This window comes from Athene noctua, chromosome 5 (genome assembly GCF_965140245.1).
Source record: "Athene noctua chromosome 5, bAthNoc1.hap1.1, whole genome shotgun sequence".
In the NCBI taxonomy this organism is placed as follows: domain Eukaryota; kingdom Metazoa; phylum Chordata; class Aves; order Strigiformes; family Strigidae; genus Athene; species Athene noctua.
The window spans coordinates 63,355,606-63,640,112 of NC_134041.1; the positions used below are offsets into that span (position 1 = coordinate 63,355,606).

Here is a 284,507-nt window from a genome sequence, read left to right on the forward strand (position 1 = left end):
GAGCACCAGTGAGTTAAAAAGAGTACTGATGCAAAATTTCTGGGGAAAACACTTTCCTGTCAAAAACCACTCAAACTAACGAGACTCTGCGCTTCAGTGGGACTTTGATTAACTCGGGTGGATGGTTTTGAATTTCTTTGGAAAGCAGTCAAAATAATTCAAGGAGTTAAAGTAAATTCATAAACTTCTCGAGAGAAAAATAAGGTGCATCATGATATTTACAAAAAAAAAAAAAAAAAAAAAAAAAAAGTCAGCATCTAAAACGCCTTCTGAAATAACTTAATGCATTAGATTTATCTTCCAAAAAAATGTCAAAGGTGAGACTAGAGTATGGAGAAAATGCCATGCCCTTGCTGCCAGGTGACATCTCTGAAGGCAGGGGGTTACATAGATGTGAGAACAGGGTTTGGCTGGTGGAGAATTTTGAATGCGTGTTTATCTATTTTTTCCCCAATGATAATTTTGCAGTCAGAAAATATTGGGACCATATTCTGCAACTATGCACACTTCCTATCTGGTATGACCAAAATTACTGTCAGTTTTATTTGCATACATACATGGCACAGGTTAAACTTTCTGTATTAATAAGATACTTTGGAAGAAAGGAGCCTCAGGAGGATTCAGAAAGGCTGGGACACTTGCACTGGCTACTGAAGTTTTGAGTCATGTTCTCAAGAAATGGGCATTTCCAGGAAACAAAGAGTGGAGATGTTTTCCAAACCTTGGCTAGTTTCAAAGACTGAGAAGTAGAAACCATTTATTGCAAATGAGTATCCACCCAGAGAAAGGATAACATCATGGCCACTTTTGTAAACAAGTTTTGAAAGAAAGTTGAGAGGGAATAAAAATAAGATTTAAGAGGGAGGGAGAGTTTCATCAAAGCAAGTACTATGTGGGAGGAAGTCGTGTTGGTCTTTTTGCTCAAAATGCAATAACTCCCTATCATTTCCTGCGCTTTATTAATAACTACTCTTCTGTATAAAAATATTTTAATCCCTTTCATAGCTGTAATGACTCATCAGCTCCTTTTTCATTGTTAAAGATGATGTCTTCCAGTCTCTCAGCCACCAGAACAGTGTCCCCAGGGAGTAGCATGGCGCTAAACCAACAGTATGTCCTATTTTGTTCCCCCAGATCCACCAGTCTAATTATTCTCATTAATTTTAACAGACAGCTCGACATGTATAGTTATGAAAAAAAGCCTCAGAAAGCAATGTCATACTCAGAGCTGAGAGGAGAGACGTGAATCTATCAGAAGCAAGAGGATTCCTGCTGCATCACACGGAGATGTGGTGCTATTTCATAGCCCAGGAATCACAGTTTTGCCTGTTCTTGCTCTCAGCATTCATGAATAAATAATCTTGGGGAGACTTCATGTTCTTTCCAGCGGGCCAGTGAGCAGACGGTGCAGAGACCCTCATGTCCAAGGAGCAGGAGCCTCCGGGCAGCCTTGTTACCTGCCAGCCAGGCGAAGGGTTTAGCACAGGCATGACCCCTTTCTGTCTGCAAGCCCAAACAAGCAGGGCAAAGCACTGTTTCCTGCTTGGGGTCAGGAGAATGATGTGGGACCAACACAAGGAGGTGACACTGGGGCTGGAGGACACAGCTTTGGGAGCGTGCTTGGTGTAGATGGAGCCCAGCATGTTTGGTTAGAGAAGAGCCACGTCCACAAGGCATTTTTTCACCCTTGGTAATTGGTGCACCACTGGTTTTACCTCCTTCAAGGGGCAGAAAGCTGAGAAAGAAAGCTTCACTGCTGCATCTTCCCCCTGCCAGGGGAAAGAGAGTGCTCAGTCCTGCCCCGAGTCAAAAGCCTATAGTCAGGAGGGGAAGCTGGTTACAAATGGCTCTTCCCGGCAATGGAAAATGTTGCCTTCCCATAACCTTTAATTCCTTTATTCCTATTCTCTTCATTAGCCCATGTCCCACTGCAGAAAGTGATGCGAAGTTGCCTTGTCACATGCTGTTACCACAGATGATGGCATAAGACCGCCACATTTTCTCCTCCTGTGAGGTCTTTCAGTCAAGCCCAATGGAAACCAGAAAGTTCATCAAGTCAAGAAGGTGGTATAAGGATGCTCTTCTAACTGCTGGATTTCAGGCGGAGAGGCTAGTTAAGTAGGAAAGGGTCAGTTTATCATACTACATCAGACAGTCATATTTTAATGTAAAACTAATCCTTTTTGTATCATATCAACATTATTTTCCCATTTGTGTATGCCAGTGCTGTAAGTAGAGAATATTAAGCTTAGGGGATGATGGCTCACCAGTTATTTATTTGAAGTCTATGAGAAAGGAAAATGTGGTGGAGTCTCCATTTTTTGAGGTCTGTGTTTCAATGCATCAGGACAATAACTCCCTGAGAGATAGGCTATAAATCAAGTGTGCTTTATGAGCTGAAAACAGATTTATTGACTTGGTTTCTTTAGACTGTGTTGTGCAGGAGATCAAAGAAGGTGTTCATAATTGTCTTCTAGGAACCTGACCAAGGCCAATGTCACAAATTCAACATTAATAACCATTGTTTACCACCCAAGAAGGCACAAAGATGGTAAAAAAGTGCCATATAGACAAAAGGGAAATAACAGGGGAAAAAGACTGGCAGCTTTCCAAGTGTAAAATTTGCTTGAGAGTAATTATGAATTCTACACATAGTTTAATCCATGCCAGATCTCCTGGTGAGCATATAAACATGTTCATGCTATTAATGTTTTCTCTCAGAAGAAAATTGCCATTGCACTACGTAGAAACTTGTCGATATAGAAGTGGGGATCTGAGTGAGAACTGATGTCCCACTGCAGTGAAGACAGAGTGCCACTACAAGCAATGTGAACCAAGCTCATGCACAGCCCTGCAAGATGTCTGAAGAAGCCAATAGCTTGCTTTTCTCAAATTAGTTATTTGATTTTTCATAGCTCCCAGGAAGGAGAAAGTGAAGCTACCTGTCTTCCCCTCACCCAGAAGCAGAGCAGTGTGTGAGCTTCTTCAGGGTATCAAACAAAGGCTTTTTTATTTCAAATCTGAACATTCCTTCTATTCAAATCTAAATACAATGGACTTTATCTTCGATGGGCTCATGGGGCCCTCGAATGTCAGATCTGTAACCCTGTGGAACAGATCCTCATCACTCTCTATTGTTTTCTACCAGATGAAGATCTTCCATAGAAGCTACATAAATAGCCCATTCATAAAAGTATAAAAACATATTGTACCAAGACAATAGCCCTGCAAGACCAGCAACATCCCTGGTGAAGTTAGCAGAGTTAAACATGCAAAGAATTTCCCTCTCTCCTCAAGCTCCAGTGCAGAATCCCAATAACCATCATCTTTGTCTCATCTCCATCACCACTTCATAAAGACTGGGAAATAAAGATCAAGAGCAAAGGCTTTAGCTAGCTGGAGAGATCCTGTGTTCGTGGTGCAAAACGTACTATGATAACTACAGTAAAATAGAGTCTATTATCTAGTCCTCTTTAAGATAATTTCTTAAGAGATTTCTTTAATATTTCAGCTTTGGACAAGTTATTGATTTCACTGTTCATGTCCCCATTTCATATTTTTTTCCTTGGCTGCTTTCCATCTATACTGTACATGCACAGAAGGGAAGCGTATGGAGCACTGATATTAACAGGTGCTGAGACCTTGATGCAAGATTTACCAGGGGCAGATCCTTGGCCTGTGTTTACGGCAGCACTATAGCACCAGGACAGTGCTGAGGAGTTAATGAATTTACGCCAAGAGTGGGTTTCCTCATAGCATTGCCTCCATAGGAACTAACATTCACGTATGCTTAGCCTTCCCTCTTCCACGGGTACTACTTGTATTCTGCTCTGCTTAAAAATTGAGGAGCCATTGAATTGTTCATCACAAGATGTATTTTCAGACTACGTTTAGTCACAACAGGACTCTCCTTTAGTCCTTACTTTAAAATAATTAGATGTGGAAAATGTAATCAGGATGTGGATCTGGGTCACTCTTATATTTACATATCTCCAGGTCCTTTGCCTCTTTCTTGGACATATGATGTAGCATTTATCATGGCACGATGCATTTGTGCCATGTCACTGAGTGCTCCGTGGCAGCTCATAGCAGTGACATATTGACAGGCCCTTTCTTAAGGTCAACACCAGCCTTGCCTTTACACAAAGCAGAAATGCTCCTTCTACCTGATTAGGCACCACTGCAAGTGAGCAGTGGGAGGCCAAGGATTCTCCGGTTAAAAGGCTGATTAGCTTGCCTTAGAATAAACTTACATTGAACCAAGGGTGAATGATCCAGAAAATAACAAAGTGCATCTAATTAGAGTGGAAATGGAACAAACTGTTCTCTGTCTTTTTGGCCTCATTTCCTATGTAAATGAAAAGTGATAAGCACTATGCCTGAGATTGTTGAAGAACTTGAGTGGATGAGCCTCTTGTCTTCGGCCAGATGCTGCTATCATTTACACCAACATAAACAAGAGTCTTCCTTGGTATGGATCCAAGGAGCTGAGGCCAGTCTTACATTGCATCAGCCCCAGTACGAACCTTGAAAAACCCCAACCTTTTTTCAGTCCTTCACATTACAACCAGAACATTTTGACCCCTTCACTTAACCTAAAGTTAAATTTGCCTTTGGCTTTTCTGGGCTGGAGGGTCAATTTACAAAACCTTTGGAGCTACCCAGTTCCCACCACTAGAAAGTTCAGAGAATGTCAACTCACAGCAGTACCGTGGATCCCAGCTTTGTACATCCACCCGTCATCATACATGTATGCTGTGTTAAGTACATTACTCACATGGTTTTACTTGTGTCACCTTCTTGTACTCCAAGTATGTTGAAGCTGGAAGAGAACGCACAGGAAGTTTTACAGAAGTCTCGGGGGCAGAGCTGGAGTTGAAAAGCATCACCAGATGAAAAAAGGAGGCACTGAAATGTGTTGCTGTAGTAGGAATGTAATGAAACTTGTAATATCAGCACAGGGTGCTGGTGAAATTATCCAGTTATTTCAATACTATGTTGTAGATTTCTCTGGTGTCCTGTAACCCCATATTCTTGGTGGAATAATTTAAAAGAAATAAAGGTGCTGCACCAGTGATGCTATTGATTCAATAAACAACGGTCTCTCCTTCATCAACATCCCTTAACTATACACCTAGGGATAATATATTAATTTCCAAGTCTAATCTGAAACAGGGTAAAAAGTTCTTTCCTGTTTTTAATCCTAAAATTATGACCTGTAGATGCTGTATATTGTACTTACTGCCCTCGAGGGCTTGGTGTTTCGATAAGAACATACTTGGCTGTACCTCTGAGGCTCACCAAGGACTGGGCTGTCCCCTCACCAAGTACACGGCTGTATGACATCCTAGTCAGGGCAAAATCTGACTCCTGGTTTGAATGACCTCTTGGTCCAAAGAGGAATTACCTGAACCAGCTCCCGTGCCTTGATGTATCTTACAAAGCTGACCACTACTCTGGAGAACTAAGCCAAGCTTTGTCCCTCCCAGTCTGCCCACTTGGGGTGAGAAATATCAGTGTCAGGTGTGGGATCTAGCAAAGGACTGGGCAACCTTTAGAAAGGTGTCAGCTGTGTTCTTAAATGCATTAAGATTTTCAAACTGAAAGCGCTAGGGATAGGGCAGTTATTAGTTCTGAATTTTACTATTTTTTTCTGAGGTGATTTGACCTCCTAATTGGGGAGGTTTGTGGGCTGTGCAGCTGTACATGGCTGGGATGTCAACATTGGCATCCACAGCTGCCAACATTGCTCAGAGGTCAAGCTCCCAAAATTATAAAAGAGTCCAACAGGAGAAGGAAAAAACCTAAAGTGTGGAAAAAGGAAGGGGAAAAAAAAAAAAAAAGTCTGAAGCTTAAATATTTGTGGCAGATCCTAAATTATGATGAGAGGTGCTAGTCTCTCCATAGTTGAGATCAAAGCCAGGGTTCAACCAAGAGCCAGACTTCAGTCCCGACTCCACCCTCATGTTCAGTAAGGCCAAACCGATTCTCCTACACTTGACAAAGCAGACCTATCCCAGGGTAGAGCTTTTCCAGCATGCTGGGAAAAAAATCTGGCAACGCCTCTGGACAGCTTCAGTGATCAAAACACTCAGGGGCCTCTCATATATTGGTAAGATTTTCCTATGATTCCTTGTTTGGTTTTCCTTTTTTAGATTTTGTCCTGCCTTTAAAATTACAAACCCGACGTGTTTGCTTTATTTCTCTCTTTTTGAAACAGTTTTCAACAGGGGTAGCAAAGAGATGCAGAAGGCTGGAAGAGGCTGTGGAGGGTCAGCTGCATGGCCATGCCGGGTGTCCGATGGTCAGGTACCAGCCTGCAGCATGCGTTTGGCTCCTTTAATTCATGGCACGGGTGAAAATTTTTTGGAGGCTAAGGGGTATCGGTGCATCCCTTTCCTGCTCCCTCCATCCCAGTTGATGTTATCCCAGCTCCAGCTAATAGCTTGCAGCAAGAATGCCCTTCTCCTGTGAGGTTAGGAGAGCCTCGCAGGATGCTGCTTGGCAGTCCAGCTCCAAAAAAGCATGTAAAGACTTTGAACAATTTGTGAGAGAGTGGTTATTTTTATCTATATGGAAATGCCCAGACCTTGAAATACAGACTGTATTTCTGCATTAATTCAAAGTGAATGATATCATACCCTTGAATTAAATCACTGGGGACGATGACGGTAAATCTGAGTTTATATTGATAGTGTCATCTTATTGTCCCTGCTCTACATCTCCTTCACCACGACAGAGTGGCAGTGGAACTCCAGCATGGATATTCCAGGGTCCATGTCATTTAATGCAACCTTCTCCAACCTCATAGATGGCTCAATCCTAAACAGATTAACTCCCTCTGAGAAGATATACAAGGGCAATTTATTTTCCCCTGGATATGCACGCAGATACACAGGCACACAAAGAGGTGACTTGCATGCACATCAAGGAGAATACGAATACTGAAAAATCCCTCACCACATCCCAGGACTTGCGGAGAGGAACAGCAGGAGTAACAGTGAGGAACTGATCCCAGCCTGTGGGGATTTCGTCAGACTAAATAATATTTATCTTATCTACATTCATCTATTTAAAGCCCTGTTCTGGGTTCATGTGGAATACGAGGTGACTTGCTCAATGGGATTTGTTTGTCTCTCAAACACTATTAAACTTCTGGAAAGTTCACAGACTTAAACTCTTACTAATGTTTCTTTTTCATATGTACAAATCTATAGCAACAAATTCTTGAAGACAGACTAGATGCCTGTCCCTAGACTATGGAACAATATCACATGAATTTCTGTGTTTCACCTCCATTTAATAACACCTTTTTTTGTAAGCCAATGGCAACATAATTTTTTCTAAACCACTAGCAAATTTATTCTCTCCTAATAAAAATTGAGAAGTCCCGATCAGGGATTTGGTGGAAAAATGAAGGGAACCAATGATAATCTTTCCACTGACCTCAGCAAGTTTGGATAGAGACCCTGAAATAAAAGTTAATGTGCATCAGGAGAAATAGTGGGCTGGAAGTGAAGCATCGTAGATAAGTCTATTGCCTAAAGTTGCTGCAGGAATAGTATTTATCTGATGTTTTGGTATGGTTACATTTTAAAATATATTCTCTGCATGGTTAGAGCAAGCATTTTCCTTAAATGAAAAAAAAATGGAGCCGGTCAGACTTCTCTGTATGAAAGTTGATGGCATTTTTCATTTTTATGCCCTTCTCAAGAGCTTGTCCAGAAAAACATGAGATTTTGCTGAAGCAATAAGGGAATTTATACATTCAGAACAGATCTGTACCATTATGACTTCAACGTGTAATGCTGAGGCAATAAAATTTATGACTGTCTTCTTCAGCGCTTTAATGAGGCATTGCCAGGCTCACTGTATATTTGCAAATGTCTTAACAGATAATGATTTTTAAAAGTACTGGAGTACAGCTGCCAGCACAAATGGCCATAACACCAATTATCTTTGCAGGATTTAGTCATTAGGTTGAATCAAAGGCAAAACTGAATCATCAGCCAGTTTCCTCCTCCAGTTTGTGAGGGAAGTCAAGAGAACACGTTTCTTCTGGACACATCTCCTGTTAGCTTTCCTCCACTTAGGTCTCCATTGCTGGCATAATCCTAGCAATTAAACTGAGCTTCCTGATGAGACTTATTATTTTTAATGAAGCTTGTTAAAAGGGCATAAGTGTTTTCACTAATCCACTTTTGGCTTGTCTGCTTTTCCAAGCGTAGCCCTTCTTCTGAGGGGAGCAAGGGTGCTTTGATAGTGCCCAGGACAGGGCTCCCCAGTGGTTCCATGGCTGATTGACACCCCGCTTGAGCAAACGACCTGTAAATTCCCCGATCCCAGTTCAGAGTCATGTGGGACTGGGTAGAGATGGTGAAGGTGAGTAGATTGATAAAATCGGTTGTGGAAATGTTCACTTGCATTCTCTTTTCCTGCATATGCTTGCAGAAATCTTTCCATACCCAAACATCTGTGGGGCCTAGAAGTGCAAGAAAAACGCACGGCATCTCCTGTGTTGCCTGTCTCCAAGCTCTCCAAACTCTTCCATATTGTTCAGCCTACATGAAGTGATTCTGTCCCTTTGGGGGGGGAAATGGCAAACCACTGAATCCTTCTATCCCTTCTATTTCACTGCAAGAGATGTACCAAACCCAGTAGCTAGCTTGTTTAAGGTTAGGCCAGCCGAGTATATGGGTGTTTTAAGTGTTCCAGAAAGGTGCAATGACTGACGTTAATTTTACTTCCCCTAAATTCTGAACTAAAATAGGAAGTAGCGACTTCTCTGTTTCCCATGAAAAGAAGGGCAATTGTGGCAGTTGACCTCTTCCACTTCCCATCTGCTGTCTAGAGCAAAGGGAGAACCATTGGGGTGTAATTTTTTTCCACAGAAATTCAACCGTCCAAGGCAGTGTCGGCTCCTGTGAAGAGGCGGGAGGAAGGTACCACACAAGCACACAAACACTTCCCCATGCACTACCTCACCACCACACATCTCCAGCCCTAACGGCCTCTAGGAGTAACTTTTTGGCAGAGGATTGAGTCAGGAGTTTTAAAGCTGCTTCTAGTTTTCAGAGCACAGGCTCCCAGGCATAGCCTGCTGGCTTCTGGGAGGTCTCTATTTCAGCAGCTATGTTTGCAAGATATCAAGGGCTGGTCTGCTAACCATTGACTCAGTTGCTCCACCAGGAAGGTCAGATGTGTATTCATAGGTCATGGTGAAGTCATTAGTTATGAATTTCCATCACTCTGGACCGCAGTTAACCCAGCTCCCGTGACCTCACTATTTATCTGAGCAATTCCTCTTGGCTGATAGTGAACTGAAGCTGTGGATTGATGCCAGGGCACTGGTCTGCTGAGGCTCTGCCCTCACTGAAGGCATCCCTTGAGTGGTCACAGTTTTCTGGCCAGGTCTTAAGAAGCAACATCCTACACCTGACCTGCCCGTTAAGACAGAAAACTGTTTATTCATTTAGCTTCTAGGCCAGGTATAAAAGGAAAGGGTGTGATGAGATGAGCTCACTGGCTGGTTTAAGGTACCTGTTCTGGTAAGGCCCAGAGACCAATTTTTCCTGTCTAATAAAGCAGATAAATGAAATGAAAACATTTTCCTCAAAACCTTTTATGCACATGCCCATGGCTTTTCCCTCTGAAATAAATGAGATTTTTATTTTAGCCTCATTCACCTGGATGCATTTGATATAAAGACTCTGTCAGCTGCACCTCCCTGTTGAGTGTACAAGTGCAATGTCCTTGGGCTGCTTCACTCCTTTTCTGTCAAGGGATAGCAGCTACATGTGAGACTCTAAACAGTAGGAGTTCACTGATTTATTGTAGCTGGAAAACCCTGAAGAGAAAAAAATCAATACTGTGGGTTACACTCAAAAGTTTCTCTCCAGTCTCATACCTTATTTCTTCTTAATCTTAATACTTCATAAACACATTCGCTTTAGTATATGGTGCCACCACAGGGTGGAGGTTGTCTTGAAATAGCTGCTGTAAAAAACATGGAAGGCAGAGAAATTCCCAATCCAACCATCAAACACAAGATGAAATGGGGAAAAAATAGTTTGGCAGCTGCCTGCCCAAGCCTGAGACCCAACAACACTTCTGGACGAGAAGGTCCCTCTGAAATGCACATTGGGGAGCAGCGGCGCACAAACAGGTAGAATGTGAGGATTAATTTGTGGATTGCAACATCCACTGAGGTTAGAGTGAAGACTCAACTCTTTTATACACGCATGTTGCTAAGAGCAAGTGTTGCTTTCATTTGCAAACCCACAAATCCCATGTGAAGTATTATTTCCATGTTTTTTTCAGTGCTAAGAAATGTGTCTATATAAAAGCCCTCAGAAATATTGCTCTAAGGATTCTGTAATTCATTGTAACTCCCAGCCCTAATAACTACAAGGTGATTTTTCATAGATTTCTAAAACTGGCAAGCTAATATTTCTTGAATCAGTCAGAAAAGAAATACTGCTCTATCCTTTGCTTATCCTTTCCTCATCAACAAGTGCAATTACAAAAACATATTTCCTCAGCCCAGGATTTTAGGATGCCCTGTCAGAGTCATTTTCCCATCCTCCAGGAGTAAATTGGAATCCTATTACACCAAGGAAATGTCAGCTGATTCATCTGCCATCTCTGATGGCCATAACTTCCATTTCTACCCATCAAATATATGTCACAGCTCGAATGGATGAAAAGCGAAGATACTCTTACAAGCCTAAAACTGAAAGATATTCATACTGAAGAGAAAAAATAGTGATACAGCAGTTTCCACTCTCCCTGGGGAACAGAGCATCAGCTCCAGAAACGAACAACCTTATGCGTATTAGGGGGTCCATCTGGGTACCATTTACTGCTCTTATTTAATTAACTCAGAGGCTTACCTGTGCTGGGAAAGAGCCACGTGTGAGTGGAGACCATATATAGAAGTCATGAACATGTCATGGAAGAAAAATGGTATTCTCAAGCCAAAAAAGAGGAAGCCCTTTCCACACAAAGGTTATAGATGCTTTTAATTCCAAAGCCCCGTGTGCCAAGGCTGCAATAATTGATGCTATAGCTTGACAAGCCAGATCAATAATTAATGGTGAGTTTGCTAGTTTTGAACCAAACAGCCACAGCAGAAGTTAAATCCATTTGTACCCTGTCATAGGACCAGTGTGCTTTTAAAAAGACGAGCAGAAATTGGCAGGATGCTTTACAAGAAGTGTGGTAGAGAGCTGGATATTTTGAAGCCTTTAATAACAGCTTAATTTCACTCAAGCCATGCCACATAATCAGGTTACTACAAGCACAGAGTGGCTCATCTGATGAGCGGTGTGTGATGATCTCCTGTATGTTAAACACCTTCCTTCTGGAAGTGTCAAAAATATAATGTTGTGTTGGTTTGGTTTTTTTTTTTTTAATCCCTGTGCTGTTGGGAAGTTCAGCTGCAATGCCAAGCACTTTGTCAAAATTGAAACAAAAATCCAGGCAGGCAGTACTGAGTGAAATGGTAATGCAGGCAGTATAATGTATATCATTCCTGTTTGGTGGGAGTTAAGGGGTGGTACGATGCTAACCTTTTAAAAGTTCTTTACCCACATCTGGAGCATCCCTTTGTCTGAATGGACCTCACTGCCCCAGTGATCTATTATAAAAAATAGATATATACTATATCTATATATATATTTATTATAAAAATATACATTATCTACATATATCTATATTTATAGATATATTTATATCTATATATCTATTATTATAAATAATATAAAAATATATCTATTATATCTTTATAAAAAGGAGGTCGTTGGATCTGAAACCAGTATCAATCCTGTAATGTTTTTAATCCCAGGCATAAAGTAGCCAAGTGTTAATCCTCAGATTCCCACCGAGGGAAACTATCTTGTATGAACCGTGGGCTCCTGCCTTGTGTAAGCAGGATTTGACTAATTTATTGAGATACGTATTCGAGATGCAGGGGTGATAAATTAACATGGCAAATGCATTATTAACAGTAGCACGTGACTAATGCATCCTATCGCGATACGGCCGATGGCACGTTCTGCTTTGTCGCCCTCTTTGTGGTGCAAGACACAGTCTGTCGTGCCATCATTTTGTGACAGTTGTGTTTTAAAGCAATGGCAGATTGTCCCATCAAACAGGAGGCAACTGTCAGGCGTTCGCACTTTTACCATGTGGATCCAAAGCCAGAGTAATAGGAACACAGTGCAGACTTTTTATAGTCTGTGCAGGAATGTATGCCTGTTGCTGAAATATTTTTCAATGTAGCCAAAGGTTAATATATGCATCGCCATGCATGTAATTAACACTTCCCTTGCAGAACTTCACCTTTCAATATCAACATCACTCTTGTCCATTTGTCACAGAGGCTGGCATTTTCCTTATTTTTTTAACATCCTCACAAACTTACAGCACTGCTTTTCTGTCCTTCACATGTATATCTGCAGACCCATTGCTCAAATCCCATTTCTGAGACTGAGCTGATTTCCAGGTCTCTGTTTCAGCAGCACTTTGCTGTGCCCAGCACCAAGAGCGCTCCTGAGACCGCCTGTGGGCAGGAAAGGATGCTCTGCACCGGGTCCCACCGCATCCCCCCCCCCCCAGCACTTCCCTTTAAGCTTCCTCCCAGTCCGTGCCTGCAGTCTGGGATGCAGCAGCTCCTCTCTGCCAGTTCAGCAGATTGTCAAAGGCCTGCTTCATTCCTGGTTGCTTTAACGCACCTGCCCCTCCATCCCGACTACCAGCTCTTTCCTAGATCCACTTTTGACATTTTGACATTTTTGGTCCTTCTGCTGAGGCTTCTTCTGACCGTGGCTTATGTCGGTGCTCCCAAGGGACGTCAGTCAATTGCTTTGCTGCAGTTTCAGCTGCTTCTGTAATGATCAAGGCTTTACTAGACCCTGACCAGGAACTGAATCAATTCAGAGTTTGACTGAAACATCCAGTCCATTTGATATTTTAATACTCAGTATTGGAAGTGATGCAATCACTAGACAGATTCTGACTGCAAGCACCTAACCGTCTTGAGTCGTATTTCTTCTCAGTTTTCTTGAATCCACACGCTCCGTAAGAATTAAGGATAAAATCATGTTTTCTGTATTATGCCCATATCTTCTGACAGATTTTTGAGCAGGATTTCAGGTGTCGCCATGCTGAACAGCAGCATGTTGTCCCTCCAGCACGGGCTCCAGGGGGGAGAGCTGACGTTTGCTCACCCACCTCTACTCTTCCTTGGCTGCTCTTTAAAATAGATGCTGAGAGCACACTGTTGCGGGCCAGCAAAAAAGAAGGAGTATTTGCTAAATATTACCCCAAACTACCTCAGAGTACATACCCGCTCTGTGTGATTAATAGGAGGGATTTCTTTAATCAATACTCATTTCCTGACCAGTTGTCAAAGTCTTCCTTTTCCCCTTCCACACTTCACTGAAATGCTGAGTTCAGTGTTTTTCAGGAATTTACCATGCTGGAAAGGCCCTGTGCTGGGATGCTGGTCAGCATCATGGACCGTGCATGTGCCAGCAGGACCAGTCACCAGCACTGCACAACGCTGCAGAGGAGGGAGGTCAGTGGCATTAGTTGAAACTAATGGAAGGGGCAAATAATCTAAATTTCAGACCCCCAAGTGAAGTAGAGGCTTGGCTGAGAGATGGCCCTTGCAATGACAAGGTTGCTGAGGGGTCCAGGATGGGGTGTGGGCAATGTGTTACACGCAGCAGCGTGTTTGCAGTCAGGGATGGAGAGGGAAAGCAAGTGAAATACTTGGAGACTGGTTTATCCCGTCCTGCTGTTTGTGTCCTCCCTCTGGCCGTGCCCCTTCCATGAAAACACTCCAAGCTGGGGAGGTGTAACTGCCTTCCCATGGCTTGGTAGTAGAGGTACAAGTGAAACTTGAAACACCCTTAGGACAAGGAGGACACCATAAAACCATACCTCCTCCTGCTGCTCCCATTGCTGCATTATCTTTCATAACAGGGGTGATGGGTTCTTTGCTATATGCTTCCTCGGCAGACTGTCTCATGCTGCACTGCTCCCTTCAAAGGCATTTCAAAGTCAAAATACAGGGACATAGAGAGAAAAAGGGTCTTTTTCTATTGTAGTTTTCTGAATTATTGCTTCACCATCATAAAGAAATACAAGGGAGGAGAAGGCTTTTGAAAGACCAAAGGAAATAAACATTGACTGAACTTGCCTGACTCTGGTTGCCAGACTTGGAATTTTCAATAATTTTAACATATCAGAAATGCTTGGAATTCTCTGGAAACCCAAAGGCCTTCTTGTTTTTTGTCTTTCATTTTAGCCTGACAAAAGATGAGTGAAAGCCCTTATTTTTCTTTTTCCAGCCTAAGACAAAACTTCTCTAAACAAGGAGGAATATCCTAGTCAACAAAGCAGGAACAGGCTGCACCATGGAAAAAAAAACATCAGCTCAGTTTCCAGAGAGGTGAAGAATCAAAGGCCTTGTCCCTGCCAGGAATTCCCGTCTCCCAGAGAAATTCCAACGATTTGAAAAGACCAACAGAAAACTCTCTAAAATGTTGGGGATTTTTTTTCTCCCCATGGGAAAAGGGGCTGTTACATTCTCTGCCTCTTACAAAACCCTACATTTTCTTAACTGAAAGCTGTATGTGTTTTCAGTGCCTTACAAATCATTTTGTGTTTTAGCCTCTCTTGTTGTTCCCCAGCCACTGGAAGGTCTGATTTTTTTTATTTATATTTCATAGGGGTAGGTGATGATACTTTAGTCATCTTGGAAAGTCATTAGCACAAGGAGTCCTGCTGGAACACAATCATCTGCAAAACTGCCTGTTCATGAAAGGTATTTGCAGGCTGGCTCCCATAAGCAGGGCTAAGCCAGATCATAGTCAGTCATAAAATATGATCCTTTGGTCTGTTGTTTCCCTAAACTGACTATCTTAAGACAAAAATCCTTCAGCAGGTATTTTAGACAGGCACTAATGATATTTTATCCCATTTGCGTAATCCACTCCCACTCATAAAAGTCCAAGTTATCTCAAAAGCAGCACTCTGGATTTAATTGCGCTTAGTCAGCCAAGTCCAGCCTATTTATTTTTGTTCTTCTCCTGAAAGTATTCAATGTATTCAAACGCATTATGACAATTACACCAAATCAAAAAAGTAAAAAAAAAATCATAATATTAAAGAGTAAGTGGGAGGGTTCCAAGAATTTCTTAGGAAAATTGTTTCAAATTCATGTCCATAAAAAAAGAGCATTTTTTTATTCTAGGCATGACTGACAAAAAATATTAGGAGCTAGAGCTGGGAAAATATTTTGGATTTGGTAAATGGTGGCAACTTTTTCATTATTTTATTATTTTTTTGGACCAGATCAATAAAGACCAACTTGTAAAAATAGTTTTCATCAAATTCAGAATAACTCTGACTGAATTACAGCAACAAAAAACAGGTAAAACTGCACCTTCCTTGGGAACTGGCAGTGAAAATAATGTTAGGCTAGTTCAGCAAACACATTTATTTAAACTCCACATGTTTTTCTAAATTTTAGTGGTGGGCAAGGTGACCATACTTATTTGAGGAGCTGATTCTGCCACCCTTCCTTGGCCGACATCTAAGAAATTGCACATAATTACTGGAAAAATACAAGATGGGAATGAACTCTTCTTCCTCTGATTGAAAACTACTTTTTAAAAATTTCTTTTTACCCAAACTATGCTGTATATGCTGCTTCCTGTACTCATGTTGTTTTCCACAAATGGAGTTTATTCCCTTAATTGATTATGTGTCCTTCTCCCAGTCAAGTCAACGAGACTCACCTTGTGTTTCAGCTCCTGAAGGATCAGGTATCTAGACACTCTGGCAGGGTGAGTGCTGATCATTTGGGCTGATATAAATGGCCTTGGCATGACGTTCAGCAATTAGGGGTGCAGCCCCCTCACACCCACCAGCCCCTGGCACTGGAAGCCGTTTCACAAGGAGGTGGGTGCCAGAAACATCATGTCGCAAGGAGCAAACAAACAACCTGACAGGGTTCAAATATGGATCACTGGGAGGGAGTTCACATGAACAAGAGGCTCCAAAAAATGTGTTTTCCCCCTTTTTTGCTCCATTTTGGCAGCCCATCTCCTTCGGCAGCTTTATGTCCTGCTGCATCTCTCTGTAGCTGCAATGGCCTTTGAGAGAGCAGCCAGAGCTGCAAGAGGTGGCCTGGCAGGAGAAGACCCTCCCAGTCATGCCCTCCATTGTTTTTTGCTGCATTTTATTTTAGCTTTTTTATGACTCTGGCAGCTGTAATAAAATAGGCAAAGTCATGAAAGTCTCCGGGCTGCCTGATTTCATGCAGCTTGGTGTAAAGACCAGCAAAGGCAGAACCTCCTCCATGATGGGTGAACAGAAAACCCTCCTTTCCGAAGCAGGGTAGCCACAAAATGCTGTGACAAATCCCACCAGGCATTAGTGAGGACCAGCAGAGACAGTCCAGAGCAGGATTGTGAAACGCAGAAACACGCAAGAGATGAGGGAGCTCCAGCCTCTTTTACATGGTCTGTAAAAATTAATAAATAAAAAATTAACTCAAGATTACCTCTGTGGTCATGCTTTCCCCCTCCCCAGACACTGCAAATTAGGAAGAAGGAAACCCTTCAGCAATTTGGAGCATTCACTGAAATAAAAAGAAGAAGGAAACTGGGTTTAAGTGGAACATTGTTATTTTTGTCACATGTTTACCAAAATACATGTTGGAAGATTATTTTGAAAATTCAGCCAGCTCTAACTTTACTGGAGGGCAAGTAGGATGTGAAATAGTTTTTGTGTAGATGTGATTATAGTAGAAATGGATGTAGGCTGTCTGACTTTATTGGGCTAATTAATTACATGGTATCCCAAGTCAGATTAGGTACCTGCATTTTCAATTTTTTAGCATTCTACCAGAAGGTGGATGTCAGCCAGATATTTTAAAATATCCCCACTATTTCATTTGCTTCCAAATAGATGTTTGAGCTTTGAATTTGAAGTAGGAGTAGCTCCTAACAAAGCAGCAAACCCTAGTTTCTCAGCATGGTGATGCCTTCTGGGCTATTTGAAGTATGCATTAGCAGTGGTGGAAGTTATGTTAGCAAAGAGGGTCATCACTCCGGGGTAATTATAGATACATGCCCCGGATGTCAGGTACTTGCCATAACTGATTCACCACTGAGAGTGGGGTTTTTTTTAAATAACATGCCACTTGGTGCCACTTCTCCCATTGCAGTATGGAAAGGAGCTGTCATGCAAGCATCTCCTCATGGTACCTTGAAGGACCTGCAGAGCTATCGGAGCAGTTTAGTTAACATTGGCATGTCCTACTTATGTATACGTGTTAACCAACACTGTAATTGTTCTGCTCCTCTCTCACACCTACTCTTTTTTTTTTTTTTTTTCTGTACCTAGAAGAGAACAACTCTAGGTTGTGAGCTTCTACCTTATGGTCCTAACATATGGGCTCAAAAACTGCCTGGCATCCGACGTGGGAAATTCAAGAAACAAGCTGTAGTGACACTGCTTGCTAAATGCTGCAAGGAGATCAGTTGAATTCATTGCTATTTTCATACCACTATGACAGGAGAAACTAATTCAAGGCATTTTGAAAATCTAGCCAGTGTGTTGCGAAGGCTGAAACAATATGGGCTGAGAGCAAAGGCCAAGAGTGAATTCTCTGGAGGAAGCTGAGCACACTGAGCATGTGTTAGATATGGAGGGCCTTTCTACATCAGTGGTTAATGTAACTGCCGTAGCAAATGCCTCTTGCACAGACTCTTTCCTTTCTAGGATTCAGAAGTTACTGCAGCCGACTTTTGCCAACCTTACAGTCCTCCTCCGCTCTGTGTCTCAGCTGCTGAAGCGACAAGAAAAATGGAAGAATTAAATCTTTTGCAAAAATACTGGCAGGAACTAAAGAGATTATCAAGTCAGAGCAATCCCCTTTAAAAGTATCTGTCTTTGATATGTATCCTCCAAGGTATATTTAGGGCAGCTCCTATTGAAATTGGTGGCAATTAGGCACTTAGGTACCTCTGTGGTATCTAAAGCCTTCCCACTCCCCCAGCAGCACAAAAGCTTTGGAGTGTGATTCCCTGCAGGAAGAATTAGTTTGGAAAAGGGAAATGGGTTTACAAGTTGTGAACTCAGACAAGGACATTCAAACAACAAAAACCTGGCCGACTCCTTTGTTCAGCCACAAAAGCCAACCACCATTTGGCTGAAACCTTTGCTTTTCCACTGCTTCTTCTTAAATGAGCTCTTGGAAGGTCCATGTGAAAGAAGCAGATAAAACCAGCTGCCAGTAAGGAAATGCTGTCTCAGACTGGATAAAGAATGTGCTGGGAATTGGGTGCAGATGCTGTGGCTTAGTGGGGTCAAAAAATGTCCCCACCAAGAAGTAGGAGTTGAGGGCATGAAGCTCCTGCAGCAACTGGTCTGTCCATGCTGGCATGTCCTAAGAGCCCTACAGAGCCAAGAAACTCCTTTCCAATGCCAGATTTTATCAGAGAAATGGCACAGACTAGTTCTTGCTGGTTGCTTTCCTCTACTTCTCCCCCTTTCCCCAAATAGACACACCATCTATACTCTCTTTTTACTGCACAGACTTTCCTCCTCCCCTGAAACCCTGCTAAAGACGGAAGGAGACAGGACTTGCAGAAGCAGAGGCTTTTGAAGGAAGTTTAAAGGAAACTTCTGAATAGCCTGGCTGGCTGAATGCTGAGAGGAATGTGAATATCTGTCTGCCTGTGTCTGAAAATAGAAAGGATGGAAAAGAGTTATTCAAGGTGTTTCAAGAGGTTATAAATAAAAATAATGAGATGAGATTTCACAGGGAAATGTTAAGGCTGAAAATCAAGGGGAATTTCCCAACAGCGAGTGCTTTAGGTGTTTCCTAGTGGTTTCTTAAAAGAAGTGATGGAAAAGTTATCACTAAGGGCATCAAGTGGAGAAGACATGGGGAAATGCACATCTGGCAACACTACACTGCTGGGCAGAGGTGGGCAGAATCAGTCCCCCTGCATCTTCTCTAAATCCGTTGCTTTTTAACAGTCATGTTACCCTGATTCATCTCCCCAGCTAGCCAGGAGCAACGGGACCACCAAATTTTTGTCACAGAAGTGCAGAGGCTTGTGGGACTTTCACTAAAGTGTATTATCCATGCTCTGTAAGGTTTCTGCTAAATTCAGTTTTCTAGAAGTTCCTGAATTATGTTATAGAGTTACTTCTTTACAGATTTCATATCAACATTTTTGTCCTCCAGTTAGCAAATCCTATGTTACTCAGAAGCCATCTTTTCGCATTGGCCCAGAGAGAAAATCACAAGACACTTTATTATTTTTCTCAAGGGATGCCTAGGTACTGAAAGGAGGAAATGGTTTTAACTAGATCAGAATCTCTTTTAAGCGTAGCCTGAGGTAGGAGAAAAAAACAGGAAAATAAAAGTTTCTGCATTTGTCACACTCTTTGCACACCAGATTTGTAAACCACACCATCTGTGTAGCCATCAGCGTGGCCCAGCGCCTGCACACACACACACACCAGTTCCAAACATGGGATAGCTGGAACTTCTCCAAAAGTCTGTTCCTGACCTAGCAGGTGACCTTAAAAACTGTCACTCTGTGCATTCAAATGGATATGATAAGTTATTTTCCTTGTTAAAGTACTTGTGTCTGTCCCTCAAAACTCTGATGCAGAAGTTGGATATTAAGAAAATAAATAAGTAAAATTGATAAGAGATTTGATTCACCATAAAGAAAGGCCCATATTAAATCTAAGATCAGGTTCCTGGTTTAGGCGTATGTGCTTATCATGAATTTTCAGAACTGGGACCTTTTACCTATGAACCTGAAATTGCATTTTGACTCGGTGAGACTCTTTGCATGATCTCCTGCCTTTCTTCCTCGTATCAGGAGGGAGGCCAGAGAGATGCATCTGTACCTTTAGCCGCTAGTACTATAGCTGGGACCTCATATTGTCACACACTGTGCTGTAGAATTGGACAAGAAAGAAGGTAGTTAAGTCTTTTTGTCCCAGAAAGAAGAGACGATAGACCCACAGAGATGCCTACAAGAAGCCCTGTTACTTATTTGAAACAGGTGCCCAGGAAAAACATCGGTTTGCAAATCAATAACATTCAACTTGTACAGAGGAAAATGGGTGCAGAGACAGGGTTGTGTGATAAAGATGTGTCATATTGGCTCTGAAAAAGCCAAAGTCTTTTTTTCAAAGCCTGTTATAATTGTTCTGGGTATTGGATCTAATCCTGAAAGATCCCAGTGATGAAATATATGAATATCAAAGCAGGGATTACATTTACTGTAACTTCAGAGTCTTTTTTCTGCTCTCTTCAGGTGGATTTAGAAATGCTTGTTTAGTTTTCATTCACAGTAGGGTTTAATCTCACCATACAATAGAAGCACCTTAGATATTACTGAAATGGTGAACATATTTCTCCTCCACACTCATCACCAGTGAAATTCCTCATATTTAAAAACAAACAAACAAACAAACAAACAAAAGACAGAACAGGGCATTAAAGTAACCTTACAGCAACAAAATACAACTCTAACCATATACTATCTTTTTCTCCAACTTCTTCTGGAAGACTATATAAAAATTGCACTGCTCTAACATGCTGGAAGAGCCCATCTGTACACAGAGCGTTTAATGACCTGTCTAATGTCAAAGACCAAATCAAAATTACTCTCAGGAAAAGGATGTGGGTATTCAAATCCTGTGCCCTACCCAGAGAGAGTGGTGGGTGATGATGAAAAAGAATATTCCGATACAGTATATGACTTTCTTCTGAAAGTATCCTGAAAATGTAATGCATCACTAGTTAATACTTGTTTTAGTAGTAAATATGAATGTCAAGGAAATGTCAATGTGACATTTTACCACAATCAGGACATTAAGTTAATTATGTGAAGATCCTCATTAATTAGATTATCTAATTGCTATGTTATTTGCTTCCTAAACCGAAATTTATTAGCATGATCTTTCTGCAATAGTTTCCATTCCTATATCTGTATAAAGCCCCTGGACCAACAACTTTCTCCACGACCCATTAACTGCATCGCTTTCACTGACGTTAACAATGGAAGTGTTTAGTGTTTATCATCATCGTTATCTCCTGCTTTTGCTAAAAAAAACCCCTCTTGAACAGGTAACTTGAACTAAAGCTCTTCTTGGCCTTGGCAGAACATCTCCATAAAGAGGAAATATCTGACAAGGGCATATGTGATGCCGTGGTCTGGTTATATTTTATGGGTCTGTTTTAGGTTATGGCTCACGACCTCTGTCAAACACAATGTGAAAGCTCCTCCAAACATGACTGGAATCAGAATCAGAGACAAAGCAGTCAGCATCACGTGTGCAAGCATATATCAAAAAATCAGCAGTGTCTCCGCTTCTAATTAGTCCTCCTTTATGACTCTCACTAAGTCTAATTCTGGTGTTTCTTTGCAGATGGTCAGGATAGTCTCCATTCCACCATCACCCTGGAAATCTAGATACACGTTTCTGAACTCAAAGTGCTATTTTTCTTGTAATCACTTTTGTTGATTCTTTTGAAGTCAACCAAATCGCTTGTAAATCAGATGGGAAAATAAAATAAGCTTTCTCTTGTGACCATACTGTATTTTTCTCAGACATCTCTCCCAACAGGGAAAGCTTGCACGAATGATCCAAAAACTGAAATTCTGATTAGTTTTCAAGCTCACCCTGTGGCCAGTGTGCTTGGGGCTGATCACTCCTTCCACATGCTGCCACTCATCTAATACTCCGGGATGCTTTATTTATATATTTGATAACCAGCATTTCTATCTCCATTTTGCCCCCAAACTCTTCGCCCCATCTGCTCTGAAGTTGGAGCAGAAGACTTTGCCAGCTTGTTTATGGTAAACACGTTAAAAATGGGTAGATGCTGAAAAGGAGCGAGCTTGATAGAGGATCACATATTTTTGCACTGTCTACAGCTTCAAGTTCCATAGCATGGGTTGTGTTTCTATATATTAAACCTAAGTCTGGCATGTATTCCACACCTTAAGTTCAGCATCAGAAGTTCCCATTGCTATAAGTGACACACGCTACTACGAGGCTGTTATTTGCCTTTTCTCATAAATTCCAAGTGCTCTTTACAGCGGCCAAGCACTGGGGCCAAGAGCACCTTCCCAAGAATAAAATATTATGCTTCTTCCACTTTAGCAAATAGATACTCAGGAGGGTGGAGGGCTGACTTCTTAGGTTGCCAGAACAATTTATTTCCAGATGATGGTGTCAGAAAACAGAATTATGCGGCAATGAACCACCAATTTTCCTTATTTTGGAGGAGCTCAGCACCATGATGAGCTGAGAAAAACTCAGCAACAATTAAGGTTTTGAGTTGTGTGGAGGGTTGTGTGCCCATGGGGTAATTAGCCACACCAAGTCCTCTGATACAGGGCTCCTTTTGAGTTGTGTGCTCCAATACGTAGATTAACCTGCAGAGAAGGAACCTCAGTCAGAAATAGCTGTTTCTGCCCATCTGTGCTGCAGGAGCTGAGGAGGTTCAGCAGCATGAAGGAGCTCCTTGCAGGCAGCACTGGGATGTAACATGGACCCCACAAGGGTTGTCCCTTCCTCCTCATGGAACTGCATGCCCTTTCTGCATGGCTCAGAAGACCTCACTGTCCCAAAGGCAACCAACTCTGGCCCCACAACCTTGTTTTCATTTGTTTTCCCATTTTGTTCTTGTTCTTGTAAGTGGAAATGACTAATTTGTTCCAAAGGACGCTGGTGGAGAACAACTTATTTATGTCCCTTCCACAGCTGGCCAGAGTCTGTGCAGGAAATGCAGGTGATTTATCTGAGGCCATTTACAAGCACAGAAGATGGGCTTCCTGCACAGCACAGGGGCACACACTGCTTTTTCCTCCTTTTATTTCCTCTTCTTTTCCACTCTTTCCTTTTTATTAGAGTTTCCAAATTCTTCTTAAAGGGTGATCATGTTTCTGTAAAATTACTGATTCCTCTGACACCTAACAAAGTGCTCTGCCTCTTTCAATGCAAATTTTTTTCTGGATGTCTGTGTTTTCTTACATCTTTCCTGGTTAACGGTCTGCATACTCGATTAGTCACAACCACAGCTTCTGAGCTAAATGTAGTAGAAAACCACATTAACGTAATCTTTGTAGTGATGAAATGAATTCAGTACACACCATAAATCTTAAAAGTAGTCCTAAACGCATGAACTCATTACATATTGCATACATCCATTGTTACCAGAATCTCAGAGTCAGGAACTGAAAGGTTTTCTTCTCGTATAGGAAATTGGGCCAATATTTTCTATCGGGTCACGCTGATGTATTCGCACATGGGCAGCCCCAGCCCTTAGCAGAGGATGTTCTGCTGTGACCTGTGGCTGGTTTCTCACAGCCCTCACGCAGTGGCACAAATGAGACAGCTCGTGTCCAGCAGCAGACCTCACCTTTTCCTTGTGACCAGCCTTTCTCCTCTCACTCCTTTCTCCTTCTGTGCTTTTTCTCCTCAGCATCACCTTATACTTTCTGAAACGAGCTCATGCTCACCTCCATTTTGCCATACCCTTGAATTGCTGAGACGTGCTTCAAAAGTCTTATTTTCCATGTCTCCAGAGACTGTCCAATTCCCAGTACTGTTTAACATTTCCAAGCACTGGGTGTTATCACAAATGTAGGGAAAAAATATTTGTTCAGAAATTACTAACTTCTCTGTTGCAGTACATACTTCTCAAACAGAGGTAGTGCTCTCTGCTATTAACATGCTTCCTGGCATCCTAGGAAGAAAGATATTCAGGTTTCGGTGAGACTACTCCTGTCAGAATAATTCCCACATGGTCTGTATAGGCTGTGGCTCTTCTGGAAGCATCAGGAGATATCAGCAGCTGAGAGGAAAGTGTCACGTAATTTCAGGAGCACATGGTATGCAAAGCACAATTCAAAATCTTTATCTTATTAATATTTGATGAGTTGTTTTCTTTCATCCGCAATGGAGAAATCAGAAGAGTTAAAAGAAACAAAATGATTTAAACCCTCACTTTCCTGTCCAGAGGGACTATAAACACCATTTTTCTTCCTTGATGTACCAAGTGAAGTCATTGACAGGTACTACATTAGGGAGCAGAAAAGCTCTGTGCTTTTCAGTCTGTTATAAAAAAGGGAAATGCAAACCCAGTCGGAGTTTGCAGCTGGATCGTCGCTCCCGTGTCTGCTGGGCGACAGCTCGCGTGAGAGCGAGGAAACAGCTGCACAGGAACGGAGCGGTGACATGTGTCAGGGTGCTGGTGATTCTAACCTTTGGGTCCACTCGCTCTATTATTCAGCTCCAGCATGGTTTGTTTTTTATACTCTTCCTTCTAGAGGCATTAGTTGTTTGTTTTTCCAGCCTACTGCTCTGTACATCTGTGTGTAACTCTACGGAGGACACAACCACCTTCTTTTTCACTCCTCTGGGCCTCTGCAATTCTCCTGCTGCAGTTCCACACTGGAAAGGGTCTGGTGACAAACCTGGGGTCTTCCCGGTCTTTTACATCCAGTTTCCTGCCCTTCTCCTACACCCAGCAAGAGAGCTACGTACTCACACCAGACATTTCACTGCTGCTGGACTAAGGGGTTTCCAGGAGGGCATCACTGGAAACGCACGCCCTATTTGCATTGACATTTATAGAGGTCATCTTTCTCTCCTTTGAAAACCTGCTCAGAAAACAGGCTACACACATGTCAGGCTGCTCCTTGTCTAAAATTGTGAGGAGTGAATAGAATTTTTAATGGGCCTGTCACTGTAAATTTTGAGTTTTAATTGCACTGGATAAGTCTTTCAGCTTGTCTTGGCACTAGCTTAGTCACATGGAAGATAACTAAGCAACTATGTCAGGTAGTGCGGGCTTAAGTACTTTGAAACGATCATAAAAGTCTCCAGTGACTAGCAATTTACAGAATATTACATTATTCCTGGGAAAAAAAAATAAGGAAGCTTCAAGAAAAATCATTGGAGTGCTTTGAATCTCAGATTAATATATGTTTACTACTAGAAAGTAGGAGAGAAACACTTCAGAGATGTGTTGGTACTGCTGCTCTCCTTGCTTGATATAACCTTTGTAGCTCTCTTTCTGGCAGGGAATTGCAAGGCAGATGAACTGAGGTCTGGAGCCTGTGAGCTGCTCCCTGCTGGAGGCACCTCCCAGGCGGGGACCCACGATGGACCCACGAGAGGAACCGTGGAGCCCCGGGCTTGTAGCCCTGCTGACCACCTCGGCCTTAGCAGCACCAACCCGATACTAAATTCTGTGAAAAACTGATCAGTGCAGCTGATGAAATCACCGTGCTGGAAATTACCATGAAAGGCCATGAGGTTTACTGGTTAATGGTTTCAGTGGGATTACAGGGACTAACAACAGGGCCTACTGAGAAGCACAGAATACGAGTGTCATTTCTAGCAACTACTCTGTTAATCCAGGTAAATATTTCATAAAATGAACGAAGAGAATGTTATTTTCCTAAATGCATTTATACAGATCCCCTTATATGGGAAAAAAAAAAAAAGAAGAAGGCGGATTAAAAGGCCATGTACTTAATGCTAATTTATTAGCATTTGTTTTGTCTGTGCCAAAAACAGTTTTTCAGGGTCAGAAAGCACAGCAAAAGGCAGGAAATATCCAGTGCAAACAAGACGCCAAACATCTCCAATTTACATCCCCAGCTGGTTTCCGGGCATTTTTGTGGACATGGATCAGCTGTGGAAAAATATCAGTAAGAGATCTGTGCCCCTCATTTCTTCCTTTTTCCCTACCTGGAGGTGCCTTCATAATTCTGGGTTTCCAGCAAGCGCTGTTGAGTTTTACAGCTGAATAAGCCCAGGATCTCCGTTAATGAAACAACCATCACTGGCCTCAGAGGACCCCTGCTGCAACAGGGACTGTGGTGCCAGACCATTTCCCGTCCCAGAGGTTCCCATCCTCCTCTCCCACCCTCCAGCTGGAGGAGGAGACTCCAAAGATCCATTTTTCTTCTAGCCACAAAAAAACACTGTGCTTTGATCACCAAAACCTGGCTGGGAGTCATCCAGGGACAAGGCTCCAGGCTGGGAGTATTCATAGGCTATTTGATTACATTGGACACATCTTGTCTTTTCTGCCTTTGGTTCATATTTGTTCATGGGAGAAAAGTGTATGATCTTTTTATAGTCTTTAGATAGCCAGCCCCATGGTGCTGGTGTGTGCAAAGCTGCACACAGTAGGCAATCCACACTGGATTCAATCCCAGAGCACGGCAGGTGCTTTGCACATATTGTCCTGCTATGGGCTTCCCAGTAGGAGCCGGGGGCTTGCCAGTATGAAGTCTCCTTGCCAGGATTTTTTTTCCCATTTGGGAACTGAAAGAATAGATTTAGCCATTTTTACATTAATGAAGGCTAGTAATTAAAAATGTGTGACCCGGGTGTGATTATAGAAGCAATGACGACAGTGCTATGGTTTTATAATTTATGACAACCAAATCCTCCCCTGAATCACAGGAGTACCCATCCTACTGCAAAGCTGTGATTTAACCAGGGAAATCTTTAAATTCAGGTGCAACGAGCTAGTGGGATTTTTTATAGATGAGTTGTCACTTGGTCCTCCTGGACCCAGCCACCACGAGTGATGCTGGTCGGGGTGGCTGCCCGTAGGGCTCCATCCACACACAGAGCTCAGATGCTGCTGCCAGACAGACGGACACCGCATGTGTCCCCCACCAGGCTTGGCTGTCCACTGTGAACCTCCCAGGCTCTTAAACACGGAGGCAATAGGATCACTTTTGCTTCAAATGAGTCTTCCTTTTGCACAGAAAAAAAGCCATTAAAATTTTGTTTTGGCTTTCTCTTTTATTTAAAAAGTGCAAGCAGACAGGAGCATATGTGAGTGCATAAAAAAGGCATCTTCAGAAAATAGGCTCTGCCAAACCTCAGACCACCCTTTCTTTGGGAATATATACTTTTTTTAAAGAGCTAATTATAAACTTATCTTAGATAACAAGTGATTCATTCTTGACCGTCTCATCTCAGCTAGAGTACACATGTGAATCTCTCTGCAGACTAAGATAAAGACTTAGTTTACACAGGTGTAGCCCAGTTCGCTGCTTAAACTCTGCTGAGCTTTTAATGGTAGAGCTTTCCTGTCTGATATCCCCAGCCTTCCCCTGCAAAAGCAAGCCCTGGGTGTCCACATGTGCACAGAAGAGAAAAGTGGAACGCTTCTAGGAAACAGTGTGCTTTCACTCCTCAAAAAAAAAAAAAAAAATTGCCTTCAACTGGTCTTTATTCCCCACGTCATGCCTCCTGGGTGTCACCATACACCACACACCAGTTGTGGCAACTGCTGACACATCACTGCAACCCCGTGCATGACAACCCTTGCGCTGGGGTTCCTACTGAAGCACCCAAACTAGGTGGCTAGGAATTACATGAACACCCCGGCTAGGAATTACAGGAACAAGCATTGGAATGCAATTTCCCCCACACAAAAGCTCCTCTGCCTTTTTCCTTTGGCACGCTCCTTTCCAAAAAAGAGCAGTCGTGCCTTTTTTTTAAACCCAACTCTCTTCGTATGCAATTGCTTTCTGGATCCTGTGGTGCTACTTCCCACATGCGAATTTTTTCCATTGTCCTTGGCAATTATAGGAGTCAAATGCCAAGTGGTGGGAGATATTTTCTATTGCCACAGCATCTGGCTGCCTGGCTGGTGGCTTGGTCAGTTGTGCTGTTGACAGTGGAGCTACCTCTGTTCCTGTTATATGTTTAAATTCATGGAGTCACTTCATCCCCATTTGCTGTTTTCCTTTCTCACCTTTCAACTGCTTTGAACGTTTTCCCAAGAAATAATACTTCCTTGCGTAATTTCCACATGAGTTCAAGATGCAAAATTTCCCTGAAATGGCTTTTCTCCTTATGTTAGGAGGGTTCTGGATAAATTCTCCAAGTTCATCCACGGACACATTTATGACATAGCTGAGTGTTTCCCCACGGCTTTATGACATATGGTATTTGCTCTAAAAGCAACCATATTTTCTGTTAGCTCAGTGCTGCTCTGTACTGGTGATTGCCTCCTTTGGAAAAAGACGTGCCTTCCACCCCAAATCACTTTTCTCCAAAACATTTGGAGTGTTGTCTCGTAGGAAATGTATTCATTTGGTTTGTTCTCATTACCAGGGGATACAATAGACTGGTCCTTGGTGAAAGATAATTTAAAGGCAGAGCTGTTCACAAAACTGTGGAACACATAGACAGGAGAGATGCATAAAGCTATTGGCAAAAAAAAAAAAAAAACCAAACAAACCAAAAACCACTGTCTTGGTTCACTGAAACAATTAAGGATTAGTAGGATCAGGCTCAGTGATTTTTTTTGAGGTTTTATGTTTTTAATAAATCTTGTATAGAGCCAGATTCTCAGCTGCTATAAATCAACATATCTTTATTGAGTCAACTGTGACAGCTCAACCAGTTGAGAATCCAGCCCCTTGCTTTCACATCTATTTGAAAAATTCTTGCAGACAAAGCTGGAAAGAAAGAAAAGTGGAAAAAAGTCTTTCAATATCATTAAAGTTCTGCTACCTGACAAGCAGTTCAAAGGTTGGCATTTTTTACCTGTAAAGGAAAGCTGTCTTGCTGCTGCTGAGCTCAGCACCGCAGAGTACACCCAGGAAAAGTCATTTCCCACTCATTCCTGATCAAAATGGACATTTCTGTTCCCCTGCTACCAGCAGTTAAAAAGTGGCTGTACTCACGACACTATCAGCATGGGAGTGCAGTGTAGCGCTGCCAAGCCAAAATAAGAGGTCAGTGGGGGAAAACTCCCTTTTCTGGGTATTTCCATGAACACTAACAAACCTATTTCACAGGTGATGCGTTGATGGTCCTGCCTGCATTGCAGCAAGATGGAGAGTTACAAAATGAGCAAGGAACTCCTGTTCATTATTGGGAGGGAGCACAGATGGAGCAGAACATGTAATACACCCAATAAGTGCTGCCTGATTCATCTCAAACTTTGCTCATCATGACTTGACCTATGTCTTGTCAGGAGGAGAGCACTGAATCACATCTTTCCCGAGAAGGAAGGGGGCAGTGCGGGGACACCAGTGTTCAGACAACCTCAGAAGGGGAAGAAAACTCATTCAAAAAATATGCACCACTCTTGAGTTGTGTCGCTAAATACTCTCACTCCCACCTTCAGTTTAGAGCCCTACAGCTGTACAATTGATGTCTCTAACGATAGCAGCTGAAACACTGATTCATACAAGAACTCATGCAGAATACATGTAATAAAGCATACAAACCTGGGCCAGGAATGTCAGGTTAGCCCCAGAGCAGGCAGAGAACAGGCCTTAGATGCTCATATTCCTCCTCAGTCATATCACCCCAAAGTGCCACACCAGCCTGGAAGGCCCTTGCTTGTGTTGGGGTGACTGCTAAACCCCTTTCTGATGGCCGTTGGGTGATGGGATCTGCCTGCTTGTCCCCTCTGAGTCTTCAGGGCAACTAAGCTGGTGAAGGGTCTGGAACACATGTCGTATGAGGAACAGTTGAGGGGACTGGGGGTGTTTAGTCTGGAGAAGAGGAGGCTGAGGGGACACTTCATTGCCCTCTACAGCTACCTGAAAGGAGGTTGCAGAGAACTGGGGATGAGTCTCTTGAGCCAAGTAGTAAGCGATAGGACAAGAAGTAATGGCCTCAAGTTGCACCAGGGAAGGTTTAGACTGGCTCTGATGAAGGATTTCTTTGCAGAAGGGGCTGTTGGGCGTTGGAATGGGCTGCCCAGGGCAGGAGGGGAGTCCCCGGGATCCCTGGAGGGGTTGAAGAGTCGGGCTGAGCCAGCGCTGAGGGATCTGGTGGAGTTGGGAGCGGTCAGAGTGAGGTTCATGGTTGGACTGGAGGAGCTTCAAGGGCTTTTTCCAACCTAGACAGTCCTGTGATTCATGACCTGAAAGAAATTAATGAGCAGCCATTAGACATTACAGGAGTAAGCCAGACCATGTGTGAACTGAGGACCTAAATTAGTAAAAAACTCAGTATCTTGTTAAATATACCCTAAGCCATGTATACTCCATGAATCAGTAGTTTTACAAACCTGCACAACTGTTGAACATTGCAACATTTTCTGTTCTATTACTACAACAAAAGGGAAACTGATTTTTTTTTTTTTTTTTAATATTATGTGGCCAGGGGTTACAATACCTTGGAAATTAAGGTTTATGATGCAATGTCAATGTTACCTCAACTATGGAGGAGAAGATTGTGCAATCTCAGAAGACCATCTGGCAAGAAATTGTTTCTGAAAGACATAAAAGCCAACAGATAGCACTGTTCATCAGCCTCACACCATCAGAAACCGTTGGTTTCATCTTTGTACAGAGACCATCCGAGTCATCAGTCGCATAATTTAGAGTGAGAAATATATAAAGATTCTGTTCAGTGGCAATTACAGTTATAAAGACCAATAGAGAAATCATTTGCTGTGCTGCCAGCTCGGGGATTACAGATTTGATGTGTGGCTTCAGTGACCTCAGGGCATTAAAAGTGATATCCCTCTCAGCACAGCAGATTGAAAAGTATTGATGAGAGAGTCAAGATCAGAGAAGAGCAGCTTGCTAAGACGTTCCTCTGCCTCTGCCCATTTGCTGCTACATTAATCTTTCCTTGATCTATTAAATTCCATTTTCTTGGACATTTATTCTGAGGACATGTAGGAAATGAGCTGAACCTATATCGTCCCATCAGCCACCACCCTAAAAGCATTCCAAAAGCATGAATCTGAAAGGATGGGGTAGGAAATATGTCACTTGATGATGCAAGACATGAGCTTTCCACCAAAATGTGAGTGACCATGACTTCCTTTTCCCCTCGTGCTATTGACATCAAGGATTCTTAATAAAACTGAAAGCATTTCCATTTTGCCAAGTTACAGAACCAGACCATAGCCTATATTATCTTCCTACTAAAAATGATCCTGCACAGGCTGATCTCACCGAAGTGGGTGGGTATATTGCTATTGACTCATTTGGGTCAGAAGTGCACCTGCTTGTATCTAACCTGTATCATGTTTACTCACATAAAAACCTGGGCAATAAAATCAAAAGCATCTTTGCAAATGAATGCTTTTCCCATTAAGGGCTCAAATAAGACTGAGCTTTCTAAAATCTGGCACTGTGTACTCAGAGCTATTGGCTACTCTCTACTCTCTGGGAATCTCTGCCACAAAGACCTGCAGACAGGTAGCAAAGGGTACCAAAAAAGTAATATAGACTATCATCATTACTTAACAAACACCAACCCAAAGGAGTGGTGCCAACACTGTTTGTCACATTTAGAGTGATTTAGGGCTTTCTGGAGAAGTAATTTTTATAATGCAATATGTTAAGGTTCAAGCAGTGGTAGAGCATACAGTGTGGGTTTCCCTGCTCTTCCACAGTATCCCTGATGGAAAATTAAGCTTTTATAATTTTAGGATTGCAGCTTCAATATTGGATCTTGGGAGCCTTGAAGGGCTTCAGTCTGCCTCAGTGCTCAGAAGCTTTAGCCCTTAATGTCCCTTAAGATGTGCTCCTTAAAGCAGAGAGTGAGTTATCTGCCTTGTTGAGATGATGAGCTGTGACCATGTGTGGTCCCAGCAGGACTCAGAGACATTCCTTTCTGTACAGCCTTGGGGAAGACTTTGTCATATCCCTGTCTGGAGGAACAGAAACTCTTCTTCTGTTCCTCATCACAGCCCCCAAATCCATCTGTATGCTGCTCAGCCCGCCCTGCTGCACTTTGGAGCATACTGCACTTTTACCACTCTGAAGGTGAGCTGAGATTCACCAAAATTTTTCATGATTAGCACACAGAGAGGTGAGCAGCCCCTGGGACAGGTGCCTGCAGCTTTATTTCTGGTTGCACAATGCACTTGCAGGAGCACACAGCAGCGCCGTCACCTGCGCCCGCATTTGTGGGATGCAGAGTTCCTGTAATCGCTGAAATTCAGTTGTCAGTGGGAATAAGTTGTCCACTGAAGTAAATGTTTTGAAAATAAAACAGGCTTTCATTTGGTTAGATTCCTAGGAAATTCATATTTACCAAAATGAAAACCTTATTTAATGTCTCCCTTAAGAGAGACACTCTGAAGCATTCATAACTCTGTTGCCCACAATCTCAGCGTATTTCAGCATTTAGGGGGATTTTCAATGTAAAGCTCAACTCAAAACTCTCCTGAAGCCAATTAGCACTTCACATGTTGTGGTGACAGCCTGGCCACAGCGGGGTCGTGGCCGGGATTGATCGTGAAGGTCAGGTGTGATTGACTGTGTCGGTCACGGGCTAGCTCTGCAAACGGCGCGGAACCCACATCCCACCGACAGGAGACGGCTCTTTCTGCCTTATTCTGGGATCCCCTCTGCTATTTCACTATGCGTGCCTAAGAGTATGTCTGGATCCTTCAGCTAAGCAACTGCATACCTAATCAGTTTGGATAGGGAATGAATGGAAGGTAGGAGGTACAAGTATATCCTCTGAAGGATGGTGTTTCAGAAAAAATTTTCTGAGGCAATTGTTGTATATCATTCCATATGAGCAAAATACCATTACAGATTTGTGCATTCATGCTCAGCAAGCTGAACAATTAACATAATAGTAGTAGTAGTAGTGGTAGTAGTAGTAGTAGTAGTAATAGTAGTAGTAATAATAATAATATAATAGGTCCATGTTGAGCATATAACAGAATTTCTCCTGCTCAAAGTACACCCACTGAACGCTAAGGGGTTGCAGGGACATATCCCTGCTGAGATTCACTTAGCATCATTGCTCCCATCCAGCTCTGCAGCTGCACATCTGCAGTCCCTTGCATCATCCTCTTTACTCCGTGGCTCAGTGAAAATTGCTCTAATTTATGTCGGTATGACTGAGAAAAGAATGAAGAAAACTACTGCACTGTCCATAATCAAACAGCTGTACTGTGATGCCTTTGAAGGTGCTGCAGGTGCAAATGGCAGCAGCCCCAAGTGCGGAGATGGGGCCCCCCACCTCTAACTGGAGGTGTACCTGGAAAGGGGTGGAGGTACACAGCATTTAGGGAGCCAGGAATCTGTACGAGAGGCACTTGTACTCAGCTGATGTACTCAGTTCAACAGCAATCATCTGCACACCAAAACGGGGCTTTTCAAACGCATGCATCTAACTTATTTTTCTTCCTTTGTGCTATCTCATTTGCATTCCCCAGAAGTAGCCATAATTTAAGATTTAGAAAATAATCTACATGTTCTGGAGAAAATCAGACTTTCTATTTCATCTCGTGGTCTCCCTTGCTGTCAAAATCTTATTTTATGCCTTTCTCTTGCAATTCGTCTTAACGGTGGCAATGGCACAGGTGATGTATCTCTGTGCTTCGTGAACTGATGGACGCTTGCTTACATAACTGAGGGACAGTGCTTATATCTAAAGCTTTGTGAAGGATTTGAGAGCATAAGGTGAAAATATTGTATCCGAGCTGCATCTCACTCTAACATAAAGGAACTCGGTCTGCAAACCAAAGTGCCTCACCCAATTCACAGTTAAAGTCAAATGAATGACCACCCTAATATACTGAGTCTGGCCACCCCAGTTTACCTCATCCAGGCTTATGATCCCTCCAACTGGTGTTGTACTAAATTTTCTTTATTACAGTATGGAAAGAAAAAAACCTTACTTCTTGCCAGTGTGATATTTGGTTAATGGATGTCTAGAAGTCCCTGGCTGTGATTCCTCCCGATCTTTCATGCCATTTTTTGTATAACGATCATATCTGTGCCAGAAGCAGTGGGTCTGGCTGATAAAATACAATTCAAAAAGGCATTGCAGCTTTTCACAATGTGACATATGTTTAAAAATCATTAAACTAAGCAACAGAAATAGCACATGGCCTAAATACATTTTCCATTATTTCCACACATAATTACGTTTATCCTCAGAAACCAGCTTGTACAACATAACTAGCTGAAAGAAAAGCAGATAAATGTCTTTGCTACACCACAAATGGAGCTTTTAAATATCATTATGATTTCGACTTACTATTGTCTTACTGTAGGTATTTCAACTCACGAGGGGTGAAGTTTTCAGCAGATTTCAGCACTGAAACTAGCCGCGATGCTGAGGAAGTTCCAGGGAACGGATACGCATAACCAGGCTAATTTTGTCACAATTCACTGCATTTTTGTAAGAGCCTGAGAAGAGAGAAGAGATTTCAGGAATATTCTTGTGCACTGAAACTACAGGCTAGTCCTTGTTAAGGGTTGTGATGGCAATGGTGAATAAGCATTGATTATTGTTACCTCTAACAGTTACATTTTAAAAGACAGTTATTGCAGATGAATAATGTATAAGCCTGAAAACACTTCTCAAGGTACTTGAAGCCCTTAACTGAGACGCACAGCACAGGCATATTGTTTAGATTGCCTTCAGAGTGTTCTGCTTTATTGTTCTGAAACACTGCATAACAATCTCCCTTAAAGCATCAGTTTGTATAAATCATACCTACCAGGAGTGGGGATGATTTGTACGAATGAAACTCTTACAGCTCCTGTGCCTCACAAACCCCTCACAGACACCTCAAGCCCAGGTTGACCATCGCTAACTGTTTTAACCGGGAAACAGAATTTGATTTTTCTTAGACAGAAATCATGTTCCTGCACCACCACAGAGGCTGCCACATGTGCTCTGCTCGACTTCAGAAGGTAATGGTTTATTGATCATTGCAGATTGGGCAAAACGTGCCTTCTGATAAATACACAGGCACAAAACCCTGAGCAGTCTGAGTATCACAACGCTTTCTACACAGCTGGATTTGTCACCTTAGTTTGTTGTTTGGGTTTGTTGTTTTTTTTTTAATGGCTCCCTTTGCAATCTAAATTTAAATGGATTCACTTATACTCTGTGCGACATCCAATAAATCACTTTGGAGGCTGCCCCTTAAAAATGCCATGCCAGACCTGAAGCTTTGCTTTCCCTGAGCTCTTCTCGCCAGATCTCTCTCAAAAGAAAACATGACAGTGAGCCTGGATGATGCCTCAGTGGAAGGGATTGAGAAATTCAGCATCCATCGGTCTTCCTGAATGCAAACCTTTGCAGAACAAACATCTAGTGAATAGTTTTCAGAACTGGAACTTTCTGGCTCTGCTTCACTTTTATTAGGAAACCCTGCGCAGAAAAATGAATTAAAGCTGCTGAATGAAATGCATAATCTGAAGGCCAAAAGAATCAAAGTTAACAACACTCCACAGCACTGAGCGACTCTGCATACTCATTAAATACAGTCTTTAATTACCCAGTCGCGGGGTTTCTCTTCTTCCCTCATTCCACATGTGTGATGAAGTGCTCTCTGGAGCACTGCCCTATTAAACACGGAGCTTATTGTTGTACGGTGAGTAAGGCAGCAGAGTAGGGCTGAACATGAATACTGAACAACCCGGCTCATGGGCAAGCACCATCCGTCCTGCCAAAAGAGAAAGGGCATGCAGTGGAAAACCTGGTCTGTCATCGTGCAATTAGAGACTGCAGGAATCAGTGGCAATGTGCCAGGTTATCCCAGGAGAGGACCTAGCCCTGAATTATAAGGTGCAATCATACATGAAGGAAAAATCAGAGTGTCACCTTATTCCATTTTTAAACTTCTGATCCTGTGAGTGTTTCTCTTGACAACTTCTACCTTCCTTTCCCGGTGTTTCTTATTAAGCGACGGCCTTTTCACAGCTCACAGCAGTCATATTATTAGTGATGCTATGCCTTAGCCCTGTGCACTCTTGGAACCACACCAGCCCCAAAACTTCCCATCCAACTCAGTTTTGCTTCATGTCCCCAAAAACTCAGTGTCTAGACCCCAGCAAGGACCAGTTGGGAAAGCATGCAAAGTGGGGGTGAGAGGGCACCACTGGAGCAGGCTGGGGGCTGGAAAAGAAACAGCAAAGCCAGGCTGTGTCTCCGGTATCGAGAAGAGAGTAAAAGGGCTTGGTTTTACTGAAGGTGATATGGGGGATCTCACATTGCACTATATCCTGAGATCGTAGAGATTTTTACAGCTGCTGTTGCATTAGCAGCTAAAGCTCACGTGTGCATGGCTTCTCATGCCCTGGGTTTGTGGAAGGTGATGCTCTAGGATGATGTAGGGGGCTGGGAGCTGTTGGCTGTCAGCAGCAGAGAAGGAATATTTGGTCTCTCCTGAGCTGTAATGCTCCCAAGGAACTCTCAGAATCACAGCATCATTCAGGTTAGAAAAGACCCTCGGGATCATCAAGTCCAACCCTCAGCCCGACTCTACAAAGTTCTCCCCTACCCCACATCCCCCAACACCTCATCGAAATGACCCTTAAACGCCCCCAGGGATGGGGACTCCCCCCTCCCTGGGCAGCCTGTTCCACTCTCGGACCACTCTTGCTGGGAAACATTTTCTCCTCCTGCCCAGTCTGACCCTCCCCTGTGGCAGTTTCCAGCCGTTCCCTCTTGTCCTGTCCCTGATCCCCTGGGAGCAGAGCCCAGCCCAAGCCTCTCTGCAATGTCCTGTCAGGAGCTGCAGAGAGGGATGAGGGCTCCCCTCAGCCTCCTCCTCCTCACACTGAACCCTCCCAGCTCCTTCCCTGGCTCCTCACAGGATTTATTCTCCAGCCCTTCCCCAGCCCCTCCAGATCTCTCTGGGATTGAGGTGCCCAAACCTGGACACAACCTCCAGGTGTGGCCTCACCAGTGCAGAGCACAGGGGGACTGTCACCTCCCTGCTCCTGCTGGTCACACTATTTCTAATCCAATCCAGGATGCCCTTGGCTTTCTTGGCCACCCGGGCACACTGCTGGCTCATGTTCAGCTGTTCGTCAATTAGAACCCCCAGATCCTTTTCTTCCAGACAGCTCTCCAGCCACACCTCTGCTTAGTACTTTATATCAGTTCACACAGCCTACAGTTTTTAATAGATTGCATTCCTGCTAGCTAGGCATACAAAGTGAGTGGTGATAACCTAAACACTAGAAAAAAACCTTGAGCGTGTATGTGTGTGCATCTCCCACACAGCATGGTGTTCAGCTCATCTGTCTTTAGAGGATTTAATGCTTCATACCTACTCTAAGGGTTGATGCAGAAAAACAGGAGCACCCAGAGAGCAATCCACTCCACCCAGCTAGAGACGGGATGATTCTTTCCTTCTGAGATGTGCAGAGCAAATTCAAGAGACCATCGGGGAAAAAAAAAATGAGATGTCTCATAAATGTACTGAAAGGTGTAATCACTTCTGGAAAAACTGAAAAACTCCAGTTAAAATAAGAAAATGTCAGCAAGATGCAGCAAGCAGAAACTTGTGGGCCAACTCCTGCCAGCCAGCATCCAGCAGCCCAGCCCTGCTGCCAGTTTTGTTCTGGTGGAAGGCAACTGCTTTCAGCACAATTTCCAGTCTAATACGGAGGTAACTAAATCCAACATGAAATACATTCCTCATGCATGGGTTTGCACTTTAAGTGTTAGATAAATGGCTTCTGTTTATATGATGGGGAATATTCTCTGGGCTAAAAGACCTTTACAAACTTTTCTTTCTCCTATAGAGAAGTGTCAGGGAGAACTACAGAATTTCAAGCAGCAAGTGCTTTCACTGCAGAGTCCTGTGAATATACTCCTAAAATGTTACCCTCTGTAGCTTATTCAACACACAAGAAAATTTTGGTAAACAGGATTTCTATTAGTGTCCTGGTTATGAATAGACGTAAAGCCAGGCAACATTAAAAGCAGTCTCACAGCTGTTTCAGCATAACAATTTCTTTGTAAATAAAGTGGGTGTTATGTCAAAACAGCTGTTAAAGTGATTTTATTGAGTCACTGGGCACAAATATCATGTAACTTATCCTTTAATTATTCTGCAGTTTTGTAGATTTCACTAATAAATAACATGTGGCAGTGGGATATTTATGGATTCCTACAGATTGCTGTGTAATTACACTTGGAGAGATTTGTGGTGCATGTACTATGGAACTGTTAGGTCTTCATCTTGGACATTGCACTCAAATCTCGAAGGCATCCCCTCATTCATCACTGCGCCCGGCAGCTGCTTTGCATTCGTTTCAGTAGAGGCTGTCAGGGAGAAGGCACAAATCCTAACACTGGCCATCCCTAAAAGATTTGACTTTTGATGTTTTTCTTACTACTTTTTTTTTTCCTGAAGGGCAATAGAAGTCTTTCAGACTAAAAATAATATCTTTGCACCATGTATGGAGAAAGAAAATCTGGCTTCAAAAGTGACTTTAGTGTAACCTGTGCTTCTGTTTAGGTGACAACAATAGCCTCCTTGTAAGCTCTGTATAGGAGGGACTGGGAGTAAGAGTCTGTTTTCCACAGCAGTTAAATTTGCTCTGTGCCAATCACAGTTCAAAGGGAGTAGAAACTGAGGTTGCCGATAGCAAAGAGCTTCCTGGCTCCAAATAAAGCTTTTGGTGGGAGGATCTAATGGCTTCTCCAACTGGAAGAGGCTCAAGGCTTCTCAGCAATGTTGGCAAATGTAGTCTTGCTGCCTGCAGAGCAAGGACAAACCCCCTTGGTTTTGGCAGAGATATTTGGTAGGGCATCAGGGGCAAGTTGGGAAAGTCACAGAATCATAGAATCATAGAATTTCAGGCTGGTTTGTGTTGGAAGGGACCTTAAAGATCATGTAGATCCAACCCCCTGCCACGGGCAGGGCCACCTTCCACTAGACCAGGTTGCTCAAAGCCCCGTCCAACCTGGCCTTGAAGTCCAGGAGGTTTTGCTGGGAAGCTCCCAGGGAGAGTGGGTGGCAGGTGAAGACCTTGCTGTCTTTTGTGGGTACACCAGGACAGACCCTAGGCACTGCCCTGGGGAGGGGGCATGTGCACACACAGGGTACGTGTGCCACTCCCAGCCACGTTCAGCTCGGGGAGGAGACCTTGGCTTCCCCATCCCATGCACATGTACCCTTCCCTCCTGCCGGGGTGGGTTAGGAGAGCTCCATCTCACAATGAGTAAGTAATACAAGGTCAGTAGTAGCTCTACTCTTATTAAAGAACAGCTATGCAGCGTTTTTGCCCCCTGATGTGAAGGGTCGTGAGATTTCTGTGTCTTATTTGCATCTGTGTCATTTTGATGTTAAAGGTTTAGAAGTGGCTGCAATCAACTATCCTGACAAAATGGAAATATGAGGCCCTAGAGAAAATGTAGATGAGAAATTATAAATAAACTTGTGAGAAGATTGCAGTGTGAAATATGCCACGTTGTTCTTGAATGATCTGGAAACTGACTGAATTTGTACAGAAAGAAATTTCCGTGACAAATTCTTCAGCAGTTTTTCAAAAACGAGCTGTCCTTTGTTGTTGTTTCTTACTCTATTATAGTTCTTTTCCACCCAGCAAGCAGTTTACAGCATCCTTTCTAAATGGCCTGGGTTCTGATGGGAATATTTTCTATTAGAATTTTGGTACTGCTTTAGTGTGGATATTCTTCAGTAGTTCCTAACGAAATACCCATTCAGTAAAGATTTCATGGAAATGAACATCACACATTCAGTTAAAGAAGGAGTTCTGTGAAGCCACACCAATATTACTGAGGACAGTGGAGTGTCGGTAATGACTCAGTTTCTTTGAGTAAACCACACTGTAAAACACAATGTCCCACAATAATAAAAACCTTATTCCTGATAAAATATTATTTGCCGGTCTCCCAGTTGTTATTCTTGAAATTTTTGTTTCAGTCAGGCTAGAGAAATACAACCCCAAGTACAGAACAGCTTTATCAGCTCACCTGCTTTGTAGCTGGCTGCATGTTTCCCAGAAGTCTTAAGGAAATTAGTTTTATGCTGTGTTAATTTTCCTGTTTATTCCTATTTGTTTGGTAGAACCAGTGAGACCAAAAGTAATTTCCAAAAGGAGAGGTCTGGGTAGGAATGGTGCTCATTAATTCAGCGGTGCTCATTATCATCCCGTCAACCCACCCATAAAGCATTAAGTGTCGTCTTGACTCTTTAGAATTGAAGTCAAACACATCAGTGTTTTGAAGGGTTTTCTCATTAAAATAACCAGCTGAACGACTCTGAATGCCTCCATAGGCGAGTCTGGGAAGGATCGTGCACAAGGAAAGGGTATTATGAATTGTCACGCATCAGCAGTCGAAGGCTGTGTTGTCATCTTAACCATGAACCCTGTTGTCTCATTCCTGGATTTGACAGGAAAAAAATGTGCTTGGGCCAGTCTTTTGAAGTAGATTGGTAAATCAAGATGATAACACCTGTGGAAATAAGCATGGGGTTTTTTCAGAAAAATAATGATTTTCTGGTAACGTCTTCCCTTCAGCTGTGAAACACGCTTAGCACTCACCACAGTGCCCAGGTCTGCAAGGACACCAAGCAACCTGACTCTGCAGCACAGATGTACCTGCTCTTGTGGGTTTGGGGCCTCATCTGTATGTCCCTCTGTTAAACAAGAACATTTGAGGAGAGTTAACAACTGGAATTGCAAATTGCAGTTCTCCTCTCTATTTTACTGTGGGAAAATGTGTAATACAGCAACGAAACTACTTCTGGCAGGGTCAGATCTCAATGAATTAATTTATCATTGATTCTCCTTTCAAGACTTTGAGAGGTATAAGGGCCTCACAAGTAAGAGTTGCTATTGCCATTACTTTGGAGCCAAATATTAAACAATTAGAAGACTGGAAATGAGTTCAGAAGCTATGTGACACTGGGCTGCTGAGCCGGGACAGCTGTGAGGTTTCACATCATACACCTCAGACTCTGACTCCCAATCTCTCATCTTCCAACATCTGTCTGGTCAACACATTTCTAAACCAACTATTTTCGTAACTGTTTTTCCTATGGGATTTCAAAAATTATGTGTCACTGGTTGAAAACTGTTCCCATCATCTGTAAGGACACTGGGAGCAAAGACCAAAGTGAGTATTTTTTTAACCCCCATCTTTTTTTGACTGCTGATTTTCAACTGGCCTCATCACCCATGAGCAGTGTTTCTGTTCACAACCTGATTATGCGCCAGCCCTGAGCAGAATGAGAGCGGGTTTTGATGAGATCAAGAAAAAATTGATAGATTAAGGCTGGGAATAAGCCCTCTTTTATCTAGAAAAATTGAACCAAAAATTATTGAGAAAGTGTTTTCTTTACTTCCCCAGAGGAGTTGATTAGGAAACCTGAAAGCGAAGGCTCCTATATTGAATGAATTGTTTGGATTTTAACTGGAAACGCTCGGGCTCAAATGAAAAACTGTTTTAGACAGCAGGAGGGTTTTGCCCATTTTTTAACCGGTTTTATTATTTGTAGTAAATATATTTGCATAATTTGTATATCCAAAGTGTCCCAACTGGGACTAATTATCCACTGTGTTAGACAACATACAAACACGCAACAGAGCCAACCTCTGATCTGGAAGATTCACAATCCAGCGTTCAGTTTCAGCAAATAACACTTGATAGGCCAAAGTGTTCATTCTTTTTTCTCTTTTTTTCCCATTTATTAAAAAGGGCTCTTATCCAAACCCTCAGTGGCCCTTTCAGAAGCTAGAAGAACAAGGAAATACTGTGCCCTGGTTAGTGCAGAGGGCTGGGGTTTGCAAATCAAAGCCAAGTCTTCTTACTCTGGAGCAGGCTTTATGTCTGACATGAAGCAAGTCAGTTCAGATCCTCTGTGCCTTCCTAACCTAGTTGTAAAATGGTAGTAGCACTCCCCATCCTCTTAGGGATAGGCTGGAGGTGAGGGCCTTAAGATTTTTTAAGTACCGTGTAAAAAAAAAAGTCCTATAAGTATTTAAAAGAAAAATAATATTTGCAGTCTTTTATCACCAGCAAGCGATAAAGCCCGAGCCCCTAGGACTGGATGGACTGGTGATTCGGTGCAGTCGTGTTTCCTAATTGAAGCAGTAATGTTTATGGTTTCCAGTACTAAAACTCAGTACTTGCAAGGTCGAACATGTTTCTCTGCCCCACTTTGCTATTTCTGATACCATCACCGCTTATAAATGCATGCTCCTGCCTCGCTGTCAGGTGCGCAGCGTAACTTCACTGCATTTAACCCAACGCCTGCTCATAAAACCAGGACTGATGTTCAGATCCAATTCTACATCATAAACCCAACCATCAAGAGTAAAATGCCTGCTATAAAACTTGTTGAGTTCCAGTTACCGGGAGGCCGTAATGTGCAATAATCCAACTGTTTGTTGCGGTCAGTAACAAAAAATGAGTAGATGAAGCTTTTTATCAGATGCACCACAAATCCTCTAGGCTGGGTTTGTCCTTTTTATTCGCAGAGGGCAAAGCCTCACTGCAGGAGAGGAGCAATCGGCGATGGGAGCCGTCTCTGAGAGAGGAACCCAGGGCAGAAAATCAGGAGATAAAATTAATTCTTTTCCCCACTGGCCTTCTGCTCATTAAAACACAGTGTCCTGAGCTGCTCCTGCCTGATGAGCCACCGGTGAGGCGGCATCTATAGATTACATCACGGCAGTTTGTCACCAGCACAGCAATCCACCAGCACCACATGATGCTCTGACAAGCTGGTGTGAAATATGCAGGGACTAGGGGTGAAGATTTGGGGTTTTTTTCCCATTTCTTCCTTGTATGGGGCAGGGGGAGGAAAGTTGCTTAACTCAAAATACTTTATTCTAATACCGATATTTTTTTTTATTATTATTTTTTTCCGGCTGGTTTGCTGGTTGTTCGTAATTTTCCACCTTGCACTCAAACTTGGTTATATTCATCTCACTGCCATTAAGAGCCTCTAGATCTAGTCTGAAGCTGAATCCTTGGGCATTTGTGAAGATGCCCCCGCCTCAGCCTGCCTCTCAAGGACCTAGCATTTATATCCCTGAGGCAGCCTCCTGTTTTCTCCTTCTTCCCTGGCGATACCAATTGCATATGATGGTCCATACCACCAGCATATTAAAATGTGCCCTGTGCTTTGGCATCTCTGTTTCCAGCCCTTCTTGGATGTGAGAGACCGTGCGCATTTGGGCTGGCAGCATGAGCAGTCCTTGGAGGTGCAAAAAAGAACTGAAAAGGTGTCATTTCTCTAAGAAGCCCCTTGTGACTTTTATTGCCCTTGTGCTCAAGCAGAAATTTTCTTTTTCTTGTTGTCAGGAAAATAGTCCAGATTATCACATGGCAAAATCACCGTCCCCTACTCATCTTTGCTCCTCAATTGAAGTAGAAAAGGATTGTTAATGTAGGGATGTGACCCCCACGCTGAGTCTACACAGGGAGCGCCGCGGAAATCAGGCTGCATTAGGGAAGGGATTTTTCCTAGCAGTGGCCAAGATAAATACATCAGAAGAAAAATACCTGAAAAGCAAGAGTAGCTACTCTGTCCAGGACGTAAGTGGCATTTCAAAGATGATTCTTAAGCGTGGAAAATATGACTTGTGGATAACTGCCAGGATCACAGAAAGAGGTATTGGTCCTCTGGGTGTTTCACATACATTCAGGATCCCTGCATGCATCAGCGGTTCCAGTTACCTTGAGCCAGGCGCTCTTGCCCTTTCCTAACTCTCCAGTGTGTCATGGACAGGCTCTGTCATCTGAGTATGCACTAACTTAGTTCCAAAATGGGTCTTTAGGCAGTTTCCATCAGCTGAAGATCACAAGCCACAAGGGTGGTAGAAAAAAGAAGCACCAGCATCTTTCTGCTGGAAGATTCAGAGAACAGCACTGCCCAAATACCAAATATTTGCAGTGAGATGCCCCATTAAACAACTTTGAGATTACACTCAGACTTCTACGGCTTCTCCAGAAACTTATTTTGAAGTCAAGTTGCTAATAAAGGTAATGCAGAGGGGAAAGACTGATCGGGAGACAGGCCGGTGTGGGTGAAATCTAGGCATGCAGTAAGAGTAAATAATCACTGTAACCAACAAAAATACTCAGTGCCCATTTAGAGCAGCACAGCAAAAGGGTATCTAGCGGATAAACCTATTATTTCCAGACCTAGCCAGACTCCTACACACAGTTCACTTAGGACCTGTCTAATTATAGGAGTGTGGAAAAGTACTGCCAGCAACACTAGATTGCCAAGTATTTTACTTTGTAAATGTTAGTTGAACAGTAACGAGCTCTGGAACAGCATATTTATGTCTAACAAGATGCTAACTGTGTAATAAGATGCAGAGATGATGTACATGACCGAGGGCTCTTTGGGTAGTAACGGTGTGTGACTGCAGGATAAACAAGGAGCTGCATTTGCAGAGCACTTAGCAAAGGGAGTTTAATGACAGAGAGCTGGAGAGCTGCATGGTGAATCACCACCATCCAAGAGTTAAAAAGTGTTCACCTCTATTAAAGAGTAGCCTGAAGGTCTACCTTCATGCTGCAGGAATCTGCTACCTGTACCAGTTCAGAGGGGGGTTAACTCTTTGGTGTTGGAGACAGAAACCATCCCCTGAGCAGCGAGTAGGGAGGCTGCCATGGGAGAACCCAGCCAGGGAAGAGAAGGTGACCACAGCATCACCTGCCCCCTGCACAATCCCTGTTGCCCACAGTGTCACCGTGAGGACTCAGAGCCAGCAACGTTCTTCATGTGGGGGGACCCATGAGCAAGTGAACCCGGGACCTGCCTGGCAACCCGCTTTGTCAGGGTGGTGGCATCCAGTGGGGATGGGAGCAGGGCAGTTTGGCCTTCAAAAAACATGGGGTGGCCACCCCACATGGTTGTACCCCATAGCTGGTCAGTACCAATGACTCTGGAAGCAAAGCATCCCCTTGCTGGCCTGCTGCAGCCCCCCAGCTCCTGTCCACCTCCACACCCTGAGAGGAGAAGGAGCTCCAGGGACTCAGACCAGGAGATGTGAAGGGTAGCTGTGGCCATGAAATGTTAAGCTGGGGAAAGTCAGCTTGATGGGCAACCTAACTTCCTTTCTTTAAACCTAATTAAGCTTCTGAATCTGAGAGAGAACTTAATTAAAATGAATAAAGGTAATAAAGGCTTAGGAGGAGGGAAATAGAGCAGCAAGCTCCAAACAGAGAGATGGAGACAAGATGGAAAAAAAGAGCAGGAAGGAGTAAAACACAGGATTCATACACTTGGTTTTCAGACTCCTTTCAGCTAGCCTTATTTTTAAAAAGGGTATGCCTTGGATTATGTGATGGATCAAAAGGAGTTTTTCCTGAAATCAGTGTCTTTGCACCCCACCAAGAGTGTCTGAGCTCCTCAATAGGCACAGGAGAGTGAGCAGCACCAACTGACGCCTTTGCTGGATGTGTGAGGGTCTGGCTTTTCCAGCGGTGGTCTCAGGATGAAAACTTGGCCCAGTTATCTCCATCTTCCTGCCAGCTGCCAAGGTCAGCTGCAAATGAGGATTTTAACAGGGAAGGGAAAGGATGAATCAATTCTTGCTGTGACTGTATGTTTTTTACCCTGTGTCCCCACATCTTAAAAAGTGTTTGTGAGGCCACCCTGGTGTCATTTCTGTTGTGGTGGGACTGCCCTGATGGGCTGCTGCATCGCAGTGATGGTTCAAGGGACCATCTTCAGGGTGAAGATACAGCCCTGAAACCTTCCCAACACTGGCAATCCTACTCTCCATGCTCCTCGTGCCCCGCAGCTGCAAAATGGAAAGTAACAGCAAAACTTCAGATACAGAGGGTATTCAAATCTCCACTGCATAACTTTATCGAGTTGTTTTTTCCTTGTCCATTTGACCATTTTCCTAGCAGAAAGAAGACAGCTCTGTAGTGCAGGTCTAGCAATGAAAACCCCCATCAACATCTGCTGTTATTTCATAGTAGACTCTCCCAGGCCAAGAAATCCATACACAGCCTGAAAGCTGCAGCTAACCTGAGTTATACATGGCTCTTAAAATGCTTGGGTATTGTCTGAAAGTACCTTAAAATCAATTCTTACAAGGGCATTTCATTTGATATAGCAGGAAAAAACAAACAAACAAACAAACAAACAAAACCAACCAACCAAACAAACAAACAAAAACAGAGACCTTGGAAAAAAAATACCATTTTTCTCCCTCTTTTTAAGTTTCTGCAGAAAGCAAAATCAGGCCATCCAAAAGTCCCTGAATGTAATAAATTAAAGTTCTGGTTTCACAGATTGAAAACACCTAATGGGAAGTGAGAGGTTACTCTGAGAGAGATGCCCCACAAGTCAGCTATTTTAAGTGAGGGCAGAAGCGATCGGGTATGCTTTATCGCTGCAACATTAAGCACTGCTGTAATGTTATACGACAGGGAGAAGCTGCTCCCTGATATTAAGAGTGCCTTAATTATGTGTATCATCTGAGCTTCTGCTGGATCATGGCCTCACCATGATTCACGGCTTTGAGCTTTGAAGGAGAGCTGACTCCTTGCAGTGCAATTTGCAGAGCCACACGATGAGCCTGCTGCAACAAGCCTTTCCTCCTGCTCAGCCGAGAGATGACAAACACGGTGAGAACTCCTAGAGCCAGCGAGCACGTTGTGTGCTGCTGCACACAAGCACTGACACGTGGGGTGTGTTGTTTGGGGATGTATTTTAGAAAAAGCAAAACAGGACGACTCTAAGCCTGTAGTGTCTAAGCACTCCGATAATGTGCAGACTGGGTGATAAATTTAGAGCGAGTGTAATAGTGCATTTATCCCCTGAAAACTCTTGCCCACCGCCAAAGAAACAAAACTCTTCATAGTTTCCACAAAACCACTGGGGAGAAGCAGAGGTCCCTGGAGACAAAGATACAGATATACAGGCAATAAAAAGATCAGCAGTTTTTAATGATTGTCTCGGTATCCATCACTCACCTCCACGCCGTAGCAGAGGTTTTCCTTCACACAGGTTGGAATCCCTGTGAGCTTTGTTCATTCTGTTTCCTTGACTGACAAGATACCATCTGCTTTATATAGTGCATCTTGCTTTCTTTGGGATTTGTAAAGGAAAACCAACTAACTTTAAATTGCAATTAATTTATCACTAGAGACATTATCTTCAGATTGCTTCACTGTTGCTTCAATATAATTTGCTGCCTGTCTTCGGTGGGGGCAGGGTTGACATGAACACATCAATCTCTTCTTATTTGCCCTGTAGGTCTGTAAATACCAACTGCTCCCAGGCACCTCGTGAGAAAGCACTTGCACAGCCGTGAAGCTCTGTTGAGTCAAAACCTGCAAGCCCAGGCATTCATCAGGAATGTTATTAATTTGTGCCATTTATTGAGTTATGTATGCTGATTTAATGGTAGGGAAGGGCACGGCTGGTTAGCTGGGGCTGGGGCTTGCTGGGATAGTCCAGCTGGTCTCCCTGGGAAGGAGGATGGAGCAAGGCTTTGGCCAAGGCAATTGCAGTAGGGGGAGGATTTCTTCAGAGAAACTCCCAGATTAGAGCAGTCTGTGAGAGAGGGCCAGGTAGACCATGGGGTCAATAGCTGTAACAGGTCCTTTTACAAAAGCGTTGTTGCAGGGTATACAGGTGTAGCAGGGAAAAATAGGATGTACCTGACGACACCAGGGTGCCAGTTATTTGTAAGAAAGACGATGGCTTGTGCTAGCTTGCTGAACCGGGGTGGTTCCCCAGGCTTCCTCTAGGATTTGTTGATGATGCTCATCATCACCAATCCCCCAGGTGTTCAGTGAGGAGGGATTAGAAGGAATAGTACTACAGATGACACATTTTAAAGACTGACACCATTGCTGTTACTGCAAAGGCTTGAGATAGTTGAAGGCTGAGGGTGGTGGAGGTCCCGTGGCTGCGTGGACCACCCCAGTGACACCCCACCTTGGTGGTCCCCTGCAACCTGGGCGTGGGGGAACCAGCTGGACAGCAAAACGTCCTCAATGGGGAATGGGAAATTGCCAAGCACTCGGGGGAAGAGATATGTGTGGAAAAATACGCCGTGATAGCTGGGAAGAGCAGTATTCAGCATCAGGTAGCCGTGGGGTTTGCTGCTCATTTTGTCATTTTTTAACACACGTGTTTCTAACACCACTGCTCGAGATACTTAATTTGTACCAGAAAGTTCCCCAAGGAGCAAAACCAACACACAGAAGAGCTGGGACACTGGGAAAACCATAACAGAGGGTGTAGTCACAGCGCATCCACGGTCTGAGAGGATGCAGGGCTGAGTAATCTGTATATATCTGGGAAAAGGTCATTTTGTGGGAGGATTTGCACAGGGAAAACTGGTTTACAAGTAGTAAAAATAAATAGGTCTTGCAGATCATTGGAGGTGATACAAATCATCTGGGGCCAGACGAATCTGGGCAAAAAGCAGACCTTACTATACAGCCCCAAGAAAGCATAAAACCCTCTTTGCTGTCCTGCCCCACTACTGTGATTTACACGCATCTCTAGCTCAGAAATAACAGTCCATTGAATTTTATCAGCCTACATTAAAGGCCACGCTTTTCCTCTGCTTAAGAAAAAGGTTTGTTTCAAACCCTTTAGCCTGTGCTGGGTTAAACTTTGTATAAGGCCAATCATTTTAATGATATTTGGAACAAATTTGATTTAAAAGAACAGGACTGTGAGTCGGGCAGAGTACCAGGCAATATGATAAAAGTCAGTCTAATGTACTGCTTTTTCTTCCCTCTGTTTGGCTCAGCAAAAGGAGGTACAGCAGTTTATTGCTTAATGAAATGTCATCAGGTGGCATGAAACAGATTAAGTTCCTAAGCTAACAAACAAGCCTAGAATATTCCTTCACACCATGCCTTTCGCAAATTTGGAAAGAAAAAAGCGCCAGGTGGAACAGAAAACATACAGAAAGGTGTTCCCCCTGCTGAGCTGGGTCTGAAGGTAGGAAATGCAACACCGGGCACATTCACTTGGTGTTTTGGGATTTCCAGCACCATCCCTGCTCTGCCCAGAGCAAAACCTGGAGTCAGCTTTAAAAGCAGTGCCCTGGATGCCACCCAGACATGGGAAACACACCCAAAACTTCCCAGATGTCCTCAAGGACGTCTGAGATGCCCTGCAGGTAAAATAGTAAATAAGGAGGTCAGTAAAAATGGCTGATGGAGTGGGCCGTCAGTGAGGACGGCTTTTATCCTGATGCAGAAATGGAAACAGTGAGATAAAGAAGGGTTGCTGGAAGCCCTGAGGACAGCTCGTTCCCAACTCAAGGCAGCGTGTGTGCTGATTTATGCGATCTAAACACAGTTGTTAAACATGAATGTTATCTGATGAAGTTTTATAAGCTAAGCTTTCATAAGAAAAAAAAAAAAAATTACTTCAGGTATTAAAAATGCAAGGCATGTGTTTTGGCATGTAGAATGAGATGAGTCATTGTTTCAGAGAGAGGGTTTTCAATCTATGCGGACACTAAATGAATGATGTTTGATTACAATTCCTCTCCCGAGGTATTTATGGGTATAATTAGACAGACCTTTTAGAAATTAAAGGTGATGAAGTTATAATGAAATTTTCATTTAAGTGAGGCTTAAAGAATATAATGAATAAAGCACAGGAAGAGTCGCGGGAAGGAAAAACATCCTGGGAAAGTCCAGTTGTCCTGGAGAAAGAGTAAATACAAGTGAACAGCAGAACATCCACTCCAAATTTTCAAATCTTCTTACAGAATTTGCTGTTTGCTGCTCAGCAAAATGTACATCGCATTAATTTATATTCTATATTTCCTGAAGGAAAATATTGGGAATCGCACTGAATCTCATTGGGAGGAATGATGTAATCGGACATAACATGCAAGATCACTGTTCCCTTTGCTTTTACATATGACTTAACTATTTAATCATGCCCATTACATCGTCTGTGTTGATGATGGGCTCTCTAAGGAACGCAGATTTTAAAACAGTTCCTGCCAACTGCTTGTTAGCCCTCAGTATTTCTTTTTTTCCAGCCATGGAACTGTGTCAGACCTACTCAAAACACATTTTTTATAAGTTTGTGCTAGAAAAATCCTAATCGCATCCAAACCTGGATGTGAGCTGCCGGAGCTGTGAAGGCATGGTCACAAGGTGGCACATAAATCAGCTTCTCTGCATGGGCAACCCCTTCTTTCAGCAGACCAGTAAATAGGTCAGAACCAGTAAACAGGTCAGGAATTCAGGCGAGGAAGAAAAAAATGAGATTATATCGCAAAGAAAGGAAGCTTATCCCCGCAGCATGGGCATTGCAAGAAACACAAGGTTTGGATCTTTTTAGTTCTACATAAAAGGGCACTTTCACAGTGGGGTGGGCAATGGGAAAAAGAAGCTGTATTTCTCTTGTGTCAGAGGTGCATATGATGGTATTACCCCTTCATGTGACTAAATCTCATTTTTTACTTGAAACAAAAACTTTGGCCAGGGTGTGGGTGCTATGTGGGGACACGGGTGCAGCTACCCCGGCACAAACTGGGAACACAGCTTCCAGCTTCGGGTCTTCTGGGGCTACTGGGAAGATGGCAGCATGCTCCACATGTATACTCCCCCAACATAAAGTCTCATTAAAGCTGTGATAAAAGCCGAAGTACTCAAGAATTAAGGCTAGAGTTGACCTCCAAGAGTATAGGATTTGTCAGAGATTTTCCTTATCTGAAAGTCTCCAAATTCAGCTTGCCTTAAGAAAGTTGTCTCATACAGTTAGCAAGATCACTTACCAGCACGGTAAATATTCATCCTTCAGTAGCCACGACCTGTGTGCACTGCTTCTACTTCTTACCAGCTGCTTTTTGTTTTTTTTCAAAAGCACGTGCCACATTTTCTGTTTGTTTCAGGAATACAAGAACAAGCCTACGCCTCATCTGACCACAAAAACTACAAATGTCAGGTCTCTGAAGGAAACGGAAAAGCGTGATAAGCCCTGGGGCAACCCGTGTTTCACTTCTAACATCTGGCTTCTACTCCTCAGGGTGTGACACCAGTGTTTGGGGAACAGCCTTTGTTTAATTCAAAGGGTGCTGGAGACTCCCATGGGTTTTGGGCTGGGCGTCCCCTCTGTGAAAGATGTGGATGATCAAAGATGGATTGGGAAAAGCGTATGTGAATGCAACATCCTCCTGCAAGCCAGAAATCCTCCTGGGAAGAGGGGTTGGTGGTAGAAGTACGTGTTTACTGGAGGAGAAACTAATGAGCAGCCTTCGTCCTGCTGGAGGTGGTGGTGGGGACCTCTTGGCTCGGGGCTCGGAGCAGCAGGAACATGCCGCGTTCAGGGGATGGGGTTGACCTCAAACTACTCAGAATAACACTGATTTCATGCGTTAGGCATCTTCCAAATAGTACATCCAAAAAGACCTCGAGTGATGTCTGTCCAGAGGAGGCTTGGGGAGGCTGGAGCAGTCAGACAGGCGGCAAAGGCTTTCAGTGAACAGGGCTACAAACCCCAACTAGAGATTAAACACCCGTAGTGGGATTGGAGGCAAAGCAGTTGAACCTAAAATAGCTCCCTGCTAAGAAGGTGTGAAGCGGGGAGAGGTGGTGGGCAGGGGAAAGGGCTGCAAATAGCAGCTATAGTCAGCTGCTGAGTATGATCTAAGGATGTGGGCATTTTGGAGAAGGGACAGGCCCAGATCCCTGGTCTGTGAGGACAAGAGACTCATTCAGAGAGCCAGGATGGCTAACAGAGGGTTAAGTTATCATACAAAAAAAATTGGACATCACATACTCAGCCTCAAAGAACACGTAGGAAAGTGTCTTCTAGGTAAATCTAGCCTAGACTGTGTTTTAGGTTGCTTTTGAAGGTTCTGTTTTCTTCTGAGCCTTTCTCTTAAGCCTTGATAAATACACCTTTACTTGTGCTATCCCAGGAGAGCGGGGTTGCCCACAGGCAGAGTGGTGCTCCCCGTTACTCAGTCATCCTCTGCCAGGGGATGCAGAGAGGAGTGGAGGAGGAGCAAGGCATCACAGCCCCTGTGAAGTTTCCCCCCACCTTTCCACAGACCAGCACTCTGCCCGCACAGGCACCACCAAGGAACACGAACCTGCTGCTCCCACCCACGGCCGTCGACCCCAGCTCTGGGCTGAAGCAGCCCAAATGCAGCCGATAAACCAGAATTTCATTCACATAAATGCAGGGTGACAGCAGCCACGTGTCCCGGTAGGAACAGCGCAACACAATGTGTGATCCAGCACAGAAATTAGGTTTGGGAACGGTCAGATAACTGAGCAAATTGCAGAAACCTGTGAGCAGCAGGTCCCTTCCAACCAGCTTTAACTCAGCCTTGTGCTGCTTTAAACTTTTATTGCTGAGCAGGAAGAAAACAGGAGGCTTGTCCCTAATCAAGCTTGCAGACAACACAGAGATTAGGGACCTGAGGAGGAGGAGATGTTGCAGAGCAGTAGCGAGGTGATCTTGGTTAAGCTCAGCCAGAAAAAACAACCCATATCGTAATGCAACCTGGGCAGGCAGAAGAGCCCCAGCAGCTGCAGGGATCTAGCAGGGATTTAGCAGGGATTTAGCAGGGATCTAGCAGCCCACTCCACCTGCAACCTCCTCTGTTACTGCTTAATATTAAAGCATGCTTTAATTTTCTGAGATAGGCCTTTGCCAACAGCTGTTTGAATTACCATCTTGCAGAGATAACTGTAAGATGGAGGCTGGGGATACAAGCCCATGGGCCAGTGGTTACCCACGATGGTGTGATGTGTTTTTAATGTTAATTGTCCACTCGGAGCTTGGTAATGATCAGGGATCATATTCTATTAATAGTCTTCATTCTTTCTCAGTGACTAATCTCCCTCCTTAATTTCAAAGCTTCCCATCCGCAAGATGGGCTGAAGTTAATTGTCAAGTTTCTGGCTGCTTTGCCATTATTTTAATATTGCCTATTCAAATCCACTGTGACACTTCACCTCTCACCACTGCATGGGATACTCTGACAAAACTCACCCACTCACATGAGGTTATGATTAGCAGGCATGATGGATTTGTCAGGAAAACATCATATAAATCAATTTTAGTGCCTTCCATAGCAGATTGACAATATTTGTGACCAAGGGAAAAGCAGCAGTCATTGTGCATCCTCACATTGAGAAGGCTCTTGCTGCTGCTCTCAAAACTAAGCTCTGAGAACGAGATCTGCATGAAACTGTGGTAGGATTGGGTGCAAATAAATCTCTTGGCAGCTGCCACAGCTCTCTGGCAAAATGGGATGACGCAGTTAGCAAGTATCTGTCCTGGACCTGGTTTGAGTCAGCGCTGAGCAGGCTAAGCTTGACAGAGCCAGGACAAGCAGCAGGTAGAAGACTGTCCAGGATACAATTCAGCAAGATAATGAGAAATTGGAGAAAAAGGCGGCAGCAGGGACAAGTGCCAAGCATGACAGTTGGCCAGGAATAATTGATTGCATAGACAGACAATGAAAAACCAGCTATGGGTGGTTATCATGGGTTACCAGCAAGACGCAAGTCATGCTGCTGTAAAAAAAAAAAAAAAAAAAAAAAAAAAAGTTAAAAAACCAAAGCAAATATCCTGCTTAGATGTCTAAATAAGAATAGCCTTTCTTGAAGGTGTGCTGCTGCTCCGTGTAAACCCTGGAAAAATCATTTGAGGTCTGCAGCCGGCTTTGGGAGCACAGAGAGGGAGAGAGCACCACAGAGAGCAGCAGAAGCACTGGGCAGGCTTGAAGACACAACACTGGTGGGAACAGTTCAATGTCTGGGTTGTGTAGCCCTAAGTGAGGAGCAAAGGGGCATGTGGTAAATCTTTAGGAGTGTTCTTCAAGGCCTGGCTGATCAGAGCAAGGAATCGAGGTGAAAGATGATGGCCCAGACCCTCCTGGGCAGAGGAGGAGAATTTTTTTGAGGCTTCCCAGATTTGGGGAGAGAGCACTAACCTGGCAAGCGTGGCTGAAAGGAGCTCTGTGACCTGCTGCCACTGCCAGCACTTTGTTTCTGTCCTTGCAAAGCTTCTTAATCACTCTTATGCAACCTCAGCTAGTTGCGTGTCCTCCCACCGAGTTATTTCAGATTTTCACATCCTCATTACTTTTTTCGTTTAGATAAATATTGATCACGTTCCAGGTTTCCCTCAAATTGCAAAAGTATACTCCCCAAAGATCCCACATTTTAGTTCGGCCAAGAGAAGGGAGACCCACCTTCTCCTGGTTTAGCATGTGACCACACACTAGCCTGCGGAAGAATAGTGTAGGCAGAGGACTAGATTAAACCAAAACGTTCCTGATCAAACTCACATCACATGAATTACAAACTGTTGACTTTCAGCTTGGAAGAAGCCATCCCCACCCATCCCTGAGCACCCTGCGCTCCCCAGTCCCCCACCACAGTGCCTCCCCCTTGCTGTGAGGGGTCCAGGCTGCAGCGAGCATCCATTTGGAGGACCATCAGGAACACCTTCAGACTCTCCCAGAAAAATCTGATGACTGGATTCCTCGCCCACAAAATAAAAACACCCACAAAGCTGAAAGCATGGTGTGGCAGGATGCCACGGGTGCGCAAGGGGCCCTCCCTCCCAGGGATGAAGTTCATCCAGGTTGCCTAATGACGAGCTGTGCACCCCTGTGGCTCACACCTGTGGACATTAGTGGTATCAGAGCTTAGAAAGCCCCGTTACGTGATCCCAGTTCATCTCCACAGTGCCACAAAGAGCAGGGCCTTTCAAAATTATATTCTCTCATTAGCAACTTTGCTAGCAAGAAGCAGCTCCACTTGAAGAGCCCACTCTGCACCCACCTAATGTCTTTAATGATGCAGGTATCGTCTGCTACAAATGCAGTGGCTGCACAGGAACGCCTGCCCGATTTGGCTTTAATCTTGTTTTCATTCTTGTGCTCTTGAAGGTTAACTTCAGAGCTGGGAGCTCAAACCCGAGCTCTTCTGCTCAGAGCCCGTACCGCATGCAAATATCCGTCCCTTTCTCACACTGCCTTTAACCTTGATGTGAAGGAGCCGTTCCTGCAGATGAGAGAGAGAGAGATCAAGGAGCATATCAGCAAGGCTGGGGCTCTGTGTTTGTACTCCCACTGCCTGACATTTATTGCAGTCTAGACAATACAAAATGTCCTGATTGCATGGCTCTGGTCCATGGGCACGCAGAGTCTCCCCCAGGGACAGAGCCAGCCTGGTGCAGGGACACAAAACGGTGTAACGCTTTTCATACAACAGCATCTTTTTTATTCCCCCCTGTCCTTTTTTCTTTTCCCTTGATAATATTCTGCTTTGTACAATGCAAGTTTGCAACCCTGCGTGCATATCAGCATCATTTACTTGGGGACTACTCATATGATGGTGTTGCTCAGATGCCAGAGGAGAAATCACCATCCTGCCACGCCATGCACAGGCACCTTCAGAGATGCTCATTGACGTTTGAAGAGCTTGTAGTCACTCAAACGCTGTGGCAGAAGGAAAGCACTTGCATTATACTTGCCCTGTGGAGGGGAAAGGTGCTGTGCTCGGCAGCAGGGCTGTGGCACCTATCCTGCACGGAGCTGGGCGACCTTCTGCAGGTCCCTGCAGCTCCCCCGCCGTGACCTGGGACTGTCCATCACCCCCTTCCTCACCACGGTAGCTAATGAAGCATTAACCACAATGGATACCCCAAGAGGAACTGACCACTGAATGGTTAACACTGTCCCATTCCTTAGGCCAGAGTCAGCAGCCAAAAGCCAGTCTTTGAGGGGGGCATTTCTGGAGAAAATGTGAACAGAGCTGGGTACTCCTCCAGTGGCTTCCTGTCCGTGTGAGCAACTTAACCTCAATTAAAGGATGCTCCTCGCAACCATCAAGGCTTCACCCACCCACCCACCACAAGGACAGGCTGTATGCAGTTATGCAGCTGAAATGCAATACAACTAGTAATTTTCTGCTAGATGTTTAGTCCTGACCAAGGCTTGTCTGTTAAACGACTGAAATACAGATTCCAAAAGCGGGGGGGTGTTTCCTGCATCTGTACTTTCTCCTGCTCCCACCTGTGTTGACAGGGCTGGCCTGCCCCTGTGGGAGTCACCCTATTCTTGTTATTCAAAAAGATGAGCATTTCTCATTAGAGAAGGCAGGATCTGCCACAGAGCTGGTGGCAGAAGGTGTGGTTTGCTGGAGCACAGGATAAAAGCCAGAGCTTTCACGTGCTTGCGATTTCCTCAGTTCTCCTGCCTCCATCGGGGTGGAAATGAATGAAGGCCCTTTTTGGACAAGCTGTGCTATTCACACAGTATTCAAAAATGCTTCTAAACCCCAAAGTAATTCCTATTTCACGACGTCTGATTGTTGTTAAGGGTAAAAGATGAAAAAACTATAGAGGAACACTGGAAAATAGATGCTCTTGTCACAACACAGAGACCTACAGGCGCAGTCGGTAAGGCAAGCACTCCTGGGCATCTTCTCACTCAGCAGTCTCAGGACAATTTCTGAATGTTGAGGAAGCTCCCACAGCATCCTTGTGAGGCTGATAGCTCCTCCTAATTGCCAAATACTTTCATACATATTGACCAGGCACTGCCGGGAAACAAGGAGAGCCGAAGGGAACGATACGCCACTGCCAGTCCTACCCGGACAGTCCACTGAGCCAGAGTTTTATTTCTTACATAAAACTAGGCTCTGGCACAACTCATCTAAGGCAAGGCAGCCTCTGTGTCTGCTGGAAATAACTATAGCAAGAAGGGGAACTGAGTGTTTAGAGGGTAAGTCACCCCTTCTTACCTATTGTTCCTTCTGTTATTTCAAACTGAGGTGAATATTTGGGCCAGCTTTTCCTCTTTCTCATTTCACAGCTATTCCAAGTGACTGTATTAGCTTGAGGATTAGGTCTCCCATGTGTCAGACCCCAGGGAAGGGCTGGGAGTTCATCCAAGGTCCAGGCCTTTGTTTGGTTTACATGTTATGCAAAGGGTCAATACTCTTGAGGGGCTGTCTACACAGCCTAAATCATCGCAGATTAATAGGATTTTATACAGGAATGAGTAGGAGTTGCTTTATACCCTTATTTATTTGGACTAGTGCCATAAAAGAGCCCGGGGATTTTCCAGACAGCACAGTCTCTGCTCAGATTTCTCCAAACAAGCCCGAGCAGAAGGACAGAGAGCATCAAGGAGGGAAACAACAACCAAACAGGATTCGTTACGGTCACCTCTTATCTGTGCCACATTAGCATTCACCGCGCTGGGCCGCAGGGTGAAAACAGGCTGCCTCACAGATAAAATAAAAGCACAATAACTTGCATTGGAAAGAAAAAGCAAAGTCAGCAGCTCTTCCTTAACCCCTGAGCAATCTGATGGCATGGAGCTCAGATAACTCCCTCCAGCCCCCCCCACGTTTCACAGATGAAGCAGTACGGAAAGTTACCACTCGCAAGCGTTGGGTGCAGATGCCAAGACTTCTTCCAAGGAATAGTCAACACAGTATTTTTGGGAGCTTTTTACCAGGGTAGTACTAGGGATTTTTAATTGTTTAATAGTGCCGGTACCATTTTCTTTCTTGTCTTCTCTTCCTGCTGAGGGCTGAGTGAACATTCAGCAAAACACATCTTTTTACTGCACAAATACAGCAACTCCAAATGGTTAAGCCTCTCACTCTGGATTGAAGCACCATGGGGAGGCCCAGGGGAAGTATTTAGTATTAAAGAAATATTTAAAATTTTGTCTCAAACCTTCACCTTCTGATTTGCTCTACTTCATTGCTGTGAGAAGGAAAGCCTTTTTTTTTTTTTTTTTCTTTTTTTTTTTTTTTCTTCTCAGCTGTCCCTTCATCCCTATCAGTCATATGCTGACAGCTATGAATTACTGGACGTTTGCTATGCGAGAGATACAGGAATTCTTTTTACAATCCTCTTCACACAAGATTAGCCACAAGAGTGCACAGCACAAGTTACACACTGAGATAGCACCCAGAGATGAGACTGAAGTTTGTGTCACATTTTTGTATTAGTAAAGGCCAAAAGCAAGTCCCTGGGAGTCACAAACTGTAAAAACTCTACACCCAGCAGTAAGGTCTTAGCTTAAAGCTGAGCTTCTGGCTCCATCTGCTGCCAGAAAGATGAAAAAGATGAGAAAGGAAAAAAAAGCAGCCATAGCTTAAAAAAATATATTTTTAAAAAAACCCTAAAGATACAACTAAGGCCTGGTTTTCTACTTAACTAATCCACTAACGTTGCTGTTAAAAGACAAACAACACAGAGATTGCTTCATCATGGAAACTTCTAACAGGTTTAAGATGTGCAGCTCTTTACCAGGTCATGACCGACAGGCATTTGGATCCTATTAAGTAAGTAATCTATTTTGGTAATTTTTAACTTTAGAAAATACCATTTGATATAAAAAAACGTAAATTCATGTTTTTGCAGCTGAAAAGAAGCCCAGATAAAGGACAATGTCATAAGCATGGTCCTCAAGATTGCCAGCAGGAAAGGAAAAAAAAAAAAAGAAACAGAAAACCTACATTCCATGTTTTCCTGTCTCCCCACCGTTCACTGTGTTGCTCTTGCCTTTCGGTGTTTCACATGGTGCTTTTAAATCTTGGTTTACATTTATCCATAAATAGAGTAATTTTTTTTTTTTCTTTTAATGCCAATATATATATTCTATGGTTTCATGCCAAAAAACTATGCACACTTCTTGTGCCAAAGTGCCCAGCACAATTGGGCATTATTTCTGCAAACAAACGTTCCAGTGAAGCCAAGGGCTGCCCTGGGTGCCCGAGGAATGCTGGTTTGGCTCTTGGGTGCTTAGATTACCTCCCCGTGTTTGCACAGCACTGAATGCAGAGTCACTATTCATTTAGAAAAGCATTTCATTTACCTGATGCAAAGAAACATCAGAAGCTACTTCACAAAAATATGTGCAGGCGATATGATGGAGACAGATTAAGCCTTTCCAGCCAAGTGCTTAAAGCAACATTCTGGAGGTACAAACATATATCTTTGGAAATTTTTATTGCTGTATAGCTCCTGCTAAAGAAACCTGAACCCTGTAGATAGGCAATACAGATTTCTTTCAAGTACCATTTTAAACATAAATTTCAATTACACCAGCAAAAAGTATCACCAAAGAAGTGCCACTTCCACACTCTAATACAAAGCAAGAAAAGCACTTTTATAATAGTGGGAAGGTACAGAAAGGGCATTTCCTGAGCTCGCTTTTCTCACCTCCTATAAAGTTCTGATGCCAAAAGCAAACTCAAAATAGTATTTTGTGAAATGACTTAGATACTTTCTTTGCACATTTCGGTCTATATATTACACTAATATTTAAATTATTTTCAGTTTGGCTTCCTTCAAATTCAGCTTTGCTCAGGACCAGCATTTGGCTGAGCTATACGTAGCTGAGCAAGAAGTGGAACAAGTACAAACCCGAAAGCACTGAATTTCTGGCACTAAGCAGGTAAGGGCACTTTAGTTGTCTACATTTTTTTGGTAATAAAAGCCTGAAGAAAATTTCTAAGGCTAATTAACATCCCAGACAACAAAACCAGAGGCTGATTTACAAGCACATTAGTTATACAAGCAGCTATATTTGAGTCTGAGAGGTTTAAGCAGTGTCACTGACAATTGGCCAAATCCCAGTTTATGCTTGCTAGAAGACAGACAAAAACCTCTTTCCATGATAAAGCAAACCCTTCTTTTGCCCCCTCTTTCTCAAAACAGACAAAACATAAAGGCAGATGATCTTTCCGATAGCCTATAATTTTGCCGCTTAGGAGATCTGACATCTCCTGTGGCCATTCCAGCTCCTCCTGCTCTCTCACTGACAAATGCCAAGATGTTTTTTTATTGTCGTCGAAGCGGAGGTTAACTGGTGGCAGGCTGTGTCTGGGAAAAGAAGTCCTGGGTTCCTGTCTTCACTCCCAAAATAATATATGTAATTCTGAACTTGTTCTGGCATTGAACTCTAATTAAACCAAACATTCAAAAAAGCTCTTGTCTGCTTTAGCTCCCAGGCTGCAGTCATACACCCTCAACCTTTCTCTGCCTCCCACCCCATTAGTTTTTCACTGGTTTGCACACAGCAGTGCTGTTTCACAAGCGTGAGCAGTTTGTCACTGTCTGCCCTTCTGGGGGGGGACAAAGACATGCGTGTAGGACAGGGGACTCGCCCAGAGCCACCTCCAGGAGGCACATCCCAGCCACCTCCACACCAATGCAAAAGGTGAGAACCACTTGCCGGTGCACCTTGCAAGGGCCCTGGCCACCCAGAGCATGTGTTTAAGCTCTGAATGTGCCTATGAGCTCTGGGGATTTTGTCATCCTTAATCCTGTTCCTGAATTTCTGAGCTGCTTAGGCAGGTATTATACACCTACCTTCCTCACACAGATAGCTGTGGCTATGGGAACAATGCAAGTCAGAGAACTTTCAGGTTAAAACAGAAAAATTCCTCAATTACCCCGTCATTAAATAAGGGCAATTTAGGATGACAGTTTTTAACTTGTCTTCAGAAAGGCTATACATACCTTGGTTTTTCAAAAGCCTGCAAAGAAATTGGATTCATGAAGCAACAGTACGATGATTAAAAAGCCCAGAAATCAGTCAGCAATGGTCTGCTGTAAAAAGAGAAAAATTTCTCAAGTTCTGAGCAGTCTTGGCCAGTAAATCTGCAACCAGAAAGTAGGTTGGACAAGATTAGAGCTCAAAGTGATCACCGGAAGCCAGAGAAATAATCTCAGTAAGTAGAAAGTCAGTAGACCAGACCACAGAATTTTACATATGTGTAATTCTTGCTTGTTACTCAAATAAAAAAGGGGGAAACAGCTTCAAAGCTGTTCTTCAAAACAGTTTGCACAAAAGGGAGAGAGAAAAATATGCTACTGCAGGAAAATCCAAACCACAATACTGGGGCATAAACTGCAGTGCAGCATGAGCCCCGTGGACTCGTCTAGCTCCACGTGGCATCAGCGAGGGCACGGAGCAGTGAATCACTGAAGGGGAGCAGCAAGGGCTCTAGAAAACGTTACCTCTCAGAAAATAAATTAGAATTTTAACGAGAGAAGGAGCAATGTCTGCAACAGGAACGACAACAAACTTTAGGTATGCAAAAGGCTGTTGTAGAAAAGGAAATGCCCTGTTCTCTGTGGCCTGACGGACAGTGGGCAAGGAGATGGAGAATATGGCAGGAGAGTTGCTAACAGTCAGGAGAGGGGAGCACCGACCCAAAGACTGGAGTCTCCTGCCCTACAGCCCTTCCAGCCAACTGGACAAATGCTGACAGATCTCTATTATCATCATCTGAGGGTGTGTGGGACAGGGAACACCCCAGATTCCCTCCCTTCTTCTTGCCAGCCTACGCTACAAAAGTAAACTTTTTGGTTGATAAGGATATTTTGGGGTTTACCTTTCGGTCTCTGAAAGGACTCCAGGGAACGCTGTTTACATTACGGTTTCTTTCAGTTACTTCACTCCTTTCCAACGAGATTACGTAAGCACAGCTTTCAGAAATGCCAAACTTCCCAGGCAACACCTTTCTGCATTTTTTTCTTATTGCCGCGACTTAACAGTCACAGTGACACACCACCCCTTGCAGCAATGAGGCCTTTCCAAACTGAAATCAGGCTTACTTCATCCACAGCAGATGACTACTCATTTTGTCTCACCCAAAACAAGATAGGGTAACTGGCTGTGACCCTAACCAGCAGATGGGTTCATTTCCATAAACTAAGTTGTCTTTAAAATACCAAGGGATTATTTACCACTTCCAATTGTGACCATGTGACTGCATTTAACCTCTATGCCTGGCAAAGGGAACATTTTGTGCTAACAGTCATTAATCAGGGTTTTGTCTCAGGTAAAACCAGTTCAAAGAACTATAAAAAAACAACCTAGTGCAAGAACAGCAGCCAACTCCATAACTCCATACAGAATACTCTATTGACAGTGTCCAAAGGCACGAAAGTGCAGAAGCACTCAGCACTCACCCTGTAAAAAAGCACAGCAAAAACTTCCACAGAGACTGACAGAAATACAAAGACAGCAAAGGCAGCACTTGCTGGGGCTCTAGATAGAGGCAACTTCAAGTTTCTGTGAGGCTTGCTCTTTCTGAATACACATTTTAGTTGCACATTAACATTTATTTGAATGCAAGGCATGTTTTAATATAAACATCCAGATTATAGAAAGCTTTCTAACAGTAAAAACAGATCTATATGGTCAGATCTATTTTACAAGATTGCAAAGCCAAACACTGAGACCAGGCTTGAAAACAGCATCTCTTGTCATACAATCTAAATATTGTACATACAGAACACAGCTCGATGCTTCTCAAGTTCACCAGCAAAACAACCAGTTTGTCAAACCTTCAGCATTAGAAATTTTTTCTAGCTACAAATGAGCAATAGAAATTCATCGATAATGGCAAGTGCTCCCACCCTACAGACTTCTCACCAAGGGGCAAAAATGCCAAATGTGATGCTTTGGAAAGTGATACGAGAGTGCAAGATCACCCTTACTTACTAAAATATATATAAATTATGCTTTAAACTTTGGCCAAGACTTTCAATAATTAAACAGTTTTCTACAGATATCTCCCCTCAAACATTCCGACTTAACTGTTCAGTATGTACACAACTAGATGAACAGAACCTCACCAAGTATTTCCAAGCATTCCAAAATTGGAAACTCTTTAAAATCATTCTTTATTTTCTTCAGAGCCATTATAATTTAAAGATATAGCTATGTTTTAAGAGTCAAGTCCTCTTAGGTAAAAGGAATGAGATGCTTGCTTCAAGAGCAGGCCTTCATCACACGTATTTCAACACACCACCTTGGGTCAGTCGGCAGATACACCTTAAAAGCCATGTGTTCAGAAAGACAGAATGGTCTTGTGAATTATTTCGATGCACTCTCTGATTTCATCCTCCTTAATCACAAGCGGTGGTGCCAGCCGAATGATATCGCCATGCGTAGGTTTGGCAAGAAGTCCGTTATCACGAAGCCTCAAACACACCTTCCAGGCATCATAGTCTACAATTAAAGGAAAGACACTTAAATTGAAGCAGAAAAAGTGGCACAGTTGCACCACATGGTATGTGGGGCCTGATTGCAAACTGGCTGCCAGCTGGCAATGAAACGCAAGACTGCTGCAAAACTGCAGTGGGTCTGAAGGGACTCACAAGTTTGCTTCCAGCACACTGAGTTTTGCTCCTTCACTACTGAGTGCTTGTCTAAATTAGTGTTTAATAAATTTAAAACAGGGAACCATGCAAAGAGAAGGTAAGAGAACATCTGGGTAGGGCTTTAGACAAGGTTACATTTAGGCCAGGATTTCAGTGCATCACATGCAGGTCTTAATAAATCATTCCACATCCCTGCAGCACTTAGCATATTCATGACAAAAATAATCACCTGCTCTGGCTCCTAAGCAGTTTTCTGATAGAATTCAAAGTGTTAATTCCTAGAAACTTGTTCTCAGTCATCAGCTTCTTCCTTTCTTGTACCCTCCTGTATTTATTGTACTCTTCTAACTATCCTGGAAACAAACCAACCTCAGCCAATCCTTCCATAATCTGACAGAAACTAGTGTTCCAGATGTAGCCAGTTTTCTTCCAGTGAGGAGACAAAAGGGTAATTGTTGGGAGTTAGATTCACCATCAGGTTTGAACATTAGCAAGCCATTAAAAAAATTCATTTAATTTTTTTTTTAAAAATGCTCAGACTTACTGAGTAAAACCTTCTATTTTTAATAGCAGTCACTTGAGTAAGTTTTCAGTAGGTACTACCATGGCTGGGATCTCAACCCAAACATGATGGCTATAAGCCATACCCCTACTCTGTTAATATACTTTCAATTTAAGTTGAAAAATAGTTTTTCATGCTGTGATTGTGCAATTGATTACATTTCCTTACCTTTGGTTTCCCGAATTACAATTGCATTCAATAGTCCTTTTCCTCTTACAGAAGTTACAATATCAGATGGTGTCTTCATGAGCTCGTTTCTTAGTATGTTACCCATTATTTCTGCATTTTTAACCAAGTCTTCTTCTTCAATTACCTAAAGGGAAGTCAGATCTACAGTCAGCTGAAGGCCACTGCATTTGTTGTATGTACCATGGATAAGTAGTGACACTACAATTACTGAGGTACAAAAGCTGCTGCATCCAAAGTGTCACTGCAAAGGCTGCATATCCAAGCAGATTAGTATTAAGCCTTTACTCATTCGTGTTTACAAGAAACAATAATCTCTTTGAAATTTTATTCTAAATGAACTGCTTTTCATTTGCCATTATTTACAAGTGAATGGTAAACCTCTGAAGACTCCTAATGGGTACAGGTCCATATACTGGGTAGTGATGAGGCTTTCTGAGTGACTTCCATTACATGTAGTCAATTATGCAGTCACAGAATAATTAAAATATGGACTCTGGACAAGGCATTTTACTAGCTTCTGATTGAGCTCCAGTAGCATATATGTGTTATCAAGCTCACAGAGCAGCAGCCTCTGCAATATGGTATAGTACAATAAGCCAATTTAAAAATGGCTCTGTGAAATTAGTGAAACTATTTTACCAAGTTTACATTAATTTACATTGAAACTGCCCCTAGATAAATTTTATTTTGTCATTTAAGACAGTAAGATCAAAAGAACACAGAAATTAGGACATGTTTCCAGCAAAGACTTTAGAATTTGTTTTGTGATCTATGCCAACAGTTAACCATGACCAATTTTCCATTCCTACTGAAAGCTCTATTTCTACTCCTAGCATAACAAATATTATCATTCACTTAAGCAAAGACCACATCTGTGTGACACCCCTTTTCCTCTGGAATCCAAATCTATATTTCAACACACAAACCTCCAGCGCTGCCATTGCAACACGGCAAGCTAATGGATTTCCTCCATATGTAGATCCATGTTCACCAGGCTTAATGGTCAGCATAACTTCATCATCACATAGTACTGCTGAGACCTAAAATGGGAAGGTCAGCCAATTCATTTACATATATATTTAGAACAGTAAAATATAACTATCTCTGAAGCAAACTTTTCCTCAGGGCTCAGGAAAGGGTAATTTTCAGCCTATGGTGAGATATTACATTTACATTCCCAGCTCTGTGTAGAGGAGAACATATCTGACCATCATATAACAGCTTAATCCCTTAAATCACTTAGCTATAGAGGTAACATATAGCATCTAGCTATAGCTGAGGGGCGTTTCTCCAAACTGAATATTATTTTAAGAGCTTAAACTTCAATACTCTGTTTAACAACTCAGAAATACCTTCAGCTGGCCAAGATAGTTCGAGGCACATTGTAATTTCCAGCCTAATCAGCAGGAATTTAAGTCACTCCAAGAGGATAAAATCAGTCATGCAGGCATGCTGAACAAGTGAAGTAAAGCCAGTTGTTCAGAAATAGCTTTACAATATATGTTTTAAACACACATTAGCTTTTTTTTTTTCCTTTACAGAATTCATCTAGAAATTAATCACAGCAAGACCATGATAAACTACTCTCCAGAGAGAGCAGAAACAACTACCCAGTAATTTCAGGATGAAAAGCTGACCACTGGACACTTACTTTCCTGACAGGATAATATCAAACTGAAGAAAACAGAGATATACCAAATGTATTCAATTAATTGACAAGGGCCAAAACACCTAAAAATCACCAGCCTAAGAAAATGGCATCTAATAACTCGCCACCTACACAAGTCAAGTATCAGCACAAAAGGTTCAGGATACTATATAGCCATTTTGGCTATAAAGGTAATGCTACGTAATCATTATTTTCTTATGTATCTCTCACAGGTTGGACTGTCTGGGTTATAAATCATAGTTAATCTTGTACAACAAACATCAGAATTATTGCTTTTCCAACTAGTAGACTTCCAGTGTTAATTACTTAAAAATCATTATTTAACTTTCTTTGTTACTCACAGGATATAAGCCACCAGAAAGGGCCTTTCCAAGCAGAATCAGATCGGGTCTCACATTTTCATGGTCAACAGCTAGCATCTTCCCTGTTCTGCCTAAACCAGTCTGTACTTCATCAGCAATAAATAGAACCTTTGTAGAGACAAAAAGAAGAAAAATCCACACATAGCATAGAATGACTTTCACTCCCATCCCCAACTCAGTTCAAACAATGCAAGATAATTGCACAAAGTGAGCGAAAAACCTTCCAGGTGCATTGCACTAAGTACATGAAGGTGCTTCCTTTATCTCCTCCCAACCTCCTGGAGACGTGCGTACTCTAACAAATGTCAAAATACTGACAAGTGAACATACTGTTCTCTCTCTCTGTCATCTCCAGCATATTCTTTTCTATGTAAGGCACAGCCCACACAGGGTTGGACATTGTCCAACCAAAATCTATTTGCAATACAACAATGAGTAGGATTTCCAGAAAGTTAGGATTCGTCTATCTTTACTCCTAGGGCATTGTTCATACACCGACCTTCGGAAGCTTCTGCAAAATGTCATTTTAGCAACTCTGTAAGTCTTGTTGTCTGATGTCTAATTGTCTAAATAACTCTGACAGCCAAAACCCAAGTTTTTGATCTTGTTTTCCTAAGATGCACTATTGTCATGTACCACTATTTGTAAAGTAGCTCTTATTTTTTAAAGTATGACAGCAATAATGAAGACAACTTTATTCCCTGTTATGTCAATGCCTTCCTCTGAAGGTATAGAAGGAATTATGGGTAGCACTTGCAAATTAAGAATAACACTTCTATTGGAACAGAAACCACTGATTTTTAAATCAGACAGGCAACACCAAGGAACAAAAACCTGTAAATCAGCAGCCCTTTCTTTATTGTTTTCCTTACACTAACAAAAGACATGGCCTAGGCCTGTGGGAGAGGCTGACCAAATTGGTCCTGGAATATGAAGGCATGGCAGCCTGCTTGTGAGAAGTATCAGTACCCAAAGACAACTGAAGGACATGGAAATATGTACAAACATCTTCCCACCCTTCCAGAGACACTGGATCCAAGTCCAATTCAGTGTGGCTTCACTAGCAGAGAACAGAAATTATGGATCTAACACTCTATTTTCTAAACTAAACATTTCTTAGTAGAATTCAGGTAGGATGTAATAATCAGAGCAGGAGTCAGGAATGTGGTATGAAAGAGAATCTGAGAAAATGTCAACAAAAGAACAAAATTATAAATGCTGCTCTTCAGAGATCTTAAAAATAACATCCACAAGCATATGATCATCATCAGTGTTTCATTCCGTGACCTACTACTGTTACTAACTCTAAGTAGCATTTATGCACTCCAGCAACAGGGTCCCTTGATAAACATGGTAGAACCTCTGCAGTAACTGGCTTCTGGCCCAAGAAATTTATGTGAAAGAGACATTAAAAGTTAAATTAATTTAAAATAAATGCAGTTTCAAGAACATTCACTAGAAACTTAAAGCAGTGACAGCAGTAAGAGACAGTGAAAAATGTGCAGTGCTAAGAAGTACTTCCTAGTAAGTATTGCCAGGAAATACAAGAAGTATCTCTACCCTATTCCACTGAAAGAAAAGGAAATTATCAAATAGTATATGAAGTCCTGTACCTTGCATACAAGGATGACCGTACAAGATATGTCAGTAAACACAGTGTAATGCTTAAGCCACCTTGTTATAGCAAATTCCTTACATTGTGTTTTGTGCAGAGGTCCCGCACTCCTCTGAGATAACCTTTGTCAGGGATAACCACACCTGCTTCACCTTGAATTGGTTCAACCATGAAAGCCGCTACGTTGGGATCTTGAAGGGCCCGCTGGAAAAATGGACAGATGGATAGGAAAGACAGAAAGAAAAAGGTTTTATTCAGGTCAAATTTAGAAAATACAGAGATGAATACATGTAGCAGAACCTAGGTCAAACCCTGGTGTTCTCCCTCAAAAGATGCTAACAGTATTCAATGTCAGGCAGCTATCCCTGAGTGCCACTTCAGTTCCAACACAGAAGCCTGTGTCATTATTTGCCTTGAAAAATCAGCTGGTGTGCTTGCTGGGAAATTACAAACTTTAATCTGTTTGCCTGGGTTTGCAATTTTTATCGGATCAGTTCATAGATTACCTCAGAAATACACTCAGTTTTGCATTACCCCATACAAGACAAACAATTGCTCAACACTTCCCCAGTACACCTCAAATAAAAAAATAAAAAAAAGAATGGAGCCTCTCCAGAACGATTTTGTCACCTTAAAGCAAAGTCCACAGCTAGGTTCTTTCCCCATCAAGTTCTACAAGGTTTAGAAGTCCAGGAGACTCAAGATATGTCATGATTCCCTGCATGGATTTACCACAGCTTTTCTCAGTATTGCCCCATAAACTGAATGAATTCAGTTATCAGTCTGATGGAAGCGGATCTAAGTTTCAGGTCTCCAGAGCACGTTCAAAGCCTCAGTAAAGTTGGCTGAAAGCCACTAAATACTTACAGAGCTTTCACAGTGGGCAGCCTTATGTAGGTTCAAATGTGAGTAAGCTTTTCCACACTGCAGTTGTAATACACCGAGAGCTTTGTTTCCCCTAACTAAACTCCTAGAAAACAACCATCTTTGTTCTATAAACCCTCCACTCTCCACAGAGGATTCATTTGTACCCAGCAGACCCAAAAGGCACAGAGGGCTAACCAACATGTCACTCATGGGGACGATGCACACAGATGATGGAAAAGTGGCGATGCCAATATCTCTAAAGCTTCAGGACTACCTGTGTTTGCCTGGAACCCTCTTGCCTCCCAGGTCCCAAGTCCAGCACCCTATGGCTGCCACCAAGCACTATCTACCCCTTAATACCTAAGCCCATATTATGAGGGTGGGAAATTTTAGACTAATCAAGGTCAACCCTCCCCAACAGCTTGACAGGATGGATCTCAGAAAACCCAGGGAAATGAAGGATCACTAGTGTTTCAGTAGCTTAAGTGAAACACCAGCCTAGCATGGTTTTAAGGATGCTGTGAAACTGGAAAGACTTGTTTGTGACTGCAGTGAATCCTGGGCATCTGGTTATTGAAGAATACACAGCATTTCTGAGAAAAGCAGGCAAAGATATTACCTTCAGAATCCAAGTCCTGACTTTGAAATGTGTGCTACTGATCTGAATTCCCTTAGAGTTTATCTTCATTTGTACCTTCGAATGTCTTAGTGATGTGGCAAATGAAACAGATTGTGTGGTTTTCCTTTTACATCCTAAACTAAAACTGAAAATCAAAACCAAAGCAGAACTTACACACATTTCCTATATGCAGTTCTAACATATATATTTCTTTTACGTTATATATTTCTTGTATGTGTCTAGATACATATATCTTAGTGTCAAAACACGTTTCAAAGGATAAACTTCTGATTTTCCTGCCTTGCTATTTACCAAAGAAACACTGTAAATTGATTTCTTACAAGAGAACAAAAATTGTCAAATACCTCAAGAGCTGGTAGGTCATTGTATGGGATCACTTCAAAACCTGGCATAAAGGGTCCAAATCCATCATAGCTGGAAGGGTCTGTAGAACTAGAGATAGCAGACATGGTTCTGCCCCAGAAGTTGCCAGCTAAAAAAAAAAAAAAAAAAAAAAATTTTGCAAAACTGACTAAGAGCCAGAACAGTTTACAGGATATCACACTTTCTATTTGGTAATGCATTTTAAGAGTTGTCTAACATTAACATATTAGCATCCTTCTGTTAATTGTTAGCATTTTACATTGATGCCATAAATACATTGTGCTACTCTATCAAAAGCACATATTGAAACCAAAAGAAAATTATACTCAAAGACCTGGCAAGTATACAAAATTATTTCCATAAGCTTTGTCAGTAGTCTGAAAAATTGAAAATAATTCAGGAAGATAACATCTTTTTAGGGAAGATGTACAGCTTTTACATACATATCACTCATTAAATGGGGGAAAAAAAAGAAGTAAACACCACCCAGAGTTTAGGCCAGTAAGCCTAAATCAAAAAATATATTTCTGTGCATTTCAAAAGTTCCAGGAGAACCCATTTATATTTGAAAAAAAAAAAAATACTGTGACATTGCACTGTTTCATCTAGAAACATCAGTTAAAATGTCTAGGAACCAGCTATCAGCAAGACTATGACACATCATTAATATTTCAGTTAAATCAACATAGTCTCAGCTAATCAGTAATAATGTGTGTAATAAGACTAAGGAAGATTAAGGGTTCAACACCTTCACATAATTACAAGCCTTGTCCTTCCCCACCAATTTCTTTGTGTAACTGTGATCCTGGGGGCAGAGGATGTTTTCAATCTGCAGGAAATCCTGAAGTCCATTATTAGGGACATTGTCAGCTGCAGGCACCCCTTCTTTCTAATCACCAACGTAAATAACATTACACCCTTCACCACAGCGATGTCTCCTACCAGAACAGTCCCTGCCATGCTTTGCTGAGTCACAGGCTTATCACCTCAAGGTTATGTTCCTGCAGTTTCTGTATCCTGAAACCAAGCCCCAAAGACTGAATTACAATGAAGCAGAGCAGTCTATCTGCTGATGGCAGGCTGTCTCCACCTTAGCACTCCACTCCTCGTCCTGGCTCACTACCAAGCACAGAATCTCCCTCAATTTCTCTGGATTGATACTTAAAGCTATTCTTTGTTTTGACCCTAGCTACACAGAGAGCCTTTTTTTTTTTTTTCCTGCCAAAATGCTGATTTCTGCCAAAAAAAAAGGATTAGTATTGTTTTCCAAGTACTTGGCACATAGTTACATATTGTGGTTAAGGGGATTGGATCATAAAAATGGAGAGCAGATCCAGTTTATCGAGAAAACACTTACTAAAAGTTAATTGACTGAACTGCAAAACAAAATATATATATATGGAAGAGAAGGAGAAATAAATATAACTGTTGAAAGAATTCCCAGAAGAAACAAACAAAAAAAAAAAAATCTAATCGGTCCTAGAAATCATAAGACAATATTCAACTAATGAATTTCAATTTATAAATGTTGTCTAATGACAATTTATGGTTCAGCTACTATAAGCACCAAAAGTCACAAATAGTATTTGCAGCTGTATCAATTTAAAAAAGTCAATATTCAAGTAGTAACCTTTATTCTGGAAGGTTTTATACAATACAGAACCATTGAAACATTAGAATTGGCAAAAATACTTCACCCATAATCAAAGAATACCAAGTGTAAGATATTTGAATTAAACTTTTTTTTTTTTTTTTTTTTGCAAAGTACAAGAGCCTCTTCGTGGGCAGGTAATTTCTCCCTGTTACAGAGCCAAGCAGAGCAGGCCGATGAAAGAAGGAAGCATACCATGACATTGCAGGGCTCCATATTTACTCTATCAATATTGCTTTTACCTTCATTGTATGATCAAGACTACAATATAGCTTTACCTGGGTTAATACCGACTTCTGGAAGACCTTAAGAACACAGAAGAAAACCTCTGGTAGGGAAAGCCTCAGAGGGTAGCAGGCTTAACCCAAATGTGCAATCTATGAGAGGGGTGGCAGCAATTTGAGGAATAAATTCAAGAGAAAGGTACATAAAAATCAACCAATTAGGAGTAAAAAAATACTGCAGTTTAACACCCAAACAGCAGTTAGAAGAGCATGGAGGACCGAATGCACTTTCCATGTGACTTCAGGCAGCCACTCATCAATTTTTGACAACTAAAAAGGTTAAGTAGTACAAATAAGGTCCACTTTATATATTCATTTGCTGTTTATAAAGCTGTATAAACCACTGTATTAACTATGGTTTTCTTCCTGGATTTAAGTTCATTGTTGCACTTCCCTTGCCAAACCAGACATTACCAACAGCTCCTGACAAAGCACAATGATCCTCACTGCCTCTTGATTGATGCACAGACAGACCCCCACAAGGGAGAGGATCTGAAATCAATTTGTCATAGCAATTATATTCATATCTCTTGCTTTTACAATCACTTCTGTTAAGATCACGCTTCTTAAAGGACATCACATGTAAAAAAATGTTTATAATTCACTGTAACTATTTCAGGTTAAAATCCAATAGCCAGAAGCATACACAGAGTGTTTTGTTAACAGAATATATTTAAGACAGAACTTCACAATTTTAGGAGGAGGCACTTAAGAGAACCCTAAGGTCCTGCACAGACTGTTGTAGCCACAACAGTAGTTTTTTATCAGAATCACTAACTGCGGATATGTGAGTACAACACAACCTGTTAATAGGTTGAGATCTTAGCTCACGCTATTAAAAATGTCGAAGGTTACAGTGACCTCCAACAGACTTGAAAAATGAAACATTAAGAATACTGCAAAGTAATCACTACAGCTATAAGAGAAAAGAAGAGTGCATCCAGGATCTAGAGCTCTCTTCCTCCCCGATACCTCAACTCGTAACTCACACTTTACATACCTGCAAAAAGAATTTTTGCTTTGTATTTTGGAATTCCTTTCACAGTGTATGCCCACTTCCGAGCCAATTTACAGGCAGTTTCTCCAGCTTCCACTCCTAAAACACAAAGCAGGAGCATTATCACACTTGTACATGAGACAGGCCACTGATGCAGTAGAAAACATTACAAAACTGTTGAATCTCACAGACAATAATATATTATTTTTTTTACCTGTGTTCATTGGAAGAACTTTGTTATAATTGAACATTTTGGTGACAAACTCCTCATATTCACCAAGTACATCATTGTAGAATGCCCTGGATGTAAGGGTCAGTTTTTCAGACTGAGCTTTCAGAGCGTTCACGATCTTTGGGTGACAGTGGCCTTGATTGACAGCACTGTAAGCACTCAGAAAGTCAAAATACTTTCTACCTTCAACATCCCACACATAAACACCTAGGAAAACAAAGGTATGGTCAGTGCACAACATGAAAGAAGACATGAGATAATACTAAATGATATAAGCTAAGACAACCTGGTCAAATATACACAGTATTCTCGCTGTTCCTTAGGGCATACCTGAAAGGCCCTCTACTAGAAAATAATCAGTTGACAAGGAGAGCATAAGCAACAAACCAGGACAATAAAAATAAATGCCCAATGAGGAACCAAGAAAATAAGCATTTCCCATATAAAGCTGTTATTCCACTAAGTTAGTAAGGAATATGAGAATATTATTTCCCCTCCAAGTCCCTGTTTTGGGTCCTAAAAAGTAGATAGAGAAGAATACTTTTGTAAGAGAATTAGTAAGAATTAGAGGCCATAAAAGAAAGAACAAAACCCAAATAGTGTCAAAACTTAAAAGCCTGCAGCTCTGAGCTGTCAAAACATGTAGTGATAAATAAAAGCTATTGGATCACTACACTGATAACATAGCATTTAACCTGCAGAGCACAAAAGCCCCTTGAACATAACTAAAGACCAGAGTAAATTTAAATTAAGCAGAAATACAGGAACAGCACACAAGGACTTAAACAGGGTTCCAATGCACCTTTTCATGTTCACATTAACATTAAACCTCTCCACACAAGGTAACAGAAGAAATGAAATTGCTTGAAATTTTCTTGCTGAGTTATTCTGAATTATGAAGATTATCAGAATTTAGATCTCTATTTAGATGAATCATTTTAAAGAGTTTTATCAGGCAGCCTTATGCTCCAATTCTCTAACCAGCAATCAGCTGTCTTTATTTCATCAATTATCTCAGTCCCACCCATCCCACCCCCCCAAAAAATCCCAAAGGTTCAGAAATCGATTAGGTCAAAATCATTAAGCCATGATCCCATCCCATCTAGACACACACATCCCATCTAGACCACCCAGGCAAACCTAAATAAAATACCTTTTCCTTTTTCCAGAGCAACAGGTAATGGGTGATAATTGTGGGCACCATATTTAGCCTCACGTTCAAATATGAAATCAGAGGATGGAGGCCCTTGAATGGTTTTTTTCGTAGCAACTGAGGTTGCAGAACTCAGTGAAGCGTGAACACCTCGACAGAGAACTGCAATGTTCTGAGAGCGGGTTAACTTGGAAAACATTATTGACTTCAAGTAGGCTGTTATAGATCTGGAGGGGAAAAAAAAAAAAAAAAAGGCGAGTTAATAATTAGCACTAAGAATACTTCAGAAGAAACATGATGTGATTGAGGTGTTTTTACTGCCAGGATTACAGGTTTTTCAATTCTTCTGCAATTCAAGAAAGATTATGTGAAGTATAAATGAATGTGGTACTAACCAAGTATTTTTTTAATGTATATTCGCAGTAACAGAAAGAAAACTAAAACATGTGACTCACCCACTCTAAGAACTAGTGACATCATTCTCCCTAGAAGTGTTCCTTTTTCATTGTGCCTTAAATTCGAACTAAATTTATTAATATAAACTACAATAAGAAACGTTTATCGAACTTCTCATGCTATTGAAAAGGCCTTTCATCTACCAAAGATTTCCATAAGGCAAATCTCATCACAAAATCAGAAAGTAAATAATATAATACTGGAAAGAAGGCCCTGACCCAACTAATGTTTAGCTGATCAAGGATCAATTATTTTTAGCTGCGGTCAGCTTTAAGAAGCAATATTTGTGACTTTTTATATAAATTGTGTTCTTGATTTTAAAATGTTGCCATCTACACATAAAGCACTCACTGTTAGCAGCATTTTAAGTCCATCAGAAAATAGATGGGGAGTAACAATATGTCAGATGCTAATGATAATTAATACCCTGTATTTTCTTAGTAAAGCTCAGCGATTTCCCCTGAATGCATAACCTTGTACTGTTAACATCTAAGGATAACCTGAGGGTAGAATTTCATGAGACAAACACACTTGCATTTCCTCCCTGTGCCTTTACCTCACTCAATATAAAGATACTTCCCAGAGAAGGGGCATTATAGAAGCTGTTGAAGCAAGCTCTCCTCACAGCACCAAGTACTGGGATCAGCAGAGAGCCACCAAGGAAACAGTGATCACTTTAGCAAGACCAAGAATTCTTGAAGCTCATGTTTCTAGGCCTGCAGAACAGCACACTTACAAACTGGCAAAAGGTATTAGCCCAAAAGGAAGATCCCAGATTACAGTGACAAATACTCAAGATTATTAAATGCAGCCTCCTTTGTAACACACTCTGTATCAAACTGAAGAGCTAAGTAGACTTGACACTGCTGCACTACCTAACAACTAAAGCATACTGCAAAACTTAACCAAAATATACTTCCAGGAGAATGCAGGGGTGGTTTACACAAAGGTGTTGTTATTTCAGGCTGCTTGCAGAGACAGAAAAATTAAGTCACAGATTTATTCTAAATTTATTTTGGAAAAAGCTCTGCACACTGGATGCGTCACCTTAAACAGAGAGGCATTTCTTCCAGCAGCCTCCTCAGATATTACGATGCTGCTCCTCACTTTTAAGCAAGGCCAGAAGACTATTTTCTGCAGCTACCAAAATCAGCTACCAAAATCCAAGTCTTCAGGAAGAGTCAACAGTCCATTCCAGCAAGAGATGGACGGCAGCTTCACAGCTCTGGGCATTTTACCAGCTGTCATCAATGCCATTAAACATTAGCCATTTCTTTTAATACTTTTCAAGACCGTTATTCAAAGATTTTGCAACTAAAAAAGACAAATACTTCTCTGTGCAAGAAAAAATTTTGACAGAAACTCAGCTCAGCTGTGCAACTCCTAAAACTTAATTGGTCTGTGACATCCTGGCCCCTGGCACACCTCCGTGGCAGAGCAGCTAATTCTATCACAAGCTTCTAAATTTTTGGAGATTTTCCAGACATTCCTGAAATTAAAGCTGTAAAGAAATGAAACTCTCATCTACCCTGTTTCAGAAAGCTACCTTTCTGCATGAAGAGTTACAGACCACCAGTTTGAGGTTCTTCTTTTACTTCCTAAATGCTGGGAAATATCAATCAGAAATTTTTAAAAGGACTTTCCCTGTCTCCCCTGTAAACTATGCGAGTGAGGCCACATCAATGATTTTCGCCAAGGTGCAGGAGATTACATGGAATAGGGCTGAGTGAAGCTGAGCATTATGGATGCATCTGGAGTTAAAAGGTGAAGAAAAATTTGGTTTGGATGCGCAGCAGGACAAAACGAACGGAAATTTCGGGAAAGAGGAAGGATGCAATAAGGAGGGGAAAGAAAAAAAAAAAAAAAAAGAAAAAAAAGAAAAAACCCAACTTGTTACCAACTATGAGGAAGTGAGAAATATGATCACGCCCTGCAGCATGCAGTACTGGAATCAGAAGCCAGGGCATTTCACCAAGTAGAAAAGGTCTTGCATCAGAATAGAAAAGCTCCTCAAAGCACAGCTGTAAAACATACTTGAACAACTTTGCTCAGCTGTTGAGCAAGAATATCCAAACAAGAGCACTGTGCATGCAGACCTCACAGGTCAACTATGTACCCAACCCCTGAAATACACCCCAAAGTACACGGCATGTATTATCAAATACGTGTAAAAGACTTTAAGATTCATGGTGATACAGCACAGAAGCTGAATTCAAAGGGGGTGAATGTTCAAGAGGCCTATAGCCGGAGGCATACCGGTCTGAACAGGGTAAGCCTTTCCAGACTAGCACCCCGTCAGGAGCAGCTCGGGACCTCGACTAGCAGGCAAGAAACCCGGCGGTGAGACACCAGAACCCTGTGGCCATCCTCCGGCGAAGGCCAAGGCCACGGCAAAGGCCCAGATGGTCATCGCGAACGGGAGCGGGGCTGGCAAGGGGCGCGGAGGAGAAAGGCGGCTCTCTGCCGGCTTGGCTGCCCGCCCCTCGGGGACAGGCTGTCACATCCCAGCTCCGGGGGACAGAGGAGGGGGCTGGCATCCCGGCCCCGCCGCAGCGCCCTGCCCCAGGTGGCAGCCGCTGTAGGGCTGCCCGAACCCTCCCGTTGCCTTAGCGACAGGGCCTGCTGCGGCCTATGTCCGCACCGCCGCTGTCCCCGGCACCCGCGGCAAGGCGGCGCCGCGGAAGGCAGGAATCGCCGGGCCGAGCCGGGCCACCCCCACCGTGCCGCGCCGCGCCGCGCCGTGCCGTGCCGTACCGTGCCGTGCCTGCCGGTCGCCGCCGCCGCCTCCGCCGCTGCTGCTGCTGCTGCTGCTTCTCGGCCCGGAGCCCGCGGGGAAGAGGCGGAGGCGGCCCGCGGCAGCTGTCACCGCATCTCGCTCCGCGGCACGCCACGCCCCCTACCGCTGACGTCACGCCGTCTCCCCCCTCCGATAGGCTATCGTCGTAGATTCACCGCCCCCCTACCCCTCCGCCTTCCACTCCCAGCGAGGCGGTGCCGGCCCTCCCGCCCGCGGCCACCTCCCATTGGCCAGTGCACCCCGCGCTCAGCCAATCAGAGCGTGCCTCCGGCACACCCCCGCGGCAAGGCCCCGCCCAGGCGGCCCGTGGGGCTCTTCCTTAGGCCACGGGCGAGTCGCCCCGGGAGAGCTCCGCTCGCCTCTGCCGACACCGGCCCTCGGGGGCAATTTTTATAGCTATAGAAATCCCCCCTCGGCGGGCTGAAGCGCCCAGCCGGCTCCTCCCTAGTGCCGGTCGGGCCTTGGCCGCGCTTGCCCCCATCTGGGAAGTTGCTGTAGAAAAGGGTGAGCACGGAAAAAAATTGATAGGGCCTGGGAAGAAATGAATGGGGATGGGAGGTTTGTAGGATGAGTGTGCTAACCCCGGGCTGCTGCTCGCCGTCCCGCGGCCTGCCTGCATGAGGAGGCTGAGGGAGACCTCCTGGCCCTCTGCAACTCCCTGCCAGGAGGGGGCAGAGAGGGGGGATGAGTCTCTGGAGCCAAGGCCCCAGCGCCAGGCCCCGAGGGAATGGCCTCAAGCTGCCCAGGGCAGGGTCAGGCTGGCTCTGAGGAAGGATTTCTGTGCAGAAGGGGCTGTTGGGCGTTGGAATGGGCTGCCCAGGGCAGGGGGGAGTCCCCGGGATCCCTGGAGGGGTTGAAGAGTCGGGCTGAGCCAGCGCTGAGGGATCTGGGGGAGTTGGGAACGGTCAGAGTGAGGTTCATGGTTGGGCTGGAGGAGCTTCAAGGGCTTTTCCAACCTTGATGATTCTGTGATTCTGTGGTAGTAGCATCTGCAGGTCCTTTTGCCCCTCGTGCTTTATGAGAATTGCTACTGTGAGGATGGTAGAAGGCAGTTGTGCTCTTTCTCAAGAGTTGTACATGAGGTTATTCCTTTTCTTTTTATACTTGGTGGTCTGCAGCTTACAAAAAATAACAGAGATTCACTAAGTTTGCTATTGAATTCCTCACGTAGCTGCTCTGCCAGCTGTTTGCTGCCTACAGTGGTATGGCGCCAAGAACGGGCTGCAGGCCTCTGCCGTAGTGTGGCATTGATGGAGCCCCCATCTTCACACCCCGCTGCCGTTGGAGGGAGGGAGATCCTCTGCAGGAGGGTCCGGTGTGTTCTCACACAGAGCTTTCAGCTGGGAGCCATCAGGTGAGCAGGGGCAGGCTGTAATCAGCCAGCACAACCCTGACCTTTCCCCAGGCTAAATTACCCTTGGAGGGCATTTTGTAACCAGAAAATCTGGATGTTTACAAAGTGAGGTGTGTTTGATAAATACATGCTGGTTTTAATCCAAAAGAAAAACACAGAGAATATTTCACTTTTTATCTTACCCACCTCACTAACGGCAGAAAAAAAAAAAAAAAACAAAAGCCATCAGTCTTAGCAGTGGTGACTTCTGGGTGCCTATTGTTTTTTTTTTCATAAATTGTCCTGACAAGTTTATCAATGCCAGAAAAGAGTTTATTTTTTCCACAAAGAAAACATGGCATCCTAGGTTGACAGTAGAGAGAATTTGCATAACTTCCCCACACTAAAGCAACCCTACATTTGAAAATATTCCTGAATCTTGTCATATCTTCTAACCAAATTACTCAAACCTTGGATGTCAGGGAGCAGCACTGCTTATACGTTTGGAGAACAATGCCCTCAGAGAAAATTCTTTCAGTGTGCAGTCAGCTTGATGCAGCGAGGGTTGGGAGTAGAATAGATGATACTGTGCTCTTTATAAATACACATACAGTTAGGCTCAATTTGCTAATATATTTATGTCTCTTATTAGCCTAATTCTGCCAAGGAATTGTGCCCTACATCTGCTGCCAAAGTTGAATGTATGAAGCATCAAAAGGTCATGCCTTAGGTGCTAAATTGCAAAACACATTTCACAGTCATGTCTGTTCAATGAATACATGGTTGTACTGTGCCAAGTTGCTTAAATCCAGAAGCAGTTATTATCTAGGAGCTATTGAAACCCCTTTATTTCTAGTTAAATTTATGATTTTTTTGTGAAACACCTAAGATTTTAAGGCTGACAATAAGCAATGACCCACCTGTTTTGAGTGTTATACTTGGTCCCAGTTCATTTCTAGTGTAAGGAAAAAAATGCATCATTTTGTTTGCTGTATACTCAACAGGTCTTAAATAGCCTGATTGGATGTGGCCAAGGATTTGCAGTCAGTGAGACTGATGGGATTTTCCTGGGTAACCTTAAAATGCAGGTTTAAGCCACCTGATGAGTTTTTTTAACTTTGGTATTTCATTAGCGTGGTAGAACGTTTATCAGTTTGCTGAAGTCATGCTAATGATGCCTTCCAATTCTTTAGCCACAAAACCAAGATACTTAGAGCTGCATTCTTTTCATCTTTCATAAACTGAATTCTCACTTCGCTCAAGAGCAGCCTTTTACCTACCTTTAAACACTGTTTTTCTCAAGGACACTTCCAATTGTTTTAGATTCATCCAGCCATACATTTTTCAAAGGAAGCAGAAAAACGTAGAAAGGACAGAACTTGTCTGAAGGATTAAATAGCACATATCATATGAGGAAAATACACATCTGAGAAAATAAAGAATACAAACTAAAGGCAGCCAAGCTCAAGTGCTGCATCTTGCCATGTGGAGCTAGAGCTGTACTGCTCTGAGAGGTGATTTCAGAAGCCAGGCATCCAGCCTCACTCCCAGGAAAACAGCGAACTTGTACCCAAGTAAACGCTGCAGATTCGTGTCTGAAATGCAGAGTTTCAGAAACAAACAACTCTCCTTTTCTTGCTTGAAAGAAAAGGCTTGCTTGCTTTTGGATTCTGCAAGGCCTAAATAAAAATAAAAAAAAAGGTTTATCTGCTCAAATACAGACATAATAAGGAATGTACGGATGCTACATGTAGATGTATTTTCTAATGCTGGTATGGGCTGCTTCTGATCTTAGAAAATTATGAGTATGAAGTAACTCCAACTGTAATCTGGTTATTCAACGAGAGAGAGAGGGACTTCAAACCCCTGCCTTATGTAAGATTTATATAGAATCAGTGTAGTCCTTGACTCTCTTTCCTCTATTTTGGCACTTACAATCAAGACACAGAAAACATCCACTTTTCTTCTTTAACTGCTATCATGTTGGAATTTTAAATTGTTCCCATTGTGCACAGTAGCAGCTATTATTGTAAATCTTGAAGCAGTTGCTCTCAGCTAGATGATGTATTTCCTGCAATTTGAAAAAGGAAAGCAGAAGCTTAATGTGTACTGTTTAGTTACCTGTAGACACCTTACATGACAGTAAGCAAAATATGGAGAACAGAAGACATGAAATGTTCACATTTTACAATAATTTGCCCTGCAGAAAAGAAGAAAATCTTGACCTACTTGAGGAAAGAGGGTTATTATATTCATTTTACTTATCCAGAAAATACAATTTGACATGTAAGTAAACCATAAAGTTATAAGAAGGAACAAGTTAAGTCATGCCAGTTGTTAGGAGTAATTCTGCAGCTCTCTCTCTGGGAGAAATACTCATTGAAGTCATTGGGAATTAGGCATGTGAAGAGACTGAGGAATTGCATCCCAGTTCTTGTGGTTATTTAGAGGTAGAGCCAATACAAGGGAATTACAGTCTTGGCCTCCTAAATCGTTTCGGATGCACAAGCTCAGCGTGTGCCAGGGGTTAACGTGCTGCAGGACCCTTTCTTGAGTGTAACACTGTCCTGGGCCTGCTGCAGCAAGTGTCCAGAGTGCATCTATAGCTGATGTTTTGGCATGTGGCACCAGCATTCAATTCTTCAATGACATGGTAGTTTCTTATGTGGCTCAGGAGAAGAGTTCCTCACCTCGGGGTGAGACCCAGAGCAGTCAGCAGGTTGGATATGGAGTTCATCCAAGTCATGAGGCTCAAGGTGCAAGTTCATAATTAGCTAAGACCAATACAAGTCTACAGGGCAGACAGACAGTCCCACCTCTCTTCCCATCTCTAGGAAAGCCACAAAGGTAGTCTTCACCCTTTCTCCTCTTGGTGAAACTGTGCTGCCATTCAGAAAAAAAAAAAAAAATTACGCTTCTCGGAGCCATTTTAAGGCAAAGCCAATGGTTGGCATATTGCCCTGAAGAACTCAGCCTCCAGTCCCAGTCTGACAGCTGTCCAGTGCTCCATACCAAGGAGTTTTCCGAGAAGAGCATCACGTACTCTGCAGCCCAACCTTGCAGATGTTTCTGTCATCTGAACAAGGTCTGGCATGGCAATGCTACACAGCGATGGGACTCTTGTGTAGGTGTGAACGTGGGGACACAGCCTGGGTAACATTTCTTGGTTTACCTGCTGTTGGAAAACATCTGGTGTAATACCAAACCTCCCCAGGGGTAAGACTTTTCTATGGCAGATGTCTCCCGCTTGAAAACATATGTCTGGAAAAGACCCAAGATGAAGGTGCTTTATTACTATGGTGATAAGACACCAATGGCTAGATGGGTGATCTCAAGAATTTTCTACTTGTACACTTCAACCTTTCATTTTCATCAATGAGAGTTGAAGTTCATGCAGGGTTTTGATAGTGCCTTATATAGAAAAATGACTTTCTGTGGCCAATGTTTGTGTTACTCTGGCTATTTACTGACAGCAGAATTCTACAGTAAGGCAGGACAAGAAACTTGAGTCTTTCCTGCAGCACAGCTAGAATATTTTACAGTGCAGTGCATCAGAACATGGGAGCAACAAACTGTAATGCATGCAAAGCATATCTGCCTCTCAAGTTCAGTTAGAGATTTCATTTTTAGCTCCTATCTTTTAAGATGGTTTGGCAAAGCCTAGCACAACCCCCACAAAATAATGCTGTTTTATTGGATGGATCCTAGTTAACCCAGCTTAAAGCACCACAAACAACCCCTAGAGATGATACTCCTATTGCACTATAAACCTTGAGCTATAGTTAATACTTACTCTCCCTGATTTGGATGTTGGCCTATTTTACAACAATATCATACAAAATATATTCTGTTTGCTAGGTGACATTGTGGATAACTGAATTATAGAATCAAAATAGTTTAAGTTATTGTCTTCTGGTAGGCATTGTTTCCAGTGTTTGAAATTACATTTGGTTATTTTCCTTTGCAGCTTATCGATGCCTATGTCCAGAGCCTCCCACAAATGCAATGAGGCATTTTATTTGTATGTGAAACCTAGATTTAAAGGTAAATTATAAGCTCTTCTATTTCTTGAGCTTGTAGTTAATTAAATGAAAGAGCTTTTGCACATACATTTCTGGTGAGCATCACATTCCTTGCACATCACACTAAGACACAAAGGGGAGAGAGGATGGGAAAACCAACTTTTTCAGATGTATCAAGACAGATTAAAAGAGCTGTGTGTCTTCAGCTCACTGGTGACTAGTTTTAGATTTTTCTCTAGTTCTGAAAGTAGTGTGCCTGAAATTCCAGCAGCAACACGATCCAAGTGTGAGATCCATGAGAGCAAATAGTGGGCAGGAGTCTGAGAATCCACAGGACCCTGATAAATGACATTTTCTAGCATAAGAATCAGAAATGGTAAAATAAAATCCAAGGAAAATCAGAGTGCGACTAAGTCAGTTTGAATTTCAGGCTTTCAAGTGCCTCATATGTGAGCTTGCTTCTTCCTTGTACAAATGTATTTTGATTGAATCCTGCAGACCTTCTGCTCTCTAACTTCCATTCTTCATTCCTGGATGTTATCGGGACAGTGATTTCTGGAAAAGACAACTACTTTACCTGCTCTCCAGACTTAAAAAATCTGACCCAGATGGCAGCTGTAACTGTCATGAGAGCACACAGAAGATGAACATAAATACGTCTAACTGTGTAATAGGAATAAATACCTTGTCAATTTGGTTAATCTCAGGATTGAGCACTAAACATCTGGGTACACTCTATGTCAAGGGCTGGGAAACTCCTCTCAAAATTCTGTCAGGGCACATCCCTGCTGGCCCCACTGTTCAAGTGTTTGACATTGCTGCAACAAAGATTGCTAATCTTGCTAAATGGTGAGCACTCACCTGCTTGGGGCTACTGTAGTCTGAAACTGAAGGACTTACATAATGCCTCGGCCAAGTCAGACTTTAACTTGGCATCATTGCGGTGAAAGATTAGTGAGGTAACCTATTGCATCATCTGCCACTTGCCGTTACCTTGGGCTGACATGCTGTCAGCTCCTGAACTTCCCCATTTCCCCAGGACTTTAAACTAGCCTTAGATTTTCTAGAATACCGGATAATTCAGTAAATTACAGGCTTTCTTGATACGTGTTAGGACAAAAAACTTTGCTTTAAAGTCTATTGTTTTAAAACAATTTCTTTCATAATAATTGTTTTCAAAAATCCCACAACTTGGGGTATCAGAAATATGGAGAGCATATTGCCAAAGGGAAGTAAGATCTTCAGAAAGCAGGAATATCTTGACAGAAATTATTTAACTATCATATAGCCGTTCCTTAGAAGGGACAAATAAACTAGGAAAACATTTAATCCATTCTTTGCTCTCTGTGGCTCATTTATCATTTCTTCAAACTAATGCCCTTTTGTAGGAATTGCAGTGAAGTGCAATGCACGGATACCTGTGACTTTCAGTGGGATTAGTGGAAGGGACTGAATGATAAGAAGAGCCATCAGTCTAATGGCTACCCACAAACACTAAACAAGAGGTGTCAGCACAGGTATTGGATGTTGGGACACCATCCCAGAACTGACCTAACCTGAGAGGACAAGGTTTCAACTCAGCTGACTCTTAATTTGCTATGTTGCGTGCTTAAAAGATCCGCAGACACAAGACCTGACATCCTTTAAGGTTCCCGTTTCGCAAAGTCTCTGTAGCTCTGTATATTCTTTCCTTTTTTTTAAAAAAAAGAAAAAAAAGAAGAACATTTAAGGCTTCTTTCTTTAAACATTAGCAGTAAAATAGCTTCTGTGATCAAAGCTACCATAACAAATCAGCATGTGTAGAAAGGAGTAAAATTTTTTTATTTGTATTGATCTTCTACATAGATCTGGTGTCTCTGAATGTATTTTCAGTATGTCAGAGGCTGCTCGGTGACAAAGCACGAATCTTGACTACTGCTGAAATCCCTCTGCAGTGTTACAACGTGCCTAAGCCCCACGGAATGCCACATTTTTAATTACAGTTTTCATGTGGCACTACAGAGGACACAGAAAATGAGATGATCAGCTTGAGAAAGAAGCTAGCCTGGGAACTCTTCAGTGTTAGAATGGGAAAACGTAAGATAAATTGAATTTAATATTTGTGCTACAGTAGTGAGCTAAAGTAGTGTTCCTACAGGCTACGTGAATCACAGCAACCACAAAACAGCTCCTGTGAATAAAACAGCCAAGATGCCAACGAAGAGGCTAAAGCAAACCTGTAACATGCAGCTCGTAAATTACTTGCATGCATCATTATATTCCCAGAAACTTTTACTGAACACTACCAGAAATAGGGCTCGGAACATGAGTTTTCCATGTCAAGAAAGTGCTGTAAAGGTGACTTCAAGGTGACTTCAGCTGATGTGGGGTCGTACTGGAAAACAAAAAATGTGTTCAGGTCTAGTGATGCAAGAACGCTATTATCAATTTTTCTTCAGGAGAATCTCACCCACCAAATATTTTGCTAGACGTCTAGACTGCCTGTGAGTTGTAAAGCTGCTGAAAATCAGACTTTGATCTCATTCGTAACCTGTATACAGGACCAAAGCAACGCTTCTCAATCATTCCTGAGTCACCTGACCACTTAGTGGGCTGATAAGGCATTTAATAGATCAGCTGTTCTTTTTTTGTGAAGCCTTTGATAAACACGTGGGTGCCTTGACTTTCATTGCTTCTCTGGACATGGTATAGGACTGGCAGACTGCCAAAGATAGTATCTGTGGTGTTTTATGAAATGAGGTGGACAATAAAAAGGGCCTGGCTGTTGGACTGAGCATACCAAGACAAGTTTTGCACGTACCCGTTGTTGTACGATGTGTCACAGAAAATGATGTGGGATTAGACACCCACATTTTTAAAAGGGACTCAACCTCCTTCATTCATATCCTACAGAAAACCTGCTGGCTGGAATCCCGCCTGCAATAACTGATTTTGCAATGTTTGGTACGTTTCCTACTACAGATCTCCCTAGTTGACACCTTTGGTAGTAAGAGGTGTTAGTTTAGTCCAGCGACAGCTGTCTGGAGCCTGCGAGGCAGCTGAGAAAGGGAATAGCCACAGCAAACCTCTGTGTTTGCTTCCCCTGTGCATCAGCCGCTCCACAAAATACGGGTGCGTTTTTGTGGGTGTGGATGGCCAAGAGGACATCTGCCAGAAGACATTGCTACCTACCGCTCACTGTAAACTCAACCTGTGCTGCCATCAGGAGGTGGGACTTGCATGTTCCACAGTGACAACAAAAATCAGTGGTCATTCTGAAGGAACTGTTCTGCCAGAAGCAGGGAGCAGCAGAAGGCTTCTGAGCTCTCTCTCTCCTGCTCCTCCTCCGGGGTCATCCCTGGCGTTCTCTATGTGGTCCAACTTGACCTCACTAAGGAAAAATGCACAGGTGAAAACCAGGGGATTCCATCCTCTGCTCAGGAACCTGTGTGTAGGTAGCACGTGGCTTATTACAGATGTTCTAGCAAATAATAATGAGAGAGAGAGTGAGACAGAGATCGCTAGGAAGGAAACTTTAGAGAGGCTGTGGCTGCCCCCTCCCTGGAAGGGTTCAAGGCCAGGTTGGACGGGGCTTTGGGCAACCTGGGCTAGTGGAAGGTGGCCCTGCCCGGGGCAGGGGGGTGGAACCGGATGGTCTTTAAGGTCCCTTCCAACTCAAACCCTTCTGTGATGATTCTGTGATTATACAACAAATCATACTGGTTTTCTTCACGAAAAATGCTTGGTCACTGACATTTCAATAAATAGGCTTTATCTTTTGTTCCTTAATGTATTTAATTGTTCAGTGTATTCTTCAGACTTTGCAAACCCAACTTTTTCTTAAATACAGATCTGAAAGTCTAGTTAAATTGACATTTCTAACATTTCCCTAACTGTGATGTTACGGTGTTCCCCCCATGTACTCCTTTCATTATCAGGTTAAATGGAATTGATTTCCAAAGCGCTTTTGTGGTTCTTGGACCACTGATACTGCCTGTGCAGAGAGAAGGTACGAAACAGGAATTAAGTTTTTTGTCCAGAGATGAACACTGTGTGAGGCAAGAGCTTTCCCTTTCTGCAGCTGAAGCCCAGTACACGCTTTCTTGCTGTCCTGTGAAGCACTTGCCACTGCTGGAGGTGAGATTTGAGCCCTGTGCCCTCACTGCCATGTTACATTCTGGAGTAGAAACAAAGTACAAGCAAAGCTCTACCTAGGGTTGCACAACCCCAAAGGCACCAGTTGGGGATGTCTGAAACCCAGCTGTTGTTGGGTTTCAGGGGGAATGAGGGAGGCTACTAATTTTCCTGTTCTCTCCGGAGCATGTGAATTCAAAACTCTTTTAATTTAATATAGATGCATTTTTTTGCTTTTTACACTTAGTTGCGATTCCTGTTAGCATCTATATTCAGCTGTGAGTAAAGTCAATTTTTGTCCATGCTTGAAGATATTGCACAAATCGGTATTCAGAATTGTTAGAGATAATGGATACTCAGTGGGGCATTTCCAAAAGTGTTACCAGTGCGAATAGCATCATCTGGGCAACGCGGTGTTTGATGGCAATTGCTATTTCCAGGGCTGCTTTGAATTACAGCTGTAATACGTGGTCAGTCACCACATCCCTAACTAGAACCAAAGAGATCCCCCATCCCCGCAGCTGCCCCCTCAACAAAGCAGGAGGGGAAGGGTCTGTCCAAAGGGTTTGGAAACGTTTAGCCAGAAAATCTTTGGTGGCCTGGGCTCAGTGCTGCAAAATCTGCGTTCCCGTTGCTGTACATCAGCCTTCTGAGGCTGTGCAGAGGGGCGAGTCATGCAAGGTGGGAACCGTGACCCTTATCTGCTCTGAAATTAACAGCACAACATTTTTGTGAATCTGGGCAGTAGAAGTGACTAAACAGAGTGGTGGGAAAAAAAGGGGCTGGCATTTCTTGCCCAGGAATCAAGTATTCAGGTTTCCTGTAAAGCTAACGTAGTCTTGCCAAAGGCAAAACCGCTGGCAAACCACAGAGCCTCAAAAAGGTTTGTGAACAGCAAAACCACATCTCGAAGGAGACAATTCATATGATTTGCATTATTTTGATTTGTAACGTTCCCTGGGGTTTTCTACAATTTACACTCCTTAAGGAAAAGAACTAAGAATATGACAAGTGAGAGGAATCTTCTTTTCCACCTGAGATTTCAGTACACTGCAGGTGACCAACTGTTTCCTGCTCCGGGAACAACTTAAGAGCAACAGCCAAATGAAATCCCAGACCCGGCTTTTGCACACGCAGTGATGACAGTTGCAAGTCGGAGGCCACAAACGGGTCTGTAGGACTTAGGTCTGGTCAGTCCTAACTCGAGGCAGGGAAAACGGACCAGACGAGCCTCCTAAAACACCCCTCTCTCCCTGCAAGGCTTGAGCTGTAACTGAGTGCCGGGAGCGGACAGCCGGCTCGTGAGCAGCTTTGCATCTCCATGGATCAGACACCCGGCCCTGCTGGTTCAGCTAGAGAACAAGGCAGCTCTGGCTGCACGTCAAGCAGTCTTCTGTAACTCTAACTGAAGTCAAATTAGAGTTAAAAAGTTACTTTAATCAACCTGCAAGTAAGTACATTCCTACAGGAGTTAGGACTTCCAGAACCGTGACCCCAGGCGAACCTCGTGTTTTGTTAATAGCTCTGCAAATAATCGAGACGACACTGAGTATCTCCGGCGTGGAAAGACAACTGCAAGGCCATTTCAGTTTGCCTGCCCGCCGGCCTGGCAGGGCGCAGGCAGCAGCCGTTCCCCAAGCCCAGCCTTGCCCGCTTCGCACCTCTGCTCCCTGCAAGGCTGGAAGTCAGGAAGGCGATTTCTGCAAGAGAGGGGTGTCCCGGGAAGCCCCTCCTCACAGGAGGAGGTGGGGTACCACCCACAGACACCTCGAGATCCACACCCAGACGGGGAGCAGTCCACAAAGCAAACACTGCTGTGCCCAAGTACAATTAAAACCAATTAAACACGGAATAATTTAAAAAACCTTTTTATTTAGACAAACACAAGAAGAGCTAGATAGGATTTATGAGCTAAGTTTTTTGGTTGGAGAGCCAATGCATACTTTAAAGCATCGTAAGAGACCGAGAGGATACAGTCTTGAACAGCGTGTTGTAGTAAATTTGTAAAACTGCATGAGACAGATTTTTTTTAACCCAATTACTTCCTATCCGTTCAGGGACGGATAAGCCCCCAGCTAAAATTCCTTTTCATTCCGGTGCTTGTAACGATGAAGATGAAATGTGATTTTCCTTTCTATCAAGTGCTCCAAAAAGCAAAAAAGAAAAAGGATGTTTTTCTCTGTTATGGAAAATAGGTCTCGGCATGCTGGAAATTCTGTGTTTTACTTATTTTCTACCACAAACGCCCCATTTTTAAAGAAATGAATAATGTAATCATTTTCTCTGATTTACGTTTTCTTTTCTGCCTCATTTGGCACTAATGCTGTATTACAAGAACAACTGTTCTCTGCAAAAAGAACGATCTTTTGACATCTCATCCAAAACCTCTGAAGTCACTGGGAATGAACTGAAAGGAAAGGCAGAGAGCCCGCATACATTAGCAGCAACTGAACACTCTCCCACTGACCGGGATGATTTTCTACTCGTTGCCCAATGACACAGAGCTGCAGTTCCCTACATCACCTCAGACAAAAAGAAAAACTCTCTTCCACGTAGGATACCCAGGCAGTTTATCGGTCAGAAGTCAGAAACAATAAGTAGACGTGGGTCAGCCAGGGCACAACCGAGTCCCACGCACAGCTTCAGAGCCTGGGGAGGTCTCCACCGGCGAGCATCCCCGGGATTTGAAACGGCCGCAGCAGGGTGACAGCGGCCGTAACGAGTGCCACCGCTCCCGAGCTCTCCAGGTTTGAGACATGTGCTGGCAAGCCGGACGGCAACGAGGAGCGTTTTAAAAACCACCTTGGAGAAGAATCTGGAGGGAATTGGTGTCAGGCATGTGTCAAGTGGGTTACTTTTCCCATCTCCAACGCCTATAATTACATCTCAAACGTGCTAATAAAATCCAGTGGTTACAGCGTTTTCTTTTGTTTTGGTTTTTTTCTCTTGGGCATACGTACCTCAAACACGCTGCCGCGACGCCTAGAGAAAATCAACTTTCTTACACATGCAACCACCTGAAGCGAAGATGTGGCGCCCCGCTGGGCCGGGAGGGCCGAAGCCCGTGTCTGAGCCTCCGGGGCGGGCGGGGGGGGCCCGAGGCGCTGCCCCCTCTCAGAGCTGCGGGGAGTAGAAGGGCCCGAGGTACGCGGGGCCGAGGAAGGGCGCGAAGGCTCCGCCGCCCAGCGGGAAGGGGGCGGCCGGCGGCACCAGCACGTTGGCGGCGGCGTAGGAAGGGAAAGTCTGGAAAGGCAGAGAGCCGGGGCCCGGCGGGCTGGGGCTGCCGCCGCCCCCCGCCGCCGCCGGGGATGCGGCGGGGGCCGCCCCGTCGGCGCCCGGGTGTTGCTTCTTCCACTTGGTGCGGCGGTTCTGGAACCAGATCTTCACCTGCGTCTCGGTGAGGCTGAGGGAAAGCGCCAGGCTGAGGCGCTCGCAGACCGACAGGTACCGAGTGGCTCGAAATTTGTTCTCCAGGGCCACCAGCTGCTCGTAGGTAAAGGCCGTCCGCGCCCGCCGCGGTTTGCCGCACCCCGCCTCGGCCCGCCGCCGCCTGGTGCCCCGCGGCGAGCCCGGCTCCTCCGGGCCGGGCGGGCGGGCGGCGGGCTGGGCCTCGCTCCCGGTGCCGGTGCCGTCCCCGGGCGGACCCTCCTCGTCGCGGTCCTGCCCCGCTGCCTCCGCGCCGCTCTCCGCCGGGGAGTGCGCATCTGGGGGGAGATGGCGGCTCTCGTCAGCGGGGACGCCCCGGGGGCGGCCGCGCACCCTCCTCCCGCCCCTCACCCAGCGCCGGGCCGCCTGCCACCCCTCGGAACCCGGCCCTTCTCCACACACACCCCCCCCCCCCCCCCCGAAACGTGATAAACTAAGGGTTAAAATAAAATAAAGGGGAGAAAAAAAAAAAAAAATACTCGCCCGCCGGGCGAGAGCCCCTCCGCGCTCCTCTGCGGCGGGGAGGGAAGGGGGGAGGCGTCGATATGGATTTCTTACCAATTAAAAAAGAAGTTATTAAAGTCCCCTTCTGAAGCGAAATAAATCCCCTCCCTCCTCCCCATCCTCGCGCTAATGGAGTTTCAGATTTGCGAGGGCCAGATCGATAGATGTCATCTATTAAAGGTAAGTTTTAATCGAACAATATTAGGATCAGGCCGGGGGAAAGGAGGTTTGAAGTGGGCACCTGCAAGCTGCGGGCAGGAGATAGGCGGGAGTCGGTAATAGGATATCGATCAACGGGAGCTCAGGCATCCTCCGGTGGGGACGGGCTGAGCCGAGCCCTCCCGCCCCGGGGGAAAAAGGCACCCGGGGGCCGCCGTGCTGCGGCGGGAGGGGGGGGGGGGGGGAAGGAACACCCCGCCCGGGCCTGGGATGCCCCGTCCTCCCCGGGGCGGCGGGGGATGCCCCGCACGCCGCGGGGACAGACGGACACCGAGAACTTTTCGCTTTGCGTCACCGAGCCTTAAAAGACAGCTCCAGCCCCCCCTCCCTCCCCCCGCGCTGGCCGGTACATCTTCCTGCGAGGGGAGCGCACCCCGCCGGGTTCGGGGGGGGGCCGGGAGGTGTGTGTGGGGGGGTGGGTGCGTGTGTCCCCCCTCCCCGCGTCTGCCGGTGCCTCCACCTGCTCGCCCCGCCAGCGCCGGCCGGAGAAACTCGAGCGCGTTCCTACCATGTGCCTCTAGTTTATTCCTCCCGCTGCCGGGAGCAGCAGCGTCTTTTCCTACTTCAACTCTTCCCAAACTTTTCTCCCGCTCGCCCGAGCGGGGGGCGCTGCCCCAGCTCCCCGCGGCCGGTTCGCGTCTCCTGCTGAATTTCAGGGGATCCAGGATGTCTAAGATGGAGAAGGAGATTTTATGATGGATGGGGGCCGCTTTGGCCCCGCGGTCCGGGCATTCCGGCATCCCCCACCTCCCAGCCCTCCGCGTTTCACCGGAGACCTGCTGGCTCCCAGCGCGGAGCCGGCGGAAGGCTGCGCCGGGCGCGGAGCCGGGCGCGGAGTGAGCGGCGGGGAGGAGGGTCGGGCGGGGGAGGGCGGAGGGGCCGGCGGCGGGGTGGGGGCAGAGGAGGGGGCAGCGCAGCCATTGGCACGCCGCCCCCCGGCCCCCCCTCCCGCTCCCAGCCCTCCATCCCAACCTCCCGCCGACGGGGCTTTCCCGTTCCTTGCTGGCCCCCCGGTTGCGGGGGGGGGGAGGATGGGGATGGGTGGGGGGATGCTCAGCGAGGTGGGCCGGGGGCGGCCAGGAGGAGCCCTGACACCAGACCCGGGTCCTCTGCCTGGGAGGGGATGCGACCGCACATGGCAGCTTGTCCCCCGGGGTCTGGAGAGCCCCCAGGCAGCCTCTGTGTGTCCCCCACCCCCTGCTCTCCGCTGCAGCTCCCCTGGGTCGGTGGGGGTCCAGCGAGGAGAGCTTAGTCTTTCAAAGGGACCCCGGGAGGAGGGACGGCTCCTGCACCCCTCTTCTGCACTCAGCAGGCTCAGGGCTCGACGCCATCCGTCTGCCAGCGGCCTCAGATCTGAAACCACTGGGAGAAACGAACGGCTTCTCATTTTGGGGCAGCTCAGGGTTAGTCTGGTTTAGACTCTAGGCCAGGAGCTGGGCCTAACTCCCTTAACTCACCCGTGGCATCCACGCTAGGCTCAGTTAATAGGGAAACTGAGGCACGCCTGTGCCAGGGGAGGGCCCGACTGACCCTCCGTGCCCTGAGCTGTGCCATCGTACCTGTAACTGGGACAGCGTAGGCCAAGCCTCTCTGCCCTGCACCGCTCCCATGACCACCACTGCTCCTAGCCAGCCGTGCCTATTGAAAACTTGTTAGCAGTCTATGTGTGTACCTCTGTATCTGTTCAGGAGGATGTTTTTCCCCTCAGAGTTTCTGTGTTGGTGCTGTGAATCAGGCTGGGGTGTAGGTGAAAGAAGAGGCACCCTTCAGCTGGAGGGGATGAGCCCTGGGTGGGAATCTGCTCCTTCTCCCGCTTTTATTCCTAGGAAGAAGTGCAGACCACAGCCCTCCTCCTCTTGACAGGTGTCTCAGCCTCAGCAGAATTGGGCTTTCAATTTACCATCGCAAAGACATAAGCCTTAAGATAACAGGAGAGCAAGAAGATGAGATGAAGATGTGCGTGGCAATGTGATTACAAGTAATTGTTATTGTTAATTATGTGGTAGCAGCATCCAAGAGCCTATTTGGCGCTGGCCTCTGGCATGGGATACCACACATGTGGAAGAGAAGGGAGCTCTGTCCTGAGGAGTTCACACACTAAAGCTTAGTTTTAAAAAAGCTTATAAAAAGCTTAGTTTTGGGGAGGCACCCTGCGTGAAAATGAAGCTGGTGGTGAACCAGAAAGCACTGCTGTGTGCTAGTTAAGTCTTGCTTATGTATTTGAAGTTCCTTCAGGTGCAGAAGGAGAAGGAAAGGGAGAGGAGCAGTTGCAGCTTGCTTCAAAGCTGAGCTCAAATAAAGAAAATGGATATGAAGTCTTAGTGCAGATCCTCTTCATGTTATTGAAACAAGATTCTTTCTGTGACACAACATTAATTTCAAGCTACATGGAGAAATCATAGAAATTGTCATGGTAAATAAGTGCGTGGCTCACTGTTTTAAGAGTGCTCGCAAACCTTGGAAGTGCTAGACATTTTTTTACCTTTGAAAGAAAAAAAAATCTTATCTGATACAAGTGAGACTACAAATGCCTCCCTCTGTTGGAACTGTTGTGTCTGCAGGGGCTGAGAAGGTAAATTGTAGCACCAAGATTAATTTGTGAGCGAGCAGACATCTTCAAATATCATCGTTTTAACACGTGCATGCACACCGGCCTGCAAACATACAGGCATGTAGAAAGGCACACATGAAAAAGCACATGTTCATGGATTAGTTTTAGCAGTCTGTTTGAAGTTGGTCTGTTTCACAGCTCAAGCATTAAAATTCAGCCTGAGCGCTGTCTTTAAATTGCTTTGATGCTAGGTGGGTTTCAACCCTGACCTGTCCTGACGGCAAGCGAAGTGATGGCTGTAACAAGCTGCAGATCAATATTCATAGCGGGTGTCCTGGACTGATAACACTATCCAAGACAATGTTCACTATCAGTGGAGACAGCTGAGATACTGCGCCATTAGTAATGTTGTTTTAAATAACCTGATCCATTTCTGGGTCTATTTAATGAATTTCACAGTTTAGATATTATCTTTAAGGAGAAGCCAGAGGCTATTCCAGAAGCGGTGATGCAAATCAATGCTGCCAAGTCTCCTCTACTTTTCTTAAAACAAAGTGGACTATAATTCCACTGCAGCTCCTTATATATTCTGGGAGTCATGACACACTATTGATAGTATTAGCAATAAGAAAGTATTTGGACTTATCGAGGGAGAAAACAATATTATCTGGAACACAGCTGATAAAATCTTATCCGTGATTGTAAACCAGAGGGGATCGGTTCAGTTCTTATATGACAAGACAGTGTTTTTTTCTTGCTTGTCTATATGAAGCGCTGGGCATGTACGAGAAGATACCATCGTGGCAGGGCACGGCCCTGTCAGCGTTTCGACTGAGCTGACACAGGTCTCGTCAGGCTCTATCCTGCATGGATCAGCACGTCGGTCCCCAAGGGCCAAATCCTGTCCTCCTTCAGTGTCTGCAGACCTGCAGAGGCACCCCAGGTGACGCAGGGCGTGATACGGGGTGCGGGGCAAACCCCAACTCTACAGGAGCCGGGGAGGGGTGTGGGAATCCACCCTCCCGCTCCCGCTCACAAGAGGAACTGCGGGATGGAAGCACGCCAAGCTCGTCATCACTTCAACGACGTCTGACCCAAATCAAGGCCCGGGGTGCTCCCGTGAAGGTATCGCTGAGGGTCTGGAGCCCTTCCAGAAATGACAAAAGCAGTTTAAATTTTTAAGGCAACACGTGTGTTGCCTCCCGACAGTGTCTGGCTCAGGTGACGTGCCTATTCCAGAGGATGGAAGTTTCCCCCCAGGGACACGATGTCTGAGGGAACCGATGGTGAAACAGCGAACACGCCCTGGCCCCCGCTGGCTCGCTGGGCTGCGTTTTGCTTGCCGACGCCGTTTGCCACCCGGGTCACTGGGTGAGGACAGCTGAAGACAGACGCTGCTCCATGAAGACGCGCCTCGCCGTACCTCAGGAGAGGAGCCGCCGTCTTGGCGGGCGGATGGAGCCGCCGCATACTTGCCGCGCTGGTGAAGATCACCCGGGAAAACTCAGCTTGGTGGGTGCGGCCCCCTGCCTCAGGGGTTTATTTGTTTAAGGAAATAATAAATGAACTGAGAGGCGCTGCGGACAGATTGCGCGAGGCCGCTGCGAGGTAACCCCGCTCTGCCCCCCCCGCCCGGACTGCATTTCCCAGCAGCCCCCGCGGCGCGGCGGGCCGGGCGGGAAATGGCGGCCTGGGCGCGGGCCGTGCGGGGGCTGCTGCTGGATGTCAGCGGGGTCCTCTACGACAGCGGCGGTGACGGCGGGGTGCCCATCGCCGGCTCGGTGGAGGCGGTGCGCAGGTGGGTGCTGGGGGCTCGGCGCAGCACGGTCCGGCCCGGAACCACCCCCCCGCCGCCGCCGGGGGTGGAGGAGCAGGAAGCCGAGGCGGGGCCGGCGGCGTGAGGGGCTGCCCGGGGTGTGTGTGGGGATACACACCCCACAACATGGCAGGGCGGGCTTGGCACCCCGAAACGCACAGGGTGGGCCTGGCCCTCGGCTTTGGAGTTACACCCAAAGGCAAGCGAGGATCGGGGTTTAAAGCCAGCCCGACTGCGCAGCCTCCCGCTTTGCTGTGTGAAGTCGAGTGGGACACGGGACAGCGAGCGCAAACATTTTGGTTCCCTGTGGTACTTTTTAGGCTTATTTAAGCTGTGGGGCAGTCCACCGAGTGTGCGCATCTGCTGTCCCTGGGCTGATGGGGAAAGGAGCCTGGAGCAGTGTGGACAGATCACATCCCGCTTGATTTTGTATTTCCTGCCGTCGCTGCACATGTAGCAGGAGTGGCCAATATATAGAGGTCTGGCACGTTCCCTCACTAATAATTTTTAAAATATTGCCCACACTGATATGGTGCTTCAGTAAGTTGGTTAGCTTTGCTGTCAAATTAACTGGGACTTCTTGCAGAGAACTTGCAACCTCGCAGAAATGGAGAATTTCATTGCTGTGGTTAATGATTGCCCAGTTTAAAAGTGACTCAAAGTATTGTGGCAAGTTGCTCGCCTGTGCCTGCAGGTAGTGAACACCTTTGCTTTTCTCTGGGTAATGCAGTCCAGTTAACACAAGCTAAGTAGCTGCTGCCAAACAGACAATGATTTAAATTATTTAATTTAACTAACTTTAATTAACTAGGTTGACTATCCAGTGCGTCTGTATCAGCCCTGCTTGACCAGAGAAGCAGGATGGGACCAAGGGAGAGCAGTGGCCCCAGGGCCAACTTTATTTAAAGACAGGTGGGTCTGCCCCACTGGAGGAGGTTGTGGGTTTCCAGAAGAGCCTTTTGGCTCTACGTGATGTTTCATTAACCCTCTGCAGAAAATCCAAATCAGTTTCACATGGTGAGTGCTGCTGCGTGTACCCCACTTGGAATGTTTTCAGTGTTTAAGTACTGAACCTGTGTGAAACACTGACAGGCTGCTTGGTAAGCACCTCTGGGGCCACCCAGCATGGACTCACTTGTGGCGAGTGCTTTATCGAGCAGGGAAATACACAGGAAAAAGTACTGAAATCACTAAAATTAACCATATGAGTTTAGTGCCTAAATATGGGTGGAAGTACCATGGAAAAGGCAGAACTGGAGAAGATGCAAATGTACTGGTAATAAAAGAAGTCTTTGCTGTTTTTTGCTGTTTTTTTTTTAATTTATTACATCTTTGTTTGTATTTCTTGAAATACACGTAGCAGGCACGTAAAGTGTCATCAGATGACTCTTGTGTTTTCATCTACAGATCAGAGCTCCCAGTGCTGTCAGAAGGCAGTGTTTGAAGCAAGTTTAAGGTTTCTTGGTGCTCTTGGCCCATTTGTGGTGCTCACTGGCCCCAGCCAGCCAGGGGGAGCTGCGGGTGCCAGGATGGCTGACAGGAAAGCTACACACTGGTAGGAGTTTGGTGAAATTAGGCAGAAAGAAAAGTTGCTTTTATAAAGACCTTGTACTGAAAGCCTGTGACATATGGGTTTTGTGTATGACTTCCTGTTCCTTCATGTCCCTTTTACACAATATTTCAGCGTGGTTTCTGTTCTTGTGCCTTCCTGTAGCTATGTTACAGGCTCAGGACTCAAGAGGGACCTAAGAGAAAAGACTTGAAGCAAAGTGAAAGCATTTGTTTTCCCCTTGGTATGCAGAGCAGCCCGTTTGCAGACTACAAAGGGGCAGGCACTGCCAGGACAGCTTCTGCCAGGATTAAACTTCCCCGGCTTTCCTTCTTGTCTCGCTCAGATCCTCCTGGTCATATTGCTTCCTGCTGAGGCTGATGCCTGTGCCAGCCAGTCTGTCAGTGAAGGAGTGTCTTCTCCTGCTCTCCATCTTCCAGGAGAACATATCTTGCCGCTCTTCTCTCAATTCTTTCTGCTGGACCATCGCGGATGGCATATTCAGCATGGCATGGGGCAGCTCGGATTGTAGCCAAGGCCTTCAGGCATGGCCAAAGCAAACATAAATAACAACAACTACATAATTAGTGTTGGAGAACAGATCATTTCGTTAAAAACCTGGACATACTCAGTAATATCTATTTCACGGTTCACCAGATACTTTTGACACACTGTTTTTGTTCTACGTTTTTAAACTTTATTTTCCGTGGGGTTGCGGGCTGTTACTGAATAACTTCTGTCACTGTATTTGCTGAAACCTCCCATATGGAGGCAACATAAACTGCAATTTAACTTACAGTAATGTCAGAAATATGCCAATGAAACAACAGTAAAACTCTGGCCTTGGGCTAAATGTAAGGTATTACAGGCTTTCTCTTGAAATACTGGAAATGTCTAAGCCCTTGTTCCTCATTAGGGATTTCTATGACTCGGTAGCTAACCCGACCTCTCTGTCTGATGTGGAGGGAGCTGCAGGGGTCTTTGAGGAGGGTTTGGAGACACGATTCAGCAAGAGGCTCCTGAGCTCTGCGCTGGGAAAGTTGATCCTGTTTGGTCAGGATCCAGTGAGCGCCAGCAGGGGCCTGCATGGGGAGGTGATGTGCTGTATCGCTTCGTGGGCTGCCGTGGGGCTTCTCTGCCGCTCCGGGCACGAGGCCTGGTTCCTAGGGAGCGTGCTGGGAACACGGTGGTTGGTTTTAGCATGTGTGGCCTTTGAGGAGTTTTGTATCAATGAGCGATAGAGAAGCAGTGGTCAGAGCGTGGAAATTGGGGACAGCAGGAGTTTGGAAAAGTGCCAGGAAGGAAGAAAAAATGAAACATTTTGTTCAGGTCATTCAATGTAAGTGGTTAAGAATAATCATTTTCCTTGGGTAAAGTCAAGTAGCCTTATTTATCTGCCTATTAGGTTGATAATTGTTCTAGCTCACACCATTTAAAATCTTTATTGACTCATTATCCTATTGCCAGTTAGTCATTAATATTTGTGTCTGCGTCATAGTACAGCTCGGTGGTTTCAAGCAGATGGATTAAAGCTAAAAGTGGCTCTTTTTTTAATTAACTCATTTTTGTATCAATTAAAAAGTCATAATTGCAGATAGCTAGGAACTTTACAACTAATTCAAATTGATATGATCTTTTGCTAAAAGAGATATCTAAAACCTTCTAGTGCCCATATATGTCTAATAGGAGTCTTAAATACCATTTTGATAATTCATACTACAGATATGGACTCTCGTAATATGACAGCTGACCTGTTCTCTTCACACTGTCTTGCTACATCATCTCCCAGACCATTACAGCAATTAACTTTGTGTAACAACATATAGTACACACCGATAAAAATCATAAGTAAACATTTTCATTTGCGGTTGGTTTCATATGACTGAAGCCATTTTGACATCTTAAAACTATATTTGCTACATTATTTTTCTTGTTTTCATCCAAATTCTGCTATACTGTTATTTGAATCAGTGTTTGAGAGAGTAGCAATGTAATTTCTGACAGCAGAATTTGGCCCATTTTATGTTTATGATGGTTGAAGGGGGGTGGTTCTCTTCTTTGTTTGTTTTCCGCTAGCAATACAGTCAGATGGAGCAGAAAATTGACCAAAGAAGCTGATGGACACTGAAACATCCTGAGCAAGATGCCATTCAGTAACACACTTCCCAGTGCAGTAGAGACCCTCCTGAGGAATGTACCAGTAGTCTTTATCCAAGCTGGTATAACTTGCAGTGAAACACTAAGTGTTACAACTGGGAATGCTTTATTTATTGCTAATGTACCTGCACCTCTGGTAAATTTTACCTGTGAAATACCTTAGGAATCAGTATGCACTGAAAGGGAACTGGTGAATCGGAGGCCAAAAGGATATAAACCGTAGCAGTGTTTGTTGTACAGAGCAGACCTCCTTCTGTGTTCAAGTAATGATAAGGTGAATCCAGATCCCTCTTGTTCCTCACCCTGCCTGTGGCAGATAGGCACCCATGTGTCTAAAGGCATCGGTACTCCTGGTTAAACCCAGAAGCCAGGGTGCCAGGAATGTCATTAAATCCGCCAGGGACTGTTAAGTTTAGATGGGGCTACTGGCTTGGTAGGTGATTAGAAAATCTAAAAGCAGCATGCTAAGATAATTTGGTCCTTTAAAACTTTTAACCCATAATGTTTCTTGATTGTTCGGTTTACTGTGGCATACTTTTGTAATTGTTTTTTTTAAATCCTTATAACAATTAAATAAAGCACATCTCTCCCGAGTGTGTGCAGTTAACTGGCAGACGCTGTGGAGCAGATCAGAAAGCCCATCGGTGATTTAAAGGCTCCTTCTGGAGCCAGCCTTAACAGTGCCTCTGTACTCTGCTCTTATTGTCTTAATTGATTTACATGGCATTGACACAAGGTGAGCCATTCACTTTTTATCTTACAAATAGCAGGGAGCTGGTCTCTTACAAGACAGAAGGTGGTTAAACATCCATAAAAGATGCTCAGCCTGTGCTCTGTTATTTGCATTTACAGCTGTGTGCTGATAGTGCTTCCATTAGCATATCCATATGAAAAGCACACAGTAGTTGGACATTTACAACATCCTGTTGTTTGACCAGTATAGTGCATCTGTTAGCACAACTTTCTACAGAGGCCTTTAAAAGAGCAACGGAAATCTGGGGAGCAGGGAGGCTGGGGAGCAGCTGGACAGTCGTGTTAGAATAAAATACCTAGAGAGTCTAACAAGGCGAAGATTGCGAGGAGAACAAGCGGAACTGGAACCGTAAAGCAATTCAGCATGTGGGGGTTCAGGTAGGATGGTTGTGAGTTTACAAAGAGCCATCTGAAAGTGTGTGCGCAGCAAGTAGAAAATCTTTGTTGTCACAAAAGATAACCGAAGCGTGGCTCAGCACAGTCTGCAGATGTTTAAAGTTTCACGGCTTGCTATACTTTCAGGACATGGGATAGCGAAGGAGTTGTTCCTCCTAGAAAGAGACTTTCAGATAAACTACACAAACTCTTGTGTAAAATATCCGTTCATTTGTCTTTGCACTTCTCTCTTTGCACTTTCTATCCATGGATCGCAAAGAAGGGTAGGTGTCACCTGCCCTTTCTGAAGCAGCAGAGACACAAAAAAATGAAGCAGTTCTGTGTTGTCATGTAGCTGTTTTCTGACAGAGCCAGGAAGAGATTCAGGAGTTGGTCCTCAGTGGGTGCAGAGCTGTCACAGCTCCACTCTAGTCTGTAACGTTGGCTATGACCTCAGTTTTCTGAGAGCAGTGGACCTTCCTAACCCATATTTGCTCTCCTAATCAGCAGTGTTCATTATTTTTTCAAAAAATTCTGTGTTCCTGAAGTTGTGGGTACTCCCAAGTGCTGTCTACACACATCTCATGAGTAAGCGCTTGCACTTGTGGAACTTAAACATCATTAACCTTTAGGGTCTTGAGCTATTTACTGTCCGTCGGCACAATTATGTGCAGTACAAATATTTACCAATAAATAATAAAAGATTCTACAGTGATACCTACTACCTAACAGTACCTGTTGTATAGACACGGATTAATCCCTGAAGTGGATGAGCAGCACTCTGCCTCGTTCTGTGCTTTAGAACTTGAAACTTGTCTTAGGTTGCCACCACAGTAGTAATTTTTTTCCCCATCTTTCATGTTTGGTGAACTCAGTCTGGAATCTTAGACTCGAGCCCAATTCTTTGCCTGTCCTCAGCAGTACTGCCGTTCAGATTCTCTGCTGTCTTTGCAAGTGATGTGCTGGAATTGGTTGTTGATTGCTTCCAGGTTAAAATCACACTAAGTTTGTCGGAATGCTTCTTGGTCTTTGAGCTATCTCAGTGAAATAGTATGTTACTATCAAAAGTAGGTAAGCAGAGCATGCGAAAGTGAATTCTTTCTCTATAAAATGGGCTAAATGAAAGATTTTGGCCATTTATTTCTCTGAGTAATAGAATTCATTACTTACAAACAGGTACTGTCTGTAGGCAAGGTAAGAATTTGACCGTGACAAAGATAACTTGGTTTTGTCTGAAATTTTAATGGAATGATTAGTAGCTTCAGAGGCAGAACTACCCAAATGCCTTTAGCACAGAATGAAAGCTACTGGAGTGTGATTCATTATATTGTCCATAAAAATGTTTTCCTTAAGTCAAATAAAGATATTTCGGACCTGTTCATACTAAGTGAATCCCCAAACTTCAGGTTTTTTTTCTTGAGAGTTACCAAGTATTTAAAGCCTACCAGAGTTTACTTTTGTTACAAAATACACCTGTGTGTTTGAATTGCAGGTGTGTTGCTGCGCTGTAGCAAACAGCCAGCCACTACAAGACAAGGTGAGAAGCCCTGATTCAGTACCTGAAGTGTGATTAAAGTCTCGGACTGCTAGGTGTAATGCTTTAAGCTAATTTGGTAATCTGCAGCAATTAAATACATCTTGTTACTGAACATAATGGACCAGAAAGATTTATCTTATATTCTACTTTGTGCTTCATTTCTGCAGATTCACTTCAAAAGTGTGTATTATTTTTATTAAATACTTCAGTATAGATTTCACTGTTGTGGCATATTGTCTACAAATCTGTAGGCAAATCTGATGTCTACCCTTTTGTTCAGGCAGGTGGAACATGATTTATGGTATCAGATAATTTGTTCAGTAATTCTGGTATCCAGCTGTATTCCGTGGTCAGAGAGAGGCAGCCTTTGTAGGGAATTCAGGACAAGGTGGACCTTGTGTTTGTTTTGATGTACATGTTCCGGTATTTATGTCTACCTCTGAAAAAATCCATGTGATTGGAGTACCTAAATAAAGGTGTTGGTAGGTTTTTAAGGTTTACATTGAACTACCATTTAGCGATTTTTCAGTTTTTGCTGTCAAAAAAGTGGCTCAGAGTGGTGTGTTTCCAGAGCCCTTATAACAGTACCCTTTCTTATTTCACCCTCGCCCACCCTTAAATAACATTGGCCTCTTTTCTTCTGGCTCCTTCATATGTGCCTATTAATCTGCCTTCATTCCTGTTCAAAGGTAATGCCCTCCTATTTTTTAATCCCTTTTGCAATCCTTCCTTTGGATTCCCTCCAAATTATCCACTTCTATATATAGAGAGAGGTGAGCCATATGGGTCTGGAGAGGAAATTGTGCTCGTGAGATAGCAGATGTAGAGATGAGTTTCAGACACAAGAATGCAAGGGGGAGAGGGGCCAAAAAGTGCTGTACGGAAGGATTTGTCGGGCCAGCCTTGCTATATGGAGCAGAAAGCTGCACCACCGGAGAACGGGAGCTTTAATGAGCTCAAGTGTACACGGGACCAATGACAGGACATCAGTGCATGAAAACATCAGGAGATCAGGGGACAGAAGTAGCATCGGAGATGTGACAGCAAGATTTAAGCAGTTTGAAGGTATTGCGAGGATGATAGAAATCAGAGGAATGGAAAGGTTTGGACACGAGGATAGAGAAGGAACAACCAGAAAGCAAGCCAAGGTCGCTGTGTCACAGGGGTGTGTGTGGGGTTTCATCCACAGTCCTCTGATCTCATCACACCCGCCAAGCAAAACACTGGGAAGTTTAGTGTTTCCGTGGAATTGGGAGAGGCTTGTGCTGTAAAAACTGGCCAGATGAACTAAGGATGGACACAGGCTTTTATGGCTGACCTCCTTCAGACTTTTGAAATAATCATTTTTCTCGGTATTATTTCAGAAGCTGACATTAAAGGTGAAAAATGCTTGCTGCTGAAATAGCATGAATGCTCATTCGTGGAGAAAGGATAATACATTATTGCCACAAATACACTTTTTAAGCAGAGGGCACATAAAGCAGAGCGATTGTACTCCCTCCCCATAGGCATTTCCACAGCTGGACCCCAGAAGGGATTATCGCTTTCAGCCGGCGCGGAGCTGGAAAACCCTTTTGCATCCTCTTAGGTGTGTGTGCTGCTCCAGCACCAGGAGGTTCTTCTGGGAAAAACCTGCAAGATCAGGTCAGGGATTTGCATTAATTCGTAAATGTAACATAGCCTGACGCTTTAAGATGCAACTTGTTCATCACAGGGGTTAGAAGAGGGGTTTTGCCTTCTGTGTAGAGCAGTGTGTGACTTGCTAGGTGAGTTAGTCCCTGGCAGTGGCAGGGCCAGCCAAGGGAGGCTTTTGTGGGCAATGAAAAAACATCCCCTGACCCCCTTGTCATCAGTGTCTGAAAGCGCAGAAGATTTTGATACCTCCCTTTGTCCTGATCACTCACCGCTCTGTGGTCTAGGTGAGGTTTTACCCACAGTTATGAAGACTATTGAGGACTAGCACTGATCTCTTGTTGCAAAACCCCTTTTAATTTGTCATTCTGAGTGTGATTTTTGATGCTGGTTAGATGTCACGTGCCATGGTTCTCTGTCAGCCAGGCAGGCTAAAGAAGTGGTATAAATGTCTGCTTTTTTCAAACTCTTTCTTCTCTCTTGACCTTGAAAGTAGGCAAGTCATTTGTACTTTTGACCATTACGTTCAGTTTGTTCTTGGCTTGGTTTCATCTCCTCTTGACAGGAGATGTTCTACCGGTAGCACCAGCACCCTGACCCTGGCAGAGGGCAATAAGCAAACGTTAGCCCTGCCCAGGTGGGAGGATGGCATTGTTGCACAAGTCCTGGTTTTACTTTATTGTTTGGTCACAGGTAGATAACTCTCCCGTACTGTTATTTCCCCATGTTTCAGAGATAGTATTAGAGTGCTGTCAAGTTTACACTGGAGCACACTGATATTTGTCCACTGATGCAAGAGACTCAAACAGTGTAAGTGCTTATGACGCTTTTTTTCCTTTTAAATTAAAAAAAAACAAAAAACAAACCCAAACTTCTGAAGCAGGATAAAAAGCCGGCTCTGGAATTCTTACAACCAGTGCTATTCCAAACCCCTTTGAAGTTAGTGTTGGAGAGTTGCCAGGCTGAGGCTTGTTGCCTCATCCAGGGTTTTGCTGTCTGCCCGCTGCCCATCTGCACAGGACCTGCCGGCTGCGGGCAGGGCTCTCCTCCTGCTCCCGTCTTAGGAAAAACCTTCACTGTGAAAGAGAGTGGCCAAAGATGGGAAGTCTGAAGTTTAGCCTTATACCATGTCCTTAGTTGCTTCTGCCATGTGCAGGACAATGTGAATTTAAGAAGGAGTGATGGCTTCCAGCCTAGATCCCAGGGCCATTTCTTTTTCTACCAGTGTTGCAACCTTTGCATCACCTAAAAGAACAGTTTTTGTGTTTTATATGCCCAAAGGCTGCCCGTAAAGGTTGGCAAGGGCAGTTGGTTAAGTCTGCACAAGGTCAGTCAGGATGTCTAATAATTGTCCTAACACTTTACCTGTTATGGAACAATAATGAGAGTTTTTTCATTATTTTCGGGTGAGTGAACCTGGCAGATGCTGACAGCCAGCAGATGTGTAAAGTTCGAGGTGATTTGTAAGGGACCGGCTCATCTGACGCACGGTAATTGCATTGTGGGACATTGTCACTCAGCATCGTGTCCTGCTCCCGCAGAACGAGGTAAAGGTCAGTTCAAAGAGCTGGTGTAGCGTGGGGGGCAGATCGGGGCTGAAATTAAAATCCTCATTTCCATCTCTCCCCTATACGTGTACTCACGGCATGCCCGGAGCCGGATGGGTGCCCCACTTCTAGATTTAGGGATTGTTTGGGCGATGGAGCAGTTGTTTTGGTCTGGAGTGGGCTTAAATCCCTCCTCTGGTAAAGCTTAGGAAAAGTCTCCATACCCACCTGTTGGTGTGTTAGTTCAGTGCTCATAATTTTGGGCTTGAAAGTTTTTTTGTGACTCGTTCCTTTGCTTCAGGGCCTGTGTGCCGTGGCAGCTCCCCAGGTGGCCGGTGCCCGCGCTGCCAGTGTGCAGCTGGAAGGGTGCACTTGGGTATTTGCCTGCTCCCTGCATGCTCTGCCATCCCCTCTGAGAGGGGCTCCGACAAGTTTCATTTGCTTCAGAGATGCTTTTAACCGAGTTTGCCATTTGTGCCGCCTCGAAAGGTCAGAAACTCCCTGTGCACGCAGATGAAATTCAAGTTCCCCCATTCCCACTCAGGACTATTAGGACTGGTGTGAGCAGTCGTGTTGGAGCAAATTTGTCTGATGGTGAGCCTGCTGATGGCCCCAAACGGGGAGCGAGAGGTGGCCTTGGGGTGTCTGCAGCTACCTGGACCACGCAGAGTCCCTGCAGCCTGGAGCACAGTGCTGCCTGTCCCTGTGCTCGGCTTGCACTCTAATCAGGATTGATTTCTGGTGCTTCTGGAGTTTGAGTGGGATCTTTATCACGGCCACGATGTATGGAAGTCAGCTGAAGCCCTGATTGACTGGGTTTCCTGGGTGTGCCTGTGCTTCTGTAGTACAGATGCTGATAAATCTGTAATACGCTGGAGATCTTGATAAAATGTGTGTTGTGTATTTCATCTGCTGTTGCCTCATTCTTCTGTACTTGAAGGTATCTAATCCCCTGCTCTTTATCTTATAAGGCATCACCTTACAAATTTTGTTCTTTATTCTTCTCCTAACATCCCCACGCTTGCTGGCGGTAGAAATTGCAGTAACTTGCTCTTCACGTGTTTCTTAAAATGTGAACGCAGGTGGCTGGGTCAGCTCAGTAGCTCGAGGTTTACAGTTAAGCTGCTTGGTTTAGCAGCAGTGCCTCCGGGACAGTAGAGACTTGCTGTGCAAAGCATCTTGCCTCCGTTAGACAAAGACCTTCAGGGTGTCTCTTAGCTCCTCCTGGTGCAAAACCTGACTGTGGAAATTTTAAGAGAGTTTTGCTGTAAATGCGAGCGGAGCCAGGATTTCCCTCATGTAGAGTTGTTGTTAAAAGCTCTCCCTAATTATTTAAGCTCTGAGTTAATAGTTGTTTGCTGATGCGTGCTGGCCTGCAGGCTCCACTCACAGTCCCCATGCTGAGCATCCAGGGATGGATTCGTCCCAGCGTGTGTATAATCATGCTCCTACCGGTGAGTGTGACTGTAGAAGGATTTGGCGGAGAGCTAGCAAAGGGTCTTTTTAGAGATACTAACTTTTCAGGAAAAGATAGCTTTTCATTGAACAGCAATTTTTGTAGAAATAAGCCTTCTTTGAAGTTCCTGATGATTTTTCTTTTGTTTAGTGTTCCAGGATATTTTTGAGAGTCCTTTTCATGTTTCACCAGAAGACTCCCATTTTCTGACCAGCTTGGCCTAAGTCTTTGTAGACCTCGCCTGATCCTAAGCATTTACTGAGCTTGTTTGTTGAGGTGGTAATTGCTGGTGGCCACAAAGGCATGAAGCAGGCCAGGAAGTGTCCAGGCTGCTTCAGCTTTAGTCAAGCCTTTCAGAAGTGTAACTCTGGCCTTCATCTAAAATTTTGAGAAGGAAGTTAAATTTGTAGTCTAGGTAAAACTGAGTCTTGGCTTTCACCAAGCTGACCCGTGAGGGTGCTGGTTTGTCTGTGCAAGTCGGTGGTTAGTGTTGTTCCTGGATTAATTTCATTGACCTTTAGGAAGAGAAAGAATAGATTCTTATTCAACAAATGTCTGCTTCCAGGCAGTTGTGAATCATGGGATTTTTTCCCTAAGAGTATGCAGATAGGCTTTGCATTTAGAATAAGATTTTTTTTTTTTTTTAACCACGGCACACTATTAAAGTTTGTTATGTATCCAAATTGCACTACTTTGCTTTTTAACTACAGCTGAAACCGTGTTTCGAATAACAGATGTGGGATACTGTCATCCCACTGTCACACCAATTGTTCATTGTTCTGAGAAGGTCACATCATAATTCATTAACAATAATTATTCCCTGGGTACACCCTGCACTTCTTCACTCAATTGCTTCATTAACTTGTGAGTGAATCTCACATTCACCGCTCCAATCAATGAAGATATATTTATAATGTACAAGTGGATGCTATTAGTTACAATATATTAACTGCCTAATTTAAAATAGAAAAGCTATCTTTATGAAGGGCAATTAACCACTAAGTGTAATTGATAATTCACATACCTATGATTAGGAAAGACAAATAATAAGAAAGAAATGAATCACCAGCGTTATTGAAGAAGACACTGGCGTGCAGTTTTAACGAGCAGAAGGGGCTCTCTGAGTCAGGACCAGATTTCTAAGAATCTTTTGATGGAAAGTTCATCATCAGATTCATTACCTCAAGGTGGTTGTGGTGTTTGCATCAACCAATTCGGATCATCTTCCCTAGAAAAGGAACCCGACATGTTTTGTTGACTTGAGAAACAATGCAGAGACTTTCCTAATAGAAAAGTCCTTTTTCATCCTAACACAAAGAAAAATAATAATTTTTTAATAAGAATTTATAAGTCTGGCACCAAACTTACCTAGGTATCCTAACCATTATGAGCTTAGGTCCTCAAAGATAATTATGTACAAATTCACACTAAAACTGACAAAACCTAGGCATTTTAATATATCAGAGGAGCTGAGTGACAGTCCCTTTGGCAAATATTTTTTAAAAAATCCTGACATATTTTCAATGCTTCTGATTTTCTATGGCCACTTTGAAATACATTGGTTCTCCAAATAGCTGACAACTCATCCTTGGAGAAGAGGCCTCTTTGTGACATCCCCAGTGGGTCACCACAGCTTGGGTCAGGAAACAGTCGCTCAGAGGCAGGGGAATTGCATGAGATTGCAGAGTACCAATCCACAGGAACCATGTCCTTGGCTCTGGGCATTTGGGACCATGTTTTCTTCCCTTGAGAAACCATTTACCCGTAAACACTTAGTAATGAATCAGTTGAAGTATCATATTTTTCAAGATTACCCACCAAGTAACAGTGCAGGTGTTTTATAAGAGATTAAGTGATAAATGCAACTGAAGCCACCCTGGTGTTGATAGAAGCATCGTTGTAACTAGCTGGTCTCTTACCTGGAGTCTGCACAAGTGCAAAGCCTTGCTGTTACCCCCAGCTGATCACTGCAGCAGGCCATCAATAAGTGGAAAGGTGAAAATCCAAGTTAAAATGCTAATAGTCAGTGGTGTCATACCAGCTGCTGTACTCACAGCTGTGCAGTGCCTTCAGGTCATGTGTGTCTACATCCATGGACCATTTTAAAGAAAAGGAACTGGATTTGGGGTTTTTTGATGTGTAGGTGGAGTGTGTGCCTGAGAGCCTGTGGTATCCTGGGGATGGTGGGCATCACTCGTGCTGCGGTGTTCAGCTTAGCTCTCTGCTCCAGAAGGGCAGTTACATGCTGTGGCAGGGACTCTGCACAGGAAAACTGCACCTGTAGTGCCCAGAATCAATATTTTAGGTGTGTCTTGGTCACAGTAAGGGATCCTGCTCCTGTTCTGGAATCTCATCATTGTGTTTTTATTGTGATTATCCAAGTTGAGGGTGGAACAGCAAAACCGATTCTCTTAGCTCCTTTTCTATGTCTGGTTAACCCCTCTGCCACTTTTACTCAACAGGATCAAAGCATCTGGTCTGAAGCTGCAGTTCTGCACTAACGAAACCCAAGCAACCCGGGAGGGCTTTGTGAAGAAGCTCCAGGGCATGGGCTTTGACATCTCCGTGGCCGAAGTCACTGCCCCAGCACCAGCAGCCTGCCGCATTTTGAAGGAGCGCAGCCTGAGGCCACACTTGCTCGTGCACAACGGTGGGACAACGCTGCTGGGACATGTAGGGGGACAACCCAGAGAGATGTGGGCAGTGAAATCCCATAGGTTGTATGGGGAAGAGCTCCCAGCTGTTGTTTTCCTACAGGGAAAAGCTTTTTCCTTAGTTATGAGACTGTGGAATGAACCTTAGTGGTCTGGCTTGAGCGAGATCTCTGTTATGGCAGTGATACAGTGAAAGCACAGAGTTGTGCAAGTGCACAGAGGAGTCTGCTGCCTAACCACAGAGACTAGGAGATAGGTGAGGTCTTGTGCAGGACATTACGTTGTCTTGGTTATCATGACAGAGGTTTTTAAAGTGTTTTCTTCTGTAGAACGTGGGTATGAGGAAAGGAAGTGGATCCTCCCCTTGCTGTTACACATTTTCATGTGTACCCAGGAGTTTGCCTCGGGTCTAGATGCTTGGGTATAATGAGTCACTGAGATGTGGGCAGCAGGAGCTAAGGCAAGGGTAGGAAATGGTTTATTTTGCTCTTTGTTGTAGGACAGATGAATAGCAAGATCCAGTCAGAAATAAAGGGGTCTGAAGAACACTTGATTCAGACATGGATTTTTTTTTTTTCTAATGTGTTGTCTAATGAATGAAATGAAACACAAATGTGTGGGAAAACCATCAGTTCCGATGGGATCTGAAATAGAAAGGGATTTGTGGATTTTTTTTTTCTCCTTCTGTAGATCTTGTCCCTGAATTTGCTGAGATTGATAAAACAAACCCCAACTGTGTGGTTATCGGCGATGCAGCAGAAAACTTCACATATGGAAACCTTAATGAAGCTTTCCGAGTTCTGATTGGGATGGAGAAGCCCATTTTGATCTCCCTTGGAAAAGGGTGAGTTAAGCACTGTTTCTTCTGCAAGTCTCTACAATTTTTAATTTCCCCCAATGAAATTAAGCACTGGGTGAGGCATCTCTTGAATTCCAGCTATTTGGGATCTTTTTTCTGTAGCTGGAGTGGAGTAAGCAGTTGTGTGGATGTGTTTTGTCAACTGCTAGAGGGTGACAGATATAGCTGCTTTTTTGAGGAGGATTTGTAGCAGCTTTTAGAAAACCTGGAGATGCCCTGGTGTATAAGCACAGCAAATGTGCCTGTTTTCAACCCTTCAAGAATGTTCAAGAATGAGCCAGACCTTGATGAAACAATCCACATGTTTGCAGGAGGCGGTTGGATGGTTAAATAGCTGTAGTTTTGTAAGCCACTATGAGAAGGACTTTTGTTGCTGTAAAGCAAGTCTGAAAGACTCTTAAAAACCCCGCAGAAATCATGGAGAGTTTGGATTTTGATATGTGTGACCCCCAAAGTGAATGAGTATTGCAAGAGGCCAGTAGGATTATAGGCACTGCTTGTCTCCTTGTCTTTGCCCCTGCAAGATCTGAGATGAGAACTGTTGATTTAACAGCTGCCTGTAGCCATGTGCTCCTGTCTGAGCTGAAAATAAATGATTTTTAATAGTGAAAGAAACTAAAATAAAAAAATATCCAGCAGGCCATGCTTGGATGAAAGGCCGTTGGTATGGATTCGTGATGGTTTGATCTTCCAGCATCCTGAAGTAACAAATAGTGAGGAGGATCAGATGGTCCATGAATTCCCTGTTTCAGCCACCAGCCAGATTTCTTCTTCCAGATTTGAATCCTGCCCACATTTGTAGAGGTTGAGATGTGATGCTGGATGTGGCTAATGGCCTGTGTGACATAAATGAGACCTTACTGTGTAAGTGGTACTTAAAGTGGTACTGTCTCTGAAAGTTGGCTTCAGCATCTCTGCAGGTTGATTCATGTCCTACATAAGGGAGCACTTTCATGCTGGTCGCTTGAGAATTGTTATACATGAGGAATAAGAAGCCAGGAGAGTTTTAATTTGCTACTGTAGAAACCCTGCCTATTCATGAAAGTGGCTGCAACGCACAAACTCCACCCAAACTATGTTAGAGATGGAGTAAATGTTCCTCTGGTTGTGAGTAGAGTGTGGTGGCTGAGAAGACCTAAGGGGGGACCCCAAGGATATACTGAGAAATAGCTGGACTGTAAAGACATTTTTAATATTCTCTGAACATTAAAAGTGAATTTTTAACTTCTGCTTTCACATGCAGGAAAAATCCAGTCAGGGAATTTGAATGTTTTCCTAAAAATAATTCAGTTAGATGTATTCTGAGGTTTGAAACAGGAGGTTATTAATGCCAGCACTGAGTAATGACAAATCCCAACAGCCTTGAAGCAGTTATTCTTATCTGTTGTGTGATGTATGGGCTTAAAAAAGACCGTGCATATTTAGCTTGAGGAAACTGTAGTGACAGCTTTTTTCAGTGGCTCAATAGATTGTAATGGGCATGAAGACCCTTCTTAGTTTGTCGGATTTTGATCCAGCTGGGTAGAACTTATCAGTGGGAAAGAGCAGTTAAATCCTTTGTGTTGCCTTTACTGACACTCACGCTCTGATCCTAAAACACGGGCAAAAAATCGTTCGTGTTTCTCAGTTAGAATGATAAGGAGAAAATGTTGAGCCAGCAGCAGAATGGCTAATGTACATAAAATAACCAAGTCTTCTGTTACATAATGCCATCTTTCAAAATGAAATACAGGATCAACCTTTGTTTTAAGATTTGCAACGTGATCGATGCAAAAATGCCTTTGTACCCTGCGTATATAAAAGTATTTATTTATTTGGTCGTTCTCTGATGTAGGCAGCTCTAAAACAGACACACTTTTATTTATTTGAAATGTTATTTTTCATTTAAAAATACAGATTTTTGGATATTCTGAGCTCAGTTTTCACCATGAACGTATTTTTTTTTAATGATTGATCCTTCAGGTAACGTGACCCTGAGTTCTGAATGTGTTGCCCTAGTAGGTAAACTCTCTGACTCAAAGAAGAGATATTATAAATTGGATTAATTGTTCACCTAACAAGTGAATCCTCGGTGATGCAAAGGGCCATATACAAAAAACAGCTTCATTTTTAATGTACAGAATCAATGTAATTGGGTGGACCTTAACGAGGCGCCTACCTTGGGCAAGGAGGTTGATTTTGGTTGAAGTTTCAGTTCATTCCATAGAAAACGAAAGTGTCAGAGTCACTGAAGCAGAATGCCCTCCTCCTGAAAATGGAGTGATTTACATTTAGCATCTGTTTTGGGCTGAGAGTGGGAATTGGCTTTGTAATTTCTTCTGTCATGCCACTGTCAGAAAATTAAGCTGTTTACGCTAGACTATAGAAGGTTAATGGCTGTTCTAGCAAAGGTCAAGTGGTCATTTTAAAGGGAGGCTGTGCTGAATAATCGAAAATGGCAGAAGGATAAGGCATAAAATCTTAACTGACTGCTCATCCTACCTTTTTGCTTGTCATTTAGAAACCTGTCTTTGCTCTGATCAGGAGAGCTTGGATGGCCTATGTTAATATGAATTGCTATTCCAGAAAAACGCCGCAAAGATACTAATTTTATGAGCTTCATGGCAACAGGAACATTTCTAGAAGGAACAAAATTTAGCTTGGAGGGCTTTCTTAGTCCCGATAAACAGTGCCCTGGCTTTCCTCATGTGAGAGGCTGGTGACAAGAGATGATGGTCAACTCTTTGGGGTCCCCATCCAGAAATACTGAAGAAGGTGTTAGAGCTGCTGGTTGGTGCCAGCCCTCACCTAGTATCTGGCAAGGGGTCTCCGTCGTTGATTAAAGGAAGAGCAGTCTAATTGCTGTCCTTTGCGAGCAGCTAGTACTTGGTGCAATAAAATACAGGCCAAGTTCATCCTTGAAATAAGCTCGTTGAAATCCCTTTGAACCAGTGGAGGTGTGTCCCAGATGCCAGATGGGCATCTGGTCGAAGATCTTTTCCCCAAGCATTGCACAGTACTGAGCCTGTCCTTTACTTAATTTCTGGTGTTAAATTAAGGCTGCAGGGTTTCTGATGACTTGACTTTTTGTTGCAGCCATATGGACATCTATATAGGCACAGAAATAATAAAATGTGGTTTCTTTGTATTTAACTGCCAACATTTTCATTTCATTGGAACTTTATCACTTTCATTTCCAGACGCTACTATAAAGAAACCGATGGTCTGAAACTTGATGTTGGAGCATATATGAAGGCATTAGAGGTATTTTATAGCTTGCATTATGCCTACTTGCTCTGTGCACCTTGTTCAAAGAGTAACTGGTATAAATATGGGTCATCTTCTGTAATTACTCACCTTGGTGGAGGAAGTTTCCATCGATTGAAACTCATTTGCTGCATTCTGAAGATGAGTGGATTCATTTGTTTTCTGGCTTTGTTCATTTAAAAAATTTTATTTAAAATGTGAACTTTTACCATTGTAGTACCTTTATTGGAAGTGAGGCCCTTGAAAGAAGGAGCCAGAAAAGGAAAACATGACATATTATCTGCAAGATACCCAAGGAAAACTGAAGGCCTGTTTTATGTTTGGTGTAGCATTGTTAACACAGACCTTGCCCTTAACAGTTTACAGCAAAAGGCCTTTATTCAGCAAGATGCATAAGTGCAATCCTGTTTTTAAGCCTGATTAAGTTTGTGCAAAACTGGAACCCAATAGATAAGCCAACTTAAGGGTGAGAGAAGGAGAGAATCATTATGGTCCCTTTTATAGGCTTGCAGAGAGATAAAATAAAAATACAGAGTGAATGCAGAGAATAAAGCAAAGTAGGGGAGTGTACAAGCACAGAATATAGTGGATATAATGTATACTTGCAGCACATTCATTTCTATCCATGTGAGTTTTGGGGAGAGCTTTTGCCTCCCAGAATAAGGTCAGGCTTCTAGTTGTATAGGAACAAGCTAGAAAAAACATATTTATTCAGATTTTTTAGCACATTACTGTTACCTGGTTGCAGGAGAATAAAGCTTCTCAACTCAGACTGGTCACTTGAATCATTAAAAACAGACCAAACGGTTGAAGAAACCTTCTATGTGTATTAAGTCTCTCCAGTACTTTTAATCATTTCACATGAAGGATATTTGCTAGTTCTTTGAGAGTGACGCTCTTAGAAAAATGAGCAATTCTGGAATTGAGTCTGAAGACTGCTCTTATGATAAAGAATGTTACAGGTTTGTAACTTGAGATGTTTCAGGACTTTCTGTCCTGCCAGAGAACATTAAATACTTCTGTTATCCAAATTCTTCGCTATTCACCTCACCCTCTAATCCATTGTGTTATTTAAGGGCAAAAATCAATAATCACATACTTATACAATTGACTGGAGTTATGGAGTTGAACAAATCCTTTTCTGATCAGCATTTTTTATGGGTATCTCTTTCTTATTTTTTTCCAGTATGCTTGTGATGTTCAAGCTGAGGTAGTGGGAAAACCAGCAAAAACGTTTTTTGAGTCAGCCTTAGCAGAAATGGGAGTTCCACCACAGCAGGTAAGGTTTCTGATGCTGTGACCACTGGCTGTGCTATATAGTTATGCCCACTGATACATTTTTTCTGATTTGCTGTCTTTCACAGAAGGTTAAAGAAGAGGTTAAAGGGAATGTGGCCAGGAGGACATGGCAAACTTTGAGTGGTTATACAAGTATTTTTTTCCAAACCCAGTGTATTATACATGGTGCAGAGAAGTATCTATATGCAGGATCTTCCTATGAATTACTTTAAAAAAAAAAAAAAAGTTGAAAAAAAGCTTCAGAGGGAAAAAACCCATGTTTGCCCATCCTATCAAGTAATAGAGTTGACAGAAGAGAACTGACAGCCAAGAGGAAAATGCTAGCAGGTGGGGACCTGTTGAATTTCTTCTGCCCTGTTTGTACTTCCTACCCTCCTGAAAGGCATGACATAGTTTTCTCTGCTTTTTAGAGGGGTTTTTTGACTGTCTGCTATTTCCCTTTTCGTTCCCTGTGTCTGTCTTTTCTCTGACTTGTGCTTTCTGTACCTCTACCCAACTTAGAGTTTTCCATCTCTCCATTCTCTACTGTGGTTTCTGCTTCTACTTGTACTCTGTTGTGCTTCCTTATTCACCTTCTTCCCAAACCATGTAGTTCAAAAGAACATGTGCTTCTGTTGTGAAAATTCCTTCATTTCGAGTCTAAAGAAAACAATACAAAACAATAAAAGGTTTCCCTTTTAGGGAAACCCTTTTAGGTTAGGTTTCCCAAGGAATTATGGATGATGTGCCTCACAAGATGAGAGGTGCCCCAATGCTTGGCAGTGGAGGTTGCAGCATGGTGGAATTGCAGCCAAAATGTTACTTATTTCCTTTGGTGTCACACTGACTACATTTTTTTAATAAAAGGGAAAGACAGAAGTAAAATATTTTCTAATCTGGGTGAACGGGAAGCACTGACTGACTCAAAAACTCCTCCCGTGTTACTGCATTCATCACGCTTTACAGAAACATGCTGAGTGTGTGATGCTCCCACCTTACTTAGTACAGCCCATTTTTTCCCCTCGCTGTAGTTGTGCCCAGATTGTCTTTACTGATTTGTTGTTATGTCACACAGGACAAAAGGATGAGTATGAGATGACTCACAGACAGCAGTGAATTACAGCGTAATAATTCCATCAGGGGGGTTTGGTGAGATTATAAACAACAGGAGTGAAATTTGGGTGTCTTGTAGGTCCCTAGAGCCTGGAGATGAAATTATGACCCTGTAATTCAGTATGTGCTTGGGTTTTACTTTATTATAGAGTGGGGAGATGGAAAAGACCTAGTAGGCCATCTAATCCATCTCCTTCCCTGTGCAGGAGTGTTCCCCGCTCCACATTTATTAATGTTTTGTCCAGAGTAGATTTCAGTGAGCCAAACAACTGGGCTTCTGTAAGTACCCTAGAAACAGTCTTCACAGCTGAGTAGGTCTTGTGGGCAGGCAGCTTTTCCTGACATTCATCGGGATACTTCCCTTTTAGACTGCATCTCCTTATTTCTAGTTTTATTCCAGGTAACAACCAAAGTAACTGCTTGCCTTCCTGGATGTTTTCTCCCTCCATTTATCTCTAGACTTGTCATCACTACAGTAGTTGTCTCTTACTAAAACTGTGTGTTTAGCTCTCAGCAGCTTCCCTTGTGATTCGCTCCCGCTGCACCTCAACACGCTGCAGTGCTCTTTTCTGTACTCCCTTTTGTTTGTCAGTACCTTCCCAGTAACAAGATAACTCAGCCTGAACATAATATCCCAGGTACAGCCACGGCAATTATTCCATCCAATCCACAAACCAAAAAAATCCATTTCAGACTCAGAGTGGCGTTTGAAGAAAAAAGTAGCTGGAAAAAAGAACAAAGAAAAAAAAAAGAGCCCACAGAGCTCAGCCCTTGGATACTGTTTGTGTAAACCAGATGCACGAAGGGTTGTGTTTCCTTTCTGCTTAGATCAGAAACGATTGGTATGCAGGAGTAGGAGACAAGATGGGTTTTTTGAGTTTTCTGTCCTTGTGACCCTGCGTAGTGGCATTGCTTGTCCTTTTCCACAGTCAGGACAGTGTGGTCATCCTCAGATATTGTTTTTCCCAGCTGGTGGTGTGTTGGGACTGTGTCAGCCCCTGGCACCGAGGGAGTGTGTCATTACAGGGATGTGACAGGACACCAAGAACTCCCATCTCAAAAACTTTGCCCCAGGAAACAAATTTGATTTAATGCATCACCAGGCTGGCAAAAATGCTCCCATAGGGTGAGCCTCAGTGAGTGGTTCCCATCGACTTCAGGAGGATTTGTTTTGGGTACAGAAAAGCAGTAATAGTCCTCAGCAGAGATTATTTATTCATTCTCTGCTCTTTGCCATAGTGCTACTAGTGACTCACTTTATATTTTGGCAGAGATTTTTTTTTTTTCAGTGTAGTTTCTAGTGTTAAATGCCATCAATTTGTTGTAGTAATATGTCTTGTCTGTAGGTGTAAGTTTTTGTATCCAGAGAGATTTGAGATGAAGGGAATCTATGTTTAACCAAGGAGAAGTGCAGTAGATACTGCTGCATAAGGGCACCAGTCACTCCGTGCCCTGACTAGGCCAGGTTGGACGGGGCTTTGAGCAGCTTGGGCTAGTAGAAGGTGTCCCTGCCTATGGCAGGGGGATGGGACTAGATGGTCTTTAAGGTCCTTTCCAACCCAAACCATTCGAGGAGGACTATGGAAAAAATAGTCCATGCTCCTGGAGTTAAAACCTGGAGCGTGCTACATGTGTAGGGAGGAACAAGTTACAGCACAGAAAACTACCTTAATTCTGACATATTTTCCTAACTTGACCTTGCAACTGACATTGACGTTGCAACTTTAATGTTCTTTTGAGAAGGATTTGTGGGTTGTTTTAGTTAGTCATACATCATGATAGAAACTCAGTGTATGCAGTTCAGTGAGTTCCTTAGTAATGCACTGTATTACACTTTATTCTGTCTCCTGAATGAGCTGTACTTCTCTGCATTTGTAATGACATGACAAGGACTGGTTTTACTTGCCTTTACTTTCATAAAATGTTTGCCAATAATTTATTCCACCTGTGGAATGCTTTTAATCCATACCATCATTAAACCTTTTTAGATGAGCTGTGCTTTTGAAAACATATTACAATTTTCTTTCACCTGACTTTTAATGAAAAATACCTTTTTAATAAAGCTGTTTCACCACAATAATTCTAGACAGTGGCAAATCTTAAATTTCTCAAGCTGCTTTAATCAATAAAGTTATCACCAGTCGTTTCCCTTGATAACTGCTTCTTACCGAGACCCTGACTTTGCCTTCTGCTGCTGAGATGTTTTCAACCCGCACTTAGAATAGGAGGAACTCCCCAAAGTCCAATTTTCATTTTAACCTTTCCTCAATGGCCTAGAAATAACAGATTGCTGGTATTACTTTAATAGATTGGAAATTTAAACCTCTTAGAGGTAACCAGACCTATCTTATGATTCAGTAATATGACAAAGAATAACACATCTTAAAGGTTACTGAAATGCCTAATTCATATGTTTTAAGGCAGCTGTAACAGTGGATGATTTTTACAGCTTTACAATAAAACCTAAATAATGTTAAGGTTCCGGTAGTTTTATATAATCATAAAAAGTTCTCTCTGTAGCAAATTGTCCTGCTTTAATGGAAGTTATGGCAGGTCATACTGGAGTGCATAAACCACTGGTAGTTAACCAATTCCCATTTCTGCCACCTGCAAGTCTCAGGTGGGAGTTAGTGGCGCGTGAGAGCAGAGGGAGGTCACCCCGAGAGTGGCACGGAGGACCTGCCGCCGTGCCGGCATCCCCTCCTTGCTCACCAGCCACAATGGGGAAGATTTTCCCTCTCCAACAGAAGAGTGAAGTGACTCTGAAGTTTCAAGCTTTGAGTCCCGCTGAAAGCTTACTGAAACCTGGCTGGCCCTGCAGCCCTTGGAAATCTGCCCCAGAGGTTTAATGTGTTTCTTTGTTTCACCTGCCTTGTTGTATACTCTCTCCCAGATCAGAAGCCACGTGTGATATGCCCTTTGTGTGTTTGATGTTTGCACAGCTAGTAGTTCTGAGGTAGAAGCACAATTAACAGGAGTATGGGATCCTGCAGCCTAGGAGTTTGCCAGTTGGGCCGAGGAGAATTTTGAGAAAAGTAAATGCATTGTACTTCTTGTGTAAAGGGGTTTAATAATGTATTAAATCACGATTAATCACGATTTTGTGTATAAGCTTTATTTCCTTATGTCCCAGGCACATTTAGTTTGATTAAGGTTATTAAGCCTATAGTAAATACCTGTTTAGGCATAAGTATGTTAGACTCTAGAAGCCTTCACTGTGTTAAATACTCTGTTGAAGTTAGCACACTCCCTTTTATGCATCCCTACATTTGCATCCTCCATAGACTTCAGCCTCCAAAAGTACTGTACCTGGGCTTGTCCTGGTGAACACTGCGTTGCAACAGGAGCATGGCTGGGTAGTACAAAAATTGTTGTCTTTCTGCCTCATTTTCTTACTCCATAATTCCTTTTGTGATCAAACATTTTTCTGTGTTTTTGATTGTGAAACTCTGTTTGCAGACAAAAGATACATGAGGTTCTCATCCACCACCCTACCAGCATCTCTGAAGGTTTATTAGTGTTGGCTACTTCTGTGGGTAAGAGGAATCAGTCCCCACCTTCAGCTAACTCTGGGTCTGTAGCCCAGACACCACCTATATTATTGCTGACCCTGATGGTGAGCTCTGTGCCACAGATGTTTGTCCAGTGGGGATTATATTGTGCCTTCCCACCCCTAAATTCTTAGAGGTCACATTCATCTCCTCCTGTATCTCTGCTGATCTGGGTTGGGTTTGATGGGGACTGTCCAACAGCAGTGGCTTCACTCAGCTTTGCACACGTGTGCTTTATTCACTGCATGTGTACAACCACACGTCCCATCTCTCACCAGCTATGTGGTTTAGGAGAATATAAATTACACCCATCTTAATTCTTTGATGATTTGTCTTAAAATGAGAGAGACTGTCTTTCTGCGTTTTCACCCTTCTTTTTAGTAAATTTTTAACTGAGCCAAAAGAAGTAACTTCCGTGGAATAATTGAACAGATTAACGGTGTGATCCCTGTGTAAAACGTGAACATGAACGGGGATCTTTTAATTCTTGCTTTCAGTGGGTATGTGACCTTTCAGTTTTATATCTTTCTCTCTCTTCTTACCATATTGCAGTCAGAGAGGAAGTTAAACCCAGGTTTGACAGGTAGAGTTTTTTTATTTCCCTTGACAGTGCACCTTTTGACCTCTATCTTCTTGCCAATGATTTTTTAAATCCTAAATGATTTGGGAATAATTGCTCCTCCTTTAGTGATTATTGCCCTTCACCGATAGTAAATCTGTGAAATCCCTGGGGGCTGGAGTACATTTTTGTATGCGTATGCCACAAGCTGGCCTGGACAGGCATCACTGCTCATCTGCAGCTGCACTTGCAGAGCTGCCAGGCATCTTGCAGGAAAACTTGCCTAGATGAGAGAAAATATAGCCCCGGCGAGCAAGAGGGTGCTTGGTGGGCTGCCCCACTCTGCCCTTTCCCCTTTTCAGAGGAAATTAAGTTTTAGGGTTTTGAGAACCCAGGACTGAAATTGTCTTTACTTCAGAAATCTCATCCTGCACGCCTGGGTTCAGGCTGAGCAAGGACATGCAGGTGGCGGAGGGCAGATCTGCTCCTGGGGTCTCCGCTGTGGGACCCTTCCCTGTCCTCTCGAGGAGATGTTGGAAGGAATTTTATAAGAGGGGATTATAAACTATTAAAGCCAGAGGTTGAGAGTAATTAAATATCTCAAAGCATCTTGGGGGGGGGGGAAACTGGTCATAGTGGTTGACTGGGAGCAGTGTTGCCAGGTTCTTTGCAGCTCTGCATGTAACAGTGGGATTATTCTGTTTTCCTCATCTGTGTACACATGCTTTATTTACTAATTACTTAAAATTAACCCATCATTTTCTCCCCATTTCGTGCTGCTTTGCTTGTTTGGAGGAGTAGTAAGGAAAGGTGAACTCTCTACAGGGGAAGGTATCTTATTAGGAACACACGCATTTCCATGAGCAGAGCAGGTAAGGAAAATGGTCCAATAATGAAAGGATGGAAAAGGCTGAGCCCTCTGTTGTCTCGTGGCTTTGAAGTGGTTTGTGAGCAGAGAGCTGGAAAAGCAGAGCTACCTGTCCCAAAGCCTGCTGCTGCTCCTTCCCTTTGGGCATGTTTTCCCCAGTTCTGACCCCTTTGTCACAAGTCTTTATGTCTCTCTGCTCCTTAAAGGAGCTCTCGAAGCCTGATCACAGCTCTCTAAGTGACTCTTTTAGGCAGAATGAAGCAAAGGTGAGCATATATAAACTGTTCCAAAATAAACTACTTCAGCGTGGTACCAGACAAATGAACCTTGACTCGAGAGGGCATCCTATTACAGCCCATCACCTGAGGTGTGGTGATCGTCCCTCATGTGAACAGTATTAAAAACCAACATGGAAGATAGACTGGGCTGGTAACGACTATATATAATCTTGCACACCGCACCTGGTGCTTTACTCAAAAGAGGATTTAGTTTTTATCTGCTGAATCTGCCTCAGATACATGTGTTCATAGCTCAGTTTGGTTTATGAATGGTCTCAGAAAATCTTCTGTTCAGCAGCAGGTTTAGGTATATCCTGAGATTTCCATTACAAGATATGTAGTAAGTGGGAGAAGATTCTGTGGTAATTAGGTGTTTAATAAAAATAGCTGTGGAGCTTTAGTATTTTTAGACTTCTTCAATATTTATGGTTTAGTCCTGCCCAGCAGACTGCTTACAGAGTGGGAACTGGAGGGTGGGTGACACGGAAGACAAACTGGCTCTTGTATGGTTGCATGCTATGCAAAAAAGAGGTGCTTCCACTTGAAGGCAAAGGAAGAAGAGGATTTTCTATCTGGCAGAACTGGTAACTGGAACAGAGCCTGCAACGCAGACATTCTATATGTTTTTGACCTTAAAGCTGTATGAAAAGACTCAGCATTCCCGTTGGTTGCTGCTTCTGGAGAAGCCGATCCCTGTTTCTGCCGTGTGCGCCTCATTCCCACGACCTCTTTGACAAGGGCCTATTTATCAGTTCTCCACAGATGGAAAAACGCTGGGTTGGCTTTCTGTGTGTGCCCAGCCGAGCTCCCCCCCTTGGTGCTGCTCTCAGGAACCCGCCTGCCATCTAAGGCAATCCTGGTCCCCTCGCAAACATGCCTTTTAACCTCCTGAGCCCCATACGTGGCATGAGGACCCATCATGACAGACCCTAGAAGCTCAAACCACACAAAATATAAGGGCAATTTCTTTAGTAAGAAAAGAAACACTTTGCGGAGCGACTCCATGTATCTGATGTGGAGGTGTGAAAAGAATCAAAAGTACTTGGAAGGAACAGGAATTCGGGCAGAAATTTCTGTTGCTGCAAAGGGCCAGAATTGTGAAAACCTGGTAGTTACGTCTATGAAGCGGGAGGCTATGTCGGCAAGATAGAAGATCATGTGGCTAAAGATGCAGCTAGTTAATGTATTTTAGATAAAATTCAGCTTAGATACAGAAGGTGCAAAAGCACACTTTAAAATCTGATAGATTAACTAGTTTACATATTTTCAAAGCTGGTGTGTTTCTGCAGTTTTAGGTGCTGCCTCTGTTCTCTTTGGAGTAATCCCAAAGGCCTTTGGGAGGTTGAAAGCTGATTTTTTGCTTATTAATTAAAGATTACTGTTTTGTGTATATGCTGGGTTTTGTTGAAACTATAAAATGATCCTCCCCAAGCGTTTTTAAATTTGAAGAACACAGTAATAATTTTTAATGCAGGATGATAATAAGCACTTGAAATTTTGAAGATGCAGTTGTTAATGAGAAAGTCCCCTTGGTTGATATGCTTCAATTTAACAAAGATCATTAACAAAGATAGGAACTCTGAAGTGGTCATGCATGCTGCATGTATTCGTCAGACACTCAGACAAATCTTAGCACAGCCAGAAGGGCTTTTCTCAGTTACGTTTTTTTTGTAATCTACTCAATTGAGTTTATTGGTATTTGCATAGAGTTAAGCTGACTGTAACACAAACCATGCTAGGCCTGTACATATCACATAACTTCGTGCAAAAATAAAGAAACTGGATTTTGCAGTGGTATTCCACATCTCTGTATCAACCTGAGCATGGGTTGGGATCAAGCTCTATGAAGTTACACATCTCAGTGATCACAGGCTTAAGCTTTTGGCTGTCTTCTAGAATATCAACTTTAAGGAAATGTTTAAAAAGTTAAGCTTAATGTAAACTGCTTGGAGCATAACATAAATGCATCATTAGGAAGAGAGTAGGACTAACTTCATAAAATTCAACATTTTCTTTGTACTGTGCCAATCACTTTGATTTTTGTGATTGATTACAAGTTGTACAGATGTGTACTGCACTAGTACATTGCTCGAGGAGCTATAGCATGAATTATATTCAAGGTAGGATGACACTTAATCAATACGATGACAATATTATCTTGTTTAATTTGTCTGATGGCAGTATTAAACATCAAATCAAGCTGTTTGTTATGTCAAAGGAGTGTGAGGTATGGCAGAAATAAAATTAACCTGACACCAGTTTTTCTGTATTTCATTGCTTTGACAGGCCATCATGATTGGAGATGATATTGTGAATGATGTAGGAGGTGCCCAGCAGTGTGGGATGAGAGCTCTGCAAGTGCGGACAGGGAAGTACAGGTCAGTGCACACCCCACACCCCGAGCTCCGTGGGGGCAGTCACGGAGAGTGGGGAAATACCTGTAGGTAATGATTTTTGTATTTACCTTTCTAACACACGACACCGCACTCTAATTTGCTTACAACATAATAATTTCTGAAAGAAAAGGAGTTACAGTTGGGAACCTGGTGCACATTCAAAGCAAATGCACAAGACCAGATTTTTTCCATGCCTTTTCCAGATCTTTTCCCGTTGGTGGCACAAGTTTGCTATCAATGTACACTTGCATTTGTTGTCTGAACAAACACCTCCTTGTGCAGCACTTAGGCTTGGGTGGATGACGACATTTTAATTTGCAAAACACAATTTGGAGAAATGCTGTGTGTATGAAAGTGATAGGAAGGGGAAGACATTGTCTTCGATCTTTTAAAGAAATATTTTCTGTTAAATTGCTGCTACAATTTTTTCATCACAGCGCGTAGAACTGCTGTGTGTCTTGGGTTTTGCTTATTTTTCTTGCTGCTGTGTGAAAGTGTTGTACACTTGATATAAGACGTGTCTGAAACTTCTAGCAGGGTTAAGATTATAAAATTAGACTGACGACTCAGCGATCTCTGTGGGTCATATCTCACAGCTTTATGAAGGACTCCATATGTCTGCTATTTTCTCCAGACATGTATTCAGCACTGAGATGTCTGGAATGCAATAGTTGTTTCTCCCCTTCTCGTCTTTCCAGAGTGCAAGCTTCTGCAGGCTCACTCATCTCTTTCGAATGACCTCTCAAGCCCTTCTCTATGCAGGTGTTTCCATGATCCTGTGCTTTCACTGACCCAAGAGCTCAAGAGACCTGAGTGCAGTTAGAAACAGGGCATGGTCCAGGGCTGTCTGGTGGAAAATGAAGCTATCATCTGATGCTCAGGCCAGGTTAGGTTCAAGGTGACTCCAAATGTGGTACAGACGTCAGTCCCTACATTTAACGTTTGAATTCCATAACACTCAAAATCTCCTCGTAATCATCTAATCTTAACCATAATGATGCCTCTTTGTAGCAGGCATCGTTCAGCAACACCATCTGTCATTTGACATCGTTCATATTTTTACAGTTTTCCTTGATTTTCAAATACTGAGACTATACAAGAAGGATACTCATTTTGGGAGTATGCAGCAAGTGAGAATGGTACTTTCTATAGGCTATCCAAAAAGTTATTTTATTAGTTTTTGAGTCAGTCTGTTTCTCAATTTTCCTTTTAGTTTGTGTAAGGTGATAAAATGACCCAGTGCCTTTATTCTAATGGACAGTAAGTGATGATTTCTCAGAAAAAACACAGTTACAAGTGTGTTGCATTTTCTGTATTTTTCCGTCTTTAAGATAGTATATCTCAAAATGAGTTATCCATCTGAATAAAGCTCAGAAAATCCCAAAGATTAAAAAAAACAAGTATATGGTTTTTGCTGTTGGGATTATTTGCCTGTATTCTGTGTAATCCCATTATTTTCCTCAAGGAGAAGATAAGGATTCAATGATTGGTTTTGCTCTGATATTTATGGGATCACTTTGTGGATCTTAATGTCATACAGGTACAGGTGTCAGTGAAGGAGGTATCTCTGCACACTGAGGTAAATTAAACCTTTGCTACTGACCAAATATCTCCTGTGACATACTTCGCCCATCATTAAATAAGCCACAGGTGATGCTGCATTAAAACTGTTCAGGCAACTGACATAAACTGTATATACACACACACACATATAAATATGTATAATCATATGCTGGGAAAACATTTTCTTGTATCAAGCTTGAGTCATGATTTCACAGCTGAAGGGGAGTCATCAGCTGTTCTAGATAGGGAAGAAAGATTGTTTTCCTCTGTTATGTTTCCTGTTTCAGTGTGTGGTTGCTGTTATCTGAAATCATGTACTATTGTATGGCAGTGAAATACAGATGAGCCTGTCTCTAAACTGAGCATGTGGTGCCAGTCCTGTTGTTAGCAATTGTGAGTAAAACGAAATAGCTCTTGTTTGCCAAGAGAGATCAGAGATGTATATATTTTTAAGAATGACTGGTTTAGTATACATGGAAAATCAAAACACACAGTGGGTATTGAGAGAGTCAGAAAAAAACCAAGTGAATGAAAGCTGATGGGCAAGATAAATTAAAAATAGCAGAAAATATAATTATTTTATGGCAGGTTTAGTTTGAAGTCTGATATATAAGGTTATGCATAGGTCCTCTCTCACTTGTATGGTAGTCCTTGCTGACACAGAGCTGTGTGCTACACCCAAGTACCTCTGGATGGCACCGTTAGTACGTTCACGTCAGTATTAGCCACAGCTTCGGAACCTCCCTACATACAGTCTAAGGCTGTTTTTGCAAAAGCATGAAGCACAAAGGCGTCAGGGTTTTACTGTAGCTGCTGAGAGTTGGTGCGATGGGATTTCCACAGATTTCAGTTGTGAAAGTCTTGCAGCTCGGGACCTGGGTGATCACCCTAGTTGAGTTGTCTCTGTGTTTGTACAGCCATGAGTAGTTTTTTTCCATTTCCATCACAACAATGGTGCCTTACTTCAGCAAAACTGATACAGAGCTGATTTGAGAATAAAATAATAACACATGAACTATCCCGAGGAGTTGTTGCAGATGCATTTCACAGCATGCTGCTGGGTACATGGAAATGACATTATTTGCACAAGTTATTCCAGTGAAGGCATTTTGCCTATCATTCTGGATGTCCAAGGGATCCTGCTGTATCTCTCCATCCTCACCTAAATGCTGTTCCCGACTGGCAGATGTCACCTCTGGTGCATGAGTGTTCATCAGGGCAGCTCTCCTTATTTCAGGGGTCAGTGCAGTTTACAGGAACATTTTTAAGGTCTGCTGCCCACCGAGTGCCACCACTTGGCACAAAAAATGACACATGAGCCAAGGTTTGCTGTACTGTTTATTGTATTTCAGTGGGACTTCGGCAATCGCATGCAGATCGCAGGCTGCAGAGCAACTCAGTGCATCTTACTTGCTTTAATAAGCCAGAAGAAAAAAGTCCCCTTTGGCCCTGAAAGCCTTTTAGGGAAAGAATTGTTTGAGCTGCTGCTGCAGAGGTTTCAGCAGTAGGTAGGGGTGGACAGGTCTTCTGCGGGGCAGGCAGCCTCCAGCTGGGTACAGGAAGCTGACTGCAGCCGGCAGCGTCGCAGGAGCCTTTTCTCTGTGGTGATGTTTGTGCCGTGTTGCTCAGTGACGGCGGTGACTGGTGCCAGCTCCCTGCTGAACTGAGGAACTGGTTTTGTGAAGGCAGGGTGGGGGTGGTTGGCTTGGCAAGCGAGTCAAGGTCCCGAGGAGAAGCAGAAGGGATATGTGTGGAGAGTTGGCTGCCTCCCTCCCTGGGTTCTCACCTTCCTGGCCTCTGCAGGGTCGTCTTCAGTGTTGGCTGCTCCCAGGGTGAGATTCAAAGTGTGGATTAAGCTGCTGCAAAAACATTCAGTTTTACACCACCTTGCAAGGAGGTCCTGAAAGTTAGCTCCTTTGTCTCCCTTCTTTTTGATTTCTAATAAAATTTGTGCAGCCAGTTTCCTTTAGTATGACAAATTTTGCATGTTCCTCATTCCTGCATCTATACTTATCTTCTCTAAAACACTTAATCCTCCAGCAGGACTTAATCTCAAGCGTTGAGGTCTTTCTCAGTAGCCAAACCAGGCATAATATAGATTAGTCCATGAAATGCAATAAATCCTAGCTGCAACATAGAATAAAATTTCTGTTGGCACAAGTCAGGGCAATAGTGAGAAGTTGTAGGGATAAGACCTCAGCCAGCATGGTTCTCTGACATGGGATGAGTAGTTGGGTTGGCCATGGGATGAGTAGTTGGGTTGGCCAAGTGTAGCCTTTCTTAGATGTAAAATCCAGATGCCAAGGGTCAATCTGGTCTGCAGGTTTGTCCACTCTCAGTTTGCCCCGTATGCAGGACAGATTAGGTCATTGATGCAGGCTCTTATGTGCCATGAGAAGAAGCTGGTGTTAGGTTTTTCAGCATTGGGAAATCTGATGCTAATTACTAAGTTTCTGCGTACACCTCTGTGGAGGCCCTTTGTAGCCAACATCTTTCCCATCTAGGGAAGAACATGTACTTGTCTTCCCGCACAGGATATGTGCTAATTCCACTTGCAGCTAATTGGCCTTGACATCAAACCAATAATTTCCACAATAACTATTGATTCTGCAGTGCTGCCTAATATCCTCATTCCTCTTCGTAACGTGCAAGTTAGAGCAGAGAAAAATTACTCTGAGGCTTTTCCAACTGTCTCCCTGTAAAATAGGAAACAGCTTTCAGGTGCGTCAGTGCATCAAATTGCAGGTGGTTCTTGGCAGAGTGGAAGAATTACTTACCCCTGTCTCCTCGTTGTTATTTACAGGTGTTGATTTGTAAGGAATGAGTTTTCTATCAGTGGTGTGCAGCGGTAGCGAGGAATATTCGTGGCAGCGGTACCCACTGCCCCTGCTCACCTGTGGGCTCCAAAAAGCTGTCAGGCTGGCAGTATGGATTCATCCCCTCTCAGTGCCCACGTGAGGGTTCTCTTCATTTGATTACGGATTTATCTCACAACCGTGGCTGATACTGCAACATCCCTGAGCTGCCTCATTATGGACATAAAGGATAGCTCAGGGATGGAGGATGAAAGGATTGAGGCCTGTGAGAGCTGTCATCTCTCTCCAACTCTGCCACTGTTCTCTGGGAGAACTGGGTCAAGTTACTTCATGTTGCCATTCTTCAGTTTCCCCACTTTATAATTATCCTCTGAGAATAATTATCCTGACTTTCTTAATAAAGTGGCTTGTGATCTGTTCCTCTTATCTGATTGAAGAAAAAAATACAGAATTTGTACAGATTTATAGGAAGTCAGGTTGCCAGAAGAAAAATCCAGATAGGATCAAGACAAAAAGGAAAAATCTTTTAGGCTGCCATTGTCAACTGATTAAGGGTTGAGAAAAACAGGATGGGTCGTTATAATAACCTCCTAAATGAATTTATAAAATTATTCTTAAAAAAAAAAAATATCCACCCATAGATAAATTCACAGCTGTCACTGTATTAGTCAATGAAAGCTCATGACACCTTTTGCAAGAAACAGTCACATCTTACTGTGCTGCAGAGAAGCAGCATCCCTCCACTCTTGCTTTCTTGCTCACTGTGTTACTAACCGCAGCCAAGATGAACGATTTTATTAGTGTGTTCACATCTCCTGGGTCTCGATGGGGCATACCAGAAGTGCAGAATGAGAACAAGCAGGCAGAGGCACTCCCTTTGTGCTGAAACAGAACCAGAGGCATTTTGATGGCCTCACAGTCCTGATAAGCCTGTTTCAAATATTGAATGGAAAGACTTCCAACCCATATTTACACGGTGAAAAGTTCTATTATAATTCATGTTAGTTAATGTCTTAAGCAATGTTTATTAAAACCTGGAGTCAGCAAGTCAGTTTTCATTTTAGCGTGAGACCTGATGGCAGTCAGTCCCTAAGGCATAGTCTTATTCACCATTTACTACACATTCAAATCGCAGTTTGCTCTGTCCATGTGAAGATCTTGACGTGTGTTTATCAGTTTCTTGACCATGACTTGATTACCATAATCTTTGAATCAGCTTTGTAGAAGTTCAGAGTAAATACCGCAGTGCCTTAACATACACATACTCATCTGACAACAGCCTTAAATTTTCCCAATACGTTCAAGTGCCCAGACACAGAAATTACAGCATTAGTAACTGGTGCTTTAGGAATGAGTGGCCTATGAGAAGGTTTAAGTTCCTGCTGCTATAGTACGGTCTTTTACTACAACCATCCACTTTTCAGCGTAGGGTATAGCCAATCACAATGCAAAATAATGAACTGCATTGGAAATACATTATCACTGAACTACAAGTGGTAAAACCGGGAAGCAGAAGGTTTTCCTCTCTGACTGAAGAATCATCTTTTGTGTATCTTGAGTATTTCTGTTTCATTAAGTGAACATTGTTTACTTTCAGTAAGTGTTACTTACTACCAAGTGTTTACTTTCCAGTAAAGCTACTCTTTGCTATTAGAAATACCAGTGGGACTAAATGATTGTTGTAGGTTCCTTTCAACTGAACTATTCTATTCTATTCTATTCTATTCTATTCTATTCTATTCTGTTCTATTCTATTCTATTCTATTCTATTCTATTCTATTCTATTCTATTCTATTCTATTCCATTCCATTCCATTCCATTCCACTCTAAATGCAGCTAATACCTGAGCTAAAACACACCTGAAAGGAGCAAGGGGGAATAGAGAGTTCTGCTATGTTGTAGCTAATGTATAGATTTAAATATCTTCAGTCTAACACAGAAATGGGAGTTCTGGGGTGTTATTTATTAGCAGATTAATTTATTCGTTGGTACTATAATAAACCTCAAGGAAGCAGAGGGTGCTCAGGACATAGCCATGCTAGGTGCTGTACGTATGCTCATGTGCTGTTCTGAAACAATTAGTCTGAATATCAGAAAAGAGATCAGTCTGTGATGAGAGTAGGGGCAAGGATAAATAAGGGAGAAATGTATCAGGTCAGCAGGGGAAAGCAATATTACTTGCTAGTTCTGCTCTCTACCTGTCTAACGACCAACCTTTCCTTAGCAGTCCTACTCCAATCAACTGTCACATCTCAAACACTTCTGAAAGGAAGCAATTTACATTTTGCAGATCAAGATGGTAGTGACCACAGAAGCCTGTGCTGCAGTTTTGCTTCCCCTCTTGCTTCACATCCACACAACACAGGCAGTAGCAGAGACAGCTGCCTTGAAGGTTTCCACTTCTCCTCTACTAAAGTTGATAAATAAAGGGCTGAAAGAGGAGGAGGTGGTACCAGTATCTGCTACTAGAAGCAAGAGGCAGTGGGACCTGGGTGGCTCAGGAGGGCTTGATGTACGGGACTAAACCATTTCTGGACCCTCTCTGAAAAGCATCCAAAGCTAATGGCCATTTTGCTTTCCTTCTTTTTTGCTCCGGTGCCTCGATGTCTTGGTAGTACGTGCTCTTTCAGCCTGGGCTGGCAGCCATCCTCCACCCGACAGGGCCGTGTACACTCATGCATCTCCGTGAGTAACACCAGAGCCCTTGGCAGCTGCTTGTCCAACGTGTTTGTGTTTCTCTCCTCCCTGCAGATATGTAATTCATGAGATGAGGTGGTGGTGGCAGGACTGCCTGAAAGGAGGCAGCTCAGGGGCTTTCCAAGCTTTCCACAGAGTGTCTTCATCTCCTGCACAGCACCTGCTGTCACCACAGACACCTGTGGCTTCCCCCAAGCTGCCTGGCCGAGGGGACCCTCAGGCTCTTGGTAGGACAGACCCACCTTTAGCTCTTTCTAACTCCCAGCCTCCCTCCCTGGTACAACCCCAAGCCACACAGTCTACAGGATGGGACAGGAAGCAGGTCCTTGCTTACTTTTATCTTTAGGGGCCTTTTCTCATCGCCAGCATAAGGCTGCTGTAGAAAAATTCCACAGCGAAGCAGTCCTAGGAGCCGGCCGAGCGCAGCAGTGTTTCTCAACACTTGTCACTTGCAGAATGCCGAGCTGTATTAGCTTGTTCAACATTTGACAGCAATGATGAATACCATACCAATTGCTAACTACTTTATTTCCGTAAAAATGCTAATGAGCATGTTGAAATGTGCTGCAGAAATGGCAGAGCTGGGACAGCTGCACAATTGTGGTTTCTCTAGAGATTTCCTTTTTTTAAAACACAGGTTCCTCTTCTCTGCGTATTTTTTTCCTGTAGTTAAATGTCATCCCAGCTCACTTGGGGCATGGAGTCCTCTCAGCGAGCAGCATGGGGAGCATGGCAGAAGGGGAGACTGCTTTGATTGATAAAACCAAAGGAGAGCCCTGTTTTCAAAGGGAGAGAGTAGCAAACAAGAGAGAGACAGGCCAAGTCATCTGCTGATGCAGCTCCCTCAGAGCAAATGGTTCAGTATCTGAAATTTAATCTTCTAGCTTGGGCTCTTGCTCTCACTGTAAACACGCTCAGGAGCTGCGGTGCTGGAGCAGTATCTCGTGTTGGCACTGCAAGCACAAAACAGCCGCTTTAACGCTGTGCTGTGTGGCCCGTGGATGCTGGAGGGTCACCTGCAGGCTTATCTAGTGATATTTCTTTCTTCCCCTAAGAATAGGTTTTACCTACAAGCCCAGAGTGGCTGCCTAGTCCCCGGTGCTTTCTGCTCTTGAGATGCAGAGCAGGGCCCTGTGTTTTATTGCTGTCTGCTTGAGCAACAGCCGTGCAGTTGCAGGGCGAGCCAGGTGCTCAGAGGTGGGGTGCACTCACAGGACTGCCAGCCGCTGTGGCTGACCCCAGAGCCACTCTGGGGGCTTTTCCATGTGGCTTTTCCCGTGGTGGCTGAAGTGATGGAGATGGGTGTTTGCTGAGGTGTGTGGGAGGGGGCTGCCAGCCTGCTCAGGCCGAGTGAGCAGCCACAAGACATGGAGCCTGCTGCCCCACCAGCTGCTTCTGCTGGGCTTGGGCTGGTGGCTGGTTTTCATCCCTTTCGGGAGGCATGATGTGACTTGCCCAGAGTTAAAAATAAAGCATGCGGCAGTGCCAGCTTTAGGTCTTCTGCAAGTGCTGGGAAACTCTGATGGCTCCGTACGTGAGTGCTCATGTACTGCGGCAGGAGTAAGAGCGTAACATGAGAAAAGAGGTTTAGGTGAAGAGCAGCACTCCCCTGTGCCTCCCCGCTGGATAGTGATCTTTTCTGGGGATGGAGACAGCGTGCAGGTGGCACTGGGACGTGACTCATGTTCACACTTTGCCCTGCAACCATTACAGTTCTTGTCTGTGGTTTTCAGTCATTGTCAGCAGCCTGTACAGTTATACCTTAACCCTGCACACTCCCAGGTTGCTGAAAGATGAGCCTATTCAGCACTCAGGGCTGGTGCTGTTGCAAGGGGTCTGTGCCTTGTGTCAAGTCTTTAAACTCCAGCCATTGGCCTCCCCAAAACCAGCGATGGGCCCCGGGGCCATGGGGAGCAGGGGTGGGGAGCCCCGGCTGGCTGCCGGCTGCGGCCGCTGCACGCGCTGTTGCTCTTCACATTGACCTGCAGCTCATCTCCGAAACTTTTTCCTTCTCTTTATAACTCTGCTCTGACTGAGTCTACATGAGCCCACATGATCAGCTGGGTCTAATACTCTGCTAAATGCTGCTCCTGGTCCGTAGGCCCGTTCCCGTGTGAATACAATTTCTGTGGTGCCTCCAGGGACTCGCTCCAGTTGTTGATCTTGGCCGTGTGTCTTGCACATTACTTTCCTTATGCCAGTGGATACTTTCATAGCTCCAGTTGCTTTTCTGTTCCCAGTCACACTCTTGAGTGCCCTCTGAGGTGTGCAGGGAGGGGAGGGTGTCAAGTTTGCTCTCCTTCCAGCTTCCACTCCCTCCCAACCCATTGTAACCGCTGTCAGTCTACACATAAGCAGAGCTGCACCGTCTGACCCTGGGTGGGAAGCTTGGCCGTGCAGTGCCTATTGCTGTGCTGCTGCAGACGGTGGCTGCATTCCTGCAGAAAAAAGAGCTGTGAGTCATCCTGCCCAGTTTCTGACAGCAGCAGAGCAAACACCCAAGCCATTCCCCCTGGGCTGCCTTTGCAGAGAGAGCTGGGCACCTGTAGCTGTAAGTCCTCTCGTCCTAAAGCAGGTCAGGTCCATCTGGATGTGCTCTGGGGAAGCTTCCTCTGCCCTCTGCCCAGGCTGGGCTTAGTGGAGATCAGCTTTACCCACAGCCACACATCACTTGCTTAAATGACCAAAGCACAACATACACATTGGCTGATCAGTCTGTGGCAAGTTAGGGAAATTAATGCAAAGAGTTATTTCACCACTAATGAGAATTTGGGGAGGAGTGGGGAGGTGTGGCTGGGTGATGGAGGTAGCAGAGCCAGGCGGGTGTGTGGTAGCTTCCAGGCTGTGGGCTTCACAATACCCTTTGCATGCTGTGGCCTCAGGGCCCTTCTTCCCCCTCCCCATCCCCTGGGACCCTGCCAGTTCCCAGTTTGTACTGGAGGAGACAGGTTTCTCACAGTGTAGATTTCCAGAGGCCTGTGTTGGGCAGGACGCAGCCAGCAGTGCTCTGCAGTGCCAGATCAAATTCAGACCCTGGTTTTGGATTTACAGTTGGAGTTTGTGGAGGGTGGGAGGGAGCTTGAAGTGGTTTTTATCTTGGCATGAACTGCTGAAGCACCATGCCGAGCAAAGCAGCTGCCACTTGCCTTTAAAAGGGGCTCCTGTGCTGCAGAGCCCCTTCACCTGCCACAAAGCTGAGCTTTGTTCAAACCCCAGCAGGCGTTTGCTGTTGAATAACGTGAACTGTTCAGCTTGGCTCTTGGCTGTGTGACACTGAAATCAGGCCTAAAAATAGGAGGATGTCTGACCCTGAAGTGAAGGATTTTCACTCGTAACCCAGCCTGGCACCCGCCCAGGGTGACATCATCTGGAGGGGAAGTTGGAAAAGCTTCCAAATTCATTGCTTTGCGCGCAGGAGCGCTAAACGCCTGTGTCAGCTGATAATCAGGCAGTACATTTGCCGTGGCTGTGAATCAGGGGAAGGAGGGAATGGGGAAGAAAAGATCTGAAGATTAAGGAGGAGGATCAGAGCTGCATGTCAGAATAGGGTTTTGGGAGCGTTGTCTGTGTATCGCTCAAGGGGAGATGATAGGAGCAAAAAAAGTCCCGTTCAGGCAGAGCCAGTCCCATAAATACGAGTTTTGTTTTCTTTTAGGTGTGGCAAAAGGTATTGAGCTACAGCCAAGGTTCTGACCACCAGCCCACCCAGTGATATCTGGTGCTATTAGTCACAGTTGTGGTTTGAGTCTGCATGATTTAGACTTGCAAGTGTGTGGATACAGCTCACGGTGGCCATGGAAGCATCTGAGGTGGCCAGGTACTCAGTGAACAACCTTGGTTCCAGCTCTCTGGTATTTGAAAGCAGCTTTACCCAGGCTAACCTTCAGGGTTTTGATCCAAATCTGTGCTCAAGGATGACCTTGCTATTGTTGTTCGCAATCCAAATTGCTTGAACCCAGTTCCTCATATTTCTATGCCAAGCTTCTTTGTCTTCTTTAAAAGTGATAGTGTATAAAGAAATATAGGCAATTTTCCTCTGAAACTTGACGTCTTTTTCCCTCTGAATGCTGCCAGGTGACCCCTGTGCTCATCCTCTAACAAGGACATCTTTGCCTCGGTGTTGATGAGTGCACACTGGAATTCGTAACTCTTTTCAGATGGTGAGAGCTAAGTGTGATATTTAGATGGGGTGTCTCCATGATCTATTTTTCTTCTGCCTTTTAAATTCTCATTACATATTTATAATGCTGTTATAGCAAAGATGCCTAAAGCACAACCGTGGGCAGTGTTTGGTCTCTGAGTCCCAAATGAAGCTGAAAAAACTGCTGTTGCTATGTAAACACTATGGCAAGAGCTGATTTCATGCATACTGCTGGGCATTTTTAACCAACAATGATAATACAAAGTGGGGAAGAGTTTTATCGTATCATAGAATCACAGAATGCTTTGCGTTGGAAGGGAACTTAAAGCCCATCCTGTCCCACCCCCTGCCACGGGCAGGGCCACCTTCCACCAGCCCAGGTTGCCCAAAGCCCCGTCCAACCTGGCCTTGAACCCTTCCAGGGAGGGGGCAGCCACAGCTTCTCTGGGCAGCCTGTGCCAGGGCCTCACCCCCCTCACAGGGAAGAATTTCTGCCTCACATCTCATCTAAATCTGCCCTCTGTCAGTTTAAACCCGTGACCCCTTGTCCTATCCCCACACCCCTGATCCAGAGTCCCTCCCCCCTTTCCCGCAGCCCCTTTCAGCCCTGGGGGGCCGCTCTAAGTCTCCCCGGAGCCTTCTCTTCTCCAGCTGAACCCCCCAACTCTCTCAGCCTGTCCTCACAGGGAGGTGCTCCAGCCCCCTGAGCATCTTCGTGGCCTCCTCTGGCCCCGCTCGAGCACTATGAAACAAATTGATTTGGTTAGAGACTGAGAAAAGTGTTCAGGCATGTCAGCCCTTCTTGGGGTTTTGATGCTCTTAGATCATCAGATCAGTGAAGCTCTTCCTACAGACAAGCTGGTTTATAGACATCTGCCACAGCAACAGGCACAGACGAGCTGATTTTCACTTCATCAGCCTTTGGGTAGGATTTGTCTGACTAAGCATGATGATATTTCTGGTTGTCTGCTGGGAAATGACCAGGCTGTGGTTGCAAAGGTGTTTCATTGGCAGTGACTGAGCCCATGGAAGGCAGATTGTAGCCCAGGCAGGGTCAGGAATTGACTTCCCATACTAGGGTTAAGTATATGGCCCAGAGAGGGGCTTGGTCAGTTTTTCCATGTTCTACCCATTTTTTTATATGGAAGTTTGATGCCTCTCTGAGAGACAAATCTTTACTTGTAACTAGACTGTGAAACTTCCTAGCTTTTGATCCCTGAGTGATACTGATATCATCTACCTGGACTTGTGCAAAGCCAAGTCACTATCCCACATGACACCCTTGTCTCTAAATTGGAGAGACATGGATTTGATGGACGGATCACTTGGTGGGTAAGGAATTGGCTGGATGGTCACACTCAAAGATTTGGGGTCAGCGGCTCCATGTCCAAGTGTTGAGCAGTGGTGAGTGGTGTCCTCAGGGGTGGGTGTTGGGACCGGAGCTGTTTAACATCTTTGTCAGCGACATGGGCAGTGGGATCGAGGCACCCTCAGCAAGTTCACCAACGACCCCGAGCTGTGTGGGGCGGTGACACGCTGGAGGGAAGGGATGTGCCATCCAGAGGGACCTGGACAGGCTGGAGAGGTGGGACGTGCAAACCCCATGGAGTTCAACAAGGCCAAGGGCAAGGTCCTGCCCGTGGGTCGGGGCAATCCCCAGCACAAATCCAGGCTGGGCGAGGAGTGGCTGGAGAGCAGCCCCGAGGAGAAGGACTTGGGGGTATCAGTGGATGGAAAACTGACTGTGAGCCAGCAACGTGCGCTGGCAGCCCAGAAAGGCCCCGTGTGCTGGGCTGCACCCAGAGCAGGGTGGGCACAGGGCGAGGGGGGATTCTCCCCCTCTGCTCCGCTCTGTGAGACCCCCCTGCAGGGCTGGGTCCAGCTCTGGGGCACCAACAGCAGAAGGACACGGACCTGCTCGAGCGTGGCCAGAGGAGGCCACGGAGATGCTGGGGGGGCTGGAGCCCCCCCTGTGAGGACAGGCTGAGAGAGTTGGGGGGTTCAGCTGGAGAAGAGAAGGCTCCAGGGAGACTTTAGAGCGGCCCCCCAGGGCTGAAAGGGGCTGCGGGAAAGGGGGGAGAGACTCTGGATCAGGGGTGTGGGGATAGGACAAGGGGTCACGGGTTTAAACTGACAGAGGGGAGATTTAGATGAGATGTAAGGCAGAAATTCTTCCCTGTGAGGGGGGTGAGGCCCTGGCACAGGCTGCCCAGAGAAGCTGTGGCTGCCCCCTCCCTGGAAGGGTTCAAGGCCAGGCTGGACGGGGCTTTGGGCAACCTGGGCTAGTGGAAGGTGGCCCTGCCCGTGGCAGGGGGTTGGGACTGGATGGTCTCTTAAGGTTCCTTCCAACCCAAACCATTCTATGATATTTTTTACTAAGTTCAGCCTAAGTGGAGTAATGGTTTGAAAGGCAGGGACCTAAACCTGAACAGCTGGAACAAATCTCGTCTGTGTTAGTGGTGAATGCCAGTCCTGCTGTAGGTCAGCTGCTCCGTTACAGACCTGTTGTTTCACAGGGCATTAGCAGAGCTGACATAAACGAAAGCAAGGCACGCACTAGAGGAGCTGGCTTTTATTCTTGCAGATGGAACTCTTTATTTTTCCTTGCTGGTTGAGATGTTCTCGCAAACACTTGACTTCCTTGTCATCTTTAAACTATGCAGAGAGGTGGGGAATTGGCTTTTACCAAAGCAAATGGACTTATGCTTTGAAAAGTCCCTTCCTGCAGTTTTTGGCATGACTGATCACCCTGCTCTCAACAGTCCCTGAGCTTTATGATACAGTAGTTTTGCACAAAGCTGTCTTTTTATGTCCATAAGCTTTTAAAGCTGCATTTCTTTGAAAACCTGTCCCTAGATAGCCAGCCTGTAGTTTCACACAAAGAGCTGGAGATGGGTCCAAGAGGACTTTCTTGGGAAGAGGGAGTGGGCTCGGGGGCTGTGAGACAGTGGTCAGAGGCACTGGCAGACACAGGGTGATGACCAGCGCTGCTGCACCATTGCACAAGTTGTCAAATAACATTCAGATAAAAATGCTACATGTTCAAAGACTGTTACAGTGTGAATTCAACCATATCACTCTGAGGAGCAGTTCTTAATGAAACGCTCTCATCTCCTTCCCCATGCTGAATCCTTGTCTCCCCATAGCCCAGAGCAGACACGGCCTCATACGTGGGGGGACTTACAGAGCAATTTTTCCCTTTGCCAGTCGCTGCTTTCCATGTGAGTTTTTCTACCGCGTCTTTGTGTCACTGAAATACAAACATTAATGCGTTTATTTCCGGAGTAGAGCTTTGAGATCCTGCCTTAACTGTGCACGCAGGGACAAGAGGCACAGAGGTTAAAACTAACTCTGGTCACAGGGTTCAATCGCTCGCATGCTTAGTTTGAAAGTACTTGAGCATTACATGTAAACATATGTTGGAAACGGTGCTCGCAGACGCTGTGGGGGCATCTGTGGGCTCAGCCCTGCTGCAGATGGGCTTCCAGCTGGCCCCGGGCAGGCACTTGGAACATCACAGTGGCCAGAGGAAAGCCTGGGCATGACAGAGGAACAGCATGGCCAGGCAAAGGGAGAGTGTGCTCCTCCACAGGGCAGCACTGACCTTTTTTGTCACAAAAGCATCTTTGTCTCCCTTCATCAGGCGTTGGAGGTGCTTGTCTCCTTTGGGCTGGCTCACCCAGGCTCTGCTGAGGTTGCTCTTCCCTCTGTCCTGGCTCCCATTAGTGGAGCAAAAGGACAGGTTTTGGCTGAGGACTCCGAGGCCAACTCCTATTCGTACAAAACGGTTACAAAGACCTCAGTTGAAAGGAAAAAAAAAACACCAAACTGTCTGCATTTAAATCAGCCTAATTAAAGTGGCTTTTTCCAGTAGCTGGCAGGCATGCTGCCTTGCCTGCCCAAAGTGATTTGTGCAATTACTGTCTTTTGTGTTTGTCTGGTGGGGTTTTTTCTCACCGCACTCTTTTATGGGACGTTGCTCAGTGATGATCGCCTGTGTGCGATACGTTATTTTAAGTTTAGAAATAGGGGGTCGGATTCTCACCTGCTCTAAGGAGTGGAGTAAATCGACAGAGCTCTGCTGGTTTACACCTGCTGGTGCTCTGGCCCACTGGGTGCCTGGAAATAGCTTAGCAAGTGTAAAAGAAAAAAATGGTTTCTCCATCCATCTGGAACACATTGCATACATCAGGGGAAGGAGAGGCATTTGTGAGAGCGAACGCTTCATTTATCAGTGTATGAGCTATTGAAAAGACTGGATGTAGCTGGGATAATTATAACCAAGATCAGTCGTCTTAGAATGGAAAAGTAACGACAATCCTAATTTTACCAAATCCTCTGAAATTTACTGCCTATTTATTTAACACCCCAGACCCTTTCCTGTGGCAGAGGATCGGCTAGATTTATGGAGGTGCAGTTTAGTAATCTAAATAGTTGGGAGTTGATCTGCGCGGCCCATGGGCTGCTCTGGTTATTTTCACTGTCACTGTTCGGAGGCCGTGGGAACTGGGGATGCAGATGGAAGCGCAGGGAGGCAGGCACAGGCCAAAAATCAGCCAGAGTCGGTCAAAACACTCTTCTTCCACTTGCTTTGCAGGCAAGAAGTATCTGGCCTTCGTAGGCAGCTTTAGCCGTCGGTGCTGTTGGGAAGGGAACAAAGCTCCTTCCATCCCCTCTTCAGGAGCTGCCTATTTTTAATCTTTCCAGCATATCTGTTGTTTTTTTCCTGCGTGTAGGGGGAGGCAATATGTATTCAGAAATTCCCCATGAAGGGAAGGTCACAGTAGCAAGTGTATGTTTGGAGAGGTGACTGCAGTTTCCCTGTGACAAGCCATGGGTATCACCTGTCCATCCTAGAGCCTTATCGAAATGGAAGACCTCTGCTAGAAGCTGAAATAGTAGCACAAGAAAGAAAATCCCTTTGGGACAATACAGGCTTTGTTAAAAAAGAGAGGTTATCCAGAATCTGTAAAAATGAAGGCAGGCAAAGGAGCAGAACTGTGGGCCTGGAAGCCCTTTTGCTACCATCATTTAATACTAGAGGAAAATGCCTGGACTGGGGTTTAATAATTGTTGCTGATTTTTTTGTAGCAAGTTCGTAATTGCTAGGTCTGTCTGCATTTGTGGGTTTATGAGCTGTGCTGCCTTTTGGCTGAATATTTACTCTTTTCTTACCACGAAAGTAAGCATCTTTTCCAGTCCAGCATGTCTTGCAGGAGTTGAAACGCATAGCCCTGATTTCCTGTTCAACGCTAAAGCACTGTGGGTTTTTAGAGCTGTTATAAGCACACACAAAACCCCAAACAACAAACCCCGAAAGATTAAAATAATGGTGTGAAGAAGACGGAAGGAAGATCTCCTTTGACTCGTTTCGAGTCAGGGTTTTAGTCCAAGGGATTTAGTAGCACTGTAAGTGAGCCTTTGTGCTTCAAGACACAAGCCAAATTCACACTAGTAAAATTCAAAAGGCAATTTTCCTTCGGGGCACAAATTCTAATATAAAATCGCCTACATTTTCCTAAACCACTGGCAGAAACTGGCCACTGTTGAAAGCGGAATACACAATTAGATCAGGCTGCCTGTCTGAACTGGTGTGGCGGCTCTTGTGTGCTCCGCCTGCCTATATGAACACTGGGAGGGCCACGAGCTCCAGTCGAGTCATGTAACTGGGGAGGCAGGAAGGGACAATGGGTTTGAACATGGGTTTGAGGGTGTATCAGGAAGCCTCAGTGCCCTGGTTGCCAAAGCAATATCTTTACAGTCCCGTACTCCCAGGTCCCGTGCTGCCATACCTGCCTCACCTTGGCATATGTCTCATATTTTTGCGTACATCCAAGTCCTGAAGAGTTCGGGTAAGGTGCTGGGTGGTGTAGGATTGGTGGTTTATTGGGGAACATCAGCGCTTTTTAGCTTTGGTTGGCCTGAGAAAAACAAAGGAAAAAATTTTTGCATGTGCTCGGGAAAACGGTGGGACAGCAACACCAAATGGACCCCCCACCACCTGCCTGGAACAGAGCTAGTACTCTTAGTGCCAGCTCCGCTCCACATTCAACCCTTTTGTAGGCAAGTTGTTAAACGTGAGAGCCAACAGCTGCTTCAGGTGTTAGGAAATCAAAGCAACTTCCTGAGGTCTTTGAAGCTCACCAGTTTCCTGCTGCAGTGTGGGGCAGAAATTATACAAGTGGGGTATTTGACAGCAGGAGGCAGGTTCAGGAATGGCTTCTGGCTTGTGCTGCCAGCTCTGCAGCATCTCCTGTGCAGCTGTAGACGAGGGAGCATGCCATCTATACATGGCAGCCTCGCTGGGCTGGAGAGCCATGTGTGGGTCTGGTCCCTCTCCAGCTGGAGCCGGTGGAAGCCTTTCCCATCACTCCTGAAGAGCTGAAAAAGGTCTTGCAAGTCCCACATGTATCGCTTTCTTCCTAGTTTTTTTATTACTTTTAAAACATTGCACGTTCCAGTCACAAGAGGCAGAGGCATTCTTGAAATCCCAACCTGGGATTGCTTTCAGCTACAAGAAAAGCTGTGGCAATATTCTCCACACCACGTCTCTGGAGAGTGTTTTCATGTCATGTAAACACAGGGTTTCTCAGAAGTTGCTCTAAGAGGCTCTTTCTTAGAAAGTTTTGGGAAGTGTGTTACAGGAGATGTTAAATAGGATGGTCACAGAGGGGGAGATGGAGTCAACTCCTTGCCTTCCATCAATGCCTTGGACCCTCCGTTCCAGCTGCAGCGTATGTTATTTAGCTCAGAATTGCTTCTTCTGGCACCCTCTTCCCACACACTTGTGTACTAATATGGCCATTCTCAAGGGCTTTGTCCCTGCCAAAGCACAGCCTGTTACCAAAAGAAAAAGACAATTAAGAGGAAGCAGTGGAGTTTGCCATATAAACGTTTAAAACTTACCCACACTGAATGATAATGCAGAACGTCGTTTCATCCAGACAGATGCTTCCTGGATCGAAAAGAGTGACTGGATCTGATGGGAATGGATAAACAGCTTTGCAGCTCCCAGTTCCTGCAGCTCCAGTGACTGTCCCTGCCTGGCCGTGGGTCACTGTGCTGTCATGTAGGGTGACTCTGCGTCCAGAGGCTTGAGGAGGGAGTTTTGTGAGCAGCCCAAATCCTGGTTGTTGAGGGGTTTAGGTGGAGACCTCTGTCCTGGCCCCAGTGTGGGTGCTGCTCCTGCCAGGTTCAGTCAGGGTGCGTACAAGCACATCACCAGTGCCAGCAGCTCCAGCTGCCTCCTGCCACCGACATGCCGCTGGCTGCCTGCTCTTAGGCAGTGCCCAACATCGTACACCCTTGTCCTGGGGATGGAAATCATCCCTGGGTGACTCTGGGCAAACCAGGGTGATTGAAAACGTCCCTCAATCCCTCCTCTGACGCTGGCATTGTTCACACCATGTGTGCACTTCTTCCGCCCTCCTTACCCTATCATCTTGCTGCACAGGGGACCTCCTCACTGCTGAGGGCTGAGCCGTTCCTTTACAGTCCCCTTCTGATGGTGCAGGGATATCCTGCAGGTATCCTTTCCCAGAAAGAGCCAGGCTCTTCTGAGCAGGATGCTGTAACCCCCAGCACCTTGGTGATGGCCTGTGTTGGCCCTCCTGACTTTATCTGAGGAATGAGGCTGTGTTGAAAGCTTGAGGTCTGGTGGAAAAGCAAATCAAACCATTACTGGGCTCTGTAGGTGGAGAGGAATCTGGGCCTGAAAGCCGGTCCAGCCCAGCCTGTGCTCCAGGGCCCCGCTACACTCCCAGCAAAACCCACGCACACGGCCAGGTGGGTTTTATCCAAGAGAGCAGCGCTCAAGGAAGAACATACAGAAAAGCTGCAGCACTTGCTCCAGCTCACGTGCACCCGTGTTTCTGAATGGAAAAGTCCAAGATCCAGTCAGAGAGGGACCTGGGGGTGTTGATTGCTAGCCTGCTGAACACAAGCCAGCAGTGTGCCCAGGGGGCCAAGAAGGCCAATGGGATCCTGGCTTGTATCAGCAATAGTGTGGCCAGCAGGGACAGGGAAGGGATCTGACCTCTGGACTTGGCACTGGTGAGGCTGCATCTCGATTCCTGGGTTCAGTTTTGGGCCCCTCACCCCAAAAAGGCCATTGAATGACTCGAGCATGGCCAGAGAAGGGCAACGGAGCTGGGGCAGGGTCTGGAGCACAGGTCTGCTGGGGAGCGGCTGGGGGAACTGGGGGGGTTCAGTCTGGAGAAGAGGAGGCTGAGGGGAGACCTCCTGGCCCTCTGCAACTCCCTGCCAGGAGGGGGCAGAGAGGGGGGATGAGTCTCTGGAGCCAAGGACCAGCGCCAGGCCCCGAGGGAATGGCCTCAAGCTGCCCAGGGCAGGGTCAGGCTGGCTCTGAGGAAGGATTTCTGTGCAGAAGGGGCTGTTGGGCGTTGGAATGGGCTGCCCAGGGCAGGGGGGGAGTCCCCGGGATCCCTGGAGGGGTTGAAGAGTCGGGCTGAGCCAGCGCTGAGGGATCTGGTGGAGTTGGGAACGGTCAGGGTGGGGTTCATGGTTGGGCTGGAGGAGCTTCAAGGGCTTTTCCAGCCGAGATGATTCTGGGATGCTGTGATCCTGTGAAAGTGGCTGGAGAGAAGCCCCATCTCACAGCCCTCTGCAAGGGCACTGCAAACTGTGGAGGCATGAAGCAGCCTATATATGAGAGTAGTTGGCAGTGTCCTTCTCGCTTCTGCCTGACCCTTTTGGTGCTCTCTAACTCAATTACAGTCTGTTCCTCTTCTCTTCCAAGGCAGCCTGGCAGGTGGTGTCGGTGGGACCAGCCACTAAAATGACAGGAGGTGGCACAAAACGAAAAGCAACCGAGAGTGTTACTGTTTTGCCTGAGTATGTCTGTATTGGATGTGAGGGCTGCGATACAATATTTGTCTGGGACTGGATCAAGCACAAACTGCATCTGTATTCAGTGCTGCCTTGGCCGGTTAGCAAACTAACTTGATCCCAGGTGGCCATCATCTGGAAAATGGCTGATTGCCAAGTAAATCCAGGAGCTGCTATCTTTATAGGAAACTCCTAGAAGATTGACTAGGCAGTAAAACAACGGTTTTCTATAGCAATTACTCTGCAGGGAATTTGGCCAGATCTCTGCATTGCAAATGTATAGGACATATGCCTATAGAAATCCTTGAGAGTGCGATAGAATTTAATCAATCCCATTTGTTTGTATGGAGAGTCAGCCCAGATCTTTGTGGCAGACGCCCAGGGAACACTGGAGGCAGCATAACCTGTTAAACAAAGATGTATGTGGCCCCCTGAACAGAATACACCAAATTTGCCTTTTTTTCCCTTGGTCAACCCTTCCCCTTACTGCATTCAGTCTTTGCTCATCCTTTCATTTTCTTAATTTTTTTTCCTTCTCTGCCACTTTGCCCCAGATTCCTGTCCTTATTTATTTGGTTTTTTATTTATGTGTCTGCCTTGCGTTCTTCTTATGCTTTGTTCTGTGCTGGGAGGCAAGAAAAGGCAATTGCATGTGACGGGGCTGTCCCTGCCGAAATCTGGGACTGGGCAGGAGCCGAACATGCTGAGGGTCCTGGTGGGCTCCCGCTGCTGCCCCAGGGACACTGTGCCCTGCAATGTCCCTTTGGGAGTATGTGGCACAGAGCTGCCCTGCAGGCTCCAGCATGAGCCCCCCACCAGCAACCGGTGTCCTCTGTGGGGGTGGGCCCTGGCTTTGGAGTTACACCAGTCACACACATCCCAAATGAGTTCCCAATGATCCGTGTTGTTTTAAGGGGTTTTATTTCCAAATAAGTGGCTTTCTCAGGCGTGTTATTCCCTTTGAAAACTCTTGGTTCTGCTATTAGGTCCAAGCTGTGCCCAAGCAACACATAGTGATAAAGAGCAACCTATTGGCATGGTTATGCACAGGCCAGCTGGTTGGACTGTGTATTTATTGGATTGGAGATACAGGCAACATGGAAATACGAAGATCTGCTGGCAGCTTAGGCTTCTCCTCTGTCTTGTTCGGCCTGCTGCCCGTATAAATAACATGGAATTTTTTGTGTAATTACAGGAGATTTGAGGAAAGTTTGTCCTCAGTTTATCTGTTCTGAGTTTGCAGTTTGTGTACCAACCGCATGTTGTTTGCCATAACTTTTACTGCTTCCCCTGGGTAGCTAATTCTTTTCCTCTCTTTATTTTCTGGAACTTTTGTAGAGCAAGAGGAAAGGGTACCTTTCCAAAGGCACAGCACTGTGACTATAAAACTGCAGGAGGACTTGGGGCAGGGTATATACTCCCTAGAGTGGCCAGACTCTTAGGGAGAAGACAGGCTGCTGTCTCCAGAAAGCCACGTGGCTGTTGCTATGTTGTCGGGCTTGTTTCAGAAGACAGTGTGGGAGAAGTGTCCTTTATACTGAAATTGCTGTGCCTGCCTTCCAAGTCAATGCTGGCTCCACATCCAGAGCCAGCACATGCCATGTAGTTGGGACACTTGGCAGGGATTTCCTATCTGCAGATCGTAATTACTGGGACAGAAGAAAACAGCCCTGGACCAGTCTTGGTCTTATCTGATGGGGTTCTTAAAGAAAAGGCACCAAAAACCCCAAATAATCCCCCCAGGAGATTAAATATGGTATTTAACACCTTCCTAAAATGGCTAGGACTCAAAAAAGCACCTCAGTATTGTTTCTCTGTCTTGCAGAGTGTTTGCATAAAGCATCCTCCAGTAATTTGGGTGTTGTAGACAGTGCCAGGGCTGTTGCAGTGTGGCATCTGACCAGTGTGTTAGGGGGGAAACAGCATCAGCATCAGAAAAATGGACATGTGAAATAAGCAGGTAAATGAGCCCTGTTTTTCCTGTAACAAGCCTGTCTGGTGCACTGAAAAGCATGTGGGTGGGAAGGAAAACCTAGTTTGGTCCATCCTCATGGGAAAATCCCAGGTATTTCAGACATACCGTTCAAATCTTGCTTTTCTTGTCATTTAAGGGCAACAGCTGAGCTTTGTCTGATTTCAGAGACTAGTACCTGCACTGGGCTGTAGGTGGGAGTGAAGGAAGCTCTTCCTCCCTTAAATGGCTGCTCTGTCCCTCCTCTTCCCTCCTAGGAGGGCCGTAATCTCCTGTAGATTGAACCTTACACCCAGGGACTCCCCCTTCCTTGCCCTCCTTTCCCGTGGCAGTGCTCGTTCCTGCCTGGATTTTCTGGACACCTGCAAGCTCACAGGACCAGCACACCATGTTCCCGAAAACCTCAGCTGTGCTGCTGAAAATCCCGCTGCATCTGTGGATCCTGCGGAGCATCGCTTTGACCAGGCAGCCTTTCCCAGCCTGCATCCCACTTGCAGAATCCAACTCTTCATGGGAGAAAGACGTAATTTTTTTGTCTCCAGCAAAGCAGCAGGTCCCAGGTCATGGAGGCACCTTTCCAGTAGATGGCATCAAAGACATTGAGTTCCTCCGCCCGACCTGGCTCCCCATCTCCGGCTGGGGAGGGCTGTTTCCCCGCAGTCCCGTTTCTCAATAGCACTGGAGCAGCCATTCCTTAAAAACAGCAAGTTCCTTAAAGCAGCTGTACCTTAAAAAAAGCAATCGGTGTGTTGCTTTTCTTTTGCTTCAGCGTTCAGTGATGTGACCCATGTCCTGTGCCAACGTGGGGCCTAGTTTTCCACCCAGCAGTGGGGACTGGGTGACTCCTGTTCCTCGCCTTTCACTCGTGTTTAACTATTCAGCTGTAATCTCACCTGGAAAATGCATTGAAAATGCATTGATGAAAAATTGTCATAGACCTTCAGGTGCAGTTTTTGATGTCTGGATCTAGTTTACTTTTTATACATACATATATTTTGCATGTGCAGTGCCCTGCATAGTAGGAATATTAAAGACATTTTATCTTCTTTTTCTTTCTTTCTTTATAAACCGTGAGTAGACTTGACAGTTGTTGAATGTCATTGATCTATTGGATGTGAAGAAATCCCTCTTCTCAACTCCTCCACCTGTAGTAATTCCCACAATCAGCAGGTTTAGCACACCAGGAGACACCACTGCACTGGAGTTGGCACATCACATTTGAAAATCTGATCACTCACTCACCATTATTTCTGTTCTCTTTGGGAGCATTTCCAAGATCAGGTTCCCTATGTTAGCAGAAGTAGGTCAGGAGGAGTGGGTGGGTACGTGGTGAAGTTTGGGAGGAGGGAACATACGTGTAATTTTTATTTTTAAACTTAGACCCCAGTGACTTTTAAATGTAATGACTGTAACATACCCTGCGCTTGGGAAGTGTATTTAAGCTGCCTCCCAGTGCTTGCATTAGCCAGTAGACTTAGTAGGATTTTATGGATCTATTTTCATTTAAAAGGAAAGAGCTGGAATTTCTTCCTGCTGGGTTGGTCTTCTCTGTTTGTAAGTTCAAAGAAAAAAAAAAAAGAAATTGTATTCCCTTGTTTACCAGGCCATAGATACCATATATACCTTGGGCCTAACTCTTCATTCCTCACCAGCTTAAGGTAACCTTGGCTTCAGCTGATGACAGGCAGGATTTGGCCCATTGTGTGACATGTGAGGGACACAGTCCCTGGCTGACCAGCAGCTCGGCTGTCCCAGCAGCATGGCAAGCAGAGGGAGAACAAGTTTCTTTTGATGCCATATGGTAAAATTAACTTTCAGATGGTTTAAACTGCTGCATGCTCAATTTCAACTTGACTCTTCATATGCTCCCGGCTTTGAAGAATTGCCTAGCCCCAGAAGAAATCTTTCTTAGAATTATTTTGTACCAATTCCTTTGGAAATGAATATCAGAGAATCTCATTCTTCAGTACTGAATGCCCGGTGAGTGAGTGCAGGGGTGGCTGAGGTCCTGCCTGCCTTTCACAGCAGGAGCGTGCACGTACAAGAGAGGAAAGGTCCTGAATGGGATTGTAGAAATGTCCACAAAGATATAATGCATATAATAAAGCTGCAAACCAGGAACAGATCCCCTCAGTGTAGTGGGGCCAGCATCATACACCATGACATGACCTGCTCCAGCCTTAATAGGTGTAAAGCCAAGGTTGCTGTTGCCTGTTGCTGAACGCTTGCCTGTTCCTGGCCTAACTGGGCATCTGCAATCAGGGCTGAACCCAAGGCGGAGGCACAGTGGAGAAGGGACTGGGGTGAATCCTTAGTTTTCAAGGATCATGAAGACTTGTGCTTTGAGAAGATAGAAAAAGACTCTCTGTGGGCTGTCTTCCCTTTTCATTTTGATCAGGCCAAGAGTAGCTATTGCAGAGCCACGAGTGCTGTTGGAGTTTCTCACCCTGGGGAGATAAGAAGGCACTCCAGGACAGAAAATCAAGTGATGGTGCTACATACCTTCAGGAGGGTCTGGTGACTGTGCAGGAGAGCAGGCTGCAGTGTGGTGGTAGCTCGTAGGTGTCTCCTGCATTGCTCAGGGTTTGGAGAACATGGTCATGCCGTTCAGGAGGACAAAATGTCATTTTTTGGTGTGTTTCCTGGGATGGGTTGCCAAGGCTAAGTGCAGATATGCTGGAGGACAGAGGGTTTGTCTGTCCCAGGCAGTTTTTTTGCCAGGATCTGTGGTCAGAGCAAGGCCACTGCAAAAATCTTGTCTATCAAAGACAAGACAACACAGAGATTTGCTGGAGCTCAGGAAAAAAGCAAATCTGCATAGGGATAATGCATTTGTTTAATGGATTAGATCTGAAAACAGGATTAAGCCCTGTGGCAAAGAGGTGGCAAACAGAAAGCTCAGCCAGGGTGGTGGGTGCTCCTGTGTCTTGGTCACATTGCACTTCTAGAAATGGTCTTGGCACTGGTGGCACCTTTCAGTGGATGCTGGTGCCTTGGGGGACCTTCGAGGCTGCAAGAGGCTGTCAGGCTGATGCCCACCAGGGCCAGGACCACCTGGCAGCCTCCAGATGTGACCCTGGCCTCCGTCTGGGGTGGGAGGCAAATAGCATCCTCCAGGATGAGCAGTCCAGCAATGGTTCTCTTTAAGTATCCTAGCTGCAGAGGGGTGATGGAGAGAATAAAAATAGGTTTAGCCCATGACTTTTAAGGCGCAGACTTAGCCCAGGATGTAAGTGGGTGCAAATCAACCAACAGCAGCAACTAAACCCATTTCACTATACCGTGTTCTCCAGGTACAATGGTACAACAGTGCTTCCCAGTGTCACACAGTGCTGCAGTGTCGGGGGGAGTTTCCTTCCCAGGGAAAAATGATGAAGGTGCCAGTCACTTTATTACTGGTTATCCTGTTCCCTATGAATGAGGTGAGCAGAGCTTGAGGAACAGGCATTAGGGAAAGAAGGGGCACAGAAGAATGGAATTGAAAGAAAACCAACCTGATGCTTCCCAAGAACAGATCAGAGTGCCTGGTGTTATCCTTGGTTACAAGAGCTGAAAAGCTGAGAAGAGTGTTTGAAATGGGAGATAGAGGGACCTATCCAGGTGACACATTATAGCATGATGCATAAAAATTTGGCAGGCACCCGAAGTCTCACAATTAGTAATTTTTGTTGAGAAAGGACAGGTGGGCATGCTTTCAGGATGCTGCTGTACAATGGTAAATGCTCTATGCCAAATGTATTCCTCATTTGTAGCTTCAGGAAGGTTTATTTGCACAATAAAATTACCCCCTTGACAATACCTGGGGACTTCACCCCAGTGACCAGTCCACAGCCCTTAGCTCTCGCCTGCAGTCCCAGGAGATAGGCAGAATTTGGCTTTGCATGTGCTGAGGAATGAACGAATAAATAAATAATCCTTACTGGCCTATGCAATTCACCATTTATAGTCATACAACAAAATCCTGCAATCTGGTTTTCAGAGAGCTGGGGGCTGTCAGGGGGCAGAGAGAGAGGGAGCCTCTCCATTGCTGGGGGGGAAGCCCTGACCCAGGCACAGGGCAAAGTCTGTCTGATGGGAAAAGCTAAAAGGAGCCGGTGCTCTGCAAAAGCCACAGGGAAGCCATCCAACAGCAGCTCCATTTTGAGTTATCCTTGTCTAGTTTCCACATCGTTCATGTATGTATGAACAGAAAGGCTGGAAGGGCTTGGTTTTGTGCTGAGGCTATGTAAGGGCAGCAAGGGAGTCTGTTATTTGGCTCACAAAGAGATTTGGCTGCTGTCTCATGGACTGACAGGGCTTGCCTCTCATGTTTTGTAGGTTTGGCCATTGGTTTCAGGGAATTCTGGAAAATTCACCTTAAGGCAGCACATTACCTGGCTGGAGCGCTGGGCCCGCTGAGAGGATGCTGCCTTATTGGAGCAACCTCATTTGTGTTTCAGATTTTGCAAAGATTTACACAAAAATTTCCTCTGTGGTCGTGCCAGGGAAGTGCAGTGAGGGGCAGGCGGTGGTTCAGAGCCAGGCAGTTCGTAACGGAGCACTGAGAGCACAAGGACACATGAGGACAGTTATGCCAGAGCTGTGCTCAACAGAGAGGCTTCACCTCCCTTCTTGCATTGCATGCGTTATAAAAAGTCTGAGGTTTGTTGTAAGGGGCTGGGATTATCCTGCTCGCTTAGCTTTATATAAACTTTACAAAAATAACATTTCATTTCATAATTTTAGTAAAAAGAAACATCAACTCCCATTCCTGTTTCACAGGTGCTTGACACTCTTGGAAAAAGAGCTCGTTTCAGCTTGTGCAAGGTCTGTAGTTGCTTTTGGGGGTATGTGTATGTGCCCGGGTTCAGTTTATCTCAGCTAAAACTATTTCCTTTTTTTTGTTTTGTTTTTATTTTCTTTTTTTTATATATCTGGTTTATGGAGCTGTGAAAACAGCCATCCATGGTTGCTGCAGTTCTGATAAACACTTTTAAAGTATTTTTCAGCTCATCTGTTTTCAGTGAAGCACTTAAGCATGTGCTCAGCTTTAACAAAGGCTTAATCTTTTCCCTTAAGATAAGGACAAGTTCAAGTATCTTGTTGAAAAAGGACGGATTTGCTCAATCTGTGCGGGCTTCAGTGTTCACCATAACTCCCTGAAATAGCCATAATACAGAATAAATTTGTCTGCTCCTGCTTAGTTCTCAACGTAATCCATTGACAGTACAAAATGCAATTAGCAAGTAAGGGCTTCACTCTTAAATCATTTTGTCCTATCGTCTGCCCCAGAGCTGGAGCTGAGAAAGGTCTCCGGGAAGAGATTGAGGCTGGTAGCAGAGCTGCTGAGCGCACACCCCCGCTCCCTGCTGTGCTCCTTGATGATGTGTGTTCAAAAAGCGGGTGGCTTTAGCCGCCAGAGCGGTGTATTATCGCCTGTTTGAATAGCCTGCATTACTATTCTCCTACAAAAAACGGTGGAAGGCTCTTTATGTGAAACCAGAATTGCATAAAAATTAGCAGGGGCTGGTGAAGTAGCATCTGTGTTATCTTTTTCTTAACCCCGCTTTATCTCTCCTCATCTCAACATGTAAATCCTATCGCTAATGGGATTTATTGCATAAAAACCTCAGGAGCAAAATCTGTGGCTTTTGGAGAAACATCTAGCTTAGTTGTCTCAGTAAATTGTATCACTTCTGTTCAGCTTGTTTAACTGCAGCGTGCTCCTGTGATCGTGTCCCTGCTAACTTTCCTAGTTCTCACCAGAATGTTTGGCAATCTTTGTATACACGGGAATACAGACTCCCATGCCTTTGGCCCTTCTCCTTTTACATCCCTGAAGCAAACGTGCCCAGCAAAGGGAGGTGCTGAAGGTAGTTCTGTTGTTAGGCTGACGTTTCCCTCCTTGTTGCCTCTATGTGGTTGTTTGGGGGTGCCCCGGTGAGCACAGGGACAATGCTGGACTGGGGTTGCCTTGGGTGGGTGCACACATGCCTGAGTACAACCTCCCAACGCAGCTGTGGGGCTGTCTTGCTGGGGTTTGGCCCATTTCCGTGCTGGATGCTGTGTAGAAACTCCCGACAGCTTTCTCTCACTTCAAGTCTTTGGTGTGTTTGTTTTCTCCGCGGCAAGGCAGAGCAGTCAGTGCTTTGTACCCTCACTCACAGCCTTCCTCCCATCCCTGCGGCGATGGTGTTCCCAGCCTGTCCCCAGATGTGCATCCCATCCACAGCTTTCTCCCCACCATGCCTCTCCCTCTGCTCCTGGCGATTGCATTTCAAAGTCAAAGCAGTACTGGGGAGGGGACCTCTGCACGGGGTGTTTCTGACCTGTGCCTTTCTGATGGAGCAACTGGATTTTTTTGTCTATTCTTCCTAACGGATGCTGTTTCTGACCGTTGCTGTCTTGAAGTCCTGTCTTTGTCCTTGAATTAGATTGAATCATCCTCTCCTTAACCTTCTCTTTATTTCACAACGAATTTGCGAGGTGTTTAGTTGTTTGGACATGGCTACTTCTGACTGCAGGCTCTCTCCTTTCTGAGGCTGCCAGCAGGAGTGATGTTATCTTATGCTAATGTGTTCACCTTATAGCATCTTCTGTCCCTCCAGCTCTTGGCAACCTAATAGGCACGTAATTAGGTTTATTCCCAGCAGTGTTCCCCTTGGTGCTATCTCCCCTCTGCTCTGTCAGTTGGGTATCTCTCTTCTCAGAGGCAGTGGTTGCAGTGCAGCCCTCATTGGGCTCAAACCCTCTCTGCCTTGCTCATAAGCTCATACCATGGACTTGTACATCAGGCAAGCAGCATTTTTAAATCAGCTTCCAAATTCTAGTGTAAAATCTCCTCCCTCTATTAATGCAGGGCACACCCAGGGGTGCACAATTGAGGGTTCTATAGAGTGGGTAAGCACCAGTTACTAACTGGGTTAACATAGCCAGTTAAGGCTGTCTAAACTGAGATTATCCTGGAACTAAAAATCTCAAAGATGTCTTGACAGGCTGGAGAGGTGGGACATGCAAACCTCATGGAGTTCAACAAGGCCAAGGGCAAGGTCCTGCCCGTGGGTCGGGGCAATCCCCAGCACAAATCCAGGCTGGGCGAGGAGTGGCTGGAGAGCAGCCCCGAGGAGAAGGACTTGGGGGTATCAGTGGATGGAAAACTGACTGTGAGCCAGCAACGTGCGCTGGCAGCCCAGAAAGGCCCCGTGTGCTGGGCTGCACCCAGAGCAGGGTGGGCAGCAGGGCGAGGGGGGGATTCTCCCCTCTGCTCCGCTCTGTGAGACCCCCCTGCAGGGCTGGGTCCAGCTCTGGGGCACCAACAGCAGAAGGACACGGACCTGCTCGAGCGTGGCCAGAGGAGGCCACGGAGATGCTGGGGGGGCTGGAGCCCCCCCTGTGAGGACAGGCTGAGAGAGTTGGGGGGTTCAGCTGGAGGAGAGAAGGCTCCAGGGAGACCTTAGAGCGGCCCCCCAGGGCTGAAAGGGGCTGCGGGAAAGGGGGGAGGGACTCTGGATCAGGGGTGTGGGGATAGGACAAGGGGTCACGGGTTTAAACTGACAGAGGGGAGATTTAGATGAGATGTGAGGCAGAAATTCTTCCCTGTGAGGGGGTGAGGCCCTGGCACAGGCTGCCCAGAGAAGCTGTGGCTGCCCCCTCCCTGGAAGGGTTCAAGGCCAGGTTGGACGGGGCTTTGGGCAACCTGGGCTAGTGGAAGGTGTCCCTGCCCGTGGCAGGGGTGTGGGACTAGATGGGCTTTAAGGTCCTCTCCAGCCCAAACTGCTCTATGTTCCTATGAAATGTTGTGACATTTCCATTTCAGGGCTCAGCAGCACTAGAGCGGTGGCAGGGCCTTTGAGAAGGGCTCCTCTGGATCCCATTCAGGCAGTGATTTGGATTGAGAGAAATGACCAGAGCAGTCATAAAAATACTAATAAGCCGCTGTATAACAGTCTCAGGAAGACATACGGTCATGGTTGTGGGTGTGGTGTTGTGGGTGCTGTGGCACCAAGACCAGAAAGGTTTGCACCATCAGACTTGTTCCAACAAGTCACACATCTCCATTTTGTCTTGGAGGTGAGGTGTTGCTGAGCACGGTTTGTTTCAAGTGTGACCCAAATGAGATATTTTGACGGCAGGAAGCCTTTAGTTCAGACTGGTCTAAGTGTCATCTCACATGCTGCTTTGTGACACCTTGACTCATAACCACAAGCTCTTCCTGAGCTCACACGTTTTCCTCCCCAACCCTGCCTTTGAGCAACTGCAACTCTTACAGAGCCTTTTCACCACTTCTCACGGCCAGGAAACCAGAAGGAGCTGCACATTTCTAGTTGTCCCCTCAGCATTGTCTGTCTGTCTGTCCGGGGGGAGCCAGGTTGGAGAGCAGATTCCTTCCACCAGCTGTGCTCCAGCCTGGCACGCTTCTGCTGAGCGAGCGACGGGGTGTCCAGCAGCATGTCTGGCCTGGGGATGCTGCGGGCACCTGGAGCAACAACACCAGCCAGGCTGTTTCTCAGAAAGCAAGCCTTGGCACTGAATTTAAATAACTGATGCACCAGTCTGTCAGTGCTTTAACTGTCCAACTCTGCCCTGTAGTTTTGGGACCTTGTTCCCCTTTGGCGATAAGGTTGCTTTTCCCCCGTACCCTTCCAAGCATCTCTGGGTGGTTTAGAAACAGAGTTCTTTCAGGAGGGGTTACTGAAGATGGACAAAGATCACAGCTGGGAGAAAAGGGATCACAGTTACTTTAAAATATTTTTTTGGTGGTTGGAGAGGCCTCAAGAGTGGTGACTTCTTGACTTTGCAAACGCATCGCTTCTGGTAGGAGCTGGGTGGAAACATCACCTACAAGCAAATGGCTTTCTCCTGCCTCAGGCAGCCTCCAGAAAAAAAGGAAAGGGCTGTGTGTTTTGTCTTAAAGAAGTGCAGAAGCAGGTGCTGCCAAAGGAGTGGAAGAAATTAAGTGCGGTGCTTTCCAGGAAGAATGTCCTGTTTCCAATCCCCTCTTCATTTGGCATTAAAAAGTTGAATTAAAGTAGGTCAGTTCCTCCTAGGACTGCAAACGTGAGAGGCGGAGCTGTAGCACAGCTCAGACAGGAGATGCAAGCCCACTACCTCTCAGTCCTGATCGCCAGGACTCTTGAGCTTTGCTTTACTCTTCTGTTCAGAGCTTTGCTCAGCCACTAATGACGTATGAACACTAAACACCTTTTCCCCATGGCTGCTGGTCGCAATAGGTGTTGTTTGCTGTCTATCAATCTATGGCAAGATATGATGACCTCTCTGATCTACACTTTGTGCACAAGACCAGGGTAGCAAATGGTAGTGCAATGGTATGCAAAACGCATTTGCACTGCGTGGTTCAGAAATAAGAGCTTTCCTCGTCTCTTCCCTGAGCTGCTGGATCAGAGGGGACTGAGGAAGTCAGGATTTATAACTGGAGGGCGGAGGAGGGGGAGTGTGAAAGTAACAGTCCAGATCTATATTCCAGCTCTTTCTGAGTGCACAAGAAAATCTTACCTGGATGCATTGTCTGAAGTAACGTGAATTACACTTGGATGAAGAATCTAAGTGCTGCAGGCTTTAGACAACACATTAATATTTTCAACAATTTGACCCCAAACAACCATTAAAACTCTTTCTGATGGCTAATATGTTATACATTTTTGTTTTAATTAGAACAAGATTGTAATCCATACTTCATAAGTTCATTAAACTTATAAACTTACTACAATCAGAAGATCAATTGGTCATTAAGTGGACTAAGTAAGTCCACTGTAATTAATGATAACTGAAAACTTTTAATTGCGTGGCTGTGCTTCACAGCAGGTGATGAGGGAGGTGAGGCCTTTCTCCCTTATGCTGCTGACGTTTAAATCAAGTTATAAGCTCCATATTGTGTGTCCCTAACTCATGACCAGCTAAATTCCATTTGAAGAGGTTGGTTGGGAAAGACAGTAGCTGGCCCAAAGCCACCCAAACCCAGAGGGCTTCACGGGGTGGCCCGTCCTCTCCCCAAACAGCTGGCTGAGCTGGACAGGGCTGCACGAGCATCGTGGTGGGCTGGTCCAGCCCATGACACTGTGGTCAGTGCTGACCAGATATGCACAGTGGTTTTTTGGTAGAAAGTGGAGCTGTAGGGCCAGGTCTGCTCCCTCCTGATCTGCTGACAGCTTGCTTTGGCCTCCTGTTATGCCTGGGCTGTTGTGGCATCCTTTGTCCTCATCATTACCCCGACCCGGGTGGGATTTCCATGCCCTGCTTCGGTGCAGCATCCTGGCGTGGCACAGCTAAAACTCACAGGGACAGCCATGACTAGATGCTGAGCCAGGGGGAAGGACACCATCCTCCCTGCCAATTAGCACGAGTTTACAATGGCTCTGGATTCAATTAATGCCATCAGCCAGGCGGGATCCATTGTGGGGATGTTTGAGCCATGCACCAAAATATTCTATCGGCTTGGGACTGGCCACACGGGGAAGGGATCAGCGGAGGGAGATCAGCACGAGTGCCAGCCTGTGGTGCTGTGTTGGGGGATGCACTGGCAGTGCCCCGGGGTTGGTGGCCCAGGGCTCCACGTGTTGTTGGGTGGGCAGGTACAGACACCCACCCTGAGCAACACGGTGGAAGCTGTTGGAGCCAGCGAGCGGCACTGGCTGTCAGCCGAGCCGTGGCAGCAAGCTGTGCCTTTTTGCACTGGCAGCCCCTAGATCTTCTCCAAAATTGCTTGTCTGCAGATAATAATGAATAGTCCCTTTATGCTTAGTAGCTGGGTAGTGCTGGTTTCGCCTCCCTGAGAAAAATCAGCATCCCTCCTCGAAGGGACAGAATTATGCTCCTTTTTCCATAATGCACGCTGCATAATTCACTATAATTTTATTATCTCTGTGCACTCAGAAATACACCACATGGCTCTTCTGTAAGTGGAGAAGATAAGAGGCTATACCAGCATGAATTTTCTTTAATAAGATTACACTATGATAATAGGCTACTAGAATAATTTAGCTCCTAATGATTTTGTTCTTCCTTGCTTCCACATGATCAAGGGCAATATGCATTAAAGTTGCAGAGGGTTTTTTAATTATGCAGTAGTAAGTATATATTTTATATAACAGCTTTAATGATTCAAACAGAATTTTTGTTTTTGTGGGAAATACTTGGTGTTGCCATTTTCAAGACTCTGTGTGTGTAAGCACACGCAGGCGTATGGTCAAATTTCTGCAATATACTGGTAGTGTTTTTTGTGGGAAAAATCCAAGTGTTGAAATATAATGCAGCCAACCAAGCTGTCTGGAAGGGGATCAACCTTGTAATACTTTAATCTGATAAAAAAAAAATTGAAAAAATTGTAAATTATTTCTTCATGTGGATGAGTTGCCTAACATCAGGCATTCAAATTAGGAAACGTTGGCTCGACTCCCTCGAGGCCTCAGTTTCCCTTTCAGTAAAACAACTGAAAGAGTTGCTGGGACTTTTAAACCTGCCACAGTGGATATTTCAGCCAGTTTGATTGCACACTGGGAGTGCCAAGAGATTTAGTTCCCTAATGTTTGTAAAACTCTCTTAAGATCTTTAAAGAAAGAGTGCAAAGTCTTATTTTGACATTCCCAGAGGCAGCACTGAGTAACGGCTGTCACCTGGATTATATTCAGTCTTGGGAGAGCATAATTTTATCCACAAACCTACCTGGCACCAAAAGCTTTTCTCCCTTCACGGTGGAGTTGGCTTGGCCTTCAGTGCTGTCTGAACCTGCTCTGCTACATGGGAGCCTCCCTCGAATCACTGCTCTTCTAGCCTAAATATGGCCTAATTTGGCCTGATTTGAACTAGAGCTCTTCAGTTTAATTTATATCAACATAGTTCCTGACACAAGTGGGGAGGGTGGAGGCCCAGTACCACACATCTATTAATCAGAGCCGGATGTCACTTTGCAATTTGTAGATGGTTTGTGCAGGCTGGAGTGGAAGGAAGCAGGGCTCTGTGCTGAAAGACTTTTGAGGTTTCCTCTGAAAAGGCTTGTCACTGAGCACCACATGTGCCCCCCACCCTCTGGCCATGTCGTTGTGGCTTACGTAGCATAACTGAGAGGACAGAACTCATGCCAGCTGGCGGGTCAAGGTCAAAATTTTTCCCTTCTTCAAGGACCTCTCTGGGCCTACATGGAGAAAGGAGAGTGGGAGATGTCTGTGCATCTCACGAAGCTTTGGAGCTGCGTAAAGGATGAGGGATTTTCAGCAGATGGTGTTTGCTCTGGGGTCGTTTGATCTAAGGCTGTTCACCATTGCCACTTGGGCATGGTACAGGGCATGGTGGTGGGAAACAACCCAGGTGAGATTAGGGTTGGATGGAGGGCACCAGCATTTCAAACACCGCCTTGCTCTGCTGGCTAGAAGAAGGGTTGTATAACCCAGCGCTGGGAAACTCATCAACTGCCTGAGTTCTGCCTGCACTGGGTCTCTCGCTCGTTTTCCAGCAGCTGGAAAATAGTAGCAGAAATTTTCCAGCTAGATGAGGCAGTGGAGTTGGGGTTCTGGGGAACGGGAAAGGATTGGGAGAGTTTTCCTTTGCGGTGGCAAAGACCCTTTCCTGCTGCCATTAACCGGGAGGATTTAACGAGTGTGTTCTTCAGCCTCTCCTTGCCATTGACCCCCAGCTGAACCCTTGGGTTGGGAGCTGCCTTTTCATTTGGGACTTACAGGGCCTTATTCTGCAAGCTAAAGCAGAGCCCAGATGGCTTAGAAAAACCAAGAGAGCTCCAACCTGAGAGCAGCTCTTGCCACGCACGTTCCCATGCTCTTTCAACAGGCTGGGGCTGCTCTGCCAAGTGTGATTTCAGAGGAAGCTTGGAAAGAAAGTCCAACCCCATCTGTCGTCCTTTCTTCAGAGAACTTCTGGTGCCTTTGCGATGGGCAGAATAGCCAAGAGAAAAGGCTTTTACAAAACTCGGAGCTGGGCTTCTGTGCGTCCTGCTTCCCTTCTTCCTAGGATGTGTCCTCTTCCTCCATGAGTCACCCCATGGATGAGAATAAGAGACTTTTTAGGGCAAAGAGGACAAAACAGCAGAAGCTGGCTCTTCAGAGCTGTTGTGCTGTGGCCGTTTGTTCATGGATCTGCAAGCATCTGTCATCTCTAGCCTGGGGAGTTCAATCCCAAAGAGCTCCTGCGTAGTCCAGACTGAATTACTTCAGCGTGTTTGTATGCATAGCTGCACGCTGTGCCGGGTGGCTGCCTGCCACCCCTCACCAAAGGTGGATGTGTTTCAGAAGCGAAGCAGTTTGCACGTATATAAATATTCAGTGCCTGTGGGTGAGCCGCAAACCGCGCCAGTCGGCATGTTAAAATATTTCCTGAAATTTGCTGGGAGGGGTGGACGCTCCAGACCTGCAGGATTTGCCTCGTTAGCAGTAAAACAGCATGCCTGAGGAGTTAAACTTCTCCTACCATGGGGACACTTCTGCGCCTGGCCACATCCCTGCAGCCTGGGGAGGTGTCTGCTCTCAGGCACGGCTCTGACATTGGCCTTGGAGCCCCCATGGGCTGGGAAGGGGCATTGGGGACCTGGTTGCTGCTCCCCGCTCCCACACAGTGCTGCGTTTGTACGCCTGAAGACTTCAGAGGTGACTTTGCAGGTGTCCATCCAGCCTTTGTCTTGACACCCGGCTCCCTGTGCCAGGCAAGCACGCCTTGGCCCTGAGCAAACACCCCTGCCACCGCTTGGGCCCTCTCCCATGAGCCGCTCGCTGGAAACTTCTAATTAAAGCCAGATTACTGGTCTTGGTCCTTCTTGTTAGTGTTTTGGTTTGGGGTTTTCTTTTTTTTTTAAGTCCCTTTAAAATGTCTGGATAGATGATATCAAGGTTAATTTGTTGGTGATAGAGGAAACGTTTTCACACAGTGGCTAAATGTTGTTGGAAGAGAACAAAATTAATAGCTGCTCACTTAATCCTGATTAAACTGGCAGCTGGGAGATATTGATCAGTGTGTTCACAGCAAACTATCCCTCTCTAATGCAGGGTAAACAAGCCTATGGCTGCGGTTACCTTAACCCTTCCCACCTCCGTCACCTCATGCACTGGGCAGGCACCTGAACCGGAGCATCGCTTTTCCTGCTCCCCAGCAGAAGGGCTTTGTGCGGGGTTAGCTCCCTGGGCAGGGGCAGGAGAGGGGTACACCCAGACTGGCTTTACCCCATGATCTCCTGGGATTGTGGAGCAGTCACCCAGCTCTGGCTGTCCCTGGGCAGAGCATGGGGAACCGTCTCCTCTGGGGAGCCGCCGCTGCAGCCGTCACATGGAGTGCTTGAAGTGGATCAGTGTTTCATAGAATCCAAAAAAGCTGCCCCGAGAGATTAACCAGGGGTTAGCGGTGACTGATGATAGGGGTTTAAATCAAAAACAGGGCTCAGCCAGAGTGGGCACCAGCTTGGACCTGATCCCAGCTTTGCTGATGTTTTCGGATCCTGCTGCGTCTGTCACTGTTGGTCATTTTCCCACCCATCCTTTTTATTTTTGATGTATGCTTTCTGGGGACAGATAAAACCCCCACACCCCTCAGCCCACCCATTTGATCGTGCTCTCCCCTTCAAAGTCGTAAACCAGAAAGCAATTTGGAGACTGCTGAGAGAGGGAAGAACACTCAACGGGCCCAACTTTCCTGCTCAGGTGCTTTAGTATTCTCACCAAACACATGTTCCACATTAGAGGCCATGCATTCTTAATGCAGCCACTGCCAGGGTGTCTCCAAACAAAACAAATTGCTCTGGGTTGGGCCTGACTTTAATATTCACTGGGTCACTGCATTTTCAGACCTCTGGCTGCTGTAATGTGGTCAGGTTTCCTTTTTCCTCCAGTGCCCAAGTTAACACAGACCAGGTCTGGAAATACCTAGAACTGTCTTCAGCCTCGCAGGGAAAGAGTGGGACCACTGGAGTGGATGGGCAATAATATGACAAGGCAAAGGAGCAGCTTTCTGGAGGGAACCCAGAAATGTGCTTTCCATGGGGAGATCAGTACTACAAGGGCTTAGTTTTATCCCCGGCAAAAATTTCACGTAAAAAGAGCATAACTACTGCTGTTGGAGGTATCATAACCAATACCAGGTCCTGCGCAGAATGAATTCTTCATGCTAGATCTCAGTACTGACCCACCTCTCAGTACTTCTGGAAGAAGAACAGTCTTTATTTCTTGAATGTCAGATAACAAACTATTTTTCCATAGGAGAAGTGGGGGGCACAGAAGGGAAGTGACCTCCCCGATACCTCAGGCAGCATCCCTGCCAAAACAGGCAGCTGGCTTTCCCCGCTCCCTCCCATCCTCACTCTTGTTCTGCTTCTCCATCCTGGTGCTCCACTCACCTCACACTTGACGGGATGAGGGTTCCTCTCTCTCCCAGGTATCCAAAGAAACTTATTTCTCCAGATGTTCCTCCTCATGGCATGTGACAGTCTTGCAGGAACATCCAGGCACTATTATAATCACTGTCCTTGGGCAAAGAGGCTCAGGCTTCCTGTTTTCCTTGCTGCCCTTATTCCACCCAGTGTTCCCCAGGAGGTGCATCCCCACAACAGCTTACTTCCAGCCTACACTTGTATCCTCCGTGCTCCCATCTCAGTGATTGATGGCTGTTGGACGGCATCTCTCCGGGATGCTGATAGTGCCTCACAAAGTGCACAAAGACCACAGGGCCAGCTCATCCTCCTTGCATCCGAGCTTACAAGATACAAAGCCGTGGCAGATGAAACCCATCTGCCACAGGTGAGTGGAGTTAAGCTATTTTACAGCTGAGGAAGCAGTCATAAATCAAAATGGAAAAAGTGGTGGAGTTCTGACTTTATTGCAGGGTGCTGCTATTCTCTTTTTTACGTGGTAGAGAGTGTTGTCGCCTCTGAGCTTGTAGTTCAATTGTGCATTCAGGCCGTGGTGCCCTTACAGTGCTCCCTGGGGTTGGTAGCGTCACTCAGTTCTCCTTTGGGCACAGTCACTGTGTTGGCAAACGTTCATTCTGCCGCTCCCCAGGGGACTTGACTTCTGCAAGTGATACTTCAGCATATTTGCATTTGAATTTTCTTCATTCCAGCTTGGGCATGTATGGGTTTTCTTTGCTAGCTGTTCAGTCATTGAGCCCACTCATAACTGACCACAGCATTTTTTTTTGCTTTGCAGAATTCTTTCAAGTCCCGAGGAGGTGCCAGGGTGAATAGTGGGAGTGTTTGCAGGCATCCAAAGCGTTTTCACGCCTCATGCTCATCTTTACCTCTGAGTAATGAATAAGAGTCTGCATTTTTTCCATAACCCCTGCTAGATCCGGGTCCTTTCTTCCATCCTCTAGATGCTGCCTGAACAGCCATCTCTTACTTCTTAGTCTGTTTTAGAAGAACCACCAGCTAGCAAAACATCCTCAGTTAACCTTACTGAGTTATGCCTAAGAGTAAAACAGACCTACTGAGCTGTCACTACCCTTGTCAACAGCTGTTCCCATTTGTAAGACAAGAGAAGACACAGGTGGTGTTTGCTCCTCAGAAGCTGGGTTTTGATGTTCCCCTTTGTAAGTCTGACACCAGTGCTGCCTGGAGGAGGCTGATGATCTCCCATATCCCTTCCCTTTTCTGTCCTTTGATTTGCAAGAGCCTTGCAGTTATTCATTGTTTCTCCTTCTCACTCAGTTAACACCTGAATCAGGTGAAGCTGCAGGCAGAAAACACTAGGGGCAAAGTTATTTTCCTACTATCTTCCAGAATCAAGAAGCATGGAGATCTGGGGTCACACCACAACAGCCATCTCCCCTGACTGGTAGGACAAGAGGCTCTTCACTTGGTATGTTGCCCCAGATAGCTTTCCTGTGGGAAACCTGGTTCTCTTCTCTCCTCCATGTTCTGGGACAGAAACAGTCATGGGAAGGAGGAGGGTTTAGGCAGATGGACATGACCAGGGTGTGTAGGAGCTCCACAGAGACAGAAGGAAAGATGAGGAGTTGTCTCCATCAGGGATCCTTCACTCTTGTTCTCTACCCATGCTGAGTGAGGGGAGAGTTTTGACCATGAAAGACAGCTGAGTCATGGGGTCGGAGCAGTCTCATCCCCTGTATTGCATGTTTCTCAAGGTATACGGTGTATTTATATGTGCAAGCAAGACTTTCATCGTCATGTCCTGCAGTATTATCGCAGTCACTGACCACGTTGTGGGCACACAGGCAATTTGAGTATCAGAGGCACTAAACGGGTGCGACGTTATTATGCTCGGATCTGCTTCCCTCTAGTTGCTTGTAAACATGTTTGGCTACATTTGTTTTCTGCATGTGGGATGTGATTTGGACAAATGAATACATGGGTCAGAGAGCAGATAGGTGTTTATTTTAACACCTGGGACAAAGAGAAATGTTACTTTTTTATATTATTATTCCTAGAGACATGGAGCAGAAGACTCTTCATTGATTAGTTATATATCCATGCAACCTTGAGGGTAGATCCCGATTCCAGCCTATGGAGCCACCGTGTGGATTCATTCACAGTAAATGAGACCTAAAACAATAGAAGGTGGTGGGTGAATTATCTGTCAGGCAGGACAGTGTTTTTGAGGGAAAACAAAGAGCCTACTGCGATTCTTGAAGTCAGTGTATTATTTCTGTTTGGTTTCCTCTTCTGCAACGTAACCGACACCACCGATCTCTGCCTTGGGCAGCACGTGTTTCATGGCCATTAAGAGAAAGCAGCTCAGTCTTTCATGTTCTGTAGCGTGCTTGCGTTTCCCCCTTCTTCGTCTCGCAGCCTTGGTGTCACTGATATTATGACAGAACGTGTTCAGTGCACAGAACTATTAAAAATGTAGCTCAGATGGTGCTGATGGGAGGATGACATCTCCTGAATAATTTATTTTAACTGAAAAGATTTGTAACACTTAAGTGTTAGCAGAGCTCTTCGTTTTAACTCTTTGTGACGTGGCTGCTTGTTCTGATTCATTTGTTTGGGCAAGAGGAGGCTTGGGCTGTTTGAGGATGGGTTGGAGATCTCTTGTCAGTCAAAGCCACCACCTCCCTCAGGGGCTGTTACATGGTTGGTCATGGTCCTTTGGAATCTGAGGAAGGAGATCTTCAGAAGGACTCCAAAGAGAAGCTGGAGGTATTGGAAGAAGCAGTCACTAACAATTTGATTGCCCCTGTCTTAGGAACAGCAAGATTTTTCCAGGGTGGAGGATTGAAATACACTGTAATTACTGGCTGCAAAATATTTACAGTAAGCAGGGAATGGCTACCTTTAATTCCTGGCAGCAGCTCAGTTCCTTGGGGGCAATGACTGTAAGTACTTGCTGTCAGGAGTAGTTTCTCCCATCCCTCTGTCCAGGGTTTTGCATAGGAGTAGGTGAACCAGAAGGAAGGAGAGCGGTTTGTGTGATCGTAATCCTAAATCTTGAGCTCTAAAGCATGTTGGAGCCTTGAGAGGACATGCAAATAATGTCTAGGTGGGAAGAGGGGACCTGGAGTAGGAGGTAGTCAGAGCGTACTTTTGTCAGCATGCTGCTTTTCATGCCCAGGTCTCTGGTGGTTGAAGGCTGGGTATTTTTGCTTGGCTTTAGACATGTTGAAATGGCAATATAGACTAATTGGTCTGTGCAGTGTCACAAAGATAACATTAAAAGTGGATGACAAACACAAGTCTTCAGGTTTTGATTCCAGTCTATATCATGGGGCTGCCACAACTACTACGTGGAGCTGTGCAGTTAATGCTTTGCAAACCCAAGACTTGATGCACTGTAAGGAAAGCAGGGCCATTGCTTTCTTGTATACATTTAGGAGAAACTTTGTACAGGGGACATCCTTGCACACAAGCAAACAATCCGAATTTCCAAATTCATACTGGCAAAAATCCAATCATGAGGTAGAGATCAGCTCTAGGGTTTATTATCAGTTATAGAATCACACAGAATGACAGAATGATCTCAGTTGAAAAAGCCCTTGAAGCTCCTCCAGCCCAACCATGACCCTCCCCCTGACCGTTCCCAATTCCCCCAGATCCCTCAGCGCTGGCTCAGCCCGACTCTTCAACCCCTCCAGGGATCCCGGGGACTCCCCCCTGCCCTGGGCAGCCCATTCCAACGCCCAACAGCCCCTTCTGCACAGAAATCCTTCCTCAGAGCCAGCCTGACCCTGCCCTGGGCAGCTTGAGGCCATTCCCTCGGGGCCTGGCGCTGGCTCCTTGGCTCCAGAGACTCATCCCCCCTCTCTGCCCCCTCCTGGCAGGGAGTTGCAGAGGGCCAGGAGGTCTCCCCTCAGCCTCCTATATTCTTGGCATTGGTGTTAGAAAGGTCAAGGTAATTTCTGTGATGTTTTCCTAAGAAGTCTCTTCCTCCTCCTTTTGTTTATGTACAAGACATTACACACAGAGAGACAAATCCTGCTCTCAGCTGTGTAGGACAAGTTCCCACTCAAGTCACAAGGAAGCTGCTCACGGGTGGTAGAGACCAGAACTTGGCCCGTACTTCATGGACGAATTTATCACTGAAATTGCTGTGCCCACAGTGCATGCCCTGCAGACCGCTGCTCAGCCCAAAAGGGCTCAGTGCTGAGTCGCAAACAACTTCTCCCTTTTGCTCTCTCACTCTTCTTCCTCTTATTGCTGGCCTTGTTGCTTGTAAGATTATTTCATTGCCTTCCAGTAATTCCTCCAGGTTCCTACCAAAACTGAGTTTAACAGTTTAGCTAAGACAGTCTGTGCTTGAAGAACACAAAATCTGTACTGGGGAGAGGGAACGGAGAGACAGAAATCCTGCTATTTCTGGTTTACAGATGAGGCCCTGAGACATAGAAGGTGAAGCTCTGATGTTCTTGAAGTTGATGCCAAAACCCATTTATGACTCCCAGCTGGCCAGGGCATTGTCCCAAACAGTTTGTCTGATCCATCCTCTGGCTCCTGCTTTAAGGCTTGACCACAGATTCTTCCATCACACTGAATCTTATCCTCACTTAATCTTGAAGGGACTGGAAACACCTCACTCTTCTATACCTGGCTTTTTCATAATGAAGTTACAAAGTGCTCACACAAGAGAGCTAGGTATTGTTCTCATGTTTCAGCTGGGGAAACTGATACACAGAAAGGCAAAGTGACGTGCCTGAGGTCACACACCACGCCAGCGTCAGAGGCAAGAGTGGGTTCCATGTCCTCCATTCCTTCCCGGCCTCTCTCATAAACCCAGATAGTATTAAAATGAAACACTGATTCATCCCAGGAAAAATGAGATTTGGAGCTGTGTCAACTCAAGATCAACCTTGGAGTCACTGTGGCTCAGTGGAAACCCTGGAGTTAATGACCTCTGCAAAATTGATACATTTTTACATAAGTAAATTCCAAGAAATAATTAAATGCCTCTTAATTATAGAGACAGGAACTAGTAGGAGAAAAGAGACAGAGTCATTAGGTCGGATTCATCTTAATCCATCACCAGACCAGCAAAAATTTGTCTTATGAATAAATATAACCTATGAATTAGTCTGCTAAATTTTTCCTATTGAAATAAGTTGTCTTCCTGCTTTATGTGTCATTTTAAAGGAAGATGGTTGAATATGAATTTTCTTCATCTACAGAGAAACAGACATTCAAAATGGGTAACACATATGCTAATGCATAGACGAGTCTGTGTGTGTCTGTGTTTTGGGGATGGTGCTGACATCTGTGTAGGACATGTTAGACTGAGACTGACTTTTCAATAGCTGTTGGAGTGGAGACTGATACTGCTCTCCAACCTGGGGTAAATTCTCCTCAATTCCAGTTTCTTTGTGCATTAGCAATTACTTTCAAATGTTTAAAACTCAACAGCAGTTGCCAAAATCTGTGTTGCCTCCCAAGGAAATGCTCTTAATTTCTTCGGGTTTAGATTCCAAATACGTGGCTAAACTAAGCTTGATGATAGCTGAGGTTTGGTTTTAAGCAGATTGTGAGTCCACGCACAAAATTAGTGCCTGGAATATGTGCACAGCTGTGGCCATGCTGGGGCTATGTCTGTGGAAATGTAAAAATATTAGTCTTAAAAGAGATTAATCTTTTCCACATTTCCTGCTATGGTTGGAGGTGATTTCCACATTGTTTTATTCTTGGCTGTCTCAGTGCTCTGAGTCCTCCTGCCTGAGAATCTCTCCTTGCAGTGATTTTACAGCCTCATGTATTATGTACACGTGAAAAATGGTTGGGTAAGAGGTTTCATAGTTTCAACCAGAAAACAAATATATAAAGTCACTAGAAAGTAGCTTTTATGAAGAAAGGCTCACATATACCATAAAAGCAACCAGAAGGATCTCTGAATGAGATATAAAGGGAATTGCTGTGAGCAGAAGTAAACTGAAACTGGGTCTTCCTCTTTGATTTTAAGACTTTATGTTTTAATACCTGTGAAATACAAGTGCCCGTATGCACCTCACTGGTTCTGCAAGCTTCCCACTCCCTTTTTTACAACACCGTGTGCAGTCTCAGAGTCACATAAAGTTGTCAGATGCACGAGGATGTTTCTTGCAGCCCTGTCCCTGTAGCGGTGGTGAAACATCACTTAGGCTGGAAAGTGAAGGAGAATATTGCATTGCTTCAAAACTGTAAGGAGAGGGTTATAAAATTATCATGCCTGTAAATTCCAGATGTGAGCCATATGATTGCAAAGCCCTTCTCTCTGTCCTTGTTTAAATTGACTCTTTCCTAAGCCTCCTCAACATCTGTCTACCCTGAAAGTTCAATTTTCCCTGTGCTCAATCACATGCACAGTGTACACCTTGTGCTGGGACTAAAAGGTCTTTTGAAAAAAACATTATGCAACTGATGAAGTGTTTGCTTAGGATTAGGTGCTGAGGCTAATATAAGTATTAAAAAGTGTCTCTGGCCGCTGTCCTGTGTCGCAATGGCCTCGTATTTCCTCTTTTCTGAAGACGGATGTTCATCTGGTTTGAGTGGCTTTTGTCCTATTCCCTGGGCAAAAAAAAAAAAAAAAAGAAAGAGGCATACTGGGCTTTTAAAGATGGAAAGTTATGCAGCAGTGCTAAATATATCAGTATTTCTTGGACCTGAACTTCCCAGGATATGCTGTTCCAGCAGCACTTCCAGCACAAATTCAAAAAAGGCAAGTCTGCTTGTAAGCACTTCGGGGTTTTGTTTTGAAATAGGGAGGTATATCCACGTGTCAGGCTTTGGGGAGGCTGGAGCTGCGTTTGGGGAGCCCACCTCTGCACTGTCGGGTTGAGCCCGCGCGAGGCATTCGGACACGTGTCCTCGGCCCGAGAACGATCGAGTTACACGCCTTGAGCTTTGCCATAGTAGCAGAGGAAGGGAGAGTACAAAGGTTATAGAAAACAAAACATTAATTTTCTTGACCAGCTGTGTTACAAGCAAAGTGCAGCTTATTTATACCCACGGCATACTGTTCATAAATCAGGCCTGCTCACCAGCAATGCATTTAATGAGAACTATTAAATGGTTTCATGATGTACTCATCGTTACCATCTGATAAAAGCCAGTGCTCCCTCCGAGGACCAGGACTTTTCAATTGCAGCTTTTTATGCTCAGGGAAGGAGGTGCGGGGGAAACAAAGCCTTCGGCAGCGTCAGACGTGTTCTGCAAACGTCTCTGCAGGCACATTGTGTCGGGAGGATTGATCGCTCGCTCAGACTGAGCTCAAGAGTCTTGCAGCTTTTAATTAGGGCGATGGGCCGGTGACGTGAATAGCCCTTTGGTTTTATGTAATACCTTTCATGTAGAAAATACCCAATTCTGCTCTTGCTTCCATCCACTAGTGTAAATCCCAGCATCGCTGGCTCAGGTGGGTGTCGCTCCCCAGGGATGTGTCAGGCCAGACCCCATCCCGCGGCCCACGATGAAGCTGGGAAGCTCCAAGGTATCCGTGCACGGGCCCTGCGTGGGATCCCACAACCCCCTGGATCCCACCAGATTTCCAAGCAGGAGAGGCTGGAGCCGATGGCTGCGCAGAGCCCTGTGAGGGCTCCTTTGTCAAGGGCATACCCAAGCATTAAAATAACGGGGATGGCTAATTTATGTGAGAAGGTTTTCTATGACTCAATGGGGAGGGCATTGCTGCCCAGAGGCTTGCCCCTCTCAAAGTGTTTAATTGCTACTCAGAGGCTGGATTCGGCAGCTCCCATTCTCTGATACTTTCTGTCTCTGTCAATAAAACTGGAGAGGCTCATGCTTTATAACAAAGATGTTTATCTTGCCCAAATTTGTGGGAAGCTCTAGGAGGCTGTCGTTTCTTACTGCATAGCTTTAATAGGGTAAACAGTTGCTGTTACTTAGTTTCCAGCCAGATTTTCTGAATGGGGGCTGGGAGAAGGATGCCTTAATTAATCCTTTGGGAAAGTGGTTGGGATTCTGGCTTCTTGTTTTGGGTTCGCATCTAAATAGCAACTCCCAGATTCAGAGTAGTGAAATTCAGGTCCAAATGTCACCTTGCATTTCTGCATCTCTCCGATGGGTAATTTTTCTTCCTCCTTCAAGCAACCTGCCCCATTATACCCAGTGAAGTTGTTGCTGCCAGTCTCTGAAGACTGCCTCTGCCAGCATGCCAGGGCATCAGCAGTCTATGAATATCTGTGGGCCAGATTAAATAGTGTTTTATTCCTCCTGTGAAGTAATCCATGGTAATGGCTACTGGATAGTTAGTATAAATGTCTCAAGAGACTATAGTCGAGTCAAAAGAAAAGGTCTCTGTACATGTATTGGCTGCTTTGAGCAGGGGCTATTGAATTTAGCTTAGGAAGGTACCAAATGTTCATTTTTCTACCTGTTTTTAATCATGCTGACAGTCTAGATACAGCAGCCGTATGGAGGACAGCCTTCAGGAAAGTGAGATGGCCCCTGCATGGCGCAGTCCCCACAGGCTGTGGGTGCAGGTGGGCTGCTGAGGAGCTGGCGTTGAGTGCCCATGTGCTGGCAGCCCTGCGGCATGCAGCCCTCCTGCTTCCTTACTTCAGGGGGACCCTGGAGAGATCTCTCTGTTGAGGGATCTCTCTATTGAGGGATCACTCTGTTGATTTCCACACCCCACACCCCCCCAAAGACAGTGCCATTTCTTGGGGAGGAATTATTAAAATCCTGTGTGTGAACAGCAGCCTGGTTTAGCATTGACTTAAGGTTTGTCTTCATCAGCAAATAATTTTCAGTAGAGCATGATTTCACCATAGTATTTACTGTGATCTGATAATTACCTGAGAACCCCAGTTTATTTTGCCTAAATGTTAATTAAACATTTTTCATGCCCTTTCTCATATTATCTGGTTTCTTGGAATTTCCAGAGCTTTAACATTCTCTGAGCAGTATTTGCTGGGTTAGCTGCAAGAGCACAAAAAGTCTTTGTCTGGAGTCAGTGTGCTGACACGTGAAAGACTGCCATGGGATACAAGCTACCATTAGCCATAGAGGCTAATAGAGGTTAAAATCAGATTACGTGATGTAGGCAGAGTTAGCTTCAGAAATTGTAAGTTAGTGGTCACAGGCTGGATGGAAAACTTTTCTGTAGTGCTTAGTCCTAGGCAGAAGATGAAAGTCTTCCAGCAAACCTGGCTGGAGCGTCACTAACACATCATTTGACTTCTAAAGACTGGACAAGTGACTTCCAGAGTTAGGAAATATATTGAAGTCCCTGGAGCCAGGACTCAGGCAGATGCTATTCAAAGTCAGAGTTTGCGGATTGCCTCTAGCAATTATCCATAGTTATGTTTTGTAATTTTAATTTTGCAGAATTTCCCACATTGTTTATAACTAGAGTTAAAACCAGGAGCACAACAGAGACAGCTGCTCTCCCAAGCCACACGCCTGTTTTTTCCTTTGGTTTTTTTTTTTTCTGTTTGCTTTTTTGTTGTGTAAGATTTTAAGTCTGGCTCATGCTAACCTGGTTGCCATCCACCAAAATTTTTCTCCTGTAAATAACCTCTCTTCACCTTGAGGGTATTATTTCCCATGGGTCCCATCAGGTGGGAAACAGCAGGCGCCTGCCTCGGTGTCCTTGCCCACGGTGCCTCAGGAGCTTGTCTCATCTTACTTAATATTAATGAATAATCAAGCATAGGTAACTACTAACCAAATCGTATCAGAGTCCATATCAAAAGCACATTATCTAGAAATCCAGGGCTCTGGGTACAGGCGTGTGACAAACACACGCCCATGGGGCACCCTGGAACACAACCCGGTATTGCCCAAGGGAGAGGTGTCACATGAATATCACCTCCAATGCTAAAAGCAACGTACTTGTGGAAGCCTGAAGTCCACAGCAGCCTAGACCCCGTCTTAGTGATGTTAAATTGGGCAAAAAGTAGAAGTATAAAAAAGGAGATTTGGTAGCGAAAGAATGAAGGCAGATGCAGAGCTCAGGAAAATATTCCTGCACCAGAATATCCAGAGTAACCGAGAGACCTCCTCAATGCTGGAAAAAACTCAGCTTAGCCTCCTGGTGACTTCTGAGGGCTATTTTAAGACATAGATGTTTTTACTTCGTTTTTACCTCAGTGTTGTAGATCTCCATAAGGGAAGGTTGGAAAACGACTTCTTGAAGCGTAACCGAAGTGAAGGGTCATGCGGGTGGCAGCTGCCAGACCTGTGGGTTTTAGGATTTGCACAGCCTGCGGGTTTTAGCCTCCGCTTTGGAAGCTGAATCAATATTTTGTTAGGTTTTGCAGCAGAAGGACACCTAGGTAGCTTTTTTTCAGTGCTTTTTCTTCACACTGAGATTCTTCAGCCTGGGTTGGGGGTAGCGCTCTTCCTCAGGATTCACCCACTCCTGTGACCCATAAGAGGATTTCACACCTGACTTTACAAAGCAGCGAAACTGGCTGCTGGACTTAGTTACAAGTCAGGGCTTGGCCTTCGAGGGAACGTGGAGGAAGGCCTGCTCCCACCAGCGCCTCCCCGCAGGCAGCAGGTTGTAGCTGTTCTAGGGGCACGCGTGCATCTTCTTGGTCTTTTTTTTTTTTTAAGCAACATAAAATCCAAGAGGGTGTAGAAGGGAGACACAGGTTTGAAGGTTGGAGGAAATGCCTTGCATTTGGGAGTGAAAAATTTTTGTGCACGTATTTAGATGTGGATATTGTTCAGCTGCAAACAAAGAAGGTTAATGGATATGTCCTGTCCCACAGTTGTATTATTAGGTCAGTACAGGACATCTTTAGCCTGTACTGGCTAATTATTAAATTCAGATACATGCAGTCATAAAACCTGCAGAGTTTTCTTACGTAGTCAGCTACTTGAGCAGCTTGCACCAAACACATGCAATATTCTTAAATGATCATTGCTTTCTCAAGACATGCCCATTTGTATGGCCTTTGGACAACTCCAGGCTGCCCTGCTGTTTCCATCCAGCATGAATGTATGAAATGGGTGTGAGGTGCATAAACAGGTCTGGAGGAAGGTTTTCCATTAGCTGCAGGTAGTAATTTATGGTGGGAAAGCAACAGGCAATTAAACCCCTTACATTGCTGAGCATTAATGTATAGTGCTGTAAGTTAGAACATTTCTCTTAATGTTTTACTTAATGAAAATGAAGTCTCTCTCTGTACGGTCTAGCAAAATCCTTCCCACAAAAGGGCTTGAGTGGTTTGTTTCAAAAATTTCTTTATGATACTTATATACCCACATAGTACACACACACACACACATGGAGCCTACATTTCAAGTCTTCATTGTAGACTGGGAAAAAACCACAGGAAGGATTGATTAGCCCTCCACAGATTGATCGGTGCTGTCTTGAATGCATTTTGAAAGGTGTTGAGTTTGTTGGGTTGTTTTTAACTTCATAGACAAATATCTCCACCCTAAGATGCCTTGCAAGAATTTAGCTATATGTACAGAGAATACAGTCTTCTTGGCTGTCCCATCCCCAGTATGAAGTGATCCTTTGAAGCATTTTAAGTAGCAGATTTTCTCAAAGGTATCAAGCATGCTATGTAAATAAACTTCATTTCAAGCCAGGTTGGGTTACAGAAGGAGCTGGTCCACAGCTAAACAAGTATTATGGGCCTTTCATTCTCTGAAGGATTAGTCTTGAAGCTGATGTGAAAGGAGAAAACTAGTCTCGACAGAAATGCTCAGATAAAAGCAAATACTACAGATACCAAGAAGGTAAAGCAGTCTTCAGACCATTGTTCTTGTTTATCTGGGTTTTCTCCTGCTCTGTTTTAAAACTGTAAGTCTTTTTAATACCTAAGAAATGTACCAAGTTTAGTCTGATCCTAAGAAATACTACTTACCGTCCTTAAGCAGGTAGTACAGCAGTGGAAACTGAGCTGCTGCAATAGCCTTACCAGTGCATTGAGGCCATCATGAGAAATGCAGTTTTGTACTCTCCTGTGACTTACAGACTTTTTCAGTTTTCCCTTGGGAGAGGTCAAATACCTGTCATGGAAAAATCTTGCATGTGTGTTGCACTGGAGGATGAGTTGTCATTCCCCCTCACCCCCCCTTTCATTCACAGTTTTTCTGGGTGCCTCACACAGCCTGATTGTTGGCTTCTAGGTCTTGGAGCTGGTGAAGAACTGACTCAGAAACGATCTTAGCCTTATGAGGATGAAAGTGGCAGGGTCTGAAAACAAAGTGATGGCAGTGGTGGTGCCTGGTGCCACTGTTCTGAGCGTGCTAGGTGCGGTACAAACCCAGTAACGTCAGAGACCTGATGATTTTGTGGTTTCAGGCTGTGGTTTGCACATGTGAGTAACAGCCAGCAATCAACTGTCATGGGGAAGTATCAAGTCAGTCCCACACAACCTAATTTAAAGAAGCTATTTGGATGTGGCCACGGTATTTGTTAGCCATTATATTTTTGAAAGTGGAGGCCGGGGACCAATGGGGAGGATGGTGCTGGAGGCTGTGCAGGTTCAGCACAGGACACAGACCTTACCTGTGCAGAGCTTACAGGCCCCGAGCTGAAACCAAGCATCCTAGATGCTTTACTGCATCAGTCAGTTGGTTCAAATTTGGGATTATTTCTTTGACAGTGTAGAGCAAAATCCCTCTTAACTTGACTGGAACTAGGTGTTTGACAAAACTCTTGGAAGACTTGAGTGGGGTTTGTGCTGATTCTGCACTGTGCGTGTGCTGAAGCACACTGCAAGTCAAACACACCAGCAACCTTCATCTGAGGAGCTGTAACTCAAAGCTGGAAGGAAGTGGGTATAAACCTTGGACTATTCTCCTGGTCCAAGCAGAGGGCTGGCCGCCAGGAGTGCTGGGGATTTAATCCTTACACTAACAATGTTAGCTTAACATACTTTCCGTAATCCATTCTTAAGCACAAACGTAGATGTGGTTTGACACCTTGAAAAATGTGCTAGCTGGCTTTCCTCAGCCTGGCTCTCCCTCCCATGTCCTGTCTGATGCGAGGACCAGGTGGAAGAGAGCCAGGAGGCGAAGGAAGACGCCGTGGCCGTCCCTGCTGCCTCCCTGCGCGGCTGCAGTAAGCGTGTTTCCAGGGCAGCGGTGCTGCACGTTTCCTGCTACGCTTCCAAAGAGCTTGAGATACTTGGACAAAGCACAATCCATAAATGCAGCATGTCATCATTCTCTGAACAGCTTCCCATCTTTGTGAACGTAATCAACAGAGGACATCCTGCATTTCTCTGGAGAGAGCTAGCCTAGCCTAAGATCTCAATTACCAGTTAAAAAAGAAAAGGGGTCCAGTCTGGGCTTCCTATTGCTGGTCTGTACAGGATTGTATTGTTTTCTGTTGGATTTAGAAGCTCGTTCCCCAGCGGCCCTGTACAGTAGCCCAGAGGCTGCAGGCACACAGCACAAGGCTTATTTCATTACCTGCTCAGCTGCCAGGCAGGCCTGGTTTTCTCATGGCTGAAACAAAGCAAAAAGCAAAGCTGTTGATCAGCTCCATCGCTTCAAGCAGCTGACACAGGCTCTGAAAAATACATATAGCTCTGTGGGCTGCCACCTTTGGGGAGTCGTATGCCAGAGGACCAGAAGGAGCTGCTGTCTGGGTGATGTGCACACGGAGCTGTTTTCCTTGCTTGAGCAATCCCTGCTTTTATAACAGCCACTGGTAGAGGCTGGAAAGGGTTCAGAATAATCCATGGAAAGGTGTTATTTAAAACAAGAAAATCATATTGTAGAAGAAGTTCAACATCACCAAGTGAAGGCTGCATTGCTGTAGGCACTGTGCAGATAGGAAAGGATTCTCCCTTGTCCAAAAGCTCATCGCCTTTACTGCAAACAGTGCTGTGTAGATACATTTATAGGTGTGCAGATATTGGTAAAAAGTATTCCCTAGGCAAATGAAGTTTCATCTCCTTGGCACTGTGGCCATGGAAGCAAAGGCAGGCAGACATTCACAGCATGCAAACTTCCAAAGAGATTATGAAGATCTTATTTACAGAGTGGCTTAAGCAAATGAGCCATAATTTGAAATAACTGTAGCAGAGTTTCTGCTTTAGAAGGGACAGAAGTTTCTGAGAAGCACACCCAAGTTATTTGGGTGGGTTCTGTGTGCTCAGGTGGCTCTGAGCCCTTTCAGAAGTCATAAATAATGCACTGACTCAAAGCTTAGGCTGAACTCTTGCTGGTTATTCCAAATATATATTCCCTTGTGTTATATCAGTTAAAAGCATGAGCGTGTTTAGAAACAGGTGGGTTCCTGACATCCTGGAGTGTAGTGGGGTCGGATGGGCTATTCCTGTCTGCTCTGGGAGGAGGAGAAGTCAGAGACCCCATGGAGAATTCCTGCTGTGCCGGGGTTGCTGTGTGACCAGCCTTGCTGAAGCTGAGCAGCTTTGCAGCTGAAGACGCAGAGCGTGCCTTAATTTTCCAGTGTAGGTGCTTTTTTGGTTTCTCACATTGAGAAAGGATTTGGAGCAGGGAGGTGCTGGTTCCCAAGACGTGCGTGAATTGGCTGTTCCTGCCCTTTGGAAGGAGAGCTGGCTGCATGCGTGTCTGTCTGCTTGGGTTTCCTGGGAGTGGCACAGATACTTCATAGTTTCATTCTCATTTAAAATTAAGACTGATTTAGTGAGCACCATCTGAAGACAAATATTATTCTCCTTAGGGTAGCTCAAATTCTTGTCTGGTGAGAAACAGTCTTTTAATACTCTATCTTTGGGTGTCTTGTTTAGAGGGTTACATTATCAGTGCAGATTTGACCTAATACTTTTTAAATTAAACTTCTCCAAAACAGCATTGGAAATCTTAAATTAAAACTACTCTCTTTTGTAATCTGCAAAGCTCCTTTCTTGTTAGTATCTGGAGCTACCAGAGTTGTGTGACTTAAATCTCTATGCGATGCTTTGCAAATGCAGAAGCCAGGATTCATTTTACACGTTTCGTATGGATTTTGTAAGCAGTGTATTAAAGCAAAGCAGTGAAATACTCTCTTAGGTTAAAGTCTTTAACAGTGCCTAACAGAGTAAGAGACCTGAGCACCACTGAGCTTCAAATTCAGCCCTTGAAATTAATCTTTCCCACTCTTGTGTAATATTAAGTGCCATTAATAGCTAATGCATCGGTTGCATTTAAGATGCACATCTGTTTGTATATATGCACGAAGAAAGCATTTATGTCCAAATTCTTTCTCAGGGGCATTTAAATTTATTTTCTACTGAATTGAGTAAGGTCATTTGGCAAAGCCATGCAGGTCATCAATAATTAATCCAAGCAGGCAGAGCCGAGTCTCACGGTGCTTGCAAACACCCTGTTAGACTGGATAGTTTGGCAAAGCAGGGGCAGTTCTCAGATTTTCTCAGCGAACAGCAAATGTGCGTTTAACTTTTCAGGGGGAGAGGGAGACTTGCTTTTATTGAAAACAGCTGTGCTGTACTTGGGTTGCAGCACTAGGTGCATCCATATGTATGGTGCAGAACTTCTGCTCCCCCAGTTCTCCCCCATCCAGCCCGGGGGCCATTGCACTTACACAGACATGCCTGGCATATACAGTCCATTTCTACCCGGTGCTCGCAGACTGTGGTAACACAAGAGGTAGGATTTAGCTCGTCTAACTTTACCTAAACTTTATCTAAAAGTTAGACCAGATTCTTTAACCCTAGCTGTCAAAGAACTGGTTCTGGGGCACGAGCTTGTCATCTGTTTTAAATAGAGTCAGCAGGAAGAAAAATCATCTCTTCCAGAGGGTATTTCCTATCCAGACTTGTTTTCGAAGAAGATGGGATGAACATGGGATGAATACTCTTCCCTTTCCCCTTGGAGGGACATCTCTGTCCTGAGGAGGAGGCTTCCACAGAGGTTCAGGTGGCCAGCCTGGGCACAGCATCTTGCTTTTGGACAGACAACTCAGGGTGAAATGGGTCTGGGCCGGCGTGACGGGGGAAACACAAATGACCAAGGGCTGAATGGGCACCTCTGTGTTCTCAGTTGTTTATCTGTTTCCTCTAGCTGTATCATTTAGCCTCATAGAGTATGTTGCACAAATGTTACCAATACATGCCCTTACTGCATAAGATTAATTGAAATGGTTTCCACAAGGCTGAGGATGGCAGTCACAAATGCAGCAGCTGTAACCCTCTTCCATCCGAGCCTTTTCTGAAGAGTCTTATCAAGTATCCATCATCCCAAGCACTGAGCCAGACTGGCTTTTGAGCCATGATGGGAGGAAGCCTTTGGATTCTGGGGTGGATGGGACCGCAGCAGCCCCAGCTCAGAGCCCACACGGTGCCTTCAGCACGGGCAAAGGGACCAGAGCCCCGTGTGGCAGAAGGGACGAGTTGAGTGTCTCACTGTCCTGATGGCCACCAAGTTCCAGCTCTCCCTACAACACCAGCTGTCCCCAGGCCTCATGTGCTCAGGGACGAGCAGGCTGGGGACTAGTCCAAAACCAGAACAGGCGTGTGTGCTGTTCCCTCTGCTCCACTGTAACGCTGGTACGCACTCTTTTAACGCCTGGTCCCTGCTGAACTGCTTTTGCTTTACAAGATGAGAGAGCTCTGCAGTTTTGACAAGGAAAATTGCTGCCCAGATGCCTGAACACCAGTGCTTTGCTTGTTTAAATATTTGTTTAAATCAGCTTGACTTTCCAGTGCATTTTTGCATGAGGGGTTTTGGAGGTGGTGGAAAGAAGTCAGTTCTAATAAAATCTCATTCTCTGGTGTGATTACATGAGAGCCTTTAGCCAGCAGTACCCTCTGTCCCAATGGCAGCACTTCACATCACGTCTCCCTATTGCTGTCCTGCATTTCTTCATGCCTGTTTCTTACTTAAGATGAATCTATATATGTCCTATCCTCAGCCCGCACAAAGATTTTCAGGATTTCTAATCTCCAAAACTCTTAATCTGACGTGTTCACATGTACTGTATTTCCTGAGAGATAAATAAATAGGGATGAGCAGAGGAAAACAGCTGCCTGCATCATCTACTTCCTCAGTGGTGTATGTTCCAACAGCCAGTTTGTGCAGTGTATCCTGCAGAAATAGCAGGGATTGGGATTATTCAAGAGATAATTTACAACTGGTGTGAGTAAAGATCGGGCCTGTGAAAAGCAGTATTGGAAATATTGGTGTTGACCCTCTCCCAGGCTTTGCATGTGATATCCATGGAAGTTTGCCACTTCTAGCCTCCAGTTTATGATCTGTCCTGGTCACCTCTGCTCCTTTTACTTATTTATTTCAACAAAGCCCCACTTGCTTTCCCTGAACTGCTTCATATCTGCAGTTAGGATCACCATTTCCAACCTCCTCCTTGCTCCCCGATGTGATGTCCTGCACCAGATCTTGGCAAGTGCAGTTTAAAAAGAGCGGGTAGAAGACTGGGTAGAGCAAACTGCAGCAGGGATACCAAGCCCTCCCCCATGCACGTATTTTAGCCCTACCAGTATTCTCAGCATCCCCTTCTAAGCAGTTATTTCTGGAATTGTGTATCTGAGCTCATTAGAGCATCACTGTGCAGCCAGCTGATTAGAAACAAACACTCCACATTAAATTTTCAGCACGTGCACATTTGAAAAGTACAATCCTTCACCCTAGGAAGTGCCTTGAAATTCCGAAAAACAAAGATCTGGGGAATGTTTGCTAACATTTGCCAAGCATTTTTTTAAAAATTATTTTTAATTTTTAGGTAATTTATGCAGAAAGATAACTCCCTGTCCCCTCAATTTTAGTATTTTCCTGTATGTTGAGGTATATTGCCTGGAGAAGTGTTGTACCTAAACTGGTTTATTCTGCTCAGTTAAAACTGTAGCAGTTTAACATAAACGAGAACAATTAAGAAGCAAGCCCACAGACTTCCTTCAGGTGTTAGCAAACAATTTGGCTCTTAATTTCTACCTATTTGTGGATGCTTGAATTTAAATGAGTTGCAATTAAACACAATTAGCTGTGTGTGCAGTTCTGGGAGGCAAGAGAAGAGCAGTGGAGGTTGCTGGAAGCCTCTAACAGGGGTTTGATTTCCCTGGAGCTCTTGCTGGCCTGTTGGCCAGGAGGAGATGGCATGGCAAGGTTGTCTCGAGAGGCCACCGACTTCTGCAGCCACACAGAAGGCATCCTCAGCTGCATGGCTTGTAGTTAGGAGTTTCTGTTGATGGTGCCCACCTCTCCGAGCAAAAGCATCTTCCCAAATAATGGCAGCAAAGCAGAGGAAGGTGCTAGCTGCTTCATGAGGACAAACGTTCTGCCCTGGGTGCTGTCACAGCAGCTCTCCAAAATCTAGTGTTTGAACCACAAAAGCCTCTCTTCCTATTCCAGGGAGATCTGTCCATAACATGAGATACGGGGTCCAGGTACGGGGTTCCCTGAAGTTCTGGGACCTGCTCCAACACAGGGTGCGTTTAGTGGCTTTGGCGCAGGTTTGTCTCTCATTGCAACGTCAGGAAACGTGATCTACAGCCATTCATCAACTGCCCATCAGTGTGCTGTCAGTCACTGTGATTTATTTGGGTTTTCGGTGCCAAACTGATTAAATTGCACATTTCATAAAAACGAGAGTTTCACTTGTGGCGCTGAGTAAAATTACTGCATCTGTCCAAAGAAACCAGCAGAGGTTACAGTGTCTGTTTACATTCCCCATAAAGAAAATCTTGTTAAACTGCCTCACGTATTTTACAGCCATGGTAAGAGTCCCCGAAGAATACGCTGTCAGGAGAAATGGTTTCAAACTTTTTTATCTGATTTTATGCAGAAGGAGCACATGTTGTTTAATTGGGGAGTTAGTGGGAAGTCTGTGTGGTGACACAGAGAGATCCCGTTCCAAACAGGGGGAGAGTTGATGGGATGGGGTTTGCTGTCTCACAGAAAGCTGTGCTGCCAGAAAGGTCACCAATCGTGGGACACACAGCGTTACACAGATCAGGTTTGCCAAATGACTGCAGCTCTGTATGCTGGAATGTGAGATCATTTGTCTTTTTCAAATTAACTTTGGTGCCTTGCTTTGGCCCTGCGTGGTGTTTTTCCTACCCACCCCTATTTTTAAAGAACTATGTAAAAGCTAATTTTAACCTGTGATACTAATCTTGTGTTGATCAATCCCCACCTGCTCCTGTTTTCTGAAGTCAAGTTTCGGCAGGTCTTGGATTGAGCTGGATTCTGGGGCTGTTTCCATCCCCGTGGCCATAACTATCCATGTCAGCTACCTCCACTTAGACTTTTATCTGCTAAATATTTTGTCCACACAGTAATCCAGCTGTTTCCTTTTTGTTCCCCATATGTTTTGTTGGAAATGAGTGCAAGCAAAGCGCTGAGAAAGTCATTCCAAAGGCAATATGAAGTTTCTTAGGACAGCATGGGGTGAGGGTTTGGTGCTCAGACACCCCCTCCTTTCTCCCGATGGGACTGTTGGCTTCCAGCTCGGCAGGACATCTCCGGCACCCAGCCACATGCTTTGCTTCACAGACGTTCTGCAGCTCCAATTCCCTTTGCAGAAATGGTCCCCCAGGTCCCCCAGGACCTGCCAGGAGCATTCAATGCCCACCTCGACCCACAGACTAAACCCAGAGTTCCAACTGGTATGGGAAAGACAAGGGTTAACTCAAAGTCTGTGTATTTTAGGACATCTTTTTACACTGTCCCTGGCAATGTTCTCTTCTGCATGTATTTGCTTCATTGACTTTAAAGACTCCTGGTAGTTCCCGCAGAGGACTGTACAAACCAGCATAGATCCCTTTATCCCTCACAGATACTCAAGTGCATCTGGGTGAACCGTCGCAGAAAATTACATGGAAGGTTGGGGCAATTCAAGGCCTTTCCTGATAGCTGAGTCTAGGTAGGGAATTTAGCTTCTCAGAACAGACCTATCCAAGTGGAAATCAAACCCAGGCAGTAAGTGAACCTTCTTATTCTTGCAAAAGTTGATTTTTCGCTGCCCTTTATGATCTAGGATTTGGTTTTATGCTTCTCCAGGAGGAAGCCATCCCTCTATGCTAGTCAATGGCCCTGGTACCATGCTGGAGCTTCTCTTACCAAGTGACCGAGTGAAGAGTTAAAATTGCAGAGCCAGTTTGCTGCAGCACCCTGCTGCTTCCTTGATGTCTCAGACTGAAGCATTGATCTGAACTAACCAGTTAAGTATGGGCGGAGGATCAGGCTGGGAGCACATGGGGCTATAGATAGCTGCTGAGCTTTGCAGCACCGACAGTGATAAATGCTCCCTGGGAGAGGGGGATGTTTATTCATCTCCTGAGGATGACTTGATGGACGTGAGTAACTACTGAGTCTCAAGACCTCTGTCCATGTTGCATCATGCTAAAGATACTTCATATCTTTAATGTGTTGTAACGTACAGATCACTTTGGATGTTTTTTTTCCTTTGAAGAACATACTCTCCTAACACTGCCCAATACACAGAAGGGCAGGCACAGATCATGTGTCCCTGGAGGGACCAAGAAGGATCACCTTGGATTTCAGAGGGTCCCTGTGCTAAGCCATTCTTTCCTTGACCACTTTGTATACTAGCCAGGTGGCCACCCAGAGCCAACACAGAAAAGAAGTGCCACATTTCACTGCTGTCACGGCCAACTTGGGCTGGGAAACATTCCTTGTGTACTCAATCTGCGCTGTGGTGCTCAGCTTCTCCAAGGAGTCCTGCTTTACCGAAGAGAGTGTTTCCCAAGGCTGGAGTTGATTTTTCACAAGCGAGTTTGTGCACTGGCCAAGACTGCTGACAGCTCAATATTCAGCTACAGAATATAATTTTCTGTCATTTTGATTTATGTTCTTCTCTGCAACCAGAGTCCCACATGTAAAACAAGATCAGAAGGAGTTTATCTTAAAGTTAGCTCCATGCGAGTTTATTCTTCAACTGACCTAGCAAATTAAAGATATTTTTAGATTTTAAAAATTTGTTTCTGGGATATGAAAGAGAAAAGTACTAAAAAGTAACCTCCGCTGTCAGCTTTGTGACCTGCTGTTGTGAAGTCTGCCACATGCAATGCACAGAGGGTCATTGTCACTGGAAGAGGAGCCAAAATGAAACCATGAGAGCGAGATCTACTCTCGGCCAGAGTTTCCACCTGCACCCTGTGGCCCTGCCCAGGGAGGCTCAGACACACCAAAGCAGTGCTCAGGACACCAGTGCTGAGTTCCAGAGCTCCACTGAAGGGCATCTTAAAACTCCCAATAACTGGAGGTTTCTCCTGGGAAACAGCCCCAATCCCCTGGGGAAGAGGCTGGTGTGGGACCATGGTCTCTGCTCCCATCAGATGGCAGAAGAAGGGCTCATCCTCCAGCATCTTGGGTTTGCTCAGAGGTTTTATGGCAGAACTCCCTCTTCTCCCTCACTTCTGGCACCCAGACTTGGGCTCCTGGATTGTTCTGCTACATTTGGAGTGTTGCTTCTTGGCATTAGAGTTGGGGGATTATTACTTGCAGTTTCCTTTCGACAGATGCTTAAAAGAGCAATACTGAGCTAGAGGGGGGGAAAAAAATCCCCCATCACTCGGCTATTTGTGTGCAGTTGTGTGAGCTACAAAGCGTTCTGCGAGACAAAGGAAGAGGCCACATGAAACAGCTCTTGGGTTGGCACTGACAGGAATAAAAGCTCCCAGCACAGCCCTAGGAAAAGGCAAGAGAGCAGGGAAGTGTGTTTTATTCCAGTTCTCTGCTTTCCTACAGAGTTCAGACAATTTTATTTATTGCATTTCCCCCTGCTTAGCAGCGATGAGCATATAGGTAATCTAAGACATATGACATGTCTGAAAAGCAACTCCAAAAAGTGCCATGGGCTGAAATGAAGCCGGAGGGGGGGGGGTGTAGGGACGGCCGGCGTGGGGACAGCGTGGTGTCACGGGGCTGGTCCCCACCACGGGGGAAAGCGAGGTCCTGGCTGGAGCCGAGCCAGGCAGGGGAGGCACCTGATGAACTGCTGCACCCTGTCTGCGTTAAGGGGAGACATCTCTGTGTAAGGGCTCTGTATTCCTCTTGTTTTCTTCTGGATAACACCAGTAAAGCATTATTAAAACTATTGAAACTGTTATGTTGTGAGTGAGGCCGTCTGTCTGCAGCATGGGGAGCAGAAGAGTATCTTAGGGGCTCCCAGCTGTAACCCTGTCAGGTATTGGACTGCAAAGCAGAAGAGAAATAATCAGGTTCAGGTTCGGATGAATAATAGGGGTACAGCAGATAAAAATGACCCCAGCGGTCCCGTGGGGCGGTTGGGCAACATGTGGGGGTGAACTTGTTGCTCTCTGGGAGCTAAGGTGGGTTTTATTTACCTTGCTGGAGCCAGGCATTGGTGGTTGGCCAATCTGTGTGGTGTGATGACATTTTATTTGGACAAATAGATAAAAATACCTTATTTCCTAGTTTGCTTTACTATATATATATATATATATACACACATACACACGCCTTCCACAGCACACATTTAGCATATACAGGGCATTTCCTTGATGACTGGCATTTAGCGACTGAGTTACAGGTGGATTTCTGTATAGTCAGCACAGATACCAGTCACAAAAATCCTTTTCATAGATCAAAGAGTGCTGTGCAATTGAAATTTTCTTGTAGAAGTGTTCATTTCAAGCAGTTCTTAAAATTTTCTCCTAATGTATAAGCTAGAAAAGAAACATTTTTCAGGGTGTAAAATGGAAAGTTTTGTTCACTACTTTGTTCAGATCTCCACTCAAATTAAGGATTATTGCTGAGAAATTAGTATTTCCCCACCCAGCCCCCAAAGGTATTTCTGTATTCCTAAAAGGCACTTGGTTAAATCAGAGGCTAAGCAATAATTGCCACCTAAGAGATGGATATATACTGGATTTTTACTTGCTTTATATATGAAGGTTTTTCTCCATTGTATATTATAACTTCCTTTACCTTCTGCAATCTAAATTCTTCAGTTGAGGAAAACCTAAAACCCACCATAATTACTGTTCTTATTGCACCCTAGCCCTGTAACAGGATGGAACTTGGTTAATTATATAAGACCCATGGAATAACCTTCCACCTTTTAAATAAGATGCTTTTATGACAGCCACCACCAATGTAGAGTCTGTTTTCATGGAGCCATCGTCCTTGTGCCAGACATGGCTTTGCAGGTGACACAAGGAATGCTGAATATCGGTGGGTTTTATTTTTCCCAGTTGCATACTGTAACTTTGCAGCAAGCAAAATCTCGAGCAGCGCGAGCTCCCGAAAGAGGCCGTGGCTTTGTGAGGAGCTCGTTGTGCTCAGATGTGAAGAGCACGGCTGAAAAATGAACAGAAAGGAAATAGCCCTGGGGAGCTTCAGTGCTGGAAGTGAAGAAATAATTTGGTACTTGTACAGACAAGTGCTCACCAAATTCTGCACATCATAAATAATAATAATAATCATCTCTCTGCCTCCCATGCATCCAATGGGAAATGCATCTTCCCCTCTGAGAAAATGGCCTGTGCTAAATAAAGGTTTGCCCTTTACAGGGAGCAGGAGAGACGGGAGGTGGACGTCAGGGCTCTCATCTCTTTCCCAAAGGAAAGCCATTAAGCGTATAAAATACATATGTTTTCTCTTCAGCAGCTGTTGGGTTTCTCAGCCCAAGAGCCAGGACCACGAGGTTTGGAAAATTTCTGCCTCCCACATCTGCCCCCCTTCCCACCAGCAATGCTGCTGAGTCAGTAAAACGGGATTGTGCATCTGCACCTCGTTAGGCCAGTACCTCTAATTAAACATTGGCAAAAAAATGGCTTCAAGCTGCTCTGCTTTGGGGTGGTGACTCACAGTGGAGGGTGAGTCCAACCCTTTTCATGGTACCATCTGAAACCACCGCTGTTAGATTTATAAGACGGTGGTCCTGCAGAATTAAACCCTGACAGGGCCTTCCCATTCGCTGAAGCTACGTACAGACCTTCCGTGTGTCGAGGTCGGAAGTGAGTTTTTCTTTACCTATTTCTAGAGAATACCATGGGAGAATAATTATTTGCACAGTTTCATAGGATCCTAGGCTTGCAGTGAAGTGTCCTCACAGTGATCCCTGTCTGATAATCCTATTGCCTGAACGTAACTAACCTGCCACGTAAAATGCAGTGCATTAATTTGGATTAGTTAACGACATAGGTTGTTTTCCATACAAAGCTTTGCGAAGTTTTGCCCAGCTCTGTTGTACATGGGGTCTGCCATAGCGTGCAGGGAAGACCTGGGTATAGAGAAGGGGGAAAAGGGGAAGAAAGAAGAGAAAGAAACGTGAAACCAGGCTCACCTGAGGATGCTCCATCTGGGGCCACCTTGGTGCTGCCCTGGGCTCTGCGTGCAGGGGCTTGGGACCTGGTTGGGAGCTTGTCCTTGCTCAGCTGTGCCCTTGTGTCCTTTGCAGGCCTTGCGATGAAAACCACCCCCACGTGGAGCCTGACGCGTACGTGAACAACCTCGCCGAAGCGGTTGACATTATCCTCCAGCAGCTGTAAAACCGCCGGCGCTGCGGGCGATCGGAAGGAACGGGGATGAGGCCTCGCTTGCAGCCCCACCACGAGACCCCTTCGTCTTCTCCCCCCTCCACCTGACACAAACAGACCCACACCCAGCCTTGCCCGGGGTGGTGAACACCTGCGTTCCTAAATATTTCACCTAACTCTGCTAAAATTGATCTGCTGACCTCATCAAAGGGAACGCCAACCCTGCTGTCCTCCGGCACAGATTCTGAAATCAGGTGAAATCAGCTCTCCCAAAACACGAAGCTCTTCCCCAGCTGGGGCTGAGCCTTGTCAGCCCGAGGGGAGCCCTGAGGGTGGTGAGGGGCTACTGCCTCCTCCAGGCCATGCTGGGGGGGGGCTGTACCCTCTTTAACTCTTTCCTTACACCAGGGACACAGCCTGGAGGTGGCCGGTTGTGAAATGGGGGAACCCAACACCCCTTTTCTAGCAGGCATTTCTGTTTAACTCACCCATACTGTGCCTTTCGGGGCACCTGAGATGGGATGGGGGGTATCCTTGAGAGGTGATGGAGGCCACCAACCCCTGGGCTGGGGTGTGCCGGCCCAGCAGGATCCCGTGTACGCCTCTCACTGTGGGCACCACAAAAACCCCAAGGAAGGGGACAGCCCCGTGCCCTTGGCAAGCCGATAACTGCGTTTCTGCCACGATTAAGCCCCTGTCTGGCACCACCCAGGGTTAGGGCTGGGGAATCTGGTAACGCTGTGACTCATTCCGGAACAATGACGCCGTCCTGTTGGGAATAAACCTCATCCTGCAGATCTGGCCCGTTTGTTGTTGTGTTCCATCCCATCAGCGCTGTCAGGGATGTGTTGAGGATCTGAAATTCTTTTCCTTGGCTGGAATAAGCTGACGAGGGTCATGATAGGTTTTTCCTTCTCTCCGTGGAGGGTCTTGTGGGCAGATATGGCTTTTGGGGGAGGGACGGGGGTTTTTTACCCCTTTCCATTGAAATCCTGGCCATGCAGCCAGGGCCTCTTGCCCACCCAGCACCCACCACATCAGTTTGGCCCCAGCTCAGCCCCATCCTGCTGCTAGAGAATGCTCAGCATGTGCAGGGCTGTCAGGCCCTGCTCCAGTGAGCGGGTATGGCCATGAGATTTGTACTTTTTTTAAAAAAACAGAGTACGCCTTTATCTGAGGAGGAGTGGCTGGGAAGCTGCCAGAGAGGGACCTGGGGGTGTTGATTGCTATCTGCCTGAGCATGAGCCAGCAGTGTGCCCAGGTGGCCAAGAAGGCCAATGGGATCCTGGCTTGTATCAGCAATAGTGTGGCCAGCAGGGACAGGGAAGGGATCTGACCTCTGTACTCGGCACTGATGAGGCTGCACCTCGATTCCTGGGTTCAGTTTTGGGCCCCTCACCCCAAAAAGGCCATTGAATGACTCAAGCGTGGCCAGAGAAGGGCAACGGAGCTGGGGCAGGGTCTGGAGCACAGGTCTGCTGGGGAGCGGCTGGGGGAACTGGGGGGGTTCAGTCTGGAGAAGAGGAGGCTGAGGGGAGACCTCCTGGCCCTCTGCAACTCCCTGCCAGGAGGGGGCAGAGAGGGGGGATGAGTCTCTGGAGCCAAGGCCCCAGCGCCAGGCCCCGAGGGAATGGCCTCAAGCTGCCCAGGGCAGGGTCAGGCTGGCTCTGAGGAAGGATTTCTGTGCAGAAGGGGCTGTTGGGCGTTGGAATGGGCTGCCCAGGGCAGGGGGGAGTCCCTGGGATCCCTGGAGGGGTTGAAGAGTCGGGCTGAGCCAGCGCTGAGGGATCTGGGGGAGTTGGGAACGGTCAGGGGGAGGGTCATGGTTGGGCTGGAGGAGCTTCAGGGGCTTTTCCAGCCAAGATCATTCTGTCCTTCTGTAAAAATGAGCTGCTCCCCGCAGCTGGGCATTGCAGGACTCCAGCAGATCCCCAGGGTTTTTCGTTTTGCAGCTCTTGCAGCGTGCGTGGCAACACCAGTCCACGCCGCGCGTGGGAGGGTCACTTCATCATGTCCTCTGCCCCAGGGGAAGCAGGGGCTGCCCACCTTCACCGACGCCTGCCAGCGATTGCCAGGGTCACCCTTTTTTAGGCAAAAGTCCCCTTTTAACCAGTGTGTCAGCAGCTCTGCACCCCCTTGGGTTTTAGGCAAGACTTTATGCTTTAGACTGGAGTGGAACGACGACACCGTTTGGGCTTTAACCATAGAAAGGTATGCAATTATGTATATTTTTATAGATATTATATATTTTTTTCTATATTATATATAATATATATATTTATATATACCTATGCTCAGGCAGCGTGCTCTGGCCGCTCTCTGCATTCAGCTACTGCTTTCTCCATTTGCAAGCAGGAGGTAAATAATTTCAGCAGTCCCAACAGCTGAAGCTGACCCCCGGTCACTGAAGGACACCGAAGTGATGCTCCATCTTCCCGGAGCAGCCCGTGAGGGTTGGAAACTCGTGTTTTTCAGAGCTACCAGCTGGCCTCTGAGCTGCATGGCACCCCTTGGGGACAGTGGGGGAAAGCGGGCTAAGAATTCAATTAGAATAAAATAAACCACATCTGGGAAAATGACCTTAGTGCAGTTTTTTCAATCTGGTTTTGTATCTTTTTATCCTCCGTGTGGCAGTTCAGCCAAAGTGTACAGCGCTGTGTGCATCTCTGCACACGCAAAAGATGCTGTAAACCCCCGTCGAACGTTAGGGCTGTGACGGATCACTGAGAATTTCTTATTTATCCTATAATTCTTCCTTTCTGTTCTATTATACTAAGCCTGTTTATCTGCCTATTGAGTTTAGGCCGATAAACATCCTGCCATCTGTCATGAAACTTTTTAAACTGTTTGCTCCCTCAAGGAAACGCAGCCATTTTCCCTTCTGGTTTACAAAGGCTGTGGGGAGATATTACCCCATTTCCCCAAGAATTTATTTAAACCCCCGTGCGCCCTCACCTTAAACACGAAGCGCAAGGTGCTACTTGGCACTTAAATGTCGATTTGCATTTTGCTGCTGCCTCTGGCTGCGTTACAGCTAAATTACAGCCAGCGTCAGGCTGGGGGGGCCATGGGAGACCCCTCCCCACCACATCACGTCTGATGAACACCACTAAATGCCCATTTTCCTGGTGCAACCCACGGCTGGGACACCCTTACTATTTCTGACATGGACACTTCGATGGAGGAGCCCCACCTTTCCCAACTCACACCCATTTTTGGGACACACACGCCCTCTCCACATCCCATGGAGATGCCAGGGAGGTGCAGCCAGACTCCCCCTCCGGGAGACAGGCACACAGGGCTCCTGTGCCCACCCCCAGCCCTGCCCCATCACACCCCAACCCTCATCCCCGACGCCCTCGACCCGGCCGCAGGGACAGCACAGAGAGGAGACGCCGGCCGGGGGGTTATTGAACCAGGAAGCTTTATTTACACAGTAAAAGTAACAAGCAATTTCCTGAGACTGAGCTGCTCTAGTGCAATCAAGTCATGGAGGGGGTACGAGCGGGCAGGCTCCTTGCCCGCACCGGGGGGGCACCTCGGGCAGCCCCTCCCCGGGGACACGCACATCCCGCTGCGCTTGTGCAATTGCCAGCGAGACTTGGCTACTACAGGTCATAACTTCAGAAAGCTTTTTTTTTTTTTCCTTTTTTTTTTTTTTTTTGGCCATCCTCTTCTTTTGATTTCTTGAACATCAAACCCATGAACGCTGTAAAGCACTGCTACAATCCTATAACATCCTACATAAGTCTGTTAGCCTGTTCAGCCAGGAGCTTTTAAACAATGCACTTGAAACACAACTTTATTGGCCAAATAGGCTATGCTATAACGTGGAAAAATTACAATCTATTTTACAAATACTTCTTTTTGTTGTTTGTTTTTTCTTTTTTATGTAATCTTTCATAGAACAGGCTCAAAGAGCTGCATCTAAAACCACACAGCAAACTCCCCGTGCGTGTGCTAAGACTTTTCCTATTAAAATCCTTTTTTTTTTCAGGATGGAAGAACCCTTATTGCTGCTGACACAGCTTGTTGTCATCCTGAAACGGCTGCTGGCCAGACTAGGTCACGCCTTGGACAAGCCACCGAGTCTCTTCACAATAATGAGCCTGTTTCAGCTACCTAGCAAGGAATAACATCCCTTGTCTGCATATTACTTTAATATCACATTCTGGCAGCCGGCAGGAATTTGCCGGGGGGGTGGGGGGGTGGTTACCAAAGCGTCTGTGTAATAGGTGAAGTCCTTTACAAACCAAGAGCAGGACCCCCGGGGGTGCCCTGCTCTCCCACTGCGGTCGCTGCCGGCATCGGGTCTCCTGATGCCAGGGAGCAACGCCACTTCTGACTTTACAATCAACAGGATGTCCCCTGAATCTGAGGCACATACTATATTATATTTAATATTTTTTAATTACTTTATTTATATATATATTTATATATATATAAATCCACAAATGTTTTTTACCTCTACAGAGAGAAAAAAAAAAAATTTTTAAAAGTAAGGCTTTCTTAAACTGAGAATAAGTACATGAAATCATACAAACCCAACAACGAATTACCCAACAGAACACCACCGTGGCCTCAAAACCGTCGCTAACTGTAGTCTGTGCCTACGCTAACGTGCCCAGTATAAGGCCATGACTCATTGGAGAAGCGTCTTTAGTAAGGCAAACGGGTTGTGCTGTATGTAAACTGAATGCTACGGCTACGTTGAGTACAGCTGGGTAGTGGTCCTCTGGTCACCTTCCTACCAGGGGGGGTTAGCATGGCACCAGTAGCAGCCCTTGGAAAGAAAACAGAAGCCCTTAGGAATTACAGCCCTGGTGATGCACATGCGAGAGTCCGCCCGGAGCTCTGAGGCAGCAGCCGGGTGTGGATTTGGGTGAATTTGCCCTTTTTCGGTCAGTTGGGAACCGGCAGCTGAAGAGGTGCCCGTGGCCAGCGGGAGCTGTGTGCCCCGAGACTGGGGACGTGTCAGTGGTGGGCGGTATCGAGCATCAGGAAGACTCAAAAGCTGAGAACGGTGGCTGTGCCACGGCGGGGCACGGACCTGGGGAAACGCTGGCACGGCTGGACCCTCCCAAAACGTCTGAGACCGGCAGCGCCTTCCACTACCGGAGGGCTAAAAATGAAGCCAGGATGTATTTTCTTTGAAACGATGCATCTAAGCGACACTCTAAAAGAGCTGGAGGGTTCCCCGAAATGAAAAGACATCCCTGTTGTCCCCTCCCTAAATATTTGGGGCTGGCCCTGCCTGCCAGCACCTGGCCTGGAGGGAGCAGACGTGGCCACTGCCATGAGCAAAACCTCTGCGGTGCCCGGACAAGGATAAAGCTATATAACAGCTGATGGGTTCCACTGTGATGGGAGACGCCACACGCATCCCAAACCACCGCAGAAAAAAAGTGCACTAACACAACCAGAAACGATGAATAAAAGCTGCACCAGCGGCTCTCAGCCCTTTCTGAGTTACAGACTCCTAAAGCTTTGCCAAGGGGGTGCCAAACCCCATTAAAAATATCAAGTCTTCAATTGCTGTTGGTATCACTGACTTTTTTTTCCTTTCTCGCTTTTGCAGAGCTCAGGAAGGAAACCCTGAGCTTGAGGGAACCTGCTGGAAGCCACTCGTACAGCTTTCCTGGAGGTTTAAACAAACAAAACCAAAAAAAAGAGGGAGGGGGAAAAAAAAAAAAAAAAAAGTGTCCTTCTAAACCTGTTAGCAAGTGGACAGCTTATTTTTACCGAAGAGAATTCATATTGTACAAACATAATGGTCACCACTTTATCTGTGCTTAAAAAAGGCACAGGAAGAGGAAAAGCTTTCAGTGCTGCTACCTGGATTTTCAGCCTTTTGCCAGCTGAGTTTGTCAAGTAACCCCGTGGCGTGCCTTGGGCGCACAGCCCCTTCACAGTAAGACAGAGCCAAAAAAAAGAGGGTGGCAGCCGTGCCTCGGGTAGCAAAGAGGGCACAGCTGCTGGTAAATGGGTAAACAGCCCAGCCCTGCTCAAAAGTGGGTGTTGGGAACCCTAGCGAGGGTGGCACCAAGCCTGATCGGGGATTTTTCCTGATGGGTTTGAGAGAAGGGGACTGGGAAGAAAGAAAATAGGGAAGAAAGGCTTGTGAGCATCCTCGGGCAGTGCCAGCCACGTGCTGCTGCGGATGCTGCCCTGCACTGGAGCTGTGCGGGGCCAGGGGTCCCTTTAATTCCTCATCAGGAAAAGGAAAATTTAAAAAAAAAAAAAAAAAAAAAAAAGTAAAAATCCAGCTCTTACCATTATTAAATTTAAGCAAAACACTTCACTTGAGATTTCCTTCTCACGGCACCGCCAGGGACGTGGGGAGCGAGGTGGGTGCTGGGGCCGCACGGGATGCGGCCGGAGAGGAGCCGCAGCCGCCCCTGCAGCCACCAGCCCGTGCTCGGTTTGCCAATGTCAATATTCTGGTTTTTCCTCCCCCTTTTTCCCGTCCTTTTCTCCTTGTGCATCCCTTTCTGAACAAGCGCGGGTGGGACCTGGGGGAGCGTGGCCAGCCCCATCAGCTCCAACCTTAAATTGGCAAAAGCCATTTACTCGCTCAAGGCGAGGTTTTGGCGATCCCTGTGCCTGGTGTCCCCACTCGGGCAGGCAGTTTCCTCCGACTAGCTGATCTCTGGCTACAGTAGTTACAAAGAATTTCAAGATTTACACACGCACGCACACAAATTGCTCTAAATACCTGATGAAATTTTGGCAAAGCTGCTTCATCCCCTCCAGCTGGCAGGAGGAGAGCAGTGGCAGGACCTCGCAAACCCGGCGCTGGCAGCGGGGAGCCCTCCACGGCTCTGCTGGCAGCCCCCCCGACCCCGGGGCGAGAGGACCCGCTCCCTCCTCAGTTGTTTTCTATCTGCTCGATATCGATCTCGCCGTCCAGCTGAAAGAGGCCCTCTGCGCCCGTCCCGCCGCTCCGCCACGCCGCCCCGTCCTCCTCCTTCCCGCCACCTTCCTCCTCCTCCTCGCAGGAGAGGTCGTCTCTGCTGGCCCGGCGCTCGTCGGCCTGCGAGCGCGGCGGCTCTGGTACCGGGGTGCAGGCGGGGGTCCTGCCCGGCATCACCTCCGGGGAGTGGGGGGCCGCGGTCCATGGCTGGGGGCCGGGGAGCCGCTGGGAGCCGTCCTCGGCCGCGGCACTAAGGCAGGTAAGGCTGTTGAAAGTCTGGCGGTTCTGCAAAGACAAGGGGAAGGAGGCAGCTGAGATGGCGACCGGAGGGAATCCTGAAGCTGTGCTGGCCTAGAAGTGACACAGGATGAGCCCAGAGTTCCCCTGACCCCCAAACCTGTGAGCCCCCGCCCCCAATCCCAGCAGAAAGCAAAGCAGATCAGCAGAAACCCTCAGCTCGCAGCCGCCTGGTCCCCAGGAGCGGGGCAGCCCCTGCAAACCCCCACCTCCCACCTCCCCATCCGTGGCTGGTCCTACACCCCTCCTGTGCCCCTGCCACGGGCCGTGGCATCAAAAACATCCCTGCCCTGGTCTGGATCGGTCCCATCACCACCTCCACTCCCACACATCTCCCCATCGTGTGTGTAAGGCAGGACAGAGCTGTTCGCCAAAAATAAATGAGTATTTCCAACGATTCCATTCATTAAACCAGATAAGAGAAACTTCAGCCTCTTCTTTTAAGTAGCTGGAGCTCGTTTACTGCTAAACCCTCCACTGTGATGGCTCATGGCTGTCCTTCCTTATTAAAGACGGTGCGAGGTCAGTTCTTGTCTCCCTAATGAAGAGGTTCCATGGCTGGCTGCCTCGGCCAGAAACAATTTTATTTATGTACCGTCAGGTCTTCAAAACAGTTTCAAACAACGGCCAGGAGCTCACAGGAATTCAAAACCCTTCGCAGCAGAGCACACGGGAACCTCTCGGAGATGCTGCCTGACCACAGCGTGCTTACCTGATAGGGCACGCCTTTTACCCAGGTTGTTTTTCCAAGGAGCAAACTAAATCTTAATTAGTGAATGCCGATGGAAGTAACGTGGCCGCCCCACTGGCTGTGGGGCAGAGCTGGTGCTCTGAGCAGGAGAAGCCCGTGGAGCATCTCAGCAGCTTGTACAAGTGTCTCACGTGAGCCAACGTGCAAAGCGAGCGTGCGACGGTGTGCTCACTTCACAGACACCCGTCCCGGCCACATCCCCTGCCGTGGGACTCAATGTGAAGCTAATAAATACCACGGGGTATTTATATATTTATCTATATTTATATAAAGCCCCTCGTTAGAAGATGCTCACTTGATCTATGGCCCCCGAATCCTCAGAAACCACACCGACAAATGACGAGCACACGAGCAGCAGCGCTCCCCTCCTCCTCAGGTTTGCCTTTCCTGATGTGGGGTTTAGGTGCAGTGCGAAACCTGAAGCGTATTTGCAATGAAGCAGGGCTCCGGGTTAGGAGATCCCTTGCTTTTTAAAGATCCCTATCCCAGGGGAGGCTTTTTTAACTGTCAACTGAAACCTCTGGGATAAGAAGACCACAGCATGGGTACATGGCTTATATTCTGGCTGTAGGAGATGGGCACATGAAGAAAAACCACTCTAAAGGAGAAAAGCTACACTCAGCGATAAGTTCTAGGTAACTCATGTCTCGGTGGAAATACGGATCAGGTGGGATTCCTCAGAGGCTTCACCAGCGCCTGGCATCAGTCAGTATTTTCTTGAACAAGCAATCTGGTGGGGATAAATCTACAAAGGCAGCCACCAGCAGCTCTGTGAGAGTCCGGAGCAGCAAGAAGATGGTAAGTCCAGATGAGGTGACCTCCAAGGAACAGTTTAGGTTTAGGCTCAAGAGGGGCTGTGCAGCAGAGTGTACCGTGTTTCCAACAATAAAGATTCTGGAGCACTGCTAAAGACTTCTGAAAGCTGTAAAACCTCATCCCCAGACGCCATTCATACAAGTTAGACAAATGCCGTTAAACTAGCATGGATGTTGGGTTGCCTGGGGCTAGCAGCAGGGTGTAGGAGAGATCTTTGGGTCTCTCCCGCTCGTTTACCCAGGGGAAGGCAAACCTGGTGCTGTTTCCATCACACCCTCTCTCCAAGAGCCTGGGTCAGACCAAAGCCAGAGTAGCTGGGAGAGCGTCAGCACCCAACAGAGCTCGCAGTCAGGACCAAACATGCAGCCCGAAGCCGCAGCCTTGCTCCAAACATCCCCGCTGACGCGCCCAGCGAATTTATGCCATTTGCTTGAGGTTTTTCATCTTTCAAATCCAGGTAAGCTGGGAGTAACTCCACCGAAATAACTTAGCACGGGCTGTAAATGAAGCAAGACTACCCCTTTACATACCCCCTGAAGGATACAGGTCAAAGCCCCACCTACTGCACACTCCAATCATTTCTTAAGAAATCAAAGGTACCTGTGCTGAGTTTGTACCCCCTGACCACACGCTGCTGAGAGGCTTTGGGCCCTGCACTAAACAACACACCACGGTAAAATGAGTTGTTGCAGCAGATGATGCAGTGGCCTCTGTATCTGCAAGGAGAAGCTCCTGCTGCCCAAGGGTGAGTTGACCACTGCTCAAGCTGGTAGGGGCCACATTCCACACGGCCTTCTGTCTCTAAAACCTTCCAAAAACCCACAAGCCCCAAGCCCATGTGAAAAACCAGGCATTTGTCTTTTAAAAATGCAGCTTCACGCATTCCCCACGTCATCCTTCTCATATTTTTGAAATACGAGTCGTGCTTCTCCATGCAGTCTGTCTTCTAGGTGCTGAATGTGCAACAGCTTCAAGCAGAGATCTGCATATTGTGGTTAATGGACAACTTCTAATTACCACCACACTTGGAGAAGGCCTGAGGACATAGGAGAAATATTTTCTAAGTGCTTAAAAACATTTGCAAGCGTATTTCCAACAGTGATTTAGGCACTTGAAAGCCTACGTCTCCTGAAAGTCAACAGCCCTCTCAGAAGTGCAAATCCCTTCTACAAACAAAACTCTGGCACTTCTGAGAATGTTAATTTTCCTCCTTCTAATCGAGCTCATCTCCTGGCTCTAGTGCTTCCCTGGGCTCGGTACCCAGGCACGGACGTGCCGGGCTGCTGCGGGTGGGCTGGAGCATCCTGTGAGGATGGAAGATGCTCTACAGTCTTCAGAGAAGGAGATGGGTGATGCCTGTAATGCTGAATGAAGGAGGAGGAAACCTGAAGAGCAACTAAACAGGTCCACAACACACTCTTGCCATCCAAATGAAAAGTGTTGCCAAGCTTGGACACGTCTCAGAGAACAGCCATGAAGGTACTTGACTTTCAGGGAAATTTTGCATTTTATTGGCAAGATAATCAAGCCAACAGCCTCATTTTCCCTGCTCAAATCCACACAGGCTGCAACCCAACATTTTCCATGTACAGCCCTGAGTCCTTCCAGGTAATATTTTTACCTTCCCTGCAAGAGGATGGAAAAACCCTTCCGATGGTCCCGCAGCTCCCAGCGCTGCAGCAGGTGCTCGCGGAGGAAGGCCACGGGCGGGTGCTGGGTGGAGACATTGCCTCTGATGGGGGTTTGCCGGCGCTCAGCTTGGAAAGCAAGTTTCCACAGGCACCAGCTGCTGCGAAATTCCACGCCTCACCTTCCTGGAGGGATGGGGGGGGGGACACCACAGCTGGGGTCTGTGTTACAAAGGTGTGGGGATGAACATTTTGGGGAAGTGTCCCCCAAGATGGTGATAACTGAGGCAGCATCGCCTGTGCTGGCCACAGAGCAGCGGTGGATCAGCCACCACCATCAATGCAGCGTCTGTTCTCAACCCATCGGGAGTCTTTTACTCATTTTTTATTTATTGGGTGAATTTAGCGTGTGCTGAAGTGCTGAGCTGGCAAAACCGGGCAGTCAAGTCCCCTATTGATATCGGCCAAAAAGCAGTATTGGTGGCACAATGCGGTGCTTGTTCCCCATGGCCAGGCAGCCCTGGGCCCCCTCCGAGCCCCTCCACAACCTTGTCCTTCAGCACCAGACCAAAATGGGTATCAGGCATCTCAAATGCTGTTGGTCTCAAGGAGACCGTGGGAATCCAGACACCCTCCCAGATCTGACGCAGGTGGCTTTTGGCAGATGCTTCTGGCCATCCTGACTTCACCTGGCGAGCATCTATAATGTACCTTCCACCCAAAACACCTTTACTCACAACCACAATAACCCGTTTCTCACCATCTGAGGTGCTGATTTTCATTCCATCAACTCTCCCTGAAGCTGCAGCAATCCAGTGTGCTGGGCAATCCCTCAGAGGGAGGAAGAAAATGAGACATTGCTACAGCAAGCACCCAAAAAATAATCTAAAAATAGAAATAAGAAACCCTTGGCCTCTTGGAATGAGCTGCAGGGCTGCCAGCCAACCTCCAGAGCAAAGCCCTTCTTGTGTGGTGGTGACCAAGCTCAAGGCTACATCTCCTTCTCGCTGGGCTCTCGTGATGCTCCACACCATGTGGGGACCAAGGCTAAAATCTGGAAAGGTTGTGGGAGCTGACTCAACGCCCACATCCATCCTTGTCCACAGACTTTTCCTCCCCTTGAGCATGTGTCCCCGCAGGGGCTGGGGGTTGGAGGCAAGCAAGCTGGAGAAATCCCTCAGCAGCATTTCTCTGTCTAACTCTTCCCCTCGTAAAACACCCAGCTGTGAGCTTTTCCCTGCAACACGTCCCTGCAAACACGGTGGATCTGCTAGAATAAATATTAGCAGGACTGTGATCCCTGCGGTGATCACGGCTTTTGCACAAACACATTTGGGTTTTTTTTTTTTTTCCACCCTGCCAGGTGATTGCCGCAGTTTTCCTGGGGAAGGTGTAACGCTACAAGCTGTCAGCACTGCCGGCCCTACCTACCAAGCTGTCATCACCTCTCGTTAACACACTGGGCTACAGTTGCTTCATAAAGCTGAAAATAACCCGGTTGCCAGAAGGAAAAGACAGAAGCGGGCGGCGAGCAGTGCTGCTCTGTGTGGGCACGACGCACCTCTGCCAGCCCTCCCCATCCAGCAAAGCCACATTTGCTGGGGACTTCTCCGCCCGGCTCAGGTTTAAATCACTCTCTGAGGCAAATGTGGGCTGTAAAATACCTTCAAACTGGATCATTATCTGCTGATTTGGTCGTTTGCACCATGGTAAAGTTCAACCTGGCCTTTGTGTCATGCAAAGTGCTCATCCACAGAATCCCAGAATCATCTCAGTTGGAAAAGCCCTTGCAGCTCCTCCAGCCCAACCATGACCCTCCCCCTGACCGTTCCCAACTCCCCCAGATCCCTCAGCGCTGGCTCAGCCCAACTCTTCAACCCCTCCAGGGATCCCGGGGACTCCCCTACCGCTACCAAGGAGGACGTCCAGGTGCTTGAGGCTGGAAAATGGGTTTCCTTTGGGTTTAAAGTTCTGCAGAACTTCACTCTAGTGTGCTACTGGGGCCAGGCACGTACACCCATCACTCCGGTTCAATACTCTCCACTGCTTTTAAGGCACCCACAGTCTTCTCCAACTCCATCCCCAGGCTGGAGTCCCCGAGACTGGTTTCACAGAATCCCAGAATCATCTTGGCTAGACAAGACCTTGAAGCTCCTCCAGTCCAACCATGAACCTCACACTGACAGTTCCCAACTCCCCCAGATCCCTCAGCGCTATATTGACCCTACTCTTAAACACCTCCAGGGATGGGGACGTTTCCCTGTGAGCAGGGAAGGGGAGGAAGGGAGACGGGGAGAGAGCTGCACCAGGCTCGGTCCTGAGGCTGGAATAACCAGCCTCTCCTTTATAACCACGAGGAGCATCTCAGGAGCTTTGCCAGCGGGCCTGGGGCCGTGCACGTTACCGGCTCGGCGAACACCTCAGACAGGTCTCACCAGCACCTCGCTCGCTGCTGTTTGGCTTCCCCAAAAAGCAGGAGACGTGGTTGTCTCGCCCCGAGCAGCGTTGGGCACCGCTGCCGCATGCGGCTCAGCAGCACCCGCGTCCAAGATCAACATCACCACCAGCGGGGGAGGCCGCGGGTCTTACACCGGCCCTGTCCTCCCGCAGAAAGAGCCTCTGAGCGATGGATGAAGTGTTGGGAAAGAAATGACTGAAATACCTGAGGAAGGAAAACACAGGAGGCGGTTATGGAGTGTATGAAACGCAAACGGAGCTCGTGGGCCTGGTGCGGAGTCAGAGCTGGGTTAGACGCAGTGCTGCCATGTCAGGGAGCTCAAACTCATCTGCTTTTTTTTTTTTTTTTTTTAGATTTTATCTATGGAGGCATTGAGTAATCTGCAGGCACCCCTGCAGCCTCTGTCAGGCTGACGTGCCTGCAGCAGCATCCCCTGTACAGGGGGGATGGCTCCCCAAGCTGCTCCCAGCCGGTACCATGACGCCGCCCTTGTTTTCAGGGTCTGCCTTCCCGGCTCCTCCCTTCCCATCCACTAACAAAAAATAGTATTTACAAAGCCCCAATCCTAATTTTGCAAAAACAGGCACCAGTGCTTAGACGGTGCATTGAAAGTCTACAGCTTTAGCAGATAATTTTGCTTTTATTCTGTTTGGTGTGAATAACAGCTTTCATGAGGAGGCTCGAAATATCTATTATCCTACCAAGTTGCTTCACACCACACTATTAAACAAACAAACCAAAAAAAAAGCAAGAAGGAGGCTTCAAGTCATTTAGTACTAATGCTGCCCTTGGAGCCTGTAGCTAACTTGGTTTTACAGGCAGTTTTGCTCTTGTCTTTGAAGCTCTGTAGCTGCCCCAATGACAGTGAGGATGTTTATGAGTTTCTACAAATGCAAAAGAACAAGCTGTCATATGCCCCACCGATGGGAATCCCTCTGGTGCTACAGAGCCCCAGGGAGATGCTGGAGAGACAACCCTCAGAAATCACGGAGAAATCCAGCAGCCACGGCTACGCACGGAATCAGGGAGCAGCGACGCTCTCGGGGGCTCGACCGTCCCACCTGTGCACAGCATCCTCCAGCATCTGCACGTGGGGACTCGGTCCCAGCTCAGCCTTCCAGCCCATTCCCCTTCCCAGTGATAAATGGAATAAATCCTCATTTCCTGCCAAGAGTACATATTTTTCCTAACAGACACTGAACCCTTTGCTACGAGCTGGAGAAATCCGTTTGCTCGCACAGGTCGTTAGGCAACCTCACAAGTGATTACTGTCTACTTACTTATTTATTTCCAGGTTGCCGATCCCTCCTGTGCCCAGCCTTTCGCAGCCTTCCTGCCTCTGCATCCCAAGAGGCTGTGGCAGAGCATCCCTGGAGCACCGCAGGGTGCTCCCGCCGACACGCTCGGCGCTGCTGAGAGCCTGGCAGACAACGGCATCGGGGCCGGGCTGCTCTCTCAATGATGCTACTGCAACGCTGCGGATTTAAGTGGAGTGGTTCTGGCACGAGCAATGGTGAGCCTGAAGCTGGCTTGTCCCCAGAGCTGGCAAAACTTCAGGGTTTGGAAGGGCTGATCTCTGAGGAAATTCAGAGATGCTGGTATTTTGACCTGTCCCAGGTTAGGATGAAACATCACTAATACGGAAAATTTAAAATTTTTTAAACCACTTTTTCTGGAATCTCAGCCCTATTCCATTTTCATATTATCTGCACAATTTTCAGTACAGAAATAATATTTCTGTTCTACTACTGTGGTCTCACTTCATGCTCTAAATTATAAAGCAAGACCTTATAGAAATTAAAACCAAGCTTCAGAAAAAAATCTCTCAGTATCTTTAATACAATGCTTTCCATGAAACTCTCTCATCTCCCTGAATCAGCCCATCCCAGTGGAAACCTGCTCCAGCTGAACCCTTCCACCTGATTTCTCCGGGTATAATTCACGTAGCAGCACCAGTAGGTGCCCGGCTCTACACCCCACACCAATTTTGTCACCCGCATGGGGACAGCATCACCTCACTGACACCAACCACCTCCCTGGCAGTGACATAAAGCCTTTATCTGCCCCAGCCCTTGGATTAAAATATGCTTGAAAGTGTTTGAGACAAATAGGTGACGCCCCATCGGGATAATGTAAATGCAGCAGGACACTGCGTCCTCCGCAGCGGGGAGGTGCGAGCAGGACTGACCACGGTGATGAGGAACTGGGATGGCTGCCGGTGGGCAGCATCTCATCGTTTCAACACTGTCATTAAAGAAACCACCAGCAAATAAAGGGATAAAATCATATCGGGGGTGACCATAAATCCAGAATTCGTGGTATCGCAGCGCCCAGGTGTGTAAACCTGGGACGTCAAACGTGAGGCAGGAGGTGCAGAGATGCACCTAATCCCAAACAGTTTCCACTGCCAGCATCTCGCCTCCCACAACACACACGGAGCAGGCTTAGTGCACAGTTACTAATTTAAGGTGATCGTGGTAGCCTGCTTTTCCCCAGGCATCAAATTAATGTAGGGTTGGATTAAGAATGCAAAAGGAGTAAGTGATCTGGTGATCTGGATTCCTGTACCTGTTACTGCTCCTGGGGCACCTGCACCCACCGTCACACTCAGCACCGTGGCCTCCTACAAATTAAATGCAGACTTGTAGTGCACATCACTTTTCTGACACAGTCTCCACTTCAGGCTAACCCTCAGCATCTTTCTCTTGAAAGGAAAACTGAACCGCCCTCCTAGTTTATTTATACCTGAAATGTTTGGGGACAGTTTTGCAAGGCAAGAGACGCCCAAGTAACTTCTGACCGTCACTACTAAGATTTTGCGTTGAAAAAACATTTTCTACAAAACGACCTGGCTGCCTGGGAGGTCACGGCCACGGTTCAAAGGAGCTGTTCCCACCCCTATGCTGGGCTTGTCTGGAGGTCCAAAATCTGCACCCTGCTCCATCCTTCGAATGCCTCTGGCAGAAGATGTGATCGATGAAGCACCTTCAAGGGGAGGAAAACCCAACCGCCATCTGCAAACCCTGCTGCCACTGCATCCACCTGAACCATGGCAGGGAGCAGCAAGCCTGGAAATCTCCTGGAATGCTGGGGTTTGAGTGAGTGTTTTTTTTAAAAAAAAACAGCATTTTGATCATGTCAGTTCATTCAAGAATGAATCTCTGTGCTTTATTTAAGCTGTTATTTGGGTCCATGGAGCATATGAGCCTGGGGACCGGAGGGTTAAACAGCACGCGGTGAATCAGATGTGCATCTTCAGGATACAACTGGATTTTGTCTGCGTTTGGGACAGACACTGCCAGGCTTTGTTTGTGTTTCCAGCCCCGTCCTCCCGTGTGAGTGTGCACAAGGGTGCAACACCCGGACCTGCATCCCCAGACCCTGTGGAGGGATGGAGGCGGGAGCAGGGAGGGGCAGGGCATGGTCCCTGGGTACCACGGGGACCTTTGGCACTGGGACTGCCCTCACATGGGCACCGGGTGTTGCTGGAGGAGCCCGTCCACATGCACACATCCCAGCCCATGCTGGAAAAGTGATTTCACAGCAGAAACGCCCAAGTCCCTGGGCATGGCCCGTTTCTGCTTCCACGGCTGAATTTATTTTCAGCCCGTTGTGTTTGATGAGTCACAAATTTATAACCGGAGTAGATGGGACCGTTTCGACTGTAAAATCAAAACAATGGATGTCATTGCATTACACGTTATTGCTATTAGAAGCTGTCGGTAACTAAAATAGAGCCTGTTACAATGAATCACCTCCTACAGACGTACTCTGACTATACCAAAGTACCTTGCCTGAAATGGTCACTCCAGAGCTGCACCAACAAATCAGCCTTTTATAGGGAGACAGATCTTTTTTGCATGCTACTTCTGGCAGCAATATGACAAGGTGCCTAAGAGCAAGGTTTCATTGCTGTGGGGAGTACCCAAATTACATCCCACCCGAGCCAGCATGGCCTCAGAAGCTTATGGGCAGGGGTGCATAAGCCTTTGCATTGTCTTCATTTTCCCATTTGGGAACCTGAGGCAGGGAAACTCTGCTTGAAGGACATTTGCAGAAATGGCAGGAACAGAGATGATGCCTATCAGGTCCAGTCCAGTTCTACAACTTCAAAGAATCCATTTCTCTTAACATGTTGCCCTTTATACATTAAAAATATATATGCACTCAGACCTGGTAAAACTCTTAGACCAGGTCAATCTATGATGCCCAACAAAAGCTTTCATTTTTAGTGCAGCAAAGGAAAAAAACTGATGCAAAACATCTCTGCAATCAACAGAAATATTTCAGGGATGAAGTTCTGCAAAGTGTACGAGCATCCTCCCTGGCATTGCAGGGAGGAGGACGTCAGCAACCTGGGCTTGCACCACTGGGCAACCTCAACAAATACCACTTGGTCCACCCTGCCTTGGGGACACCAGCTGAGAGGAGGTTTGCTATGCTTCAGCGAATACGGAGACTTGTTTGTCAAAGGAACAGGGAGGGGAAAAGAACCCATTAACAGTTCATGCCAGGAGCAAACATCATTATGAACCTAATTTCCAATACTGACTTGAATTTTTTTCAACTACTTGTGTCTTTAAATAAAAAAATACCAGGGCAATGAATAACGATGGCAGCATGTGTAATAGTCTGACCAAAGTTAAAACCAGCCGGCCTCTAAGGTCCTCTGTGCCCTCCGAACCGAGACATTTTCTTTTGATCCTGAACCGAAGGCTTTTTCCCACCAAGCCACAAACCGATCTTTGCAGGCTCTCATTCATGTTTATTTAAAAAACACTGGGGCTTGGAAGCTGGAATCCGTCTCAGAAGTTACATCAATAACAAACTATTTCCTGGGATACGTCTGGAATTTAAAACCTCCAGTTTTTCGACTGTCACTACCTTTTGGCAATATTTGCCACTGGCTCAAGTGGGTGCTGACGCAGACCGAGATCGGTGCTGCCCCTCCTGACTTTGCCAGCAAGCCTGAAAGCTGCCAAAATTTAAATAGAAAATCTTCTTACACGAAAATGTAGAGAATTTTACCCCTTGAGGAAAGAGCTGGGTGGTCTGAGAGGTCACTTCTCCCATCCTGCAGTTTGAAACTTCTCCCCACTCAGTATCAAGCCCAGCCTAAAACATTTCAAGCCGGTGGGCTGTTTACTTCAGCTCTGGGAGTGTAAAAGCTCCTTCATGCACAGATCCTGATGGAAAGTGCCGTTATTCCTTACTTTGGAATGGAAAAGAAGGCAGGAGACAGCTTGGCTACCAGCCCTCAGGAGAGCCCCATTACACACCCCACTCCTCTGGATCTCCAGACCACACTGAAGATGATTTTAATCCTGAAAAACACAAGAACCACACATCCACATTTCAGGACGATGCTCTTGTGATTCCTGGTGCAGATGACTCCATCCTGCGATGGCACGTGCTCCTCAGAGGACAGTGAAGTCACCCCATGAATGGTTCTGTCTGTCTACAGCGGCCAGCGGAGCAACGTGAATAGTCCCGTTGTAGCCGGCACCAGCATCTCAGCACCCTCTCCGTAACAGCTGTCTTTAGGCACAAAGTCCTCTCTATAACTCTCCCTTATCAGGCACACCCCGTGCTTCATCCTCACCACCTTCTAAGTTGGTGTCCACTGCTGCCAGCACCCTCTCACCCACCCTTCACAGCCCACCCGCAGGGCACACAGCTATTTACGGAGAATTTCCAACCATGGGAAGCTCTCCATAACCCCGGGGAGATGCAAGGGCATATTGTATTTTAATTACCTTGTCCTCTAGCAATTGCTCTCTGTCCCATATACTATATGCTATACTACATAATAAAAGACATGGAGATGTGGCACTTAGGGACGCGGTTGGGCGGGGGACTTGGCAGTGCTAAGTTAATCGTTGGACTCCATGATCTTACAGGTCTTTTGCAACCTCAACGATTCTATGATTCTAGTGAGAAGCTTCACAGAGGAGGAGAAATAGTTTTGCCAGGGGTCTGGGACTCCTCAGTGTTCATGGGTACAACTCTTGCATCAAAGTAAATAGATGTTACAGAAAACTCAGGAGGAGAAGGCATCAATAATACAATATTTGTTACGCTAGACACAGCTTTTCAAACTGCAAAATGCTTTGAAGGCTCACAGAGAAGCCAAAACCGTGTGGAAATGGGGCAGAGGTGACAACCCCCAAGTCTTCGTTTATTACCAGCGCACAGATCCTAGCAGGGCACTTCAAACTGTCAGGGACAAATCTCTCTCATCCCATCTGCCCATTATTGCCAGCGGTGCTATGCATTACACACCACACAGATGTCCGTGCCTTTCTCTACACGACAAGTTGTACTTCCAAACACCAGAAGATCATTCTCCATTTCCAGGCAGGGCTACCCCTGCTTGGGGCTGCACGCTGCAGGGAACGTGGCTGGGGTGGAACAAATATATATATATAAATGATTCACTTAAAAAAAACCAGCTGTAAAAAAGATATCTACGTTCGCAAATGTGTTAACACAAATTAAAATCTCTCAGTAACAACCATATCAAAATTTTACAAGGCAGGAAACAGAATGGGCAAGAGATAGCGAGGACTCGTTTTGCCACTGCTGGGGATGATTTAAAATTCTTATTCTGGGCGGCTGTTGTCGGTGTGACAGACATGTTATGTCTCCCGTGCAGCTCCCCAGAGCCTGTGTGAAGGAAAGCAAGCTGCTCAGCCAGCACGCACACGCCAACATCAGGGTTGGCCCATGGTTCTGCTTCCCCTAGATGACTCAGACAAGCCACCAAACCCAGCGTTGATGCTGCCGCGAGGCGTTTCGGCACACAGTACCCCAAATCCTGCAGGAAATGTTGACACAGGACGCAGAGGTGGGAGATGGCAAAGCCCCCCAGGTCACCACACAGCAAGGTGCCTTTTGGAGAAGGACTGCACCAGACCACGGGAGAGGAAAAACCCACACAGCATCTCTGGCAGACTCTGGGTTTTTAAAAAATCCTTTTTTCTCACCTAATACACCCAGACAGCTTCTCATCGTGCCTTGGAAAGGGTGGAACCACCTGTTCCTGCCAAAATCAGCCCAGCCAGGGGCTGACCACACTGGAGAGGCTCCTACCACCCTTGCAACCCACCACCCATATATTTTAGGCACGCCCACATCAGCAGAAGAAAACCAGCTCTTTGAGAAACCTCCTAATTCATGGAAAAATCTGATGCTGAGCATTTCCGATCACAACCTGCTGGTAGGGACACAGTCCCCGGAGCTGCGAGACCGAGAGCACTGCACCTCGGAAGGAGACCACATTGCCACGAGATTCATGAACACGCTGTCAGAACAACTGCTGGGATTTTGGAGGTTGGATGTTGCCCTCCTTAGGACTGTGCTTCACGTGGAAAGGGGAAAAAAAAGCTGGTCAGAAAGCAAGCCGAAGCCCTGCTCTGAAATGAGAGGATGGTTGATGTTCTCGTTTTAAGGGGCACAAGGGTGGTTGGAGATGTCAGGCAGCTCTCCCAGTACTCAAACCCTCCTTGCTTGGGGCAAAGAATAGAAACCAGCTTCTTCACATCTCACCTGCCCCTGGACACTGGGGATAATTAAATGACACATCATTGTTACCCACTCTCGGGAGTACGACCCGCCAGGCTTGTACCCAGTGTGAAGGTGAACAGGCATAAAGCAAAGCCTGGGTGTGCATTTAGAAAGATTCAAAAAGGATTTTCGTGGTGCTGTGGCTTTTAAAAATTGTTGCTATTTCAACGACAACCACATTCATGGTTTGGTTGAAGACTCTCTGCTTCGGTGCCATATGAGTAAATAAATAAGGGAGCGATATGGGCTCACCTCACCTCTCTGAGCTATGGGAACTGCAGTGAGAAGAGACAAAACCAGCATTTTGAGGAATTAAAGGCAATGTTTTCCCAAGTATTTTCCCTTCCAGCAGAACTTTAACATTTAGGTCTCTTTCTTAATTAGCCCAGTTATGTGGCCATGTAATTGCTTCCAGGAGCAACTCCCTCCCCTCCTGCCTGGCCTAAATATCCCTCCTGGTATGAAGAAAACATTTCTTTCAGGTCAAATTATTTTTATTTTGATTATGGTACCGGGTTTCAGGCCTATAAACACACGTGGTTACCAGCACAAGAAAAAAATTAACTGATCTGCTGCCAGAGCCAGATGCTGATCTGGCACCTGGCACCCTGGGCTCAGTCCCCAGCTCTGTTGTTAGCCCAGGGACGTGCCCCGTGCCTCAGTTTCCCCATCTGTAAAATGGATGCTTTCCAGGTCTACTGGAAGCCCAGTCTGGACACTTTAGCTTTCCTTTGCTTTGAATCACAAAGACCATTGCACAAAGCCATTTCTACCCTGTAAAAAGCCAGACTAGAAGACATGTGCAGCCACACGGTCACCTTGCCATTATTTCAGCTCTTCATCTGAAATCACCTAATTTTCCAGTCTCATTCCTAGAGAGGCATTAAAAAACAGCTTGGGGGAATACTCAAACTTGCAGGGTTTTCTTGAGCACGCTTATCCCCCATCTCCTGCTGCCCACGAGGAATTAGTTGGTTTTCACAGCATTCCTGTCCCGGGGAGGGCTCCCACCGTGCCCCACGCCCCGAAAGCCCGCCCCACCAAAGGCAAGAATGCTCACCGTAACTTGCCTAATCCTGCTCGTCCCTCTGTGCCAGTCCTCCCACACGGGGAGCAGCCTGCCAGAACTGCTTTTCATAACTGAATAGCTACAAAAACCCTGGCCCTTGCATGGCTCCCGGCTTTGCTTTCTTCCCACTCTGCTACAGCCCTGCTGCCCCAAATCCAGCAGTACGGGGATCCAAACCCCGCTGGCTTTCCTCCCTGGAAATCAGAGATGCTCTGCGGGCTGGATCCCAGTTACGGAGGTCCTTGGTGACGGTGTTGTTGGTTGGCTGTGCTGGCATTTGGCAGCAGACCGGCGAGCAAGGAGGGGATGGGAGAGGGGGTGCCCATCGCTCTCGCTGCCACCAGCACGGGGGGAGATGCTGCACCCAGACAATCCCTTCCCCATCCCTACAGTGTTTGTGCCTTGCAGCAAAGGGCCTCGGGACCCTTTCTTTATGGTATCAGTTCTTGCAGAGGATGAACCACCCCAACAGCTATTTTTGTCTAAACTCATGCTTGAGGGTAGCTGAGTAACGCAGGGTGCTCAGGCGTTGCTTTCTTGCTTTGGGGGATTTTTTTGACGTGGAGGACGGTAGCCAGAAAAAACACAACTATTCCTCAAGCTGAAGGTTTTCCAGGAACATGGAGCAAGCTGCTTTTGGAACCTACAAGTGATCAGATTTTTGTCATCCTTGGGACACCTGCCTATGCCAAAGCCATGGCTATCCAAATTCTAAACGTGTGCCTGTGCTCAGCATCCACCAGAGGGAAAGGGAAGCCGTTGCTGACCCCCTGGCATCTCTCCAGCCAAGCCCTTTGTTTCCCAGCCGACAAACTTTCCCCCTTGGTCTGATGTGATGGAGAAGCTGGATTTGCCCCACAGCATCCTCAGAGGGCAAGGAAGGTTGGTGCTGTGCCAGCTGCAGAGCCCTGTGTCACTCACGGCTGCCCCAAGGATCCCACCTGGCAAAATATTTTGGTCAGATTTGCCATCTGATACAGTTGGGTTTTGCAAAGCGTAATGCATAGGCGTAGCCTAACTGCTGAAGCACTCAGATGGTCCTGCTGGGATCATTAAATTAGTTAACTCTGCAGTTGTAAGCCGACAATTTCAAGCACATCTACTGCAAGGGAAACACGCGTGTGCCTCACATCTCCGGGTCAAGGTGTCTGTCTGTGTCCTCCAAGAGCCTCACTGGAGCCTCGAGGGAGCAGCTGAAGGACGGAGATGCTGGAAAACACTGACCCAGCCAAGCTGTGAGCTCTGCTTCAAGCCTCAAGGTCCCGCTGTCTCCTCGTCATGTCCTTTGTCCCACACGGGCTGGGGTGCAAGGCCAGGGAGGGACCGAGGAGGGAGTCGAGGCCTGCACCGTGTGTGACTGCCCACCGCCGCAGCTCTACGCCACCCATCAGACTTTTTCTCCTGAAAGGTGGAAACCAAAGCCCAGACACTCTCCTCCTTCCCCACCCATCACTTTAGCCTTCTACATCAGCCCCAAAGGCACCTGCAGGCACCCTTCCTGGGGCCGGTGACCTTCCGCAGAGACCCCCGGCAGCACCAGGAGTGCTGCGTGGAGAGGAGGGTCCGCACCTCTGCACAGCTACTGCCCCACAGCCCACAGCCCTTCTCCCAAAAGTCAATTACCAAACACAGATGATGCTGCTCTGTTAGCATCCTGGCTGTTTTGTAACCGCAAGCATTCCTTCATGTTGTCACAGAATCACAGCATCATTCAGGTTGGAAAAGCCCCTCGGGATCATCAAGTCCAACCCTCAGCCTGACTCTACAAAGTTCTCCCCTACCCCACATCCCCCAACAGCTCATCGAAATGACCCTTAAACGCCCCCAGGGATGGGGACTCCCCCCTCCCTGGGCAGCCTGTTCCACTCTCGGACCACTCTTGCTGGGAAACATTTTCTCCTCCTGCCCAGCCTGACCCTCCCCTGTGGCAGTTTCCAGCCGTTCCCTCTTGTCCTGTCCCTGATCCCCTGGGAGCAGAGCCCAGCCCCAGCCTCTCTGCAATGTCCTGTCAGGAGCTGCAGAGAGGGATGAGGGCTCCCCTCAGCCTCCTCCTCCTCACACTGAACACTCCCAGCTCCTGCCCTGCCTCCTCACAGGATTTACTCTCCAGCCCTTCCCCAGCCTCGTTGCCCTCCTCTGCCCTCGCTCCAGCCCCTCCAGATCTCTCTGGGATTGAGGTGCCCAAACCTGGACACAACCCTCCAGGTGTGGCCTCACCAGTGCAGGGGGACTGACACCTCCCTACTGTCCCGGCTTCTCAGCCCGTTTTCAGTTACTGCTTCTCTTCCATGTTTCCACTGACAGCTGAAAATTTTGAAAGCTCACTTTGGATTAGCCTGGCAAGCAGGATTTAATGGTTTGCAAATGGTTAGGGATTTGGAGAAGAGATGACCCCCTGAGGATGCTGAGGGGGGCATCTCGTCCTCACAGGGGCAGAAAGCAAGACCCCTTTCTGAGTGCATGGTCTGTGGGAGCCAGTGGCCCAGCTCCCAGTGATCCAGAGTGGTTTCCAGGCAGGATCCAAAGCTTTTGTGCTCCCTGAGGACAGTTGAGGAGGGCAATCTTCTGGGCCTCACTATGCCTTCATCCTCCTGAAGCTGGGTCTTAGGTGGGTTTGTGTCAGTCCTTTTTTACCAATTTATTAGCTCCTAAAACACAAATTCAACACAGAGTTCAACAGACAGATGCTGACATTTGTCAGATCCTTTAGCCACGTCCTCTGCCCGTCCTGGGGGCACCCCTGTCCCCCACAGGGTCCCTGCTGTAGGGATGTGGGATGGACAGATGTCCAACACAGGAGCTAGTGTGGGGATTCAGCCCTCGGGGTTGTTCTTGTTTAGACTCTGAGTTTCACTGGGGCCAAGGCCACCCCAAAGAGGTGGGTTAAGAGGTGCAGGATGTGATCTCAGCCTGTGAAGCCTCACTCAGACCTCAGCAGGGACCTCCAAGGGATCAAGATGAGCTACAGCCGGTGCTAAACCCCCGATGGGCACCAAGGGAGCCGGAAAGGAGCACCCGTAGGTTCACAAGACTGGAAGAACAGCTACAAAAACAGGCTTTCCAGTCCCTGGTGCCAGCTTTTTATTACTCAAAATCTGCAGAGCAGAGCACCGGTAGCAAAATCAGCTGGAGGTGATGCCCCATCCACTCGGTGCTGTGCTGGGGCAGCATCCCCACCAGTGGGATCCGTGTGGGGCTCTGGCCTACCTGCCAAAACACCCCCATGCCCTTCGTTTGGAAAGGCCGGTAATTAAAGAGTAGAAAATCACACGGAGCCTTTGGAAAAAAGGAAAAAAAAACCAACTTCATTGGCATTTGCAAAGATAAACTCATTAATTCTTTTAATGAGGAATCAAAGCCTCAGAGCCGTCGTGCCTGCAGCCACGGGAAGATCGCTCCCTGCTCCTCCGTGCTTTCCTTTGCTGGCCGAGCATGAATGATGAGCAAAGAGGAGCAGATGACTTCTGCTCTGCCCTCCCAGCACTCCCAAAATGCTCATCTCACCAGGGCACAAGCACCGCTCGGAGCCGGTAACCACCGCGTAGGGTCTCAGAATAGCCAAGTGATTAAAAATAGCCCCGTCCCTTTGACCTCTTCCCTTTCTTCAGCCATGAGTGCTCCAGCAGATACGGGCATCATACCAAGGCTCTGCCACTCATTCAATGCTTTGGTCTCATCCTAAAAGGCCTTGATGATCACCTCCTGAGGTGCTGAGCAGCTTGTCCAGAGGGATGATGGGCACATTCAGTCTTCCAAAACCAAACCACTGGTCATGGCAAGCAGACACCCCCAGTGGGCAACCAAACCAAGAGGCACATGCACCACCAGCTCTGTGTGTGTGGGTACTGCACGGGATTTTGTTACCTGTGCACTCACACAACCACACGTGCTACTATCGTTTTTCCACGCCAAATTCACCAGATGCAACAAAACCCCGTGACATGCAAACATCACCCTTCGCACGGCGCCTCGTCAACCCTTGCACATATGACTGTGTGTCTACACAACCCGCCCCCCCCAAGTATAAATGCAAGTTACGCTTTGCATTTCCAAATACAGCCCCAGAAAGGACCACCGGAGGAGGAAAAGTGGATGAGGAGGATTTCCTGGGCACGCGGGAAGAGGAGCAGCCCATTTCCCAGCGCTGGTGTTGGCTCAGGGCCGCATCCTTCGCCCTCTTTCCCCAGCCACTCTGCACTGTGGACTTTCAGCCTGGTCCACAGCCCATCTGTGACCTCCTGCCACGCCAGGGGGTTGTTACAGAGCCTCGAGGAAAGCTGCGGTCATCAGCGTGCGGTGGCAAAGGCAGTTTTAATGTGTTGGTTTTAAAGCGAACAAGGGGTGAAGCCACTTTCTGAGCAAGCCGGGGGGACGTGGCCATCGCTGTGCATCGCTCCCTGCAGGGCTGACACCGATCTGGGGACACCTTTGTCCCCTCCCCACAGTGGCAGCTTGTGGGGCTCCCAGACAGTGGGCTCTGGGCAGGGGCGGGAAGGCTGGCAGTGGAGGGGCCACCTTGCTCTCCTCATGGCCAGTTTTGAGGTAATTTGGGTTTTTTGCAGGCTTTGGTTTACTGGGAAACTCCCACTCGGGCTTGCAGGACATCCTGCACCCTACACAGAGGTGAAGCAACCAGCGGCTGCTTGTACAGAGAGAATTAGGAGGGGGCAGTTGTGCTATTCCAAGTTGTGGCTAGTAAAATATAATAACACGTGTAAGTTGGTTTTACTGCCTGTCCAGCTTATTAGCTAATAAAATAAGCTTAGCATGTTAAACGTTGCTGGTAGGGTTCATCAAAAGACAAGAGTGATGCCTCACATCCATTTCCCCTCCAATCACCCAAATACGTGATTCCCTCACCCTTTTTATCCTCTAAGCTCCTCTGGAAGAGGAAAAGCCAACCTCTTCCTCCAACACCACTGCACTCCAAGCACCCTCTGCGCTGCCAAGCATGAAACACCATAAAATATCACGTTCTTCTAAGAGGGGAAAACGCACGCACAGCATTGGATGTCACCCTGCTGGGGAACAGCAAGGGGAGAAACCCCACGGCTGTTTCTCCATCCCACCCGATGAACTGCTGCCAGCAGTTTCCCTGCAAACAAACAAGGCGATGCCTTGCACCAGGAGGAATTTGCCAGCCGTGGCTGCACAAAGAAAATCAGAAAAAAAAATAAAAAAATTGTAAGGGAGAAATCATAAGAATAAAAAGAAATTTTAGGAGTGCGAAACGGAAACGCTGCTCGCACTGTCCTTTGATGTAGCCTCTCACTTCGGCTCTCACTAAAGTCCAGTCACTTGGTCTTGCAGGGAGAGGACCCAGGAGCAAAATCCTCCCCGGTTCACACTTCAGATCTGTTATCTGGCTTTACGTGGCAGATTGAAGAGAGAGGTTGTGCTCTGTGTTTGCAACTGAAAATGAAACATGATAACATCTCCAGAGTGGAAAATTACAGAGGCTAAGAGCAAGTAAAGCCCGTAGCGGTATGAATTCGGCTTCTGAGGGAGCCAGGGCTACGTGCCTCGGGGTGCTGCCTTCACGGCAGGCCCGGGGCTCCTCTCTCCTGAACTCAAAAATGTGAGGTTTAACATATTCCTGCTTGAAACGCATGCCAGGAGGAAACAACGACACGGTGGACTCAGCGTGTAAAAATCAGCACAGTACAGAAGCGTGGGGACTTATTAAAGAAATCCATTTGGAGAGGAATGGGTTTTCTGTCCGAACAGATGGATGCGCCTCCCCGTACCACTCTGCACACCCCAGACCCGCCTCGGGAGGACGCTACGGGACTTTTAGCAAAGCAGAGAACATCATCACCTCACTGTTGAGCCCTGGCACCGCCGCCTCTTACCTGGGTCATCTTGGCGAGATCCAGCGAGGGTCGTTGCTCCTGAACCTCCTCCGGTCTCCGTCGCTTGACCCCGACTTTTTTGTCGTTCAGGACGCAGGGCTGCGAGCGGCTTCGGGAGAGCCCGCCGGCCCGTCGGCCCAGCTCCGGCGTGGAGGCAGGAGTGCTGCTGGCCGAGGGCGGGCAGTACTCCGAGGAGGAAAAGCGGTCGTGCGAGCAGGAGAGGGACCTCTGCATGTCCACCCGGTCCCCTCCCTGCCCGCCGGTGGCCGATTTCCTCGGCTGACATCCCAGGCGGGTGCTGAGGGCGGGATGCTCGCAGGAGAGCGGGTTGGAGCGTGAGGGCAAGCTGAAGCTCGAGCTCCTCTGCATGGTGGCGAAGCCGTTGGAGTAGCGTTGCACGCTCCCCCCGCTGTAACACCGACGTTTCTCGACCGGCGTCCAAACCTTCGAGCCTAAGGGTCTCCAGGAGGTCCCGCAGCTCGACATTTCATCCGAAAACGAGAGCGAGCGGCACTGGCGCTTGCTGGGGGGGGCTGAGGGGTTGCCGTGGGGGTCGCTGAGGCTGAGGTCTTTGATCAGGTTGGTGACGGAGCAGGTGCTGGCCGTCTCCCTCGGCCAGTGCGAGCCCTCCTCGCCCTTGTCCGACAAGCAGTCCCAGATGCTGGCACCCGGCTGCTCGAGCTGAAGTGGACATTTCCTGCTGAGATCTCTCCATCTGTCATTTTCTGGTTTGGAAAGGAGAGAAAAAAAAAAAAACAAACAACAAAAACACACACGCACAGGCATTAGCGTTAATTAATTCTGCGATTCGCTTTCTACATCCATAAACAAAAAGAGTAGCATATGGGATGTTTTCCCGTACAAATTAATTAACTCTTGGAATATGGTTTTCCGAACTGCCAGCAGAGCGGTTGCTGCAGTGTAGATGGAGAGAGAGACAAAGTGATAATCGCAGCAGGAGCAAAACCGCTAGAAGAAGATAAAAACATGCCTTTGAAAATCCAGATTGCACCAGCTAAGGGAAATTCAGCAGTATAAAATGTATGGCCATTGCCTTAGCTCGATGCTGTATCACGTCTCAGATGCGTGCGGTTTGTCCTGGGCTCCACAATCAATAATTGCCAGAGAGGTTCACAAAAACTGGACGTGAAGAGTACAAAGCTGTAGCACTGCTGGGGCAAGATGGACCTTGGGGGACAAAACTCAAGAAAGGAGATGAGACTTGGGATGTTTCTAACAGAAAGGGGATTCCCCCCCACCCGGGCATCCAGCTGCCTGTCGTAGCCCAGAAATCCCAACAAGGTCATCAGACCCTACGGGAAACCAACAGCCATCCCAACACCCACTGGGCTGTCCTGGCAAACCAGCATTGCTCCCCAAGTCAGGGTCTGAGCACCTCTCCCAAACCGACCCAAAGACACTGTCTAAAAGAAGTTGCTGCACACGATAAGATGCATGATAACCTCCAGCAGTTCTTTCCCCTCGCTGTCCATCTCCCCTCTGTCTCCCAAATCTGGGACCACCTGGGTGCTCTGGCCCAGGTGCCCCCCTGCCTGGGTACCCACAGGGAGTGGGAAGGTGCTACAGAAACTGGGTACCCACACCCTCCTTCTGCAGCAACCTGGGTTTAGCATCTCTTTGGGGTTACCTTGAAAATCCCAGTTGTACCTAGCACAGCCAATCGTCTGTACACACATAATGCTGAAGCATTTATTTAAAGGAACAAATTACTTCATAGGCTCATTTTTTATTTTTTTTTTAAATACAACATTTTATTATTTTCTCCCTCTCTCTTTCATTCAACCTGTTTACAAGGGAATTTGTTCCTCCTGCAAATTTGGCTTGTGGTAACAGCCTCCCAAGGCAGCACAGCAAAAGACGGTGGTGACCTGTTGTGTGGTTTTAGGGTCAGCAAAAAGACATTCCCTTTATCAGATGGGCGCATGGTTTTGGGGTCAGCAAAAAGACATTCCCTTTATCAGATGGGCGCATGGTTTTGGGGTCAGCATAAAGACATTCCCTTTATCAGTCAGGTTTTGCAGTGCTTGGGCCAAGCTCTGATAAACCTGCACCTCCAAAGTCTGCGGGCTGAAAGGTATATGGCTACAGGTAGCTCCGTGTAGGAAGACTGAAAAGCTGGCTACAGCTGTATTCAGAAATCCCACTGCTGGCCGTGTCAAAAGAGAGGATTTAAGGTGATGATCTCATTCCCACACACGGTCCCGGCAACAATAAAAGAAGAAAGCAAAGTATCATCAAGGTTTGGCTCCCCGGCGCAGGATGCGCAGGCGAACGGGGCTCTCTGCCGTTGACGCTCAACAGGAAAACCATGGTAGGACAACCCCATCAGCTGCTGCAATGGAAAAAAGTAATCACCCCACAGCCCTTCCCTGGTGACTGTTTTTGTCGTCGGCTGCTGCGAACAGAGGAGACCGTGCTAGTTAACCGTCGCTGCGAAGTTTCACATGATCGTATCTAAATCTTGTCATATTTTTGAGGGGTTTTGGGGTTTTTCCACACAGGCAACTGACAGATGAATTCAAAGCCGTACCCAGCCTGCAGCTGGTAGGTACCAGCCCGACAGGGAAGATGCACTGATGCAGAACGCCTCTGACCAAGGCTCGGTTTCAAGTCAGGAGGTCAGATTTGGGGGCCCTTACACCACTCTTGGCCAGTTTTCCCATTTCTCCCCTCATCCAGCTGCCGCCGTAGCAGCTCCAGCCACAAACAGCCTGGCTCTGCCCTCAATAACCACACGGCATTTTAACTGTTGCTGTCCTCATTTTAATAAACACAATGAAAAGTGATAAATTTGCACTAAACAACTACATCTATGTTTAGATCTTTATTATTTTCCCTCTGTATTATGCTGCCAGCAGAGAGATTTCTTGGGTCAGGTCAGCAGACAAAAGAAACAGAAATAGAAGCTGATTTTTCATGGCAAGCTGCCACAATCCTCTGGCCGGAGATGTCACGCTGTACAAAAGGCCTTGGTGAGGAGGATATGGGACACCTTCCTCTTTCACCCTTGCTTCAGCACAAACAGCTATAAATCTTCCAAACCTTGCAAAGTAAATGGTAACTGCACTGTTATCCCCAGCACCAGCTTGGGGTTATTTGCTTTTCCCCTTGCACCGTGGGAGCTGGTTTTTTGGCAGGGCAGGGAGGAGACCCTGGCACAGCCCGGCCCCACCAAACCCCTGAGCACCACTGACCAGTCCCAAACTACCAGATAACCCAGAAAAAGGATTTTCAGTACAAACTGAAAACTGTTCACCCTGAAACAAATTGAAAATAGGGTAGTCTAAGGGCTGAGGGTGTAATTAAAGGACTCAGGAGAGCCTTACTGAGGAAAAGCGGCCGGTTTTCTGTTCAATTTTTTAAGACTAAGATTCACATCCTGAGCACGCTGATAACGATAATTGCAGCGGAGCCGTTAATACTGCTGCAGTTAAGCGTGTATTAATTTTCTTAAATTACAAACCTCAGCCTGGTTTACCCTGAGGCAGTAATTTGTTCCAGGATAAAACCCACCATGAGAACCCCTCGCTTTGCCAGCAAGCTGCTTCGCTGGAAAACTCTCCTCTGCCTATTGGAAAAACAATAGGAGAACATTTACAACCTGAGCATGATGTAAGCGTGGCACGAAGGGCTCTGGTTAAACAGATCCTTCAGATCCTGAACAGATTCTGTTAAACAGAACCTGGTTAAACAGGTCCTTCTTGGCTGTTAGTGTCCTTGGGTGAAATAGTATCTTACTTCGGGATTTTAACTAAAAACTGCAAACACGAACACTTCAAGTCACTTAATGAGCACATCCAGCAAATTTGTTTCGAGATGTTTTGATCTGTAAATCTGTATTTCCAGGGTGAGGCAACACGCAGTGATTTTTCTGGCATCTCTTTGATTGTGAAACAGCTTTCCAGCTCCCAAGACACAGAGGGTTGTTATCGGCAGCCTGGGGAGGACTGAATTTCTCGTCCTGCCCTCCCTGGCCACGGCAGCAGGAGCTTGAGCCCTCCTGCAAACCATGCCTGAAGCAGCAAGAAATTCAGGTTACAGCTGCAAGCTCCCAGGCTGCCCAGCCTCAGGGGGACCCAAACCCAAGCTATTTCTGCTTTCCAAAGGCCAGCTGCGATCGATAGCTCTGATTCAGCCCTGGAAGGAACGATCTGAGCTGCAGCCTGCACGCCTTCCCACCGCCCTGCCCCGCCTCGACCCCAGGCTGGGGAGAGCAGCCCCGCCAGGGATGCTCCAGGAGGGAGCTGTTCGGTGTCAAACCCCCGGAGCACTCGGGGTGTGGGTGAAGAGCAGCCGTCGCTGCAAGCCGCAGCACCTGCTCTCCACACAAGGCCAGTGCCTCGCCGGCACACACCGGCAGGACTCGCCGGGCTGGGCAAGCGGCAACAAGCCCCGGCAAGAGCCAGCACGTCCCCTGCTCTGGCTGCTGGGCCACCTCGCCTGGTTTATCTTCCCCCCTCTCCTGTTTTCAGAGCAAGCCAGAAGCCACCTGCGTGCGAGCATGGCCCAACCTGCCCTGGGATCATCGATAGCATGCTCAAACACTATCAGCACCGATACCTGCTCCTAAATTTCCTTTGGGGCAAACCCAAGACATTCACTTTTAAGAGTGAACACAAACCCATAACGATGTCCATCTGTTCTCCCGTGCAACCTTCAACGCATCAAACGAGCTCAGTGGTCCAGTGACACGAGGCACTCGCAGGCTGAAGCCACATCCCCAAAATCAAGGAGATGGATGTTGCCCTCCAAACACCCATATCCCGAGAGCTTTGCACAGCCCCATGGAGAATGGGATCCATCCTCAGAGCATCACAGCCAGGTTTCCGAATGCTGAGCTCCAGGTTTTGCAGGAGCAGCACAAGGACACGCCAGGCACCTTGCAACTTCAGGATGGTCGCAGGCTTTTCAAACGACTGCTGTGCTCCTCTGGTGACACAGAGTAAATTTTAATGGCCACATTCATAACCACAGAGAAGGGTGTAAAACCAAAACGCTGACACAACTTTAACTACAGCGACACAAATGTGCTGCTATAATATTTTTACAGTTCCTTTTTATACATAATGCATGATCCTTCTGCTCAAGTTTCCTCTACGTTCTTTTCCCGTGAAATAATTTACATTAATACATAATTTATTACAGCAACTTGTAAAGCAATTAGGGGTTTCAATCAATTTTTCTTCTCCTTTTTTGGCAGATAAATTCTGTTTGGATCCTAACCCAAACATTTCTCTTCACACTGGTGCACATCCAATTCCTTTTTTTCACATGTTGTTCATGTCGAATTTCTGTCTCCCGGTCCCCGTGCATGGGGGAAAGGCAGCCTGCATTTTTCACTGCCCCCTGTTTATGTTCGAGAGATGATTTCTAAATGTGGAACAAATTTAATGGTTGTAATTAGCTGATGGCAGTGCCGTAGAGCCTTCCCATTGCAGAAATAAGATTAAAATACGATCCGCGGAGCTGTGCTTCCATGGGAAATGAAAACAACAGCCCCCAAACCTACCGCTGGAGAGTAAACACACCAGCGGGCTGCGGGCTCCTCATGCCAACAGCCTGCACGGGGGAGGGAAATTCCCCACCTCAACGGCGAAACGTGCCCTGCTCTTCAACGCGATCCTCTGGCAAGGTCTCCCCGCTCCAGCTACGCCTCGCCGGCTTTCCCCGCGCCGCTTTTTCTCTTTGCGGGTTGACTGTGCTTGCACACGCACCAAGACTCTGCTCCACGCTGACGGCCTTTCCAAAAAAATCCCCGGAACCCCAGGAAATCCCGGTTCAGAGACAAGAGGCGCGCGAGCGCTGCGGGTGCTTTCGGGATGCGATCGAGGGGGCTCACCCCGGGCGGGCTGGCCTTTCTTCTGGGTTCTTGGCTTTCTTCCGTCACCCGTGCAGGGGGAAAAGCCACTTCTAGGTAAAAGATGTGCAAAGACAAGACCCAAGGCTGTAACCCCCCCCTCTCGGCACAAACCATGCCGGTGGAGGAGTGTGCCGAAGGACAGACGAGCTGACCCGTGTGTTTCATTCATCACCCCACTCTGCTGCGGCGAGGGCAAATTCTGGCGGTGCTTTCCAAGGTGAAAAGCAAACAACAGTTACTTTTAAAAGAGTATTTCACAGAGGATGTATGCAGGGTCAGCCCCTCATGGGCTCAAACCCATCCTCCTCTTCCCTTTTACAAGCAGGGCTGTGCATGCAATGCTGGCCGTGCCAGGACTCTGATCCTGCAGCCACGGCGACTGCACTCGCAAGCACCTTGTCACAGCCGCAATAAAACCCTGCAACTCCCCTCAAAGATAATTTCTTGCTTACAAAGAAAACACAAGGCCGTCAGCATGCGCCCGCTGAGTTTCTCTTAGAAGGCTGGACTAGTGCAACCTCTGGTGCTACTGATTTAGACACTGAGTGCTGCTTCTACACCTGCTAGGGCAAGGTTAGGCAATGCTGCCAATGCCTTGATAAAATATTCTAAATTTTCTTCTGCCATCCACCCAAAGACAGAAAAATTTCAATATAGGAAGTCAAAAGTAATGCCCCAACTTTCTAATATACCATCTTCTTTCTCTAGTATGATCACTGGGGACGTGTGATGGAGACTGCAGGGGAAGAAAATGGAAAAAAGGAGAAAAAAGGCCCCTTAGCCAACAACAGGACAATTCTTATACTCCCAGGTGTTTCAAGGACCCATCAAGGAGAAGGAAAAAAGAAATTGTTGAATTTATAGTTTTAGCCATTTCATCTTTCATCTTCCTCCCAGCAAAGGGCTATATAAAGATAAAAACCAATTCTTTTAGAAATATTGTCATCACACTGGCAGAAGTATTTCTAATAAATCTAAAAACCAAAAGATTATTTAGGTCACTTTGAGAAGTGGATCTAATATTGCATCATCTGACATATCAAGTCTTCAGTAATGTTTACTCATATATTGAGTTCTATTACCATCTATAACCGATTTTCAGGTTTTTGTGGTGTTTAGTACCTTACGAGGTATCTACCTCTAAGATGCACAGGCTTCAGCTTACTCTCTTCACCCACATTACACCTCAGGTAAGCAAGACCCTAGCCTTGCCACCTTGGGCCAGCTGGGTTTCCTGGTCATGGTGCATTACGCACCCTTGAGGGCTTTGACCCAACTTCTTCCTTCTCCTTCCTGGAGATAACGCTCTGAGCCAACGCCTGTGGGAAGCTCCAGGGTTTGGATGATCCTCTCCTTGGCAGCCTGGCTGGGTTTCCCTCTGCCCTGCTGTCCCATGGCCCCCAGGACCAGCCACAAGCTGCCTTCCTACTCAAAGCCACCCTCACCCCCAAAGGCAACAGGAAGCCCCTGTGCTAAGACCCTCAGCCTCTTCTGGCTAAAACCCCAGAAAATTTAACCAACTTCCTTCCATCCATCCCAACATCATATATGGGACTATGAGTCTCTGCCTCCCGTTGGCTGCACTGCCAGCCCAAACTTTACCGTGTTTATTTATCTCAGTGCTTTCCACCAACAGGGACTTGGCCCTTTGACCTGAAACCTTCCCCCAGTTTTGCCTTTGGTGCCATTATAACCATGGGACTTCTTAAATAAGTCAAGCAAGTTTTGACACTGGATTAGTCATGGCCCACTTTTGAAGACATCAAGAAGAATGCTCAGGAAAGATGCCTAAAATTAAACCCGAGCCAACCAATGCCCTTGCATGCTGGGCAGAGCAGGTCCTCTTGACTGGGCATGACAAAGACAATTACATGGCAAGCTGTGGTCAAGGAGGTGACATTCAGTTCCCTCAGAAAGAGGGTCATTTGGCAGCCAAGGAAGACCAGCGCAGTGCTGCGAAGACACAGAAGGCTTTGTAAAAGCTCTTAAGGACAAACTGTTTTTCAATTAGGAATAGACTTTTCATATCTGTTGAAGAGCCTGCCAATGCCACAGCACAAGACAAAACCATCTGATTGGGTTTCTTTGTTCCTCACTCATGTTTGCCAGGCAGGAGAAAGGGAATGGGCTGTCTGTACCCCTTCTTGACTCTGAAGCTTGTGACTTTCATCTGAAAAAATTCAAATGCTTTCCATCTTCCCCTGCCCCCCAATGACTGGAAGTATCAGAGAGCTTGGGAAATATCTCCTGTCAATGCATGTGCGCGGCTCCCATTAACGCTAATGAGAGTTGTGTCCATGAAGAAAAGGGGCAGCCTCTTTGTCTGTAAAGTATTGGCTTTCATAGCAAGAGGCTTGGCTCAAACTTGACCTACAATTTTAATTGGGTTTTGAGACTTCGCCTAGTGACTGGCTCCCCGCTACAAAACCCAAAGAGCACAATATAACAGCACATCCTCCAGCACTATCAGTTTTTCCAGGATCACCGGCCAAGGCACCAATCCCCCATCAATTCTGATGGCTGTTCAGCATAAAAATTGATAGCAAGTTCTGGCATAAAAGGTATTAAACATCCTATATCACAGTTATTGTCAAAGGCAAAAAAAAAGACATTTTCCTTATTGTTTGAGGCCTGTCCAGACACTTTGTGCCAAGTGGTAGAACATTTTAGTGATAATACTGATATTTATTACTTGCATCATGCAAACAGTCAAGACCATAGTCATGGGCTAGATACTCAAACATAATCTCAGGCCCAAAATTCTTATAAACTCAACTGTATGAGTTACTCTAAAAATAAGCTGATATATCAAAGGGAAGGGAAAGGAGATAAGCGACTCACTCAGCAATGGCAACAGGGCAGGACAACCACCTCTGGGAATGAGGGTGGCATGAGCATGATGGCCACCACTAATGAGTGGTGGGATGGGTGCCCCTCCATCCCCGCTGTGTGGGGTCGGTGGGTGGATGCCCCCCTCGGGGGGCAGAGGAACATTTTTTGGAGAGATCCAGACAGTCAAGACATCTTCCCGCTCATCACTATAAGGAAGCGGGAGCAAAGGTGGAGTAAAAACGGACAGAAGTTTCTGTTACTTACCCATCACGCCACAAGAGAAGAGGGTAGGTCCTTGACTCATCTTTGGAGTGTGCTGCAAACAACCAGAAAAACTATTCACTTCTCGCAGACTTGACCAAGGCACCAGAAACCACCCTGCCTTCAGCCTTGGCAAAGCCACGTGGCACCCGGCGGGGAGGAGAGCCTTGGGCGCTCGCGACGGTCTCGTTTTGGTAGGGATGGGAGGACAGACCCAGTCATCTTCCCTCAGTGAATTCAAATTTACTTAAACACTGTGGAGAGCTGGTCTCAAGGCCCGAGCTTGCAGATCATGGGTCCTGCATCTAGTCCTTATCCACAGGAATAGCTGCAATGAGGTGCCCAGCCCCAGGACCCAAAACACCAGAGAAACTACTGAAATTCAGCAGTAATTCTGGATTGGGCAAGAAAGTCACAGCAGTGGTGTCTGAACCCCATCCAAGCCCACTAAGACCTCCCGTCTAAATATAAAGCAGCTACTTAAGTTTTTTAAAACATATATTGTGTTTCTAAGGCAAGGCACCCTCACCCCAGCACTTCGGGGGAGTCTGAGTTCGGATTGTGCTGGTTTGCACAAAAAATAGGGAAAATAGACACTCTATGGGTACAAAATAATCCTGGTTGCTTTTTACATTCTTTTTTCCCAAGAATTTTCCTCTTGACAGTGTAAGAGACATCATCAGACTTCTAAAAATGGGAACAGACAGTTTTATATATAATAAATCAATATGTCATCTGTAGCTATGTGCCATTTTGGCTATTTCTGCAAAAACACACTTTCATACTAATCGTTATTTTATTATCCCCAAAAATATCCGTATTCTGCTTCAGAAATGTCTTTTCTGGCAACACCAGCCCATCTGACCGAGGCTTTACATCATCTGAGGGAAGCACCAGCATGACCTCCCCATTCATCTGCGCTGTCATAGATACATTTTATCTGGCATTAGGCCACCACATTCACATCTTCTCTCCTGATCCATGTTTTACACGTTGCCTGCTCACACAATAATGATAATAACGCACCAAATACTGGCACCTGCCTTTACAGAGCAATACAACAAAAGGATCCCATTTTATATACAGAATATTGTAAATATTGAATATAGAGGGAGGGGGAGGCAGAAAACAAGGATGGCATGCAGATGTGGAGAAGGTAAATAAGGGCTGGTCACCTTCTTTGGGGCAGGTGTCACTTTTCTAGGTGAAGTAAGGATATTTCTATTTGTTAAGCCCTAATTTATGAAGCGGCAGGTAGAATTATCAGGAGACAGTTGAGGACAAGCAGTTGTCTTCCAAGGGTGGCCAAAGTGGAGCAAAGATGGAAGTGGGACAAGCCCCAGAGAAGGGAGCGGTTGTGCCAACACCCATCTGTGTGCCAGCCCCAGAGACCAGCTACTGCCTGCAAAGGCAGGAGGGAGAGGAACATCTTTAGGTGACCATATGTCCCACATTGAGTATAATTACCATTTTGTAAGAGTTCTGTCTTAATGTCAAGTTGGGAGCTTAACCAAACGAGCCCACTGGGTGTTGGTAGGTGATACTGCCCCACTGCTCAGGCATTTATTTCCTTTAAGTTTTGCTTTTTGGGCTTTCCCATGCAGTCAATGGAAAAACTCTTGCTTTCTTTGGTGGATCAGTCTTCTTGTGAACATCTGCTCCAATTTAACAGCCCGGACAACCCAGCTATTCAACCTGTGTAACCAGGACTTATCCTTGCACTATTGGCCCAGCCCCAGAGCTGCGGGAGGCACTCGGCAAACACGCGAGGGCAAAGTTTCACATTACGGCTTTGCCACCTCCACTGCCTGCCATCGGGCAGCCCGGGGGCCCATCCCTTCCCGTAGCAGGAGAAGAAACTACTTCTCATCCGCCTCTCTGCAGGCAAGTTGCCCTCCACCTGCCCCACGCACCTCCTGGGTCAGAGCCGGCGTCGGATGCTCAGGCTCTCCTCTCATCCCTCGAGGAACAGCAGCCACGGGAGATGCTGCCTTCCCGGCAGGAGCCAACACTAAAGCAAGGATATTCTTCTCATATGTCCATATCCTTCCTTCCCAAATCTCAACCTTTTAAGGCAGGATTTAACGGTGCCTCTGGCTTGCTCGCCTTCTCCCACGCCGCGCGCTGCCAGGGCAGCCTGCCTTCGCCCCGGCACGCTGCGCTATCTGCTCGGGAAGCCCGGCCGGACAGTTCGTCATCCTCAGCAAACTTAGGTATTTATATTTCTTTTATCCTCAGAGTGCCCATTTATGGTTAGCCTTGCCAGACGCTTCCTGCTGTGTTCCTGCACACCCTTATCTGAGACTCCCAGCACACCCTGTGAGGAATAGCCTTTCGGTCTAATTTCTCCTCAGACTATGAACATCTCTTCTGGAGGACAGAGGAGCAAATGTCCACAATAAGCCTTGCTCTGGGCTTTCTCAGGTGGTTCTCCACCATCCTACACCTCCTTCTCCTGCCCCTGCTCCCCACCCTCACTTGCTCTGACACTGCCTCCAGACAACGTGTTGCCCCTCATTTCCCACTACCGTAGGAATGCTCAGCCCCACGGTCTCGGTCACCATTTGCAGCATCATTCAGTCTGTTTGCTGCCCCTGATTTGTTATTTTTTTAGATGCCTTCTCATTCGGTATGGTTGGATTTGCATCTCTCTAGGCTGACAGCAACACTGTTAAGTATCACAGCACTGCCCTTCGCCATCTCTCACTTAATCCTGCTTCCCACTTGCTCATCCTTCTATTAATGATGAGCATGTTTGCTGTTGGTGAAGCAACTTCTTGCCCATGTTATTCATGGCATTGATTTTATTTTTTTCTACTGTTTATTCCATTGCACGCTTACTGAAATTCACATATGCAAAAGCCACAGCACTCCAATCATTTAATAATCACCTGCTCCTTGGATATTAAATGCAGCTCGGTAGAAATCAGTGCTATAAACCGTCTAGAGATCCAGCCCTGCAGCACAAAAACCCCTTATTATAAAGCTACGGCAAAGCTCTTGGCAGCAAAAGAGTTCTGAACAAAGATTTCACAAAGCTTACCAGCTCAGTCCTGCATGTTACAGAGTCAGCACCTTTGTTTTCCCGAGTTTTGGTTAAGATCATCACCATGGTAATGCAGTCCTTCCTCTGAGTCCATCAGGGTCCAGGCGAAGGGTGCTGGCAGCCGCAGTCTGGTGAAGCTCCTCTTTCAGTCCATTTTTTTCCCCGGGAAAGGCTCGGCCCCGCCGGCTCCTTGGGGGATGCACAGGAACAGCCTCCGAGCGTGGAAAACTCCCTGCACATACAGAGAGAGGAGAACAGCTTCAAGGGGGGATGGCAAGACGGAGGATCGGTGTGCTGGGCAAGGGGCAAGCACTGCCCGAAAAACACCCCGACAGCGGTTACTCCAGGGGAGTATTTATTTTAAATTCTTAAATATTGTTGGTGTTCCTCTGCAGCCCAACAGCGCAGAGGTGTTTCACGGGACGGGCACTCGCACGAGCTGGTGGAAGCACGTAAGCTACACGAGGCGATCCGGAGGGACAGAACCATTTCAGGCAAATAAATAAATAAATAAATAAATTTTAAAAAATAAAATTTCCTTTGATTTCTCCCTTTTAAAAAGGGGACTCATATCCCCTATATCAAAGATAGCAAGGCTTTGAAAGAAGGGCTCGTTAAACCCCAGGGTGGATCTCGCAGAAGCCCTTGCCTCCAGACCAACTGGAAGCAGACGTCCAGCAGAAAAAGCCACTCCAGCATCATTAAGGCTGTAAAATCCCCAGGATGCCTCAATCCCATCCAAGTTACTTCCTGACTGCCAACCCATACAGAGCCCTTTGGGGAAAAAAAAAACCAAAACAAGGCAAAGAATTGCCTGCAAGAAAGAGAGCCCCCTGCCCTAAAATCCTAAGGGCCACACCATGCCTCTTGTTCCTTACCGATTTCTCGGGTAGTTTTAAGCAGGAAAAGCTAAAGGCTGCACATTGAGGAGTGCACACAAAAAAACAAACTGCAAGCCAGTCTCACACGGCACTGCACAGACTTGACCAAGAGCTGTGTCTCACCTCCTGGCATCCTCTCTTACTTAATGCTGTGCAAAAGCAGACAGATTGTAATTCAAATCTGATTACATTAATCAGTGTTTTTCCCAAATCACTCCTCTAATCCTGTTTCGCTATTCTGTTCCCTTGCAGTTCATGCAAACAACCGAAACCACCATTCGCATGATCCGAGGAGAATAAAACACTCATCTTGTAACACACATTCAAAACCCAATTGTGACATTTAAGGACAATATTTGAGAATATGCCACTAAGTATTAAACCTCATTATGAACTGATATGGCTTCTCTTCCCAGCTTGTAAACCATCTTTTCTGTGTTTACTCGGATTAGAGCTTACAATGGTGTTAAGAGTAGCTCATTTGAAGGCCAGCTGGCTGGTAAAGAAAAATCACCTTCTATTATTTTGTGAGGACAAAGTTCATTCAGAGTGCAAAGCCAGGATTGGGAATCAATATATTTTCCAAAGATTTACTGTTCCCAAGGGCACCTGGTACAGTCTCCAGCTTCTTATGGGACATCAGTGGGCTTATTATATACAATTTACTGGTAGCTTCACCATAAACCTCTGGGTGACCCAGTGAGCAAACGGAAACTGTCAGACGTGCCCCCATCACCACATGGCTGCAATATGCTGGGGATCCTGGAGGCAGCTCAGACACCTCTGTTACAGCACATGGACCCCCAAAGTTTTGCTTACAAGGCTCCCTGAGCACTGTGCTGGGGCCAGCTTGGGGACATTAAGTTGTTTTCCAGGAGGAAGCAGAAAGAGCCGCTGTATAGTCATTAATAAGCTCCACAAGAGTTCTATGTTTCTGAATTTTGACAGTCCTTACATCAAAATCTAGAGGTCCTGTTGAGGAGGGATGGCTGCTTACACCAGGCTCTGAACAAGCACAAGGTGAAGGGATGCTCCTCGAAAAGGGCTGCACACAACAGGGAACAGATGGGGACAAGACACATGGAAGTGAGGCCCAAAAAACACAGAAACAGCAATACAGAGGGAAACAAGCAACACTGGTGGTATGCTCGCTGCTGAAGCCTCCAGTGTTTTACAGCAAGATCCCCAACACCGGTAACGGGGCCTCAGCAGCACAACGTGGCACCCCTGGCAGCTGCACAGCACCCATCCTTGCTGGCTCATCTCCTTTCCTTCTCGTGAGTGCTTTCCCTGCAATTTTAGCTCCACCAGCTACCGTGGTTGAGCCGCAGACGGAGGACGGGGAGCAGGGCAGCGGCTGCCCTCGCCGATGTCTGAGCTGGCTGCCAGAACACAGCTCCCATTCCCTACGGAAAGATCCTCTCCTGCGGGGCCAGCACCCTCCCAAAGACCAGCGTACTCACAGCAGCCCAGCGGGGCTTAGACCCCAGTGCGTACCTCCGAGCCAGGGAAGCTGAGCCAGGTTTAAATCCCCCCCAAGGGTGAGGAGCAGGGGGCTCTTTGGGAGGCTCCAGCCTTCTCCCAGTGCTGGCAGTGCCCTCCTGCTCCCCTGAGCCATATGTAGAGATGGCTAAAGCACAGGACAGGGACTAAAAACACTCAAGGTTCATATATTTATCTGCCACAGTCTCGGTTGTCCTTGATCCCGACACAGAGACAGGGATGCTGGCCACGGGGCCGGACTCCCTGTTTTGGGATGACGCCAGGCCCACTGCCAGCACGGCGGCAGCATGGGGAGCAGAGATCAAACAAGCGTTCAGAGCAGCATGAAAGCACTTAAGCTCGGTTCCTTGTTAACAGGGTATGATTTCTTCACGAATAATTATCTTTCCCTAAGGTAATGGTTAATGTTGCTGCACCAGACTCCTATACACACCCAGGCGTGCGGCAGCCAGCAGGCAGGAACGGCAGCAAGTACAGGCAGAGGCTGCCTGCCCGAGCCGGACAGGCTGCACCTCACACCACCTCACACCTCCTGTCTCCCTGCTCCACTGCATCTCCTGCAATTAACACGACCCTAAGGATAACTCCACAAACAGCCGGCAAGCTGGCAGTTAACACCGCCCAACGTCGGGTCCGAGGTGCGCTTTTAGGTCTGGGCTCTTTTGGTTTAACTACCGCTTGGTTGGGTTTTGAAATCATCCCCACCGAGAAACGGCAATAAAAAGGAAAACTTTCCAGTGAAATGTGATCTTTGGCTCCCCATCCTGCTTCACCGGGCTCCTGACGCACGGCGTGACCCAGCGCGGTCCTGCCCCGTCATGTCCTCTTGATGCAAACAAGTGCTGTGGGACAGAAACGCTTCTGCAGACCCAGGATGTTCTCCCTATCGACTCTGAGGAGGAAACTACTGTGTATTTATAGTCTGGAGGCTTTCACACTCACACATGCTATTAAGAAGATACTCTTCGGGGATCATTAATTATTTTAAATGTATTTCCTCATTTGCAATCAGCTAAAGGAACTATCTCCACCCCTCTGTCAAGGTTAAGTTTAGACTTAGGCCACGGCCACTGGGATAGACACGGTCTCCTTAGATGCACGGAGCACACATGAGCAGCACCAGTAGATGGAAATCCCCAAATTTTAGCAAACCATGCTTTTTTTCCATGGGTATCGCTTCAAACTACAGACTGAGAAGAAGCCTCTGTGATCTTTGCAGTTGCAGAGGTGGAAAGAGGTTTCTCTCAGAGCTGCTTTCTGGACAACATGACAGCAACTGAGCGTTGGGCTTGGAAAAAAATTACCCTCCAAAAGGGTAAGTCAGATGATCCAACTTTCAAACAGGCTTGAAAAGTAATGCTTGTGAGCAAATATGCTCCTTACAAGGCACCAGCAAGGAGTAGAGCCCTAGAGCTGCTCACCATGGGCAAACAGTCCCTTCCCTGCAAGGAGGTCCCAGTCCCCACACCACGAGTGGTGCTACTGCAGGGGACTCCAAGCACACTGAAGCGTATGGAAAAGACCTCAGGATCTAGCCAACTGTCTGTCAGATGCTCTGCCACAGCTGGAACAACTCTGAACGTTAATCAGTATCACATACCCATACGTCTGACCCCCAGCAGTACTCTTCATGACGACTGGGGACCAGCATCACACAGATTTCCACTTGCTGTGGGACCACCACCCTCTGTACAGAAAACATTCAATCCCTGTCCAGCTCAAATAATCCATCTCCAGACACACACACTGACATAAAACCTATTTACAGGCGGAAAGGGCGCGCAGGAACGAGGAGCCGGAGCTGTATTTTGCATACTGATACACCTTGCAAGCAGCACAGCAGGATCGCTCTCGGAATATAAATCACCTTCCCCAGCTGAATTTTTAATGCTGCTCAAAGCCTTCAGCGAAAAAGCCACGACCCACAGAGGACCCTGCTTCATACCCCGTGCCCCAGCACTGTTCCCTGTGCCGTGCCTGAAGAAACATTCAGGCACCCTTTTGACTGCACAGAAAGTTTTCTTAAACCCCTGCAAGAGGAAAAGGGAAGCATTCCTGACCTTTATTTTCCAAATGAAACCGAGAGCTGCCCGTCCCTCTCCGGGCAGCCACTTCCAAACCCCTCCCAAACTCTGAAAGAGGAGGAAGAACAAACACCCAAGCCCAGCCTTCATCCTTGGCGTAGCTGTGGGCTTGGCTCCATCGCCACCAGCAGCGTCACTCCAAAACGCTATGGTGCAACCGAGAGCACGCTTTGGCTCAGCAAAAAAATATTTCCATCACCACACCGCAAACTCTGGCTGTAAGGCTCTGGAGAGCCAAGGCACAAGGTGCTTTGGGAAGGAAGGCTGGAGCAAGGCAAGTCTCCCGGCTCAGCGCACCGTCTGGCAGCTGCTGCCCCGAGGTTTATCCCGGGGCAGGAGGGCTCAGTAACACCAGTTCAGAACATGCAAATGTCACCAAAGGAGCAACGAATATGAGCAAGGATAGACATAGCAGTTTGATATAAATGGTTCTCCGAGAGGAAAAGCAGTAAATGCAGCTTGGCAGCGGAAAACGCCAACCTCGCTCCCTCCGAGTGGAGAATGACGGGCTGAGCGAAGAGCCGCTGTGATCGTGGAGTTTAATGAATGTAGTTTAGACACACACGTCTGAAGAACCAAACCTAATCCCTCTGGGCCAAACCCTGAGCATGTTTCAAAGGCTTAACCACCCTCCCCCTCTTACCAGTTAAACAGAAATTCCCCTCCTGTTACACAAATCTCGATTTCTCCATCCAGACAGATCGCTGCAGAGCCCAGGTACACCCCAGCCAGCCAACCCCCCTCCAAATGCTACAGGTGGCTTGCAAGGAACTTGGGGAAATAGCCAAAATTGGTTACTGCAATTGAAAATTGTGGGGTTTAAGGCTTTCTACGGAGCATAATCATGCTACAATCTTTATCCAAATTAAAAATCATGCCCCGCTCCCCATCCTTCAACTTTTTAGGTGGGATTTGGGGTTACACTGAGTCTCCTCATTGCACAGCCTGTCTCACCATCAGTGCTTTGGACATCTTCAGTTGACTGATTTATTGCATTACGAATTTTGAAAAAAATCCTTGAAGCCTGTCATTTGCATGGAGCACATTTCCTCACTGGGGCAGCGATTTGCCTTCTGCAGCAGGGCTGAGAGGTGCTCAGTTCTGGGCAGCTGGCTCCCCTCGCTTGAGTACTCTTCCATGTCACTAACGAGTATTGATTTTATATAAGGGGTAAAAACCAGCAATAAATATGAAAGATGCCATTCAGGGGCTGAGAAGAAGTCTTTACGCTCTGAAAATGCCCCATGGACTAGTCCTGAGTAAACAGGATCATGACTCAGCGCACGTGACTTCAAAGGACAGAATTTCCACGGATGCAGCCGCGTCAGGATCGTCCCCGGGGACTCTGTCAAGAGGAAAGAACTGCCCCAGGCTGCCCAGCCTTCGGAGCAGAAAGGCTGCAGCACTGCCTCGTCTTGCCCTGAGCCTGCAGTCACCTCCTCCTGCTCCACAGGGTTTTCCCTAGCTCCTGGAAGGGCAAGCACGGTCCTGCCGAGGGGCAGAAGAGCTCTGGTGCAGGAGACCACACGTCCTGCACGATGCTCCCCTCCTGCCCAGCAAGGACTTGGGCTTGCCACGCACTCCAGGTAACTGGAAATTACCAGCCAAGGAATAAAGAAATGATCTCCTCTGCCTCCTGTTTGCAGCTAGACTAGGCTTTTCCAGGGCTAGCAAGATAAAGACAAACTTTCAGCATTAATTAACAAGGAAAAGACTTGCCTACACTTAACATTTCTCACGGCCAGCAAAGCAAAGGGGAAAGCAGTAATGGGTTGTGTTTAAGACGAGCATCGCTCCGTAGGTCTGCGCAGCTCCAAGAACCGCGTCGCCTCATTGCTTACGACCAACACAGGACTGGAGGCTCTCGACAACTCAGTGTGCCACAGAGCTGCCAGCACAGGGCAGCCTGGACCGAGCCAACCTCTACAGCCACGCTAATAAAATCCACAGCCAGAAGGAGCCCGAGGTTTACAGCCAACAGCACCCATCCCGAGGGGCCACGTCAGGAACAGAAAATACAACGTGCAGCCACCACGGATGGCCACGTGCAACATGGTTTGCAGAGGCCTGAGGTTAACGCTTGCTACCAGGAGCAACAGGTACACCAGGGTCCTGCCCACAACCATAAATTAATTACTAAACAAATAAAAAATCTATCATTTCAATCCGATCCCTGGCTCCAAGTGCCTGGGCACTACCTCAACCTGACACCGAAGTCACACAAGGCAGCGGGTCCCCAAGCACCCTGAGCACCCCAAAACACAAGTCCGAACACTCCCAGTCTCTAGGGAGAGCCTGAAGCCTGCACATTTGGGTTGGACCTCATCTGCGTGTAAGCTCTCACCGACAAGAAATAAGAGCAATTAAGGAAAATTACACACCATCTAGTTGAGTAAAACACATCAGGTTTATTGCCCCCGTGCTCTTAGGGAATAGGAGTGGCAGGGGAAAGACTCCCTTACACACGAGCAGTGGAAAGGGACTGAAAGAACAGGGCAGGGGCAGAGGTGCTTTGTCTCAACATCTTAGCTCGAAGAAAATGGTGCTGGCAGTGACTTTGCCTTTTCCTCCCTGGCAACTGAAAAGGAAAAGAAGAGAGCAAAATTAGTCATTGCAAAACAGCAACCGGCAAGCGAGAGGTGTGAAGGGGGAGACTGCTGGTCTCCGGCGGAGAGGTGCCAATTAGAAGTGAGGAGTGACGACGCGGGACCCAGCTCGCTGCACGACAACTCACGCACGGTAGTGAAGAGAAGAGCACACCCATTCGGAGCACTAACACGGGGTCTTCGATACCTCCTGACTGCACGTTCAGCCTACACATAAATTCTCGTGGAGGACCGGCGTCAGGCCGTCAGAGGACTCGCTCCTCACACAGGCTGATGTGCTGCTCCAGCGTGAGGCTGCGCCCCCAGCACATCGCTCTGCTGAGACCAGCTTAGCCCAGACCTGCTACCTGCTCAGCCCCAAGAGCCCAGCATCCTCCTGTCCCCGCAGGACTGGTCCCAGGTAGCCCGCAGGAACACAGCCCTCCCAGCAGCCACGCTGGCCTGGGGATAGACATTGCTAACATTTCTGCACGGTGCCAACGTTTAGACATATCCTACAACACAGTCTTGGTCTGAAAAACACCTGTAGAAATGGCATGTCCTCTTTGAGCAAACCTGCAATCATTGCCTAATCCAGTCATTAGGAGACCACTGATAATTTTGAGTAATATCTCCAATGAATATTGGAAATACTGGACCAAGGGTTCTCTCTGGAAAAGAGCGGCGGCAGCAGCAGTCCAGCCTGCTCACCCAACAAACCGTCTCACCTTTCTACTTTTCCTTTCCCCCAATTGTGAGATTTATTACAAGAATTTGCAATGGTCTGTGAGACTCTGTGAGTGTTGGCCACACTCCCAAAAGCTGAGGAATTGCTGAATTGAGAATTGCTTTGGCTGCTTAATCTCAACAGCTAGGGATGCTGAACAAGCCAGCAGAGTCCAGGTTTACTTTTAATTACCGCTTGGAGTGTGCTGCTCTAGTAAACAGACACAAAAAACAATTCTTGTTTCTTCCTTGTATTTTTTTACCCATATACAACCTGGAATGTCTGAGACGGAGACAGTAAACACAGACCCACAGTGCCATTTTTACAGACTCACTTCTCAAGTATAAACAATTTCAAAGAGCCCATAAACCCATCTTAACCTACCTCTATAACATGATGTCCACCTGCTTGCAGCCAGATCATTCGAGGGTTAAGGGGGCTTCTTGGCCAGCCCAGGCCTCTTTGCTCTAGAGCTCTTGGGGTCTCTGTGAGAAGCACATCTTGCGGCTGCAAAACGGGCTCGGCGCGGCAATGCCGGCCGTAACGCTTTCAACTCAACAGTGACCATCAAAAGACCACCATGTGGACCAAGTACGAGCAAGATCTGGGACATCTCGTAGGGTAACTGAGGAAAGCTTGCCAAGTGCTAGAACTCCATCATCGCTCTCAGAACAGATCTGGATACTGCTTCCAAGTCAGATTTCTCCCTTTTTTGAGGCTGAGCTGGTAGAGGCCAACAGCCCCTAAAGAAATATCTGAATTTAAAGTAGGGAAATACTGGATCTATGCACTGATTGCCAAGCTTCACATCATCTCCTACCACTTCTCTTTTATGGCTAAATACCCTAACACTGCAGAATCCTCATGTAAAGCGCAGCAAAATGATCAGTTAGAACCTTCCAAAAATTGAAATTATCTACCCAAACTAGGCAGGCAACATTTTAAAGGCTTCAAATGCTTTCAGCAGATGGTCTCTGTGCCCACACAGGGTGGACACAGTGCCCACCGTCACCTGCAAACCCTACAAGACTGCTGTTTGCTTTAGACCAAACTACTTCTGCTCCTGGGCAACCTCTGGGTTTTCATTCCTCAGCTGAGAAATAGCTTTCAAAGAGCTCCTTGGCTCCTGAAATACGAACCTAGAGACTTTATTAATCCTCCTAGTGACTGAAAGGCACATTTCCCTGCTGTTTGTCCCTTCGTTGCCATCAACATTGGCAAGAGGAAGGTACGGCAGCAGCACAAACGCCGAGGGAGGGAAGGAGTCCGGGGCTAGGAAACCTTTGCCGACGCTGCCACCTCCATCTCTCTGGCATGCCGGGAATAAATTTCTGAGCCCTGCATCTTACATAAATCTCTTTAACAAACAAGGAGCCAAACATCTGTGAGTTGTCTGAATTAGCGTGAATTTGGCAGACTGAAGAGCAAACTTGTATCGCCCCACAGCCTTCAAATTTCTTGTTTTCCTCGGGTTCATTAAATACATAACAATCTGTTACCAGAAAACGGCTCCTACGTGCATGGGCTGCCAAGGAGCCGGTTTTGATAGCTCTGGTGGAGAGGGGGGAATGTGGGAGGAGGCGTGGGGGGCTCTTCCTAATGCAGCAGGGCAAGGAGACGATGGGTTGCAACCACCCTGCCTCCTCCAGCAACCACCGGCTGCACAGCAAGGCTATTTCCAACACATAAACCTGAAGGGGATTTTGGGAAGCTTTGAAGGGAACAGAGCTTAAGAGTGTGAGACAAGCAGGGGGAGATGCCTTCAAAAGTCAAGGATGTCCTGCAGCATCATCCCAGCTGGGTGAGATGATCACACCGCATCCGGATGGAAAAACCAGGCTCTGTGTTATGCACACACGCAAGCAGAGCCCTGGGCACAAGGCATCCCCGATGCTTGAGGAAATCAGGGGTTTCCCACTGCTGCTGGGCAAGCCTGGCAGCACGGGGCCTGAGCACGCAGGGATGGCATCGCCAACACCAAGCCATGGGCAGAATGGTCTAATACTGTGATGGGGAATAGTACTGGAGGCTTCCCCTTCCCTCAAAGGGAGTCTTTCGCTACAAGGAAGAAGTCAAAGCAAACACCCACTCACCATGTTTACCATTTAAATCAAAGCCAAAGCAGCCCCGAAACGCGCCCGACAGCATTTCCACGGAGTCATTCATCAAGAGTTTGGACTTGGGTTTCAGCTGGTGTTTTTAATATCGCAGAGAGACGCTTGCGAGGCTGGAATAATACAGAATCTGTGGCTTTAACACACTCTCAGCTCCTGCGAGGTGTCAGCAGCACGTAGATCCCAAACCTCCTGCAGGTTTGGCTCCTTCGGGGGCTCCCTGAGGGCCGGGCAGTGCAATGTTTCCCCCCACACCACTGCAAGCCTGGGGTACGGGCACAGCTCCAGCGAGCTGGCTCTCACTGCCCAGAGCAAGACACCCCACCAGGAGATCTCCCAGTTGGAGAAATAATGCCTGCAGAGGACAATTTTCCCGGCGTTGGGATGCTTCATCCCCTGGAGGTGCCCCATTTCCATTCAGCCACAGTGTGATGAGCCCCACTATAGCTTGGTACCTGTAAAAGCCCAGATTTTGCAGCCTGTCTTGGAGACGAGGGGAAAAAAAAAAAAAAAGTAAATGGAAATGAAAACAGTCCCTGCTTTTATTTGGGCTGGCAGAAACACTGTCCTGCCCAGTCTTCCTCGAGCTCATTTATGACAGTGTGAACATGCAGTAAAGGGGGAAAAAAAAATAAATAAAATCTGCATTTTCCACCCCAAGAGTCTCCATCTCTGAATATTCTCCATACATTCCTCTTCCTCCCACACCACAGGTAAGAATCAGGAGGAGAAACAGATTCCTCTGTGCCATGGAAACAGGAAGCCCAAAGGACAGAGGGGTCGGCCTCGGCACCAGCACGGTGTGAACCACCAAACCCCCTGCCGACACGGCATCCCGAGGAGAACTGACCTAAATGCTGCATCCCATCCCGGCTCCAAAGCTGCCAGCAGGCTATCGGCAAGGGAATCACGCCAGGTATTTTGTCAGTGCACAAACATGAATGATTGCCCAGTATAATAAACAGGGTAGCAAAAACGTCCACCTTCATCACATGGAAAAATAAGTATTAACTTGCTACACTAATGAGTGAAGGAAATAATGAATCCTAGAATGTGTAAATCATTATGAAGTCCCTAAAATAATGACACCACCTTAAAATGCATGACACTGCAAGTTAAACATCAGGCTCTGTTAGAAAACCAGATACAACGTTTTTTTATAAGGACAAGAAGAAGTCCCACTGACAACATCGCTGCATCGTCAGAAAGAAGGGCAGGAACACCAGTCACGATGCAGAAAAGGGAGAAATGGTCAATATATACTTTAACACCATCCTAAGGAGAAGGTAAAACGATATGGTCATGTTTGTCAAGAGTAACCTGGGATGATATTAAACAGCAGGCACTAAATATAGACTTTCTCAAACAACAGCTCCAAATAATTTACAACTTCAACGTTATAAGATCACACCAAAAAAATCTTCTGAGCCATCACCACCGACACTCCCGGAGGACAGGCAGAAGCCAGTGTGGTAAATGCGATGGCCCTGAGAAAAAGAGCCCTGCAAGGCTCAGGTTTCAGCCCAAGGACGGAGAGTCGGGAAACAGAGTTACCAACACCGAGAATAGAGCTCTCACCTCCCTCACATCTCTGTGCCGGTAAAAGGGAGTGCTGGTAAAACAGACTTCATTACAGCGCACAGAAATGGATGGCAGTTATCGATAACTATTAACTGACACATCTCACACAGACCTGCAAATAAAGTGGCAATACTGACTTCAGCAGAAACTAGACTTTCACCTCATGCCATGTAATATTAATATTTCTGACAGGAATTGGAAAGGAAACAGGAAAATCAGTGCTGTGTAAGTGACTCAAGACTGGCGGAGCACTAAATACAGAGAACAACTTGACAATACAGAACAGAGAGAAGCAACCAGCACCGTTTTTAACTGAGATGTTAAGATAAAAAAATAAATTGTTTAAAAGACACTCGCCTCGAAGGCTCCTGCACCGCACAGGGTGTGTGGACTGGATAAACTGGGGGTCTCCAGGAGGAGAGACAGCATCGCCTCTGTGCTCTGCACTCCGCAACTACTACAGGCATCTGGAGCCTTCTGCCACCTCTGATTAAGGTCTGGAGCAGACCCCAGGAGTAACTGAGGGACTTGAAGACACGGGTACATCCAGCTCTGCGGGAAGGTGAAACCACGCAGATCCAGACTAAGGGCAAAGTGCAATTTTTTTCCTGAGCAGCACAAAAAGTTATCATTGCAATAAATTACCGGCATAATAAATGGCTGAGGAGGGTTCTCAATCCATGGTACGTTTTTATCTCTGCACTGGATGGCTCTTCTAAAAGACATGCTCCAGCAAAAATTCAGAAAATTAATTCGTAAATTACTAAAACTGGTGACACACAGAGGAGTCTCCAGGAGTATGGTCACTGGGTTGGCATGTGCAAGGACCAGGAGGGAGGGCTGACAAACTGGGCTCATGATTTCAGCTCTAGCACAGCCCCTTTTTAACCTGCCACCTGGATGGGTACACAAGAGACAGGCACAAGGAGGGCATCAACAGCGTGATCCATCACATCGAAGAGTTGGAATTTTTTTTTTTTTTAAAGTTAAGTTTAAAATACTTAACCTGAAACCTCCATGGGAAAAGTAATCTTCTCCTAACAACATAAACCACGAGCAACCAAAAATGTGGGTGATAGTTTCTAAATGAAGCTATTGGTAACTGTAACTCTTCATTAACCACAACACTTTTGCTTCGAGGAGTACTATCCATCGCACTGTATTTCAATTATAACACAACTGATAGTCCAATGCAGATAATCTTTTTCTGAATTAACAGAGAGACTACAAAATCAAATGTGGGTATTTTTATTGCTTTCTGTATCTTCGTAGTTATAACGGATCTTCCGCTTTGGCACACAATTTTAGCTTTTGGCATCTATTTAATAGCATTAAAACTTGTCCTTTCAAAAATAATTCTTCAATACTAATTTGTAATGGCTGGGACAAAAAAGTATGTGATAGTGAGGTTAATAATATATATACCTGAAGTAATTTCATATCATTGACAACTATTACCCGGGAGGCTATTTTCAGTAACGTTAAGGTAAGCACACACATAAAAAACTCACAGTTATTGTGACTTTCCCACGTCACTTGAAACAGGGAATTGCTATTGTCACCTGTGCTGCTAGGCTGTCCTATCCAGAGACAACACTAGTTGTCTTCATTAATGCCATTTTCCTTCCCTAACATCTCCCAGCAAAGCAGAATAGCGACGACGGTGGTTGTACAACTGGGGCAACTGAGGCAGAGGAGCACGAAGGCTTGTCTCGGGTCACTGTAAGCGTTGTCATGGGGAAAAGGGCAAAAATGAAATTTCTTAAAGGCAAGTTAAGTGCATAACGAGCTTTAACTCATTCCTAAGGATACCTTGGACTCAGGAGCAGGATGAGGGCTGCTTCTCTTAACCCCCCCAGTCCAGCCCAGCCGCTGAGACCCGAGCAATTTGTTGACGCACCTCGACAGCAGCATTGTTCTGCACCGCCACCCCCAAGCCCCGCTTCTCCTCTGCCATCGAAAAGATTTTCAGTCCTTCCTTTCGAGGGCTGGTTTGAGCAAAGAGAGGGAAAGAGCAGGTTTTCCAGCTGCCGGATCAAAGTTTGCCAGATTTCATTTTTTACAAACCCTAGGAGACGTAACGATATATAAGCACAAAATGGCCACAAAGTAAAACTCTCCTTTCACTACGGTCCCGTACCTACCGCACGGCGCAAGCCCTGAACTCTGGCTGCTGAAAGCAAAAGCTATGGCCAGGATCCACAAATACAGGAATGACAGAGCTCAAGGGATGCTTCAAATGGACTACAGAGGAGTGACACCAGTGATGCTGCTCTATTTAATCCTCTAAAAGCCAAAAACCATGACCAAGTCTTCCTTCGGCATATTTTTTAAGGGGGGGGGGTGTATAGAAACTCAATGCACCAGAAGGGATGTTTTGCACTCGCTCAAGCAGTCCTTAAAACTATTACTCAAATATAGTGATTACGGAGCCAAACTCACAGGGGTACCCCCCACCTGCCTGCATGGGGACCCACAGCCTGTGGTGCCAGGAGCAGCCGTGCTCCGTGCAGGCTCTGTGGCTCCTCCAGGTCAGCATAACACAGTTTCCTCCTTCAGTGCATTTCAACAAACCTTCAAATTTTCAATAAATCTGATTTATCTCCCATAGCATTGTGTTAAGATGCAGAAGATGCGTTATATTACATATCTAACATATCAAACGTCATAACCTTCAAAACTCACGGATCAACCAGCTGAAGTCAGGAGAAATTCTGGCTGTAAGTCGATTGTGTGATGACACTTTTTAATTTTCAATACCTACTTCACCTGTTCATGACTGAAGGCTCACGTGTCCACAGCCTGCACTATCCAAGCTCGCACCAGCTTGGTGGGGCTCCAGAAATAAGCTCTTGCCTGGGAATTTTTGCCTCTCTAAAGGCAACCAAATCGGAAAAGTTTGGAAAAACAAACAGCCCGAGGATCTGCTCTCCGGTTCAGTGTACCAGAGCCACGTTCTGCATTGCTGCTCTAAGCAAACAGCTGGGTCGCAGGCAGCTGGACGTGCAGTGTGACCTTGGAAAAGCCCTTTTTTATAATTATAACACAGCCACTGCTCATAGGGAGACTTGAGTGCAGAACCAGAGCTCAGGTCTGCCACTACCCTGACTGCTTTTCAGGAATTTATGGAAAGTCTCATCTCTAAAGAAAGCGGTGGCACTCGTGGGGTTGGCGGGGAGCGGGCTCAGCCGGGGGGGTTCCCCAGGGGGGAGCAGCTAGTCAGGCTTAATGACCCAGCAGGCTCGCAGGCACAGATGAGTAGCCCGGTGGAAAATTCCCTTCTCTTTGCCCAATTAGTTTATATTTAGCCCTCCAGGGAGCAGACGCGCTGGAGGAGCTGTTTTGGTGATATTTTTGCACGGCCCTGTGGGGACCCCTGCACCGCGGAGCGCGGCATGCCGGCGGAGCCTGCCAAGACAGAGGCCTCGCTCCACCACCACCTCGGACCAGGCACATGAGACCGCCGGGAGTCACAGCCCTCCGCCACCCGTCAGACCTCCCTTTTTTTTCTTGTTCTGTTTCCCCGAGTCAGCAGGCTTGCTTCCTCTTCCTCCTCCTCCCCATTTTGGGAGAGAAAAAAAAAAAAAAAAAAAGTCAGGCACAAAAACTTGCTTGAGGAGCTACAGAGGAACAACCTCCCCAGCTCCTCTGCTGGCCTGGTCCCCCACAGCTGCAGGAATAAAATGTAGGCTTGTCTTCCTGGAGGTATTTTCACTCTAGGAGAGAGTTTTGGTGATGCAAAGGCTCTGCTTCCCCTCTCCCCTGGGAAGAGGGAAGGAGACCCAACCCCTCCGGGCTGAGCTCTCCGAAGAGCTATGAGCATCTCTGGCACCTCACCCTGCCCCAGCCCGTTGGTCCAAAGTCTGCTCTGCCACAGATTAATGTTCATTAAAGCTATTTCCCAGCAAAATCATTCTACAAACCACGTGATATGGGAGGGGGAAGGGAACAAAATCTGCCCTTTCAACCTGGAGTGTCCTCTTTTCTACCTTGAGATTTTACAAGGGAAGCACAAACTACCTCCATCCCGATAAAGATTGAGAAACGAAACTCTACACACTACAAGAAAGAAAGCAAAAGGAAGAACAGCCTCAAACCACGCAGCTGTCATTCAAGAAATCAGGAGTCAACCAGTAATAATAAAATGGACAAATTGGATGAACCCCATTCCCCTCCATCCCCCTTCAGGACACGGTCCATCATGTCTGTTCTGTGCAGAAATACAGGTGTTTTGGCAAAAAGTTGTATGTCTTGCTCTACCTACACCTCTGCTGAAAGCGAAGTAAGCCTTTGATACCAAAAAAATTAATCACATATAATTAACTGAAACAGATTTGGGGATTTATAGTGGTATGTGTTTACCTATCTGCATATTTATGCACATGTATTTATTTATGCAGGTATCCATAACTGAAAATGAGCACACATTGGTGCTGGCTCTGTCCCACAGTCTGCTTGATCTTCACATATAAGAATCTGGATCTTACCCACAGAAATCAATTATCCACTGCATAGATTTGCCCTGATTTTACATGCAAAGTTTTGGATCTGACAGCCTGAGCTCTTACTGACCTTCCTCCCCAAGGCCATCTGCTTTCTATAACTGAAGTGGTTCTTGGAGACCTTGGCCCTGTGCAGAGCTACAAGTCGCAGAAGTTTCCCCTCCCTCCCTCCTCTGGGTTGAACCTGGAAGTGAGAAAGTCTGGATCCAGGGATTCAGCTGCAAAACCGCCGGCACGCGGGGCAGTGCTCCACGGGGCTGTGCTCGGCCAAGTGTCCTTCTCTCCTTTGAAGTGGAAAGAAGGAAACAATTCCACAGCAGGTTGTTTTGGTTGGGTTTTTCTGGTTGGGTTTTCCCCCCCACATTTTTGAAAGCGAAGAGGCTGCATCCTCCTCCCAGTGAAGTGCCTTCAGCATGGGGCCAACAGCCCTCATCCTGCAGCCCTGAGCCCAGCCACGCCAGAGCCAGGTCTAACACACCCACCACCACAAGCATCCGCAGGCTCTGGAGGACTTTTAAAAATGAAAAAATAAATCAGACGCTCTCTTCAAACCTACACTGAGCCACGACAGGTAAGGACAGAGCAAACCACTCTGAAATTCAGGTTTTTGACTATCACTCTAATTAATCTGTTTCATGACCCACCCCAAATATTTTCTCTACAAACATTATCTACATTGTTTGGGGGTTTCTTTATTTCTATTTCCAGCCCTCAGCCAAGCCCTGGTAAATATTTCTGCCCGCGTCAGAGGCGGGCCGAGGGAATCTGCGCTCTGGGATCGGAGGGGAGGCAGCGGCAGGCTCCCCTGCTCGGAGATGCCCGATATTGGTGAGAAGAGGGGAGAGATGCTCACAGCCCCTTCGTGTTTTTACAGTATCATCACAAGACGCTGCTACCTCTGCCACTTGCAAGGAGTTTTTAATCCGTCAAAATAGACTTTTATTATTGTTTGAGGATTCAAAAGGAAAATATGCACATCTGGTTTCAATCGCAAACTGAAGTTTGGTCTATCAGCCTATTTCATAACAAATTACGCTTACTTTTTTACTCCAGAGGATTTCCCAAGGAGGGGATGTGCTGCCAAGGTACACCAGCATCTGCAGAGACCGCACGGCACAGACAGCCGTGGGCACTACCCCGCGACAGGCACCGCGCTGTCGCAAACTTATCCTCTCCGTCAAGCGAATTAAAATTATTGAGGAGAAAACCCTCATTCACGAAATCTCCGCGGACAGCTATACGTGAAATCTTTCACGTGCCGGACGATCTGAATAAGCTGGTGTTGCTGCACGGAGAAACAAGACTTAAAGAGGCTTTCTAGGACAACTCGGCTGCCAAGGTGCTTTCCTCAGGAAGGAGGGATGGTCCTGGGGGGGCCCCAGGCCCGCACCCCTCCTTGGCTGTCGTGAGCTGCCTCACACACGCTTCGTCAGGCGGGAAAAGCGTGGCGGGACACGGCGGGAAACGCGTTCGACGGCCCCGGCTGGGATGGAGAGCATCTCCCCCGCGATGCTCCACCACCTCCACGGCTCCCCTGGGCTGCAGCCCCCCCACAGCCCCCCCAACAGTCCGGGGACTTTCACCCCGAGCTCGCCAACAATCCAAATTTCCGCGGTTAAACGCCGCTCTCGGCCCGGAGAAAGGCAAGCACGTGTTGATCCCCTGGATGAAGGAATGAGGCGAAGGCTGCGTAACCCGAGAGGGAGAGGAAGGGGAGAGGAAGGCTCGCGGAGCTTTGGGGAGGCCGCCCGCCCCCCCGGCCCCTCTCCTCGCAAAAAGGGGGTCCCCGGGGCGATTCTCGTCCCCCGTGGGCACCCCCCAGCCGGGGGCACATGCCGCCGGACACACACACCCCGCCACCCCTCGCTCCCTCGGGACGCTCCGGGCAGTTTTTCCGCGGCCCAACCGCGTAACACCGCGGTGCCCCGGCCACGACCTGCGCGTCCCCAGGGTTGGGGGGGGGGGGACACGGGGTGGGGAGCACGAACCCGACGAACCCGGCGGCATAAAGGCGAGCAGCCCCCCCCTCCCCCCCCCCGCCGCCCCTTCAGCCCACTCCGCCCGGGCGGAGCGAGGATGCGCTTAGGGCGGAGTGGGGGGACACACGGATGGAGGGCAGCGGTGTCCGTGTGTCCCCCCCCTCCATCCCGCCGCGCCCCAGGGCGCCCCTTTGTCCGTGCCGCACCCCCCCTCCCCGCAGTCCCACTCCGCGAGTGACAGCGCAGCGCGGCCCCGCTCCGCGCCCGCTCTCTTACCGCGGTGGCGGCGGCGCGGCCCGGCCGGGCCGGCTGTGGGGGCCGCTCCGAGCCGCGCTGCCGCTGCCGCCGCCGCCGCCACCGCCGTGCTGCGGGAGGGGCGGGCGGAGGGAGGGACGGAGGAGGGAGAGAGGGAGGGAGGGAGGGAGGGAGGGAGGGAGGGAAAAAGGAGGGAGGGAGGGAGGGAGGAGGAAACGCGCTTGTCACTTCCTGAGCGGGGCTGGCCGAGGCAGGGCCCGGCCCGCACCTGCGGAGCCCCGCGGAGCTCCCCCCCCAGTCCCCGGGGCGGGAGGTGCCGGGGGGGAGGTAAGGGGAGAGGGCAGAGCCCCCCCGGCCCCTGGACGGGGCCTCCCCGGGGTGAGACATCGCCCAGGAGGAGCGTGGGGTGGAGGGAGAAACCGCAAAATGGATTTAAAAAAAAAAAAAAAAAATCGAAGCAGCGCGCTCAGGTGCGGAGCGATGGGGAGCGCAAGGGTCGGCGGCTGGCGCTGCGCCTTCGCGGCCGCGGGTGGGCGCGGACCCGCGTGGGGCTCCGCGGCCGCGTTCAGAGGCTGAGAGTGACTCCTGGTGGCACGGCCTGGGGGCGAGGAGGAGGAGGAGGAGGAGAGCCGCACTCCATCAGAGTGCCGCGAGGGTCCCCCCGGTCAGTTTCAGTACATCACTGACAGACGCCACCCGCCACCGAACCCACCTGTGGGATTCGGGGAAAAAAATCCCTCTCTAATGTCCCTCCGTTTTTCCAGCATTTCTGCAGGGAGGAAGCATTTGCCAGAACGCCAGCTCGGCAAAACGCTGCCAGACTGAAGTGGCCAAGGGTCCAATGCAGCATCCAAACACTTGGCTTCAATTTGGAGGTGGCCTTGAGAAGAAATCCAGTATCTTCCACCCATCCAGGCCGCCCCGCACGCAGCACACAGGCTTCTTCCACGAGCGAGCATCATTAGTGAATGAGGAAACTACATGACAGCTAAAAGGAAGATTTAGAACCCGTCGCAAAACAGAGCCTGAATATTAATCTTGAACATACACAAGCAGATGACATGAGGTGTCATCAGGAGTGAATCCGGGTCTAAATTGCATCCACCCAGCTGGACGGCTGGGCACGCTGCTGGGGGTGGCAAAAGTGGGAACGAGTAAGGGCATGTGTGTGCCGAATGGCAAAGGGAGGTTTGGCTGCGTAAGCCAGCGGTGTGTCCTACCCCGCCTAGGGTACCGAAAAAATATTGAGGAAGACCATCAGTTAGAATTTAAGGTCATAAAGAAGAAAGGGGGTAAATAAGCAGATGTAGCGGGAGAAAATTTAACAAGGGAGCAGCTCCTGGCAATGCAGTGAGGACTGAGCTCAACAAAAGCGGCTCCGTACTCAGTATGTATAAAATCAGGCCGGAGCGGCCAGTATGAGTGGGCTACAAATGGGGAAAAGGGCTTGGTGATGTGAAGGGGTTTTTGCATCAAGGTCCTACATCCCACTAAGTATTTGCTTTTCTGATCGCATATTGAGGCTGGTAGCAATAAAACATTTGCAAACTCCTTTTCCAGAAGTTTAGGATCGTTTGACAATGTTTTCTTATGGTTTCCCAGCTGAATATTTCAGTAATAAAGCTTGCAGCGTAATTGAATCCATTCTCGTGGCAGCCTTGTGCAGCGCAGGCTTGGTCTCCAAGAACCAAGCGGAAGGTTGCTGTGTCTGCTGCTGCAGCTCAGTCCAAACCCAGCATTTTGTACCTCTCATCCTCTGTGCTTTCTGACAGATGAGCTGGCTGAGGAGCGTTACCAGCGTGCGTGAAAGCCTGCTTCCGGAGCACAAACCTGTTTTCTACAGATAGTATTTTCGGTAACGCTGTTGAAATGTAAAGGCTAGCCACAGGTCCTGGTGACCGTGCAGAAGATCGTTGTCAGAAGGAGAAAAGACGGAAATAATTTTCAAGCTTTAAAGAACTGGGCATGAGAGTTTAGTCATCGTGGACAGAAAATTCATTCAGTTACATTCTGAGCTGATTTAATTTGTGTTTTTGTCTTGGATGTCAGCGCCTTTGCTACCCACTGCCTTCCTTACAGAGATGGAAACTCTGTGGGTAGGAAAAACACTAATGATCCCCATGATCTTCTGAAATTATACTGGGGTCCAAGTCATTAAAACATTTAGATGTAAGTGCTGAGCCCTGGGGACAGACAGTTTCCTTCACTCCCAGTGCACAGGACTTGGCTGCAGCTGCAGCCTGCTTTCTGTGTAGCCTTTCTAACGCTTCACTGTCAGCTCCAGTTTGTTGTTAGTCAAGTCATATGCACCACAGTTGCTAATAATTTCAGAAGTGTCCTTTTCATGGTGACCTACAACTCTGCGCTGCTCTTCTGAGCACCTGAGCAATCCCAGTTATTTATGGTTTTATCCTTCTGCTCCTGCCAGGCGAGGAACACGGTGAGGGACTCGCCCAAGGCCAGGCAGAGAGTCAGTGTCCCAGTCGCAGGCTGATGTCCCAGCCACCCGCCTGTGCTGGGCACCGCGTACTCACGGGGACATCTTGGCTCCACCAAAGGTCTCCAACAGCACAAAATGGAGACCAGCTTCAGAAGACACACCAGTTTCAGGGGAAATCCTGAAATCCACAGAATCTAAGTGACAGCAAGCAGAAGTATTTTTAACAAATATTTCATACCCAGGGAACAAGCACATCTCTGTAATATGATCAACACGTTCTAGGTCAGAGAGTGTCTGAATCAAGGAGACCTGACACCCTAAACAAGTGAAGCGTTGCTGTGCAGAGAGGGTTGTAATGAGGGGTTGTACGACCTTTGGCATACGATGGGATCTGCACCAAACCCAAAGATCTTTTTATTTCACAGGTTATTTGCTGCACGTGTGCAACAGCTTTGTGTTTCAGCTCCCCGCTTCGCCTGCTGCCTCCCTCCCGGCCTTGGCAGAGGGCACGACTGCTGAGCTACGGGCTGCCCCTGACTACGTGCGATGGAAACAGTCGACGGATAAAATAAATAGATCATGAAACATGTACGCGCACCCTCCTCTCACCTGAATGCGCTAATCACTTTGTCAGCCATGTTTGCATCTGAATCGGCTTAAGATAAACCAAGAGTTTGCTCTCCATGATTCACAAAACTCAAGGCACCTGTGGACACACCCAAAAAGCAGCATGCGACCTTGGATAAGCAGAAATGCAGTTCCCGTGGAGTTCAGGTGTCCTGGGGTAGGGCAGCAGTCAGCGAGGCTAATTCCTACTGCAAATTGGGGTGAAAAGGCCTCGATCCTTCTGCTTGAAACACCAACTCATGTTTTAGGGGAAGCATAAGAGAAAATCTAACTGATGAACCTTTTCTTGGTTGGTGTTTCAGGCTGGATGCAGGCTTATCAGACCATGCGTGCACGCCTCTGTGCTGCTAATGAGAGGTTTCAGTTCACAACCCTATCAACATTTCAAATTACTCGATAAACACACATTCTTCCCACCCCTGCTCGACATGTGATGCTGTCCATGAATACTTACTTGGCCGCTGGAGTGACTGGGCTGAGGTTTATTTCTGTTCCCTCACTAGTGTTTATTAGCTCTGGCTCTCCAGCACAGGCTTATGCACTTGCGATTATCCAGAATTTATATGCTACCTTGCAGATACATCATTTGTTTGCCTGACAGCACTCGGTTTAATTTCCAGTAACCTAGAAATGGGCTCATTTCAAGCTCTACTGTTACCTAACAAATGGAAATTAAGTTGGCTTTTCCCTTATTTGTGTCAAATAAAACACTCCAGCGTTCCTCCTTTGTCTTGAGGCTGTAACACCTCATCCCCTTTCACTGAAAGCTCTAGGTATCTATTAATTGTTCCTCAATTTAGCTGCTACCCATAAGGGTTAGGTCATGCTCAGCGTACTTCCAGCCAAGCCATACGATAGAGCTGTCCCCATCACCCATCCAGCCAAGGGGTGGTAACGCTGCGCAGCGCAGCCTTCCTCTCCTCTCACCCCAGAAAAGGCAGCGAGCAATGGGAATGCAAAGGCAGATCTCCTTAGGGCGATGCAAAGCCAGAGCCTGGCCCGTTTATATTCTGTGTGCTCTCCACGTATTTTACAGGAGATGATTCGACACGTTAAAATGCTTAGAGGGCCTATAAAATAAAGCAGTTATTGTTGTATCAAGTCGTGTTCTTTACCTTTCGGCATGCCAAGATTAGGAAAGAAATCCGAGTGCCAAAACACTGAAAATTTTGCTGTATGTTGCTAAATACTATACTTAAAGATTTCGTCTAGTATGAAATAACATGAATTTTGGCAGTCTTTTACCAGGCACCCTGGAACACAGCAGAACGGACATAGCAGAGTATATATTTGCAGATTTTCCTTACAATGGCTGCAGTGCTGCCAGTGCATTCCTGGAACGTGAAAATACATGGAAGCCAGTGTCAGCGATGAAGAAAAGCTTGCTGTGCCTAATCTACCAGAAAAGCTATTCAAGAACTCATCCTCACATAAAAATAACTCCAAAGAAGCTGCCAAGATCAGCTTCACAGTTATCTATCTAGCTTGCACACGTGGCTTCACCTCGTACGCCCGACACCAAGCCCAGTTTTTCTGAGTGAGCGGTTTCAGTTCATCACCTTATCTGCCCATTCGGGCCTTTGACCCTTCAGCCTTACAGGTGTCACAGCCTGCACCAGAAACCTGTGCAGAACTGAAATAATGTGGATGCAAATCATATGAGAGAACATCTCCATTTCTAGCCACAGACACGTTCCCTCAGAGGAGAATCTTCTTCATTGCTTAAAGACAAGGATAATGCAAACCCTCTGGAGCTGTCAGCCCAGCCTCTGAGAGCACTCTGGTTCTGTACAGCTAATCCTGAACCACAGGCACAGCTTCTATACTGGTATCCTATAGTCAGTCTTTGAAACACCTTATTATTGCACTGAAGGTGTGGGGCAGTCTGCTCACAGCAGCGTTTATTAATTATTTTATTACTGAATACTCTCCTGAGACTCACACCTGAGACCTGCGTAGTGGGACATGCACTTCTTAACTCAGGTATAACCAGCTATCCTGCAGATAGCAATGGCACGATTAAAAACCTAAACCTCTGAAAGCTCCTTTTTAAAATGGTTTGGAAAAGTAAAAAAAGCCAAGAGTCTCCTTTCGGTGTGGGTGTCAAATACCCCAAACCCTGTGATATGATCAAGGCAGGTAGCCATTCTTGGGTTTCAGGAACAGTGCTGCAACACTGGATTTGAAATCGAGAGGGTGAGCCCATAATGCAAATAGTTATGTCAACCTGATGCTCTCAATGACAATATGAAGAAATATTCTCCTGATGGGACAGAAAGCCTGTAATTACATGCTTCATCATTGCTGGCCCTGTGTGGAAGAGCAGCTGCCATAATTCTGTTAGTGTTTCTGATGTAATCCAACAGCTCTTAAAAAAATATTGTAGCTTCCAGAAATACTTCATTTTATACCACAAAATTATACTGAAGTTCAGGAACAGAATATTAATTCCATATCTTCTAAGCCTTCCAAAAAAATTAACATTTAAAAACCAGCCTACAGACTGAACTGCAGTTGACTATTCCTGTTCCTTAAGGACTGTTGAATAAATAATAAATAACAAGTTGATCACCAAAAGGGAAGTCAAGGAGTAAGGGAACGCTATCCTTCCCTCTGAATCTTCTGTGTTCATACAGTTGTGTCATGATTTTCATGCCTGGTATTTCTCACATTTTAATTTATATAAACGTGATCATAGAAGTATTTACTTCAAGAAAGTGCTGTGATGCCAAAAGGGCAAAGGCTTTTTGTCTTGAGAACCTATTTATCCTACACTCTAGAAGAGTCCCATGTGTAGAAACTCCCCTCGATCTGACATCTCAAATCAATACTTATTTCATTAATTTCACTTGGTCTCCTCTTTCAGATATTTCATTCTGACAGTTCACTTCCCTGATACACCCCATAAAAATCCAGGGTAAAATGCTCCAAGCTCTGTCAGTAGTACAAGCCCCATAACAAATACAACAGCCTCTCCCAGTAAATGCCTCAAAAGAGTATCCCTAAATGCAGTCTGCCTGGCAATAGCAGGTACCAGGAGCCAGGTATCGGGTGTCTGAGCTGCACCAAACACAGGTGTTGGTGGAGGTGCTGCTTGTTAGGCCTTATGTACTAAAAGCCATCATCCTCTGTCCTCCTGGAAGAAAAGGTCAGTACAGAGAGAGAGGCTACCACGACCTGCACAACCCAGCTCACAGCTGCCAGTTCCGAGCAGTTCATGTATCCCTGGAGCTGCACACACTGCCACTGAAAACACCCCACTGAGAAGATGTCTAGTTTACATCCAATCTTGAGGTTTAACTGCTCAGGGAGAAAGGGAGCGGCTTCATTTCAAGGCTCTGGATCCCTCCGGAGGACACTAACACCTCCCTTCCCTTCCCAGTCTTCCCAGCATCCTGCTGAGTTTGGTGTCTGCCTGATGAAGCCAGCTGCAAAGCCCACTGGCACTAACAAAATTTCATCTTTTGGCATGTTGTCGATCAACAAGGGAACGTAAACCCTTTCTGTCCTGCCTACACTTTATGCGAAACCATACCCAGATCCCAAAAGGTTGGCCAGCTCTGCAGCCTCACCCACGCTAAACCGCAGGAAAAGTCTGGTGGGCTCAACTGCTGTTGAGATCCACGGAAGATGTTAAGTTTTACGACTCACAAACCTCATATTTCAGTGAATTACGCATAGAGACCTCGGACAGAAAAACAATAGGAGAAGAATGTATTTCATAATGCTGCATTTCTTCTCCTGTAGTCTGGCGTTGCTGCTGACACCCAGAGCCACACAGCTGTGTAGTCACACAGATGGCAGCCTTCATGAACTACCATGAAGCACTCCCCAAACTACAAGCAAAGCCTCACTCCTCCTCACTGCTTATTCCTCCGCCTCTATTTTTAAGAGGTTTTTCACTGAAAAGCATCACCATTTAGAGATCATATCTTCACGAAGAACCATCTAGCAAGATGAACCACCCCAAATCAAAACATTCTCTGACATGTCATTTCCAAATCCTACTAGTCAGTAAAAAGCCATTTCTTAAGTCAGCATCAGAATTGCTACCTAGACTCCATTATTCAAAAAATATCAGGTTTCCAAGAGTGGATTTTAAATAGTAAGCCTCTGTAACCATAAAATGTTTATTAAAATAATATTTTATTGCTATAAAATATATCTCCTAAAACATGTTTTACAAGCATTTTTCTACTCTCCAGTGATACTTGAAAGTGCTTGGGCCTGTCAAAGAATATGCAAGCTACAGACCAGATGCAGAAATTAGTTTCAAGCAACAGCTTGTGTGCTCATTTGAGACTAAAGAGGGGCCATGACAAATTTAGGAATCAAAACTTTTCCACTTGTGAGAGCCACTCCAGCATCCTTCCTCCCTGTAAAGGCATCTATCTGTGTTAGGTTAATGCTTGGACTAGATGATCTTCAAGGTCTTTTCTAACCGAGATGATTCTGTGATCTGTAGGCTCCTTCTTTTCAGCCTTCTTGAGTGGGTTACTAGAAAATTTTTATATAGAGCTGAGAAGCAGACAGACACATGAATTCTGCCCCTGAACAACATGGAGACATGAAGACAACTGCCTATGGACAAAGCCCAGACCCTTGTCCATGGGAAAAACACATTCCTGTCCCAAACTCCTCCAGACAACCAGGATTTAAAGCTCCTAACAATAGGCCCGTGACACCTTCAGGCAGCAGGATGACATTTTAGTGGTGACGTTATTTGGGTCTCCACCTTATGACTGGGTCCCATAATGCCCAAGGTAAAGCAGGGGAACCCACGCTCTCTCTGAAGGCTTGCTGCCCATGGTGCTATATATAGCCCAGAAGTGGCAAGGAAATGCTTGAAAGCCCTCAATAATCCATGACCTTGAGCAAATAATGAGGTAGGCTGGAAGAGGAGAAGGGTTCTCAGCCTTGCCCCACCACTAAGAAGCCTCCCCAGTACTAAATTTATTCATACGGGAAGAAATGATTACAAAAAGAAATAGAATAGTTGTCCAGAACATTTGAAAGACAGCGACATGGTAGCAAGAGAAAACAGCGAATTACTATCATTGCTTCCAAATGTCTTGCTAAAAATACTAATTGAAAGTGGTTGATCATACAATTTGCATGACACGCTTGCATGATTTCTGATGCTAAAATTCCTGTGTAACCATTTTAGGAAGCTTATTTTTAGCTTTGCAAATTATATAAAAATATTACTTAGAGAACAAAATCCAATAATAATCAATCCTATGAAGAGGAGAAGACAGTATTTGCCCTGAATCTTACATCTCTTATGGAGTGTGAAACTACAGTTAAATTCCTCCTAATTGATTGAAAGAAAATCCATGACAGCCATGAATTTATTTTCATTCCATGATTAATATAATGGAATTCATGCCTTCATTAGCAAAAATTATAGATAGGAATAAAACAGATGCCTTAACCACATCCTGCCAGAGCACTTGCCAATTAAAATTTGCTTGTATCAACTCTACCTGATGCCAAACTGCCTACAAAAATGTCGTAGTCTTTTTATTGAGGTTGTTATCAGTAGTGTACTTTGAATCCTTTGTACTACTCCATCAGAAAAAAATCCTGTCTGCTGAGCAGATGCCATACATTGTACCACAAGTTACCAGAAGATAACCAGAGCGTGGTTTTGGCACTCGAGTTAGGAACCCAAGCCTGACCAAATATGTAAAAGAGCTATTCGCTGGAACTAAACTTTCTCACCACTGCTGATAGACCACTCTTCCAATGGAACCAGTATTTCCCATTTTGCAAAAAGGGGTAGAATTTAGAATTCCTACCTTGAAGACATCACCAGATGGATCCACAGAGGGAGGACTCACTACTATGCAAATAATGCCTTATTTCCTATCCTGGGAAAGGACTAGAAGTATTTCCTGACCCTTAAAGATCTCCTGAACCCTGGGAACTAGGAGAGGTCTGGAAACTAGGAGAAGCAATTCTCTGATAAGCAAATAGGACCTTGCCTGTGAAACAAAACCTGATTGCCTAATAAGGCCTCCCTGGTGTCTGAAAGAACAGGTTTATTGTCACCTGCAAATGTGTTTGTCAAGGCATACAGAAATCTCATTTTCCTACCTTTCAAGCAATAGCAGTATTCTGAAAATACAAAACAGTAGAATTAAAGGCAAATAAATTAAACAGAAGGATCACACACAGAAGTTTAAAAAAAGCTTTGAAAAGAAAGGAAAAAATGAATGGATAATTATGCTTTGAATTCTTTTGGATTTATGCAGCTAAAACCTGTCCTGAGAAATTCACTGGAAAGCACACAGTCATTGTTTGCTCTTAAGACAATACTATATAGCAAGTTAATAACGAAGGTGGCATATGGCACATGCTAGTGAGACTGTAACATCACACCTTTAGAGATTTATGAGATCGGTGAAAATAACTGACGAAGCATGCACACATTCAGGCAAGTGAGATTTTTAAAAACACTCCCTCTGTGGGAAAAGAGTTGAGCTCTTTCAGAGAGAGAGAACTATGCTGGGTCTGAGAGCCTCTGACAATCTGAATTTAAAGCAGTAATTGGTCCTTTTTTGCAAGTGCTAAGGCTTTTATATTAATTTCCTTCCTTAACAGCTCGAGTCACATTCACCTAAGAAAAAAAGATCCAGCACTTAAATTGCAAAAGCTTGTTCTCTATTACACCACACAAGAGAAATGAGGTTTTTGCTTTGTAAAACACTTTTATCTCCATTGGTCACCGATTACCAACACAGAAATTAAATACCAGATAATCTTTGTGTTCCAAACACAAATATCATTCAGTTCTACTAGTCTCTGTCTTTAGAATGCCTTATTTCTCTCTCACTTACAAACTTGCAGCTTTCCTAATACAAGTGAGGTTGTAGCAAGGACAAAATTTACAGGCAAGTTACGCAAAGCTGAAACGTTTCGAGGGCAGTTTTATAGTCCCGTAGAGTTCCATACATAGTATTTTACTGTGTACTCAAAGAGCATTTATTTACACACGTGTCTGAGGTTTTCTGTCAGGTTTAAAGTTCAGATTTTTCTCAACTGATCTAATTTGTCCGAGATGGATGGCCTCACTTTTTTCCTTTGGAAAACCAATGCTGTTACACTGTTTCCAATTCTTCCTCCAAAGCAAAACTTGGGTGTTGGCAGCTCCTCCAGAATTTCAAATCCTGCCAGACAGAAATTAAAATGCTTTTATTAGAAGGAAGTAATTTTATTCTCTTCTTGGATAACCCTTTGCAAACCATTCTTTAGTTGTCTGGAAAACTTGCAAGTCAGTTACTCTGCAAGTTTATAGGACTGTACTGTTACACTGCACCACTGCTTTATACAGCTGAAACCCTTCCATGGATAATAAAAATCTTAGCTGGCTGACTCGCACAAACTAATGGCAGAAAAGATGATGACTTGCCAATAATTTTAGTTCTCCAGAAGGGACAGTTGTTTTGATCCACACTGAGTTCCAAGCCTTGAGGATTAGATTCAGGACTGGCAGGTAAAAGAACCCCTTTCGAGTGGATCAGAAAGGTCACTGAGGAGGTGACATAAAAGGTCACGGTCACAGACCTGCCAGTTCCCCTAAACATGGGTAACAACGTTACCCCGATTTCAAAGCAATCGGATGGGTGAAGTGGATCTGGTGATAAAGGCCCAGAGGAGTACCACTGGGGTATATACACTTTCCCAGTCTAACTAGACTGAAACTCTCATCCTCCAAAGTAGGACAAAACCTGTCCTCCCTTGGCACGTTGGCACTGGCAAACACAGAAGCTGGAATTCCTGAGGAAAGCAGAGGGAAGGTAGGCTGAAGGATTTACTAGTCCCTGTACCTGGTCTAATCCCGATTTGAGAACGTCAGCATGCTAACACACACATCAACATTTCCTCATCGCATCCTTGAACAACCCTCACTTGGCAGGTGGTTCTGTTCAACCGCTTACCTTCTCTGAACTCGTTCAACAGCTCCTCCTTGGTCCAGTTGCAAGACGTGATGAGGAAAAAGCCCTCTGGTTTCAGTGCACTGCAGAGAGATCTCACGTACTGCTTTCTCTTTCCCACTGCATTATCAGGATTAAGGCTGATGGCATCAAAAGTCCCCTTGTCAATACAAATCTCAAATCCTGACAGCTCAGCTGATGGAGCCAGGAAATCTTCTACCTAAACCAGAAGTCTACAACTGTGAAAACAATCTTCTAATCAGGAGCTCCGGAATCTTTTAACGCAAACCAGTACTTTAAAATAAAAAGCCTCAAACCCGACAATAGGTCTGCTTAGGAAAGGGTAACTCACAGGCTTTTCACACTTAGAATGACATGTCAGCTTCTTTCTTCTCTATGTATTACGTGATGATCTATTTGCTGTAAAGCCCGTGTATATATCTATACATCTAAAGCTCAAACTAACATACCTCAAGTTCATTCTTTAAATCATTATTTGTACTCTGATCCCTGGTTTCCTAGGTGCTGCGTGCTAGGCACCATACAAATACAGAAGAATAGACAGTGCCTGCCACAAAGAGATTACAATGGACATACAAGAACGGAGGCATCATACAGGTACAGAGCTGGAGGATAAAACAGCACAGCAGAGAGCTCAGAATGAAAGGCAGACACAGAATCACAGGGTGGCTGAGGTGGAAGGTGGCCTTTGGAGGTCATCTGGTCCTACCCCCTGCTCCAGCAGGGCCTCCCCAGTTTCCTGTTGCACAGCCACTGGTAGCGACCCTATCGCTTATGGATTTCATCCTCTATTCTCAAATCAGAAACTCAGAATGTAGCAGCTAAAATACAGAACTCGACAAATGGAGAACCATTATTCTGCTCCCTGCTAGAAGCAGGGAAACCTTGATAGCCCTAATGACTGTTACAAACAGAAAAAAAAAAAGAAAAAAAAAAAGGCCAAAAATCTCCTTGTAAATACAGATTTATTTGGTTAGAGTTCTCTCACAAATGAATCTGTCAAAAGACATATTTAACAAAGTACACTGAGTACATCTGAATATCAATTAGGTCATTTAATCTTGGGTTCAATTGCTTTGTATTTGCTCAACAAGCTTTCTCTCAAAACTTACCTTTAATTTAATGTTAGACATCCCTTCTTTCTCTCTTACTTTTTCTGAAAGTTGTATTGCAGAAGGAGAGTAATCAATCCCAGTGAGATTCATGTAGCCAGACTTTGCCTAGAGAGAAGCAGAGAATCTTAATCAGTGTGCCAGCAATTTTATTATCCAGCAAGTGTATTCTGTATCTACAATCCATCTCATGTCTCCTCTTAATGACAGAAAAAAAGCCCCTTTTACTCATTTTTATTCCTGTTACCATTACAAGAGCTAAACAGCTGGGGGAATGAGCTGAAATAACTCCATTCTGCCTAATACCTCACCAAAAGAACTGTTGACTGAAAGCTGGTTTACGTCAACAAGTGGAAAACTGAGCAGATCTGTGAAAAGTAACACCCTGAAGGGGAACAGGCTCTCTTATCTGCACCAAAAGTAACCTAGAAACCAGGAATTTTCAGTGATGGGAACATGTGCCAATGCCAGATGCTTCAAAATAAGAAAAAAACCTCTCTGACACTTACATAACATTTAAGATTGAGCAATTATTTGGTTTATAACCTAAATTTTAAGAGCCAAAGAATACATTTTATTAGTACAGAAATCTGTACTGATTTCTCTAGTTATTCATGCTAATGACTATTTGAATGGAATTATTTGCATGCTACGAGGTCTTTATATCAGCAATTTTCAGGCAGGTTATGCACCATATAAAAGAGCATACAGAGACTTCCCGTTAATCTAACTTTGGAGTAGATAACGATAACCCAGTTCAGTGAACTCGGGCAGTGAGATCCCAGCAACCCTTTTGCAAAGCATGTGGGCACCTTCCATCAGCTGGAGTTGGGCCCGTCGCAGGGGGACAGTGACACATTTTCACTCTGAGTGAAGCTGACATGACCAGATCTGGGTATCACGTGTGTCGGTTGGTCTGGCCAGATCCAAAAACCGAACAGGAAGAGCCGTGACCTCATGGCCAGCTGCAGGCAGTAACAGCGGAGAGGGAGGAGGCTTGGATTTGTTTTGAACAATACATAGGCTTTAACTAGCATTAAGCAATCAGCTGCATATCTACTTGTTCCAAGGGCTGATACCTTGACAGTGAGAACTATGAATTTTATTTTTAAATGGCCATTCCTCCTTCCAGCAGCCCTTCAGCTCATGTGAGCTGAGTGCTAGCCAGCTGTTCTTAACTGAGGAGTAATTTCAGCTAAACACAAAGACTGCGTTGTTTGGATTTGATGAAGAACAGTGTATTGCTCAGGCTTCTGCCCACGTTCCTCCCCAGAGCAAACCAAGCTTCCTGAGATGCCTGTGCTGAAGACCTGGGGGTGGAACAGTAGTTCCCACAACAGCTCCTCTGTTTGGAAAGGAAGAGCTTGAGTCACTTCAGGGAGTTCCCATTCACTCCTATAGTCTCCGGGGCACAAAGGAAAGTTTAAGGATAAACAACATTAAATGCTGCTAAACCTGTACGGCCTGACTACATATGGCCAGGAAGGGATCATTCACTCAAGTGCCAAACATGACCGTGCTACACGCTGCCACTGGCTCCTCTCCTGAAGGTGGTAGTTACAAAAGCACTCTGCTGCTGCTTCTTGGAAAAGCAGATTAAATAGCAGAAGGGAGTTTGCAATGTTATCGGCTCTGCCCCATGTTTGGGCCTCTAGTGCTGCCAGGCAGACACCTTCACTTGAATACCCTTCACTTCAGAGAAGTTTTTCAGTATTGTTGGCTCCCACAGTGCAGAAAAAAGGAAAAAAAAAAAAAAAAAGAAAAAAGAGAGAGAGAGAAGGTCAGAGCTCTGTGTGGCAGCAACATTTCCTTAGAAGAGATGGAATTTTTCTGCCTCCTTTTTGTGCAATATTCCTTGCTGGAACTGACAATGTCTCACCTAGACCTAGCTGCATTTAAGAGTCATTTTCTTACTATACTGCCATTTACTATTCTTTACTGCTAATAGCATGCCAGGGCCCAGTATTCCCCAACAAACTGTGTTCTATGGATATGTACCCCCGAGTAGCTACCTTTTAGAGAGGTACTACTAATGTCCTATATGACTAAAGTCACAGTCTTTTTCAGTGCTGCTGTTTCTATCCCATTACTAAATCCAACTCCAATGGCGGAACCGCCATTCTACAGAAGCTGACGGGCTTGCCAAAAGAATCCTAACTTGATTTTCAAAGCCTAGCAGCTAACACAGAAAAAACTGACATTAACTAAGCAAGTGAGATCCTGAATTATTTAGCAACAATGTCATTTTTGAAGTCACTTTTCAAATGGGAACTGGACTGAAAATTTCCTGTTAAAGCAACCACAGTACTCGGAGGTGCTTAATGTAAGGGGGGAGGGTGCTCTTACAGCGGTTTAATAGTTTTTAAAAGCTAACAGGCTGTCATTTTCCTGTTACAGAATGAAAATCAATCTTAGATTTGTAAGTGGGGCCAGTATAAAATTGAAATCTTATAAAAAAGATTTTTCTGTTGGATGTTTCAGCCATGACAGAGCTAGCTAGCATCGCATTTAACAATCATTATCAGGCTAATTTCTCTTAATGAGATGAGCGATTTCTACTTTTGATGACGTAACTTCTCCTGTACTGCAGTGTAGCAGACAGTTCCCATAAAGGCTTTAAACTAAATTCAAAGTCCATGCTAAAAAAAATTCCACTACTGACTCTGACCTCCAGCCTTTTCAATTTCTACAGCAACTAATGGAGCCAGTGGAGAATGTAAAGCAATAAAAACTGCAACAGTGTGACAGCTCCTTTCTTTACCTGTAGTATTATAATAAATTCAATCAAAAATAGGAAAAAAATACTGGAACTCCTAAACATCTTGTATCACTGCAGAATAACATTATGATACTTCAGAATGTATCTGGTAGGAGGTTTCCATCCTGACAGAAACAGACACTTCTTGAAAAGAAGCACTAACAACTTTTAAAGTCATTTACATATAAGCCTCGGTTTTAACCACTTTTTACATCGATAATGAGTGTTATTATCAGAACTGAGTGTGGAGAAAGGGTCTGCTTTTGCACCTGAGAGTACTCTGTGTACTAGATTTCTTTATCTGGAGGTGTTTTACACAACAATGGGAAGAAATGCATTTTAAAATGTAGGAAAACGGAAAGGTAAAGTTAAAATAAGGGATACTCAGGCTGACTGATTTAAATAAATACTGTTAAACTTGAAATATGAAGTACTGCTATCTGGGCAGCACCAAGAAATGAGAAGTTTGAGCCTGTCTAGCAAAAGAAAGGTAGCTATTTCCATTTGGTAGAAGAACACAGGCATTCTGTACCTAGGTCTGCATTCCCTAGTGGCACTGCTGGTTCGAGGAGTTACGTACCCAGGTCCCACAGACTGTCTGGCAGCCACTTGCAACGACACCTTGTCTTTGTGACAGGATGTTCTTTAAGGCATATCAACAGCACTAAGTTAATTCCACTTACATGCTTAAACCAAATGGAAAGAGAAAACCTGACGCACAGTAACTAGCATTCTGTTAATGGGGAAAAACCACAACAGAAGTTTTAATTTAGGTTGCTTGCTTTTTGTCTTTCACATAAGTTACAGCTTGCCGTGATCACTATTGCCACTTGTGAGAACTGTTATTTAAAACCCCCCACGTTTGGAGCACTGATTCTGAATTGAAAGCACAAACTTTGCAAGATACCAACCAATTCAATCAGTAAAACACCATTTCCAGTTCCAATATCAAGCACTGAGCTGTCAAGGGGGACCTTCTGTTTTTCCAACCATCTGATTATGCGAACCATGCTTTCTTCTCCAAACCTACAAAAAAGAACGGCTCAGGTAATTAAGGCAGCAAAAATCCACAAAAGTTACAGCAAATTTATTTCATTGCTTCCTCTCTCCAGCTTTTGCATAGCACCTCTTACTGAAGCACCTGGGTAACAACTGCCATAGCTCATATTCCATGTTTGCTTTGTTTAAATGAAATCACATGGCCTTAGAACTCACCAAAACATCAACTTTGGGAGGTGAAACTCTCCATATACTAAAAATGCAGCAGTAGCACTGGCAACTTGTGTGGTTAAACCTGAGCTCAGGGATAAAAAGCACCTTTATCAGTAACATACACCACAGCTACCAGCTCCCTTTCTGTGTAATGACAGTTGTCCAAGTGTAACTTCAAAACCTGCATTGCAAAACTGGGCAAGAGAGGAACTGGTGGCTTCAAAATTAAAATTGCCCATAATTTTGTGAACATCCAGAACTATTCTGTAACCCAGTGAATTGCTGGCTGGTTTTGCAATGTCTGTTTTTATAAAGAAAGAACAGAAACACTCTGGTGGAGTTGTTATTTACCATATTTCCCCAGCATCTCCAATGTCTTGAAAAGTTCGCAGTTCTCTTTCATAGGCAGCATCCCAGCTAGAGTCAGGGGAAGGGGTGGAGAGAAAGGACAAGATGTTGCAATTAATACTGGGAAAGATTTAGATTAAAGAGCGAAGGATAGAAAGGGCGGGAAGGCGTTATCTATGTAGCTGTACCACTTAATGTCCACGGCATCATCTAGACAGACAAACTGCGCGGGAACACGTTGTCTGCCGGGCACCAAGCTGGCGATGCCCACAGAGGGAAGGTTGAGGGTTACCAGACGCGAGTGTCTGGGCCACAGCACGGGGCTCCTGCTCCCCGGTGAGGAGCCACCGGGAGGAACCCGGCCTGGGCCGCCACCGCCGCCCCGGGCCCCGTCACGCCGCGGCCCATCACCCCCGCCCGCCCGGCCGCCGGCAGCAGCGATGCCGCCACTCACTGCTCTCTGGTGCCCAGCACCGAGGGGCTGAAAGGCTCCTCCCCGCGCCCCGGTCCCAGCCCCGGCCCCGCGGGGTGCCCGGGCCGCTCCCCCGCCACCGCCATGCCCGCCGCGTGCGGACCGGAAGCAGCTCGGCACCATAGAGCGCAGCGGCCAGAGGGGCCGCGAGTGCCGCTCTAGCGCTCGGAGGACTGGCGCCCGCTGGCCGGAGCAGCGTCAGGGTGCGCCGCGGGGGGGTCCTCCGAAAAACCGAAGCGTTTTATCGTGTTTCTAAGGGAACGGTAACGCTCCAAACTGCAATCCAATATGGCTCACCTAAAATCAGCGCAATCTTTTATCTTTTTTTTAAAAAAAGGATTTGTCCTTTTCATTAAAAATTTCAAATTTCACAAATTGCGTAAGATTTTTTGCAAGATATATTAATACTGCATCCAGCAACTTATTTGCAAACCAGTAATAATTCCGGCGCTAGAAGCGTGCGTGCCACCCTGCTGTGGAGGATCTGTGGGGGGAGATACTTGTGCTGGGGTGAACCCCCGTGAACCTGGGAGCATCGCAGGGTGCCGTCAACGGCGCGCTGTTTGCAAAATCAGAGCCGAAAATCTGTTTCCTTCGCAAAGCAAAAGGAGGATAGAGGAATCCTGGGGGCTTAGCAAGCGTAAAACATCTCGTGGTGGAGCGACTGAACTGAAAAATCCGATAAATAGGAGAGAAACGGCACCGCCCTCAGCCAGCTCCCGTACTGCTCCGTGTGTGCGTGCGCTCGGCGAAACTTCTCGCCCTTCAAAATCTGCGCAAAATACCCGACTGCCTCGTGTAATTTCACCGGTTTTGCACGCACTCGTCACTCGGAGACGCTCGCTCCTCTCCCCGCACTCTCCCGGTAACACCCGCCGGCCCGCCCGCACTGGGTGCGCATCCCACCGCAAGCCCAGGCAGGCCCCAGCCTCGGGTGACGGGCTCCCGGCCGCCTGCCCCCCCCCATTCCGGCCCGGCAGGAGGCCGCAGCGCCCTGCCCAAGCCGCCCAGATCGCTCCCGGGGCACGGAGCCGGGCCCCGGCCCCCGCAGCCGGCCCGGGACGGCGGCCATGCTCACCCACCCCCGCCTACACTTCCCAGCAGCCCCCGCGCCGCGGCAGGAAGTGGGCGTGGCCGAGGGCCCGCGCGGTGGCTTGTGGTCTCGGCGGCGGCGGTGGTCTCCATCATGGCGGCTTCCATCTCGGGCTACACGTTCAGTTCCGTCTGCTACTACAGCGCCAACAGCAGCGCCGATCACGTAGGTGTCCGGAGCTGCGGCCGCCGCCTCCTCCCCCCGGCGCGGCGGGGTGTCTCTTGCGCTCCGGGGCTCGTCTCCATCCCCGAGCAGCGGCTGGGCCGAGCCGCCGCCGGCTGGGCCCCGGCCGAGGGGTAACTGTCCCGCTCGGCTTCTGCCAGCGACACGGAGGTGCCCCTCGCTGGCAGAGGTGGCTGTGGGGGCTGCTAGGCCATCGCCCGGTCCCGGCTTGGGAGGGGGTGGCTGGCAGAGCCGCTGGGTCCCGCTGCTGGCAGGGCCGTCGGCCGCCCTGCGCCTCTGGGGCATCGTAGGGCTGGGTGTGGGGGGCCGGGGGCCGCACCCCGCCACGCAGGAAATCGGTTGGAGGTAGAAAACGCGTGTTTAAAAGCTGCGGGAGTGTGGGTGTACGCTGCAGTAACGCTGGCTTTCCAGCACCGGTAACTAACCCCGGTTACGGTGCAGAACCGGCGGTGTTCCTCAGTCCCTCCGTTCTGTTGACAAACTTCTGGTCTGGGCGTGCTCCGGTATCTCTGCACCAGGAAACGATGCATCGCCGTTTCCATGCTTGTGCGGAAAGCACCTGATTCTGCTTATTCTCCTTCCTCATTTTGGGCGGGGATGGACAATAAAAGATGACTTTAAGTTACCTTCTGAGTTTTATGATCCCTGGTGTTGTTCAAGGTCCAGCACAATCTCCATATGTAAATGAATAAACCTCTGCAGATGTAAACTCCACTTCCCGTTAGCTTTGGTAGAACAGGCCTCCTCCTCATCCACCATCTGCCTGCGTAGCTGGGACTGGAGGCAGAGCACTCCTTTACGTAATCTGTGTTTGCCTTGTATGAATTTTGTGTTACCCGCAAAAGCTTTTTGGTAGAATATTATTTTCAGACAACCTGTTCCTGTTGTGTTGTGAAAGGGTGTCGGTAAATCAGAAAATGGGTCTCAGTAAACTTAAGGGCTTAGTGAAGCTCGGGTATGTATTTCAAACTAAATCTTTGTTTTAATTCTTTTATTTAATCTAAGAAAGTTAGAGTAAGTGACTGTATAGTGGTTTTTTTCTATTTTTATTCTTTCTTTTTTCCTTTAAAATTGTAGGAGGGATTTCTGTTAGGAGAGGTGAGACAAGAAGAGACCTTTAGCATTAGTGATTCACAGATCAGCAATACTGAATTTCTACAAGTGATTGGTAAGTAACAGAACTTTGAGTAATCCTGAAAGAAGTACTGCTCAGTTTTTCAATTTTCAGTGCAACAATTCAGTAAGAATTACCTCATTTGTGAGACCAGCACAAGGTGTTCTGGTCTTTCAGAATCGCATTTGCTTTAGTATTTGTGTGCTTGTGGTTGAGATGTATGGAAAAGAATCAATCCTTTGCTAGATTATGGGGGTTTTATGCATCTCTTTTTGTGAGAAGAGATTGTTCCTTGAAGACATTTGCCTGCATTTCATGATGGAGATATGATTTATTTGGCTTTGGTCCTGCAGGTAGTTTCCAGCTTGATGTCATTGCCTAAATACAAGCATATGCTCAAAATAAAATAAATGCGTTGCTTGATTTCCTAATACTGAAAGGGGCTACATTTCCAGTAGAGGGTTTGGATGGACGGCTGATAGATGATGACATCATAAACTGTCACAGCAAGGTTTCCCAAGCAGTGTTTGTCAAACAATTTACTTGATTAATAAGCACAAGGACTGTACAGCTGATTTGTTGTTGTTGTGAAAAGTGAAAGGAGATCTAAGATCTTGCTGTTAAGTGTTGTTGGTTGAAGTAGATATTTTTATATGCAAGTGAGAAGCTGTTGCATGTTTTTAGCTCTATGGTTTATAACAAATAGGAAACCCCTGCAAAAAAATGCCTTTTTTGTTTACATATATGTAACCTGATGTTAAAATGCATCTAAACCCTCTTTAAAAACCTGAATGTGTACGTACCTGGCTTTGTGGATCTGATTTCAGATGGCATAGCAGAGTCTGCATAAAGCTTAGCTAATAGACAAACATCTTGTGATTGACTCCCAGATGTTACCCTGATACAGAACTGAGGATCTGCAAAAGTGTGTACTGTGTTGCATCTTGTGATACTTGCTGCCTGGAAGTAGTGATGGTTGTGTAGGCAAGAATCCATAAGGTTAAGTAGTTTCCTGTTCTGGTTATTCCTAAGAAAATATGGGTGATAAATTGACTGTGTGAAGTGTCAGTTGAGCTAAATTACAAAAAATAAAGGCATAGGATTTTTTGTGTGTATAATCACTACCAAAGTATTGTATAAAGGCAGGCAGCTGATAGCTGTGTCTGTTCAGAGAAAACTAGACATTACTATTCAGTGGTAACTGATCTTAGTTATTGTTGACAGTGTAATACAGTAATGTCACCAACTGCGGTCTCGGCGTAGTTTCATAAACCAAGTGTTTGTGGTGTTAAAAATTATTCCCTTTTTAGATAACTCTTTTGTCACATTCTTGGTGACAGTTATTTTCTGAAAGGGGAAATTACACGCCCCTGGAGATCTTCTGGATATTTTTTTTTTGTTTACCAAATTTTTACTTCAATATTTATTCATCGATATTAACTCTTGATCTCCCAGTTCAACTCCTGAACTGACATTGACAGTTTTGTGGCACTGTTGTCACAGATGAATTTAACATTCTTATGTGTCTGCTGTCTCAAAGCTTAGTGATGGTGTTTGAGTATATGTGTGTGTATATATAGTGTAGGTACTATATATATATATATAAAAAGAAGGCACTGTGTAAAACTTAAATTTAGAATGATGGCTGCTTCATGTGTTCTGAGCAGTAGGCTTGTTGCTTCCTGTTTTTCAAATGATGAGGTCCGTGTGGCAATGTAACAACCCGAGACTCAAGTATGTATTCTCAGCCATTGTAGTCAATATATTTGCTGGAAAGCATGGGTCTAAGCTGGAATAATTACATTCACTGGCTTTATTTAGCAGCTCGTTTCCACAGAATCCTGTATGTCACTGTGAAAACAGGGTTGATAGACTTTTAAACAATTCCAAATGAAGTCAGTAACTTAACGGGTGCATTATGAGGAGTTTTACCAGTGAAAATGTCCGATTTCAGGCAGTATGCCTGCCGTGGATATTCAGGGCCTTGTTTTGATAGTGGCTAAATATGCTGAGATGCTAATGTGTGTAGTCTGTTGTTCTTGGGAATTGTGATCTGATTCTGACTCTGCTGAGATGGCAATCATGAGCAGCCTGTGGCTTTCAGAACAGCAGGTGGTGAGTCACCCTCCAGGAAGGAAGAGTCTAAACAAAGTTGTTGCTAAACCCTCCAGTGGGGTTCTGATACAGGAGCTTGAAATACTGTTGCTACAGAAGTTCTATTCAGCCTGAGCAAATACAGTTTCAGACAAAAGTTATGTGATCAAGGTATACTAATATGAAGAAATAACTGTATTTGGTAAAAAGTCAGAGCAGAGAACTTTAAAGTACTAAACACCACAAAAAAGTAAGTCATGCTTGGTGTTAGAGATAACGTAGATTGGATTTTTGCTCTTTTCTCGCTCTTCTCTGAGATTACTGACATGTTATAACCTTTGCTGTTTAAATAAGCATCTTAGCATTTATTACAAACTCTACAACTTTTTAACACTTCATTTAACAAAATTATAAACTGCAGCTATCTGTTTTGGAGTGGCATTCAACCCCTTTTCTCATCATAGGTTCTGTTTGCCTTGCTTCTTTAAATATTCCAATGTATAACATTTCAGTGATTCACGTCCCCATTCCTTTTTTAAATACATTGCTGCAGTAATAAAGAGTGTGTATGAATGCAAGTAAACTGTTGTAGAAAGGTTTATCAAAATGAAAGAAAAAAAATCCTAAGTGCCTTGGAGGAGGTTAGACTATAAAATAGGACCAAAAGTGTGTATCTGAGCAAGTGTATGCCTTGCTTCTTGCTAATACAGTTTCCTCTGTAAAATGGCAGATTAGAGAAGCTGGTTTTCCAGGTATGGTGCTGTGTCATCAAGCGTTGTTGAGACATGAAGGGCAGTGTGTGGTCTGACACAAATGTTTATTTGCTCAATAGCCCTGATGTGGAAAGTTCATCCAAGATATGCCACTGTAATTTCTCTTTACCTTGAGCCTGTTGGACATCTGTCTCTTTTTTTTTTTGTTTGTTTGTTGTTGCAGAAATCCATAACCATGAGCCTTGTTCCAAACTCTTTAGGTAAGCATTTTCTCTTGTCTTCCTGTGTTGGCTGCAGAATGTAAAAATAGGTAGCTCACTGAAATATATTAGAATTGCAAATGTACCTACCAGTGCTTGCATTGTTTGCTCATCTTGTGATAATACAGAAGTGCACGTAGATGGCACCAACCATGAGAATGAGTTTACAGTTTTAGTAGCCCTTACCCTAAGTTAGAAAGGGTGCCAAAGTAGCTAGTACAGGCTTATTTATCTCTATTTTTTAATTTCCAACTCAGGTAGTTAGTGGCGGTAGGATAGAAGTCAGATCAAATCATATCACTCTGATAATTAGGATGACTATCAAAACCAGTTTAAATTATTGTATTAGGTCAGCTCTGCTTGGGTCTGGTGGGTCACAGAACACCTTGTGTGTCCTAACCTTAGTAACTTGCTGGGTTAAAAAGTTGGTTTGTAGTTAGTTGTACTGACTCACACTAACTAATTATTCTGAAACTTTCATCTTACTAGTATTTTTGCCTTCTGATCTCCTGTACTCCAGAACTTAAATATAGGTCTAATATATTCTATTTAGCAGCCTCCGTCTACATGTAGCTTTTCTCTGTAGTCTTCACTTGTTATGCAGTGATGGCTTCTAAATTGCTGTCTAGATATAAATTCTTTTTAGAAGGAATTCCCAATTAATCTCTTTATGTAGAAATTTCCAGCTGATTAAGACGACACAGTACCTTGGACGATATGATTGACGTTGGGTACGTTGGAGAGAAGAGCTGCAGTCTCTCACTTGCTATCTGAGAATTACAGAGAGGGTACTCTTAACCCAGTGATTTAAGTGCTAGAGACTCTACACATGAAGATAACATCCCAGTGTCTAGCAGACTCTCTCTGGTTCCCAGAGATGCTTTGTGCAGCGTATATCAAAACCGATCACGTTTACTGCTGCTCCCCAGTCAAGAAATTGATTGTTAGTAACTGAGCTGATGGAGGAAGGGGAAGAAGTCTGTACTTCACTGCATGCTTTCTGCACAAGAACACTGCTGAATTTATTTACTTCAGAGCACAGGGGAAAACTCTCACAGCTCATACAGCTTTTATCGGTAGCAGAGCATGCTGTTGGTTTCTCTGTTCCGTTAGCTGCAGCGGATGCTGATTTTTGGGACATTCTACCTTATCCTTTTGACTTCAGGGCAGCCAGTCTGAGAGGCCTGTTGCTCATCTGCTCTGTAGTCTTGTAAGCTGGCCCTGCTGATGTTGAGTATAGCAGGCCTGGTTCCTGTGCTTTTACCAACGCGTGGGAGCTGAATAAGAAGCAAGGATTTTAAAAGGACTGATTTATTTGTCTGCAGTTTTCAAATGAAGGTGTTTTGTTACATACTAGTTGCTCATCCCATAATAAAATTATTCTAAAGCATAGAAAGAATTGGATATCTGCTATTTACAAGAATGTGAAAATATTGTGAACATGAATTGAAAAGATTATGCAAATATGCAGTCTCTCAAATTAGTAATTAGTTGTAGTCTTAATAGTCACAAAAAGTTGCATCTTAAAACAAATTTTATTTCCACCCTTATTTACCAACCAAGTACTGAGCTCAGGATTTTCTGGTTTTGATGGTTTTTTTACCCCTACACACAAGAGTTGAGATCATAGACCTCTAAAACAGTGTTTTCCTGCACTGCTTTAGGTGTTAGTGATATCAGCTCTTCAAAGAGACTAAGGACTTGGCAGGTAAGTCAAGGAGGAATCTATTTTCAAATGTTTTTCATTTTATCATGAAGTGTGATCTACTTGAATTTATAAACCTGCCTGTGCAGACAGGTTTATAAATTTTTAAATATCTATCTGTGTAGATAGATTTATAAATTCTTAAATCTGTTGTGTCCTCAAAATAACAACTTGTCAGGGTTTGGGCCTTGATTCTGTAAGCAGAGCCATGTGGAAGGACTGTGACACTTTGGATTCTTGCTGACCTCAATATAACTGTTTTGGCTTCAAGGGTCCAATCATGTGAGTCTAATTGCAGGACTGGAGCTCAAGAAATTGATTTGTAGTTGCACGTAAAATGGCCCTGCTTTCCTTTCTTCTTTCTTCTAGGCCTCTTATTATCAAAGCAGGGTTTTACAGAATGCTGGTCAAAATAAAATTACACAGTCCATTTTTCTACATACCCCTTGCAGGGGCTGCCAGTGAAATACTAGGCAGCAAACTAATGTGCACAATGAAAGCATTTTAAAACTAATAATGACAGACATCTTGTATTTCATTACTAGTGGTCTGAAAGTGGTTAGAATTTTCACACCAGCTAGTCTCACACATCTAATTTAAATGCTCTGCACCTTCTTCCATAAGCAACCGCCTGTCTGTTAGGTGTGCAGTCACACCCTAGGTAGGTGGTGGTAGGAATACTGACCTGAGTTGCTAAAGGTAAAACTGTAGAAGTTGCTTTGAAATGTATAGAGTGCCATCTATTTGGAGAACACTCAAAGTATGAAATTTTTATGTATAATGTGTGTGTGTGTAAACTGTGTACCTACCTTTCTCTCTTCCTTTTTTGGTTCAAGCTTTTATGACTATGCAGGCAAGGTTAATGAGGAGAGTTTGGACAGGATTCTTAAAGACCGAAGAAAAGTAAGTTTTTCTATCTTTTCCTCCTGTTCTAGTCATTAGAGGATATAATTAGAGCAGTTTTGGAAAACAAATGAAGATAATTAATTAGTAGAAATACTTTGGTTCACAAATCTGATGTTTTGCTTTGACCCAAGGCTTATCCTCTACTGAAGTTGGTGGATTTATGGTACTTAGATTAAATTGGGGACAATGTCTAAATACCCTGAAGAAATGCAAAGGATTTAAGTTTTAGCCTCCAAAAGTGAAGGGCTGGTATTAACCCACTCAAATTTCTGAGCTAAACATGTAGCATCATGATTGTGTACTCTGCTGCTGCAACCAACAAAAGCTTAGCTGATATGTAATTCTGTTCTAAAGAGTTCATGTGAAAGAGTTGTAATGATATAGCCTTGTAATTGAATTTTTGCGCTGTTTTAAACTGGAAAAACTGTTCTATTGGTTGTGTCAGGTGTGTTGTCCTAGCTTTGTCATACATATGTTGTTAGTAGCACAACTACTGTTAAGAATATTAACTTTTAGTAGTTTTTGGGAGAAGAGTCAAACTTTTTTTTCAATGTTTCATCTCGTTCCATACTTGTGCTCTATCTTTCTAATTATCAAGTAATTGAATCAGAAGTTCTCATGCGCTAATACATCAAAGAGCAGAGCTGAAGGTGTGGTTCCTATTGTAACGAAGGGAATCCACCAGTCAGCTTGCTCTGGCACAAAGACAGATGACTGGCTTGCATGCTTCAATTTGTGGCAACTGTGGACCTCGTTAGACCTAGCAGGAAACCATCACTACTCCATGAATTTGGCTCACGAGGTCTGGTTAGTGCCAGAGCTAGTACAATGGAGGACTTTTTTTTTTTTCTTGTTTTGACTTTTACAAAGCAGCAGCAAAGCAGTGTCACTTCACCTGCGTGTGGCACTGCTGGCTGCATTTCACCAGTAGCACAGCCAACTGTCAAGGCACAGCCTCTTGAGTTTTGGGGATTTCTGTCCTTCACGGGCAGCTCGAGTGTAACTTGGACTACTCTGAGTAAAAATGGCTACTGTGTGAATTGATCATCAGCATGCAAAGTGTGTGATGGCAGTTGCTCAATTGCCAGTTGAATTTGCAGTCTTTACTTTTGGGTCACCTTACCCACCTGAGCTGTGGGCTTTTGCTTACAGACAAGGCTTGTACACTGAGGAGGGATCTTTAGGGTAGCAAATCCTAAATCCATGCACCTTCTGCAACATTGATGATTGTAATGCTTTTTTTTTTTTCCTGTTTCTTCCAGCAAATGCTCTCAAAATAGTCCTCTATGTATACTAACGTATTTATGCTGAGTACATAGGTGGTTTGTGTGTATATTTATACATACAGACGTGTGTGTCTTTATGCTGATGATGGAGTGAGTTTCCAGTCTCAGATCCTGAATTCTGTAACCCCGTAACTCTACTCTAGAACACTACAGGGCATATTAAGTTCCCCTTCAGGAGACAACGCAAAAAAACATAATTAAAAAATGTTTGTCTCCCACTAGTTTTCAGTTGAATTTTGTTTTGTTAGGACCAACTTTGCAGGGAGACTCTGGCAAGATGTGTTATTTGTGGTGGGAAATAGGCAAAACTGGAGAAATTAGAATTTGCAAGTGTCATGTGACTAAGGCACCACAGATTTAATTACCTTAATTGTCATAATATCAACAAAGAAAAAAAATACTGCTGTCCAGGAACAAGAGAGTCTTGTATTCTCTTCTGTTAGCAAACTAAGCACATTTTATTACATTCAGACTAAGTAATTGTGCAGATTTAGTGCAAAAAGTTAAAACCAGTACTTCCACTTTTTTGTCTAACACAGGAGTCATTGCTTAATATGTAGAATCTGCTTTATTCCACTGAATGTATTCATGCAGCCTTAATGCATCACTGCATGATAGTGCCTATTCCTAGGACTCTTCCTAAACCAAATTGTTAATGATGTGTCCTTCTTCGTTAATCTCTTAAATTAAATGTTAGTTTACATGAAATAAAGGAGTTTAATGCATGTTGCATTCAAAATAATAATTGAATTAGAATGGGTCTTATCTGATGTACATATGAATCTTTCACAATTCAATACACAATGAGATAATTTTCTTGTTGTACACAGCAGATTAATCCCATATGTCTCATGAACAGACACGAATTTGCAAATATGTTTGTGAAGCCCCAAAATGTCTTACAAATCAATACAAGTGAATAGGCGGTTGAAATATTTAGGCTTAAGAAAACCCACATCTGCTGTGTTTGAAAACAGCTCAAATCTAATAATTTGAAGACGCTCCAAGGTTTGTTGCTAAAATTAAACAATTGAAGTATATTGGAAGTGGGATTTTGAATGCCACCGAGGACACACAGGTGTTTGTAGCACAATAAGGTTGAGCGATTGGTAGCTTAGTTGTAACAGGATGGCACTTGTTTGGGGTAATTTAATAGATGCCAGCCTCTAGTAATTCGGTCTGATTTTGTTGTAATAAAGCTATTGGTTAACTCATGTGATACCACAGATTTAGTAACTTTATTATCAGAAGGTAAATCTGTAGCTCTGTTAATACTTTGGGGTTTTTTTCTGATGTACTTTGATTACAGAACGTTATTGGATGGTACCGATTTAGGAGAAACACTCAGCAGCAGATGTCTTATAGAGAGCACATCATTCATAAACAGCTGACACACATTCTTGGAGTGCCTGATCTTGTCTTCCTTCTCTTCAGCTTCATTTCCACTGCAAATAACTCAACACACGCTTTAGAATATGTGCTTTTTAGACCAAACCGAAGGTAAGCAATCTCTGTGTATGAACCAATCCTCATTTTTTGTTCTGCTCCTTATTGCTATTCTTTATACTCTAAACTATTTTGAAGTTTGTGCAGTTTACGTGTAAAGAAAGCTTTGTGTTTGTCAAGTGTCTTGGTGTATGATTGATATCGATGACAGCTTTTTTTTTTCTGTGCAAATAATTTATAAACAAAAGTATTGGGACGAGCAAAAGTTCTTTTCAGTCTTTAAATCTTCAGACAGCAAAAAAAATCTTTTAAGAGATACCAGATGTCAGTACCATGTTTCTTATAATCGGCCTGAATGTAGCTTCACTCCTCTTGTATCTGGCAGTTTGAATGAACAATTAAAAGGTTCTAAGAGGTACAGAGGTAGGTCCATCTTAAGGGAGTTTTTGATCGTGCATTTATTTATTTTTAACCCAATTTCTAATACTTAGAAGCTTTTATAATAAACCTAACGCAGAAGCTTTAAAATTAGATGAGTTTTGATCATCAGAGATGGGGTAGTATCAGGGCTATTGTACATAATCTTTTGAATCTGAAATAAGTCTTTCCAACCTTTCTCTACAGGTATAATCAAAGGGTGTCACTTACTATTCCTAATCTAGGCAACACTAGTCAACAGGAATACAAAGTTTCTTCAGTGCCAAATACTTCTCAGAATTATGCCAAAGTTATTAAGGAACACGGGTAAGGATTTTTCATTTGCAAGGTGAAGAACAGTCATCAAGCTCTCTGTTCTGTAGCTTCCAAGGAATACTGCAAATACGCATTTCAAGCAGGAAAAAAACTAGTTCTAGAGGAGAACTGTCAGTTTTTAGTGTGCTTTTTTCCTGCTTAGAATTGAATCTTTCAGAAGAACAAAGAGGACACGGTGCAGTAATCAGAAAAGCAGAGTTGGTATGGCCAGTTGGTGCTGTGGGCCTTCTGGCTGGAAGTTTCTTACTTGATTTCCACCCCTCTCAAGGGATTCTCTGTGCAAGCTTGGTTTAAAATTTGAACTCTGACTTGGAAGTGTTGAAGTCTTGTTGTTTTTCTTAAATAATTTTAATTAAATGCTGTAAATGCAAAGTAACTCTTCTGACTGTTAACAATAAAATTATACAAGCTTAAAGATTTCTGCACAAGTTTAATCTCATTCAAATGGGACTTTATTGTTCCAGAAGGAATTTTGGTATTCAATATGCTGCTGTCCAAATTTTGGTTCTTGAGAGTATGATATGTTTTTAGCAATATAAAATACATTTTAGAAGCATAGTGATAGACTGCTTAACAGCAATTCAAAGACAGCGTGAGCTACTTGTGTTGTCATTTTTAACTAACGATTTCTGCTTTTTTTTAGTACTGATTTTTTTGACAAAGACGGAGTGATGAAGGACATCAGGGCTATATATCAGGTTTATAATGCACTTCAGGAAAAAGTACAGGTAATTTCCTTTACTTAATATTGGTCAGTATTGGCATCTTTTGTCCTTTGGTTAAACCAGGAGTGGAGGAGATGGAGATTTTTAGAGCTCATAAACCATTTATCATGAACTGTAGGAAAATAAGTCTGACTTAGAAACGGACACATTTCATTATTAATTTAATGTGTGCATTTGCAGTGGATGCTGTAAAAGTGGTTGATGCAAACACCATCAATTCTTTCTCTTTTGCAAGTAAGAATGATTTAATGCTTAGTGATTTCTGGGAGACGTTAGCTATTTTTAAGAGTATGTGTTGAAGGAAAGCCTTGCTGAAGGCTGTAGAGATTTGCACAAGTTTAAAGGCTTGCCTGTGTGAGTTTAAAAATGACTCCTGGCTCTTGGTATGTAGCATGCAGCAAAGAGCTCCATCTGTTACTTAAAACTTGTGAATGTTTTGTGTAGAGCATGAGTGAATCCTGCTCCAAACGTGGCAAAGCATCTGAAAGTGCCTTGAGTGTCAAATCTACTAAATGTAAGCTTGTCAATTCACAGCTTGTCCTGTGTGAAGAGCAGCCTAGCTGTGCTGCCTCAGGAGCACACACATCTGCTAATTGTGCTGTAGTCCCAGCTTATTGCCAGGCTTTCCCCTTACATCTGCTCCAGAGGGATTTGTTGTCTCTGCTCCAGCTTGGCCTTGCTGGTTGGCAAGTAGAGCAGAGAACAAGGCAGTGCTGGCTCCAGCCATCCCCTGCCCCTCCTTGTGCAGGAGAACTATTTCTCCGTGGAAGTTGCTACTTTCCAGCCTGCCTTGTAAGATGGGGAACTTGCAAGAAGAAGGCAGACAGCTTTCGTGCTGGCTTCAGGAGACGTGAATGTTTCTTTTCAGAGGTCTATCCATTAGCTAATGGTATTATTCTGTAACACTGTTTTTGCCAAGGGCGCATATATCCCTTCGTGCTCTTGCTCTCGTTCGAATTAGTGTCTAGAAAAATGGAAAATGTAGCATCATCACGGAGTTGTCTTCCTACCTGTTGAAACTATGACTTGGTTATATTTCACCATGTAAATCATGCTCCTGTACATTGTTTACAGAGCTTAAAAGTAACTTAGGTGTTACCTAACCTGAGGAACTTTCATCTTTACGGTGACTTTCACAGAGAATGTTATAGGACTGGAAATAAGTTATATGGTAAAGCAGCTGATGCATATGTATTTGTATTATTCACCAGTTAGTTGGGAGGGTTTAAACTTTATCAGCTTCTAAAAAAATAAATACAGAACTGTAAGCATAGCTAATGTTTTTTCAACTCTGTAAGATCACTAACAGTAACCTTTTAGAGAAGAAACAGTAAATGACTATTGACTTACTGATTAAGACTCATCAGTGCTTTTAGAGTTGTGTACTCTTCAAAACTGGTCATGTTTAATGATGATGGTTAATAATTTTTGAAGAAGTAAACAATATCCAGTATAACATGTTTAGATCAAAAAAGAAATCAATATTATTCAGAACTGTTTTTAAACTGAGATTCTTCTATGAAAATTTCACATTCATTTCCTAACCAGTATAGGGAAATCTTACTGAAAAAATCTGTGGGTCTTGTTTATTTAATGGAGGTATCAGTTAGGAGATCAGGTCAGGACAGTTGGCTTGAGTCAGCTGCTTCATAGCAATGTTTGAATTTGGTCTGGTACAAAAAGTATGCACCTTCATGCTACACGTTAAAATCATTCTACTGTAGTATCATTATTGTGCTAACAACAGATATTTAGAAAAAAAAATAAATCTTTTCCAAGCAGGAAGAACTAATTTTGGATTTTATTACAAATCTGCCTGTAATGATGTGTTATGTGGGAATGCTTTTCCTATCATGCAGCAGTTGAGAACTGGCAACAGCCAGTAAAGAAAATGATCTCCAAGTGGAATATTATGCTCTGATACAGTTAACTCCTGCTCTTAGTATTGAGCATTTAATGGCTTCTTGTCTGGTATTGGCTGTATTAATGTTGTAATGAAAGTCCTTCGTGTATTTTTGCAAAATCTCAGCGTATCTTATGTTTTTCTCCTAGGCAGTATGTATAGATGTAGAAAAAAGTGAACGTGTTGTTGAATCTTTTCAAGCTGATGTAAACAAGTTGAAAAGGCAAATCGCACAAAAGAAGAATGAAAAAGAACAAGAAATAAGTAAGTTGCCTTTTAATTTTTTTTCTTTCAGAAGAAGCAGATGCTGTAAGGACAAAATGTTTTGTGGAATTATTTTAAGTTGTATTCTTGATAACTCATAGCAAAATAAAAAAAAAATAACGTTGGGAAGGGTGTGTGGTGGATTTACATTGAATGATACCTGTGAAAGTGTGTGTACTGCAGATATTTCTGTAGGAGTCATCCAACATTAGCAAACTTAAAACACAGGAGAGAGACAAAGCTGCAGAGAAAGAACGAGGAAGTCAGTTCTGGAAATAACACTGGAAAAGATCATCTGTAGAAAAGGAAAAGTGGAGCAAAGCCAGGAATGGAAAAAGCAAATCTAAGCAGTGGAGAGATTCCTCTTGAAGTATTACACAGAAACGGGGTACTGTCTGTCTAGGCCAGTAGCTGTCAGTGGTTTTTTTGAAATCTTCATTCCTTTTCCCACCGCCCAACCCTATTTCCAAATACAAGCCCAGCACCAGTGAAGTCAGAGATCAGTTTGGAGACAAACTGGCTAAAGTAAAACGAGTGCTTAGGTGATGAACATTGGCATAGATAATCAGCAGTGTTGTCTAGATGATTTTTGACCTTGTAGCTTTCGGTGAATGTACAAAGTTTTTCACCACTCATTTAGAGGAGACCATCTATATTTTTTCCTTCTCCCTCTTCTGCTTCATAGTTGCTGAATCCTAGTTTAGTCAACATTTTCTGTATTTTCTCCATTTTGCGGTCATTCTTATCTTCAGGAGTGCCTGCTAGAAAGTGGAAGAAATTATTTAAATGCAAAATATTGTTGGAATTTGCCTACCTGTTTCGAGTACCAGATCATCACTGGTATGAATTTCAATCTGTAATAGTTTTAATTCCATGAAGCTACTAAAATACTGTCCGTCTTGCAGTCTCTTAGGGGGATTAATTTGGGGGGAAGCTGAATCACGTAATCCTTTGATTTATTCAAGGCAACACAAGCATAACAGTCTTCTATTTCTAGTGAAGCTCTGAATGCAGAAATTACTTCTGCTGTGTTTTGAAGACCTATATTGAGCTGATTGAGTTTAAGTTTCCATGGTGCAAATAAGTCCTATTAAAAATCCATGGTTTTATTAGGGTCAGTTCTGCATTCTGTATTAACAGTACAAGTGTCCATAGTATGTATTTAGGACTGGTAGGGAAAGCCAGTAACAGGTGTGTGTTCATCTATTTTTTGCTGCTCCATAATTTTCTGAATGGGTGAGACTTATTGTGTGAGCATACTTGGCTGGTTGCCACACTGTCCCTCCTTCTTCAAAATTGCATGTGGTTTCAGGAGACTTTTGCTTAGCAGTAGAGAGGTTTTGTGAAGAGCTTGAGGCTTTCCAAGGAGATACTGCTGATCTAATTTAATTTGTGAGTGTAAGGGAAGACTGAAGGTAGAGAGTAGGATCAGAGACTGGGCAAATGGAAAGTAATACTTTAAAAAAACGATTCATAAGCAAATTACGTATTTCAGCAAACTCTACTACTTTTTTCTGTGTTTTGAAATGATAAGCAAATAACCAAAGTTTGTAATTTTAGCTACAAGATGGTTTTTATTATTTGTGTGTCTTGTTATCTAAAGCTGTGTCTGAGACAAAAAGATGGCTTAGATGGGTTAACATGCTAAACTCTGCAATAGGCCCCTCTGTGTTATGACTTTTTATTTTCTCAGGCAGCGAGGTACTGTTATCACATGAACATTTTAGAGAAAAGCTTGATCTGGCAGCCCAGGTTCTTCCTTCTCTGAACCTCAAAGATAAAATAAAGAGCCAGCATCAGCCGCAGACCATTTGAAAGATGGAAGTGGCATGAGTCACGGCTGTTTCCTGCTTGGCTGTAGATGAAGCAGCCAGGGAAATGCTACTACGCGAGCTAGCGAGAAGTAGAGATGGGTATTTAGTGTGACTGGAGCTGATCCCAGCCCATATGGCAAAAGATGGGGGAGGAGGAGGAAGAGCAGTCGGTGCTAGCCTCTAGATACTACCAGTGAGATGCAAATGCCGGGCTGAAAATTTATGCCAGAGCAGATAATCATGTGAGAGGGCTGAAACAAGAAAACATGCAGCTTGTATCTCTGCAATATTTTTAGATGTGAGTAGCTAAATACTGAAGCTGGCCTTCTGTTCTCTCGCTTTCTCAATATCGGGAGAATTTCCTTGTTTTTAGTGAGTTAAATGTTCCAGTTAATCATTCTCTGAGCTGGAGGAAAAGGGAGCATTTGATTCAAATTCCTGCGGTAGTGTTGTGTAAATGCTTGTTATTCTTGCAAACTCTTGGTTAACAGGTTATGACTTTAGCACTCCAGTATAAAAGTCAGTTGCGACTTTACTTGCTGAATCACTGAAATAATTTTTTACACATAGCAGCGTGTTCTGGGGTATAGTGAGTGCTGTGCATTTCCCAGATGCCAGGAGATCTCCCACTGCAGTTCTCATATTGTGGACCAAAAATGGAGTGCTCTTACGTAGCCGCTGAGGGAATATGCTCTTTTTATTACTGAAGAGAGATCTCATTGACTCGACTAAAGGAACTCTTCTGCCCTGATTTTTTGCTTTTTCCAGAAGTATGGTGTTAGAGTAAGAAGAGCTGATAGCATTTTGTCTATCGCCTAGCTGCAAGGCAGCTTTACATACACCAGTGTCAATTCTGACAGATATTTGGAGGTTAATAACCAGTTAGAAACCAGTTGAAAACTTAAGTCTCTCCCAGTGCTTAAAAAAACAAGGAAGCTTTTCCTCATGTCTAATTTAAGTAGTCTTCTGCTTACCTTTCCACAGCAGCCTTTTATGTATATTTGAAGACTGAAACTGTTTTCTCAGTCTTCTCTAATTATCCCAGTTATTGCAGTCTCTCTCCTCTTAGGTCATGATATCTAGAACTCTTAATGAGTTCTTTTCTTTTGTAGAGTTTCTCCAGTTTTTCCTTGTTTTGAACTGTGGCGTTCAAAACTAGATATAGTATTGCAGTTGTGGTCTTAACCTTTACAGTACTTACTGAAATAATACTTACCTGTTTCTCAACAGCTGGGCACACTTAATGTGTGTTGATATTTATAGTTTACATAAATCAACAGTAAACCTGTGCTTCTTTCCTGCAGAAGGATGTAATTGTTCCTCATTTTGCAGTTTGTGCAGTTCATTATTCCTGTGCGTGTCAGTCTTAAATTATTTTTCAAATCATCTCATTTAAGATCACTTTCAAATTCCTGCTCTGATACTCTGTTACACATGCATCTATTACTAGCATAGTACCATCTGTAACTTTAATAAGCATGTGCTGATTAAATTCCATCCTTCAGGTTGTCAATGCAAGTATAGTTCCAGTGCAGAGCTGCGGAAGCTTCATCTTGATGCATCTTTCTGACGTGACTGTTAACCATTGAATTGTTCTTTAACGAGTTCTTCAGCTATTATTTTTTTAATCTTCATAGTGCTTACGCTACTGTCTGATCGTTACGAAACATAGAGATGCTGTGAATTCCTTAAAGGCAAGACAGATCTGTGGGTTTTGGTCTCGCTTTGATTAAGACCACGTGGATTGGAAAGAGACCCTGTCCTTAGTGGACAAATTTATTTCTAGCAAGTGTCTATCTGTACGATTACTTAAATACAAGTCAGAGCACAGAAGTGGTGGCGCTACCCATTACATGTGGCTCTTTGTAGGGAACAGATTTCAGTGATTGTGTTTGACTTTTCCAGGTACAGTGAGCGATGTACCTTACCAGTGCTGCACTAGTGCAAGAGCCCTGATTGTGGATTGCAAGCTAGGCATAGAGAAACACGGGTTCAGAAGATGGTTCTTGCTCTGGTAGCCAGTTAGCAATCTAAACATGAGATACCATGGGAGTAGAGATGTTCTGGCTAGCAGGAGGTGGGCGTGATACATGGGGATCTCAGTAGCCCCCTAGGCTAATCGCAGACATTGGGAGGGAAGGTTTTTAAAATCATAATTTGAGGGGAAAAAGACAAGGCAACTGCTGTAGTGTTCATGAGGTTGTCCCCTAGCACAAGGAGCACTGTAAGAGAAAGTATACAAGTGTGATTTTAAGGTATGATATCAACAGTAGAAGCTGATGTCGCTCTGATCAAAAGGGAGTCAAGCTTACTGAGGAGCAGGTCGGTGGAGAGGAGCAGGCATGATGAGCCCTAGTGTAGCCTCTTGTTGATGTGAGAAGGAACAGAGAAATACAGAGAGAAGATGAGGTGAAAGAGCAACAGGTTATGGAAACTTCTGTAGCTGTTTTTAGGGGACTTAAACTGGAGGAAATTAACTGTACAGGACGACTCTGCACATAAACTAAGTGCAAGTGTGCTGCATTTTTATTTGTTTTCTAACACAGTTTGAAATTAGGTTACTAGGATAATCAAGTTGGGCTAACACTGATGAGTTTCACGGATGCACTGCAAAATTTAGGGAAGATATTCTTTGTCAAGCTCAGAGTAGGATGTAGCAATAAGAAAGCTTTGACAGGATGGTTAGGGATAGTGTCTTCGTCATCAGTATGAAAATCAGAATTGCCAGAGATGAGTAGTGGAGACTGAGAGGAAAAGATCAGATGCAGGAGTTTGAAAGCAGTGCCAGGGATGAACCACTAGTAACAACCACCAGAAAGAAGAGAGGAGAGCTAAGGGCCAGGTGGGTGTGGTAGCTAACAGCTAGGCTTTGTAAAGCATGTTGCAAAGTAAACGTTAAGTACACCAATGTTCTTTGCTTTTGTAGGAATGCAGCAAGCAATTTTAAGCAGGCAAATGCCAACAGACAACTTGGAACCTATGTTTGTTCCACGGATGTCCTACACTGGATTTGCTGTGGAAGGCTGCACGCTTGAAGACTCAGACGTCTCTGATCCTCCCCCTCCCTATTCCGATTTCAATGCAACCAATCAAGAAAGTACTGTCGGTCATGGTCTGCTAGAAAGCAATGTTTTTATGCCTCGACCTCAAGCAGTAGGTTCTTCCAGTTATGTTTCCACAAATGCAGGATTGAAGTATTCTGGTAATGGAGCATCCATGCCATCTTCCCAAAGAGCGGTTGGTGACAATGTTGACGAATCAGAAGACAGTGATTACGAAAATTTGCTTGAACCTACGGAGTCTTCTGACAGTGAATACTCACAGACAAGGGATTCACGACCTTCGGCACATCCTGATGGTGATTCCAGGAACACTCAATCTTCTCAGATTTGATAGGGGGGGGAAATAAATCCACATGACACTGTTTTTTTCACAATTGTTACAGAGAGATTTTGGGGATTTAACCTGGAGGAAATGAACTACACAGGATTACTGTGCACTCAAAATGTAGAAGACTTGCACTAGATGGTTTATTCACCTTGTGATACATTTTGCAAGTTTTATAATGGAATCATTAGGATAATCAAGTCGTACTAATACTGATGAGGTTCATGGATGTACTGGTAAATTTAGGCAAAATGAAATTTATAGAGATCTTTAGCTTTTGTTGCCGTATTTTCTTTAAGACAGTAAATTGGGATGTAGTAACTAAGCACAGTTAGTCTACAAGTAATGTTCTCAAATCAAAACTTACCTCTTGCACTATCATGCCTTGAATTTTAATTTTTGAAAGGGAATAAATATATCAGCCGCCTTCAAAATAGCTTTCTACGGTAAGCCAAATTGGCCTTTGCAAGCAAAGAAATTTTGATAATTCTGAGAAGCCTGATTGGAATAGATGTGGTCTACCTTCTATCGGCATGCTCTTTTAACAGAGAAGGGGTTTGTTTCAACTTTTTTTACTAGCAGAATGTGTGTGTCACTTAAAATGATGGTTGCCTTTTTTTCTGTAAAGGGTGTGGGGGGGGTGGGATGACTGCTAAATCATCCAAATGAATGTCATAAATAGAATTATTCTGGTTTCGCTGGGTTTACAACGACTTTATGCCACACTAGCCTCATTTATTGTCTCATTTGTTATTTTAGCATAAATACGAAGTGCACATACAGGAGTAAATGACTGACAGAAGTAGTAAATTCCATCGTGATTGGACTTCGGAGTCTGCAAATTACAAGCATCAGAGACTACTTCTTGCATTTTATTTGCATCTGAATATTGGATTTACGCTTCTAGATGAGTTATTTTATGTAATAAATAGGGGATAGGGTAGGAGAAGATTGTTTGGAGAGTCCCCTGGGTTTATTACCTCTTTTCCTCTGGATGAAATGTGTAAATGATTATTTTAATTTGAATTACAGCTCTTGTCAGAAAATTGCCATTTGGGATAAATGAAGTGTGGTATATTTAGAGAATTTCATGTTTGGATGCACTTATTTTTATTTAAATACTGCTTGTATACTAACTTGCCCAAAATATGTGAAATTGTGCCACTAAGAAGTTGTATTATTGGACTTTATCCCTGATCTGTAAATGAGAAAATACATGTTTTAAGATGAGGTTATCTTAAGCATTTATCACTTTGAGGTGTGAATAACCACTGCCTAGGTTTACACCCAGAAGAACAAAGCAGTTGCTTAAAAGTTTAAGTATATTGGATTTACAAAAGACTAAAATTTCAGTATGTGTTGTATATGTAGGCAAAAGTCTGTTCCTTAGCCTCTCCTTACCTGTACTAAATTAAGCAAAATGACTTTGGAAAAAATGAGGTGTTAAAATTGTCACTCTTCCATCGAGTGTTTCCACCTTTAAACATCTAGTGGTCTGTTTTAACTGTTTTACGTTATTCTCATTAGCCTTAACTTGATGCATTTTGTCCTGGAGTGTTGCCATCCATCCATTTAACAGAGAACTCGCTGTGGTGGTGGCGGCACTGGGTGGCTGCAGGCACCTGCGCTTCAGGTGCTGTAGACGTGTCTCTGTCGAAAGCAGAATTGACAAGATGGCAACTACCGTTTTTATTTTTATTCCACACAGAAACCTGCAAAATGTACATCTCTGACAAAGCAGTTAAATGTGACAATAAAATCTTATTTAATCCTGTAACTTATATTTTAATATTTGTCAGGTTGCATGTCGGTAAAATAACTCGCCAGAATACGGAAATGCTGCTGAAAATTGATGATTTGTTAAAGCTGGTTTGTCTGTAGGACTAGGGGGGATCCAACAGACAGGGGAGGAGGTAGCACTGTTCCATGCACACACTCATGATGGTGTTGACACAAAGATCCTTGATTTCTGGAGTCTTTTAATGCCAAAAGATGTCTTAAGTTCTACTTGGTGTTACACAGAATGTGTAGGTGACTGGAGGTGGAACAAATATGGAATTGTGCCCTCTAGCCAGTGCTTGTCTGCAGGTGCTTTCATTTACTGTAACTGCTTACTCATAACAACAAAGGGTGTGGTTTTCAGTTTTTTAAGAAAATTCAGATAATATGCTGGTAAAAATACATGTGAGCGGATTTTGCTCTTTTCATTACAGTCCTGTTAAATATAATGGTGTTGGGGTGTGATCCCTCTGAAGGCAATAGGGAGCAGCTTTAGTCATAAAGAAAAGCAGAGCTTCATACCCATGAAGTACCTGGTTCCCATGTCTGACCCCTGAAGAGTTTCTTTCCGTGATTCTCAGGAGCCCGAAACCCAGCAGCAAGACCCGTAGCAATGTCCACTCACTACCAGGTAGGCAGCATTGAAGAAAAGCTACCAAAAACTGGCATCTGTGCCTTTTAGTTCAAATCCTGTAGTTTCTCTGCTACAAAGAAATACTTTCTGGTTTATTGTTGTGAGAAACCTAGAATGACTTGTTTCCTTTATTTCCAAATGTACTTTGATCGCTATCCCCTGATTGTTTCTAGCTAAAAGAACAGAAACGTGCCATATGGAAAATCTCAATAAATTAGAACTATCACATATGCTTACAAAAGAAAGCATCACCAAATATTTCTGAAATTAGCCAGGATTGACACTATGGGAGTCTCCAAGTCCTCTATTTTGCTTATGGAACGGTGCATCTTGGCACAGGAAGCCTGAGCATCTTTAATTTTGGCATATTCATGACTACGCAGGTTGATTATGACACCATGACTTTGGTTAAAGCAGTAGACAGCATTTAAAGAAATCAATATTGCATCGGATCCAATTGACAGCAGCATCTTCTGTCCTATCCTGCTTATAATTACTGTGGGAGAGAAGTTCTCTAGGCGTAGAGGGTGCACGGTCGTGGAATTTTTGTTTGCAGGTGAAGCTCTGCTCGTGGACACGTCTGCTGGGGCAGTCGGTGCTTTCCTTACCCTTTCTGTGGGTCGTGCTGTGTGAAAGGGTTCGTGCGCGGTCAGGGCTTGTCTGTCCTTTTGGTTTGTTGGTCTGTAACGTTGCTTTTTTCAGTGCTGCAGATACCTGCAAGGTTTATTTTAAGCGTTTTGGCAATATACTTTTGCTTTGCTTGGCTCTTCCGTGGCTGCTGTTGATCACTTTGAAAGGTGTTGGTCTCTGCCTTCCTCTGAGAAGAATCTTCCCCTGGCTTTCTCCTGGTGTCTAAAATCACGGTGGTTTCACATACACATTTCCCTGTCATACACACTTGTCTGTGTAATCTGCGTGTACGTACACCTTCATACTGCTCACTTCTACAGTTTAGAGATTTAGGAAGAAAAGAATCAGATTTTCATTAGTGAGTTGCTAGATGCTTGGACACCTTTTCCTTGCCTGTGCTCAGAACAATGACCCTAATATCGCACTGCTCAAATTTGCCTTTTTCACCTTCAAAGGACTCCAGCAAACTTGCCGGCTTCACGTTTCACACCTCATCTAACCAAGTGTAAGAACGTTTCTCTGAATTGTTGACTCCTGCCTTTTAGTACTCTTCACTCTTGCTTACCTGTAAATAACCTATTGCACAGCAGCGTCTCAGCAGAAGTTGCTAACAGGAGAAAAAAGGAGATTTGCTTGCTGTGAACGATACTGCCTGCGGATTCCTCCCGGGGAAGGCCTTGTGTTATTCCCGCCGGCGGAAGGGAGAGGGCTGTCTCTTGTACTTACCAGCTTCAAACAAAACTGCGGATGGGGGGGCTGATCACTGTTCAGGGAGAGAGGGGCTAGAACAAGTGAAAAGTCTTGGTGATATGAGGAAACCAGGCTGGGAAGCTCAGACTTTATGGAGTTGAGAATGGCAGCTGAGGGAAAATGATGGCAGAGCCTCGGCAGCTCCTGTGTTGGAGCCGTGTTCGTTCTGCTCCCTTCCCTACAAAAAATTAGCCATTGGTGTGTCTGTCCTGCCCAGCCCAGCAGCCTGCTTTGGTGTGCAGCTCGTGCCTAAGTTGTCCCAGTCTAGGCCAGTGTTTTAAGATGACTGTGCCTTTTCGTAGGCCCTGGACAAAGACCTAGATCTAGAACAACCTAAGGGCTGTCCTTGCACCTTCACACCAGGAGCGACTGCTAATCTTGATACTTCAGGCACGTCGTAGCGGGGGGTATACAGCTGTCTTGCTAAATTTGCAAACTCTTCCACCACTTTTATTCTTGTACAGTTGGTTTCTGATAAAATAACTTTCTGGGCTATTTTTAAAGCTAAGCTTCTACACTTTCCCATACATCTGATGATAATTTTACCTTAATTACATCCAAAGCCTCTGAATCCCATCAGCATCTCTTGGCACCTAATACCAGATCCAGGTGGGTCAGGATTAAATCCTGCAGGTCTGGACCATTCATTTGCTGGCTGTCACGTGAAATAATACAAGGCTTTGCAGAAAGATAAACGCTTTGCTGAATTCGAGTGTATTAAACTTGATGACACTTGCTAAGAATAACTCTTAACATAGTGATGTTAAATTTAATACAGCCCTGAACACTTAAAAGAACGGAAAGCTGAACTTTTGACAAGTACCAATGTGCATCAGCCGCAGAGCTGGAGGTGGGAGTCTTGATTCCCAAGCTGCTCATTGAACGCTGGGTGAGTCGTCCCATTGTCTCTCCTTACAGTCTGTCTCTTGCCTTGGACTTCCTAACGTGCTGGGGACATCGTTTCCAACGTTGCCTTTCCACCGAAGGCTCTCAGATGCTGTACAAGCAGTCACAGCAGGTTATGATGTCCACCCACTGCGTTACTGCCACGGTGTGGGAGGTGGTGCTTGGTCTCTTGCCGACCCCTACGCAGCAGGATGGTGATGAACCTGCCCATGCCTCCTAACTAAACCACCTGCACCTCTCCTTTAGGTAAGAACTGTAATTGTTGCCTAAATTTAAGAAATTTCCCTGTCTTTCTTTATAACACAAGACTTCTCTGGCCTTTGTTTCAGCAAGTGCTGCTGCACAGATCACTCATTTTCCTCTAATACTGGAAATGCTTGGTTGCATGTCTGTGATGGACCTTGTACACTCTCAGAAATCATGAGAAATACAGTCTCCCTGCTGCTGAGGATAGCTGGGTAATGCAAGGAGCCCAGGGAAACCACAGGGAGTTGTTTTAACAAATAACACAGTATAGAAGGAGAGAACAGCTGCAGCAGTACAGTATCGCAGCTGCAAAGTGGGAACTGTGTCCTCTATGCAAACAGGATTATCAGACTTTAGAGAGAGGATGGAGAATACTACACCCAACTCACTTGGGCAAGGAAGACCTCTGGCTCTTTTAATCCTAGATCCTGCCTCAAATTTCAGAGTGCCATGCAGTAACTCCCTGAACAGAAAATGAGGAGATAACCTGACCAGAGGGCCTGGGGGGCCGAGCTCCCACGGGGAGACTGCACAGCTCTCACACTCCTCATCCCGTTGGAGAAGCACGGGTAGAACAGAGAGGGGTGTGCCTGTTATCCTTGCAAATGCCTAATCCAGGTGCTTTGGTTGGGATTAAGGCTGTTATTTTAGCAGCAGGCTTGTTACCAATTCCTACTCCTGGTCAGTCCCTTGGCTGCTCAGTGGAAGTGGCTGAGGAGGGGGGTGGCGCTCTCTCTGCCATTTATGTGTGGTTGCTGTCATTCCATCCCCCTTCTGTACAATTATTTTTCCTTCTGAATTTTCCTTGGCCGAAGGGAGAGCAAAAACAGGGCTGACATCTCCAGGCCAACGCTGAATCACGAGCTTCATCTTACACCACGCACTGCGATGGGACAGTTTGTGTACTTGAGGGGAGGCACGTGCCAGAGTGTCTCACTGAATATATTTGGGCCTATATTTGGAGATCAACCACAGGAGGCTGCAAATAGCTCGCATGCTTTGAACGTGGACTCGGGATAAGGCACTCTTCACCTTGGGTGACCTCAACA

At 45.7% G+C, this 284,507-nt stretch overlaps 6 protein-coding genes across 12 annotated transcripts; 2 read left to right on the top strand and 4 right to left on the bottom strand.

Moving 5' to 3' along the window:
- Positions 1 to 61,882: 61,882 nt before the first annotated feature.
- On the bottom strand, positions 61,883 to 76,882 carry OAT (ornithine aminotransferase). 4 transcript variants are annotated; one of them, XM_074907926.1, is made up of 10 exons: positions 76,747 to 76,882; positions 73,532 to 73,758; positions 72,361 to 72,585; positions 72,150 to 72,245; positions 69,196 to 69,323; positions 67,426 to 67,548; positions 65,709 to 65,837; positions 64,625 to 64,738; positions 63,678 to 63,822; positions 61,883 to 62,795 (listed from the first exon to the last, which is right to left on the bottom strand). In XM_074907926.1, exons 2-10 carry the CDS (start codon positions 73,728 to 73,730, stop codon positions 62,635 to 62,637), a joined length of 1,320 nt encoding a protein of 439 aa, XP_074764027.1. In that variant the 5' UTR covers positions 73,731 to 73,758; positions 76,747 to 76,882; the 3' UTR covers positions 61,883 to 62,634. The 4 variants fall into 4 exon arrangements, with proteins under 4 accessions (XP_074764027.1, XP_074764026.1, XP_074764028.1 ...); XM_074907925.1 differs by having other exon boundaries at positions 76,742 to 76,879; XM_074907927.1 differs by having other exon boundaries at positions 76,732 to 76,783.
- A 12,484-nt stretch (positions 76,883 to 89,366) lies between these two features.
- On the bottom strand, positions 89,367 to 91,322 carry NKX1-2 (NK1 homeobox 2). The gene is made up of 3 exons (XM_074908488.1): positions 91,178 to 91,322; positions 90,910 to 91,071; positions 89,367 to 89,956 (listed from the first exon to the last, which is right to left on the bottom strand). The coding sequence occupies exons 1-3, from the start codon at positions 91,320 to 91,322 to the stop codon at positions 89,367 to 89,369; spliced, it is 897 nt and encodes a 298-aa protein (XP_074764589.1).
- Positions 91,323 to 94,622: 3,300 nt separating this feature from the next.
- On the top strand, positions 94,623 to 185,151 carry LHPP (phospholysine phosphohistidine inorganic pyrophosphate phosphatase). Of its 3 annotated transcripts, none has more exons than XR_012633742.1 (7): positions 94,623 to 94,750; positions 108,237 to 108,424; positions 109,119 to 109,272; positions 112,467 to 112,530; positions 113,720 to 113,812; positions 113,898 to 114,159; positions 122,467 to 122,558. XR_012633742.1 is itself a non-coding variant. In XM_074907929.1 (7 exons), the coding sequence occupies exons 1-7, from the start codon at positions 94,635 to 94,637 to the stop codon at positions 184,366 to 184,368; spliced, it is 798 nt and encodes a 265-aa protein (XP_074764030.1). In that variant the 5' UTR covers positions 94,623 to 94,634; the 3' UTR covers positions 184,369 to 185,151. The 3 variants fall into 3 exon arrangements, 2 of the variants coding, with proteins under 2 accessions (XP_074764030.1, XP_074764031.1); XM_074907929.1 differs by lacking the exon at positions 113,898 to 114,159 and adding an exon at positions 184,278 to 185,151; XM_074907930.1 differs by lacking the exons at positions 112,467 to 112,530; positions 113,720 to 113,812; positions 113,898 to 114,159; positions 122,467 to 122,558 and adding an exon at positions 184,278 to 185,151.
- A 1,590-nt stretch (positions 185,152 to 186,741) lies between these two features.
- Positions 186,742 to 242,047, bottom strand: FAM53B (family with sequence similarity 53 member B). 2 transcript variants are annotated; one of them, XM_074907931.1, is made up of 5 exons: positions 241,959 to 242,047; positions 223,724 to 223,958; positions 220,684 to 220,735; positions 211,707 to 212,431; positions 186,742 to 191,554 (listed from the first exon to the last, which is right to left on the bottom strand). In XM_074907931.1, the coding sequence occupies exons 2-5, from the start codon at positions 223,790 to 223,792 to the stop codon at positions 191,225 to 191,227; spliced, it is 1,176 nt and encodes a 391-aa protein (XP_074764032.1). In that variant the 5' UTR covers positions 223,793 to 223,958; positions 241,959 to 242,047; the 3' UTR covers positions 186,742 to 191,224. The 2 variants fall into 2 exon arrangements, with proteins under 2 accessions (XP_074764032.1, XP_074764033.1); XM_074907932.1 differs by lacking the exon at positions 241,959 to 242,047 and adding an exon at positions 224,605 to 224,868.
- A 9,961-nt stretch (positions 242,048 to 252,008) lies between these two features.
- EEF1AKMT2 (EEF1A lysine methyltransferase 2) lies at positions 252,009 to 258,970 on the bottom strand. Its single transcript, XM_074907934.1, has 6 exons — positions 258,850 to 258,970; positions 258,399 to 258,464; positions 257,747 to 257,861; positions 254,078 to 254,185; positions 252,948 to 253,164; positions 252,009 to 252,176 (listed from the first exon to the last, which is right to left on the bottom strand). Exons 1-6 carry the CDS (start codon positions 258,951 to 258,953, stop codon positions 252,034 to 252,036), a joined length of 753 nt encoding a protein of 250 aa, XP_074764035.1. The 5' UTR covers positions 258,954 to 258,970; the 3' UTR covers positions 252,009 to 252,033.
- Positions 258,971 to 260,042: 1,072 nt separating this feature from the next.
- Positions 260,043 to 280,282, top strand: ABRAXAS2 (abraxas 2, BRISC complex subunit). Its single transcript, XM_074908489.1, has 9 exons — positions 260,043 to 260,125; positions 261,221 to 261,311; positions 264,288 to 264,324; positions 266,866 to 266,932; positions 269,531 to 269,721; positions 270,292 to 270,411; positions 271,064 to 271,148; positions 273,198 to 273,312; positions 278,053 to 280,282. The coding sequence occupies exons 1-9, from the start codon at positions 260,054 to 260,056 to the stop codon at positions 278,517 to 278,519; spliced, it is 1,245 nt and encodes a 414-aa protein (XP_074764590.1). The 5' UTR covers positions 260,043 to 260,053; the 3' UTR covers positions 278,520 to 280,282.
- Positions 280,283 to 284,507: the final 4,225 nt, after the last annotated feature.

Coding starts and splice junctions, on each gene's coding strand:
- OAT (XM_074907926.1), bottom strand. CDS start 73,730: ATGTTTTCCAAGTTAACCCGCTCTCAGAACATTGCAGTTCTCTGTCGA. Junction 65,838..67,425: donor ACCTCTGCACAAAACACAAT/GTAAGGAATTTG, acceptor GTCTCTACAAAG/GTTCTATTTATTGCTGATGA. Junction 64,739..65,708: donor TTTCTGGTGGCTTATATCCT/GTGAGTAACAAA, acceptor TTCCCATTTTAG/GTCTCAGCAGTACTATGTGA.
- NKX1-2 (XM_074908488.1), bottom strand. CDS start 91,322: ATGGCTGCGCTGCCCCCTCCTCTGCCCCCACCCCGCCGCCGGCCCCTC. Junction 91,072..91,177: donor TCCGCGCTGGGAGCCAGCAG/GTCTCCGGTGAA, acceptor TCTCCATCTTAG/ACATCCTGGATCCCCTGAAA. Junction 89,957..90,909: donor GAATAAACTAGAGGCACATG/GTAGGAACGCGC, acceptor ATCTCCCCCCAG/ATGCGCACTCCCCGGCGGAG.
- LHPP (XM_074907929.1), top strand. CDS start 94,635: ATGGCGGCCTGGGCGCGGGCCGTGCGGGGGCTGCTGCTGGATGTCAGC. Junction 108,425..109,118: donor ACACTTGCTCGTGCACAACG/GTGGGACAACGC, acceptor CTCCTTCTGTAG/ATCTTGTCCCTGAATTTGCT. Junction 112,531..113,719: donor CATATATGAAGGCATTAGAG/GTATTTTATAGC, acceptor ATTTTTTTCCAG/TATGCTTGTGATGTTCAAGC.
- FAM53B (XM_074907931.1), bottom strand. CDS start 223,792: ATGGTGATGATCTTAACCAAAACTCGGGAAAACAAAGGTGCTGACTCT. Junction 220,736..223,723: donor TAACATGCAGGACTGAGCTG/GTAAGCTTTGTG, acceptor GGTTGTTTGCAG/CACACTCCAAAGATGAGTCA. Junction 212,432..220,683: donor CTTCTCTTGTGGCGTGATGG/GTAAGTAACAGA, acceptor TTTCCAAACCAG/AAAATGACAGATGGAGAGAT.
- EEF1AKMT2 (XM_074907934.1), bottom strand. CDS start 258,953: ATGGCGGTGGCGGGGGAGCGGCCCGGGCACCCCGCGGGGCCGGGGCTG. Junction 253,165..254,077: donor TGTCTAACATTAAATTAAAG/GTAAGTTTTGAG, acceptor CTTCTGGTTTAG/GTAGAAGATTTCCTGGCTCC. Junction 252,177..252,947: donor GTTGAACGAGTTCAGAGAAG/GTAAGCGGTTGA, acceptor TCTGTCTGGCAG/GATTTGAAATTCTGGAGGAG.
- ABRAXAS2 (XM_074908489.1), top strand. CDS start 260,054: ATGGCGGCTTCCATCTCGGGCTACACGTTCAGTTCCGTCTGCTACTAC. Junction 261,312..264,287: donor TGAATTTCTACAAGTGATTG/GTAAGTAACAGA, acceptor TTGTTGTTGCAG/AAATCCATAACCATGAGCCT. Junction 270,412..271,063: donor AAAGTTATTAAGGAACACGG/GTAAGGATTTTT, acceptor GCTTTTTTTTAG/TACTGATTTTTTTGACAAAG.